Source organism: Abramis brama (assembly GCF_963993115.1).
Source record: "Abramis brama genome assembly, chromosome: 1".
NCBI lineage: Eukaryota > Metazoa > Chordata > Actinopteri > Cypriniformes > Leuciscidae > Abramis > Abramis brama.
Window position 1 is genome coordinate 28,057,203 of NC_139963.1, and position 270,696 is coordinate 28,327,898.

A 270,696-nucleotide genomic window follows, 5' to 3' on the forward strand; every position below is an offset into this window, starting at 1 on the left:
GGATTATAACTGTTTTTCAGTTATAATAAAAAAAAAGAAAAAAGAATAATAATTAATAAATGACTTAACATTTTAACTCATTTTAGCTACTATTAATATTATGAGCATTTAAGTTTGTTTTAATTTTATATATTGTACAAGAAACATGATAGAATTACCTCCAAGGCTGCAGCCTCCTCTGTCAGTGCTCTTTATACCTCCGATCTCTCCTCTTCTGTGTGAAAAGGCATTCCCTTAAATCGGGGATCCAGGGCAGAGGCTGTATGAAGGATCCTTTTCTGTGACTGTTGTACCTCTTCAGGAGATCTGTTCTGATCGCATTCTTGATCTCATGGATCATGTGTGAGTCTCCGTTGGTGTCTGACATATTCTGGAGGAGTTACGCATTTAGAGGAGCAATGAGAGAAACTGTCGTATTGCGCTCTTCTGACATCAGTGTTGTTGCATTCTTCATTGGCTTTAATGCTCTCACAGCATCCTCTGCATTTGTCACATCTGTTTCAGTAAGAGTGCACAGATCTGTCTCTCCTTTTCTGACTTCTGGTGACAGCAAGGTGGCACAAATTGCAGGTTGTTGTTCCAAGAACCTCTCGACCATGTCGTATGTGCTGTTCCACCTTGTTGCAACATCTGTTATCAGCTTATGATTTCTCAGGCCAAGACATTGCTGTTTCACTTTCAGACAGTGGCTCGCTGTGGTGCTGCGATGGAAGAATGTTGATATTCGTCGGATTCTGCCCAAAAGCCTGGAGAGCGCGGCCACTTTAAGCGTGTGCTGGGACGCCAGATTCAGCATATGCGCAAAGCATTTTACGTGAAGGAATGTTCCGAATTGAGCTGCAGTGATCATGTTTGACGCATTATCTGTCACAAGCATTACATTCTTATGTGATAGCTGCCATTCATCCACAACATGAGACAGTAACTCTGCCAGATGAGCACCCGTGTGAGACTCATAAACGGCTCTCGTTTGCAGCACGAGATAAAATCTTCCACTCCTCGCTAATGTAATGTGCCGTTATTGTCACATATGACTGTCGCAACCGAAGTCCAAGAATCACATGTTATTGCAACTCGATGAGCTTGGCTCATTGACGGCATTACCTGGGCTTTGGTTTCGTGGTAGAGTTCCGGGATAATCTTTTCTGAAGTGGCTGCGAGAGGGAAGCTTATATCGCGGCTCCAGTGTTTTCAACAGGTGGCGAAACCCGGGGGTTTTCCACTACAGAAAAGGGCTGTATATCCTTTGCAATAAAAGCTGCCACTGCTCTGGTAATTCTCTGCCCTCTCTCCGAGTTGGGCGGTAACGCTGATATAATTTGATCTATTTTTGGCTGAGCTGGATCCACCTTGGCACTGACAGGCGTTAACAGCTCGGGTGAAAATGGCTGACGTGATTTCTCAAGTTAGTGGTATTGCCCCTTGCATATTTTATGACACAGCGTGTGTCTTCTCCAGGTTGTGCTTACCAGGTTGTTTATAAAAGCTGAAATGTGCCCAAATGATGGCTTTTAAAGTAGTTGGAGCATTTTTAATTACTCGCACTTGTGTCTCTCCCTCTGCCATTGTATGCTACCGCGACAAAGCACGTACACGACAAACGACGTCAGAAAAGCGTCAGTACATTATAATCGGTTATGGTCTATTACTGAACCGATACCAAATCGTCCTCGTTTGCATCGCGATGCATCATAGAAACACCCCTACTAAGTTTATTAATTTACTTAAATCATTTTATTTTGCATTTAGCATTGTTTTTTTCTTCTGTCCTTGCTCCTATCAGAGCAAACCTGTGACCCATTTTTGGGTCAAGACCCAGGTACTGCAAAAATATGATTCTGCTTGGGTTAAATGTAGAGCTCAAAACAATTTATTTACATTTCTTACTTAGTATATTGTAGGGCTGCACGATTAATCGCAATTTCCATGTAATCGCACTTAAACCGATTTGGCTTATCATGATTTTGAAATCGCAAAGGCTGCAATTATTTGTTATGCACAGCTTGTCATTGATGTATGCTTTCATGTTCTGTAAAGCACTGAGTTTGTGTCACTTGTGACGTGCATTTAAAAAAACAACACGGGTCAAACATATTTCCAAACATGAGAGGCATTTATGAACCTTTTGTCCAACAAAAGACAACATTTAATAACACGCGTTTACTCCAAACTCACTTCATAACGACAGTTGAGCTCATCCTTCTGTGAGATGATGCCCGATAGGGATTTCTTGGAATGATGTGTGTTATTGTTCTTCTGTGGTGGTGCATATTTCACAGTCCACACACACCTTTACTGGATACTTTGGTATCTCTTCACGTTTGAAATCGGCTCATTTCAAAACAGTATTTTACACCAAATGTATCTGAATTCTCTGTTGTCAAGGTTTCATTTTATCAGTTGTGTGCATAAGGGAACTCTCACACTTGAGAGCAGTGGTGGGTAACTCCAGAATCTCTTTTTTCACACACACCCTTTCTGTCTATCACAGTGTCTCTCACTTTCTTCTGCTAACTCTCTCCCTTTCTTTTTTCTCTCATCTTGTCGCTTTCTCGCTCTGGTCCCATTTGACTCACTGGGTTTGAGCTGATAAGAACCTTGTCATCTCTGTCAGGCCACCCAGGTGCTGAAAAGTCTCTTTAAAGTGTAAATGTGTGTATGTGCATGTGAGAAACTTTGTATTATCTGTGTGTGCTAGTGTGTTTGTTACTATACAGTACATCTCGAAACTTCTCATGGGGGTCTTTTTTCGTCTTCAGTCCGAGGTAGTGCTGTCTCACAACCTTTCCGTCCTTTCCTGAAGGCGTAATGCAATCTTTCCTGCTTTCTCTGCCTACTGCGCTGTACTGCCTAAGGCAGTGGCTGTACAACTGCCACTTTGTCATTATTATTCTGATTGTAAAACAAATTTCGCGAACAACCGGGATGAAAGCGAAAAAGTTGGCAACCTGCTTTATTTCCCTAACACACTGTGACTATAGGGCAGGTTTGGACAGGAAGAGAAGAGTGCTGCTAATTTTGTTGTCTCATCTTCAAAAAGATGAAGTGCTGTGAAAAATTGCATTGCCTCCTCACATTCTACCCTTCAGAAGACAGGAGTGACATTTAAATAATTCTAATCAATGCCACATCATCATTCCCCACTGAGTTTAGAGAATGCTCATGTCACTCAGAGTAATTTGTGTCACTTGGGGTTAGCGACGGCTGACTTTTTATTCCGCCTCTCCTCGGTGGCCCTCCTGTAGCCTGGGTGACTTGTTCCTCTCTACTCTACTGGAGAATCAATACTGCAAATAGCCATAATAGAATTATGGAACAACAAACTACTCTGTTTACTTTTCCTCCGATCCTGATGGGATGTCTGTGGAGAAGGGAGTCGTATGACAGCAGGTGTGAAGATGCAGGGCTGTTTAGAGGAATAAACACCAATCAGAGCTTGCCTCAACATCTCCGCAGGGGGAGAAAGGCAAGCTGGGCGACTTGTGTGAGGTAGTAAAGTTAACAAAATCTACTAGTGGTGTTGGTGGCCTGCCAGATTTCACATTACTCCTCTAGGGTTTGCTTGTGTATGTCTGTCAAGAGCTGGAAAAGGTCATTTGTCATCTGAGTGTGCTTTCACACCTGAGCGTTTGTTTCGGAAACTGGCGCGTTTTCTCCCTTGGTTCGGTTCGTTTAGGCATATGTGAACACGGCAATTTTGCTCAGATCCGCACCAAAACAATCGCTCCGAGACCGCCTGAACGAGGTGGTCTTGGGCCAATTGCAAACGAACTCTGAGGCGATTCGCTTGAGGTGTGAAAGGAATACGACCCAACGGACCAACAAACCAATTCATAACGGGAAATGTACTATATAAATAGCAGTAGTGTCTGATTCTGTGAGTGAGCACATTAGTTATCACAGTTGAAAACCAAAAGAGCACCTCTTCATCTTAGAATGTTGTGTAATTGACCCTTCGCAGGGAGTTTGATTGACAGGCGATCTGACCAATCATAGCGCCGATATTATGTGCCCCTGTGACTATCCGCCATTTTGTCCGACAAACCAGGCGTAGTAGACTAGCAACGGCGATTAACTTAGAAAATGGTGAAGCGGTGCTCATATGAGACTTGCAACGCAGACAGCAGGTACCCAGAAAGGCTGGGCAATGTACAATTTCACCCGTTCCCTAAACTTGCCAGAAACCTGGAGAAGTGTATGAAATGGATACGTTTGTGTGGACGGCCTCACCAGCAACTGAGTTTGGACAAGCTGAGAAATCATTCCACAGCCAAACACATCAAAGGTGTGTTCAAAGGTAATGTTAACTCAATTATACTCACTGCACCTTTTTAACTGTGTAGCACAGTCTTTGTTTTATTTTCAACATGTTTTACAGTTTGTCGTGACCGGAGAAATGTATTGTTAATAGCTTAAAGGTCCCATGACATGAAATTTTCACTTTCTGAGGTTTTTTAACATTAATATGAGTTCCCCTAGCCTGTATACGGTCCCCAAGTTTCTAGAAATTTCAATCGGTGTAAATCGAGCTTTTGCTATCTTTCTCTGCCTTTGAGAAAATGGAGGCTCATACGCGCTGATCTTGAATCTCCTCTTTAGGACGTCATAAGGAGGAAATGTTACCACCCCTGTCTCTGCTTTGCCCGCCCAGAGAATATTTTCCGCCCATGAGAAAATGCGCTAGGAAGTAGGAACGCGCGCGCGATTTTAGTTTGTCCACGAGAGATATCATGGCTTTTGAGCGAGCGAAGCATAATAATTGCTCAATAATTGGATGTACAAATGAACACCGAAGGGTCAATACAGAGCTGGGCTTGCTGAACGTCTGAAACTAAAGTCTGGATCACTCTCTTTAACTCAGCTACACACACCTCGGACAAGTAAGTCAACTAATATAAGTGTGTTGCTTTACTGTTTATGGTTACCTAGATTGTTACACGTAGAATGTGGCTGTAACATTAGCTATGCAGCTATGCAGTTTGTGTGTGTGAATACACACACTGTAACGCGAGTGTTGTACACTTCTTTGTTATTTGGATAACCGTTTTCCTGTTGGTTATATGGCGCGCGCGATATCCGCATTTCAAGATCGCAGAGCTTGATGTAATTGTAATAAGATAAATACAGACATTACAGATCTCTCATGAAAAGGCAACAGTAGGTTAGCGTTAGCTACATGATAATAACTGTAAACCATCCGAATAAAGTACCGTATCCAGACATAATATTTTAAACTAACCATTCGGAAACGTCCTGCTGGAGCCGCTGAGTTGCAACTTCTTCATCCGTTGCTTCTCCATCCGGATCAGATTCTGGGTCAAACTGAAATGCTTTAAAGACTGCGTGTCTTCGTGCCATTGCTATAACAGTTATCCAACGTAAACATGCATGGTACCGTTGCGCAAGATGGTCAAGGCCACACCCACCCTCCACCTTGCGCCGCCTTTCTCCTCCTCATTATCATTTAAGGCTACAGACACAGAAACGGCCCGTCTGAAGGAAGCTCATTCTGGGACTGGCTTGTAGTGGCTATAATTCTGCACCGAGGCTGAATTTTTGGAAAGAGATTTCAGATACAGTACTAGGGACCACTAAGGCCTATATTAAAGCCTACAAAAAGTAGCATGTCATGGGACCTTTAACGTAACTACGGTAGCTAACAGTTAGCTAAACATTAGCGAGCCTAAAGAAGTTTTGCCTGACATTTCTGCCCCTTGTCTGTACTGTATGAATTTCCTTTTAAGATACTTAAGACATAATTTAGGATGACTAAGTCCATTCCTCTGTCATTAAACTCCAGCACTTCGTTGATTGCCAGCCGACACTCACTCACCCTGATCCTCTGCCAGCATTGACATATGACCATAATAACGTTACACCTGCGAGACGTCCGCCAAAGTTGCGACCAGTGTCAGTGCCACCAAGGAAAAGACTACGATTTGACAGGATGCCAGATAATACTGAAAACATCAGGTGATTCTCTTATATGGGTCATTGACGTGACGGGTCATTTTTTGGTCATTCATATAAAAAAAATAAAAATAATAACAATAATGCAATATTTTTTATTTTATACATATGACATTACAAATTACATTCACATCAGATGTTATATAGCCTGCTAAGCATATTATTGATCGGGTGTGATCTACAAGACATGGGTACTACAGGAGAGATGGCAACAGAATCATTAATGGAGGATACCACTACAGAGGAGAGCACTCTGATCACTGAAATGGGTATGTGTTTTGTTTTTTGTTAGTGATGTCTAATTCACAGGACTGGTAGGAAATGCTCAAAAAATAACTAACTAGTTTAGATTTGATTTTTTCCCACATTTCTGCATCAAATTGAATGCATTCCAGATGGTAGTCATTGTCACATTTAACAAAAAAGTCACACCATGGCATCCTAGTTATTCCCATCTGTCCTATAACCTGGTAATAGTACTCATGATTACGTTTGAGACTGTACGTGTCACCACTGTGCTTGTACTGGTCTGGGCACTTTATTTCTAAAAGTCCATAGCTTTTGTCACAGCCACACTGAAGGACTTTCCTGTCAGGAGATGTACCTAAATGGCGGGTGTTGGGATTGACAACAAAGCCACACATGTACACTTGATTTCCTGTGACCCCTGTGTATTGGGCTGCAGCAACTGGCTCAAGCTCCAGGCCTCTCTTCATTGCTGAGGTTTGCAATGTCTTCTTCCTCAGCATGCTGGTGGCAAGCTGCTTGTACTCTGCTTTCCTGGAGTATACACTCTTGAAAGAGGATGAAGTAAGACGAGGAGAGCGGACATAATGCCAGATGTTGTTGATGCTCTGTTGTCTGGTTTGTTTCTCCAGTGCCTCAGATTCAGACCTTGAGACCATCATGGCATCATAGCATTTCATCTGATCTTTTGTTAGGACCTTGCAGAAAGTGCTTGGCTGTGGTGGCAAAGGGAATACTGTAAAATGTCCAATAATGGGAGCTACACACACAAGAAAGAAGAAAAAAAATATTGCAATGTTTTTGAGTTATTTACATTTTGTTTATGTTGTGGCGATATGGAAGAAATCCATATCAGCTTTTAATTTTTTCTAATGGGCGGAAACCAATGAGGAAATTGCATATAAAAGAGAGCTAGAAACGGAAGTGGGGGGAGCGAGCAAAAACAAAAAAAACGTGTAGGTTGTTATCGGAGTGGGACACGCGCTATAGCTACCTGAAGGTCGTTGCTATTCTTTGCTGGAATCTCTGTGCATGCGCTGACTGGGTGCGATCGTCAAAGTGATGGAGAAATTAAGCTCTACTGCATGGTTCGTTCGCCTGCCTGGTGCAACACAATCCAGCCTGGTTCGTTCGCCTGCCTCAGGTATTAGTGATGATGTCCATCATCATTTGTCATGTGAGGTAAAGGAAAAAAATACAAACTCTGTGAAAATGTAACTTTGTGTAATTTTTTTTTGTGTGTGCAAAATGTTTTCCTAAAATATATATTTTTTTGACCAAACCCTTCAATCTCTGAATGTGTCATTTAAGCCCTATTCTATATTAATGTGGGTATTTGAAGGAATTTATTTTAAAAAAAAATTGTGTAACAGTGGTTTGAGTTATCTTCGTGGAAATTGAACTTCATTACATATATATATATTTTTTTACTTGACAAGTTTTACTTGTCTGGCGCCTGAACAATTTAAATTTAAGTCAAATTTGATTTGGGGCTGCCACCGTTACAATGTCCTGTGTTAAAGGCACAATATGTAACTTTTTTGCTTTAAAAATAGCAAAAATCACTATATCTATGTTATATATATTTTTTAGTTGTGTACTTACATTATCCCGACTGTTTCCAACAACTTTTAAACCAGGAGAAATTTGTAATTTAATTTGAGAAACGTCCCGTTTCTTTATTTCCATTTTGTCGCTGCCAATGCCGTCATATCCGCGTTGTCCCTGGTTTCCGCTCGTGCTGCCATGGCAACCAGAGCTATGAACCAGAGCCGTCTGATAGTAACCAAAGCGACTGACGCGGACAACTTTGTAGTTCGCAATGTCTATTTGCACGCTGTTGTTGTTTCGTTCAAACATTATGGACCATGACAAGCAGACTTTGGATAAAAAAAGGAGAACTAAAACGAGAATCAATATCAGCGCGGTGTTTTTGAGATGCCTAGAGCTCCCATGGACAGTATATAAACGAGAGCTCCACGTCCGAGACTTCGACCACTCCTACATGTACTTTATTAAACAGGTGAGCACATTTACATAAAACTAATCAATGTTTTATAGTTCAACAATGATAAAATGTCAGAATATGATCTGTATGTTATTCTAATGTTGATCTAGTTTACTGCTAGTCTCATACAGACAGACTAATACATACATTTCAACACATTCAAATGCAGTTTAGTGTGATAGTGTAATGTTAGACCAAGTGAAACAGCGCTGCGTTACCTCACAAGTTTAATTTGTCTAATAAACTGACCTGTGAGTAGTAACACCTGTGCGTGTAGTTCGGTAGAATGAAATGTCCATATTCCTTTTATATCTGCGGGACTGTATCTTATATCTTCCTTTTATATCTGTCTCTTAGCCATCCCGACTTGCTTCATATCACAGTCATGATAAAAACATTGATGTATTCAGTCATCCATAAACATTATTAGATCAGTCGGCTTGACGTTGACGACAAGATCCATAATTCTTAGCAAATGTTGCGTCATCAATCTACGCCTTTGTTATTGTAAATAGGTTAGCGACCCCTAGTGGCGAAAAATGCCATACTGTGCCTTTAATAAAACAATATTGTTCTAATCAATAAAAAGTTCTAATCATTTCATTCTTATGTTTACAGAGGGCATAGATGACCAACCCCAGATGAAAGAAAAACAGGTGGAACTGGAACAACTGAAGACTCTTCTTGCTCAAAAAGAAAAAGAAAAAGACTTGCTAAGGGTGAAAATACGAACTTGTTAGGCTCCTTACCCACTAACAGCCGAGGTGATAAATAACAGCAGTGTCCCTAGCTACTTCCGAAACTTCACTGGGTTCACTTATGATGAGTTTAATAAACTTTTCAGAATTTTTTACCAGATACAGACACAGTACCACAAACACACATCCTCTTGACATATGAGAAATTGAATAGGCACATCCGACAAATGCCTTTATGTCAACAATTTCTACTTGTACTTATGAGACTAAGACAAAACTTCGACCTCAAAGAGCTAGCTTTCAAATTTCAAATTGATATGCAAAGTGTTAGCACTTTATTTAGTTCATGGTTTGACTTCATGTATGGTAGGCTAGGTAATGTGTCTGTTTGGCCACACAGGAACATCATCACAGAAAACATGCCAGGCAACTACAAATCAGAGTTTCCAACAACTTTTGCAATTCTTGATTGCACAGAGATAAAGATGGAGAAACCCAGCTCACTGTTAGTGCAAAGTTAGACTTATTCTAACTACAAGTCTACTAGCACACTTAAGTCTCTGATAGTCTGTGATCCTCGTGGCTCCATTATGTTTGCATCTACACTTTACACGGGATCCATTTCTGACCAAGAGCTATTCATGCAAAATCAGAGATTTACTGAAAGGTCTTCTTCAGTGTGGCTACCTTAAGAAAGGTGATGGGCTCATGGTGGATAAGGGGTTTCTCATTGAGAAAGATGTGAAGGAGCTTGGCCTTAATCTAAACATTCCTCCGTTTGCAAAGTCAAATCTTCAAATGCCATTCCCAGATGTTGAGATGACAAAGAAAATAGCCAAACACTGAGTGCATGTAGAAAGAGCAATAGCCAAAGTCAAAAAATGTAAGATCGTATCTGGTAGCATCCCTAATTCCATGTTAGGAAATATAAACCAGATATGGTTTGTGGTGTGTATGTTGTCTAATTTCCAGCAGCACATTATTCAGGCATAGGCTGCTGAAGAAACCACATAGGGACAGCAAAGTGCTGCAGTTAACTCGTGTGGCCATGATTTCTGTCTGCCTGTCACACAAGCTATTAGAATGAATAAAATGTATAATGTATAAACTAACATGAACTAACAATGAGCAATACATTTGTTACTGTATTAGTTAATCTTTGTTAATGTTAGTTAATAAAAATGCAGCTATTCATTGTTTGTTCATGTTAGTTCACTTCCAAACCACTTCCAAGAGGGTACTTTTCCTGACCTACTGCTACATCTATTGGTGGCCTGTTTGCTGTGTAGCTCATAGGTGTCCCTGATAATTCTCTCAGTAACTCCAAATCCTCATCTGTCACTTCAGACAAGGCTCTGCAATATACAAAATTCATGTCTATTTGTATCATAAAAGTCCAGATTACTGATACTCCAACACTGCATTAAGTTATTAGTTTATCAAATTTGGTATTTCTGTCCTTATTTATAAAGCATAAAAAAAATGACTCACCTGTCTTTGCTGTAGTGACAGAAGATGGGTTTCCTTTTTCGGTCTGTCTTCGCCTTTACCACCACAACAGCTGTTACGGGCAGCGGTGTTATTTTTTTTGCCTCTTGGCTTATGACACTGTTGTGGCAGGCTTGTGGAGGACTGGGCTGACATACTGTTAATATTTTGGGCTTTACATAGGTCCAGGGTATAGATAAGACCAACGACATGGGTGCAGAAACCTGTGGAGCTAACCACACGTTATGTTGTTACAGCACACTAATAATGTTACGGTAGTTAGCTAACGCTTGATGACTTACTGAATGTGACATTAAAAGGTATACTGCTTTTGCTTTTAATGATTTTAATAGTGAATAGATAGCTATATACCCAGCTTTACAGGAACAGTGTTGTTCTTTAATGTTGTTGTCTCAATCGCCAGGTGATGCGGTAGTCCACTTTTCCCCTGTGACCTGAAGGCTATAGCTTCAATCTTTATATTGTTTTTTTCATTACGAGTCAAGTTCACATCCTGAATATATCCCTCGACAGCATATTGCAGACCTTTGTCTGCTTCTGTCTGAAATCAACAAAAAAAAATTCCAGAAATGATTCACTGTTTCCCCAGGGGGTGCACAAATTGACAGTGGGAGCACCATGGCTGGAACCGGTAGCTTGTCGGACATAGCGACAGTAACTAATGGGGTTGGGTCTTTGCGAACGGTCAATTGCGCTTCTCCGTGCGAGAATGCTGTCCTGATGAAGCCTTGATTTCTCCTCTAGCTGCATTATAACATTCGTATAGTGTGTGCGTGTGTCTTGACACAGTTAACCTCTAGACAACGCTGGGAGATCGAGAGAGAGAGCGTGTTTGAATTTGCTGCAGTATTAATATGAACGTAATATATAATTTAACAACGGGAATGACAGCTACATACATATAGTGTTTGCGTGTGTCTCGACAGTTGCAAATAAAACCACAATAAGCTCATGGAGCGAACTTGTCAATCATCTTGATGTATGACACAGAGGAAACGCTGACCAATAAGAGGACATTACTCACATATGACTTGTGTGAACACATTTGGTACGCTTTGAAAGGTTGCCTTGTGAAAGCAAACCAAACCAAGATGAAAATGCAACATTGTGACAAATTAAGTCCCTGTTTTGGAACAAAACAAAGGATCTATAGGTGTGAAAATGCCCTGAATGGAGTTTTGAGTGACTGATTGGACGATTAATATCATGCATTGGTGAGCATGTCAGGAAAATGAATTAGTGAATATTAGTGAATTTGAAAATTAGACCGAATATAGCTGAACCCTCACATAATTTTTTAATGTCTTTTTTTTTGTCAGGCTGCAACAGGCTGTGAGGTCCATTTTAAAATGAGGCTGGATTATAGCCAGATTTTAGTATAGCAGACATGTTTCCAGAGCCAGATTCATGAGGACAGAACTTTTATGTAGAATGAAAGGAGAATTTATTAATTTGCTTAATTCAATTGCAGGAATTAATGAGAATGCCACTAAGGTACATAAGCATGCATTTAGGACCTCAAAGTATATTTATTATATGGGTGAATTTTGGGTGAACACTACTGTCGCATGAACAGATTAGAGTTAATTTTTATAAATTGAATACATTTAAATATGAATCTGACCTTGATTGCTTTTTCTCAGGCTTTATTTTAGTTGTGTAACACTTTTACAATTTTATTTATTTATTTGTTTTGGAAAGAAATTTAGGGGTGACTGGGGAGTGTTGTAACATGGGGTCGGTTGTAACACTGTCAGTTTGACAAGTCAGAAAAGAGTTGTGGTGAGGTCATCAATATCATACACACCAATCTCCTTTTTGAGCTCACAGGAGAAGTGGCATGTGACTGTGAGCAACATTGTAGATTTTATGACCGAAAACAACAACAACAACAGCAGCAAAAAAAAGAAAAGAAAATGATTTTCAGGAAAGTATTTTTTTTTAATCAAGATTATTGCATTAACTAATAATGATGATAATGAATAACAGCTTTGTTGTAAAGTGTTAACATTATTTATAACAGTGTATTTTATAACACCTAGCGTCATATGCATGGACTACAGTTGTGTAATTTACTCCCCATTTTTAGCAGGAAGGATGTAGGAGTACTTCAGTCTCTTTTTGGCAACAGCATCTGCACTATAGTTACTCTTCTTTTGCATTAGGGCGATGAGGATCAGCTGACTGTGGCGTTTGAACATGCACTTTTGGCAGAGATGCTCAGCACCATTTGATAGTGGGTTTAGATGTGTGAGCTCTGGTTTACTCTCTCTGATGATGGACGCTTAAAGACAGTACAGAGAGTGGGAATAGAACCCAAAAATAGCTGCATTGTTTGGTTTGTTCTCCCAACAAAAAGAGAACAGCTGTAGACGCCCCTTTGCTGTGAATATTTTATGAAGGCTTATGGCTTGGCTCTAGTGCTGGTACCCTGTTTAGTGGAGGGGGTTGCCTAGCCGACGACAAGAACCCTGCAGAGCCTTTTTACCTATTTTTACCTGTTTTACTATTTTGGGGAATTGCAAGTCCAGTGAACATTGAAAGATTGGCTTTTGGAAAGCCACAGAAGGAACTAAAGAAAGTTGTGCATTTTCTTTTTTCTTTTTTGAAATAAGTCAATAATGATACCAAATCCACAGTCAAAACCAGCTTAATTTAATCTTTATTTTACCCCAAGGGAACCTAATATCCACTATTTCCCATGATTTAAATCCATCAGAATTATTTAACTGCTCTTAATATTTATACTTTAAGGCAGTGGATCTCAGGGGCCCACTAGGGGGCCTCTGTAAACTTCTGGGGATCCCTTAAGTCTTAAAATGATTTAAATTTAGTTATGTTACCAGTCTTAATTAAAAGGTTAAAAAACCTAAAATTTGCTTGTTTAATATGTCTCCTGTCTACCAGCTTGAATAGTCATTTTTTGCTGCTAGTGGCACAGAGGTTACACGCTAAAAAATGTTTGTTGAACCTTTGTACAATAATTTGTGACCACCCTACATATAGTTTGGGTCACAAAATATTCAGTTATTTGTATATATTAATTTTTTTTTTTACCTACATATGTCTATTTCTGTTTACATGTATGTATATATAGGTTTTATTTATTTACTTTAATGTATTATGAGTTTGGACTGAACAGTGCAGCTGCATTTTCCGAATTCTAGGTGGCAGAGAGAGAGCAGAGTTACCTTGATGACTGCGACACATCCTAAGACAACAAAGAGGTTATTTTAATGAACCACTATCTCTCGTCTTTCTCATTTACTGTTAAGGTTAGTTAAATTCATTACATTTCATATCAAACTGTAATTTATATATTTTTAATGTCCAAATAATTTGTTTATTTATTTTTATTAATAATTTTAAGATGCTTATGTCATTAAGTCCATCCGTGTATACTTACCAGAGTTCAGTCAGTTGTGTGGAAGAATTAAGTTAGATAATTTCTGTACATATGGTTAGGGTTTCTATCTTGATTTTTTTTATTTTCTTATTGTGATTTGATTTAAGTATCTATATGTATTATTTATCTCAACGTATTTATGAAATTTAATTTAAGCAACCACTAAAAATTCTCTCTCTCTCTCTCATTTACTGCTAAGTTTTTTAAACGGCTTACAGACTGCTCTGGACCTGTAACAATTGCTTGCCCTGCAACGTTATATGTGTGGTTTGGTTTCATGTGTACAGCTCTGAATCTACTGAGGCCTGGTCATGCTTTATCCTCTCTGTAGATCCAGTGAACGCTCTTCGGTGTGTGAATCCAAGCGTGCACCTCCAGGTCACGGTTGATTACATCTTTCAAGATTTAGCAGAAATTTCTTCTAATGTCCCAAAGGTAAGGTCGTCTAGAGAGATCTTGCCTTGTTTCTTGAATCAGTCCGCAGCGCTTGCCACTGGCTTTCCTGTCGATATTCCTTGATTGTGTGGTAATTCTCAAATGTTCTTGAATGGAAGAATGGAAGCTCTCGAATGATCAGCTAACTTAAATCCATTGTGCTGTGTGTAACGTAAGAGAATCAGGAGCTGGCCTTCTTTTTAATTTTGCGAACCAATGTATTTTTATATCATTAAGCATGATTTATTTACTGCAATGAGGATAGGATTGCATGCTCAATTAGACATTGCTTTGATGTGAACGCTTAACGTGATTTCATAGCAGTTAAGACACAGCCAAGAGCTTCCAACCATATATCATCAGCTGCTAGCGGTTTATCACGTGTGCTCAGGCTTCAGAAATGTGTTGCATGCGTGCAGCACCATGGACAACTTGTTCTCTGTCCGTGGTTCTGAAGTAGCAGCAACAGCTGTGCAAAGTAGGCAAATGTAACTTTCTTTGATTAAACTCATGGGGAGGATTATAAAAAGCAGTTTAGTCCTTTATCTAAAGACCGCTTAAAAGTTGAATGGGCAGCATCATAGCAGTCTTAAACTTTGTGTACATGATATAGATTTTATATGTTTTCAGTCCATTTCATGTATCTTTGCTCATTTCTAAAACATGAATTGTTTAACACTTATTTTGCCCTAATTCATGTGTAAATGCTTTTTAGCATTAAACAGTTTTTGTAAGTGTTAATTTTCGTAAGACACTTCAAATGCAGATGCCTTCACCATAAAATAAATCCATGTGTTTGTGAACTGCGTGAAATATCAGTTTGTCTTAAACCATTATGGCCAAATTATGTTCCTCAAAACGGATATTATATTACTGTTGATCGTTTTTTTTTTTTCGGTTGATTTCGATTTGCGAGTAAACTTGAGCAATTCTATCTTCCCAAACGCAAAAGCACACATTGTGCCTAACGAACTGGCACAATTTTCCTCATGGGTCCAAAGACTCATACGCGTTACAATGTTGGATATAAACATATTTTATGAGCTACCTGCTCTCAACACTACATTCGCAGGATAGTCTTATCACACTAAAGTATTCCACAACGACATGCCACAGCACTTCACTGCGTGTTTTAAGATTCGTCTAACGCGTATCCCCCGCACGCCGTCACAGTTTTGTGATAATTGTATTTTCTGCAAATGTTTTCTCTTACCGTCTCCCGTAGATTCTTTTACGCATGGCAATGGCACTGGAGAAAAGGGGAGTTGCCACTACACACAGCTCGAGAGCAAATCATTCATGTGTGTGCATCGAACATGCTCCATCTCGTGAGACGCAGGTGAAAGGGACTCTGAACTCGCCAGCGTCAGACGCGTCAGTGCGCGCTCACATCCGCGTCGCTCAGTTGGAGTTCTTCTCCGCAGTTCAGGGAGCGTGAGGCAATGCGAATTCACCTGCTGGAGCACCGTGATCACGCTGCGGGGAAACCGAAGTTGATATTTGAATAATAAAATATGGTTTTCGCCCCATAATGTTTGGGATTAAGGACTCTCGCTTTTTATGTGGATTATTGAGAGTGCAGATCAATTAGAAACATCCAAGAGCAACTGAAGGAAAGCGATGCAACTCGCTCCCTTCCACCAAACCTCGCGACGAAACAGGTTTTTTCTTTTTCTTTGGGAATATATGCGCAGAGTGGAAAAGGATTTGGGAAGATTTGCGTACCTTTGGGAAACAAATCCAGTTTCGATTAGAAATAGGAAGGACTAGGAAGTTAAAACAGCAGACGGAGGTGGTAGGCTACATACGGTCAGACTATGAATGCTATTTCCCTTCCAGACAAATCGGTTTCATTCTCGTGACAAACTTAAGGAGTAGACACCCTTGAAAAAAAAAAAAAAAAATGGAAAGAACATCAACGGATAACAGCGATGATTTGGATTTTCTGCGTGTGGGAGTACAGATTTAATTTTTTGGTCTAAATGAACAAATCGATTGGCAAAATACGAGAAAGACTCAGAATTATCACTGAGTTTTGGCTTGTAATGTAATTGGCTGCAGACAAGTCATTTTGTGGACGGTTAAGCATAGGTTATGTAATGCAAGAACTGAGAATGACATTTCCTTGTCATCGAGCTGCAAGCTGGAATTTTGCCTCAATTTGATTAGACGCTGTTTTCCTATAGGATCTTTTTTGAAAATCAACGTCGCTCTTTTTTTAGTGCCCTGCGGCACGCAATTTTGATGTCAGAGGAGGTAAGGCAACTCCTTATTGCAGTTAATGTTTTGTCTTTATCCCTTTATTTTATACACGGTCCTTTACTCATGTTTATTATTTTTTGCACTGCTCAAAACACACTGACGATAGTTTTTGGGTTTATTATTTTTGGCACTGCTCAAAACACACTGACGATAGTTTTTGGGTTTATATAGGCTACTATTCGATCTTCTGAGTTTATGAATCCTTGTAATACATTTAGTCTCAGTTACGCTGCAGAAGTAACGCTGAGCGCTTTGCTTCTAATTAGAATGATAAAAAGTCTGTCGCGTTTAAATGAACTAAACGCGCAGAAAACATATATTTGAGTCAATAAACATATATTAAGTCAAGAATACGACGCGAGGACACTTGTATGTTTGTAGACATGTTTTTTATAGCCTCACAGAAACTTAAAAGATAAAGTAGGCTACCTGCTCAAAGCAACACAGCAAACACAACCGTAAGATACTGGCGTAAATGATCTACGTTGTGTGGCTGAGGTGCGAAGACGGACAGTCAACATCTTCAGTGCAACAGTTAGAATAGAAACACATATCACGCTATGCTAATTTCACAAGTTAGATTAGCTTTGTGAGGTGACTCGGTTTATATTGTTGACGCAAGTGTAACAGCAGGATTGTTCTGAATATATATATTTAAATGTTATAACATCATTAGTTTTCAAAATTAGATTTTTGTCTGGGATCGTGCCCATCACTGACCTATTGGCCACCTGCCATGCTAAAGCTGAATATTATTTGACTTTATGAATCTACTTGTTAACAAATGTTCCAGGACCACAACAGCAAATTTGATCTGCTTAGCAACAAAACATTTACCGAACTACATCATGTCTATGACATTGACATCTCATCTGTTGTGACGTAAGCTATTTCATTTTCTGCGTTGTCACAAATAATGCTATACAGCCTAATAATTTTCATATTATAGGTTTTCCCCATCTTCCCCTGTAAATAAATTCATACTTTTTACTTTTACTTTTTTAATAGTAAAAATGGCACAATTATGTATGTTAGCATGTTTTATGTTGTATTTTATAGCATTATTTAAGGATTGTTACACAGTTGCTGGAGAAGCCAATTTTGATGTACTTTAAGTCATCATGTGGCCCTTCCATTGTACCACCTGTACTTGTTACAATTAAAAACAGATTTGAATAGCTCCACATGACATGAACAGTACTGTTGAATATACAATCATCAAAATGGCTCCTGTAATTCTTGTTGTCACTTTATTTTTTATTGTAAAGCTCAGTCGACAACAAAAGTTGTCTAGTTAAATTGAACAATTTTATATCTAAATTGTTTATCTATTGTTTCCAAATGATCATCAGCCCATAAATTAATATTGCAGTAATATTATATCAGTGGACATCAAATAACTTAAACAAATGTTTTCACTGATTCTGCTAGACTTGGGGGCTCGTTGCTCTTTAGCATTGATTTATGTATAAAATCAAGGCTCAGAGAGATTTGGTTATACAAATACAACCAGATAAGTCATTAAAATGGCAGCATCCCCAGTATACAGAGTCCAGGAATTACATTTTACTTTGTACAATTTACATTTTTAGTATTACATTTTAGTGCTGATAGTGTATTTAAGTGTAATTTTGCAGATTTTCAACCTCTTTGTATTGTATTGCAATGTTGGTAGTAGGCCTATATGTAAATGAATAATGTTTACTAATTCTCCGTGTTACCTGGACGAGAAAATCACGTTTCTTTGTCAGGAAAAGTCTTTTGACAGCTCCAGGGTTTTTGTGAAAACTACAGGTTTTACATCCGCATTTTTGTATTCCTGTCCACGGACAGTCGGATCAACAGAGGGTTATTAACAGAACAGTTAATGTAAGGGTAGGTTTATCACTGGATTTTTTATTGTACTTTGTCTACTCTTTAAACAGCATTATGGTAAAAATGGAACACTATGGCTACAGCTTTCATACCTGTATGCGACAGCGTTTTGCTTTGGGAGGCTGTATCGAAAGTACAGCGTCGCAGCGGTATAATTCTTTGCTGACTTTAGCCACTGCCCACAACGCGCTGGATTCTTCACTGGAAACTGAAAGTAACTCTCGCTAGACGTTTACTTGCACCCCGGAACAACACGTGACGTGTTGATGGCCTTGGACGGCAACATGCCCAGTGCAATATAGGTGCTGAATGTTTCCTACTAATTTGGCAAAAGGAAAGACTACAGCCTTTTTTATGTTTTCTCAGCCTAGTTTTATTGAAATCCCATTTTGCCAGTAAAGTACACCTTTAAATATATGCCGTGTGATATGTTACAGGATTTATGTATGCATGGATCATGAGAGACAGTGAGGAAGACAGGGAATGTGTGTGAGAAATGGATGGTGAAAAGGGTTGTTGAATTTGTAGGGTGGCTCAGAGTTTGCAGAGCAGGCTACCGATACAATATAAGATGAAACAAAAGAGCGTGTGAAAATCTAACAACCAAAAAGGACTGGCAGTATCAAGACGAGAAGGAGGGAATGAGGAGGACCTGCTTGAGTGCTCTTCACTTTTACGCTCACTGCGGGGTCTTTTACTTTAGTCAGATGCTCTTCAGCTCTCTCAGAGAAAGTGACTCAAGTCAAATCGCTACTCCAGATTCCAATCACCCCTGATCTACTACCCAAACCAAACAACACTGCAGAATTCTCATGGTTTGTGTAGTTCTTTTGCACGTTATTATTGCACAAAACACATTCTATTTATCCTGGAAGAGATGTCTAGATGGATGCAGACCACAGTACTGATCAGTGGGCTGCTGCGCCTGGCACATTGGAGTCTGAATTCCCTTGTGACCATAAATTCATAAAATAACTGTTTCAGCACTGCTCCTGCTCCACGCTGTGTTGTTGCTGGCATGCTGAGGGTCTTAATAACTGAGTGAGATTCCCAAGGATCTTCCATGTTCCATGGCTTTAAACACATTGAGGTTTAGTCTGGTAAAGCCGGTTGTGCTCGTTGTTGAGTTGTCATGATGTGTGTATGTGTCCCCCAGCGTGGCCACACTTTCAGTGCTGCTGTCTGCCTGCACTCACACCTGCTGAAAATTCAGCACTGCCTTTGGGTGAGTGGGCCACATTATGGAAGCTGTGACAGTCCAGACAGATTAATTTGTTTGTGTGTATTTTTGAGGATTATAAAAGCAGCAGTGGAGAACGAGTGTAACTTGCATTACTGTGGCACTATTTATTGTATGTAAAAAGAGTTGGATGGTGTGGTTATTTAACATATTATAAAGATCATCTAGTTCAACATCAAGACGTTAATACCTTTATTCAGCATTAGATGCATTAACTTGATCAAAAGTGACAGTAGTTCTGTTACAGAAGAGTTCCATTTTACAGATATGCTGTTTTTTTTTATTTTCTACTAATAAGAAATGTTCCTTGAGCAGTAATATTTCACAATATTACAGTTTTTACTGTATTTGATTAAATCAGTGTTAATTTTGACAAATTTTGTTTTAAATGCAGTGAAAACTTTTTTTTCAAAAACAAGCTAACCACAAACTTTGGTAGTCCGCAATAACATGTACTGTTCAAAATAAGATTTTTTTTTTTTTTTTATGAGCGGAGAAAGCTTTTTTTTTTTTTGGTGTGTGTAATTTATCACTCTAGCAGTATTTATGTAGTAGTACAAATATTTATTGTAGACAGGGTATCAGACATCAGACTTGAAATTACCACCTTTATCTTTTTGCATTTGTTAACTTGCTCTTTAAAAGTAATGAGATTAAGTTTTTAGTGTAAAGCTCTAAAGCATGCAGTCTAGAAGGCAATCTGTCTCTCTCTTCTCATCTCTCTGCTATGTAGGGGATTAGTGCTGTGTTTAGCTGCAGCCAAATCACACCCGCCAACCAAATCACACCCTTCTCTTTCTTAACTGCTCCTAATTGATCAAGTTAGGAGATAGAGAATGTGAAATATTCCTCATGGCCACCAGCTGTTTTCTCTGGAAAGAAGAAAGCACACTCTGCATACAGAGCAGCTGCAGGTGCTGCTAGAGGACCTCAATGAGAACACTGACAACATCTGCCTTCATCCAACTGTAGAAGGCAAGAGATCTCTGGGTGTCCTTGAGTTAATCAAATGTACCAGGCTGCTTTTATTTTTCTTTGCAAATTTTTTCGGGAAAAAGTAAATTGGACATTGCAGCTCCACATAACAGGTGGTTTGAGAAAGAGCTTTGCTTGTTTCAACAGGGCCCAGAATGTTCAGAATGGTTTATAAATGAAAAACATTTACACTGCGTCTAAGAGAACAGAAATAATTGAAGGAGAAGGAGTTGATGGTTTGTGGTGGCATGAGTGAGCGAGTTTGTAGGTGCAGTTTTGCTATGTGACAAAAGTTGCGCAAATGAGCAGCAATGTTTTTTAAAAAAGTATTACGTCAAAACCTGTGCAGTGACTTCGATTAATATGTTGATAATCATTCATCTTTCTTATGAAATGTTATATTCACTCTTGTAATTTATATACAAAATCTTTCCTTTGCTGAATGTTAATTTTTAGCAGCAAGAAAACCCATTGATTTTAAAAATAAAATTAGATCTTATTTTTTACCAGCAATGCATCATGTTGGTGGTGTTTTGTCATAAGTGTCATTTACCATTTTATTTCTCCACAACTTTTTGCCATGGATGATTGTGTCCCCACCACTTCATGAAACAGTTTGCAGCAGGAATGCATGTAATAGAGGAAGCATCCCCACTTGTCATGCTACAGCTTGTCATGCTTATTTGTTTGTTTAATAATGAACAGTGATCCAACTCTGTTATTTGTTACGTTTTTCAGAATGGTCATTGTGATTGTCCTCAAAATGGGAAAGCAAAAGCACCAGTTTTCTCTCAGAAACACACTCACTCTAATGCTTTTCTATGGAAACCCTAAATGGTTGACTGATTTTACAAAAATTCTGTGACCGACAGCGGAATATGTATGAAGTTTTGAAATTTACATATGTCCCAAGCACATTATTCCTCATTTAAAATTCCTGTGCTATAAGTACGCCTTGGGGTGTCATAATATTCAACCCTTCATAAAATAGAAAAATAAGAACAAGATAATGCAGTGTGTAGCTACTACAGCTGCACAAAATCATGTCGGCGAGATGCCAGACGAAAGCAAGACACTCAGCTTGCACTGAAAAAAATAAATAAAAAATGCTTGCCAGTGTGTTTGTTATTTGGATTGTGTAAAAAAAGACGGGCTGTTAGACACCCCAGTTTGCCGATCAACTCGTGTCTGGAATTGAGCATGATGGGGTTTTTTTTGTATTTGTACAGTCTTGGTCACAAACTCTGCCTAATTTTGAGTGTGATTCACTAGCCAATAAAAGAAAATGCTAAATAAAAAAAGATGAATTTGGCTTCATTTATTGTTAGCTTTCTTGCAATAATATAATTATTGTGAAATCTTTTGGCCACATATTGTGTAGTGAAAATCTGATATTGTGAATTTGTGACAACCCCAAGTATGCCGCTACCATTTCATATCCCGACCACTATTTTTTATAACAATATAACACCCCTGGCTGCTGTCAATCTCTCGTCTTTTTTCTCCTCGCCTGCCCCTTAGTGCTATAAACTCTTATTGCTGTCTCTGTGCAGAGAAAATCTCAGCTTTATAGGAAGGCAGAACCGAATACCTAGAAACACTGACAGGAACAGTACAGAAATGTGAAGTGCTCTGAGTGATCCAGTCTGCTGAACTTGCTGACCGGCAGCTGTAATCCCTCCTGGCTGGGGTTAATTAGGTCCCCCCTCTTTAATTTCACCCTGTTAATGGGCCTCTGAGGGGGGAGAAAACGCTCAGCCTCCTGCTCACCTGCTTTATGAGCCCAACAGGTCTGCTCATGTTGATTGTGGTCGGCGCAGCGACCTCATTCTATGCATTTGTAATTTAATTGTGGCTTGCGTCTTCATGCTCTGTTTTCCAAATCGATCTCAGCTCTAGTAATCTAGATTCAATTAGAGACACGTGTGGAGATGGTCATGCGTGTGTGTGTACATATATGTGTAAAGGTGGGAGGGATTAGGAAGGCATTTGTTTGTTTTCCATGGCTGTTTGTTTTGGTGGCTTTGGTTTCGCGCAGTACGCAGGAAGGAGTTCTGCGTTTTCCCTGAGGCTTCAACGTAGGGTGTGATAAATGTAAAGAAATTACGCTTTATTGTCCTCTGTAGGCTAGACATTCCCCTAGAGGAATTTTTCATTTCAATGTAGCAAGAGACTGTAGGAATGCATGTGATCTTTATGAAGTGCATTCAAAACATCTCACTTAACCTCTCTTTTCACTCTTTCACCCCCTTTTGTTTTCTCCCCTCCCTTTTCCCCTCCCCTCCCCAGTTATGTCCCATGTGTGCTGGTCGATAAGGCATAGCCTCTTAATGCATGCAGGCATTAGTGCAGCCGACTGAGAGATGGGGGGCATGTTGGATCACTTACAAAATTATCTCAAATCGAAAAGTTCTGTTTTTGCTGTTTTATGTCTTCTATATCTGAGCAATTCCAGAGTTATGGACCTGACATCTGCAGTCAAAACTTGAAATATAAATTCTCATAGAATGTATTCATTACCAATGAATCATCTGTTTACATTTTTCTAAACCCCTGAAAATAGAGTCCAGACATCAGAAAAATATCAGTCTATAAATGTGTTATGTGGGAAATACACATGCTTTACGGATGTGACAAAAAAGTTTTTGGGAAACAACATATTTTGTAGACTTTCTTTGAATTGCAGTGCACAAACCAGAAGCAACAAACTACCGAATGGAGAATGTTGTTGTTGGCTCTTCACAGACCATAAACTATCTATTTTATTTAAATTTTCGTTTTCGCATTTCGGAGGAAAAATCAATGTTACGGATGTGAAATCTCCCCGTTACGGATGTGACAGTTCTGAGAGCGGAATTTATCAGATTTTGGAAACGAATATAAAATGCTTTAAAAACTTGAACAGAGACCTTTAGTGGGTATTTAATAGGGCTGCCCCACACTAAAAAAAATTGTGGTCAACTAGTCGTTCATTTAAGCCATTAGTCGACTAATCGCACGTTTACAGTATATTAAATTATTTAATATAATAAACCATAATGAGCCTTTAATATAGATATAGGCGTAATTTATTCTGCGCTCAAGCGCACGCATAAAGCTTGCTGCAAAGCACCGGCAAAAGTAGCCTAATGATTATGAATGTGTCGGGGGGAAAAATGTGACATTATGTAAGGAATAATGTACGTCTAGCCGGTTGTTATAGCAGAATAAACCCCGACATGGTGATCAGGACCTCCGACACGAACCGTTCCTTGCAAGCGTATAGTGCTGTGGACTTCAGTAACTTGTATGAGCCTGTGTTAACTGTTTTTAGCGGTTGTTATCGAGGAATAACATACCACTGTATGGCGCGATTGACCAATAAGAAAGAGCCGTGTAATAAGTATTAATAAACTAGTGTTTTCTGAGTCCGTATCGGCTGCAAAGATGTTGACAACGCTGACTCTGCAGTAGCCTACAGTGGATGTGCTTTTAGAGAGAGAAATGCAACTTTCATATATGGATTACATAAACGGACGTATTTGATTTCGATTTGAATTGGTTCATTTAAAAGTAGTCATTTCAAGCTTTCTAAGCTTTCAAGCTTTCTATAGTCTGTGAGGCAAGCATACACTGAGTTTTGGTTAATTCTTGTGACACGCATCTCCATGATATTCTCATTGATATTAGAATGCAATTTCTAAAATGTTATTAGAGTAAATTCATTTCTAAAATGTTCTGATAAAGTAAGCCTGAAACAGATCATATCAATAGGCCTACACCGTATCAGTCGTCAGCAACATGGTAAACATGTGCGCCAGTATGCATATGATTTAATATGAAGCGTCCGTAACTCATTATTATGGTTGAACAGAGCAAAGAAGGGAGATGAGTTGTTGATCATAATTAATAAATAGTTATTATATGATATAAACTTAGGCTAATCTTTAAAGGGGTCATGACATGGTTTTTGTTTTTGTTTTATTATGTTCCCTTAGGTGCAATTATAGTATTGCTATAGTTTTTTGGACAAAAAACTTTAAACTTTTAGTGATTTATGACCTTTTCCCACCCTGTTTCTCATCCTCTGATTCAAACAGTCTGTTTTGGGGGTGTTTCCCCTTTAAGAGTTCAGTGTTAACACCCACTGTTATGATTGGCTAACGTCATTGGCTAAAAGTAGTTTTAAGATGAAATACATTACTTGCAGTTTGCTGCATCGTTGTTGGGCCCAGAATAGTTGGCACGGCCTGATCTTTAAGCAAAAGTTCAGTCATCCTTGAAACACACGCTTAAATTAACACTGCCGTGACTGGGACGTCCGCAAAAAATAAACTGCATCCATTTTTCCCTGACGTCTGGATCGTTCGGCAGCGTATTCAAACATTCTGTTTGTCCACAGCAAGGAACAGCACATCTGCGTGGCATCGCAATCTTCTTGTAAACAGACCCACCCGCTGCACGTCGACTGAACACCTGTGGGCGTGACAACAATACAATGATGCGAAATGAGGCGTAGTTGTCTTGCACTGGAGGCGGTCATATGCAAACGACTGGTACATCACTTCGTACCGTGACGTCACTTCTTACCATGGATCCCCAACGAGCTGTAATTAGAGCTTGATTAAATAAATGCTTCGTTTATAATCGGGAGGACGTCTTAAGCTATGAAACTTGCAGGAAGTTTTAATGGTACAAAGACCTCTTATATACCAAAAGATCAAGGCAAATTTGGTTTCTCATGTCATGACCCCTTTAAAACGTTACGGACGTGACGCAGCACTGAAGCGTCAAGACTTCATAAAACTAAACCTGATAAATCCAAAAATCATCGATGTTTAGACAAAGTGACGGTATTTATTTTTCAGACATGTCTCCATCTCTATCTCTGCTTACTGTTGACATAAATTAAAAAAGGGATGGCCTTTGATCTTTCTTTTGAAAACATGAAATCTAGTTGGATGAAAATGTAATTTTACTGTAAGTGCACCCTTCACGGCTTTTTTCTTTAAATTTCTATTAAAGCACATTAATGAAGTAAAATGCAGACCTTAATGTACAACATAAATAGGGTTTTGTTCTTTTGGTAAAAACTTGGTAAAAAAAATGGTTGACATGGAATTGCTCATCTTTATAAAACCAATCTTTTATAAAAAAAATTATTAATTCTAAATAGAGCTATTGGTGAATCTAAACCACAAACCGTGTCTTGATCATGTTGAGCCCTTTCAATACTTCTTAAGGTTTGAAAGCCCATAATTTTTAGGATTTTCGTGTTCTAATCCTAAACGGAAAACTTGTTCGTATGCATTCACCTTTACTATTTCTCTAAAAAATGATGATCGTGTTGGTAAGTACTCCATGTATCCTTAAATTCTTTATACAACACCGGCAAAGATCGTTTACACTCATCTTCTTCTACTTCTTCCAGCATGCGTGCAGTTGAGTCACTTACTCCGGTGCTCTGATTGGTTGTAGGTCTATCCAATTGAGTGCAGAGGCATTTTCTTTCCTGGTTCGGTTGAAACATGCCCCATAATCATATGATGCAGGCAGGACAGTCCAGCACATCCATTCTGTCCACAAAACCAGCACATGCAAAATGAGGCCTGGCATTGTCTCTCTTCCCAGGAAAGATGCCTTCTTAATAGTTATAATCCCAAAATACGCTTCCACATCCATGGTACCATCACACATATGCAAGTCATCCATACCATTTGCACTGATGCCCTTTACCATGACAGATGTTTGCTTTTGCACCTGTCACTGGTGAAATTCTGAATGGTCGCTTTCGTCTTCGGTACTGAGAAATCTGTCTGTTTTTCCAAAAAACAATTTGAAATATGGGCTAGTGTTGGGCGATATGCTCCATTTTCATATTGTCCTATCGTCAGCCTGTGAAATTGGCGATACACGATATTATCGTGAGGGGGGTGGGGCTTACTTATTTGTTTATTAACTTGCTTATTTACTCATTAATTTGCTTGTTTTATTACTTTGTTTTATATATGAGAATCTTTTTCTATTTTGCTAGCAAAGGTGGAGTGTTTATTAATAGGCTATATAAGGTTATTTCCCGGTATAGTGAGGTAAAAAAAGATCCTATTAATTTTTGTATCTGACTCAGAGTATTTCAACATGTTCTTTGCAATCTTGCATTGAGAAATATGATTTTCAAATTGTTTGACAATTCTCTCATGACATTTAGCACAAAGTGGTGAACCATGGGCCTGTGAATATGCTCTTTTGTACCCAATCATGATACCCTCACCTGTTACCAATCACCTAAATTATTTTGTCCAAATGTTGTGGACAAAATGTCCCAACTTTTCTGAAAATCGGTTGAATACAGAAAACATACTTTGTTGCAGATATTTTGGTGCATCACTAAAATTTAATTTATTTAAAGTCACCATGAAATCAAAATGGACAATTCTTGTTGTGTTTTTTTTAATGGAATATTGCAGTATTTATTATAAATAATTTATCCATGCACATCATTATTTATTTATTAATTTTTTTATTCATGTGCCCTCATAATCTTTAATTTGAAATAACTTCCCCTTTTTCTTGCAGTGACACGTGAGGGTGGGACAACCTGTCACTTACATGCAATATCACATCACAGCAATAGCAAATGCGATCCAATCAATTCCCGATGGACAAAATAAAGTCCCGCCCTAATTTTTTTCTTGTTCAAGAATCTGTTTTACTCAGATATACTTCACAATAGGGAAGAAAAGACTATCGAAACTTCTGTTCATTCCCGACTTTTATCGAAGTTTCACAACATAATGTAGTAGCCTAAGTTGCAAGCTGTATGTGTTTAATTTACCAAAAAGATTAAATAGAAAATTAAGAGTAATTTGTTTGAGAATCGTACTACACTGGTCGTGTTGTATTTGTGTGCTGTAGATTCAGTAGTGGTGTTGGTTTGTTATTTTTCCTTTCCTTTCCTTAGTGATTTCAGTTAGATATCCCACTTTTGTATATGTTTGTCTTGTTTAGTAAAAACCAGATCTGTTCAGATAGTTATTTGAAAACATTGTGACAGCTCTGGGATGATTAGGTCATCTGTCTCTCCCAGGGACCAGGGTATGAAATGTGTGCATGTTGAAGGTTTATTATTGAGGGATACGGTTTACCCATTTCTGCCTCGACTCCTTCAGTTTCTCAGTGTCTAACTCTCCCTGCCAACACTTACCATCTGTCCCCACTCAGCTGGGGAGCATTCAGCTCAGCTGTCCTGAGAGTGAGAGAGAGGGAAAGTGAAACAATGTGTGTGTGGGTTAAAGGAAGAGAGAGATACATAACATTAAGATTTGTTTATAAGAAATACATACTTATTCCCTTTCACTCTTTTTTGTAATGTCCACCCAGCGTCTTTCAATTGCTGTGCGACTTTGTATCTTATGCAGAGGCCTTTGTGGTCTCTAATGTTCCTAATTTATCGTCTTGACATTGTGCCAGATGTAACTTAGCAAAAACTGTGGCTGTACTGTGTTCCAACTGTGGTAATCTGGATATAAATTGCACTTTTTCATTTTTAGAAGAACATTCAGTCTAAGCGACGAGAACTTTATCATAATTCATCCTCCTAAGATTTTACTCTAATGAGATGCCAGTGGCTCTCAGAGTCGACACTAAAGCAGGTTTTTGTCTTGGACTAACGTCAGCATCTAACAGCATCCCCGGCGAGATCCAGAGGGGTCTTGTGAAGAAACAATGCAGAGTAAGAAGAGAGACCCACAGCAGGGCGCAGTTAGTCGTGTGAATCGCCACAAGTGATTAGGGAAACTGTCTAATATGCCTTCATCTCAGGGCATTCATGGTTAAATAGACCATGTTAAGTATTGCTATTTTTACAGTCCCCTAAGGGATGAGGCACCCATGAATACAAGGGAAACATTCACCCCGCCTCTTTCCACCTCATTTCTTTGTCTCGGTTACACTCTCTCTAGTTCCCTTGGTCACGCAGTAATGGGGACCGTTTACACAGGACATGCTCTTGCATCCCTCTGTGCTGCTGCTTGTTTTTTTATGTTAAATGTGCGGTAGGGCTGCATGATTATGACTAATCGTAATATTTAATTTGATATTTTAATTATTCATATATTTTAATTAATTTCACATAAATATTTACATCTATATAAATATAACCTATTAAATTCAATTTAAATTCATCTAGATACAACTTGCATTTAAAATATTGTAATTAACTTACAAGAGACAAGTGCATGCAATATTATTTGTTATAGGCTACATCTAGAACAAGCTGAGAATGGTTTCTGAATTATTTTATAATTTCATTTTATCTCATCACACTTTTTTACATTACACACTTTTTTCTCATTACACTGTTTTATACATCAGTGTTATAATGGGAGAGTTCTAGTTTTGTCGCATAGCACATCTGCAGTGTACTGTATATTGGGGCGATACACTGAAATTGACATTTGCCATTGCATTCACAACCTGTATATTTTTGGTTCAAATAGGTTAAATTGGCAAAAAAAAAATTACAGCTGTAGCCTTATCATAATCTTGAACTAATTGTGCAGCTACACTAGACCAGCTTTTAAAATCATGTCTCGTCACCTGCTTTTTATTTTATTGTGCTGTTCTTAACACAACACTGTCCTGTGTGAACGCCTCCTTGTGATATAAGGTAACTTAACACTGTTGTGTTGTGACTTAACAGAACATAACACTGTCGTAACATTTGTGTGTATAGTCCCCAGTGTTCTCCTCTGTCATTCCCCTCTTTCACACAGCTCTGCTCCCACATCAGGCTTCAGCGTCAATATTTGCCCAGCAGAAGACTAGACACCCCACCCCCCGGCTTCACCCCGCATTGCTCAACAGCCCAGTCCCACTGGAGAGCCTCAGTGCTGTGTAGGTGTCTGGACCATACCAAATGCGCTGGGAGAGGGGTGTCCTTAAAACTCAGTGGGATGTTAAAGCATTGGTTCCGGCTGAGAGGCCAGTGTGAAACAATGAGATCACCTTGAAGAGGTGGATGTACCTCTGCTTTGTTAACGTGCTATGCCCACTTCGTCCTAAAGTTGGTTTTGAGCTGAGATACAGGCACCCACAACTTCTATTCTGTCTCTTTCTCTTTCACATTCTCCTCTTTCCCAAGAGGCTTCTTGGATTTTGTGCTGGCAGATATAACCATGCATTTCTTTAGTGTTCAAGGCTGTTTGTACACAAGAGGCCTGATGCAAGAGATCAGAGGGTTAGATCAATCCATCTTCAAAGCTCAATCTAAATCGATTCATCAGACACAACACAGCACCTGTTCATCTGAACTGCATCATGAGAGAAATGCTGCATGAAGATAAATTAATCACCTCACTTCAATAATCATGATGCATTTCAGTCTCATTTAAACATTTAATAGCTATAAAACAAGCAGAACTTTCATTTCATTTGTAAGCTTAATTAACACTAACACTCTTATTAAAGGGATAGTGTACCCACAGATACATTTTGTCACCATTTACTCATCCTCATGTCATACAAAAACCATACAAAAGTTTTTTTCCCCCATGGAACATGCAAAGAAACGTTTAAATAATGTTTAGACTACTCCTTTTTCATGTAACTAGTCGCTTTTCTGTGAAATTCACCATTTGAATCAAAACATGTCATTCATGTGAATGGTGTAGAGTAGGGATGTTTTCAATGAATTCTTATGGAAGTAGGAATTAACTGAAAACACTTGCTCTGTTCTGTTCGCTTCGCGCCCGTTGACACGCACCGTTATGAATGCCCGTGCGGCCGAGCGCATTTTAGTTTCGCTTTCAAATCAGCAAAATTGCAAGTACAATAAGCCTCATAAGAATCTGAAATGGGCTAATATCCCATAAACTGGAGTGAGACCATTGACGTCTCTTGAGCTGTCGTGCTCTTTAATGTGGCATGACAGATCGCTGTAGCACCTCAGCTCAAGCAAAGCGGCAGCACATGTGATCCGATCATGTCTTCCGCTTTGCTACTAGTTACAGCACAAAATAAACATGACTGAACATCAGAAGGTATGTTGAAAGATATAGTACAACTTACCAAAATCCATATCACGTCACATGCAATTGCTCAATCAGTGTTGCAACCACGGAAAGACGTCAATATAACAGCTTGCAAATGTCACGTAATGTTACATTTACCTCAGAAAAGCCATTCAATGTCTAAAGACTTGTTAGTCAGCTAGAAAAATGAACTTAGAGAGGGGCATTTTGCTAAATATATTGCATTATATGCAATATATACATTTTCATTGTATTTTTACTTAACCTGTTTTTCAATATATTTACTGTATGTTTAAATAAATCCATTTTATGACAGTTACCAGTTAAATGTTTATATAACAAAACGAGTAGAAACATACTCATGTCATTGAATAATTATTGTAACGTTATTAAAAACCCGCTTAAGTGTAATTTAAATGTAAGTAGCCTACAAATGTCACACTGCATGGACTTTGTGTTTCCTGCTCCTTGTCATTATTTTAGGTGTGCGTGTCTCGTTATCTCCCCTATTTAAGTTCAGTTCAGTTTGTAAGTGTTTGTCGGGCCCCCGACAACAGCGTTTTAATTTGGAAAAATCTCACCTTTTTCGACTCGTGAGTTTGCAGGTCTGGTTTTTAAGCAATGAACATGGATTGGGACCAGGGGCTGTCAGGCTCTAAAAAGCACCATAAAGTCCTCATAAAAAGTCCCTATGATTTGAGCAGTTTATTCCAAGCTTTCTGAAGCCATACGAGTCCAGTAAATTTAAGTTGTTATTTGCTGACAATTAGGATAGCAACACCTTTCCACACCACGTTTGGAAAAGTTTTACACAACAATGTACAAACTTACCTGTCAAGGTATACATGACTGTATAGGTGAAAGATCAACATTGCACAGTCATGTTTGGACTCTGTTGATCTGGAATTGGTTTGAAAATGAATTATGCATAGGAAAAACCTTAAAGGCATGGTTCTTATTGAACTTTAAACTATACAAATAACCCCTACACACCAGAGGGGGAAAACTGTGGCCAGCCAATCACAACGCTGGATCAGAAAAGTGCCAATTTGCACATCCTTCCTGTGACGTGACCAGAATTCATAATATTAATTTGGTATCACCTCACAACCTGTGAGACCCACTAAATGCTGGTGCCTGTTGTGAACAACTGCAAAATTAGTGGTGCCCAAGAGACCAAATATTACACTTTCATTGTATGGACTCATACAAACCTGAAAAACATCAGGGTGAGTAAATGATGAACTTCCTATTAATTTGATAAAACAAAATATTATGGCTAACATGAATATGCTAAAGGGACAGAAAATATAAAATAAACATTTGTAAAGATTCATTTTTCAATTGCATCTGTGTCATCAAGCTAATAGACTCCGGCCTGCATCTGTTTACCTTTTTATGTTTTCACAATTTCACAGTTTTTGTTGAATATTTGAGGGGACATCCTGTTCCTCATTCTCTCAGTGCTGCATGAGAAATGGTTCCCACCGTCACTTTTTTTCCCCAACATTTTATAGCTTTACTGGCTGATAAACAGACCTTTAGAGAATTTGAGAGTTTGTCTGCTAGTGAAAACACCTTGGACAAATCGCAGTCTAATGTACAGACTGTACAGGACCAGAGCTACAGCTAATCCGCTTGTGTGGGCTTTGCGGAATGAAGGAACCACATTTCTGTAGGGACATGGACATTAAATATTGATTTAAGTTGGAATTATTTTAACATGTGAGAGAAAAGTGCAATGAAGCACAGCTATGTAGGAAATTGGTTGCTAGGAGCAACTGTGAAAAATACATTGGCAATATACAAAATATTTGACAGCAGAACCGCGCCATGATTGACCAATCCGAGTCCAGTATTCAATGCTGTTAGAATGTTTTTATGACCTCTGGCTACTTTCTCTTAGCATTCTTCACAATAGGTTGGCAGTATCTATAAGCCTTTCGATTTGACATTCAGTGACTCGTGCTGCTGATGGTGTCACTTGTCAGCGCTGAATGAGAAAATTAAAGGGTACATACACTGTAGAATAATGAACGCACTCCAATGAGCAAGTCTATTTTTGCACCAAATCTTATCTGATTGTTGTTTTGTGAGGCTTGCAGTCTTTTGCTTACTAGAAAGGGGAAATCAGAGACATTCTGGAGAGAGAAAGAAGAGCATGAGTCATGCCATAGTCAGGAGACTGGGAGGTGGTGTTTCAGCTCGGAGTCGCTTGTTCTTGTATGCTCTGCTTCATTGGGAGTCATACACACCCATATTAGTTTTATGCTTTTAGATGGTGATGCACCAAATCATTGGCAAATATATGTAATTAATTAAAAAGCTTGAGAATTTATTTTGATTTAATTTTACATTTTACATTTATTTTGTTTTAATTTAATTTTTAAATCTTCATTTTTATTTATTTAAAAAATTTATTTACTATTCATATATAATAGGGCTGCCCCCTATTAGTCGACTAATCGTTAGTTGACTAGAGGCTTAGTCGACCAAAAAATGTATTAGTCGGTTAGTCAAAAAAAAAAAAAAACCCTTGTGGCGAAGTCACGTACTCCGCGAGGAACAGATCGTTAACGGCAGGTCCTTGTGATAACAGTATGTCGGGCAGAAAATCCAAACGTTTGCCGATCATCCGTCGACCTCAAATATGGCTTATCGTTTTAAACAGTAGTAGCAACTTTACATGGCTTCTTGCTCTAACGTTAACCTATATAAATGTGAGCTACTATTAGGTGCATATCCAAGTGTTTGTGTGGAGTGTGGAAGCTGAAGTATAGAGCACTTACTTACTGCATGACATGTAGGCTTTAACTTAAAATACTCCGTCATTTTTGGTCTTACATCAAGAGTATCCTAATACGTCATTCAAAACTGACTCATTTTATTTGTGCACACTCACAATAACTAAACGTTGTGCTTTTCTAAAATAAACAAAACAATCAGGATGAGCTTTCTGCCGCCTCGGCCTCTGTGAACTGAGTGCGTCAAAAAATAAACCGAAACACAGTGTGAACTTTCCTAATAGACGTGAGAAAATACATCTATCGAAAGCTTGAAATTTCGATTTTTAAATGAACCGATTCAAATGGAAAACAAATATTCTAAGGTTATGTTATGAAACATGCATATAGGTGCTTGCACTGTTCTGCGGAGATGACGAGTCATCTTAATCTCTGCAGCCGAAAACACAGAACACATTATCAGTAAATTATTAAAATGTTCAGACAGTCTCCTTGCTGTTTTTTTCACGACACATTCATAATCATTACTTTTGTCGGTGGACTGTGGCAAGCTTTATGTGTGCGCTTGAGTGCTGATTAGGCTATAGGCAATTAAAGGCTCATTATTATGATTTATGGCTTATTAATTTACAACAGAACAATCTTTAGTCGAGGGCAGCCCTAATATATAATAATTGTGTAATATTTTGTACACTTATATTATATTTTTCATTTATTTTTATTTAATAATTTTACTATTTTTATTTAATTGGTTTTGATGTAATATTATTTTTATATTTTACATTTTATTTTAAATTTACATTTAATTAATTTGTTAATATTTAAATAATTATTATATATATATATTATATATAATAATAATACTTAACTTTTTAAATAAAGCAGTGTGTCCCTGCATATTATTATTATTATTATTATTATTATTATTATTATTTTCATTTATTTAAATATCTAACTATATATCTTTGTAAATATCTTTTTATTCTATGTTATCGGACATGCTGTTGAGAGTCATGAAAGTTACTGGTATTGGTATCGACGTGATATGATATCGTGGCATCCCTACTTTCAGATGTCACCCAGGTAAAGCAGAGAGGCAGAAAACAAAGGAAAAAATAAAACGTTTTAGAGGTTGAGAGAACACAAGAGGGAGACATGAGGTTTATTAGGAAACTATGGAAACTGTTTAGGATGTAACAGAGCGAGAAAGGGATGTGGTAAAAGAGAGAGCCTTTGAAGATGAGCAGGTGGGCTTCTGCCTTTGATACATGTAGCTGCTCCTTTTAATTCATCTCACACCTCTCTTATCTCTCTATCTGTAGACAGAGAGCTGTATGTGACTCTAGGCTTTAGCTAAAGGCCCTGTAATGATGATTTATTGCTGAAACCTCAGGTCGTACCCCATGCCCGTGGGTTTGCGGATATGTTCCGGATGCATCTCTTGCGGGTGCATGTGCATTAGGTTGGGAAGAGCTTTGTGATATTTCATTGTGCCTGTAAGGAAAAGAGTCTCTTGAGAGAACTGCATGGATGATTCCAGGACAATAAGGATAGAGAAACAAGGAAAGGAGTAGAAAAGGAAGTATAGTGGAGTGGAATACATATGAGAGGAGAAAAGAATGGAAGATGATATGGCAGGACAAAATCCATTTTGGGTGATGATGAAGTGATGGTATGGTAGCACACACAAAGCAATGCAAACATTGCAAATAAAATAGTGTCTGTTAATGTTCAAGTATTGAAGCCCACATCTAATCATAAGGTGGAAAGATTTAATTCATGGAGACAAACATGTTCAATACTGCTGCTAAACTTTAATGATGCCATTTTCCCTGACAGTTTTTCAGTTTAATATGCACATTATTGTTTGGCCCATGATTTATTCCCAGACATGGAGTCATTTGTTTCATGTTAGTCATTACGTGTTGCTATCCCCCCTGGGCTCTGGCATTTCTCATGTACTGTATATGAAAGCCAAAGATGACTTGACTGGCAGTCTATGCCTGTCTGTGTCTCTGTGAATGAGTATAAGTTCATGTTTGTGTTGATGTGCACATGTGTACTTATTTAAGGGTGGTTTAGTTGATCCAAAATATATTTAAATCCCTCAGGTTCCAAATTTGTGTCTTTCTGTCTTTCATAAAACAAGAAAGCAGAATGGTTACACTGCTCTTTTCCAGACAATAAGGTGAAAGAGAATAAAGTCAATCCCCAAAATGAGCAAAAAGCATCATAAAAGTGATCCTTATGTCTCGTGTGCTATATTTGTCAAGTCTTGCAAAGAAACAGAAACAGAAATCACTTAAAGTCAAAGACACAGGGCACTATCTTGCACCCAACGCAATTGACTTTGTACACCGACACATGTATCATTCCTATTTTGCACCTGCGCACAGTGGACTTTTCCCTCCACAGACGCACGTCGGTTAACTAAGAAATACACTTGCGCTCCGGGGCGGTTCAGCGCAAAGAGGAGGCGTGTTCCGGCGCAAATGTTCCCTCATGCTATTTTGCAGGTTTAGAAAACAATTCCGCCACTGACCGAAAAAAAACTAGTTTAAAGTCAGTGGCGCGTTGCGCATGTTATTCATATGCAATTTTAAGGGCGCATGCTTGGCCATAATCAATGTAGCGTGTGCACAACGTGCATATTGATTCTCTCATCTACACAGAAGCAGCAGTTTTCATTTTTGAAAATCATACATTATTACGATAGATAGATAGATAGATAGATAGTATATTATAAAAGCATACATCTAGCTTACACATTAACCCAAATTAACATACGCCTGTTTAACCGAAGTTCATTTGGGGGTGTTTCTCCATCCCCAACGTCACTTCTCTGTGTTTTACGGCCCTGACGAGAACGTCGGTCTCCTCGGCTGTGAACTGCTGCTGGCGCGCGCCTGCCAAATCCGCTGTTATAATAGGAATCCGCTATAGAACAAGCGCGCCTGCTCTTAAAGGGAATGTGAGATGACGCTCTGATTGGTTTATTTCACGTTACGCCCAAACCACACCTATGAATAATGAAGCTACTTCAGACCAACCCATTTTAGATTTGCGTCGGGCGCAAGAGTCATTTATCCCGCCGGGATAATAGCAACAGCGCCCAAGACCCGCCCACAAAGTTACTTGCGTTTTGCGCTTGATACTTGCGTTTTAGATCGTTAAAATAGGGCCCATAAAGTCACTTATTGATCAAAATCTCGATCTCACTTCAAACTTGGCACTGTTATGAGATCCAACATAACCAATGCTTTTGGCATCATTGACTTAAAATCTAGCACAATGCATCTTGTGCTGTATTTGAATATACTGTATGTGAAAGAGAATTGAGAGCTGTGGTTGTTTGGAAAACTTCTGTCTGTTTCTCACACAAATCTTTCAAACAGCTTTAGACGAGACAGTCATCTCATAGTTCTTTGAATGGAAAGAAATAAGTTCAATATGGCGGCTATAGTTTTGCTTTACTGTTAAAAGAGCAAATCGGCGTTCTTTTCTGACGCTTATTGTGCTTAACTCTTTTTATCATTACTCATTTTAACCCTACTTATCCACTTTCAGTTTAATTATATGGATAAGAGCAATCTTCTACATTTCTTGTTTTAATTTTGGGGTGAACTATTCCTATAACCTAAAAGTCGCTTATACTGGGTGTTTTGTGCTGTGTAGCGTGGTACTGACAAATTTCAATACATGAATTTAATCCACGTATAAAACTCACAGATGATGTCCTGTATCCCAGTACTCTTGGTTGACACAAATCAATATCTGAGATTTGCATAGTAGGCAGAAGGCCAGTGCACAGTCCTGCCAAAAACAGTGTGAGATATTGATGTATCACTGAATAAACAGCCACCGTTCACACACAGACTGCTGAAGTACGGCAACCTCACAGACTTCATGTGAGATTAAAACACTTCCTCATTTCCCTGCTGCATCACCTGTTGTTGTGGTGGGTGTGCGCACATTACGATGTCTCAAAGGCAGATAAACATGTAAGATAATGTCACTGAGGATCTGAACCAGCACACTTTGCAGAGACCCAAAGGACTGAGGTTTTACTGCATCGTAAAATACTTAAATGCGAGTCGATGCGTATTTGCCACAAGCTGTTTTTTATATCTAGCGTCATTCTCTCTTACTCTTTCTATTGTGTGGGTGTAGGGTGATTGGATGAATCATTGTGTGTGTGGGCATTTGTCATATACTGTAGCTATCTGAGAAAATTGAAAAAAACATTTGACAGAAACCCTTGCCTTTGGTGACAGAACGTTTCCAGGATCATTAAGAGTGGACTGATGATGGCGTCACCTCAGTCTGACCTTCAAATGAGAAAATCCAAACATTTAAACTTCAAAAAGAATTCGTAAAGATACTGTTGAGGAACAGAAAATAGATGTGAGAGCTAGCGAGGGAGAACATTTAAACAAAAGACTATTTTGGGGTCTATAGATCAGTGTGCACTCCTGAATAATGCCCATTTTGGAAACAGTTTAACTGTTGGCTTCTGCAAGACAGAGGAACTGGCTGGATAGAAGAAAGAGATTAGTCAGATCCTTAGGCAGGGATGTAAATGCTGACAAATACAGCTTTATCCTGTCATCTTTGCTAGCCTCCCATCTCCAGGATCCTGACTCAGACAAGTTTCAGGGAGAGGCGCCCATCAGCCAAAGCCGCTCTGCAATGTTCCTTCATTTATCTGCTTGCTGTTTGTTGCCCAGTTGTCTGGACAGCTGAAAGGCTTACTGCAGCGCCAAACATGACTCCTTTTCTCATCCTGGGCCTATGGTGCAATGCTGAGGTTCTAGCTTACTGCTGAGACTGAGAGAGACTATTAATTTTATGTGATTTTTTTTATCAGTGTTAAAATACTTTCTCCTTTCACAGCTTAATTTGCAGATACAGCTGTAAGTAATGGGACGTTCACACTGACAGAGATTTGCAGCGCCAAAGCGACCACTTATCATTCATTTTCAGTGAGAATCAGCAATTCCTGATAACAAAGTTGAGCAGAGCTTGGGAAGCACAGATATTTAATTTCACATGATAAGTTGTTAATTATCATGTTAAAATTCTGTATACTGTTTTGTTTAAAGGGGTCATGAACTGGCTTTTTTATATTTTTTATATTGTTGTCTGAGGTCAACTTATGACGTTCGCTTGGTTTTTACATTCAAAAACATCAAAATGAAAAAGTAATAGGCTATTTTCTACCCTGGTTTTGAGCCTAGCTCCTGAAACGCTCGGTTTTTATGGGCGTGCCGCATTGAAGACTTGGAAGTAAACGCCCACTGCTATGATTGGATTACAGTTTTGCATATTATAATGAGTTTCATGTAATGCGCGAATCGGTGGGCGGGGCTAAACAGGCAGTGTTGAAAGTAGGCGTTGATCTTCTTCTGCGGAGGCGGGGTTTGATACTCTTTGACGTCACAGATCCCCACTTTGAAAAACCTGTTGTTCGCTGTGCCTGGTGTCAATAACAGCTTTTATTGGACTAACAAGGACGTTTTCAGTTCTGAAACTTAAAGGATATTCTTATGGTATGATGATCTGTCAAAATCTGTCAATCTGTCAAGATCTGTCATATAGTTTGATATGTCAAAAGCTCAAGGAAATTTCTCAGTTCATCACCCCTTTAAATAAATGAACACACTAAAAGCTAAGTCGTTTTTAATTCTACACGTTAATTCTACACATTATAATGTACAGTATGAAAAATTTGTAAACATTTTGAGATTTGTTAAAGATTGCATTCAACAGTGTTATTAATAGTGCTCTTAAAAGTTAAAGGTGCAGCAAGCGATTTCTGAGAAACGCTGTTGATGTTTGAAATCGGCACTCTAACAAACACACCCCTCCCTTCATTTATCTGCCCCAAAAGTAACCACCAACAGCTACCACATCAGGCTGATCATGCAAATATGGATGAATCAGCTGTGATTCAACAACAGCATATCTTAGTTCTGTGAAACAGCAAAAACATAAAACAAAAAACAATGTTACTCAAGTATTGAGCAGAAAACAAAGCAACCTTGGCGTCCATTTTCAGGCCTTCCTGCTCTCTAACATCTCTTCAGCGCTGGTAGAGTTGGCAGGGCTACTTTGAAAATGTATTCTGTTACAGTTACAAATAACTTACTCATGCACATGACAACTGTTTTGATATGGCTAAACAAATGTATTATGCCACTGTATTATGCCACTGTCTTCACAAAGTAATGTCTAGAGTCATGAAATTATTATTTTTAGTCATCAACTAGTGTTCAACAGATGACCCGTCAGATGCTGAGCCGACCCAGGATGGGTCACTCACCCCTGATATCTCCTCACCATCAGACTCACCATCACTCATGGCATTTAGTGCCTCTAATACCTGTTTGGTATCCATAAATCGACTTCTTTTATCCATTGTGACTAAAACCGGTTACCGCTATCTCAGTGGGTGAAAGGCGTTGTCTAGTAACATAGAACGTTAAAACGGCGTGAAAATGACAGTGTGAAAATAAAGGCATTATATAGGTAAATTTGACCTGCTGGCACTTATAGGTATAAATGCCTCGTTTTTATTCTGGTTTTATTTTTTTTTTTAAATAATAAAAAAATAAGAACAGGGGATTTTAAATAACACAATTTTAGTAAAAGTCAATGACTGGGAGATGTGGATATTTTTTAATATTTTACTGAAATTAAATTTTACCCTGGCCTGTGGTGGTAATTCAAGCACCATGATATGAAAGTAATGTAGCCTAATCTGACAACTTTTGGATTCCTTCAAGGTCATATAGGCTACATATAATTATAACGAGAACACGACTGTAAAAGAATGTTGTGAATTCTTTGTGTGCCCGTGTTTCAGCACGTTGTTGCGGAAAGAGAGCGGCCATGGAGTTACACCATGACTATCACAGTCGAGTTCACTTGTGCATTTGTAACCTTTTGTGCCATTGTAAGTAGTAATATTATGTTTATTTTGTGGATACATATCTGGTTAATCTCATATAGGATGTGTTTGGTTGAGTTAATTAACAATGCAGTTAGGGTTGTCGTGAAAACCGCAATATTGTAGCACCGTGAGTGCAAGTAACCGCAGCAACCGCAATATTCGCGTGTTTTCTTTTTTCATGACTATACCCTTCTTGTTTTGAACTTCGTGCTGCATGTGTATTGAATGTTAAATAAGTTAATAATGATAACAAGACTGTGTTTATCAGGGTGATTTGTAACAGAGGATTGGTGGATGTGCACTTAACAAGCCTAAACAGACAGTGAATGAGAGAGATCAACTGAGCGCATGCAATTACCTGCGTTTGTCTTTGAGGTCAAGTCATATATATTCGTGAAAAGGTTGCCGTGTCCAAGGAAAGCAAAATATTTGTCATATCATCCTTTTAACGTTTAAGGGTATTTACCATGAATGGTCAATGCATTGAATCAATGCCACTGTTCTCTATTGAATGGTTATTTGATGAATTTGTGTAGCTGATTTGGAGTAGGCTATATCTTCAAGTCATTGATTAGCATATTATGTCATGATAATTTATAAGTGAAGCATCAGCTTCAGCGTTACCCATGCGATGCATCGCTGGTCAGCTGAGCCTTGAAAAGTGTAGTTCAAAGTTAAAATAATTAACACCTTGTTTCATTACATCTATCTTTTAATGAATCAGCATTTTTGAACATGTTAGTTGAATGAATGGTTTAATGACTCACTCAAAGACAGTCCCTTGCCGCCACCTAGTGGCGTAACAATGTAACTGCACGTTGAGTGACAGCCTGTCTATGTGCAGAGACAAAGACGATGATACTGGTGAAATATCAGTAGAAAGCCTCTTGTCCAGTCAGATTCGAAGATCGGAACTAACTAATATACATCTAAAAATAGCCTAACAAGCTTATTGTCAGGTTTATGTTCTGTTATGTGGACCCTTATTTTGACATTCTCTTCTGTTTACTTCACTCCCTGTTTCAACGCTGTTTAGTTTCGGTTACATTGGTTACTGAACATGTTCTCATTTTTTTGCATGCTGACCAAATCGTAACACTTATTTATATAGTAAAATAAATATAAATAAATCAAAATAAATAAATAAATATATTGAGCCACTCAAAATTACCGCAAGGGAAATTCCTTCACCGCGACAGCCCTAGATGCAGTAAAGCGCTTCATTGTACCGTTGATCATCTTTAGCTTTAGCGCACACACATTGCACGCTCAAACAGCAATGCACATTAATAACTATGATTGCTCTTTTAAATGAACATTTAGCCATTTAAATTAAAAGTTATTTGGCAAAATTGCATTTCCTTGATAGCCTAAAGACTATAGACTTTACTTCCTTCAAACATAAATTGTCACTGTTTCCGTCACTACAACTTCCCGAACACACACACACAAGAAATTAAATGCGTTCATCCCAAGCAAAGGCTGAATATAGGCATAATGAGTTTATTGTCATGTACATACAGTGCTTCACAGCCGTTACATATCACATACTCATCATCTGATTCATCCTGGTTAACCATTTCAGTAAAACGCTTCAACACGGTACTCTTCTTTTCTTCCTTTTTTGTTTTTAATTCTCCTTTTCAAAATTTCTCTCAGATCTGTTTTGCCTCCATTGCTGATTAAACAAGCCCCGCAACTGCATAGCTTAATGAGAGTCTGCAAATTAGTGCCTAATGAAAAATTAAGCTTTAAACACATTAATATTTCCATCATTATGTTGGAAATCATTCTTGTCAGAATATTTTCTGTTAAGCTTGTGTATACTTTTAGAAAGCTATTAAGTTAAGCAATAATGTTTCATATAATGACCACTAGGAGGGTCTTTGATGTTTTTTCATAGCTGATTGGCTACAAGAATGTTTTGGTGCTCCGTGGATCGGTCCGATACACTTTGTTTTCCTATACGCTCTTCTAAAATTGACTAATGATGTATTTTCAGCATTAGATAGTGGTGATCTTACAGGGGCTATTTTTATTGATCTTAGGAAGGCTTTTGATCTAGTTGATCATTACTTATTATTAGATCAATTGAATGCAGTTGGTTAAACATAACAATATTGCTGGCCATGAACTGAGAAAGTGTGCGTCCAATGTGACGAGATCTTGCGAGACTAAAATGTGACGAGATTTCTCATAGAGTGAAAAGCTGTCTCGCGATATCGCCGTGAGGGAGAAATTAACGTAGAATATGCCACTGCTACATTGACATTACATTACGGTGCCCACCGGTTTGCTCTTTTTATAAAAATAAAAACTATTATAAACGTCTGCTCTGCTCATACAGCATGAGTTTCAATCGCACACAGTGCAGCAGGAAGCACAGTTCACTGATCGCGTGACGATGGCGGATGATTCATTGCGCAACAGAGCCTAAACGTCTAATAAATGTCTTATCTTGCAGAATGCGCACCCGGCACCGCTACATCCTATACACAGAGTACGCGCGATTGCAAATCCCAAAGTGAAATTAAAACTTGAGCTCCCTGATGCGCGCAAATTAGGCTACATACAATAGTCTGTCTCCCTGGCCCAATATCAAACCTATCTCTGGACTGTGTAGTTGTGGCTCTGGTCTCTCTTTGCACTTTGAATATTGAGAGAGTACTGTAATGTCTGAAGACCAACAGACAAGGGAGGCTCCGTTTCTGAACCTTTAATCAGAACGCAAGAAGAACTGTGCACAAACACACCAGCCTAACTCACTCGCTCGTTTCTCTCTACCCGGCCTTTTTCCGAACTCACCGCCTTAACCCTATAACTGCCGGTGCAAAATAAAACAGCAATTTCACAACAATTATAAAGAGTCTGTGCGCTACAGTACTTTGATTATGGTTGCACTTGCACGTATTGTTTGCACTTAAAGCTACAATATGTATTATTATTTTTTTTGCCACTAGGGGTCGCTAACCTCTTACAATAACAAAGACGTAGGTTGATGACGCATAAGCATTAAGGAATTATGGATCTTGTCGTCAAGCTAATGGGTCTAATAATGTTTTTGGATGAGTGAATACATTGATGTTTTTAACATGACTGTGGTATGAAGCAGGGCACGATTGCTAATGAGAGACAGATATCAGCGCCACACGCGAGTCCCGCGGATATAAAGGAATCAGGACAATTAATTCTACCGAACTACACGCAAGTGCTGAATTACTTCTCACACAGGTCAGTTTATTAGACGAATTAAACTTGTGGGGTAACGCAGCGCTGTTTCACTTGGTCTAACAGTTACACTATCACACTAAACTGCATTTGAGTCTGTTGAATGTTATTCTATGTGTTAGTTTGTTGGCTGTATGAGACTAGCAGTAAGCTAGATCAACTTTAGAATAACATACAGATCATATTCTAACATTTCATCATGTTGAACTATATATCATTGATTAGTTTTGTGTACATTTGCTCACCTGTCTAATAAAGTACATGCAAAGTTAGTCGTGGACGTGGAGTTCTCAATGATATTGATCCTCGTTTTAGTCCTCTTTTTGTCTCAAAGTCTGCTTGCCATGGTCCAAAATGTTTGAACAAAACAACAACAGCGTGAGCGTACCGCTAGGCGTAACCCAGTTGTCCACGTATGTCGCCATGGTTACTATTGCAGTACGAACGGAAACCGAGGGTAACGCAGATATGGCGCCATTGACTGGCGACACCTGCTCACACGTCCCGGTTCCTTGGTTAAAATCGCAATTTTCTCACGATTTACAAATAGCTGGAAATATTTTGGATATTGTAAGTAATCAACTAAACAAAATATATAACACTGGCCTAGTGGTTTTTGGATATTTTACTGCAAAATTCTTACATAGTGCACCTTTAATAAGACTAAGAGAAAACTGTTATTTATTTTTGATATTTATACTGTTTTTATTTATATGTTCAATCTGTGGAAAGTTGTTAAATTAGGAGGTTCACAGCCTCAATCAGAAGTTATGGAAGCTCATAAATGTACAGTAAGGTCTGAAGTGACTCGTGTGAAATAATACAGGAGAAAAGCCAGTCAGCTGAGTTTGTGGCAAAACATTTTACAATGCTTGTATATTGTTGTCTTTCAATGCATTTTATAATTCATACTCCTAAAGTAGAACTGAAATGATATTCATTAGAAGATTGTTAGTTAAAACATCTGCACCTGCAGACTATTTTTCCAGTAATGAACTATGTCATTGAGGATTTCTATCAAATATTGTGCAAAATTCTCGTCTCCTCTCATTCTCGTGAATTCTCGTCTCGTGAGATAAGTGTCTCGTCACACCCCTAGTGGATTGCAATTCATATACCGCCTTGATTGCAATCACTATGCGCAATTACACTGCAGGCTTACTCTCGCTAGTATCCAAAGTAAATCATCAACACTACATGTGTTTTATTGAACTAAATAAATCGTCATTGGCTAAAATACACGCGCAGGTTACTTTTCTTCCTGAACAAGTGCGCACCCGAGTCCTTGTTGCTTTCACATTCACGTGAATCACGCCACAGTTCGAGTGCAACCGAACTCAGATAACCTTCTAACAGTGTGATAACAGTGTGAGAGCACTCTAAAATGTAAAAAATTGTGAAAAGAAAATCACAGTTAAATATCCAATATCAGTTGATAGCCAAACGGGTTCCGATATATAATGTGTATCCCTACCAACAGTACAGCGCCTCAGCAACCTCTGACAAGTTAATCACTTTCATTGTGAATGGGGTTTAGTTAATTTGTAGACTGGCTTTGCTTGTGTTTCCAAACATTGCTTGTCATAACACTACTTTGTCAGAAGTCGGCTGACTGAACCAATAGTGTAAGCAAAGCCCAAAAATAGCACTCTCCAAACACCAGCTACAAGTAACAAGTGTAAATGGCTGATATAATTTTGAACTCTGAGCATAAGTTTGGAGCAGGACTACCTATTTTGACTGAATGATGGCAGATGGGAAAAATGTTTGGGAAAGCAGTTTGAAAACCGTTATTATTTTAGCAATTTCATTCATTGCTGCTGATGGTGCAGAAATTACATACTTCACCTTTAAGGAATGAGGAAGGCATATGAATATGTAGCGCTGTCGTATTAATTCAAAGGTAATTAATATGAAGTGGTTTCAGGATGACTTTGTAATAAAATGAGCTTATAAATTTGATCTGTCTGACCTACTGAAATCAGTCATTCGTAGAGGAACAAAAATCAAGGTTATAGGAAAGTGGGGTCCTGATCACCTGTTTTTCCTGTAGAGCTCTATGTTGTCAGTATTATGCATGTGGATAGAATGAGATGTGTGAGAGAGTCTGATTTATTCACGTGCAAGGCAGGAAACATTCACATTATGAATTGTTTCGTTATACAATTGCATGACTTGAAAATGCTGCCTGTGGTCTTTTCACTCACCGCTGCATCCAGGAATGAACCTGTCAGCGGATCTGTTTATTGTCCTTTTTCCATCATCCCTACATCTGAGCTACTTAGAGCTACAGCACACCACTATGATTTTGTCTTCCCCTGCAAGAATTCATTTTCTTGGCTGCACAGAAAAACATTTCAGTACATTGATCAAAACAAAATGCAATTCTTTCTCCTTTACTCCTCGGATGATTCCCTGCAAGATCTTCTTAACCAAACCTTGCACTTTCCTCCTTAAATAGCTACCCGTTCTGAATGGATCATGTCCTACTGATATTGACCATCCCCTAAATAGTCCCAGTCCCAGTACGCTGTGACCGTAATCCTAACAATACATAACTGCGCTATTTCCCGCTGTGAGTTTGCTGGTCTTGCGGTCTTGTCCTGTCCAATCACCTGCAGCTGTCTTACCACGAGCAGCACCAACACCTGGTTGCCATGGCAACACCCTCCTAATTGGCTGACCTGGCTGGACACTATGTGATTGTTGTTGCAATACTTTTTATTAACTCTGAGGAACCAGCTTTCCTGTCAGGAAAGTCAAGAATTATCTACCAAATCTACCAAAGTTCTTTAGTCAATGGTGTGTGTTAAAAATTAAGCATCATTGGATGTATGTTTATTGGGTGATGTGTGAAGGAATGGCTTTCTTGTCATCTCTCTCTCTCTTTATCCGGAGAGCTTAAGGGACTGACAGCACCCAGTGGAATGCAGCCATTCTTTTCCTCCACAAAAGAGAGCATGAGAAGGGAACAAAGAAGGTCTTTGTGTCCCTTTTCCACCCTCTTGCTTTCTCCCCCTCCTTATTTCCCTTTCTGTCTTTAGCTCCCTCTCTCTTTCCTCTGCAGAGGCCATTGTGCTCTCAAGCAGCGGTGTCAGGAGTCACGAGCGCTGAGCTTGTTCACTTTTATTATTTCATTCAGCTTTTCACCTGAGAGTCTGCCAGCACATGTGCATGTTTAAGCAGAACTTGGTGTGCAGTGCATTTCCACTTTTAAGATATTTACTTTGGAAGTGTGACCAAATATTAACATTTTTATTGTATTTTTTATTTCAGATCATTTTCACATAATAAGTGTCGAAATGGATTGGTTATTTCAGTCTCAGAATTTATTTTTATTTTATTTTATTTAGTCTTATTTCAGATCATTTTCACCATAATTAATGTTGAAATGATTTGGTAATTTCAGTCTTAGATTTTTTTTTCTTTTCTTTTTTTTCAGGATGAGTAATTTTTAAAGTTTTTATTTATTTATTTCAGATCATCATCATATATCATTTTAACATAATATATGTTGTGAATGGTTCATTTCAGTCTTAGATTTATTTTATTTTATTTGTAATGATGTCTTTTTTTCCCCAGAAAAATTCACACAATATATATTGAAATAGTATTTTTCAGTCTTAGATTTTATAATTTAATTTATAAAATCTCTCTCTCTCTATATATATATATATTAGGGCTGGGTAAATCGATTTAATCGATTTTCATTTTTATGAACCAATATCGATGACCGATAGTCATCCTGTTTTCAGTTGATGAATGAATGGAACATTGTTGCGCGTATCCAATCCAATAAATCGCAGGTCTGGGAAAATATAATTGTAAAAGGCCTTTAAAAATGAATGATGAAAACTTCATAAAACAAAACGTTTAAATCTGACAGTTTTTATTAAATCCCCATGGGACATAAAAGTTCCAATAGTCAACAGCGTTGCATTTATAGAATAGAGAGGGATGAGAGCAAATCTTGTTTACTTCTCTAGACCTTCCTTTCATCTCCTCCTCTGCATGTGTGCTTGTCTTTTCTGCATGGCACCATCCTTCATCTTTCAGTTCTGTCCTTTTCATGAGAGAATGCTTCGTTTCCAAATCCTTTTTCAAAGCCAATTTCACAGCACTGGAGGAAAGGAGTAAACCGCTGACACAGCACAGCGATAGAGGGATGACAGGAAGTAAAGAAGGAAGGCAGGGAAAGTATGGGTATGGAGAGTGTGTAGAGTCAGGTCGAGGAGAAGAAGATAGTGATGTGGATGTAAATATTAATATAAGAGATTAGAGGTGGGAAGCAGAATATGTGAGTAGAGCGACAGCAATTTCCCCTCCTTGCACAAAGAAGTCAGTAATCACTCCGCTCCAGATTTCATCCGGGTTTTCCATTTCCTGCTGCTCGCTTGCTCCACACTCGCAGGAGAAAGAAACCCAACTCATCTGCTTAAGACCAAATTTGCACTGTTTTTTTTATGATGAAGATCTGAGCATGGAAAACATGTCCAAACATGGAATTTCTGTCACCATTTTCCATACCCTTCATGTTACTTGTTTTTTGTGGAGCACATAAGTGAAGTTTAGCATGTTTTTCTCAACTCATCGTTTTAAAATTCCACACTGACATATGATCACATTTAATTTTCATAAAACTTTTGGTAACACCTTACAATAAGGTCCCATTAGTTAACATTAATAAATGTATTAACTAACAATGAACAATACATTTGTTACAGTGTTTATTAATTTTTCATTGCCTTTAGTTAATTAAAATAAAACTGTTCAGTTTTAGTTCAGATTAGCTCAGGTACATTAAACAATCTTAACAGATACATATTAGTAAATGTAGTGAATATTAACTAAGATAAAAAAGTATTTTTCATTGTTAGTTCATGTTCATTTGTGTTGTCAACTAATGTTAACAAATGGAACCTTATTTTAAAGTGTTACCAAACTTGTTGTAAATGTGTTTCACAAATGTTATTTGTATATAATTCTGACTGCTAATCTTCTGTTAACAATGTGCAACAATTGTTAACAATTGCATTATGGCCCTTTAACAGGTGTTATGCGTGTGATGGTGCATATTGGAGAGATTGAAATGAGAGTAAACACAGACTAATACTTGCTCCAGGCAAAATAATGCAGCTCAGCTTCCCTCTCCACACCGTTCACATTATGTGGTAGCAAGATGCTGAGCAGGTTGGAGGAGAACAGACAGGGAAGCTAGAATGGATTGATTTTGCTCTAAATGTGGCAGAATGGTTAATTGACAATGAGAGGAAAGGGAATGAGAAAGGAAAAGATCAGTTAGAGGTGGGAAGAAGGGAGGGAAAAGGTAAAGTGCCACAACTGAATCACACAAGCAGACAGAAGCTTCTCTCCGGCGTCCAAATGACACATGCTAGCGTATCTGCCGCAGTCACCCCCCTTTCCGTTAAATACACACACATCCTCTTCTCTCGCTGCCCGATTATATGCATGTTTATGTAAATCAGGTCATTAGGAAGATGCAGTGTGTTCTTCTGGGGTAGGGGCAGATGGAAGATGAGGGAAGGAAATCATTTTCTCCTTTTCCAGTGTTGTGGGAAGTTTGAACATTGCTGAACTAACCTGCTGCATCACACTCTACATCTGATTCAGTGTGGTGAAGGTTTTGATTCCAGTGACCCCAATCTTTGGAGTCTATTCACTTAAAAGATCAGTTCAGATTCAAACACTGATTTGTTCAGTAGGTTACATTTTTAAGCCAGGAGTTGGAAACCCAGGGGTTAATTTTTTTTTGGTTTATTCAATCATTCACTGAGGCTGAATTCAGAATATTACGTTAGTATACTAGCACACTACCCTCACTATTTCTGCCATAAAGATGTAGCAGAAAGTAAGAGTTGTATGGTATTCCAAATCAAAAAGGGTGAAGCTTCAATGTGCCAAAGAGTCAGATATAAGTTATTGAATGGAAGTCAAAGAAAATGTTTGTTTGAAAACACACACTTGTTCACAAACTCACTGTATGTACACACTTCATTCCAGTCTATTTCAGTGTCTGTGAGTTTGTCACTCAGTTATTCTGGCAGTTCCTGACTCTGACATTAAGTTGCTTTGTGATCTGGACTGTTTGGGATTTTGCACTGAGAGAACTCTGAAACATTGTTCGCCGTAGCTAAAAGAGATTTGCAACTCCTTTACACCATCTTCCACCCTTTCACTTTTCTCTTCTTTCTCTACGTTCCTTGTTTTTTTCTCTCTCAAAAGGCTAGACAGTCTATTGAAATTAGTCCATTTTTAAGCTCACTTTCCTTCCTCTGATTATTTTCCCTCTCATTTGCAGTGTCGTTTTCTCTTGGCTTCTTTTTTCACACGTAAGAACTGATGCACACATGGTAGCGCGGAGGATAAAAGCATACTCTCTGGCTGTCTGGACATATAATATGCTAAGCCCAATAGAAGTATACGATTATGCACATATTGCATTGTCTATGTATTTTACATAAGGTTTTCTGCTGACATGCATGCAGTCTTTGTAGAATATGAGCCTGGCATCTGTCATGACACTCTCACCATTATCTTTAATTTCGCATTGTACTTTGAGATGGCGGCATATGAGTTTTGGGTAACAGCTGCTGACAGTTTCTTTGTTAAATTCATTTGTATACCTGCTTTCTATTTTAAAGCAAACTGCCATGTTTTTTTTTTCTTTTCTTTTAATGGATGTGTAGATCTTTGTATTATGTTTGTATATAGTTTTCCCCTTTTGCAGTTCAAGCTTCTCTTTAAGCTTTGAGTCTGTATAATCTGTGGCTCACACTCAGCTGTCTAACAGCATTGGAATTTTTTTTTTTTAAATCATCTTATTGTGAAAAAGGGGCTCATAATTTATCAAAATGTTGAAAACATTTCCGGTGAAACCACAGACCTTTCCCTGGTGATGCATACTGAACTTCTCCAATCAGTTTTCCGCTTAAACTACGCCCCTTTCTTACAGTCGACTGCAAATTTGCATTCAGATCTGCCTCCTTCCAATCATCAACCAATAGATAGAACCAAGTCCCACCCTACTTTTTTTCTTTTTCAATAATCCATTTACTCGGATGCATATCACAATATTAGAAGAAATGATCTGTTGCTACTTTTGTTACATCACAACTTTTAAAGGTGATGTGTGCAAGTTAAAATACTTTCTCTTATAATCTACCAGTTGCAGAAACAAATATTAAGGGGTCATATGATGTGATTTATTGTTTTCCTTTTTCTTTAGTGTGTTAGCTGTTAGTGCAAGTATAAGATCTGCAGAGTTACAAAGCTCAAAGTGTCAAGCCTAAAGATATATTCTTTGTAAAAGTTAAGGCTCAGCCACACCTTCCTAAAACGCTTCTTTCAAACACGCCCCCACAAATCTACGTCAGTCTGTGGGGGCTGAGTTTCATAACACAACCCAAATGTATACGCAAAGAAAGAAGGTGTAACTTTTCGCTGTATTATTGTTGCTGCCGGCGCCACCATGTCGTGGAGACTGTATTTTTCGTTGCTAAAGCCAAACTACTTTGTTTGGCCTTCCAAAAGAGGACACAATTAGAAAACAGTGCTTAAGCTTTATTTACAACACTGTTCCAGAACAGTACAGCTAAAATTTTCGACTGTGTGCTGCGCATTTTTCGGAGGACTGTTTCCAGAACCTGGGAGAGTAGCTACTAGGCCGGCTGTGCACAAAGACTGATTCTAAACAGTGGAGAAATTCCATCCTTGCATGTTCATTCTGGTGCTTCTGACTCACACAGTCTGTATGTTTTCATATTTTAAGAATTTGCTACTGACTATTCAAACGTGAGTTTTGAGCAGTATAGGGTTGCGCTTGCTTGTAGTTTCTACCATCACAAATGCAGAGTTTTATGTTTGCATAGTGTTCTCACACGTGTAGCGCCATGCGTAAAAAGACAGTGTAATTCATTATAATCAGTAATTATGTCCCCAATGAAATAAAACCTTACCAATCTCATACGTTCTGGTCCAGTCGTGCTGGTCATCTGCATTTTCCAGATCAGATTCGGGCTCGAATTGATAAGGTAGTATTATCACCTGTCATTAATGCTTTGGGAGCTGATGTTCCAAATATGGTAAGGGGCGTGACATTTCCGTCACACGCTTAAGGGTTTTTGGGCCAATCACAATGCACTAGATCGCTGGCCAATCAGAGCACACAGCTCTTTTCAGAACATTGAGCTTCGTAAAAATCGACGTGTTTCAGAAAGGCGGGGCAAAGAGGAGCAACAGTAATGTACAGTATGTGTAAAACAATGACTTTTTTTAACCTAAAACCGCGTAAACACATTGCATTAAACCAAATACACAAAATAATGTTCTTTTTAGAACCATCATATGACCCCTTTACTAAGCTATGCATACTGTATGCTGATTCCTTTGAAGTGTGTAAGCTCTTTTACACTGTCAAAATATTGCTCTGTTTGTTAGTGCATCCTGACCAACTCAACCAATGGCGCACGTTTTGTCTGACCAATGATAGATGTGGGATGTTTGGGAGGAAAAACTGCTTTGAAACAAAAGTTTTGCAGTTCTGTTTTTGGAGATTGGAGCGTTTCATTTTAATCTGCAAACAAAAACGATTGTCATTTTGTCAAATCTTTTCTGTACTATCTGCTATACATTACGGAGGCGGATATATTCTTTATCTGAAAACGCACTGCTGGCTAATACTGCCTGAGCCAAGCTCAGTGCCAGCCACTTGTCAATCACACCAAGTGCCATGCCGACAGGCCTCTTGGGGGGCAGGATTAGTGTACATATACTGACAGGTATAAAAATGCTCTTATCCTGACAGCCAGGTGTGTCAATGTAACCATCATAGTACCAGAATCAGCATTAGATATTTGAATATACTCACACATACCACTCTCTTTTACATCACTGCAGGGCCTGTAAGATACAAACCAGGGTGGAAATTTAAAATAGCTCCTATTGAATAAATCTAGTGTCATTGAGTCATATAAGTACATTTAAAGATGATACCTATCGGTTCTCTGAAGGCATGATATCTTCATTACTCACATACTGAAATAGTATGAAGTATATTTGGCTTTTGAGTTAAAGTGAGATATTAAAAACTACTGTAAGATCACTTACAATGAAAAACATCATAGTGTGGATTAAACAACATCTAAATTAATTTAATGGAACAACAAAAAAAAGACGTTTTTGTCAACATTAAGCCTCTCACCATTACACGTGGAGATAATTATGGATGGAGAGGAAAATATAATCTGCTCATCTCAAAATAAACCTGACAGGTTGATCAGTACCCCAACTCGAACAAGAGAGGACTTGTATCATCCTAAAAGAGGTTTATTTTGCAATGCTGATTTTTAGAAGGCAGACTGAGATGGCCAACGGGGACATGGTTTGTGTAACACTAGCAACACACTATCTGTTTGATAACGTGGTCAAGCAAAAGACTAATCATATTAATTATCGTTATGTCTAACGTTGTAGAGAGCCCACTGCCCAGACAGCCCACACTCAATACACACCAAAAATCAGCTTGAAAATGCTAACTCATGAAACAAAGGTGAATCCGTTATTTCTTTACAATTTAAATGTACACTGTGTCATTTCATCAGTCAATCGTGAAAGGCTGTTTGTTGATGGCTTCTAGCAACGTTAAATCCCGGATAGAGAATCGCAAGTGCATAGGACAAAGTTTGAGGGCACGCACGCAATATCTGAGCGAGAGCAGAACCATGAGACCACTGTATATTTGACAACGTGTGTCCAGTTTTGTACGAGAGTGAAGGAAATCCACCTGTGAATAGAGAGATTCGTGCTTGCGCATTACATGGATGTGCTCTTGACATTTATCATTAAAAATGAATCATTGAATCAATTATCATTTCAAATGAACTATAAAAATGATTAGTGTCTGAAAGCTGCATTTTTGTATTATTATTATTGGTTAAAATGAATGGAGAATATCTTGTGTTTTTCCGTTGGTGCTCGACCATTTCCGTGGGTGCTCGATTTGTTCGTTATTTTTTGCTGTAATTATTTATTCATGTTTTTTAGAATTTAAAATATAGATTTTTTGTATTAGTGAATGTCTTGAAGCTTGTGAACTGGCTGCCAGCAGAGCTGTTTTGAGCAAAGGTTTAAATCAGGCTGAAAACATTGCTGAGATGTTTTGTTTCTTTTTGACATTTGTGTTTAAATGAGGTCTGTTATTTAAGCTGCAGTCATTTCATGGCAGCCCACTGAATTGAATGAGCCGTGCCTCCACTGGGTCCCATTTAAATGAGCCTGTCTCTTTCGGTATTATCTAATAAATTCACATTAACATTCCTGGACTTAGTTTCAACTTGAAATACTCTGATGCTAATGCCCCTAAACAACGTTGTGCAAGCCTGGCACAGCAATGCAACTGATATGGCTAATGCTGCGAAACAGATTGCAGTAACAAATCGCTAATCCACTGGCATTCACTCTCCAGAGTCCAGAGGTGACTTACCTCATTACAGGGGCCATCTCTTAGGAAATGGGGAAGAGGAGGACAGGAATAGTAAGAGACTGCTTGAGAGAGGTCTAGTGTGATCCGGACACGCTGTGAAAAAGGACAGGTTTAAAGGTGTAGAATAGTCAGACGCATGATCAGGTGCTTGAGAGATGCTGGAGAACCGTATGCATCTTTTGATGTTTGTAAAGATGCTTTTATATGCTTGGGCTGCACAATATTGGAAAAAACCGACATTGCGATATTTAGTTTTTCTGCAATATCTATGAAAAAATACAGAAGTTTTCAACAAATTACTTGAATAGCTATTTGAAAAGAATAAATCATTCTAGAATGAGTGGGGAGAAGTTTTTAGGTAGTGCATCTGCATAAAAAAAATATGCTGAAATATTACTTTTTAATTTGAGGACTTTTTTTTGTGAAAATCCATGTAGGGCTGAACGATTTGGGAACATTTGACAAACATTTGGGTGTTCATACTTGGGTTTACTTTTTACAAGAACCAAATCAAACCTCTTTCAGTAACCATAAAATACTATTGTACTATTGTGATAAAGTCACATTAGCTGCCACCGCTGGGGAAGCAGCACTGGCACAGGCATATATACGCACATACATACTGACCTCATTCATCAACATCTCGTTCCTCCCTACCATAGCAGCTATCATAGGAGTGGGTGCACACGCGATGATGATAGCACCTGGACATTCATCCATTTCTCCACTCTCCCTTCCATATTCATTCCCCGGTCATTTCATACACTTACATTGCACTGTCTGATTGTGTCGTCCGTATTGTTTGTCTGTGTGGGCGTAGTCAGTCTTCCAGCGCCAGCGGCCGAACCGAACGATTGAGCGGCGGCCGTTTATGACGTCATGGCGGGGTCGCGTCGGCGCATCAAAACCGGAAGCTGACGAAACCATTGTCTAGTGTGAATAGGGGTGTACTCAAATGGAAAAATTATGTGTTAAGTGTATTATGTGTGAATGTATGGTTTTATTTGTGTATATGTGTATTATAAATATATTATTAATGTATTATTAATATATATAATATATTGGGAATGGATAATCAAATAGATGAAGTATTTGTATGTTTATTAATTGTTATATGTTTCGGGGATTGGTGTGGCCCAAAAAGGGGCGGGGCTTGGCCTATTTAAGCCAAGGCCAAACCTGAAGTCATCACTTGTTAACCAAGTCGGAAAGCGAGAGTGCAACTGTGGTGCCTCAAGCAAACCAAAACCTTTGTGAACTGGTGTACGGTAGATACGTTTTTTTTTTGTTGAAGAGTTTTCGTCTTTATTTTTTTGTTGTACTTTCAGGGATTTTTTCTTTTTTTTTTCTTTTTATGTGCACCTGTACATATACTTCACTGTGGACGGTCTTCTTATTGGCACTGTAAATAAATTCCACCTTGCACGAAGTGCTTCTGCGAGTGCGCCATCCTTTTACATCCATACACGGACTCACATTTCTCCCCGAAGACGGGCTGGTAGGCTCGTCTTCATCACATTTGGTGGCAGCGGTGGGATGGCGACTCGCAAGACAGCGCCGAGAGGTAGAAAACCCAGGACGGGTTTACGATCCACAGAGAAGGCAGCGTCAGAGGAGGAGGAGACCTGGAATTCTGGTGAGAATACGGAGGATGAGGAGGGAGCCACGAGTCTTCCCAGAATCTCACCAAAGTCCAGTCCACAACCAACCAAGTCAATCACTCCTGACGCTACAGCTGACGAGGGTATGGTATCCCTGATGCGCAGATTTCTCAACACTCAAGAGCAGAGAGAGGAGCGATATCTGCAGGAGCTCCGCGGTCTTCGTGAATCCATCATGCAGTCGATTCGTCCAGCTGAGACCTCACTTGACGCGGAAAGCGAACGAATGGAGCTACCAACGCCAGCACCGAAGGTATCCACAACACACAGACCAGCCTATTTCCAAGACTCCCTGAATGCCGCAGCACCGAGAGAGCCAAGACAGTGGGCTGATCCGAAGATGCCGAGCTTCCAGGAGGGGGAAGACATCGAGAATTATCTTCGGCGGTTCGAGCGTCTGGCCAGGACCTGGAGGTGGCCCGAGGAGGAGTGGAGCTACCGTCTGGTTCCGTTGCTGACTGGGCGAGCATTGGAAGCATACCTGGCAATGGACGAGGAGGAAGCTGAGGTCTACACTGATCTGAGGGAAGCACTGCTGGAGAAGTTCAATATATCTCCCGAGACCTACCGCCAGCGCTTCCGATCGTCTACAGTCCCAGCTGCAGAGTCACCAACAGAGACTTACCACCGGCTAAAGAATCTGTACAAGCGGTGGGTTCGACCGGAGGAGCACTCCAAAGAGGAGATCGGAGAGGCCATCATCCTGGAGCAGCTTCTTCGGGTGCTACCCTACGACGCACGCACCTGGGTGAGAGAGCACGAGCCGAGGTCAGGACTGGCGGCAGCAAAGTTGGCTCAGCAGTACCTGAATGCTCATCGCGGCGGTCTTCGTACTCAACCACTCAAAGGTATTGTACGTGGTGTTTCACTTAACACTGGGGCTGAAAGGGGTCGTGTGGAACTAGCTGACCAGGTACAAGGTCCAAAGTCAACAGCCAAAGACTTGCTTTGCTTTTACTGCCAGCAGCCGGGCCACAAAGCAGCGGTGTGTCCCGCTCGCAAAGCGAAGCTTACAGGGTTTTGTTATGTGCCTAGAGAAGGGGACTGTGATTTTGACTCTGTGGGGGAGGGTCAGAATGTATATGATGTGACTGCTAACGGACATGCCCTAAAGGCACTCTTGGACACTGGAAGTTCTCTGTCAATGTTGAAATCATGCTTTGTAAATAATGTCAATTATGTGAACACTACCTCTGTTCAATGCGTGCATGGGGATGTAAAGCAGTATCCCCGAGCTGAGATAATGGTAGAGGTACAGGAACAAATGTACTTGCTTAATGTTGCCATAGTGGACAATTTACCAGCTGATATGATTCTAGGAAGAGACTTGCCAGTGTTATATGAACTCTTGCAACCCACCATCAAGGACTCTGAACATTCTTTTGCCACTGCCACAGTGAATTTGTCATGTCCTGCTCTTACTCGAGCTCAAGCCAGGGCAGGTCTGCAGCCACTGCCAGACTTGGATGGTAGTCTGTTGCAGGGCGGGACTAAAGGCCCTAAAAAGTCACGGCGCCAAAGGCGGCTCGCAAAGTACCTGGGTACCTCAGCCTCTGAAGCCTCGGTGGAGGGCCTTGAAGTTAATGGCTGGAAGGTCCCAGGGAACATAGCACAACTCCAAAGGGAAGATGAAACTTTAAAGCCCTTATTTGTCAAAGCTGAGTGTGGAAAGAATTTGAATCTGTGCAAAGAAGAATATGTAGTGATGAATGGTGTGTTGTATGTGCGAACGAATGATGTGACTCGTCTGATTGTACCATCTTGTTGTCGTTATCTTGTTCTGCACCTTGCACACACTGTTCCATGGGCTGGCCACCTAGGACAACAGAAAACATATGCACGTATTAGCTCACGCTTTTACTGGCCCACACTATACACTGATGTACAAACGCACTGCAACACATGTGCTATCTGCCAAAAGACGGGTGCTGTATCCCAGCGGGGCAGAGCACCCCTGCAACCCCTCCCTGTCATCTCTGCACCTTTTAGGCGGATCGCCATGGACATTGTGGGACCATTGGAAAAGAGCAGTGCTGGACATCGCTACATCCTGGTAGTCAACGACTACGCCACAAGGTATCCTGAGGCCTTCCCACTCCGTTCTATCACCACAACGAAGATCATCCATGCCCTGGTTCAACTCTTCTCCAGAGTCGGCATACCTGAGGAGATCCTGACTGACCAGGGTACGAACTTTACCTCACGACTGATGGGGCAGCTGAACAAGCAGTTGGGCATAAAAGCCATCCGAACCACTCCATATCACCCTCAGACGGACGGTCTGGTGGAGAGGTTCAACCAAACCCTCAAGAACATGTTGCGGAGGTTCGTTGCGGACACAGGACGAGATTGGGACAAGTGGCTACCGTTTGTTCTCTTTGCCTACAGAGAGGTACCCCAAGCATCAACAGGATTTTCACCGTTTGAGCTCCTCTACGGATGGCAGGTACAAGGACCCCTGGACCTGTTGAAGAAAGGCTGGGAGGAGGAACCTGCATCCAAGATGGAGGAGAAAGGTGGCATTGTGCAGTATGTGCTAGAGATGCGAGATCGCCTGGAGCAGTACAGAGAACAAGCCAAAGAGAACCTACAGGAAAAACAACGAGCACAGAAAAGATGGTATGACCAACACGCCAGGCTACGACAATTCCAACCGGGGCAGAAGGTATTACTCCTGTTGCCAACTTCGACGAGCAAGCTACTGGCTAAATGGCAAGGACCATACAGCGTCGTCCGCAAGATGGGGCCAGTTACATATGAAGTTCATCATCCGGACAAGGGCAAGACCAGGCAGACCTACCACGTGAACCTACTAAAGGAGTGGAAGGAGCCACCCGGTAAGGGACCCGAAACATCTCTTCTGGTGAGGAAGGTGGAGGTGGAAGAGGAATCAGAGGATGCAAAGAGGCAGCCGTCTGTGGTGAATCTATTGCACCTAGAGGACTCCAAGAGGAAAGAGCTGCAGCGCCTCCTGAACCAGTTTCCCGCTTTGTTCCGTCAGAGGCCTGGACGGACTGAGCTAACCCAACATACCATCCACCTTTCCGATCCCACACCATCACGCCAACGTCCTTACCGGGTGCCTGAGAGGCTGGTGGAACCCTTAAAGGAAGAGATCAAGGTGATGAAGGAGCTAGGAGTGATAGAACCTTCGACGAGCGAGTGGAGCAGCCCAATGGTGATCATACCCAAGAAGGACGGATCCCTGCGTGTCTGCATCGACTTCCGCAAGCTCAACGCCCAATCTAAATTTGATGCATACCCCATGCCCAGAATAGATGATCTGCTGGAGAAAATTGGAAGAGCCCAGTACATCACCACGTTAGACCTGTGTAAGGGATACTGGCAGGTACCCCTCAACCCTCAGTCCAGACCATACTCTGCATTCCGAACACCACTAGGACTATATCAATTCACAGTCCTTCCTTTTGGCCTGCACGGGGCACCAGACACATTCCAGAGGCTGATGGACAGAGTCCTCCAAGACTGTGAAGACTGGTCTGCGGCGTACCTGGATGACGTGGTAATCCATAGCAACTCTTGGGAAGAGCATCTTCAACACCTCCAAAAAACCCTAAAGAGGATAGAGAAAGCAGGATTGACATTAAATGTTTCAAAATGTGAGTGGGCAAAGCAAGAGGCAAACTACCTTGGGTATCACCTGGGCAACGGACAACTGAGACCACAGATTGACAAGGTGGAGGCAATCCAAAGGAGCCCACAACCAAAGACCAAGAAAGAAGTGAGGTCATTCTTAGGACTGGTGGGCTGGTACAGGAGATTTGTACCAAACTTTGCCTCCATTGCGGTCCCCCTGACCAACCTGTTGTCAAAACTAGTGAAGAATCCTATTCCATGGACCGATGACTGCGAGACAGCTTTCACAATGCTAAAAGACAAGATGTGCTCCAGCCCAGTCCTGCAGAGTCCAGACTTTTCTCAGAGGTTCCTAGTGCAAGTAGACGCGTCCGCAACCGGGATTGGTGCGGTCCTTGCCCAGGGAAGCGCTGGAGAAGAGAGACCAGTTGTTTACCTCAGCCGTAAGCTACTGCCCCGGGAAACTAGATATTCAGCGGTCGAGAAGGAAGGTCTCGCCATCAAGTGGTCCCTGGACAGCTTACGCTACTACCTCCTTGGTCGAGAGTTCGATCTAGAAACCGACCACCGGGCCCTAACCTGGATTCAGTCCATGAAGGACCACAATGCCAGAGTCACACGGTGGTACCTCGCCCTGCAGCCATACTGCTTCAAGATACGGCACCGACCGGGAAGACTCAACGTGGTAGCCGACTACCTGTCCAGTCCGTATTGTTTGTCTGTGTGGGCGTAGTCAGTCTTCCAGCGCCAGCGGCCGAACCGAACGATTGAGCGGCGGCCGTTTATGACGTCATGGCGGGGTCGCGTCGGCGCATCAAAACCGGAAGCTGACGAAACCATTGTCTAGTGTGAATAGGGGTGTACTCAAATGGAAAAATTATGTGTTAAGTGTATTATGTGTGAATGTATGGTTTTATTTGTGTATATGTGTATTATAAATATATTATTAATGTATTATTAATATATATAATATATTGGGAATGGATAATCAAATAGATGAAGTATTTGTATGTTTATTAATTGTTATATGTTTCGGGGATTGGTGTGGCCCAAAAAGGGGCGGGGCTTGGCCTATTTAAGCCAAGGCCAAACCTGAAGTCATCACTTGTTAACCAAGTCGGAAAGCGAGAGTGCAACTGTGGTGCCTCAAGCAAACCAAAACCTTTGTGAACTGGTGTACGGTAGATACGTTTTTTTTTTGTTGAAGAGTTTTCGTCTTTATTTTTTTGTTGTACTTTCAGGGATTTTTTCTTTTTTTTTTCTTTTTATGTGCACCTGTACATATACTTCACTGTGGACGGTCTTCTTATTGGCACTGTAAATAAATTCCACCTTGCACGAAGTGCTTCTGCGAGTGCGCCATCCTTTTACATCCATACACGGACTCACATTTCTCCCCGAAGACGGGCTGGTAGGCTCGTCTTCATCACAACTATAAAATTCAAAAATAGATTTAGTTTTTTACTGCGAAATTACAATCCATTATTTCATTTTCAAACAACAAACCATCAAGCTTTTATTTTAACAGTTTGCCAGCAAATAAAAGTATGGCATGGGGTGTGCGATATCACGGGTATTTTGACAGTGGATGATAAAAATGTCTTCACGTATTGTGCTACAGTGCATTCTATCAGTTACAGTTCTGGCGCCTCCATCTCAACATACTCTACAATGCGGCGTACATTCACATCACATGTTAATGCAGAGGTAGAGTTACACTCGGGACACTGCAATTCACAAAATGTCATTATTTGCATGTGCTTTGAAGCCTTGTCGGTTAAACATTTAATTCGGGTGCTGATGCGCTGTTCTAACATGCGCTTTTCTGCGCGCATAAACCCGAAGCGCACAGAAAAGCCTGTCAAACAGCGCCTGGTTACTGGACTAAGTTATCTTTCGAGTCTTATTGAGTCTTATTTCAAGTTTATTAGATGCGTGCCAGTCTTAAAGTGACAATATAGCCTAATAGTAAACAAGCTGCCGCTTGTCCTTAAAGGGATAGTTCACCCAAAAATGAAAATTCTGTCATTATTTATGGTTACACTTTATTTTAAAGTGTCATTGTTACAGTGTAATTATATATTTAAGTACTGAGTAACATTAAGCAACTACATGTACTTACTATAGGGTTAGGGTAGTACTAGGGTTTGGTTGAGGGTTAGTTGCATGTAATTATGCATAATTTACTGTTATTACTATAGTAAGTACATGTAACATATGTAACAAGGACACTGTAAAATAAAGTGTTACCTTATTTACTCACTCTAATGTTGTTCCAAACCTGTATTCATTTCTTTCTTGTGCTGAACACAAAAGAAGACATTTTGAAGAACATGGCTGACCATTAACAAACAGTTGCTGGTCCCCAATGACTTCCATAGTAGGAAAATATACTGTGGAAGTCACTGGGGACCAGCAACTGTTTACCGACAATAATAACTTTTATTTTCTACAGAAGAAAGAAACTTATTCATTTAAAACAACTTAAAAGAGTAAATGATGACAATTTTAATTTTGGGGGAACTATTCCTTTAATGTTAATAAAACAACAAAACACAAGGAGAAAATAACTCACTGCTCTTGACTGAGAACTTTAATAGTAGCATTAATAAGAATCAATGTATAATTTATACAGTGAAGTCTATTTAGTATTTTATTTTAATATTTGTTAATTTAATTTCTTTCTTGAATGCTACTGTTAAATACATCCACTGTAGCTGAAAAAAATAAAGCACTGTTTATTTCATTTGTATGTTGTGTACAGTATATGTAATGTGTATCTTTGTTCTTATTTTCGTTTGTTATTAAAAAATAAGAACAAAGATTTTTATGTTCGCCACTTTGGCTGAAATGTCTACCATTCTTTTTTTATTTTATATTTTGTTACCTTGTAAGGCTTTGGTTTTAAAATAGGGACATTCGTTTGTCTGTAATGCTCAGTCAAACCAACATAAAAAAGAATCGTAATAAACTTCGTGATATAAATCGTGATATATTTTTGCCATATCGCCCACATATGGCATAACTATTTTCAGAATGAAGTGCTGTGGAAACACTATCATGAACTGCATGTGTAAATAATGCTACACTTCACTCTGAAACTGGTAGACAATCACACTATAAGCTATATTTTTATATTGATTTTATTTCGATATATCCTGCAGCCCAACTCTAGGCATATTTGTTTAATGTAATATGGCCTAATAAGCCAACATTTGCTAATGGTGGACTGTGACTACTGCCACATGCATTGGATTTTGTTGAAATATGACTGATGTTGTAATTATCAGGGTTGAAGAAAGCTTAGCGTGCCTGTGTTTGTGCTTAGGGCTCGGCTCCCTACTGGGCCCTAACTGCAGACGGAGAATATAAACATAAATTGATGTCACACTGTAGTTCTACCAAGAATTTCTGACATACTTTTCCGGCACCCTGTAAAGACACTAGCATCTCTGCTGCATTCATGCATTGATAATCAAGAGCACACAAAGTTTAGTGCTCAATTATAGAGGTTGCTGGTTACTTCTGTATACAGAAGTAAGAACCAAGTTTTGGTTCCGGTCATCCTGCCATTGTGCTTTAGACTACCATCACACCTTCTGCAGAGTCTAAAAGCATAATGACAGGATGACCGGAACCAAAACTTGCTCACGCTCCAGCAGTTAGCGCTGCATTTCCATTTCACTTATTATTTATTCATCATTTTGTGTTACTCTGGTCTATAAACTAACGTGGCATTAACTATCGAAGTAAATTATTAGATATGTTCCTATTTCTTTCTTTTTCAGTCTCTCAGTGGCATCAAGTGTTTCGGTAAAACATGTAATGCTTTGCAGAGTAGCGGTTAACCTTACAAAAATGCTGAAAATGACAGTTAACATATGATGCCGGCCAATTTAATCTGCTTAGCACACGGCCAGAGACAAAATGACAGAGCATATCTTATTGCGATGCAACTTTTGAAGCTCTAAATTGAATTGTAAGGCAGCCAACAACCTCACAATGCCAGTTTTGAGCATGTGAAAGCCCAAGACTGGCCAAATGTAGCTGTCAACACAGTCAGGTACTGACTGATGTCTTAATCATAATAAAACAGCATTACATTTCAGAGAGTACACATTATTTTACCATTTTACGCACCTCTGGCAGCATCTGAGGAGGCCTTTACTACCTTTTATACTACATTTTGGGAAATTCCAACTCCATATTATTCATCAATTCCTCAAGCCGGATGTCCTTCCTCTGCTGCTTAAGCTGTTGTCTTCTAGCACTCTTCCTCTTCTTCACTGTAGTATTCGTCTGGCTCACCTATGCTTGAGGTTGCAACATGCTCTCTTCGCCCCTGTACCCTTTTGTTAACCTTTGTGGTTGGTAACAGAAAGTATCAAACTCAGGAACCTAACTTTCACAACTGTTGCTTATTCCTCCTACAGTATCTTATAATAAACAAAGGAAGTATTGCAGTTACTTAATTTCATAATCATTCAAGCATATATGGCATTTGCTTAAAAGCAAGCAAATAGCATAACATTGAAAAAGGTAAAGCAATACCAATCTCAATATCCAAAACAATACTGTATGTATATGTAACGGTACACAGAAGTTACGGTTCGGTTTTGGGGTCAAGGTTCGATACAAGTTCGGTACAATAGGAAAAATGGTCACTCTTTAGATTAGGGTCCAATTCTCACTATTAACTAACTATTAACTATGACTTTTGCCTCAATAAACTCATGATACTTATTAGTTAGTAAGGCTGTTAAGTTTAGGTATGGAATTAATATGTGCTTTATAAGTACTAATAAACAGCCAATATCCTAGTAATATGCACGCTAAAAAGCTACTTGTTAATAGTGAGAATTGGATTTTTTTTTTATTAGGATTTTTTTTTTAATTACATTTATCTCACTTAAATGTTTGCTCACTCATTGTATTTGTGTTTTTACAATGGGTAATTTTGTTGTTAAGAGTTTACACAACACAAGTAAGCTTGTTTTCAATCTTTAAATTAAATTGAAAAAAGTAGCAGAAAATAAATACAATAAATAAAAAAGTGTTTCACATGGTCTAAAGGTGATGATACACAGGGCAACTTTTTGAGCAATGTTGCTGGGCAATCTTGCAGAGCGATTGTTGCTCGGGCACTTTCCCATTGAAAATGGGCAATCAATTTCTATCTGGATCATTTAGATCGGTCGTGGGCCCTGTTTCTCATCTGGTTGCCCATTGACAGCAACATTGCTCAAAAAGTTGCCCTGTGTATCATCACCTTAACACTAGTATTCAGAAATACTATTTTATCTGTTTTATCAACATTAATAACAGACACATATTAGGCTACTGTCACTTTGAGAGCTAGTACACAGATCCATTATACTGTTTTCATTATACTGTCACATGAGTTTTATGTTTATTTAAGACATAGGCCTAACCGACTGTGTTTACAAGGAGACTCCAAGACCGTTAAATCGCTTTAATCCGCAAAAAATAACTCCCTTTGGTTACTCGCTAGCTGTTTGTGCGGCGACTATGTGTATGCCCATAGAGGAAACCATCTCTTGGAGAGCGTGCGAGTACTGAATAGTTTAAAATCACTTGAATGTTTAGATTGGGACACACTTAACGACTGAAAGGCCGATTATGAATATAATTTGATACGACTGATTATGACCAAGCGTGCCGAGTCTCGTTCAGTCGGTGTTCACAGTCAGTGTTTAAAATCTGCTGCAGTCGTTGGAAAGTCGTCTGTAAGTGTGTTCAGTTCAGTCTTAGAATGTTTCAGCTAGTCGATAAGTGTGTCCCCGGCATTAAAAAGACATGCAAATGATTTTTGTGATGATGCAACACTGGGCCGATTGTGCAAGTAACAATTCCGTCAACTGTCCCGAGTCGACTCCCTAAACGAAAGAGTCTAGTATCACGGCCTGCAGCGTGCTTGGCGCTTGCCTTGTGCGGATGTAATGTGGTGATGTTTAGCGCATTTTGAGAGAGAAAGAGAGAGAGAAAGGATGCAGCACCACTGAATCACTCACGCTGTTTGTGAAATTGCGTCTGGCAAAACAGTTTTAAAATGACTGATTTGATCTTATAATCTATGTGGATTAATTTACTCATTTAACCTACATGCTAAAGAAAATGAATGTTTAGGCTATACAATGCAATACCTTTGTGTGTGCGGGTGTGAAATAATAATAATAATTGATATTAATAATTTGATTACTAGGGCTGGGTATTGACACAAATTTCACAATTCGATTCGATTTCGATTCACAAACTTGCAATTCGATTCGATTCCGATTCAATATTGATTATTTTGGATATCAGGTACAATACATGGCAAATTTTCTCAAGGAAAACAAATCTCTTAACTAATGCTGTAAACTATGGGAGTCAGTTGTAGCCTACTAGGCTTCATTAGCCTACTATTATTGAAGGTAAAAATTAACTGATTTGTATACTAACACTTAAATTACACTTATATTTATTTTTATAATAATAAAGTTATATGAAATATAAACATTTAAATGGTGGCTGTTATAAAAACTTGCCAGATTTATTCAAACATGCATATTGAAGAACATTAAAAATTATAATATGTAATATGGTGCATATATTTAGCAAAATGCTCCTCTAGAGTTAATTTTTCTAGCTGACTAACGAGTTTATGGTCACTGGATATGTTTTTTCTGAGGTAAATGTGACGTTACATGACATTGTTTACAAGCTGTTTTACTGACGTCTTGCCACGAATGAAACACTGATTGAGCGATTCCATGTGACATGATACGGATTTTGATAAGTTGTACTCTATCTTTTAACACACTTTCAGACGCTCATTCATGTTTATTTTGCGCTGTAACTGATATTATTAAGGCGGAAGAGAAGATCATGTGCGCTCCGCGTTGCTGCTTCTCTTGAGCTGAGCTGCGCCAGAGCGATCTCACACCACAGCGTCAAAACGGTATTTATGTTTTTGAATTTCGTGAGAAAATTGACATAATTTGTCTTTGTTTCATAGCAATAGCAATAGTAACAAAGCACAAATATTACTGCGATTTATTGGATGGGATACGCGCTACAATGTTCCATTCACTCATCAACTGAAAACAGGATGACTAGCCTAATCGATTCTTGGGATTTAAGAATCGATATCGGTTTGTAAAAATGAGAATCGATTAAAATCGAGAAATCTATATTTTTTACCCAGCCCTATTGATTACTCTATTTTTCTGTCTTCATTTTTTAAAATGTATTTATTTATAACACTATTATTATTGTTATTTATTATTATTATTATTATAATAATAATAATATACTTGGCCTTACCTGATACTTAATCTGCAGCATGTGCATGTGCTCTGACAAGATGTTTTTAGAAAGTACCAAATGACTGTCCAGCAGAGGTTGTGTGGAGGCCTTATGTAAAGATGGTTTGGGCTTGTATTATGTTAATGATTAACTTTAGTCTTTATCAACGCTAGAAAAAGAGTGAGAACTAATTAGTTTGTTCGATCCTGTTGTGAATCCATATACACTTTATCCATATCTGATCTCAGCTGTGTTTTAGAAAAAAAAAAAATTCTGCCTCTGCTTTCACTCCTGTGCATATGTTTAATGTCTGAAAGAACAAAACACTGATACAAAATCAGTACTTGGAACTCAAGGACAGTTAATATGTTGATAGAATGAGTTGCTGTTAAAGAGGAGAGAAATAAAGAGATGGAGAAAGCCAGTCAGACGCTGCAGCCTTGTTGTAAGTGCTGTCCTGGGAGAACAGTGCAGAAAGGGATTTAAAGAGCTTTTAGTATGGGAGAGTTTGTCTGGAGAAGATATCAAGATGCTTTAATGTGTTTGGCAATTTCGCTCAAGCTACAGCTTTTATTTTCTCTCTCATTTCAATTTAATTCATATTGCTTTATTGGCATGACATATATAGGTACATATTGCCAAAGCATTGCACAAAGCAAAACAAAAACATACATAAATTACATCCATATATATATATATATTTATATGTAAGCATATTAACAGTACTACTATTGCGGATGTGTTCACTCAGTACCTCTTAGTTTGTGGCGTTTATAAATATGATATGCTACTAAGATTTTAAATTTGTGGCCTTCGCATGAAAATATTTATTGCAATTAGTAATTAGTATCAGCCAGAACGTCTATATTTGTGTATCTGTACTCTTCATTTTTTAAAATAAGTAATATTTTATTCCCACTAGAGTATTGAGTTTGTAAATATGTAACTGTAAGGTAAATGTGTGCTTGAGCTAAAGGTGTTTTAATGTGCATCTGATTTAAACAGAAGCGTCATCACGAGCTCTCAGGGGCTTCCTGCAGCTTTTAGCGTTGAATGTGAGAGTGTGTCTATTCTCCCATTAGGAGTGCTAATGTGTTTTAGCGTTAACGCATAAGAGAGAGACTTACCACAGCGCTCTCCCTGCAAGAGTGAGACGAGAGGGAGGCAAGAGCAGGAGAGGAAAGAGATTAAGACACTGTGAAACTTTTTAGGAGATGATGAGAAACTCAAAATGAAGCTAATTAGTAGAGTGCGAGATGACAGGAAGAATTAATGCGAGATAAACCGTTTTGAAACAGTAAAAATGGTACACTGTAGTCCCGTTGTTATTAGCTCATCCTTTCTCCTTTCTGTCATTTGCTGCCGTTGAACGTCTATTTAGCTGCATTTGCAGTTATAATGGCTGCAAATAGAGGCTTTTTAGATGTTGGCACCTCAGCATCTACTCATGGAGAGGGGAAAAAGGGAGAAGCTGCAAATTAGATTCTGCTCATCACCACAGCAACACCGACAGTAGGTAGATTTTGTGTTCCAGGACAAAAGGAAAGTGGCTTGTTAGATTTAATTGAAGTGAGCAGCGCTAATGGAAACTTATGGAGTACTGGACTTCAGTGAGAATCGCAGTCAGGTGAGGCATGCATCTGATGCTGCAGAAACTCATCCACGCTTACATCTCCTGCTTTATGAGTCACTGTGTGCAGTGAGTGAATGAACGGGGATGTAGCGCAATATGCTGCTGCATTCATTACGGGTTTGGAGTTGTTTTTATTCCAGTCCTCATGAAAGCAGAGCAGATGACAGAGCGGCTCAGCGCTGGCACAGGAACATGGCACCAGCACAATAGGAGCAAATCGAAAGTTATCTGTTTCCGTGTAGCTTGCATTTCAGTCTATCTAGGCTTATGGAACACATCAGTAAGGTTTTAGAAGTAAAAAAAAAATTCCAATTTTCTCCATAGAGAAGCGGGTATTTAGTAATAATGTATGAACCTTTCAAGAGAGACGCTTTGAAATTGCTTCTGTAGATGTCACAAGCCATGTACAATTTCACCTTCATTTAGCATAAAATGGCTTAAATACGGAATATTTACCCTCAGACATCCAAGCTTTGACAATGGTGATGTATTCAGGTTTTTTTATTCTTCTTGAAAGTTTTCAGCAAGATTTTTGTTTTTGTTTTGGGGTGAATTTTGGAACTTAATTTTAATGTCTTACAATATTTCATCTAATTTAGTTTAAGTATGCTCAAATTTTTATTCTACACAATAATATATTTAATACTGCATAAATCATAATAATTTGGTCTGATTCTGAAGGCATCTATTTTTTAATCAAGTTGATACTCTCCACAACACACATGGCTCCAACATTTACGCCTTAACACAGAAGATCAACATACACATTATGGTTATTGTACACTGATTTTGCATACTGTTGTTTTTATTTTTATGGGCTACATAAATTGTATTAAAATGCTTCTAATCTTTCAATATAAATTATGAATTTGCAAGTGTTACATTCTTGCTTCTTTTTAAATCATTGAAAATGCAGATATAAACGATTGCTGAATGGGATTCACTGCCGGGCTACCAGAAGAGGCTTGTTTATGAGTTTAGATGCTACTTCTAGCAGTCGACTACAGACTTTAAGCCATTTCCATATCACATAATTTGTGTGACCCCTGCGGATGCAACAACACTGTGGATAATGGAAGATGTGTGTGCAAGTGAACATATTACTGTGAACATAGGCTAAATATCGAAAATTGCACAAAAGTGTTGTTGTTAATATTTAGATAAACATTGATTTATTGCCCAGCCCTAACCACACATAAATAAGCTAAAAATTAAGAATGAAGAAAAAAAAAAAAAAGTAGTTAAATACTTGGTTTGAAAATGTCTAATCTTGTTCCAGAAGTATTAGCAATGGTAGCAGTAAGCAAGCAGTGACCTTGTTGTGTGACTTTAGCAAGTGGTGACATTCAATATGTGCATTATTTTTCTCCACTACAACCATTGCTGTGATACATTTCAGAGTATCAGCTTCTGTTATTAGTATTTTTAACCCATGTTTAGTGATCATAGGTATTATTTATAAGTGTTAAAAATTTGCTATAGTGAGTTACTTTGAGGATTTAAAAAATTGTTTAATTTCTGGATATTGATGTCTCTTTTTCTTATCCTTCCACAGGCTGCCGCTCCGTCACCATGACGATTGAGGAGTGTCCCGTGCCGCTTGGCTTGAGCCAGGTGGGGGCGGGGCTGTGCGAGGACTTCGGCCCCTCTCAGGGAGATGACATCATCGAGGAGGTGGGGCCATGCGATGATGCGGGCAGTGACCTCAGCACTTTGGTCGTGCCATTTCCCGAGTTGGCGCCAGTGGTTTTCTTCTGCCTCAAGCAGACCACTTGCCCACGCAACTGGTGCATTCGCATGGTGTCGAACCCATATCCTTTATTAGCTGGAGCTTACAGGTCGTGAGTAGAGTGTGATTTCTAGCAATGGCTATCACACATGGGTTGACTTGGAAGAAAGGTATTTAATTGACACAATAGCAGGTCGACTTAATCCAGCTTCCTACTGCTGTTAAGTCAGCAAAGCAGTGATTAAGTGCTGCGAGATCGCAGCGACAAGCTGATCTAAACTCTGCGATTGACAGCTTGACGCAAGTGGCTTGGCGTCGGGCATGTCGTTGTCAACGACGAGAATTTCAGAGTTGTCGCCAGTGACAGTGACATTGAGTTACAGTGTCAACATGTGAAAATGCAACTGGAAAGTCAAGGAACATACAGTCTGAATTGTGCAGTTAAATAATGAATTACCAAGTTGAAATATTAATGAATAACTTGAATTACATAGGTAAGGGTTTAAAGTGCATCGATAATGTATTCTTGGCGCAGTTTGCAAAGCAGGACTGAGTTTTCTGTCGTTTGAAGTTCGAAAGTTGATTTTTCTTCCCTTTTTATTTATTTCTGCCAGTTATCTGTGGCCGCCTTGGGGACTCAGACTCCTTTGGAAAGTGTCTTAAATCGAATTTCACGTCACTGTGTTGGTTTGGCTGACACTCTCATTTGGCTGGGCTCAGTGAAAACCTTTTATACACGATGGGCACAGGTCTTCTTTTCCCCACACAGGCCCAAATCTCCCAATGCTTGAACAGCCACAGGGTGCTAATCAGCACCACTCGCTGTTACCACAAAGACAAGCACGCTCAAACACCGTTGTCTCCAGCTGCTAGCCGGCTAGTGAGCGGTAGCAGGAAATCTGCAAACAGAGGCACTTTCTGAGAAGACATTAGCACTCACACACGTCTACACAGCATGCCAAATTAATTCCAATGCCTTAATGGGATGTCTCAGTAACTTGTTATGATTTTATTACATGTAGGTAGCAAGGGAGAGGGAGAAAGAGTGAAGGATGAAAATATCCTTTGTCTACTTTATTTATGGTCAAAAGTGAGATTCATTTCACATGCTTTAAATAACAGGACATTCGAGCTGTGAATTTGCAATGATGTAGATGCAGAAACGCATTTCACACTTCTGGGGAACTAGGGGCTTATTGATATCGTATGGTTTACATTTCAGAAATATTGAAATTAAAGTGGAGTACTCTTTATCAAGCCCAAGGGGCAATTTGCGAATTATTTAGTAATAAGAGAGATTAGATAAGGGAGGAAAGAGAGGAAATTATCTCCCTCCTCCTTTCCCTGCATATTTAATATGTTGGCAAAATGAATCATTATCTTTTTAATAGTTTGTGCACATTGTTGCCCTTGTCAAAACACTTTAATTGGTGATTTAGTGTTTCAGATATGAGGTCCCAGATTGTTTGCCTTCACTTTGTTTGCATTTGTGGTACAGTGTAACTGCGGGGCTTCTTGCAGTCAGTTACTTTCTGATTTACATTCAGTGTGCCTACAGTAAAACCTATAGAAAAACTGAACCCTTTTACATCAGAACATTTGATCCATTTTAATTCAGATTTTAACTGCTTACATTTCAACTATGAACTAGAAATATCCTAAAGTCACCCTAAAAATTTCTCTGTGGAACTCAAAAGGAACTTATTCTGCATTTATTTGTTCAAAAATACAGTAAAACAGTAATACTGTGAAATATTATTGTAATTTCAAATTACTGTTTCTATTTTAATATATTTTAAAATGTAATTTATTCCTGTGATCCTTCAAAAATCATTCTAATATGATGATTTGCTGCTCAAGAAACATTTTTTTTTTTTTTTTTTTTGTTGAAACGGTTTAATTTTTTCTGACTTATAATTTATATAAAGTTAAAAAGAACAGCGTTTATTTGAAATAAAAAATCTTTTGTAACATAAATGTCCGTACTGCCACTTTGGGTCAGTTATTGAATAATAGTATTAATTTAAGGAAAATCTTACTGAACCCAAACTTTTGAATGCTATTGTATTTTTGTATAGATGCAAATCAGGTTACATATGCAAGAAAAAGAAAAAAAAGGATCTACAACATGCTTAATGTTTTTTTTCCACCACACAAGTATAATTTTGCCACTTTAGCGGCTTACATTTTGTCAATTTCAGAGCTTTGGCAAAAATTATGGTAACACTTTAGTTTAGGGTCCAATTCTCACTATTAGCTAGTTGCTTATTAGCATGCATATTAATAGGATATTACTTGTATTGATTAATTATTTTATTTAAATTTCAGTCTGTTCTTCACACAAAGCAATCGTTTGACTTGTATACTAATAAATATAGCACATGAGTCATATGATCTGGTTTTACAAAGCTTGTATGGCTTTTCATTTTTGCAGCTTGAAAGCTGTGGTCTCTGAATCATACTTGCATGGTCTCCTTTTGTGTTTCACAGGACATAAAATAATGCCATGAAAGTAGTAATTATTTTAAATTGACGTAATGGAAAAATTACATTTAGTTAGGGTTAAAAATTTGTTTTAATTTTGTGGGTGAACTATTTTTAAAATGTCAGTAGAATTTCAGTGGAAAAGCTAAAAAAATAAAAAAATACTTTCCCTTATGTTCAAAACTGCCCATCCATTTTGCAAATGGCTACTAGTGTGTGTCTGTGTATCCATTTAAAAAAGAATATTTGTCAGTATTAGACCACACATTCTGTCGAAATCCTGGAGAGGCCCACAACTAGAACAAAACATTCAGCCACCTTCTATTGGCTCATTGCAATGCTCCCTAGACATCAATCCCATCTCTGCAGTACACCAAGTATGACAACGCCCGTCATCACAGTGCCCTAATGGAATAATGATATTCCAAACCTTTGACTCCCAATACGAGAGGGAAAATTAGATTCTGTCAACACTTCTGAAACCATTTAGTATTGGTTTTCAATCCATACCTTATCCTTGTTCCTTCTTTTAGCCTTCCTCATTTTGGAGGCATTTGTCAGTAGAATCTATGGACTCAAATGCCTGTATGTGTTATCTTTGTTCTTTATATTAAAGGGCTTGCCTCTTGATAGTATGATAGGATGATGAAATAATTGGCATTCTTAGTTTAATATGTAGAATTTGAACAGTGGCTTGATTGCTTTAGGATGTCACTCTGTGGATTGCCAAGAGCCTTGATTTCTCTCTCTCTCTCAGTAATAAAGGTGTAGCTAATAGACCTCGATGCATCCTCACACATCACTTTGTATGTGCCAGATTGTCTAATTCAGCCCCTGTGTGTACTGAAGAGATCTTGGGGACACGAGGTCAATACTAATCTCCAGTCCTGACTGGTCTATGTTGCTATGACAGCTCATCACACAGACAAGACTGATGCTCGCTCACCTTCTCAACCTGCTTTTGCCTGTGTTCTCTCTCCCCATAGGCCTTTCAGAGGCTGAAGGATCTTAAAGGGATAATACATGCCAGTAATGATAATTCTGTCTTTGTTCTTTATTCAGCCTTTTGATGTTCCAAACCTGTTTGCACCTGGTCACTTTGTGTGTTTTTTCTGATTGGATACCTATCCGATCGTGAAAGTACCAGGTGTAAATGCCCTCAGAAACACTTTCAAGATCACTCAGATCACTTCAGGAGGTGGTTTGAGATGCATTTCAGATGAAACTGGACAAACAACCCCTTTTTTATAAGAGAATGAAATTCTGGATAAATTTCAATCTGGATTTAGAGCTGGTCACAGTACAGAGAACTTTGCAACTTTTTTGGTGAAAGTTGTGAACGATTTACTGATAGTGGTTTATTCTGGGCTGGCTGTTGTCTTAATTATGTTGGGATCTCAGTTCTGCATTTGCCACTGTTAATCATTCGATTCTCTTAGAACGTTAGGTAGGTTGGCATTTAGGAAGACATTTGTGGGACAGCTCTAAAATGGATAGAACATTCAACAGGATAGAACATTCTCTGTTCATTTTTGCAAACACTTCATTCTCTGTTGTTCTCTTAAAATATGGGTTTCATCAAGGATCTGTTCTGAGTCCTGTGATGTTTTTATTGTATATGTGCCCGCTGGGATCCATCTGTTGACGCTGACATGCCTTATATGTATGCAGACGATACAGTTATATTGACCGCTGGAAATTTAAAGTTGGATTGAGCCAGTCTATGAAGTCCCTGTTGGTCTGTCTGAATGAGGTCAAAGTCTGGCTGTCTAATCATTTTCTTCAGCTTAATGAAAGAAAATCTGAGATAATAAGTTATATTGCTCTATTGCTCCCTTAGGAATAACTGTGAAAGACACCTTGAAGAATCTGGGTGTCATAATCGACTGAAATAATTGAAAAACAGATCAAATCTGTTGTAAAAAGTAGTTTTTATCAACTTAGAATGATTTCAAGGTTAAACCCCTTTCTTACTTTTAAAGATTTAGAGATCATTATTCATTCTTTTATTACCTCAAGACTGGATTACTGCAACTCCCTCTATGCAGGGATCAGTCAGCGACAGTTATCTCATTTGCAGCTAGTACAGAACGCCGCAGCAAGCTTTATGGCCGGCACAAAAAAAGGACCACATTACTCCAGTGTTGTCCTCTATCCATTGGCTGCCGGTTCAGTATAGGATCGATTTTAAGATTTTATTATTATTTTTTAAAGCTCTCCACAACATGTCTCTTCAATTTATATCACTTTTAGGATTTTACACATCGGCTAGGACGCTGAGACCAGGTCAAATGTTGACAATGTTAATCTTATAAAAATAGTGAGACTAAATGATCTTACCAGTGTTGATGCCACTTTCTTTCCTATTGCGGTCTTTGATCTTAAAATTTGCTGATGATAAATAAAATGCCGCTCATATCTAGCCTATTGCTTTCGTTGACGTGAACACCGCTATGTTTGCATATAGCATGGGAATTGAAAATCGGATGCATTTTTTCAGGATTATTTAATGAATGGAAAGTTAAAAAGAACACCATTTATTTGGAATATAAATATTTTGTAAGAATGTAAATGTCTTTACTGTCACGTTTGATCAATTGAATGCGTCCTTGCTAAATAAAATGATTAATTTATTACTTTATGAATTAACTTTTTAATGGTAGTGTAATTATCAAAAAATATATATATTTTGTGTTCTGCATAAGAAAGAAAGTCCTACTGATTTGGAATGACATAAAGGTTAATAAATCAATTTCTGATTTTTTTGTTGTTGTTTTTTTTTTGGCAAACTGCCCCTTTAAGATCAGTCAGCCTTTTGTCTCTCTAGGACTTTTTTTCTCTCTTTCTCCCTCCCTCCATCACCTCTGTCTCTTTCCTCACCAGGCACTCAATAAGAACTCTCTGGTGTGTGATTTATGTCACAGCATGTTAAAGTAATTACTGAGGACTACCATCTCTTGCCATCTATCGCTCTCCATTTGCATGTGTTAGTCTGACACTGTGTAGTAAATTTAGGCCGACCGCAGATCAGTCCAAAGTGTTGTTGTAATGGAACGTTATAGTCCGTATATGCTGAGTGATGGTACTGCACTCTAATTTCAGATCAGATGGACTTTGGGCGGTACAGTTGTGTTCGTAAATCTGAACTGAGCAGACTTTTAGAAATCCAACAGAACAGTGAACCTACTATATCAGAGAAATAGTTCCACCAAAAATGAATGTCATTCCTAACCTGTATGACTTTATTTTCTTTGTGGAACACAAAGGTTTTTTTTGTTTTTGTTTTTTTCATGTAGTTGCAATGACTTTGAAAATAAGTTTTCAAGTTTCAAAAGGGACCATAAAAGTAATGCCTCAGACACTATTTATTGTAATTACATGTAAAACAGTAGCCAGAATCTTCTTGAAAATGTCTCCATTTTTGTTCCCCAGAAGAAAGTAAGTAGAGCTGCATGATTCTGGATAAACTGAGTTACAAATGTTTTTTGTTTCAAATAGAAATTACGATTCTCCCACAATTCTGAACAGACAACCAAACAAAATAACATGCAATTTACTAAAGGTTCTGAAAAAAAAAACGTTAATTGCTGCAGTCTGTTTAAAATGTTTAATTAATCTGAATGATTTAAAAAAAATCTGTTTGAATGAATGATTCAATGACTCGCTCATAAAGATTTGACTTGCTTCATTTCTGGATGAATCAGCGTTTTTTGAATGAATGATTCACTGACAAATAAAGTCACTTGTCGCCATAAGGTGGCTTATAGTTAAATCAATACAATTGTTATTTGAAGCACCATGTTACTTTCAAAAGGTGATTTACTCTATTTTGATCGCTTCCGTAGACATCAGTGTTTATATCCGAACTATACTAAATTTTATCCCAGTACTGTTATAATATGAATATTTGTAACACAGAAATAACAATGCTGTGTGTTTCATACATGACAACTGCTCTCTCTGGCTTAGCGGCAGCGCCAACATAGATCTGAGTGTTCGCTGTGATCATACTTGTCAAAGTTTTAATAGACACAGGCAAATCATTGTCATTTAGGAATTTAAGAATGGGGGTGTTTGAATCGAGATGGCGCTTTTTTTAAACAATTAATCATGCAGCTCTAAAAGTAAGTAATTCATGTTTGGAACAACACGAGGGTGAGTAAATGGAAAATCTTAATTTTTGTGTGAAATATCCATTTAACGTAGAGGAGCTTTGACCTTTTAAAAGCTCACTTTTTTTTATAAATGACACTGCTTTCGGGCAAATATGCCTGCTTCAGTATATATCTCAAGTTTTAGATTAGAGTAAAAAAATAGAATGCTTTACAATCATCGATGTCGCTTAAATGCTGTTGCTCATATTCGTCTCCTGTCTGAGAAACAGATGGTGTTTTAAAGTTTTATTTGATACAGTAAAGGTGTCAGACAACTGAGGTATGTTGGAGTAACATAGTGTGGGTGATGTACGTGAAACATGGCAACAGATGCTTGAGATTTAGGGGTACGTTTTTAATTTCACAGACATTTCTCGCACTGCTTGAAGTTAAATTTTGTTTTTCAGGTGTTCGTTTTTGGCGTCGAAGCTAGAAAACACTTTCTGCGCTTGTGATGGGCTGGTGATGGGAAGTTCCCTGAGCTCAAATTGAGGTTTCTAAATGGTGTTCTATTCTAACAGATGTTTTTTGTGCTGTTGACATTGATCCACAGATCGTACTTTCTCAAACACAGACGCAATTGTTGTAATAGATTAGTCTCCTGGTCCATCTGTGACTGCTTTAAAATCTTTTAAGACTGGTCTCAGGGCTCTGTGTTGAACAGCCGTTTGAACAGATTGTTTTGCCCTCAAACAGCACCTCTATATGCCTGCACACACTTCCTTTCTCTTTCTCGGACACACTCACACTTGCCTTATGTAGGTATATCTTCATGGTCCTTGTGGATTATTGGCATCAGATGTTTCACGGTGCCTCTCTCTCCTGACCGTATCGGCACAATACGGCTCGGTGTCATTGTCTCGGGTCATAGCAAATCTGATGTTCTTGAATTCCCAGCCTGAGATGTGTTTATTTGTCATGCTGGGTGGGTATCAGCGATTCCATCAGGCTTAAATGGTTCTCTCTCCATCAGCGTTCAGATGTGGGTATTTCCACACCCTGCCTTAGAGTGTGAAAGGCATAAATGGATATCTAGCGTTTAGTAGGCCTGTCTTATCTTGCGTGTTCCTGTAGGGCTGCATATTAAATTCTATCAGAAATTCTGGTTGATAATGATAATCTGATAATTATTTTCATGCAAAAACAATAACTGCTAAAAAAATTCTGACCATTTTGTCTAAATGAATAAAATAAAAAACTAAAATCTAAAAAAGGGGGAAATGAGCATGCACAATTAATTATCTCTTTTGTCTGGACGTCGTCTTCTCAGTTCTCGCGCATGCGTCGTGGCGCTCTCGTGAACTCATGTCTGAGGTCCACACGGAAAAAAATTAATAGTTGAATAAAGCCGTTATTTAAGGGTTTTTTTGCACACAAAATGTATTCTCGTCGCTTGATAAACACTTGGACTATTTTAAACATTGTCTTTACTAACTTTCTGGGCCGGCAGATGCAATTACCTAGAAGCCTACGGAGGAGTGAGACAGCTCTCAGATTTAATCAAAAAGATCTTAATTTGTGTTTCGAAGATGAACGAAAGTCTTACGGGGTTGGAACAACATGAGGGTGAGTAATTACTGAATACCAACTCTATTTAAATTAAAACCCTGATCAACAAATCCTTGATTAGCTCTAAAGTTTGCTTAATTTAATCCTTATTGGTGCAACCCACCCAATAATTAATAAATATTAAACCATTTTAACATTATTAAAATACATTTAAAATGCATACTGAGTGACTGATCCAATCTTTGACATGAACTACACTTGTTTGTTCACATAGAGTTCACAGTTTGAATGCTCGTTTCCTTTAATTTATTTTCAAGATCTAAGGTCAAATATATATGCTCAAAATTCAAATAACACTCAAAATTATATTTGAACTCACATTAAACCTTTTTAATGTTAGCTAAAACACATAATCAGTACCTTAGAATATAATTGTCATAGTTGTATTCTTGTTCCATCTGCGACATGGCAGAAAATGGAAATGTTTATAGAAATAGAGACGTTTCTAAAATAGAGTTCCCTGATGCTCTTAGTGTATCACCGACCCATTGCCACTGGTTAGGACAAAAACAAGAAACATTGTAGCACATGTCAGGGCATTGCATCGCATCTGGTTAGGAAGCTGAACGAGGAATTATGCTGCTGTTCTCTGAAAAGATTGAAAAAACAAAATGGTTTCTTGCGGTTAATGTTATTTTCTAGTTTCAGATTAGAGTGTATCAGGTCAGCTTCCATTTACCTTGTCCTCATTCGCTTTTTCTCTCAAAAACAACTAACATTTCCATTAAACTCACTGTGGCCTGCCTTGGAAGCAGATATGTGTGTGCAGTCTGCTTTGCTCTGTGTGTCTGTCTAAAGGAGGTCATGACTGCTGTCTGTTAAGACGCTGTCAATAAACAGGTCGGAGGACCACTGAGTCTCTAACTGTGCTGTTGGCAGGGGCTGTTATAGGCTGTACCCAGAACAGCATGAAGCAGTGACAAATAGAGGAAGCAGGATAATGAACAACAGACAAAGGCAAATGGAAGGGAAGGGAAGAGAAGGGGTTAGAAGACCATATTTACTCCCAAAGGAATGGCATGAAGAGAGATGAACAATGTCTGTGTGTTTGCCCTACTCAGTGACCTTTCACCTCTAGTGGAGCCAAGCCACCGATATGCTCATCACACACAGATAGAGGGACATAGGAGTAAGAGAACACTCAGTGAACCATGGGAGTTGGCTTAAATGGCAGTGCTTTGTCACTGTCAAAGTGACTGGACCAGACCTCCTCTTGCGTTACAGTAATGGTGCTGACGACACACAGGGTACGCACAGCTACACATGCAGCTATGCATTTATTTATGTATATACTATGACATAAATGCATACATAAATAACTGCATGCAGTCATTCTCATTGTCACTTGACAATTTTGACAAACAGACACATTATTTATTTTTTTTGACCATTATGATTTTTCCATAAAATTATTTTTTCCAGCAGTTATTTTTTTATGTTTGATTTAATTCATCCTGATTTTTTTAATTACATAAAATTGTACTACATTTTATTACAGTAATGAAAATGTAATGTCAATCACAGTAGATTTTTATTACTGTAATAAAATGCAGTAGGATATATGTAATAAAAATGTATTTATAATGGTTATTTGCCTCTATGTTGTGCATTAAAATCGTTTAATACACAGCTATCCTGTTTATACCATGGTCATATGCCAGCAAGTTAAGGCTTAGTATTGTTGTGATGTTTGCATTGCTAAATTTGATTGGAAGTGTTAACATTTATTTGTGTCAGTTTGGGCTGGTTAGATCTAGTATTCTGTCTGCTTTAAATCAGACAGAGATACAATAGTGCTGTTACATTTATTTGTTTGAATTATAACATTTATTTGAATGAAATAGACTAGAGAGAGAGAGATTGCAGCGTCTCTAACAATTAAGCTGTGAGTTGAATTACTTCAAAAACAGCAACGTTACCACCTCCTTGCTAAGTAATATAATGTAGCAATTATTAGCAAAGCTAATTTATTAATAAAGTCGTCGGGCAGCGTTAACAACAAGTTCTCCGATCTCTGTGTGTGAGTGACGTATGCGTGTGTGTGCTTCAATGAAAACACTGCGTTAATATAGTCAGTGATTAAACTGACTTGGAACTACCTGTGCATTAAACACACCATGCTATAAATAAATATAAGGTTTACTAAAGATTTAAATTAAATTATGATTATTATAATACTAATTACAGCAGTACTCTTTGTTGTTGGTAAGATGTTTTTGAAATAAGTCTCTTCTGCTCACCAAGGCTGTATTTTTTTTTTTAATAAAAAAAATACAGGAAAAATAAAAACATTGAGAAATATTATTACAATTTAATATTATTACTTTTTATTTTGATATGTTTAAAAGGTCATTTATTCCTGTGATGGTAAAGCTGAATTTTCAGCATCATTACTCTTCAGTGTCACATGATCCTTCAGAAATCATTCTAATATGATTTGCTGCTCAAGAAACATTTCTTATTATTATCACTTTTGAAAACAGTTGTGCTGCTTAATATTTTTTCCGAAACCGTGCTACTTTTTTCAGGATTCTCAGGAAGTTCAAAAGAACAACATTTATTTGAAAAATAAATATTTTTTAACATTATGAATGTCTTTATCGCTTCTGGTCAATTTATATGATCCTTGATGAATAAAAGTATTAATTTCTTTAAAAAAAACTTTTCTTTTGATTTAGTGGTACTGTATAAAATCTTGTTTTTGACAGGTTTCAGGAGATTCACAAATCTGTAGTGTGGCATATACAGTAATAGGGCGGACGTCCGTAAGGGTCTGGATAGCTGTGAACAATATTACAGGCAGTTAATGCAGGGCTTGTTATATGGACATCAAGTGTATCTCACATTTCTGACTTTTTCTTGAAAAGCAGCAAGCGGAAAACAATTTAATGGTCTCCTAATCCTCAGCTTTTCATACTCGTTTCTGTCATCTCAGGCCTGTGGAGAACAGTATAGTCATGATATTCTTTCCTACTGACCCTGGATCAGTGGACCTACTGTTACCAGTGACATCCAGTTCTCTTGGTGTCAGAGTTAATCAGAGGGAGAAAATCCTCAGACATTTATACAGTATCCAGATTAATGTCACAGAGCTGTCAGCATGGAGTGGAGAGAGAGAAATGTAAAGGAGGAGAAGATTTATTTGATGTTCTGCTCACCAGCACATAAAGATGCTAATCCAGGTCATGACCTTTGTCTTGTTTCAATGTAATCTCATTTGTTTCTACCTGGATTGCTGCTGAATGACGTTGCAGTTCTTTGACTTCTGCTCTCTCCCCACAAACTGTAGCTCTTGAGGAAGGCATTTAACTCCAGGTTGCTCCGAAGGGACTGTACCGGCAATCGATATCCTGCAGTGTGCTTTAAATAACAAGCTACTGTTGAATGACAATGACGATTTGTAATTACAAATTTCCTCTAGCAATTATACTGCCCTTGTCCAAACACTTTCAAAAGGGTTCATTCAAGCTGTCAGTTCATTACAATATAATCGTATTCATTATAATGTTGTAAATTACAGTGGTCAGATGTTTTGCTGAGGTGAGGTGATTTATAGTTGATCTTTGGATTCAGTTTTTTGGATACCTGTGCAGCTGAAATGTAAAGGGATAGAGTATTCTCTGAGCATTCTGTCATAATTTACTCAACCTTTATGATTTTCTATCTTCGGTTATCTCAAGAACTTTCCAAAAATAAAGTGCACTAGTTGTACCTTTGTGATACTATTATGATGCTTTTGGATCCTTTTTGTAGCTGGTTTTGTATGCTGGTAAAATGACGCTACCCTCTCGTTCACTGATTCACTCCCTGCTCACATGCTCTGATAAAATAGTTTTCTAGGGCTGTAATTAGTCAAAAAATAAATCTGTTTAATCTGAGTCTGTTGCATAGAACTGAATGAAGAATAATTAACATTATTTTAATATACTGTAAGTCTATTTTCTATCCAAATTTTGTGTGTTACTATAAAAGTATGGTTATTTAATTTTATTGGCTTGTACTTTTAAATTCAGATTCAGTGAAATTATTGAATTTAATCAAAAAGTCTAATAATAATACAATTATACAAAAAACTCTTTAGAAATTAATCTTTTTTCTTCTTCTTTTTTTTTTAAAAGTCATTTTCGATTTCGGTTTTCGGCCGAAGGTGATAGAAGGTAATCAGTTAATGCAAGTTGAATCTGAACAGAACATGCTTCGGTGGTTACATTCATATATCCAGTCACTTTCACAGTTAAACGCTCGAACACATGGCTGAGAAGTCATAAAGATATGCTTGTGCATCTGTTGTTATTTTCTTGCCATTACTTTGACCAAAGGAAAAAACATACTGTAGTTACGTGATTTATATAATTATACAAGTTAGTCAAAGCATTGGCTGTACTCACATTTAAACTTGTTTTTGACTGGATTCTGTTCTTGCTTTTTCTCCAAATGCGAATTGACGGCGCAATTCGCTTCAATTTACTTTTAAAGCATGATGTGCCGCAGAGCTCCAGTTCATCAGGATGATTTCTTTTGGCCAATTTCCCAGACAAATTAAGGAAGCAGACAGAAGTCCACAGAGATCCGAGCACAGTTTAGATGGTGTTATCACAACCCACAACAACAGCTTCTCACAGACCTCAATCCGTTTCCCCTTTTTTAAACAAACACCAGACTTTCATTCGATTTACTTTGGTACATAGATCAGTGGCGTATGGTGGACTTGTTAAATGAGTCGTCAAAGGTCCCCTCTTTACATCTGAGGGATTTTTTTATATAGTTCAATCCATGTTTACATGATTTTAATTAGATATGAATCATAACCTATCACCCTTTTATCATAACCTATCAAGAAACTTTATTTATTTAAATGTTTACATGAACATACTGTTGCGTTTCGCTACTAGTATTAACCAGGCGGGTTCTTTCTCGTTCTGAGACTTTATTAAAGAACTGCAGGGTTACTGTTTTGGCTGCGATCCACACTACATAACATAAAGAGAAATATAGCTCACTGCTCCTGCATTCAAACTCACTCTGAACCCTCACTTCCAAGTCTGAACGCTCTAGCCCCCTGACCCAGCTGAAAGCCCGCCCCTTAAAGGCCCCCTGAAATCATAAATTAAGCTCTTAGTATGAATATATTAGCCTTAAGGTTATGAATAAGCTGGTGTGTTCCAAATACAAAATTCACATTTAGGAGAAATAAACATTCAAAACTTACAGTCTCTCACTTCTACTAAAATGGATCACAGATTTTTATGACATCACCACGGACTTCAGCTTCTCATCACATTGTCTGTCCAATCAAATGCTCTCTAGAATCTAAAGCGTCCCGCCCCCTATGCTATAAATACCACCTTGCCAAAGCACCGTGGCTGTACCTGTACGTTCGGTAGTACACGCATGCTCAGTATCAGCTGCTCGTGCTCATCAGTTCTCTCAGCACAACATGTCTCAGTTCAGTGAACTGTTGGACTTACTAGAGTAACATATACTCTGGGATATTAGTTTATGTTGAGTTGAAGGGACTGTCAGACACGTCCAAAAGCGAGTAACATTAGAAAACTGTGGATCAGCGCTGGCTCAAGACACAAACTGTTTTGAATGATTCCGTTTGATTTGGTGAACTGGTTAGACCGGCTCACAAAAAAAAAAAAAACGTTTCAAAAGAACGATTCGTTCACGAACCGGACATCACTACTGTTGACACGTCACGGAGCAACATGGGTTGACGCTCGAGTTGTATTCTGTTTTCCAACTGTACGCTGGTTAAGAATGAAATGGCTAGAATGTATTCACACCTCTACGATTGATTTGTGATGCTCGGTGACTGACGTCTGTCTAACTTTGTATAGCATGAAATGCACTAATGACGTGTGATGTCTGCGTGAGCAGGGTGCGCGGAGGTATGGAAATACATACTTTGACAGGCAGGTAGGACATCGTATCATTGCATTCGTACCGAATTTTTATGGTCCTACGCCTTCCACAGACGATATATATACATAGAAATAAATTTAGACCACTTAACATAGTAATTGTGATATGAAGAGACTTTCATCCAGCATAACAAAAATGTCTCTGGAAGAAATCACCTACACTTTAATGCATAAAAAAAATATATATATTTTTTTTTTACATTTGTTAAAGGGGTCATGACATAAAATCATATTTGCTTTGATATTTTGACATATAGGCCTACAATAAGAGGTCTTTGTACCATTAAAACATCCCGCAAGTTTCACAGCTTAAAGCATCTGAAAAAGACTCCTTATGATATTGCAGGGTATGTGATGTAATGATTTCAAATTGCTTTGTCTGTTAATGACAGTTTTATGGATTTTTTTTTAAAACACTTACTTGCATTCAAGAGCAAGTGAGCTGTTTCCAATACTGTTTCCGATGCAATTACATTAGCCAATCATAACCGTGGCCGTTTACCGACAAGCCTTAAAGGAGCCGCCTCTTAAAAACAGATCATTCCAGACAAAGGGGCAGAATGAAGGTTGAAAATAATAGTTTTTCCGCATACATATATATATATATATATATATATATATATAATTTTTTTTATATATAAAAATCTTTATTAACGTTATAAGTGAACATCAAGGAACAAATTAAAAGAATTCTTATAAACCATTTAAGAACATATTTTTAAAAATAATAATAATTGCTAATTTATTTTTATTTGACTAAATTCAACACAATCTACTATGTACATTCCACAAAATTCTGCAGAATTCTGAAATCAGTGCAGAATTACTTTTTCTCTCCAGATGGCAGTAATCTCTGAAATGCTGTTTATGTTTGTTTCCTGACTTTTTCTTGAATTATAATTCTCAGTGTTCAGAGTCAAGTGCATTAAAAACATCCTCTATCTCTCTCACACACATTCACACATACTTTTCTTTTTTTGACCCTGCTGTGAGTGTGACTCATTGCTGCCTGTCCTCATGCTCAGCTCACCTGACATCAGAGTCAGAACCCCACGCCCCTGCCCGTAAATACACACACATGCACCTGCTGTCCTGTCACTGAAATGACTCTCAGCCACCAGCCACCCACTTCAAGCGTAATACACATTATTGGTTGTGTTTGTGTGTGTGTGTATAGTACCCATTTACCTTAGCTGTCTAAAACAGAATTCATCAAGAACACAGTTCAATATATGAGAAAGAAGAGAAAGAAACTAAACACTGTCTGATTCATTACTGAATTTTTTGGCCATTTTTTTATTATTTGATTTTTTATTATTATAGGGCTTTTTGAAACAGGGACATACTGCATTCCAGGTGTGTACTACAGCTGCCTGTGTGTATGCTCTTACAGGCAAACTATATTCTTTTTCCTATTATACTTCTACTTGTATTTCAGTATTTTCTACGGTGCTGAAAAATGTTCTTAATTTAAATCGATTTTTTTTTTTTGTGATTGGTTGCAGTAAATGTGTTTGGGTGTGCATTTTACTTATTAACTCATACGTATACATGCATTTGGTGAGTGTACTGTACGTAGTATCAGTTTCTTTCTAGAGTATCTGCTCTTGTGGTGGCTGCAGTATTGAGGTTTGGCAGAACAGTCCTCTGGGCAATATTAGAAGTGAGGAAAGCAGCAGGATTGGGCTAATTTAACATCATATTGGCTTATTGTACAAAACATGTATCAGTGGCCTCTGAGAACCGACCCTCCTGGACCTCTCTTTCACAGTGCACAATTATCTCGTGCTGGGTTAGCCATCAGACTAAATGATGTCCTTTTGTTCCGTTAATGTGTCTAAGTCTGTCTAACTCTCTCGGCAGGGCTGCTGTGGGCTACGTCTGTCTCTGCTAATGGTGTGTGTGAAACTGATCTATTTTAGCCCCTTTAAATAAGGCATTCTTGAAGATATTACCTAAACGGCCAGTAGCCATAAGCACTGAGGAAAATTATGTTAACACCCTTCTGATTATTAGGTAACATAATGGAGAAAATTGAATGCTATTACTCAGAAGTCATCCAATAACTCTTATAGTGTCACAAATAGATGGGCCCTCATGGGTTTCTTATTTCCTAAAAGCCTGTATACCTCAATATAATTGATTTTTCAAATTTTTGGGCTACGCTTGTTTTGTAGGCTGTAATTTAGCCATCTGTGGGGCTGTGGAGGACAGATGTGGGGGTGGTGCGCTCATGACTGGCTTATTTGAGTCTGTCATGTCTAAGTGATAGACTGCAGATGTGCAGCTCCAGCGGCTCAGTGGCAGATCGACTCTTGTTCCTGGTTGTGGATGGATTTTAGTGTTACAACCAACACCATTAGCACAATGTTAAGATGTATGTACTTTATTACTAAACGTATTATTACTTAACTTTTAAGTTTTTATAAAAACTGCTGTGTCACTAAATGTTGGTGTAATATGTTACAAGTAAAGTGTGCAATATAATCAGGATTAGCTCTGACTGTGCAACCATTGTCTGTTGGTCATTGCCGTTACAATCAAATCTTGTTTTCTGTTGGTTGGACATTTTAGCAGTTTATAACAGGATTTGAAGGCATCATCAGTGAGCTGCTGATGTGAAGGCAGTTCCAAAAAAAGTTGGTAAACTAATTTTGCTGCCTTATAAAGCAGAATCCGAGATGGCGGATGAAGTGTGAGAATTTTCCATTATAATTAATTCAATGCCACAAACTAGAAATAGAAAATAATTTTTTCTAGTTCAGTCTAATTAAAAATATGCTAGTTTACCCATTTATTATTTTTTTAATACTTATAGGGAATCTCTTATTCCAGACAGATTCCCTGTGCTTGACAGATTAGAAACATGCTAACATCAAAAGTACAACAGTACCCACAAACTTTTTTAGTGGCCTTCATTCCGAAGGCATTTATCCCATAGGCATTTAAAAAAAAAAAAACATTTCCGTTAAAGTTATAATCCATGAACCAAATCAGGCAGCTATGAGGTCACACGTGAGTCACAACATTACAAACTTTGATCTGAAGCAAAAAAAATAAAAAATCTTACAAAAAGACAAATGTACAAGACTGTATACTTAACACCTTTAATGAGGCGAAAAAACATTAACATTGAGAATGAATGACATAATCGAAATAAAAACATTGGATGAATGTAAAACTGTTGATTATGAATATAGACACAATATATTTAAAGGTGCATTGTGTAATTTTTAGGAGGATCTGTTGACAGAAATGCAATATCATATACATAACAGTTAATAAATTATAGCTGTTAAATATATTTCCATGTGTCACTCTTTACAGTTACTGGTAGTTAATGCAGTAAATGGCTGATTCAGGTGTTTAAAAAGCAAAAAGTGCTTCACGCTGGGTCTTAAAAAAATTCCTGCTTTTTTTCACTCGCACAATCACATCCCTGATAGCTATGTTTTCAGTGGTGTATAAAGACCTTACATAATGAACCGTTATGTTTTTATTACCTTAGAATGAGCCATTTCTATCTACATACATCACAGGTCCCCTTACATTTAAATTTTTGTGCCGACATGTTTCTACAGTAGACCTAAACGGACAAACACGTTTTGTCACTATGTTGTTCTTCGTGCAAAGAAGCTAGCCAAAGTCAGTGAATAAAACACTGACACAGTGATGAAAAAGTAATAATAATATTCGCAATAACATATTGTTTTACTGAATAATTAAGTAAACCTAATTTCTTAATTTATCTTTGTAAAGAAACCTCATTGCTTAGCTGGCTACTCTCTGCTGGTCCTTGCACACTGAGTCTGAAATTTTCGTATGCGTTTTTTCGTTTTCGTCATTCGGTGGCTCTGAATTGTCAAAACACCATTCAAAATGCTTGCCACATATGCGAAAAATGCAAAAAATCTAACATGATCCGAATTTTTTAATGACGGACGAAAGTTTCGGAGGCACTGTATAAACGTGATTGACAAAACATGAGGTCGTATTACATTACATTACATTATTACATGCTTCTCAGTGCTTTATTGTAGTGGTCGGGTGCTTAAGAGTTCTTTTGGCATGATTTGCTTGTTTTTGTTCTTTGATTGGTGGAGATTTTTATAGATTCATGGGTAATCTAGCTATTTCACCTGTAAGTCAACTGTTAAACACAATTATTTAAATTAGCTGAAATAGTGCTGGCGTATGGTTTCAAACAACCTCATAACTCGCAGTAGGTATGTCTTCAAAGGTTTATAAGTTATCGTTAAAAACTATTTATCTATGGAGAAAATGAATGGGATTACTACTTCCGTAACACGACTGTAGCATTCTGTTGGAATCAAGTGAGTTAAGTCACCTGTGAGGTCTATTTGCATGCCTAATGGGAGTTAAAGCATTCAAAATCTGTCACTCTTGGGCCCTGTCCCAAATGGCACCCTAAACACTCCAGTCTTACTACGAGTCTGCACTTTCATGACATAACGCTGCTTTGATGGTCGGTAAGAAGTCTGCTGCGGAGCTTCAGTGCACGCTCGGGAAAAAAGTGTGCATCGAGGGCACATATCTGCCGCAAAGGGGGGCACACGCGAGTATCCTTCTGATACCTAAAATGACAGATGGGGCACCCTACGGTCTCATGGACTTTAGGGACGTGTGTACGCGGCAGCCATTGTAAGTCCACAAGACCGAAAGTGCATATGAAGTGTGCCATTTGGGACAGGGCCTTGGAATGCTACCTTAGATGGCAACTGCTGATGTAGGCAGCAAGGTGGTGCACTAGTTTTTGGAACAGTCCTGTTGTTTCCTTCTTATAGAATTCATATATACGTGTATGTATGGAAGTGCTATTTTAAGCTATGGACAATGTAAAAAATGGCTGCAAGCCTAGCATAGAGCTTCTACTCTGGAGGAGTTAGCTGACAGTGAGAAAAAATAAACGAATGTATTTCCCCCTGGTGACAGTTTAAGCCTTGCATTCCACAACTCAGCTCAAATAGCCAAGAAAACCATCACAATCTCCTCCTCTTTCATTGTGGAAGTGGTTATGAGCAATATTAGCTATGGCTGGATTAGTATGGATGCACGCTTTGAAAATGGTATGCCCAGGGCACCCTAATAATACCCCTTTTCTGGTGGATTTTCAGTGTACTATGTTTTGGGACACGCTAATTCTAATCTGACATACAGTACTATTTAGTATGAATAGCATGTGAATTGGGATGTAGGAATTGTTCTAAATGTCTTGAAAGCATTCGAGACCCATCACAAACAGAAGAGGAGGAGGGCCAACCAAACGATGGCTGCTGTAGACTGTTTTGTTGTTTATCACAAATTTTGTTATAGCTTGACCCAAGTGTTACTTTTTTTTCATTGAGAATGGATTATATGTTTTCAGAGAGGCTAATTTCAGCATGTCTCTCTCCCCTCTGGCATTAAGGCCTTCAGAGCTCAGCCAATAGAGGTCTGTAGCAAATTGAATAATGGCAGAGGGTTAAGCTGAGCATCTGGCAGACCCAGGTGTGTTTGTACATCTGCTTGTGTGTGTCTTTCTGTGTAAGTGTGATTGCATGCTCTACACACCACCCCCTGCTGGCGGTTGGACTGCAGCACCACAGTGGCCAGGGGCTGCCAATACCCATCAGTGTCAGTGTGGGCAGCCCACTGGGTGCCTAGAGCTGAAGTAATGCGCCGCCAGCGAGCTTCAGCAGCGCCATACTAATGTGTGCAAACCAGGATGAAGGGGAAACATAGGTGAGCACCTGGGAGGGAGGCCAGTCACACGCAGGCCAAGCCAACTTCATGCATAAATATTTTTTAAAGCAATTATGTGTACACTGACGAGCCAAAACATAATGACCACTCATAAGTGAAGCAAATTTCGTTGATAAGGCAACATGTCTGGGTAGATTAGATAATTTCTTGTAGAAAACATGTTGGATGCATGAGAAGTGGGCAGAAGTGAGGAGCAGCTTTTTGCTCGCAGGTTTCTCTATAGAGCTCCCCCTACAGCTTCAGAATAGATATTTGACCTGATATCATGCGATAACTTCCTGACGCTGAGGGCGGCGGCCCGTCGGCCCAAAGTTGCAAGGGTGGTTTTTCCGCTCACAGGCGCTAGGGGGAAGCAAGACGGCCACCATTCAACCCCCAAAAAAGTCATATAATCATTCTAATGACTCCGAAGCTGTTAAGTTAAGGTCAATTAAGCTAAAAAAAGAAAAAGAAAAACTGCATAGTTCCCCTTTAACAAGGGTCACATTTTTATGGTCAGACAACTGGGTCATAGCATTTCTGAACCTGCAAGCCTTGTGGGTTTCTCCCGTCATCAGTGGTAAGAACCTACTGACAGTGGTCTGCGGAGGGACAAACCACAAACCAGTGACAGGGTGTTGGGCTCCCAAGGCTTCTTAATGTGCAAGGGCAACAAAGGCTATCCTGTCTGGACCAAATTGAGAAAAGGCCTTCTGTAGCACAAGTCACACACAATTTTAATGATGGTTATGGGAGGAATGTGTCACAATTCACAGCGCATTGCATATGGGGCTGTGTAGCCGCAGACCGGTCAGAGTCATTGTTCCCTTTAAGCTGCACACGCAGCTGCGCACTTCTGATGTCTCAACCGCGCAGAAAGAAGAAAATACAGCGCAGAGGATAGAAGCGAAATGTTAGGATAAATACATTTGATTGTAATCTAAAGGAGAAATAATTGTAGTGCTCTGGTCAACAGCTATAGAGTTAGTGTCGCTATATAGTTGGAACCGATGAATGCGGTTTAGGTTTCATAGAAAGAGAATTATGTGAGCACGTATGAGTGGCAGTGAGCCAAATCTTTTGCCGTACTTTAATGTTTGCGGACCAAATAGCTCAATACCGGAGCCAATGTGAAACGCTATTATATTATATTATATTATATTATAAAAGCCTAATAAAGAATTTTCTCACAAGAGGATTGTTTAGGGCTCCTTTCCATTGAAAAGTTTGAAACCCCCTGATATTATATAGACAATCTTATTTTATTTTTTAAATTACATTACATTAAGAATTGAACTGAATTGATTTTTTTTTGTAAATGTGCTTCATTTAGTGACTTCTGAGTTAACTGCTTGTTTTCAAAAATATGATTTAATATCAGTAAGTTAGGGTCAAATCAAATAGAAATAGCACCTAAAAATTAAGTTACAACTGCATGATGTAACCACTTTTTGTGTGAATGTGCACTGTACAAAAAAAATGTCTTTGTTCAGGTGGCCAAAATGTGTGCCCAATAGAGAAAAGTTTTGCTCAGCAAGAAAAAAAAAATAGAGGGAACATTGGTCAAAGTGTCAATTATGACACCTGTCCACAGACAAAAGCCCTTACAATGGGCAAACAAGCGTCAGAACTGACCTTGAAGCAGTGGAAGAAGGTCACCTGGTTCAATGAGTTGCATTTTCTTTTACATCATGTGGATGGCCCATGTACATGTGCGTTGTTTATTTGGAGATGGCACTAGGATGCACTGTGGGAAGACGACAAGCCGGCGAAGGGAGTGTGATGCTGCAGACAATGTTCTGCTGGATGTTCATATGGCCATCAATTTGACATTTGGCGCTTATAAACATCAGTGCAGACCAAGTGTACCCCTTCATGGCAATGAAATTGCCTTATGGCAGTGACCTCTTTCAGCAGAATATTGCACCCTGCCACACTACACACATTGTTCAGGAATAGTTTGAGGAATATTAGGAAGAGTTCAAGGTGTTGCCGTGGCCTCCAAATTCCTCAGATGTGGGATGTACAAATTCCTCAGATGTGGGATGTACTGGAAGAACAAGTCTAATCCATTGCGTCTCCACCTTGGACATGAAGGATCTGCGGATAATGTCTTGGTGCCAGATACCACAGGACACCTTCAGAGGTCTTGTAGAGTTCATTCCTCGGTGGGTCGGCACTGTTAGGCAGGACATGGAGGACCAACAGCATATTTGGCAGGTGGTCGTTCTTGTTTAGGCTCATTGGTGTATGAGTGGTCATATCTCTGATGGGTTTGTGCATTCCCTCTTTTGTGGCTCTTTGTTTTAATTGTTGTAGATGTGGTTTGCTTGAGCCGATGTGTCTGTTTTCCTTGGTTGGAATATGGCTGTAGTGGTGCTTTAAAGACCCCCAAATTATTATATTATTAAAAATATATTATTATTATTTTTATTATTTGCTATATCAGATTTTTGATGTATCAAATATATTTTATATATTTATATATTTTTTTGTATATATATATATACACACGATTCAAAAGTTTGGTGGCAGTAAGATTTTCTCCTTTTTTGAAAGAAATTAATGCTTTTATTCAGCAAGGATACATTAACTGTATGTGTATGTATATATATATATATGTATATGTATATATATGTATATGTGTATATATATATGTATGTGTGTGTATATATATATATGGTTATGGGATAGAAAATTGAAGATATAAGTAGTACTGAAATAAAATAAAAACAAATAAAAACAATAGAAGGCAACTGAATGTCTCTGCCATGAAAAAAAAAACTAAACAAAAAAACGTGTTTGTTCACTTGCAAAGGATTTCTTGTTTCAGACATGTACTATCTGATTAGCTGTCAGATTGTGTAACCTCATGTGACAGTGAGGTTTTAAACTGCTACAAAAAAAAGCCCAGAAAGAAAAACAGGGTATCCTAGTGATCCTGGGAAATTGAAAGCAAAAACACATGCTTCTAGATAGATCAAACCTCTGGGGAATCAAACAGCAGGTGCTCTAATGGGACGATGGGGCCGAAGACTATTTGGACAGCGTTGTTGTGAAGAGATGGTTCCGTGTGGAGATGGCCTTGGCCCTGAGTCACCGAATGACTTAGTGTGACAAAAGTGTCTTGTCAAAATGTCACACCTTTGCCTCCAGACTGCTGCTGTCCCCTAGGCTCAGACTTCAGCTTGTCCGCTGTCATCCATTTTGACACAGGACCTGGATTTGCTCTCAACATTGCAGCCTTGCAAACAAGTTCAACCAATAGAGATGCGAGGCTGGAACAGCGGGAAGTGGAGAGCGACTCGTGTTTGAGATTTCAGATTGCACACAGGAACAGTTTGAGGGAGGGGAGAGAGTAAAGAAGTTGTTATTGTCAAGCTTTTTGTCAAGCGTTTGGTGGCTTCATTGTAATGAAGTCAACATTTACGCAAAGCTATTGTCTAGATGAGCATGTAGTCTAAGCAAGCAACAATTAGTGATTAGCGATAACGACAGACCTGTTCCAACATCATACAGTAGCTCTGATCCAAGACCTACATAGACAGCAACTTAACCATCTTAGATTCTCATAATTGACTGATTTGGAAAGTTCTACACTGGTAGCATCTCCCCACAACTCACAATTGGCAATTAATTTTAAAGTCAGCATGAAATGGAAATTCATTTCAAAATACATGTTATTGATCTTATTTGTGAACAATTCATCCATGCATGTTTTATTTATTTATTTTAACATAATATTTATATTATAGCCTAATTTTTAATCAAAATATCTTATCCTCCAGTAAAATGACAAATGGAATCTCTAGTAATGTATGCCGGACTTCTCCACTCATTTAGACAAACCCTGTGTTTTTCTGACATTCGACTGCAAGCTCGCATTCAGGTCTGCCTCCATCCAATCAACAACCAGCCGTAATTTGTGTTGTCACCCGATTTGCATAGTTGCTTTAAAGAACTGGTCGATTAGACAATGCAGACAGCATGTGAAAAAAATTCAATAAAACTGAAATGACAAAATTATTACAATTCTAATAAAAATGTGCCAAAAAAAATAAAGCTTTCTAAGATTCAAGAAGAGACTTTTGTCTAAAAGAGCACTGCCATTTTTTTGCTCTTATTTTATTCTTTTCTTTTTTCTGACTGCGCTACTGTGATGCTGATGTAGGAATTAAATGCATTAGAGATATTAACAAGCACATTAAATTAACTGCTGGGCTGCTGTAATGATCGTAATGAAAGGGGTGATTGCTGAGAGCTGAATGGGCATGTAATGTTAAAAGGAGTGACACCAACCTTCTGAGAATACAAATCCGGTTAAGAGTCAGAGTTCTCCATCACTCATCGGTGTTTTACTGTTTATGGTTATTTACTGCTTTAACATTATTTTACCCTCTTATGACAGAATGGTAGATATCCTACCATATCCTTCTGTAATACCAAAGAATGGAAGGAGAGCAGAGACATTTGATGCTTTTCATCACATTTCACCACTCCGCTTCGTGTCATGCCTAAGAATTCCCCTTAAACATGGTAATGCCTGGCCTCTCTAGACTTATTGCTTTAAGCAGTTACAATAGCAAATCAGGTACGACTACAGGGCTTATTGAATATTAATAAAATGACAGAACAATTCATCTTCATGAGCAAGCTAGTAAGTTGTATAATTGTGTACTTCCCCATTTTTTAGACCCTGTTGACGACATATATTTAGATTGTCCTCAACAAAGTTCACAGGATTTTGGATGCATAGTGGAGGAATAGAGTTTAGAGAGAGAGAGTGAAGAAAGAGAAGCACTGAGGGGATCACACAGTTGAAAGTCAGTTAGATGGTAATTAAAAAAGACAGGAACATTGGATCTCCAGCTGGGCTTGACGTGACTGGTAGAATGCTGCCATTAGTGAAGCAAGCTCTCTGCCTCCCTGCTCTCCTTACAGCCACTAAATTAGCTATAGAGATGGAGACAAAATAGGAGACGAGGAATTAAAGTAACACATTCCAGGAGGAACGTGACCATGACAAATATTTATCTTAAGGAGGGTAATGCGGTGGATATGTGAGATGATGGTGGGTAGAAGGGATGGATTCCTTTCCAAGGAGAGGAAAACAATGGATTGGTGAAGGAAAGATGAGAAAGGTCAAGGGAAAGAGAGATGTAGGTTTATGGATTGACTTTGAGTGTGTGTTTGAGCCAGCAAAGCAGAACTCCAAAATAGACCGAATAGGATACAGATAAAACCAGCGGTTCATTGAGGCTTCATTCATATTTTTGTAAAGTAACTGCTGTAACCGTAAATGGTTGTCATAAAATGCTACACGTAAAGTAATATGCAAATAAAGTCTGGAAAGCACAGAAAATTAAGTACTCTAAATCATGAAAAATTCACTTTTAAAAATTTGCCTATACTTTAGGTGATTCAGATTTTCATACCAAAGATTTTGTTTGTTAATAACGGTTTAATATGTTTGATTTATTTGTTTAAATTAATAAATATTAATACATTTTGCAAAATGTGTGAAAATTTGGATAAAGCCATTTGGCAACAATGGCAAGAGAAATAATAACAACAAAACTAAAACATTAACGTCGAACTGATGAGGTGGATGTGTCTTCTACATTTATGCATTGCTGTATCTGTTTCTGACCAATCACAGAATGTTTTTATCTGTGCTAATTAATTATGCAGGAACTATAGAACAATGGAACATGGGCATATCTGAATTCATGAGGAAAAGCATCTTTAATAGGCCTACTAGTCATTAAGTATTGATTTTTTTGTCTTGCTAGTAGTCTTTTTTTTTTACTCAGAGAAATAATGTTCCAAAACCCATCAGCAAGTTGTATCTCTCTGAATAATTAAGTAAACTAGGGCAAAATCAGTTTTTAAGTGTGTTTTTAGTAATTGTTGGTTTGGTGTGTTTGAGTGCACATTGTTACAATTACACAGCAAAAGTTCAGTGACATTTTTATTTGTGCATGGTAGAAAGAACAACGTGAACTCCGAGAAAACGCTATGCTTGAGGAAACAGTTTGTGAATAGGCTACTACAAATGATGCCCGTGAAAGAGACTGTGAACGCATTGAAAAGGATATGTTTAGTTGGTGAATAGCATTTACACAGTAGCGATAACGTTAAGCGCACCAGAATGAAATATAATATTCAGAAGTAAACAGCATAGCTGACTAACAGATTCAGTTAACATCCACAAATTAATAAGCACATTGATTCAGGGAGCAGTGCAAAGTGCCCGTGCAAAATCAGTTTTTGTGAGCTGATCGCTGAACAAAAAAGTTCAGGAGATATTTCTTAGCGATGGCTGATTTCAACAGTTTCAATATGATAAAAAATAACTTTTATATTGATTCAATGGATTAATTGCATTTTGAAAAAAAAAGTGTCATGAATTTATTGCATTTTTGGGGAAAAATAATCAGTTTTTATAATAAATCTTTGAAAATCAAAATCTGGATTTGAATTGTTTATGTTATTATAACCTAAAGATGCTATGTGAAAGTTTGAAACAGAAAATAGTGGTTTTCATCTTGCCACTTTCTTGGTAAAGAAAAGAAAATTTTTACTCAAATTAATCAAAATGTATTTATCACGTTCTGGAACCAAACTATAATATTCAGAAGTAAACAGTGTAGCTGACTGAGTGTTTATGTCAGAATGTTTATTTTTAAACCACAACCTTCTTGGGGCTTCTTTGACGGATACAACCCTCTAATGTCAGAATGTTTATTTTTAAACCACAACCTTCTAAAAATGATATATTTAACGATATCTTTAGCATTTCTCATCCAAACAACGTCAAACTTGGCACTGCACTTACTCGTGCCCGTGGCAAGACACCTGTCGAATTTGAAATCCATCGGACTAACGGTTCGAGAGATATGCGGTTAACAGACACACACACACACACAGACGGACAGACAAACAGACACACAGACAGACAGACGTTTCTGTAATTTATAGATAGATAAGTACAGCATGTCTTGTGATTTCCTGATGTCCACTTCAGATAATACTTGAGACACAACAGTAGTTATAGGGCCATGAAGCTGGACGTGGGACACTGAGAGCAGATTTTTACCAGCATGTAATTTTGCAAGAGACTACTATTACCTGTGTTTATTTATTTATTTCCCAGCCAGAACATTTTTAAGATGTTAAATACAAGAACATGCAGTCTGGAAAATCACTTATATGGCAGATTCGGACAGGATTAAGAGAAGCCCTAGCAATGATTACTTAACTTATTCAAACCAATCCCATTCGAAATAAGGCATACTCCCTCCTTGCATGTTTTATGCAGTTGACATATTAATATTTAAGTATGTGGTCACCAGTGGCTTTTGTTCTTGTACAGAGTAGTTGACAGATGCTGCAAAACTCTAGCATTAGAAAGTAGCATTATCTCAGCTGTGGCACAGTAATGTTTACATACTTTCCTGAGGTTTGATGTTTTGACATCTCTTTCTGTATAAAGCTGGAATAATTCTGCTGCCTTATTGTTGGGTCAAATGTTACATCTCAACAAGCAATCATTTAATCTTGTTTTATTGAGGCCGCTCTCAAATGAGCCGTGCTCACATCATTCTCATGGAGAACAGTGTACAGTAGTGTTGTCTCTCATGGGTATGACATCCTTAGTAGAACATGTCAAATGAGAATCTAATTAATCTCAAGGGAAATTTTCTTTAGCACATGATCTGCCTAGCACCACAGTTTATGTCACGGATATCAACTAATGTCTCAAATGTGTCTTGTTAAGGAGAGGTGTTTTATTACTTTTCTGAGCAGCATGGATTGAACTCACGATTTCCTCCTGGTTGGCCATAAAAGAGGCAAAATCCCATAGACTTACATTCAAAGAAGAATCCGTGTTTTATCTAGAGACCAGAATATCACAGAAACTTTGGTGGTTTCTTACTGGTTCAAGTCAAAAGTGCTCAGTCGTAATCAACCATGCAGAATACTGTAGTAATGCACAGCTGCATGCTAAAAAATCACCCAGAATACCTTAGCTAACACCTACAACTCCTTAGCATTGTGTTTTTGCAGTTTTGCAGTTGAGTTTTGTGCAGCCAGTGTTATTGAAATTACACATTTAATCTTCTCTGTAGAATCAGTTAAATATATATATATATATATATATATATATATATATTTTTTTTTTTTTTTTGCACTGTCGTCCCTTTCACATACACTACCGTCTAAATATTATTAACGCATAACACATGATTGTTCTGACAGTTTTGGTAATGCTCACTGTTCTAGCGAAAGCTAGATGCAAGCAAATGTCGCTACCTATTGCATAGCGCTTAAATTGCCATTATGATTGAACTCTCATTATAGTATCATTGGGACGATAGCCTGTTAATCAGGCTATTTCATCCTTGCATATGAAATATAGACCAACAGATCATGGAGCCGCTGATGGGCCGTCACGCCAGAGCTGCGTCTTCCGCATGGCCAGCTCATTAGCGTCATATATTCAGCTCTTCACATCCACCGCCGGTATTCACCCAAAGAGTGACAGACCCCCACCTTCCGCTCTGCAAATTACCATCACAAAATGCCCCGGACTCTACCCATTAATAATGCAATTAGGTCCCTTTCTCCTGCCCGCCAGCTACTATTGTGTGGCCTTTGAGTCCTTCGGCACATTTGTTTCTTCTCCCATGACACCTGCGCTAGTCGCTCGCACTTTGTCATGACTGACTCGCAAAGCTCTGAACATACCGGCGTGAATGTTGAAATAGCTTGTATTTTTGGTGATGCTCAAAATCAGATGAATAGTCAATAAATTTGGAGCCTGAATTAAGTTTTGATTGAGTTTCATCTCATGAATGCAGTGGTGCAGGGTCTAATTTTCAGTGATGAAGAGGCATGTTAGAGGTGTTATTTATACCCCACTTGTAGTGGCATTCATTAAACATAATGATGAGCAAATGAGCCAAGTCACGTCAAGATGAGAACCGTTTTCCTCAAGTCTTGCCTTTTCCTTACATTGTTCTTTCTCGTGTGCTATTATTAATTATCTCTGTTGTCCAGTCTTCCACCACTTTTCCATCTTTTGTCTTCTTTAGCTAATCATTCAACACTTCTTTTTCATATCCTGAAAAAGGCAGAGGTTGTGTTAACTGAAAATGTACTGAATTGATTAAAAAAATGTTTTTGACCAGACAACTTATTTTTGTCAAAATCAAGTTTTTTTTTTAATTCAATAAATAATGAATGATTTTGATGCACCTTATTTTCACCTTCTGAGAATATTTTATTTATTTATTTATTTTATTTATTGGTATAAAAAAAAAAAATGCATATTTAGAATTTTTTATTTATATATATATAGAACAATTAATAGAACAATTCATGCTAATTTCCCCTATTTTTACAATTTGATTACCTTTGATTACCAGGTTACTGACATCAGTGCATTATTAGTATGAATTGTTATTTTAAATTCTTGAATATATATTACCATTGGGAACATCAAGACTAAGGGCCCTATCTTACACCCGGCGCAATGCAGCGCCAAGTGCGTCACAAGTGTTTTTTTTTGCTAGTTTCAGTCCGATGCAGTTATCATTTTCACGTCCTGCGCCACGTTGTTTAAATAGCAAATGCATTTGCGCCCATTTGTGCGCCCATGGGCGTGCTGGTCTGAAAACGAGGTGTGTTCTGGCGCATTGTTGGCGCGTTGCTATTTTGAGGCAACAGAAATAGACTGCGCCATTGACCACCTGAAACCTGGTCTAAAGTCAATGGCGCAATATTTTTTTGGTATTTAATGAGCGCGTTAGTAATGTGCGCCTATAGGCGGGTCCACAACGCACGTACACTCTGCTTATTAAACACACAGGGACGCACAGCAGCACACAAACATGCCAAATATTTAAAATAAAAAGATTACAATATAAAAGATTATAATTGTGTACATAAATATATGGTGGAATCCGGCTTATCCCATAGATGGTCTGCTTGCGCACTTTTACCTTGTGCACGAGCAGTTCCGTTTGCGCTCTGGAGACGCGATTTGTCTTTCCACTATCAAATTCCGTCATGTAAATAGCGAATCTGCCAAGGCGCGAGCGCAAATAGCATTTATAGGGAATGGGAGATGAGACTCTGATTGGTTTAACGCACTTAAATCCCAAAACACTCCCATTACTCATGCCATGCTAGACCATGCGCCTGGCACGCCGACCATTTTTCCTGTCGTTAAACTAGCAAAAGTGGATTCGGACATGTCCTAAGTGAACTTGCGCCCATGCTCTTATATCGTTAAAATAAGGCCCTTGATCTATATATGGAAAAGTAATGGTGTATGCGTCTATATAATATTTTGGAAAATGAAAACAATGATGGTTAAAAATAGAACATGATGGAAAACTTTCTCAGTCGGATAATGATCTGACACTCCGAGTGACAGCAGGAGAAAGCGAAAGACAGTCTTCAGTCCCAGGCTTGTTATGCTTTGCTGCACTCGGGTCATCTGATCTGGCTTTGGACACTCTAAAAATGTAAAATGGATCATGTCTCTTTTAGATCCGTGTGAAATATGAATGAAGGTCTTGAGCTCCAGGGCTCTCAGAATCACTTAACTGCCATGTACTCCACCAACTCGCATAAAAACTATCCACACTGTTTCCTCTCGCTTTTACATAATTTTTTCCCCCACTCTAAGTTCAGGCTCTGCTGTTGTCCAGCTCTGTTATTTCATTACACTAGGCGGCGAGAGAAAGAAAAGTGAGATATACAGTAATTACCCCATGTCACATTGAAAAATAAATTGTGTACAGTGTGTTTGATTTAATTCTAAAACTGCTAAAAAGTTTTTTGTTTGGGTCAGAGTGTTGGATAAGGTTAGTCTATATACTTATAATTAACTTGTGTGAGTGTATTAGACATAAGTAAGCTTGCTGATTAGCTGTTGTTCTATAATATACATTAAAGTGAGAGAAAACATTGCTGTGTTTGTTTAAATGGTCTGGTATGCCAACTACTGGCTCAACCAGTGACGTGAGTAAAGCCGGGTGCACAGTGCACACCGTGCGATTTTGGCCGTCTGAGACAAATTTTGCAAATCCTAATAGAATCCTCTGATCCTAGGCTAATGACATGCTTACCGACAGCCGATTAATGACCGTTGCGATCAAATTTTTTTTCCTGAGACGAAATTCTGGCAGTGTCAGAAGATTTGACTCTCAGTCCTGCAGTGTGACTTCTCCTACGACGACCGTCAAATTGTCTTAGTTTTTCAAGACAAGCCATGACCAAAATAAACGTTAGAGATTTCTTTGTAGCCACCATTTCAATCCTGCGTGAAATGCATCTCACTGTCACCGTGTCATTGATTGATGATGTAAAACTCTGGACAAAGTTTCTTGCATGCGTCCGTTTTTAATGCGTCTTGACTGTTGTACAGTGTGACAAGCAACAATCGTAAAGGACTATTATAAATCAGTGTGCTCTTGGCTTTAGACTTGTGCAATCAAATTTTTGAAAGAAAAATCCTGTTTGAAAACCGTAATTTCTGCAGTTCTATTTGGTGCCATACTTTACCTCAAAAGTGTGAAGGACTTGCTGGAAAATATGACTCTTTTTCCTCTCTTAATTCCAGTAAAGAGTGAGCAGGAAACTTGCTGAGGGAAGTTATTTTCCATTCGCATGGGTTCCCTTCATTGCTTTTATCTTTTCTGCTCTCAGTGCCAGGAGCAAACATTGTGAAAGGAAAGGTCAAAAGTGACACGATGAGGGAAACATAGGGAAATATTTGAAGACAGGGAGAAACGGAGAAGGAGGGAACGAGTGACAGATGGCCGGAGGGAGGCTGGTGTCGTTGTCATACAGAAGTTCGTTTCCTTTGTCACTTTTACTCTCTCTCTGGTTGTTTCTACTCTCTATCCACCTGTCACTTGTGTTCAATCACTTTTCTGTCCTCATCAGTCACTCTCATATACTCATATACATTATCTCAGACACTTTCTGACTATCCCCTGCCAAACCACGTATTTTTAGGTTGGGCGTCCTGTAGCATTTGAAGTGTTGTGAGATAAATACATGTACGTAGATGTCCAAAACAAATTATAGATGTCCAAGAAACAGTATAGTCAGTTGTTTCGTATATATGAATGAGAGCGATCAAAACACATGGTGCTTGTAGGAATGAAAGGCTCAGCTTATAGTTTGAAGACCCTTCTCAAAGGAGACATTTCATAGATGTAGACTGCATAAATTGTATGCCTGTTTCCTAAATAGCTTCCTGGAGCATTAAGTGAACTCAAGGATTTGGTATAACTCAAGGGGTCAAAATTTGTCTAGTTAGCACTGAAACATCTTGCAGTAAAAAGCATCTTTCTCTCTTGACAAGTTCTAAATTGTTGTGTATTCTGAAAAAAAAAAAAAATATATATATATATATATATTGATAAACATTTTATATATCAAAATAGATGTTTTAAATGCTATGTACAGCTCAAGCTGCAGAACTGTGCGCCCATGAGCAAAGATGACAGATTTGTAATCACAACTGGCTTTAAGATGAATGGGAATGCAAGCAAATAGCTTTTTCTAGATATTGTAGGTTTAATGCAATATCTATAAAAATTTTGGAAAATAATACTGTATCAGTCAAAATCGTCTTTAACTTTATTTTGTGTGTGTGTGTGTTTTTTTTCTTTTTTGCCCAATGAATCACACTCAAAATACGAGGCGGAGAGAGAGAGTTTGTAGCCATAACTGTACAACCGAGTACAAATAAGAACTTACTGTTGGTCGGCACAGTAAGAAGAATGAAGTCTAACACCCCATCTTTTTTTATGGGTAGTGTGTCTTGCTTTTGCCTGTCATCTCTTCTGATATGAGTTTGAGCGGCTGTAGTTGATATTGCGTCATCTTATATTTTAGTTTTTAATGATGGGTGGCAACATTAGTTAAGGTGCAATACCGCTACCTACTATGTTAGATTGTCAAACAGATAGTTATAGGTACGGCTGCTCTTTTATGGCAAAAATCATAATCACGATTATTTTGGTCAATATTGAAATCACGATTTTTTTACACCAATGTTGGTGGGTCTTATTTCATGATATGAGTAATCTTAAAGATCATTGAAATTTCACAATTATCGATTCAGCGACTTAAGCAAAAACTAATACTAGGTTAATTAATGTAAGTAAAAAGTCCTCAAAACAGTTACAGAAGACAAGTTAACAGTCAGCAATACAGTAAGAACAAAGAAACTAATTACAAACAACAAATTACAAAAAAATACAAATTAAATAAACAGTGTTTTAGTTTTTTCAGGAAGATGTACTAACAGTGGTATTCAGCTTATATGTGCGCTGATATGAAGGAAAGGAAGAATGCGGCAGCAGCACAGTGATCGATTTAGCTCGATTATCTTGTTTTCATAATTGTTGGAAGCCAAAATCGAAATCAAAATATCAATTACGTTTAATCGATAAATGTGTAGTATTAATATTATATCAATATTTCATTTTCAAAATACCAATGTATTGTGACACCCCCAATATAAATCATGTCTTTTAAAGTTCTAGAAAACTTTTGTTGGCCTGTACAAGCCACTTAAGTACAGAAAAGCAGCAGTTTGAGGTCACAGGAGAGTTTAAACATAGCACACGTAAAAGCACACTCTCCCAACATGAAACAGGCCAAGATCAAACCTTGCTAAGCGTTCTGATACACACAGATAAAACACCGCCATGATCAATAGATCAAAGCCTTCTGGGACACTGGAGGATCAATTAGCACCCAGCTGGTGAGAGAGTGTGTGTGTGTGTGTGTGTTAACATCTGATGAAAGCAGAAAGAAAGCATCCCAAATGCCTCTTTTTCTAGAATGCATCACATCCTGGTATTTATGACATCATAACCTCATTATCATCCTCATTGTCATGTTATTGCTTTGGAAATGGGGTTCATACGAGCTCAGTCTGTCTCTCCATCAATCTGCGGCGTGATCTTCAGTTCTTCTGACACATGAGCGGCATGCACGTATAATCAAAGCACTCGTGCACTCTTTGCATCTCCCATTTTGATTTCCCTTGCAGGAGAGACACTCTGTTTAGCTCAGTATCTAAGGAGGCACCTCATCTGATCCTGTTGCTGTGGCAACAGGGCCCGGCTACTGTTAGGGTCCAGTGCAGCTTAACATCTGGGAGACAGACAACTCCCTTCCTCTCCTTCACTCTATTCTCGCCCACTCTTACACCCTTAAGACTTGTGTATGAGTGTGCATTTGTGTGCAGACGTGTAATTACGTCACTACTGTGACATTCATGATCGTTGTGCTCCCTCAAGAACCATTATTGCGTGTCTCCTATGCTGCTTTATTCCTCTTTAAATGGTGTTGAGGGCATTTGTCATTTTCCACTAAAAATATTTTTTTAAACAAGGTAAATTAGCTTGAAGCAAAATTGTGTATTAAGATTTGTTGTCAGAAAACTTATCTTGAATTAAAAATTTTTCTTCCCCCATTTGGATGATGTTTTTGTTGATTTAAATCTAATAATGTAAAAAAAAAAAAAAAAAAGCAGCAGCAATGTGTCAGTGTGCAACTCATGCCCACCTCTAATTTAAAACGGCCTTTGAGACCAAACATGCTGGGAAGCTAACCAGGTTTTGAGATGTAGTGTGTTTTTACATGCCCTGTCCCATCTGTATTTTTAAAGATTATTGTTTTTTGATGGATCATGCAGGAAGCATCACATTCAGTATTCACATCTAAGTGTGACACTGGATACAAGGTGTTCAGTTCCACTGCAGTCTGTTCTTTTTGCTAGCCTGGCTAACGTCAGACCTCGTCTCATTGAGACGTGGTCTGGGAACCACATGTTAATTTTCTCGTATTTGAGGCGTGGTTTACGAATGCCCAGAGCCGTTTATTGGGCGCTACGAATGTCTATCAGATGCGCCTGTACGTAGCTCATAGCCAATTGTTTCAATTATACCAGATGACGTATGTAGAGCGACAGAAATTTGACGAGGAAGAAGACGATGGGTCAGAGATTTATGTGTACACGATGGCGTTCAGCGACTATTGCCGTTGAATATGAGGGTAGAAGGCATATACAGTACAGGCCAAAAGTTTGGAAACATTACTATTTTTTATGTTTTTGAAAGAAGTTTCTTCTGCTCATCAAGCCTGCATTTATTTGATCAAAAATACAGACATTTTTTTTTAATATTGTGATATATTATTACAATTTAAAATAATTGGTTTTCAATTTATTATACTTTAAATTATCATTTATTCCTGTGATGCAAAGCTGAATTTTCAGCATCATTACTCAGTCAGTACAGTCTTCAGTGTCACATGTGACATCCAGTCTATCACATGATCCTTTAGAAATCATTCTAATATTCTGATTTATTATGAGTGTTGGAAACAGTTCTGCTGCAAATATATTTGATGAATAAAAGGTTAAAAAGAACTGCATTTATTAAAAAAAAAATATATATATATATAAATCTTCTTTACTATCACTTTTGATCAATTTAACACATCCTTGCTGAATAAAAGTATTGATTTCAAAAAAAGAAAGAAAAAAATGACTGACCACAAATTACTGACCAGTAGTGTATATTGTTGTAACAAAAGATTTCTATTTTTAAAAAAAATTGCTTCTTTTTTTTTTTTTTTTTTTACTTTTTATTCATCAAAGTATCCTAAAAAAGTATCACAGGTTATGAAAAAATATTAAGCAGCAGAACTGTTTCCAACTTTGATAATGAATCATCATATTAGAATGATTTCTAAAGGATCATGTGATAGACTGGAGTAATGATCCTGAAAATTCAGCTTTGCATCACAGAAATAAATGATAATTTAAAGTATAATAAATTGAAAACCAATTATTTTAAATTGTAATAATGTATCACAATATTACATTTTTTTTTCTGTATTTTCTATCTTTTTGCAAGAATCGCTGCACAATGTCCTCTCTTCGCATCTGAAAAACTGCATGGATTTTCAAGCCTTAAATGAAAACAACTTAAACATACTTTGCTCTTTGTTTGCCTGTGAATAAGCTGTTTATTATTGCTCTAGGCTTCTCATAAAATTACAATGAAATTTCTATCATTAAAAATTTAGATGGAAGAAAACAATTGCAGCAGAACCAGCTAAACTCATCTGGGCTTGAGTGTAATGCTCATAGACTTGCAGAACAGTGCTGAATGCCTATACTAGTGTGTGTGTGTTTAAGGCAAGATGAAGGAAAGTCTCACTCAACGTTAATGCTAATGCAAATGCATGTTGCATTTAGTTATTGTTTTAGTCATCATCTGATTAAGGTGACCAGAAGACCATAATGAAATATGAGGACACATTGTAGGCGTGGCTGAGTGCCTGATATGCATGTTTCAACTAATTGGGCAATAGTGCAGACAACCCATATTCAAAAACACTTTAGTGTGATTTACGGTAACGTTTTGGTTTTATTGTTTGAAATGTGTATATGTGGTAAAACCTGTAGGGGTGCCCAATCCTGTTCCTGGAGATCTACCTTCCTGCAAAGTTCAGCTCCAACCCTGATCAAACACAACTGAATAAGCTATGGCTACGTCTACATTAATCCGGATACATTTAAAAATGGTGTTTTCATTTCTAAACGCTCTCTGTCCACCATAGAGTTTTCAAGCATTTTCCAAAAGTTTCTCATCCACACTGAAACATTGGAAAACTCTGAATTCACCTTACTGCAAATGCGTAAAACCTCATAAAAGCTCACTGAGATGATACAGATGGAACAGACATAAGTTCTCTTGCGATTCTTCTGGCAAGGATCATTTTATTTAACAAAATAACTCACCATTCACTAATTCGTCCAGGTCACACTCAGTCACCATTATATGTTTAGTATAAAATGCAACTACCCTCCTTTGCTGCAGGACAAATGAATTGCAGGACTGTGATATGAAGAGTGTACAAAGTAACATATCTATAGCAACAGCGTGACAGTGAATAGCACATAGATATCTGTCTGTACAATATGCTTTACATGACTAAACATGCGTCATTGTTTTCGAAAGCCTCCATTTTCACAGTCCACACTGCAACGCAAAGATGGCGTTTTCAATTGTATCCACTTCACTTTTCAAAAAAAGCCATCTCAGTGTGGACAGAAGGCAAAACAAAGAACAAGATGCATTTTTACACAAAAACATTAGTGTGGACAAGGCCCAAATGAGATCTTGGATCAGGGTTGGAGCTGAACTCTGCAGGTAGGTAGATCTTCAGGAGCAGGATTGGACACCCCTGCTGTAGAAGAATAATTAGCTTTGGGTTGTTGAATTATTGAAAATTAATTTACGACCCAAGTGTAATAGCTACAATACCATTTTGGGATGTGCATTCATTTTCAGTAGTAATTGAACAGTCAATTGTGATATACAAGTAGGATATATAAAAAGATGAGATTTAATAGTACCTAACAATTGTGCTTCCCTAAAATCAGCTGGGAGAGAATTCGGAGGGAATCAAAATGAGCTTTGTGTAAATGTGATTTATTTTTTAACAGTAATGAGGGCTAGCCTGCTGTTTCTTATCATCGTACTCACATTTGCATGATTCAGTGGTTTCGAGGTATGTCAGATTTGTGTCGTCTTCAGCTGCTGACGTGTGCATGAATATTGCAGTGAGAGTTTCTGTCTTGACACGATGAGGCTGTTGAAGAGGTCAATGGTTTTAGTGAAGTGTGTACTCTATGTGTGCGTGTCTCACTTTGAGTAGTGACATCCAGCCAGTGTCTGCCTACTTTATCTGGAGACTCAACACACTGTGCTCTTGACCAGTATGTGCGAAGTGTGGAAATATAGGAAATATACGAAGAGAGAAATGATGGAAAGACCTGAAGTGGTTTAGCAGAATGTGATAATACAGACTGGATTGGACTGACTGGATTTGGAGACTTCAGTACCCATGATAGAGTGCTGCTGAAGTACAACTCGAGTGAATGTATATCTTTTTACCCTCAATAGAAGGCATTCACACAGGACATGTTCTTGTATGTAAAAACAAAACAAAAAACAAAACCTTGTCTTAGCACAACAGAATGTAACAAAACATGTCTCAACTTTGTGCACTTTGTTTACTTGAGTATTTCTGATTTCTAGTGTCAGAAAATGAATTTGCATTTTTATTCAACCCGTCTGCTGCTTTTTCGCATTGGTCTGAATAAACAAATTGCTGACAAAATCTGTGCTGACCATTTGTGTTGGTGTGAACAGGCCTTAAAAGGTTAGTTCACCCAAAAATGAAAAATCTTTCCTCAGTTACTAACTCTCATGTCGTTCCAAACCCATAAGGGGTTTTGTTCCTCTTCGGAACACGAATTAAGAGGTTTTTAATGAAATCTGAGAGATTTCTGTCCTTACGTTGAAAGTCGATTAACCCAAAACTCTGACGCTTCATAATGTTCATAAAAAGATTGTAAAAGAAATCCATATGAATCAAGCAATTTAAAGGGATAGTTCTCCCAAAAATAAAAATTAGCCCATGATTTACTCACCCTCAAGTCATCCTAGGTGTATATGACATTCTTCTTTCAGACGAATACAGCCGGAGTTATATAAAAACATGTCCTGGCTCTTCCAAGCTTTATAATGGCAGTGAATTGCTGTTTCTGTTTTGAAGTCCATAAAAGAGCATCTATCCATCATAAAAGTGCTCCACATGGCCCCGGGGGGGTTAAAAAAGGCCTTCTGAAGCGAATCGATGCGTTTGCGTAATAAATATTCATATTTAACACATTACAAAGGAAAATTCTAGCTTCCGGCCAAACGGACATTCGCAGTTAGCTTGCGCCTAAAGTGCAACTTACGCAACTTGTGACGTCAGAAGAAGCGAAGTGCGTCATGGCGTAACGTAAATATCAGCAGTACGACACATTACTCGCATAAGTTGCGCTTTAGACTTACGTGCAATCCATATGTTCGTTTGGCCGGAGGCTAGTTATTTTACTTTATAAAGTTTTAAATATGGATATTTTTCTTACACAAAAGCATCGCTTCGCTTCAGAAGGCCTTTATTAACCCCCCAGAGCCGTGTGGAGCACTTTTATGATGGATAGATGCACTTTGATGGACTTCAAAACAGAAACAGCCATTCACTGCCATTATAAAGCTTGGAAGATCCAGGACATTTTTTTTAATATAACTCCAATTGTATTTTTTCTGAAAGAAGAATATCATATACACCTAGGATGACTTGAGGGTGAGTAAATCATGGGCTAATTTTCTTTTTTGGGTGAACTATCCCTTTAATCCAAGTCTTCTGTAGAGACACAACCACTTTATATGATGAACAGATATAATTTAGGCTTTTTTTCACATACATACATTGATCAGCAAACATACATAGATCATTCAAGTTTAGTAAAGCTCAAACATGTTTGCTTGACGTGTGAGAACCAATGAATATATTCTTGCGTATCAAGCAAGTATGGTTGAGCTTCCTTTTACCATATTTGAGCACTCTATGTATGTTTGCTGTTCAATGTTTTTCGGAGAAGAACAAAAAGTCTTATGAGTTTGGAACGTCATGAGAGTGATTAATTTATGACAGACTTTTCATTTTCGGGTGAACTATCCCTTTAAACGTACCTCTCAGTACCTTTCAGAAACCTTTCACCTTCTCTGAAAGTGAAGTCATGCGACCTGCTCTTCTCATTCTCATGTATCTTCAGTCAATAAAGAGGCTACTGCTTGGATATCAGTTTCTACTGTTCTGCTGATCATGGTTAATAATAGTTAGAGTTTTGAAAGATAATCTTGGATTAGAGGACTGGAGTGAGTTTTTAATTTTACTGGAAGATGAGTCTGCTCCCACAGACAGCTATGAGTCACCACGGCCTTCATCAACAGAGTTTCACACGGACACTCACACTTCACACCACACAATCCTCTAACGAGTGTGCAGCACGCAATCACTCGCACACACACCCAGTGTACCAGAAGAGCAGGCACAGTTCAAACTGCATGTGCAAACCCACACAATCAAGGACAATGATGCAGGCAGAGTTCAGAGGTGCTCTGTGTATTGTACACAAGGGAGAACCACACTGTTCCACTTTACAGAGCTGTAGAGTACTCAAGGGACACGCATACTCGCTTTTATGGTGAGATAACGGTGAAAGGTTTTAGTTAACTGCTGTTATTAATCCTCCTCTTAACATCTCTTAACACCAATAACCAGAGCAAGTGTCGCACACTCTCGCTTCAAAACACACACTGCCCGCGAGCTCTTTACATACGCTCACTTAATGCTAATGTGCGGAGGGTGGTGGGAGTGCTTCTGGAATTTGTTCCCTTTTCCACTGAGAGTTGCGTGGTTAAAGCGGAATGGCAAAACGAGCGCAGAGGCAGTCAGCTGAGCAATGGCTGTGGTTGTTTGCACAGCTCCGCGTGGCTGTAGGTCGTCTGAGGCGAAATAGGTTCTGCGTAGCTTGAGCGTTCATTGGATAATGTCCAATCCCGCCTCAGAAGTCTCCATCAGAGAGAGAATGACTTGATGATGAGGACAGTTTGTGGGAGAATCTGTAAACTTTTTTTTTCTTCCAAGCGCATTTGATTTGCTGATTCAAAGTGATTCAATGAATCAGTGATTCATTGTTGAGAAATATGATGCTTTTCCCCTCAAGGCTTCTGAAGATATTCTTATAAAGCTCTGTGAGCTGCCCTGGTGAAAAAAAAGAGACTTAATCCAGCCTAGAAAAACTTGCTGGTTTTAGAAAGGTTTTGGACCCTTTAAAGCTTTTCAAACTCTCATTGCTTTATTGGGTAAAATTATTTATTTTTAATTAATGCATTATTTTTATTCATACTTTTCCACACTGAATGCAATGCAAGTTAATTTATAATCTATATTTCTGTGTATTTTTTTCACTAATTTACATGTATTTTTTTCACTAATCCGGTCGCAATGTATTTTAGGATTGCCTTTTATCATGGATACATGTGATGCTGTCTCTAAATTTGGCTAAAATTAGGTTTCTTAGAAGGCATGAATTAAATCAAATCTAAATCGTATGTGCAATTAAAAACATGAACTGTTGCGTGATCTATGTATATCGAGTAGTTCCCTACATTATTACAGGAAGGCAGCGTGCGAATAGCCAATTAAATTGAGTTCTCTTTCATGTCTTGTGCTTTAACGGACACATTCACACAAAATTATGTCAAAATGCCCATATAGGCAAGTATCCTTGCAAAACATAGTCAGTTATGTCTTAAGTGAACATAAACAGTTGAAAAGAAAATGCGTCTGTAACAGTATGTGACAGCAGCCAAAAAAAAACCTACTGCTGTCTTTGTCCTCAATGTTAATCAAACAACAAAAGACAGAGAAAATCACTCACTGCTCTTGACTGGTTGAGCCTTGCTGGAGCAGCTCTAAGAACACAAAGTGATCTGTCTACACCTTTTTCTCCCTCTGATTCTGCTTCAGTGTGTCTCACCCTCTATCTACCAGTGTCTTGTCCATCTTAATGGCAAATCCAACAATGTTCCAGTGCCTTTGGATTCTTTCACTTCAGGGTGCCAATTATAGCAAGCCGTATCTTCATCCTCCTCCTCCTCTGTCGTCTCTGTATTATGTTGACTCAAACATAAGCTGTGTCTGTCTTAATCAGCTAGCACTTGTAACTGATGGAGCTGCTCTCAAAATGAACTTGTTTCATCACTAATCACACTTATCACGCACCTCTCTATCTCTCTCTCTCTCTCTCTCTCTCTCTCTCTCTCTCTCTCTCTCTCTGTGGCTCTGATGACATGTGCATTGGTATACATGCTGTGCTGTTTTCCTGATGGGTCTCAGGAGGCCTGATTGTAAGTGTCTGTGATTGGCTGTTGATACTCTGACCCTCCCCTTTCTCTGATAGGAGCTTTCTCATATATCATGCTTGATCTTATCATTGAGCCATTTTGCATATCTGTCAAAGGTGCAAGTTTTCTGACTTAACAGCCAATGAGTGAATTGAGAATATATACTGGCCTTAAACATTGCATGATCATATTATGCTATTTTAAAGGTTCTTAATTTTGTTTTGGAGGTCTCCTACAATACATATACATGCATCAAAGGTAAAAAAAATACTTGGTTCGATAAATTATTCTCTAAACCCCTCCTTTCCGAGAGCCTTCTCTGCTCTGATTTCTCAGACAAATTTGCCTAGTCTGTTGTAATTGAAAGAAGCGGCCATTACCATATTTGAATTTCAGCTCTGGAAGCTTCCTCAGAATTTGTTTATGCAGTGATACGAACAGTAACGATGGTGTCTGTTTTACCGAATTAATTCGAGCATGAGTCCACATCCTTTGGAAACTCATGAAAAGTGGATTTGCTTTAGCAGCATAGAAAGCAGCGTCTTCCCAGCATGTCAATAACATGAACCAAACTCTTCCAGGCCTCAACTACAACTACAGTGTTTGAGGGTGGGTCAAAGTAGACCGCCTATGAAGACCTTAGGCTGGCATTATGCATATATTTGTTACAAACCTACATAGGTTTGTGTAGTGCAAGATATACTGACGAATCGTTTCAGGCAGTTAAGAATCGGTTCTTTCTTTTGGGAGACAGTAGCCGCGTTTCCATTACCCAAATTGAAAATACGCCCAATGGAAACACGTCAATTTCACAAAAACTCCCATTTATCGCAAAAAATGTATCCCAAACAGCTATATTACGAACTAAATGAAAAGTAATATCCAAAAAAGCATAACAAGGACACTTAAAAACAACTATGTATGTCCCTGTGAACTATATATATATCTACATATAATAAAGTAACATCCTACAATCTTAGAGAAGAATGTATAAAAGCTGTCAATGGGGCGGTACCCTTACAAAAGCTATACCTTTGTACCTTATTTACCTCAAATTTTGCAACCGACTAGTCTAACCCCGTCCCCCCGAGACAGTCTTCATATGCGATCCATTTGAAATAGTCTATTTAATCTATGAACAGTCAAATCCCATACTGTATGTCGCTAAAAACAGGTCAGATACATGCAATGTGCGTGTCTTGCATTATGATCATTGTACACTCACCTAAAGGATTATTAGGAACACCTGTTCAATTTCTCATTAATGCAATTATCTAATCAACCAATCACATGGCAGTTGCTTCAATGCATTTAGGGGTGTGGTCCTGGTCAAGACAATCTCCTGAACTCCAAACTGAATGTCAGAATGGGAAAGAAAGGTGATTTAAGCAATTTTATTTATTTATTTAGTTTAGTTTATTTCCACAATTGCACACATTGCATTTGTTGCTACATCAGAAACAGTTGTTGGGGGTAGCAATCACAGAGTAACAAGTACAAAATATATTACTTTTCCAATAGCCAAGGACTACACACTTTACCCACACAAAATATGATAATATATCGGTCATCACAATACAAATAACTTGAGTTACAAACAATTATGATGCAGCATGCCAACTCAAGCTGGATACTGTTATACAAGATCTGCAAGAGCTTATAGCCAAACGTTGAAACAAAACATAAGAGAATGGGTAAAAGGAATCTTTAACTGCACCTCGGCTCGGTGGCATCACTACCATTTCAATCCATATCTTACCAATGGTGTCAAGCAATTGAAGTAGTTACTCAGTTACACAGCTACATTTTCGAAGCAGTGTAAATTTTACAGTACAAAACACATTACATTTCAACTGCAGCTACAACTAGTACACACCACAGTTCAAAGTAACTTGACAAACAGCTGTTCCGGAAAAACAATTGTGTTCTATTGTGAAAAAATGAACTCCCAAAAAGCAATAGCTTATAAATAGGGGTCCATCCCACCACCAATTTTGAGCGTGGCATGGTTGTTGGTGCCAGACGGGCCGGTCTGAGTATTTCACAATCTGCTCAGTTACTGGGATTTTCACGCACAACCATTTCTAGGGTTTACAAAGAATGGTGTGAAAAGGGAAAAACATCCAGTATGCGGCAGTCCTGTGGGCGAAAATGCCTTGTTGATGCTAGAGGTCAGAGGAGAATGGGCCGACTGATTCAAGCTGATAGAAGAGCAACTTTGACTGAAATAACCACTCGTTACAACCGAGGCATGCAGCAAAGCATTTGTGAAGCCACAACACGCACAACCTTGAGGCGGATGGGCTACAACAGCAGAAGACCCCACCGGGTACCACTCATCTCCACTACAAATAGGAAAAAGAGGCTACAATTTGCACGAGCTCACCAAAATTGGACAGTTGAAGACTGTCCATCCCTTTATGACCACCATGTACCCATCCTCTGATGGCTACTTCCAGCAGGATAATGCACCATGTCACAAAGCTCGAATCATTTCAAATTGGTTTCTTGAACATGACAATGAGTTCACTGTACTAAAATGGCCCCCACAGTCACCAGATCTCAACCCAATAGAGCATCTTTGGGATGTGGTGGAACGGGAGCTTCGTGCCCTGGATGTGCATCCCACAAATCTCCATCAACTGCAAGATGCTATCCTATCAATATGGGCCAACATTTCTAAAGAATGCTTTCAGCACCTTGTTGAATCAATGCCACGTAGAATTAAGGCAGTTCTGAAGGCGAAAGGGGGTCAAACACAGTATTAGTATGGTGTTCCTAATAATCCTTTAGGTGAGTGTATATAAAATTGCGCTTTCACTTAAGTAACATTAGCCATTATAGACATATTTATTCAAATTATCAAAAGGCAGCGCAGGAACAATAAGTTCAAATCCAACAGCCTATTATAAACAGATTTCCTCAAATAAAAGTTAGTCCACATAAATCAGCATGTTAAGGTATTGTTGTTTGTTACCACGGCAGCCACTTGCATGTCTGGGTTTGAATGTGCTTCTTGTGTATGAGAAGTATTTGTACACATGGTGGGTGGCAAAATCGCAAGAAAAGCTTGACTTGTGCAGCACAATTATACATTTAAGCGAATTCTCTTCGTTATAGCAACTGTTGATATAGCAACTGTTCAAGTGTCAAGTAAGTTTCATTCATAATGTTTCTCGTTTTAATCCGAAATAAAATTTCATACCATGTTGTCCCTCATAACCGGTAATATAACAAGCCTATAAGTAAGCTTAATTTTTATACTAGTTTCACGTGACACAGAAAAAATCTGAAAAGTTTTGTGTAGGCTTTCAAAATAATCTTGCTCATCTTCCGAGTGGACATTTCTCTCAACCGCCGCATGCAAAATCTGAGGTAAAATTATTAAAATAAAATAATTAAATAAAATTGTTTTCCCACTGCATATATCCACTTTTCAAAATAATATATTAATTTTAAGATGTAACATTAACATGATAGTAATTTAAACATAGCCTTTGTAAAAAAATAAATAAAGCAAAACATTAAATGTAAAAAAAAAAAAAAAAAAAAAAGTAAACGACTAGTATTTCCAAGTTGACTAGCAGCAGCATTATCATTTAGTTAGCTAGTCTCACACATCCCTAGTATTTACAAGATGATCTCTCCTTTGTATCTTTGAAACTATACATTTTGCACTATTTTGCATATTAAATTGGATTTAAAGGGAGCGCAAAACATTTAATTTTATTTTTGCATATATTTGGGCCTATGCAATTCATGGTAATATTAACAAATGCCAATATTTTATTTTTAAGATCCTTTTTTCCCCCTTGAATAATAAACAGTGTTGGAACTGTGTTTGTTTGCCACTTGATATCAGGCCCGGAAGCAAAATCAAGTGCAATTCTTCATCCTCACTGATCCCACTGTGTCTATCTACCTTTTTTCCCAATAACATTTTTGAGTGAAATGTTTTCCCTGTGTGCATGTGATTGTCTCATTTCACACTCCTTCAGCCTTCCTTCCATCTTTCCTTAAATAAACAGGGCATTTTTCTGTCAACCTATCGGCTTTGGCTCGTTCTCTCTTTCTCTCTCTCCCTCTCTCTCTGTGATGTGTTCTGTGAGATTGATTCTGTGCTCCTGTCCCTTTAATGTCATTTAAGTGTTTCTGTGGGCGCTTTTTTCCCTCTGCCAAAAGCCCGCCTCAGAACCTGATGAGGTATCAACAATAATATAAAAAAGAAAGGAGCAATTTCCTGCAGTAACCATAGCGAACGCTTTGCTGCATGATGCTGTTGCTTGCTTTACCCCTATGGGGGTTGCGGTCTCCATTCTAATGATTAAAGCAGGAACATGAGCCTGCAAGGCTTTTTACAATATTACACATGCAAGTTCAAAGTGTGGCCAACACTGTGGCAAATCCCTTAGTCTAATAGCACATGCATATTAAAATGTACTTTTTTTTTTCTCATTCAAATTTTGGGTAAGGTTGAAAGCAAAAAAAAAAAAAAAAAGCTCATAAATCACATTTTACTGAGTGCCAGAAGCCTGTTTCCGGTGCAGTGCGTTTTTGGTACTGTAGGTCCTAATTAATTGAGGAATGTATAGCGCTGTTAGATCCAGCACAAAGTGAAATCAGCAGCCCTTTTGCCCTGTGGCTAACACAGTTCAAACACTAGAAAATGTTTCATGAAAACAGGAAATAAAAGGCAAGGGTTTGAGATTAGAGGCAAGATGGAGGGAGAAGGAGAGAAACATGATGGAGTGAACGAGGAAGTTAAACTCGGAGGAGCAGACGGTATGTGCAAACAGAAGAAAATAGCTCGCTAAAAGGTTGACCAAGCCGGAGGAAAAGAGGGAGTAGAGTAAATTGAAAAAGAAATGGTCCATAAAGGTGAAGAGATGAGGCTTGTAGAGATTTAGTGGAGTGGCCTGAAGATTTCACTCCAGCTAACAGGCCTGAGGGAGGAGGGGTTTTCAATTTGTTTTGTGTTTCTTTATGCTGTGCTTTCACTGTGAAGGTTGTATTAATTGAGTGGCCCAATTCATACATTACAATGTTTATTAATTTGTTGATGTTACATTGGCACGAATAAACTGCACCTTTCATGTAAACTAATATACATCTAAAATCCACATGATGTTATGTTTCATGATGATTGATTGGTGAATATTTACAACAAGATTTGCTTTTCAGATTTATCATTATTAGTGGTGTCTGCTAAGGCATCAACACCGAACACCGCTAATAATGGAACATAAATCTGTAAAACTAATCTTGTTCCTGAATTTGAATAGGAAACATTAAATACTCACATAAATAAATCCGAAACCCTAAACATTAAATTTCAGCATGGAACGCATTCTGCTAGCAAGCAGCAAACTACATTGCTACACTATCATTCAAAAGTGGGGGATTTTTTGATATATTTAAAAAACAGTAATATTGTAAAATATTACCATTTAAAATAACTTTTCTATTTTAATATATTTTATGTCTGTTGATGGTCAAGCTGAATTTTCAGTATCATTACTCCAGTCTTCAGTGTCACATGATCCTTCAGAAATCATTCTAATATGATGATTTGCTGCTCAAAAACATTTTTGAAAACAGTTAACTGCTTAATACTTTTATGCAAACCATGATGCATTTTCTTTAATGAATAGAAAGTTCAAAAGAACAGCATTTATTTGAAAATGAAATCATTATAAATGTCTTTTATTTGTCACTTTTGATCATTTTAATGTGTTTTTGTTGAGTTAACATTAATTAAAAAAAAAAAAAAAAATTCTTACTGACTCCAAACTTTTTAACGGTACTGTACGTAGCATCTTGGTCGCAATTTTCCCACAGGTAAGCACCTTCTTCAGAAAATGAAAGTCTGAAAGTGTTGAAATGACTGAAAGTCTGAAAGTGTTTTTGTGTATTATTTCATTTACGTGTCTGCTGAAAAACATTAGCCTTAACATATGCTTCCTCACATGGTTCGAGCGCATCAGTATCATGGTGATCCTGCTGAACTGCATCACTCTGGGCATGTACCAGCCCTGCGAGAACATCGACTGCACCTCAGAGCGCTGTCAGGTTCTACAGGTCAGTATGAACACATACAGTCCTCCACACAAACTAGCTCTTTTTCAAAACCTTGTGGGCAACCTACTAAGGCACTATTGTAAATGCCATGGAACAAAATAGTCTGTTTTATTTTATTTTTTGTTGCCTTGTAGGGGGGAGGAGGGCTTTCATTGCACAGCTTAAACATGTACACACTCTATTAAATGATTAGCTCACCTAAAAACTGTCATTGTTTACTCACTCTCATATTGTTCCACCTGTATAATTTACTTACTTCATGGAGCACAAAAAGAAAATATTTTGAATGATGTAATTTGGTCGCTATTTTCAATTTAGGTACAATGAATGAAGACTGGGGCTTTCAAGCATTACATAAAAGTATTATAAAAGGGGGTCAATAGGATGATGCACTGAATTTATAATCTTCTGAGGGCATTTATGAGAGAAGTAACATCAGATTCATGAACTAACCAAAACATTTATTGCACTCAAGTAAAAAAAAAAAAAAAAAAATGCTGTCTACACAAGTTTTCAGTTATAATAAAGTGCTGGACTTAAAAGTAACAAAAATATTCTCTTTTCCTCTTTTCCTAACTCATACTGTATTTTGTGGTGACGTTTGAGGTGGTTGTAGAGATTGGTGGTGTTACCTTGCGGTGCTGCGACAATGCTAAAGCACTGCTTACAGATTATGAGTCCTTGTGCATCGTCATCAGGTTTAAACCCAAAAAAGTTCCACACACAATGTGCTTCTTTTTTCTGTACTAATATTGTTACATCGTCGCCACCAGGATTTTCCACACTGGCGGCGTTCATTTTTTTTCTCTTTTGTTTGAAAATTGCAACTCCAAATCCACCAAGTAAACTGACTAATCTGTTATAGGGCCCTACTGAGCATGGTTTAAAGTGCAGGGTGCAAGTGCGTGTCCGAATCCACTTTTGCTAGTTTAACAACGGGGAAAATGGTCGGTGCATGCGGCGCATGGTCTAAAAGGGTTGTCCCTATTCTCTTAATGAGTAATGGGTGTGTTTTGGGCGTAACGTGCAATAAACCAATCAGAGTCTCTTCTCCCATTCCCTTTTAAAGCCAGTTGCGCTTGCGCCATGGCGGATTCGCTATTTACATGGCGGAATTTGCAAGTGGAAAGACTGAACGCATCGGATCTGCTCGTGCGTGAGGTTAAAGCGCGCAAGCAGACCATCTACAGGACAATCCGGATTCCGGATAATATGGACACAATATTAATGTTATATATTGTAATCCTTTTATTTTTAATATTTGGCTAGATTGAGTACTGCTGCATCTCTGTGTTAATAAGCAGAGTGTACGTGCTTGGTGAACCCGCCTATAGGCACATATTACTAACACGCTCTTTAAATAACAAAAAAAAATATTGCGCCAAAACCAGGTTTTTGTTTGTCAGTGGCGCAGTCTATTTCAGTTGCCTCAAAATTGCAACGCGCCAGCATGCCTTGTTTTCAGACCAGCACGCCCATGTGTGCACAAATAGGCGCAAATGTATTTACTATTTAAACAACGTGGCACAGGATGTGAAAATGATAACTGCGTTGGGCTGAAACTAGCAAAAGACACTTGCATCGCTCCTGGCGCTGAATGACAAAATGGGGGTTTCGCTTAGATGCCTATCACCTTCGAGTTCTACAAAACGAGCCAATGGCACTCCGGGCATGAGGCACTCTGGCCCGTAGAAAGGAGAGGTTCGACCACGGGGTGAAGGTCTGACGGCAGGCCTGAGTAACTAGTACTCGGAGCGTGCCCTGTTGCCATGCCCCTCTCGGGACTCGATTGCGAAGCCAATGCTGAAGCGGTCTCATATGAAGCAGTCCGAGCGGAGTGGCTGCCGCTGCGGATGCCATATGCCCCAGGAGCCTCTGAAATAACTTCAGTGGAACCACATTCTTGCCCTTGAATTGACTCAGACAATTCAGCAGTGACTGCGCGTACATGGTGACCAAGACGATTTCCATACTGAGAAAAGAGATCCTCTGCATGGGGGAGAGTTTGCTCTTTTCCCAGTTGACCCGAAGGCCCAAACAGGTGACGTGCTGGAGCACCAGATCCTTGTGTTTGCGAACCTGGTCTCGAGAGTGAGCTAGAATCAGCCAGTCATCGAAATAGTTCAGGATGTTGTTGGATAGTCCTGTGTTGCCGGAGTGGCACAAGGGCTGCCTTCGTGAAGACGCGAGGGGACAGGGCTAACCCGAATGGGAGGACTGCGTACTGGTATGCCTGCGCCTCGAAAAGCAAACCGTAGAAACGGTCTGTGTCGAGGAAGAATGGAGACATGACAAGTATGTGTCTTTCAGGTCGATCGCTGCAAACCAATCCAGTGGACGAACACATTTGAAAATGCGTTTGGGTGTCAACATCTTGAAAGGAAGCCTGTGAAGGGTTCGGTTCAAGACGCGCAGGTCCAGGATTTGTCGTAACCCACCGGTTTTCTTGGGTACAATGAAGTAGGGGCTGTAGAAGCCGGACTTCATTTCGGCTGGAGGGATGGTCTCGATCACACCCTTCGCCAGTAGGGTGGCGACCTCCGCACGCATGACAGGGGTGTTGCCACCCATCATGGTATAGCGGACTCCATGTAAGCGGCGTTGCAAACTGAATCACGTAGCCGAGCCTGATTGTTCTCGCGAGCCAGCGTGAAGATCTAGCCAGGCTCCCAAAAACTGAACCAGCGGGGTCATGCAAAACACAGACGTACCCACGATGGGGCAGCGAGGCGGAATAACCGGCCCAGACGTGGGAGGCGGAGCGTCCCGGTGTGGGGGCACGGTCATATGCTGCGTCCTGACAGAGGAGGCCAGGGAAAGACGAGAGTGGCGAGGCGGAGCGTCGCACACTGCTATCTGCGGCCTCTGGGGGCTCAGAGATGGGGGTGTCAGTAACCACATTAAGGTGAGCAAACAAAAGATTCTCCCCCGGCCCTCCACCGGGGGAAGGAGTAGCCCTGCTACCATCACCTGGGAAGAACTGCAGGGGCTAGTACAGGCTGGGGCGCCTTCCTGCGGCCACCTCCACGACGCGGCCTGGGTGAATGCTGCTGCTGGGGCCGGGAGGGGCAGGAGCCGCAGGAGGGCGCCCTCGACAGGGCAGAACATGTTTTATGGCCTCAGTCTGCTTCTGGGCGGCCGAGAACTGTTGGGCGAAGTCCTCGATCGCGCCGCCGAAGAGGCCAGCCTGGGATATGGGAGAGGTGAGGAACCGGGTCCGCTCAGCCTCTCGCATATCGGCCAGGTTTAGCCAGACGTGTCTCTCCTGGACCACAGCTGTGGACATCACCTGACCCAGGGAGCGTGCGGTCACCTTCGTCACCCGGAGAGTGAGGTCAGAGGCGGCACACAGCTCTTCCATGATCCCCGGATCAGCTTTACTCTTGTGCATGTCCCTGAGCATCCAGGCCTGGTAGACCTGCAGGATGGCCATGGCATGCAGTGAGGTGGCTGCCTCCACGCAGCTCTATAGGATTTTGCAACCAGGGTAGACGAAAATATACAGGCTTTGGTAGAAGCCAGGTAGAAGTGCTCTGAGGTCACAGCTGCATCGCAACAGAGCGTTCCACCGGGAGGACCCCAGTGTACCCTTTGGCCGCTGCCCCATCGAGGGAAGAGAAGGCAGAGGAGGCCTCCGAACGATCACGGGAAGACAATGGTGACTTCCAGGACATTGTGACCTCCTCATGCACCTCCGGAAAGAAAGGTATTGAGGGCGTCAGCACTTGCCGTCCCCAAAAACCAATCATCCAGCCGTGAGCGCTCGGGACAGGGTGGAGGGTTCCATTCCAGCCCGATGCTTGCGGCTGCCCGGGTGAGCATGGCTGTCAATTCCGGATCAGACTCGGGCAATGCTGGCATACCTGAAGGCAGCAGCACAGCCAAGTCTTCATCTCTGGAAGACTCCAGCCCACCTTGTGATACGGCGATGGACATCGTCTCATCATCTGGAGCGCCGAGTGAGATGCGGGGAGCGTCTGAAGACGGACCCGCGATCTCAGCCTCATCATAAGGGATGGTAGTAGGTTGGTGATTTTGACTTCTGTCTACACTACAGCCTCTGTATGTGCAACACCCTCAGACGTTTAGCAACAGTACATTCATAAGCCTTGTGTTTACAATAATCAAAGCACAGACCAATTTTATTGGATGCAAAAGCTTACCGCTTAAAGGCATAGTTCACCCAACAAATTTAATTCTGTCGTTATGTATGCACATTCATGTAATTCCAAACCTGAATGACTTTCTTTCTTTTGTAAAATATATTTTAATGTTTTGGCCAAAGACGGCCATTGGGGTCCAAACAGGAATAAAACACTGAGACATTTGTCAAATATGGTCATCCTTTCTGCTGAAAAACATGAGGGTGAGTATTTTTCTTTTTTGGGTGAACTATCCCTTATAAGTTTTACAAGGATGAAACAATATAGGCAAAGCATTGTAAGTCATCTTATAGGCCTTTAGTCTGAAAGAAGAAAAGTTATATCTCGATAACTATATCACTCCTAATTACTTGGCTTTCCACCAATTCGAATGAGTTTTATTGCAATTCTCAATAACTTCCTACAGTGCATTGCCCAATTAAGAGATAATGCTGACTGTGCTGATGGCTTACCTTACATCTCTGGCTTACCTGTGAAAGTTGTATACGTTAAGGCAGGCCAGAGGCATCAGACAGCAGCTTTACCTTCTCAGAGGTGCAGCTGAAATGGAGCGAGAGCCATGACTCAATATTTTATCAGCCAAGATGGCTGACAGGCCTTCAGTGAGCTCTCACTGTTGAAAGCTGTACTTTCATTGTGTAAAAAGAGTTTTGAAGAGAGAAATGCAAATGAATGTCTGCAATGCGATATTTCTCACATTAGCTTTTTGGATTGACTACAAAACAAAAAGACGGGGTTGAAATGAAAACTGTGTGGGCAGGAACGAGAGTCTGTCTCTCTCCTGCTTGCTGTGTGTGTACGGACTCGTATAGAGAGCCATATGTCATGTATGGCGTGTGGAAGAAGGTAGCTTTAGAGGAAGCATCCTCTTGGCGCCAGGATGTTTGCGTCCTCTGGTCCCACAGGGGATCTTAAACCAGTGCTGTTTTGCTTGCATGCACCGGCCGGTTTCAAACTCTCCGTTTCTCGTGCGGGCTGCCATCCAAATTGGCATCGCTGTACAATAGCCTCCTCCCTGTATCGCACATACACACACTGCAGTGTGAAACAAAACCTGTATCAGCTCTACTTGGCAACTGGACTTGCAAAGTGACTAAGAGCACAATAAAATTACACTTCTCACATCTTTATAATTGTCCCTGCAGAGTCGAACTTAAAAACTAAATGAGTGACCAACGTAAGAAGAAAAAAAAGCCATTGATGAGGTTGATTGCTATCCCAGCTATCTGTGGTGTCGTAATGAGAAAGCAGCATGGCTTTGACGGCGACAATCACACGTCGGAGTGTTTGTAAGGAGCTAATTAACAGCCCTCTTAAAGTCTGTGTACTCGCGCAACTCAATTGTTTATGAAAGAAACACTTTCTGTCAAGCCGATCATCTGCTCTGATCGTCAGTCATCTCAGTGTCGGTTGGGAAATGAGATCTATGGTGGGTCGTCCAGGGTCAAGTGAAGTGAGGCTGAACAGGCTGAGCGTTGACTGGACTTCATAATCAATTGTTCTTTTACACAAGGGTTCTTGAGGGACCTTTTGTTTCAGGCTCATTCAGCTTTTGACTTCTCTCAGGATCTCATTAGCTCTTATTGGCAGTCAGACATTGTTTTAGAAAATTTTTGCTGTGCAACACATAGCTAAGTATTTCGGTCACCATGTCCTTCCTAGAGCAAAATTTGCATTTTCATTCAGTCTGTCTGTTTTTGTTTTGTCCAGGTGTGTCTTATGTAACATAATTTCACACAGCTAAAGTCAGACCATTCTGTATTTGTCTTGAAATGATGCAATCTAATTAAAATATAAAACAACTTATCATTGGATCGTGATTAAAATGAAGTGGTTGTCTCTAGTGGTGCCCTCGACTAAAGATTTTTCTAGTCGACTATTAGTCGTTAATTTAAGCGATTAGTTGACTAATTGCACGTGTATATTAATAAGCCAAATCATAATAATGAGCCTTTAATTGCCTATACATAGCCTAATCAGCACTCAGGCGCACACATAAAGCTTGCCACAGTCCACCGGCAAAAGTAATGATTATGAATGTGTCATGAAAAAACAGCAAGGAGACTGTCTGAACATTTTAATAATTTATGGATAAACTAGTGTTTTCTGTGTTTTTGGCTGCAGTGATGAAGTTTACGATGCTGATACGTTTCATAACATAATCTAAGAATATTTGTTTGCTATATTGAATATTTGATATGCTCCTAATAATAGCTCACATTTATATTGGTTAACGTTAAAGCCAGAAGCCATCTAAAGTTGCTACTACTTACATGTTTCAAATGATAAGCCATATTTGAGGTTGATGTTTTCCTGCACAAAAATTAGTCAAAGAAAAAAAAACACCTTGTGGCCGTGAGAGACAGATCATTAATGGTAATTACAGTAAATTACCGTTAATGATCTGTCTAACACGGCCACAAGGTGGGTTTTTTTCTTTGACTAATTTTTGTTCGACTAATGCCAAGTGCACACTGATTTATAATAGTCCTTTACGATTGTTGCTTGTCAGACTGTACGAACATGATCATTGCTGTAAAGCCATGTCACACTGTAAGATCTCAGTTGTCATTAATGTCAGACTGTGCGACAGTCAAGGCGCGTTAAAAACGGATGCACGCAAGAAAACTTGTCCGGACTTTTACATCATCAATCAGTGACAGTGAGTTGCATTTCACGCTGGATTGAAATGGTGGCTACAAAGAAATCTCTAACGTTAATTTTGGTCATGGCTTGTCTTGAAAAACGAAGACAATTTGATGGCCGTCGTAGGAGTAGTCACTGCAGGACTGAGAGTCAAATCATCTATCTATCTATCGTTCGTTGCATAAATTAATAAAATCTGTTCTCCTGTCTTGTCTGTCTTTCTTTCTATCTATTGTTCTCTTTTTCCATCTATCATTCTCTCATTCTATCTATATCGTTCTATTTGTCAAACAGTGGCTTTCTGAGTTTCCTCTCTCCTGAAAAGCACTAGTTGTCACTCATTTACAGTAGGAATCACAATTGGTGGAAACAGTATATCCTCACATTGTGTCTGCCGCTTGATGATTCTGATGCACAGCTGATGGAAAAAACATGCTCTGAAAGTCATGACAATTGCCAATTTTAAAGCTACCAATTTATTTCCAGTTGCCAAGGTTGACTTTGCAATTCTAATAACTAATCTAATGCTGGATCTGTTTTACACACACAAAAAGTTTTTTTGCTGGACAAAGCATATTTATTGACTTAGTTATTTTTTTTATTTAAATAATTATTTGTTATTTTTTCATCATTAAGAATTGATTTCATTTACAAATTGAAAATTTAAATTGAAAATTGGTGGTATTGGGGAGGCACATTCTCATTCTAGAGAGCATCTAATTGGACAAATCTATGCAGTGATTGTCAACTTTTGGGAATACACTATAATGATAGCTAAATAAGGACTCAAAGCCACAGTACTCTAGATTTTGATTTTCCCTGTCAAAACATATACTGTGTTATACAAGTGTCTTTATTGATCTCTCTCTGTCTTTTAGGCTTTTGATGCATTTATCTACATTTTCTTTGCACTGGAGATGGTGGTGAAGATGGTGGCTCTGGGGATCTTTGGCCATCGCTGTTATCTTGGCGATACTTGGAACAGACTAGACTTTTTCATCGTCATGGCAGGGTAAGGGCACTTGTGTTTTCTTTCAACCTTCCCTGACATGCCATTCATTGTAGCTGCAGGTGAATCGGGCTATAGTGACCCTATATATCTTTCTTCTCTGAGAAAATCAATAATATCAGAAAAGTGATCAGCACATCCTTGAGTTGCCCTGGGGTTAAACAGATCAAACCACCTGAGAAAGTAGTTACTATGTCTGACTTCAAAGAAATTGATGGCAACATTTTGGAAGAAACCGTACAGCACCTTAAAACATCAACCTCCGCTCTTGACACACTTCCCACATCATTTTTCAAAAGTGTGTTAAACAGTTTAGAAGCAGATCTTCTAGAAGTGGTAAATGCTTCACTTCTCTCTGGGAGTTTTCCAAACTCACTGAAAACTGCAGTTGTCAAGCCCCTCCTGAAAAAGAACAATCTGGATAAGACCATATTAAGCAACTATAGGCCGATCTCAAATCTTCCTTTCATAGGCAAGATCATTGAAAAAGTTGTCTTCAATCAGCTGAACAAATTATTATGCTCGAATGGATACTTTGACAATTTTCAATCTGGTTTCCGACCGCACCACAGCACAGAGACAGCGCTCATAAAGATAAGAAACGATATTCGCTTAAATACTGATTCAGGCAAATTATCAGTGCTGGTACTACTCGACCTCAGTGCTGCATTTGACACTGTCGATCATAACATACTTCTTGACAGGCTGGAAAACTGGGTGGGGCTTTCTGGGATAGTCCTAAAATGGTTCAGGTCATACTTAGATGGGAGAGGTTATTATGTGAGTATAGGAGACCATAAGTCTGAGTGGACGTCCATGACATGCGGAGTCCCTCAAGGCTCAATTCTTGCGCCACTCCTGTTCAACCTGTATATGCTCCCAATGAGCCAAATAATGAGAAAGAACCAAATTGCTTACCACAGCTATGCAGACGACACACAGATTTACTTAGCCCTATCGCCTAACGATTACAGCCCCATTGACTCCCTGTGCCAATGCATCGATGAAGTCAACAGTTGGATGTGTCAAAACTTTCTTCAGTTAAACAAAGACAAAACTGAAGTCATTGCGTTTGGAAACAAAGATGAAGTTCTCAAGGTGAACGCATACCTTCACTCTAGGGGTCAAACAACTAAAAATCAAGTCAGGAATCTTGGTGTGACACTAGAGTCAGACCTTAGTTTCAGTAGTCATGTCAAAGCAATAACTAAATCACTATCATCTGAAAAATATTGCAAGAATTAGATGCTTTGTTTCCAGACAAGACTTAGAGAAACTTGTTCATGCTTTCATCACCAGCAGGGTGGATTATTGTAATGGACTCCTCACTGGCCTTCCCAAAAAGACCATAAGACAGTTGCAGCTCATACAGAACGCTGCCGCCAGGATTCTGAGCAGAACCAGAAAATATGAACATATCACACCAGTCCTCAGGTCTTTACACTGGCTACCAGTTAAATTTAGGATTGATTTAAAAGTATTATTACTGGTATATAAATCATTCAATGGCCTAGGACCTCAATACATTGCAGATATGCTCACTGAATATAAACCCAACAGATCACTCAGATCACTAGGATCATATCAGCTAGAAATGCCAAGGGTTCACTCAAAGCATGGCGAGTCCGCTTTTAGCTATTATGCCAGCCGCAGCTGGAACCAGCTTCCAGAAGAGATCAGACGTGCTCCTACAGTAGTCACATTCAAATCCAGACTCAAAACAATTCTGTTTAGCTATGCATTTACTGAATGAGCATTGTACCAATGTTCGTCCGACTGTTTGTACTGTACTGTATTTTATTTTTTATTTTTCTAAACTGTTTTAATTATTCTTATTTCTTTTTATTATTTTAATTTCTTCTATGTAAAGCACTTTGAACTGCCATTGTGTATGAAATGTGCTATATAAATAAACTTGCCTTGCCTTGCCTTGCCTATATATAGTGGGTGGGTTTATTTTTTCTAAGTAGAGACGTCTGCATTCTGTGAACTGTATTATTGAAAATTTAAATTCAGTTGTTATGAGAAAATGGCTCATGTAGAATATGATGAAATGTTTATATTGTGAAGTTCATCTCTAAGAGACTTGTACTTCATGTTTACCTCCAGAATGCCAATGATGGGCTTTTCATTTGTTCTGTTGTACGTATGTCCAGGCCAAACCCTTCAGCTACAGTCCTTCAGATCTCACTTATGTTGTGTATGAGCATCCTATGTGTTGTTTTGATGCTGTTTTCAAAATCTCCCAGTTTCCAGTGCCAAAAAGAGAAGTGAAAACTGCTATGAGAGTATTAATTTACCAAACTTTTCTGGATATTTCTCTGAGGAGGACATCAAAACAGAAAGGAGAAGCATTGGATCAGCAGGACAGACCTGCTAGAGCTAGATAAACTTGTTGTAATTTGTTATATACACACATAGTCTCTCTCTCTGGCAGACTATTCACACTAACACACTAACTCACAGGAAACAAACACTCATAGGCTAAGAAGCTGAACAAATTGGAACACAGCCATAATGTTATACGGGTTGTTTTTATTTTCATTTTTTTTATTAGTTTTTATTATATACTACCTTATGAGCAATGCGTCCCATAACAATATTTATTTCTCTTCATAGAGCACATTAAGCTTTTCTTCTCTACTTTTGCATGTTGCATTTGGTTGCATTTGGTTGCACAATTAAGTGTGTTTTTAAGTACAATAGGGTAGTACAGGGTTTGTATCAGTGCGCAGCCCTACCCCTAGGCTGCTCTCAGGTTTGGCAGGATTCACTGATTGAAAGATTAGACTCATTAGAACATGATGGGCATTAATGTGGCCTTGCCTATTAACAGACATTAGGGGCCGTTCACACAGAATGCGTTTTTTTCTATTCCAATGCGCTACTTTTCTATGTAAACGCGCTAGAGGGATGTGTATTTAAAAATGAAATCCTGATGGGACATTTAACTAACATAAAATCATTTGTACTTTTTGAATGGTGAAATTTAAAAAAGCCCCAGAGCTCAACAAGTATGAAATATCATCCACGAGCAAATACAACATCATTAGTGCACATTTTAATGAGAACCAGTGACTTCCAGGCGACGAAGACATGTTTAACCAAGTAAAATCGAAATGTTTCTAAGTACCCCCTGAGGTACTTGCACACCTGGTTGGTAAACACTGGATTAGAAGCCCTGTTACGTCAAGTCCTCTCCTGTGTGTGTTTTCTGTGTGGTGGGATGTCTGTGTGTTTGTGTGATATTTTCTAGCAGACTCTTGGCTAATCCTTCTGTTGTGTTGTGGGTGAAGTCAGTGAGGCTATCTCTAACTACACACCCAGATTACATGCCTCTTTCTCCCCATTTTCCCCTCCCTCTCTTTCTCTCTCACACACAGCCTCGGCTCAGATTGCCTTACTGCCTTTTTTTAGTCACTATCTCTCTCTCTCTTTTTCTCTCTCTCTCTCTCTCTCTCTCTGTCTTTTTCTCTCTTCCATCCCCACACCCACAGAAAAATCATCATTTTTGCAGTCTCATTTCACAAAATGCACACAAAAGTACACACACACACATATGTACACCCCACACATTAACACTAGTAGACTGATGGTACATGAAAGTGAGGGAGATGAAGGGAGAACAGGAAAAAGAGGCTGCAGCAAAGTAGTGAACAATTAGAGAGAGGCTGCCCGTCGGCAGGTAGCTAATTACTCTCACAGACACACACTTTGATTGATGTGCACTGAAACATCCAAGATGTTTCTCTCTCTCTCTCTCTCTCTCTCTCTCTCTCTCCCCCTTCTGAACCTCTGTTCAGGATTTGCCTCTGTTTATTTATGTCTCTCCCCACAATACCTCACGTATGCTGTGACTTTTTTTCTTTCTTAAATTTGTCCCTCCTTTGCTTTGGCACAATCCCTCACTGCTTGGCACAGCTTGGTTGATTTGTTATTCAATTATTCTGTTGAAGTTATACTAGACCCACCTGAGGGACCTGAGATATAGTAATGACTATATTTATTACGTTAGTAAAGACTTTCTGTCTGTCTATTCCTCTGTCTGTCTACTCATCTGCCTATCAATCAATCTGTCTATTTATCTGTTTGTATATCCATCCATGTCATCTCTAGTATTATTTTTTAATTTTGTCAGCTATTTATTAATTTAGTCTTAGTCCTCTTTCAAATGTACTTTTAGTTTATATTTAGTCAACATTGTCCTGTTTTTTTTTTTTGTCAAGTTTTAGTCGACTAAATGTCTGGGCATTTTAGTCTAGTTTTAGTCAATGAAAACACTTTCGTCATGCTGCATAATAGTTCAACTGATAATGATTATTTTGCTCAAAATTATAAACGCAATGATTTCATCAGGTTTGAGCGATCTCTCCCGTCTCACTAGACTGTTACCCTTTCAGCCAGAGCAACAGAGGGCGCTCATGAGAAGAAAACAGGAGTTATTAGTTATACGAGTTAACTAATGCAAAAACTAGTTCATGTTTTTTTATGACATATGCAGAAGCATTATTCCAGCATGAACAAAGGCACAGGGAAGAAACAGCTAAAACATTAAACCAAATAAATATACGATTATAATCATATATGATTTGTCTACGTTCTTCAAGCAGTCTCTGGTATTTTCCATAAACATATGTGTATTTATTATCGCAATGGTTAGAAGTAGCCTTTAGCATTGTATGTAAATATTTAATTCTGCCTCACATAGACGATCACTGCCTACGGTGATCAGAATCCCCATCGTATCACAAGAAAGTTAATTCAAACACTCGCTGGTGTGTCTGAAAGTGAGTTATGAGCTGAAAATTGATTAAAATGTCTTAAATGTTGACGTTAGCTGGTAGCCTTATATAATGACATGGGAAATAAGCAGCTATGTTGACCGTCTCCTAACTCAGGTAAACTCCGCCTTTGTTCAGGACCACTCCTCAAGCCCCGGAAGTGACAGTGGAAACACAACTGGCCCTGACACACACTAGCACGCTCTCTTCTGTCCCGAAAATGGAAACACGGCTATTGGTGCTGCTTCCGCAGTGTTGAGAGAGCACGTATATATGGTTGCCAGATTGTAAAGACTATGTAAAGACCACCCATTGGCCCAATGAAGGAATCCAACAGTGTGGGCGAAGGTATAATGTGTGTATGTCTTTTCAGTGCTCCAGTGAAGTTCACTTAATTTATTAGAATTTAGTTTCAATATTACTTTAGCTCTACGCTTAATCTGACTCCAATTTCAAATGATAATCAAGTTTAGATTGTGTTTCTTATTAGAAAATAATCATAAATATTGATTATGACTTAATTTAGATCTTTGATTATTTTCTGAGTATCCCATTCTTTCAATTATTCATTCATTAAGGGACCCGATGCCGCACAGAGTCTCACGCCCCGGGTTTATGTGGATCTCACGGACACAGTCTTGCCAGTCTGATCTAGGTCAGAGGGTGCAGGGTTTGCTAATACCTCTTTAGTTGGTTGCCTACTGCTCACTCATACAAAAAAGTTTAGTTTATTTAGCCACTTCCGTACAACTTGCCAAGTCAGTGATAGACAGAAATCAAAAGGTCTTCAAATGACGTGCTTACTGCTCTGTTCATATATGCGCCTTTAGTTTGACCTTTCCTGCACACAGACCTGCGGTAGCACCAGCCTCCTCATAATCTACTGGTCATAATGATTTCAGGAGAGTCCAGACTAAATTAAATATAACATTTTATTTGTCAGGGAAAAATTGTATCAATTACACAAGTAAATGATTAAAAGCCAATTCAGAAATAATAAATACATGACATCACTTGCTCAAATATTACTCCAAGTGTAAGAAATGTATTCCTGACAGAGACACGCAGTGGTGTGTCAGTGTGTTGTGAGTGTAAGCCTCGGGAAGACACTGACACAGCACTGTATGGGTTTTTTTCCTGGTTACAGGTTCCCAAAGACTGCTCTGCCACTTAAGACCAGACCAGAACAAAAGGGTTATACAAATATTTTTTAGAGTTGTTTTAGGTCAATTCATGTACCCCGGGGGGTAACACCTGGTTTCGGGGGAGAGGGGAGATCTTGAAGATACCCCACCCAAAGAGGAGAACAGAATTCTCCTAAGTTTTCAATCTTTTCTCATAATACCAATGACTGCAATGAAATTAAGACCATTTTGCCAATCGCACTGAGACACTTAAAATGATACCAAACATGAAAAGGAAAAACAATAGATTCACAAGATACATCATATGTGATATATAGACAATCTCAGTGAACTTTTAGTGACTTGAGGAGGGAGAGGGGGATGCATATATAAACAAGGAGACAATTTTGGACAAGACAATGTCCTGTGCTCTTTCTTTGCGATCTTCTGTCCAAGGTGCGTTTTATTGCTTTATTGTAGGGTGAGTTTTATCTCAGCTTTTGTCTTAGCAGGAAAATCAATTCTTACAACTATGTAACACCAGCAGAAAATGTATCCTTTTAACAGAAAAGCTCTGATTGGGGATTTGAACTCTTGACATCTGGCAACCACAAATATGAGGCTTGTACAGGGGTCTGTAATATTTTGTCTCCCTTTTTTCAACAAAAATAAGAGATTTTGGTAAAGGTTTTTTTTTTTTTACTACATTTTCATCAACGATATTGCATGTTGATATAGTCAGTTACCGTTTAATGACCTTATTGTCGTGGAACTTTTTTTTTTGTCAGATTTCGTCCACGAAATTAAAACTAGTCAGCATTTATTGGTTTTATACCCTGCTATGGGTTTCATTTAATGCAAACTATACAAACTATTAGCAAATTTGTCTTTGGGTGAGTGTCTGTCTGCATAGGAGGGACTGCTTCTTTAAGAATGTTTGATGCAGAAAGGCCTCCTGCAGGTTTAATCCCTCCATGTGGAAAGGATGTTGATAAGCTCATCTCTTTCTATGGTCTATGTGTGTGTGTCAATTTGCATGTGTCTGTGGTGGTTAATTTGTCCAAATGTAGCTTGTTCCCTTCTCTCATGTCCCTCTGTTGAAGACGTCCTGTAGGCATCATGATGCCTTTGAGGGTCGGACCCTTTTGCCATTAAAGCGTGTTTGTGTAAATGGTGTTAATGTCAGTGTGTTTGTAGAGGGGAGAGATCCTGCTCTCTCAGGTATTCTCACTCTATATGACATTTCAATCGCCAGTCTGACATTTCAACTGATTCTACACTGCAAAAAAAAAAAAAAGGGAAAAAAACTCTGCTGATATTTTTGGATCATTCAGCCTGGTCAGTCTGACTTCTGCCAGAATATTTGCTTTGAGTGCAAGTGTGTACTTGTGCCTCTGAGCGGGGGTGTGTGTGTATTCACCCAAAGCCTGCATTTATGCATCTAAATGGAGCCGTTTATTTCATTCGTAATCAGGAACACTGCAAAGAACTCTACTTAAAGTGCTACAGTGTTGTCCGATTATACACCCGTCTCATTCTGAAACAAAATAACTGGTCATGTAGTGTTCTTCACTTAGCTGTCCAATCCCCTCTCTGATCCTCTATTCTAATCAGCTTTCTTTGCATGAATGAATAATGTAGCCTATGTATGCTAATGGGAGGGCCAGCTGCTGTATGTGATTAGCAGGTGTTTATTGAGTGATGGACAGAGCACCTAAGGCTCTGCTTTCCTCAGCAGGCCCGGGCGTGAATAAGTAAAGATGTAATGAAAATTCAAAATGAAAGAGATTGAAATTGAATGAGATGTTCAGAATCAGTGGGTGCCGTCATGGATACCACCACTGTTACGGCAGTATTGCTCCAAGTAATGTGGAATTTTTTTTATGGGGGTACTGTATTTAGCATAGTATGTATGATAGTAGATATTTTCAAATAGCTGACCTGAACTTGTTTGTGTAGATGCGTTTTCGGCTCATACTTAACGTCATATTATTTGAGTTCAGTGCAAGAGGCCGCTCAGGAAAAGGAGTGCAATGGAGTGAAAGAGAACACAGGGATCTCAAGACTCGTTTTTCAAAGAACTGCTTATATACTGTATTTACATTTATGCATTTGGCAGATGCTTTTTAATCCAGAGCAATTTACAGTGCATTCAACAAAGTATCCATTTTTTAAACGTATTTTCTCTGGGAAGCAAACCTTGGTTGCTAGCACCGTTCCAGTTGAGCACCCAAAACTACACAAATATTCTGTTTAATGTCAATCCTGGTAACACGTTCTCACATAATGAAAGTCAGAGAAGCCTAAATGGTGTAAAAGCATCATAAAAGTTGTCCATACCTGATATTCCATGTGCGTTAAATCTTTGATAGCTTTGTGTGCCCAATTTGACTATTTTTTACCAAGCGACAGATTCATTTGCAAACATTTTTTTTGTATATTTAGGCTAAATTAAAATATTAATGAATACTATAATCATATATAAATAATACTACTGCTCTTGACCCACCAGTTGAGAAGCACTGATTTAGCTGCTATAATGCTGTAAGATGTGAAGATATCCTGAGAACTTTGGATAGTGATGGAGAGAGAATATGTGTGTTCAGAGAGAAAGAGAGATACGACAGGAAAAAAGAGAATGAAGGAGGCTGAGTAAAAGAAAAGAGGGAGAGGGAGAAACGTGTTAGTGACGAGTACACGTCAAACTTGGGAGTTTTCCTGAAGCTATGCTAGTCTGAAGCTTTTCAATAATTCATGATAGACATGCAAGAAAGCAGAGACATCTATTGAGAGAGAGAGAGCGGGATGGAGAGAGAAAACGAGTTTTTACATCAGTGTGAGCTGTATCTTAACATTTTCGGCTCTAGCCAAAAAACGCGTTTCAGGCGGTACATGGAGGCAGGAAGGCATCAAGGCCTCTCTGAATCCAATGTTTGCATAACATCCACTTCTACTGAGATGAAGGCAGAATAGAGCTATTCTTTGCTGCCTATGATATCCCACAATCCTGTGTGTGTTGTTCAGTGCTTTGTAGAAAGAATAAAACAGCAGCTGATGGAGTGGTTAAAAGCAGTTTATACATGTGTTAATTTCAAATTAAGATTAGTATTTATGGCGAAATAATCTTTAAATGTTTACTTGGTTATCTCTAAAGCTCACTCAGATTTCTTTTTCAGGATGTCATTAGATGTGACGTTATGGTGTCTTAGCAGTGTCTGGGCAGTAGAGCAGCTGCCTTCAGTTTTAAACAGTTCACACTTGTTGAGAGTTTTATTGTGAGCCTTATTCCTCTTGTTAACTAGTTTTTGAAGGAGATGGGTTATGGGTAGTATAGTATTTGAGTTTCTGGGCTGGTGACCCAAAAATTTCAAGTTCATGGGTCGATCTGCTGGGTAGCCAGGAGCAAGGCACTTTAACTCAGGTTTCTTCAGGCTCGTTGTCCCTACACTAGCTGTACTAGACCATTTCATAAAAAATGTATGAGCTAAGAATAACTGAAGTTTAGTCCACTCTTTGTGCATGCAGTGAATACAAACAGGTCAAGGCTATTTGTGTCACACAACATTACCACATCACTGAACCTGAAACTGCAAAGCGTCAGTACAGAATTCACACACCATTCATTCATTAAAAGTTCTTAACATCCCCCTTTACATGCATGTTCGTTTATTAAATATTTTGTAATGATGCAATCAGTTACCAATGAGTATTTAATACTCTCAGGTTTTCAACAATTTAAATAAATTGTGCAGTGTTGCGGTGGGCAGCTCCACCCACACTGAAAATCTATTGGACTAAAATGCTATTCTTTTATCAAACATGGACGGGTAGAGATTAATGGTGGGTTTGCAGCCTATAATTTACATATATTTGAAATGTTTTCTATTATGAAAGCCAGTTAAAAAGGAGCTTTTTTAATATTTTGATTTTGAAGTGTGAATTGGATTATCATTGTTTTGATTAATTGTGGAAGTTTTGAAACATTATGATAAATTCCTCAAGTTCCACAAGAAGATCCATAAAAATCTCATCTGGTTAGGCATCATAAAAATCATGGAAAATACAAGTTATCTTAGAATTACAGTATTCAGCTGCATTATATTCGGGCGCATAAAATCCAAGTGATGCTGATTTTCTTGCATCACACATCATTTTTTTACTTTTCGGACTAAAGAAAATGGCTTGTCTGATCATGCAAGCTTATGACATGTTAGATATGTTAAGTTATGTTGAAAACTTTGGCCTATTTTTTATAAGGATTTGCATGGGTATTGTGTAACATTACTGGATTTTATTATTATTAAGGAGTATGTCTGTCACTGCCTGAGCCACACACATGCGTGAGCCACACAAGCAGCCGCAGTTGTGCGTGTGTGGCAGCGTCCCAGTACTTTTCGAGTGCTGACACTGCTGTCAGTCAGACAGTAATTGACATAATGGGATTGTCAAGCTCTACAACAGCAATGCAGTCGATCTTTCTTCTGTGGTAGTACTACGAAGGAACACAGTCCATGTCCTTGTTCTCACTCGCATTCTGGCCTGTTTCCAACTCTGAATTACTAACTCTTTTCCCTTAAGCCAAGTCTTTTGGAGAAATCCATGCCACTGGGGTGATGAATATCCCATAAGCCCTTTGTACAACTTTTATTAACATCCAGTCTCATTGGTACAGTCATAATGATTGGTTACTTTTCTAATCAAGGCACAGCATGTCTGCACCTGCCTGTCGAAATGCAGCGCTTGCAACCAGATGTTTACTCTCCACTGAATATTTTAATTAGCTCTTTGTTTCTACTCGCCGGTAGATTGTAAACTGGATTGCAGTTTTTTTTAGTTTGTTTGCTTTTAATGTCATAGGTTATTCATTAAGTTTTACTCTTGACTAAAATGCATCTTATTTTATTTGACAAATAAAATGTTAATAAAGTGAAAAATTAAACCATATTCAGCCTTTTTACTGATATTATTGGATTATTTGAAACAATCATATTCTGTCTAGATTTTTTTTCTACTTTTTTTTTAGTTCATTGTTAATGTCTTGTAGTCTTTTTTTAAATAAAATAATTAAAGTAAATGGTTTAATTGCGTATATGTGAGAAGGGTTTTGGCAGTGGAGCGGCTCTGGAGAGCTGTGGAGTATTTCTCGCTGTGTGGTTATGTAGACATGTTGAATGTGTGACTCCCTGTGCTGCTGCTATGAGATGCTGTCATTATATTCTCAGTGGCCGGTGTGACTCATTCGTCCCGTTCTGTGACTCAGCTCTCACCACAGATGCCTCCCATTGAAAAACATCTCATGGAGATGGAGGTCAAAGGGAGGCTGACGAGATTGGTGACATCACGGGAGGTGTGTCTGCTTTAAGATGGTCCTCACTCAGGTGGAATTAATGCGTGTGTGTGTGGCAACACAACAGCATCTAGATTTGTTCGCTGTGATGAACCATACAGATTAAATGGGAGATCAACAGCAGATAATGTCTGGTTCTGTCTGGGAAAAGAAACCCTCTGGCCTCTATTTTCAAACACACAGTCCCACAGGGCCGTTTGATGCAGAGAGCAGTGAGTAACTATTTCAAACAGAGCTGCTCTCTCAGAGACGAGAGAGATGAACCCCCACCACTTCAGTCCCTGACATAGTACACATGGTCAGATCAAGATGAACGGTTGGGTTGCATTAGAACGGCCTGTTGTGTGCGTGTGCTTGTGAGAGAGAGAGAAAGAGAGAGAGAGTCAGGGTGATGAATGGAGGTCTCTGTTTGTAGTGTATAGGGCTGGTCTGTATGAAACTGCTGCTCACCTACAATGGATGTTACCTGGTGCTGAGGATGGAAGACCAAATTCCATTCAAATGTTTGGGGTCAGCAAGATTTTGTTTTAATTTGAAAGAAGTCTCTTGTGCTCACCAAGGCTGCATTTATTTGATCAAAAATACAGCAAAATACAGCTAAAATGTTTAAGTTTTTTATTCTTCAGTGTCACATGATCCAAAAATCATTCTTATATGCTGATTTGCTGCTCAAGACACAATTATATATCATTATGTATATTATTATCAATGTTGAAGACATTCTGCTGCTGAAGATTTTTCCACTCAAATTGTTATGCGGATGACATAATTTTTAATGAAAACCAAACAAATAAATCCTTAAAAAAATATATATATATGGTTATCAAAATAGATGGTTCAAAACCCCTCTAAAACCATTACGCTAGGACCAGTCTGACCAGTTTGATGCTCTGCTAAAAACAACAAACCACCTTTGGCTAGTTTAATTTTTTTAAACAGGGCAGTTAGAGAGAGGTTAGAAATGGACATGTAAAAATAATTAGAATGTATTTGGTATAATAATAAATAACTAACACTAAAATAAAATGCTACAAAAGTATAGACTATGGCCCTTTGTAAGTAATGAAAAGGGTGGCAGAAGCCAGTGTTTAAGTTGAGACCTACTCATTCAAGGCAGAGTAAAGAGTCCAGATAAGGGTTGGGTTCCACATTCTCATGGTCTTGGTCTTGTCATGGACTCGAGAACATTTGGACTCAGTCTCGACCTTCCTCTGGCCTTGTTTTTTAATGAGCTGGTCTCAACTACAACACTGGCAAAAACAGCACTCAGTTTGTTTACACTGTGACAGTAATTTTCTGTATGTTTGTATTTCTCAGGATGGTGGAATACTCCCTTGATCTCCAGAACATCAACTTCTCCGCCATCAGAACAGTGCGTGTACTCAGACCTCTCAAAGCCATCAACAGAGTGCCCAGTGAGTAAACAAGACACATACATTTTCCCCCAAAAATCCGTGATCTGCAAACCTCAGGTGTTACACATGATCCGATTCATTGTGTGTCATTTTTTCTGGTGTTAATGCCAAGCCTCAAAATCACCCTCATGTGTCAGCTTCAAACCCTGTCCTATCAAAGCCACGGTAGCGTGCATTGTGTAGCTTTGTGTTTGGCGTGCAGGTCTTCCAGAGCAGCAAAGCTGGAATTAATCAAACAGGATTTCAGAGCTATTGCTTCCCTGCCACCACCATTAGCAGAGCCAGATTAATCCCTCCTGTAATTGGGTAGAAAAACAGTCGTCCTTGAACAAATGCCATAATTCATATTCCTCTGCTTCACGTTCACACCCATCCAAAACTTGTGGCCTTTCTTTGAGCTTTTATAAGAAGCCCAGGATTTATCAATATTTCTGTGCCCATGGCCATGGTGTAGCGCATGAAATATAAATACTAACTGAATTAGCTCGCATTTGATTTTGCTGCTGGAAGTCTTGCTGAAAAGATAGCGAGTGTTCAAGGGAGGGTTTCAGGAAATGTTTGTAGAATGTAGGTCTTTGTGTGCCTGTAAATAAAAACAGATTTCAAAGACACTCACAAGCACAGTGCATAAACACCGTTACACACTCTCCCTCATGCATGTAGGCATGCAGAATCGAATTAACATCCAGACATCCACTTATCTGTTCATGTAGCATGTCAAATTGTAGCAAGGTTTTATGCTTTGTAAAGGGATAGTTCATTAAAAATTAACATTCAGGGTTTACACTTGGCATTAACATGCGATCACCGTGATCCGATCAAGCAGATCGAATCATAAGCCAATCAGGACATGGTGCGTTTACACCTGTCCACATCAAATGGCTTCTGTATCTGGATCTTGCATTCCTGTAAAAAAAAAAAAAAGGTGCAAAGTCGACCTGAAGTGATGGGTTTTCTTTTAAAAACAGTTTTCAGTCGGGGGACATTTTACAAATCTCGCAAAATGAGGATGAAGAGGCTGCAAGTGCTAATAATGTGGATAGATGCCGTAATGGAAACGGTACAGAGAAACGTATGGGTCCGAGAACATTGCCAGCTGTGGTGGGAAAAATGCGCGTTCTTTATAGAAAATGAATGGTTTTGCAACTTTTGGGTGCAAAGGCAAACATTTCAGTATATATGGGTGGTGGGGGGGAGACTACCTCCGAACATTCCGATCAGAAGCGCGTTTACATTTGTCTTTTCAATGTGTATGTGGACAACATCCGGATACAAGTTGCATGTTAATGCCAAGTGTAAACACACCCTCAGTTATCATTTAATTATCCTCATGTCGTTCCAAACCTGCCCCCCCCCCCCCCCCCCCCCACCTTTTAGAAAAAAGAACATCCCATCCTTGGAAACTAAGCTCTCATTTGATTGACCTTTGCGCCACAAGTTTTTTAACTGTGATTGCCTTTTCTGTGAGCAGCCAAAGACACAATTCTGCTTTCATTCCAGAGGTCCAGATGTTCACTGGACTAGTCGCTTCACCTGTCCACATTGACGTGTATAACATGTTTGTGTTTCCACACGCGACACAGTGTGTTAATGTGTTCCATCAGTGTTGTTAGTCCCCTGTTGTGTTTCCCCCAACCCAACACTGTGGTAATCACATGCTGCTGCTCTCCAATCAGAACGGACACACACCCTTCATTCAATCCCAGCAGTGCTTCACTAACAAACATGAACACACCCTCACTCACACAAACGATTTTATTTATTTTTTTAAACACAATTTTTTATGATGATAAACTCACAACTGGGTGGACGGTCATAGTAACACAAATTGTTATATGCAAATAAAATGAAGCACAAATGACTGGATGACGTAAAAATAACCTAAGAATGGCAATGTCATTAACTTCCGCAATGTGACAAATTAATGTGTAATCAGTGAAAATACATTGATTTTATGGCATTTTTGCTGAGTAATATTATAAGGTTGTGTAGAGGCAGGAAATGTTATTACATTTTATGAAAGGATATGAAAATAAACTTTTTCTAGAATAATGAATATCTTAGGTTTATTATTCTTCCTTATCAGAATAATTTTTCTGTGTTTGTGTAGGTATGCGTATCCTGGTGAACCTGCTGCTGGACACTCTACCCATGCTGGGAAATGTGCTTCTGCTCTGTTTCTTTGTCTTCTTCATTTTTGGCATCATTGGCGTGCAGCTGTGGGCTGGACTATTAAGAAATCGCTGTTACCCAGAGGAGAACTTCACCCTGTGAGTACCAAAAGAGGAGGGCTGGTGGGCTTAAGGGAGTGAGAGAGAGGGAGAGAGAGAGAGAGAGAGAGAGAGAGGACTGAATGTACGGTTTCAATGGTGATTTAATTGCGAAAATAGGCACAGAATCCAAACTGTGGGTTTATTTGGATGACAGTTTAGGTTTACAAGGATAAAGAGATTGAATTTAGGAGGCCGGATCTTCTAGGAGATGCATTTCAGTGCCTGATCACGCCATCATTGGATTGGACTTGTATTTCAAATATCCTTTCTCTCTAAGAAGGGATTCTAAATGTGATCAGTAGATAGTTTGGGATCACAAGGACATTGGGGGCCAATAAAAAATTATTCATTCAATTTCATGTAGGCCTATACGTTTTTAAGATGCAAACTAGTCTTTCTCACTTGTATCCTTGTTTTTAACCTTTCCTCTCATCTTTTTGTTTTTACTGTCTACCTGCCACTAAAAATGCAAATGTGGTTCCACCCAGTCGATGGCTCCAGTTGATTAAAACTCAGATTGGCGTCCATATTCATGAGTGGGTGTCTGCCTGAGGTTACCGTGCCAACCGTGGTCTGCCTGCCTCTCACTGCTGTGTGATTGGATTTGAAAGGACTCACAGTGCATGGCAGTGTGCGAGACACCCTGTGCGTTTGTTTGTACGCGTGTGTGTGGGATAAAGAAACGCATGTCTGAGTTTAAACGTCAGCTGAGGTCTGATTGTCGTTTATTGTCTTGCAGCGAGTATATTTACGGGCTGGCGCTACACTCAGAGGATGATGAAGTGTTTTGAAAGGAGAGTCTATCATAGTCTCTTGAGGGAACGCCTGATTTTCTTCTGCTTTGTAAAGTCTCTTACAGTCTTTTTAAAATGTACATTCTCCTTCCCTTTTAATGGGGGAAGAATTACTTTAAAGAAAATGTTTTTATGGGGTTTTAAAAGAGCATGTACTGCACTGTTTTAGTTTAACGTATTATCAGTGGTGGTGGATAAAGTACCTGAAATCCACACTTCACTGTAAAAAAAAATTACATCCCCAAGTCAAAAATTTCAAGTGACCGATAACATCTAAATTTTTCAATTAGTCTGACGTATTATTTCTCATTGAGCCAATGTTAACAGACTATTGCAACAAGAATTTCACTTGGGCCAATTGAAAAATTTAGATGTTATCGGTCACTTGAAATTTTTGATTTGGGAGGGTTAGAAATTTTTTACAGTGTTGAGTAAAAGTATAGATATCTTACCAGAAAATGACTTTGGTAGAAGTTGAAGTCATTGTTTAGAATATTGCTTGAGTAAAAAAAAAAATAAAAAAAAATAATAATAATTAAAAGTATGAGATATTTATTGTACTTAAGTATGAAAAGTATTTTTTGATATTAAACATACTTAAGAATTGAAAGTAAAAGTACAAGTAAATGTACAATATACAAAAGGAGCAAAAAATCTTATTAAAAATGGTTCTATACACAGTTTAAGCAGAAGATTGTGTTCAGTTTTAACTCTGTTTATTCCATTTTGTTTTCTTTTAATTAAAAAAATGGCAAAATGTTTATTATAAGTTTTAAGTAAATAAAATAAAATTAAAATTTTAAATTTGAAAATTAACTCTTTAATTTGAATGTGGAGACCTTAATGTGTTTCTTGGGGTTGGACGGCGAGTTTTTAAGCGCCAATATTTCTGTATCTTTGAGTAAGCATAATGCCTGGTTCAGATTACACGATTTTAGCCCGATTTTGGCACTATCCGTTTGATGTAGGGTGTCGTGGGGATTCATAAATGACAACGGGCGTCGGGACGCAAGATTCGTAGTGTGTCATAGTGGGCAACAACCTATGTCGCGTCTGCGATGCTTCACGACATCATGATAAAAAGACTAGCATGTTTAATTTTTTTTCGGTCTTCCACGATGGGTTCCATCAAGAGTGAGTGTGTGTATGTGAGTGAGTGAGTGCGTGCGAGGGAATGTGTGTGTGTGTGTGTGTGTGAGACGGCACGCGATGACTGGTCAGAAAGCAATGTGTAGTCTGAATTGTTTCTTGTCCACGACACAAGAAGATTTTAGGAGTCAAAATCGTGTAATCTGACACAGTGACTATCGTAACAGACAAAAAAATTGTGTAATCTGAACCAGACATAAGACGCACTTCATCAGGTACGAAGACTTTCGTTCCAAGTCTTCCAACATAAGAAAACATTTCTCGAAAATAGGACCATGGGTGTTCACCTTCATCACAACTGTTGTTTGTCACCGAAGTAGCAGGTGTCGCCGCTAGAGGTCGACCGACAGTGGATTTTACTGATAATGATAACTAGGTTAATACTTCATTACATTACACCACTGCGTATTATATAAGGAATGTCTTTAGCTTTTTCAGACGTTTACTGCAAATGTTAGATAACAAGAACAAGAACTTTTTATTTGGCTTCAAACATTACGTAACCATAACAATGTAACTATACCAACAGTTAGCTGCTGGAGCGATTTCTGATTATTGAAACTTGCATACCATAATTTATTACTTCAAAGTTTTACATATAAGTATATGTAATCAATATAATCAATTTCAGCCATTTAGCCAACTTTAGACATTCTGTTCAATATATTGCCATTTAGCCATTTTTAACCACATTCCCTCTCAGCAAACCCGAAGAGATGACAGTTGCCAGCATTTGCTAGCAAATTAGTTTGTAAGAATACTTTGTCAGCTTGCTTTACACCATAATTTATTAAATTTTATTGCATTTCAATTAGTAATTTATGCTAATTTACCTTCAGAAGTGACACTTTTGTTCTCTTGAAGACATAAAAAACTATCATGATATTCGCGAGTCTTAATGTAAATCTAAATTTGCTTTGATAGAAATGAAAGGTGTGATTCCTCATGGGAATATTATTTCAGTGATATCTGTCATTTAGTTGCTGATAGCACCTTTAAAGTCTCAATGAAACAGAAGTAGGGACAGATCTTCCATTTTGACGTGCATCCGAGTGTAATTGAAAAAGAAACACTGTAAGACGGGAACTTGGTTCTATTATTTTAATTGATTTTGACGTGGGCATTGCACTCAAAAATAAATGCGAGCTTGCATTTGTTTTGTGATGTGGTGAGGTATAAGCATCTGAGTTATAATATAATAACATCTGAGTTATAATATATTAAAAATGAATAGCCAAAAAAATAAAACATGCATGGATGAATCGTTTGCTGAACTCACAATACGATGCTTATCACGATATTTTAAGCCAAAATAAAGAGTTTTTTTTTGTTGTTTTTTTACTTTTTTATTATTGTTATAATAATATAATTATTTTATTATTATCAGGACCCACAAAAAATCCCACATTGCTTTATAAATATTGTCGTTTAATGTAGTAACACTGAAACTCTGTAAACTTTCTTTTTTTTTATTTATCATGTCTCTTCAGAAGACTTGGATTTGGATTAGAACACTCGATTGGTTATTTTTACGATGCCTTTATGACATTTTTGGGATCTTTTAAGGTTTAGAGGAATGGACTTTAAATAAAGGGATAGAAGTCTCTCGGGTTTCATAAAAAAATATCTTTATTTGTGTTTGGAATTTGAATGAAAATCTTATAGGTTTTAAACAACATGAGGGTGAGTACATAATGACAGAATTTACATTTTTGGGTGAATTATACCTTATAAAAACTGTAAGCTGAGCCTTGGATAAAAGTCTATATTGCAAATCACATCGTTTACATCAACGATACATATCTTACATTTTTATATTGCGATATCTTGATATAACAGTTACACCCCTCGTTACACCCCTAGAAAATAGAATTTTAATTTCATGCCGCCTTTAAGACCATCAACGTTAACTGAGCTAAAGGCACCAAACTTACAATTTAGATTGCTCAAGTCGAACATTGAAAATGACTCAAATGAAAGAAATTCCTTTAAAAAGTCAACCCACAATGTCACAATGATCTCCAAGGCTCGATTTATAGTGCATTCATTAACACCAACCCACCTGTGACGACCCACAAACAGCGTGTCAGTCATTGGTCAATTATCTCCATGTGTGAGAGCAGTCTCATTGGCAGTGGAATGGCATTTTGTGCCACAGTGGGGTGTTAGCGGTGTGCCACGCTGGGCTGTGCGTCTTAGTGTGCTGCCATGCTGTGCCCGAGCACTGGCACTGGCACAAACATCATTCACACTCCAGCACTCCTTGCAGAGCCCTGACAGACCTACTGATTCTCTGTCTTTCTCTCCCAACCCCTCCGATTGTCTCCATACCACTGAGCTCTTTAAGTAAAGCAGTGCCGCGTAGTCTGGCTTGACTATCCTCCTGAAAATGGAGACTGACGTTTACAGGAGAGATCTCAGTGTGTGCCGCACAAAGCCCACGGGGGAATTCATACATCTGTATGATGTTTGATTCATTGGCTCAATTTGCCACATCACAGGCATTGATTAGTTTTGTGAGTTGAAAATGTGCACACGTATATCCTCGCACAAGTGTCACCACGGTGGTCTACCTAGACAAATTGCTTTTTCTGGTGTAGCCTGATATACCATTGCTCATTACTGGTATCGAATGGTTCTGATCTTTTGGCTGCCGTGTTATTGAAGGGCAAAGGAAAAATGTCCTCCACGACAACAGAAACATTCTTGGTTTGATCGAGCTGCGAGTCTGCGGAGGAGTCCTCCGTCCAAATGGGGAGAATTACACCCTGGGGATGAACCAATCCTTTCTTGGCATCCAATACCTCCAACATGGCTGTCATGGGAGCTTTGTGTGTGTGTGTGTGTGTGTGTGTGTGTGTGTGTGTGTGTGTGTGTGTGTGTGTGTGTGTGTGTGTGTGTGTGTGTGTGTGTGTGTGTGTGTGTGTGTGTGTGCGCGCGTGTGCGTGTGTGTGTATGTATGTGTGTGTGCGCACATTTAGATTGACTGTCTAGACCACAAAGCAATAGAGGCATTGATTGGTCAGTGTGACTGTGGCTTGCATGTGCTATGCTTATCTGTACTGTGCCGAAAAATGGCGTTGCATGTTGCTGCAAATACATGGATATGTGTGAGTGAAACAGAGAAAGAGGATAAAAACAAGCGAGCGAGAGAGGAGGAAAGGGAGGGTAAATAGTCATTGTGACCCTGTTATATGAATGAGAGGGTGAGTGGCTGATGGAAACAGCTATTTCTGGGCAGTAAAACACTGTGATTAAGGGACAGGCTGCCCTCAATGGGTCACTCCCAGAGAAATGGGCTTCACACACATGTACACTACACAAGCTCAGTTGCTCTGTTATAAAGTGAGTCCATACTGGATACTGTGCAGATCTCTTCGGGTCTACCTAGAGAGCTTTCAGCTATCCTGCAAAAAACACTTACATTTTTCTTAGGCCAACAAGTGGCAACTCACCAGATGAGATCTATAGATGCACAATGATTCTAGTTCTACCACTGAAAAAAAAATATAAAAAAAATAAAAATTATATATACATACTGTATATAGAAATTAGTTTTCTTATTGTTTTTTTCTCCCCCTTGTTTTAAGCACAAACTTCACAAAATTTTGTTACAAAATAATAAGAAAATAAGAAAAAATAAACTAAAAATTGTGTATGTAATCAATCTATCTATATGTCTCTTTGGTTCTGTCCATGTATTGTTCTGTCTGTCCGTCTCTCTATCTGTCCATCTATATACATGTGAGACAACGGGTCTATATATACACTGCTCAAAAAAATAAAGGGAACACTTTTTAATCAGAGAATAGCATCAAGTCAGTTAAACTCCTGGGATATTGATCTGGTCAGTTAAGTAACAGAGGGGGTTGGTAATCAGTTTCAGCTGCTTTAGTGTTAATGAAATTAACAGCAGGTGCACTAGATGGGCAACAGTGAGACAACCCCCAAAACAGGAATGGTTTTACAGGTGGAGGCCACTGACATTTTTTCCCTACTCATCTTTTCAGACTGTTTTTCACCAGTTTTGCATTTGGCTAGGGTCAGTGTCACTACTGGTAGCATGAGGCGATACCTGGACCCTACAGAGGTTGCGCAGGCAGTCCAGCTCCTTCAGGATGGCTCATCAATACGTGCCATTGCCAGAAGGTTTACTGTGTCTCCCAGCACAGTCTCAAGAGCATGGAGGAGATTCCAGGAAGACAGACAGCTACTCTAGGAGAGCTGGACAGGGCGGTAGAAGGTCCTTAACCCATCAGCAGGACCGGTATCTGCTCCTTTGTGCAAGGAGGAACATGATGAGCACTGCCAGAGCCCTACAAAATGACCTCCAGCAGGCCACTGGTGTGAATGTCTCTGACCAAACAATCAGAAACAGACTTCATGAGGGTGGCCTGAGGGCCCGACGTCTTCTAGTGGGCCCTGTGCTCACTGCCCAGCACCAGGGAGCTCGATTGGCATTTCCCATTGAACACCAGAATTGGTAGGTCCGCCACTGGTGCCCTGTGGTTTTCACAAATGAGAGCAGGTTCACCCTGAGCACGTGACAGACAGGAAAGGGCCTGGAGAAGCCGTGGAGAATGTTATGCTGCCTGTAACATCGTTCAGCATGACCGGTTTGGTGGTGGGTCAGTGAGGGTCTGGGGAGGCATATCCATGGAGGGACGCACAGACCTCTGCAGGCTAGACAATGGCACCCTGACTGCCATTAGGTATTGGGATGAAATCCTTGGATCCATTGTCAGACCCTATGCTGGTGCAGTGGGTCCTGGGTTCCTCCTGGTGCACAACAATGCCCGGCCTCATGTGGCGAGAGCATGCAGGCAGTTCCTGGAGGATGAAGGAATGATACCATTGAAGGGCCACCACGCTCACCTGACCTACATCCAATAGAACACCTCTGGGACATCGTGTTTCGGTCCATCTGACATCACCTGGTTGCACCTCAGACTGTCCAGGAGCTCAGTGATGCGCTGGTCCAGATCTGGGAGGAAATACCCCAGGACACCATCCGTCGTCTCAGTAGGAGCATGTCCCGACGTTGTCAGGCATGCATACAAGCACGTGGGGGCCATACAAACTACTGAGAACCATTTTGAGTTGCTGCAATGAAATTTCAGCAAAATTGACAAGCCTGCTGCATCATTTTTTCACTTAGATTTCCAGGGTGTCTTTGAATTCAATCCTCTGTAGGTTGATTATTTTCATTTCCATCAAATGATGTGGCATCCTTTTGTTCATAACACATTACCCAGTTCATATTAGTATAGATATCCAGCATGATATTTTTCCCCATTGAGATCTGATGTGTTTTCAAAGTGTTCCTTTAATTTTTTTGAGCAGTGTATATATATATATATATATATATATATATATATATATATATATACAGGTGCTGGTCATAAAATTTGAATATCATCAAAAAGTTGATTTATTTCAAGAATTCAACTTACTGTAACAGGTGAAACTAATATATTATATAGACTCATTACATGCAAAGTGAGATATTTCAAGCCTTTATTTGTTATAATTTTGATGATTATGGCTTACAGCTTATGAAACCCACGAAATCAAAATCCCAGAAAATTAGAATATTACATGAGATCACACAGTAATTACACAGTGATACCATGGTCATTGAACCAGGTTTTGGTTCTTTTGGCAGTGTGGGCAGGTGCAAATCCTGCTGGAAAATGAAGTCAGCATCTCCATAAAGCTTGTCTGCTGAAGGAAGCATGAAGTGCTCTGAAAATGTCCTGGTAGACGGCTGCGTTGAGTGGACAGCACAGTGGACCAACACCAGCCGATGACATGGCTCCCCAAACCAACACAGACTGTGGAAACTTCACACTGGACTTCAAGCATCTTGGATTGTGTGCCTCTCCATCCTTCCTCCAGACTCTGGGACCTTGGTTTCCAAATGAGATGCAAAATTTGCTCTCATCAGAAAAGAGGACTTTGGTCCACGGTGCTTTATTAAATCCAGAGTCAACGCAGCCGTCTACCAGGACATTTTCAGAGCACTTCATGCTTCTTTCATTTTCCAGCAGGATTTACACCTGCCCACACTGCCAAAAGAACCAAAACCTGGTTCAATGACCATGGTATCACTGTGTAATTACTGTGTGATTTCATGTAATATTCTAATTTTCTGGGATTTTGATTTCGTGGGTTTCATAAGCTGTAAGCCATAATTTTATGACCAGCACCTGTATGTGTGTGTGTGTGTGTGTGTGTGTGTGTGTGTGTGTGTGTGTGTGTGTGTGTGTGCATTAGGGATGTGCGCAACAACTAATTTCATTAACGTTTAAATGGAAATTTTGCAACGGACTAGTCTAACCCCATCCCCCGGAGGCAGTCTGTAAATGCGATCCATATGAAATAGACTATTTAATCTATCAACAGTCAAATCCCATGCTGAATGTCGCTAAAAACAGGTCAGATACATGCAATGTTGATATAGCAACTGTTCAAGTGTCAAGTAAGTTTCATTCATGATGTTTCTCCTTTAATCCGATGATATAAAATTGCATACCGTATTGGCCCTCATAACCAGTAGTATAGCAAGCCTAGTAAGCTTAATTTTTACGTTAGTTTGACATGACAAAAAAAAACCCTGAATAGTTTTGTGTATAGGCTTTCAAAATACTCACCTTGCTCATCTTCCGAGTGGACATTTCTCTCAACCTCCGCGAGTGAAAACAACGCATGCAAAATCGGAGATAAAATTAAATGATTTTGTTTTCCGCTGCAGATATACTTATTTCACAATAATATATTAATTTTACGATGTAACATTTATATGACAGTAATTTAAACGTAGCCTTTGTAAAAATATAAAGCAAAACAATAAATGTGCAAAAAAAAAGGAACGACTAGAATTCCCAAGTCGACTAGCAGCAGCAGTATTGTTTAATTGACTAGTCGGCTAGTCTCGTACATCCCTAGTTTGCATATGTATATATGTATGTTTATATTAATTATTTATATACATATTTAATGCATTTTCATTTTGTACAGTTTTTAACTCTGTATTTCCAAAAACCTTGACTTCTCCTCTCGTCTTGCCCTCAGCACATCTGGCATCACCCTCCCCGCCCCATATTATCGGCCTGAGGAGGATGACGAGCGGCCCTTCATCTGCTCTCTTGCTCAGGATAATGGCATCATGTCCTGCAATGATGTGCCCACTCGGAGAGAGGGCGGACGGGAGTGCTGTCTAGATAAAGAGGACGCGCTGCACCGTCAGGCCCTGGGTCTGAGTGCGGAGCCGCTGGTCAATGGCAGTGCCTCTGCAGTGGGACTCTGTGTGAACTGGAACCAGTACTACACCCGCTGTCATACAGGACACACCAACCCACATAAAGGAGCGATTAGTTTTGACAACATAGGTTATGCATGGATCGTCATATTTCAGGTATGAGACGGAGCCAAATGCCATTTGTTTAAGTTATACATCTGATTCAGTCTGTTTTGGGTGATCCTATCATATATCAGCAGCACTAAATATAAGTGTAAATGCGATCCGATGCATGTTCAGATGAAGTCAGAACTGCATGTGACCACATTGCATGTGTAGTGTGTTGCAAATGCTAATCTATCCTGTTGCGTTTTGGACAAAAGAGAAAGGCCGCCTTCACACTTGTCAATCATCCACTGTTCTAAAACAAAGGTTTGGCAAAATAACTTATATTCTCTTATATCCTTCCTTTTTGCATTTCATGAGAATTGAACAAAATGGCATAAGATATTAAGTGTGATTAAGACTAATCTAACAAAAGATTACGCTCTTAACACTTCTAACTCTTATATGCGTTTTATACAAAGACGCATGTTTTATAAAAAGATGCGTCACAAATAGTAGACGCATCTTACTTCATCATGAACAGCAGTTTGTCTCAACTAACGACTTGTGATGGATCATCCGAGACTAATCTTACCGGTGTATAAAGAGCCTGAATGTGGTCTGATCTGTGCAGGTGATCACGCTAGAGGGTTGGGTGGAGATCATGTACTACGTCATGGACGCTCATTCCTTCTACAACTTCATCTACTTCATATTCCTCATCATCGTAAGTTTTTATATGTTGGCATGCATGTGTTCAGAAATGAAGCATGTGTCCTAATTATTAAGAACTTGTAGTCTGTGGTTTTATATGGCATATGTAGTCTGGGAGGACCTGAAGTTTAGTGACCTTTAAACAGGGCCAGAGGGTGAACTGGATGTTTGGTCTCAATGGTAAGAACAAAAAGGTCATGTCTCTCCCCTGGACACAAAAATACAGCTTAACACATTACAACACTGAGCCTTACAACTTACAAAGCCTTTTAATTAGGGATGCACTGATATTAATATGCTGGCTGATACAGATAAGACGGTGATTATTTTTATGTTAACCGATTAATGGCTGATATTAAAACACTATACTATATTGTCTAAATAAATTAAAATAAAACATTATAATACTGCAATCAACCATTTTAAATGTAAATTTAGATTAAAATTAGGCATCACAACATTAATGTACAGTATTAAAAATGGATATTAATTTTGATATACTGAAGAAAAAAAAAGAAAAAAAAATCTAATATCACCCGATAACTACTATGGCGCCAATATATTGTGCATCCCTACTACTAATTATTTACTCTTTCTTCCAAAACAATCATCTTTTGAGACTCATATTTAGTGTTTAGAGTTCCATCTGTAAGCTCAAACTTAATACAGTAGTTTTAATGCAAGGCCACGTAATGGGTAATAGATATTTATGGACAATATCCATTTGATTAGTCCTGCCATATGGTGCGTTGCAGCTGAAGTTTAAAATCTTGAAAAACATCACTACTGTCATTCCTCAGAGATTCATCTGCAAACAGCTTTTATTGACAGACTGAGCTTAACTGAATATGCACAACTCCCATTGATGGCCTGAATGTTTCAAAGATGCAGATATTAGCTAAACAGCACATTTAGGAGTTGACGGAGCTGCACAGATCAATTAGGCAATGAACAACATAGTGAAGAATCAATAGCTGGACACTAGAAAATTAATTTATCTTTGCTTCTGCTGGATGTTTAACGTTACTGTGTTGGAGCCAGCTCTTGTACCGTGGCGGCCCTCTTTGTTGAATGGGAGGAACAGCAGTGAACGAGACAGCCCTGCAGTGAGATGTGCTTCGGATAATGTCTTCTCCTAAGATTAAAGAAGAGAGCGAGCAGAAAGAAATGCCCTGAGGATAAGAAGGAAAAGGATCTGAGGCTGAAAGACAGCAGGAGACTTAAGGAATAAAAGAGGAAGGGAATGGATTTAGGAATGAGATGTGCAGGTCAGATAGTGGAGAGGCCTGCTGATATTTGTTGTAGCTATTTGTGCTTTTCTTACCTTTCCCATTTCCCGCGTTTAAACGCGTGTTAGACAACTGATGGCACTGCTGGAGATGCCGAAATCCATTTTAGCCCAACAAATGGCAAGTAAATGGAATTGTGTGTGTGTGTGCGTGTGTGTGTGTGTGTGTGTGTGTGTGTGTGTGTGTGTGTGTGTGTGTGTGTGTGTGTGTGTGTGTGTGTGTGTGTAGCTAATGACAGGGCCTAATCCTGTGTAGGTCAGCAGAGTGAAAGCATTAGCAGTTAATTAGAGCTCATCAGACTAGTGGACCCCTGCTGCCATCACGGCAGTCTCTCACACTTCCTGACAGAGACCCTGCCACCCTGACACATGCACCCTGCGAAGCTGTCATGTGATCTCTCCCAGCATGCACCAGCAGTACCTTGACTGGTGGAATGTGACACTGAGTGAAGTATAAAGAGACAGCAGACATCATTTAGACTAGTCATTATTAGTCTTGTGCTGCCTAAAAAAACAGGAAGTGACCAAAGGTCCATAGGTGCAGCCCAGCTGACTCTCGCTGTGTCCGAAATCGCGCACTGTCCGAGTAGGTAGCCTACTTCATTTGAATTTGCTTTGCGACCGTTAAAAAGTACGCTCTATATAGAATGAATATGGGTAGTATGAATGAAATTTGGACGCACTATATCCGCAATGTTGTTTCTGTCACGTGCAGAGCCGATCCTGACCTCCCTGGGGCCCTAAGCAAAATTCTGTTACCTGACCCATGAGCCATGTAAACCATTTGCCATTGCCACACAGTCACACCTGACACCCCAGTGCTCCCACTACAATCCTCCCTCCTTTAACTAGTACTAATGAAAATGTAATTCCTGATATCAGAAATAGACATATTTTATATTAATATCCTGAATTCACAATTTAAATAGTACAAATGTAATTATTGATATCAAAAAATGCATCCTGTGAATAAATCAAAGCTAAAATGGCTTGCCATAGCATGTCACTGTGTTTTAAATGATAAAAGCAATACTTGATACTTGATGGTTATTATTTACTGAGGGGTTTGAAGAGTTTTTGGTTAAATGCCTAAAATAAGGTTTGTGGTTAACACAAGCTCAATGTATTTCCATGTTTTGTTCTGTTCTATTTTATTCCCAATCATGATTTTATTAAAGCTTTTACATGTCTGGAAAAAGGCAGTTATTAACAAGTGTGGGTACATTAAACATCACACTGAACAGGAAAACTCATATACATATTTTTTTTTAAAAACAAACTAGTTAGCTGTTAGTCTGTGATGCTTTATGCTCTCTGGCGCCCCCTTCATAGCCCGAAACAACAGCCAAATCCCAATGTGATCTGCACTGTTTTGAGGGAGTAAGATGTGTCTTTTCACTGTGTGTGTGTGCAGGCTGTCCCTCAGCACTTTTATTTACTTCTTTGACGCCCTGCTCTGTCTGTAACCTGGCAACCACACAGCCAGCAGTCGCTACCTGTAGAGAGAGGGCCATAGTGTGCCGACACAGCCCGCACCCCGCCGATGAACCTCTGTTCACTTCCTTTCACTTCTATTGAACATTGGAGCAATTAATTCAGGCTCGGCATCTCTGTGCACAGTTTTTCCTCTTCAGCTGAACGAATGATCACATATAATTAGAGTAAACGCATTTTCTCTGATTAGAGGCAACAAAATAGTATGTATAATGTAAAATATAATGTTTTTGGCTTGCTGCTTGTGGGTTTCAGTAATGAATATGATTCATAAATATTATTTTTTTTTAATGTTATTTTATTGCCTAATCTATATAAATCTTTTGGCAAAGTTCTCCTCACATTTTCAAATTTCCGGCTTTGCTTACTGTTCTTTTTTTGGACAGAAAGTCTTAAGGTCACCCTGCCTGCAGCCAGACCCTTATATTGTAAGAACAATATTAAATGAGAGTATAAATCATCACCTGTCATCTTTCACCCAACTGTAACAGAACTGAAGTATACTCACTAACCAGCACCCCTTTGACCCCTTTTCTACTTCTGCCTTGTTCCTTCTGTATGTCTGACCCTTTCTTTTCCCTTTCTTACTTTCTGTCTGTCTTTCTAAGCAATGTCAGATTATTTTTTTCTTTGGTTTTAAAATATTGTATAAGTAACTGCACTGATTTGTCTTCAATGTTGTAAAGGCACCATTTGGGACTTAAAGGTGTAAACAAACTCAAATAAGTTAAGTTGTTCATGACTAATCTTCTCTTATTGTGGGCTGTTAATTAAGCATTAGTCATTATGTTTTATTTTGTTTTATTGTTATATAGGAGAGCTAGAGCGAATGTCAAAAATTTTAGTGAATAATGAGTGAAATTCCTAATTATTCTTCAGACAAAGCTATCACTACCACTTTTATAGTACTTATTTTGTCACCCAGTCCTCATTCTCTTTCATAATATTAAAGACTGGCCTGGGATGCATTTCCCAAAAGCATCGTGAGCTAAGCTGATCGTAGAAAAAATTGGTGGCAATGCTTTTGGGAAACAGCTGTGGATATTCCTCAAAAATTCAAGACAGAATTCCACAGAAGAAAAAAAGTCATACTGTACAGGTTTGCAACGACATGAGGGTGAGTAAATGATGACAGAATTTTCACTTTTGGTTAAACTATCCCTTTAAAGAAATATGTTCATAGCATATCAAAGAGAGATGCAGAAGACACATTTTAGTTGTGTGTGCGTGCATTAAACAGTACAGTGCAATTGATGATAGGAGAGGTGACTGCAAGGAAAGAAGGTGTCTATCTGCATAAAACAGAAGTCTGGCTGTTGATTAGGAGCAGTCCAGTCACACATCAGAATCACAAATCAGGACAGCAGATGAGAAGGCAGGATGCATCTGCACAGCTGCCCTACACACACATATGCCCAACTCCTCATTTCTCCACCTTCTCTGTCCTCCTCACAACTCATCCGTCCTCTCTGATCCCTACTTCACATAAGCTGCAACCAGGCTGTACTTTCATTAAGGCGAGCAAGATCTGTGTGCATTTGCGTGTTGACAAATGCCAGTGATATGAATGGTGAATGATATAAGAGCAGGCTCTCTCTTCTGATAAGTCTAGAACTGGTTCACCCTCAGTCTTTAAAATGATTGGCTCCCTATTATAATCCGTTTCACGTTGGCAGAGGGATCTAGCCCTTCTCTGCGAGGACTGGGAGATATTTGGAGGTTTTGCTGCTATGAAAGAGCCTGATAATTATAGCATATCAAAGCCAAAGCGGTACAGGCGCACACACAACAAAACAGTCTCTTGTTTGGGCGTCTGCTGACTTCTTCAAACATAGGGTCCGTTTATAGCAGCTCATCTTGACAGCTATGGCCACTGCTAATGCCAAACACTGCAGCACAGGCTGCGTTAGAGAGCTTCCAATGGGTTTTGGTGTCATGTAGATCTGGATATTTAAAGCAGCTGAGACTTCACATGCAGTGTGAGAGTTATGGTTACAGAATTAAGCTTAAGAATGATCTTTAGGTATTGTAATGACAGCAAAATGCATGTATGCTCAAATAAATATACTTAAAAGTTTAGTTCACCCAAAAATGGATATGAACATTGTCGTTTCAAACCCATTTTACTTTTTTTCATAGAACATAAAAGGAGAAATTGTAAAAGAATATCCTGAAGTTTTTCAAGCAATTACACTGAACGTTGCCTGGAGCCTTCAAGCTTCAAAAAGGTTGCAAAAGCACCATAAAAGTATCGTAAAAGTGGTCTATAGGACTTGTGCTCTTTATTTCAAGAGTTCTGAAGTCATACAATAGTTTTGTGCGACAAAGAGACCAAAAAGTTATTCAGTAAAAATCTGCATAAGCAATCTTTGAGAGAAGCACTAACGTTTTGGTTGAATTTGGTTCTTCTGTAAGTCAAATTTGTTGAATCGATTGATCTGATTTGCACAATTAGTCTGAATGATTTGTTCAAAAATCAGACTGATTCAGTTCTCAGGTTCCAACTCACTTATTGTAACTGCTGCGATCATTGAATCACCGAATTGAATTCAAGATCCAAACAAAATCTGATTTAAAGTGTAGAGTTGTCAATGAACAACAACAAGCTCTTATATGACCTTCAGAAAAGATTGACCAGTACCAGAAAGTTCTTCAACCCTTTTTCTTTTTTTTTTATTCACGGAAGAAAAATCTAATCAAGCAGCTTTCTTTTGTTCAACACAATAAAATTGCATGACCAACTTGAACTCATTGTGGCTGGATTTTGGCTGTGACATTTTTCGGGACAATGGTAAATGTGACTGCACCTTTAAGGGTTTAGAACATCGTAAGTGTGTCTGATAATTTTCATTATATTCAAGATATCTCTGTTCTTCCTGTTCCAGATTGGATCTTTCTTCATGATTAATCTGTGCCTGGTGGTCATTGCCACTCAGTTTTCGGAGACCAAACAGCGAGAGCACCAGCTGATGCAAGAGCAACGTGCTCGCTACCTGTCCTCCAGCACGCTGGCTTCGCTCGTTGAGCCCGGAGACTGTTACGAGGAACTCTTCCAGCTGGTCTGCCACATCCTACGCAAGGCCCGCCGTCGCTCAGCTGCTCTTTACTACATGCTCCGTGGCAAAGCCCCTCCTCCTGGGGGAGGGAAGGGGCGTGGCAAAGGAGGTGCAGGATCGACAGGGGGAGGAGCTAATGTGAATGGTGGAGAAAGACATCACTGCCGTTCAGCTCAGAGTGAGTGAGGAGAGAGTTGGAGGCAGAGAAATGCTATGACTAACAGTGTTGGGGAGTAAATAAAAAATGAATAACTAAAAATAAGTAGCCTGACATTAGGTCAACGGTTTTCAAAATAGTAGCAAGCTTTCATACAAACTGCCCTCTCTCGCTCATTTGTAATGTTAAAAAAGTGATTCATTCTAGTGAAATCAGTCATCATAAACTCTCCTTTTTCGCTCGTATGAAGTGTTGAAAAGTATAATATATAATGTTGGAAAGTCTGCTGCATTTTAGTGAGTCAGTTCATCCTAAACTGGTTTGTTTAACATGTTGTGCTGGAAAGTCTGCTCTTATGGAATGAATCAGACTTTCCAACACACATCATTCATTCATTCTAGTAAACTGTTTTTTGTCTTAAACTTAACATGGGAAAATCTGATTCATCCTAGTTCTATTCTCTATAACTTGTATTTGGCTTCAAAAAGTCTGATTCGTTCTAGTGAACTGGTTCATTTTAAACTGTCATCTCTCATTCATACGTAGCGTTGGAAATTCTGATTCTTGGACGGTTCAAAAGATGGAACAAAAAAGAAATCACTGCATAGCAATTTAATGTAAATCTTTTTTTCATAAATTCATCAAATAATAATTTTAATTTAAAATTCATTGTTTTTTTATTTAGTTACATACCGTAAATTAGGATGTATTCCAGTTTTTTTTTTTCACTTTAGTGCAAATTTTGTAGAATTTTGGTGCTATTATTAGCATTAATTCATTCAAAACCCCAATAATTATCTGAAATAATAAATGATATCATCAGAGAGTTATTTGTCATTTGGTTCAGTGTATTTAGCCACTTGCACGAGCTTGAAGCCTGGCCAAGTTTCAAATTAGCTTCCTTGATACTCCAAACCTAATAGCAAGTTATTTACATACATTTCTGCATTTAGCAGACGATTTTTATCCGAATCGAGTTACAGAGAAGAACAAAGCATTCATCAAAGAGCCAACAATTTTTGTAGCACACAATGCCAGGTTTATTAGACAACTAGATTAGGAAACCAGCTAGAGAAGAGGACACATTTTTTTGTTGTTGTTGTTGTGTGCGTGCGTGCCTAAGCGCATTGGTTTAAGAGTGTGAGGTCATTAAGTGCTTGCGGAAGAGGTGCCTCTTCAGCTGCTTTTATAATAAAGTAATAAAAGCAAAGAGCAAATCCATGCATGTCTTTGCTTTAATGGCCCAATGATATTTCAATCCAAAGCAGTATCATGGCAGTTATCCAAGAAACTGACGGGCAAAAAATGTATTGTGTTATATGAAAATGTCAAACAATTTTTTATTTTTTTTTTCTTCTGTCTTATAGCGCCTCACTGTATTCACGAAACCAAGTTGGACCACAGCTCCCAAACTCTAGAGAACGCCATCTCCCTCTCCATCACCCCAAACCCACAGGAGTGTCCACAGTGTGCCGCAGCCCTGTCACTCAAGGAGGGGGAGGGGTCGACGGGGCATTCGGCCAATGGGGAGGAAGAGGAGAGTGCGCTGAAGGAGACCGACAGGGATGACAACCACTTGGAAGAGAGGGGGGACGAGGATTCCGAGGACACGTTGAAGAATGAACGCACCTGTTTCGGGAAATGTAAAGACATCTGGGATGAAATAAGAGTGAAGCTTTGGGGTATCGTTGAAAGCAAGTACTTCAACAGAGGGATTATGATCGCCATCCTCATCAATACAATCAGCATGGGCATCGAGCACCATAACCAGGTAATTTCACCCGCAGTGCACCCAGTCTAAAGAAGTGTTCAACCTCATCATGTCACACATTACTGTAATAGCCGGCTCTTTCTGCGGTGCTGATAGAGTCTTCACAGGGCCTGCCATTCAAAGTAATGAGAGCGTGTGGAACGGCCTTTGGAGTCTTGTTGGATCTTTTTCTTGCCTTGAAAGTGCAGTTAATTATCTTTGGAAGACGTAGAAAGCTACTACTACTCATGCACACTCTCTTGCTCTCTCTATCTCTCTCCTCCACCCCCTCATGTCTTTGCTGCCTTGCCTGCAGTGGGGCCTGTTTTCTCATCTCTGTGGGCTCTAAAAATATCAACAAGCGGGAAAAGACGGATATATAGAGAGAAAATGAGATAGTCACAATTGGCTTCTATTATGCAGCATTTTTAACACGTGAAGCATCATGTAAATGCAGCCCACGCAGGCAAGACAGAGAAGCCCCTGTGTGCACGTTCACATATAAACACAGCATCTGTTCAACAGGTCTTTCCTCATGCGTTTGTGTTCCAGTCGACCTGATATGGTTAAACAGATCACGTGTGGTGACATCATCTGCTGTGACTCATTATGTTTTAACCTGGCTCTCAAAAAGGATGGTTAAGATCACAATATTTACATGTGTGTGGGCAGCATGTGTGTGTTTGTGCTCACGCACAACAGTCGATTGAATGACTGTCGACGCTCTTGGTCTGCACAATCAAATGCATTCAAAGATTCCTGTAGCTCAAACAGTTGAGCATGGCAACACCAAGGTTTGATTCCCAGTGAATGCATCGACTGAAAAGATGTATAGCTTGAATGCAGTGGAAGTTGCTTGGGATAAAAGTGTGTGCTAAATGAGTAAATGTAAAAATAAAGGTGCTGTAAGCAATGCTACCAGATGAGTCTGCTGCAACGGTGTCTGATTAGCGGCTGTTTCAATCCATTCTGTATGGGAACTGAGTGCCAGGATTGTACAAGGATTGTGGGATCATCTGAGCAACCAGTGAGAGCATGAATAAAACTGCAAAATACTCAAACTTATGCAATTTCAAAGCTGAAAATGCTGATTTATTAAAATGTTGTATATCATTGTATTTAACTAATATTTCAAATGCAGTTTGCATGCTTGAATTGTGGATCGACTGTGAAAATTCTTTCATCATTTACTCGCCCTCATGCCTTTACAAACCTGTGTGACTTACTTTCTTCTGTGGAACACAAAAGAAAATATTTTAAAGAATGTTGATAACCAAACAGTTTGGGTTACTATTGACTTCTATTGTATTGACAAAAAAAAAAAATAGAGACCTTTCTCAAAATATCTGCTTTTATGTTCTGCAGAAGAAAGAATCTTAGTTGAGCACAACATGAGGGTGAGTAAATGATGACAGAATTTGCATTTTTGAGTTGGTTTTATTCATCTTTAAAATATACTCAATACTTCAGCTTAACCACAAGGAGCGGAATTCTGAGATTTCATCGTAGGAAGTTTTTAGCAACACTTTTGTTGCCTCTTCCTGAAATTGAGGATGCATTTAACATTTTAAGTATCTTAGCTGTTAATAAAGTACGTTCTATAAAATGTCCATAGGTGTGGTATCTTGGTCAAAGTAGCAGGTAATCCGGGTATTTTTTGCCAACTGTTTAATGAATACTGCATATTCGGACATAACACTTAATTGAAATAATGTCTTTCACATACTATATAGCAGGGGAGTCCCCAAATTTGGATATAGAGATTAGTCATTAAACTAACCCCCCGGTCTCCAAAATCCCACCTTCCGAAGTAATGTCAGCAAACACTCAAAATGACTGACAGCCAGCAAACACCTAAAAGTTCACTGATTGGTCGGAAAAAAGCGTCTACAATCTTAAAAATAAAGTTTCTTTATTGCCATTAATGGCTCCATGAAGACCATTTAACATTAATGGAACCTTTCCATTTCACAAAAGGTTCTTTTTATAGTGAAAAGGGTACTTTATATTTAGATCAAATTTTTTTCACACTAAGGCCGTGTGTCCACCAAAGTGTTTTTTCACGCGGCTGGCGTGTTTTTTCAATTGTTTTCAATGGGAGCGGCGCGTTTTTAAAACGCCATGAGCGTAGCGAGGTGCTGAGTGTTTTTTTCACGCTGAAGCACTGAGCGCTCGGCGTTTTTTACAGGTCGCCGAGAGTTGAAGAATGTTCAACTTTGGGTAAAACGCTGCGCTCATCACTGTCACTTTTTACCCAACCGTCCAATCACAGTGGAGGAGGGGCGGGACTAAGACCACACCGACCAACCGCAACATTCTGCTTGTACAACGTCAACAGATGACAACAACAAGCATAATAACGGGGAAAAAAAACATTTAAAACAAGAGCCAGAGAAAATACATTACATTGGATCGACATTTTAATATAGAATCAACACAGAAACAAAATATGTGTGAATTGAGATACTAGTAACATTTTCGCGGATCTTCCGTATCATAACAAGCAAAGTGTCTCAACTGAAAAAAACGCAACACTTCCAAAACGCTCTCAAGCGCTCACAGCTAGGCGTTTTCAGCAGAGCGTCTAGCGTTTTCAGCTGGCTAAAAACGCTTTGGTGGACACACGGCCTAAGAAAAAGACAACTTTGGGGAACCCAAAGTTCTTCAATTGCATACCTTTAAAAGCCCTCTTTTGGAATGTTTATTTTTAAGAGTATGATTTCTCAAGATATACTGATCTTTCCATTTATGGTGACAATTTATTCATGGTTTACAAAAAAATCACTTAACTGCTCTTTTAAGTAGTGTGCTATACTATCTAAATAGCTTAGATAATGAGACAATCTGCTGATGGATTGATTAGAGAAGTTTACCGTACAGTTTGAGGAAGGGGAGAGGGGAGAAGCTATGGGTGTATTTTACTGTATTGTTTTGCCGTTATCACTCCTGATTGCTGTGTCAATATTCAATTTCTCTAAATGGCATCTCCCTGGAGCTGCCTGTGGTTTGGTTTTCATTCGTCCTTCAGTTGTGTTTTCTCTGCCTTAACTCGTCAATGGAAAGATATTGATCAATAAAAGAATGGAGGAAAAAGGAACAAAAGGGACATCGAAGGAAGTGTTTTCAAATCAGAATTTGCTCTCGCTCCCCTGGAATTCGGTCGCCCTCTCGCTCGTGCACATGAACATACACTGAGATAAGGTGTAATGGATTTATGTGATGTCAGATTACACAGCGTGGATTGAAGCAGATCGGGGTGGTCTGTTGATCCCTTTCTAAGCGCAGTAGATCTTACACTAGTCTCAGTATTCGACAGACCACCCACAATCTGTTCACTGACTGTCTGATGCTTGGAGCTACAAACTGAATGGCTGGCTTTACACAATGTACATGAGCACACAGTCTGTCTGGAAACAAAGCTTAGGTTTAGGTTGGGTTAAGAGGACATGATGCAAGGTTAGTGTGTATATTACTTCAGTAGTAATACTACACCACAGCCACAAAAAAAAGTTTTTTGCATTTATAATGTTACCAAATATTTATATTTCAAATAAATGCTGAAACGGTATGCATCAAAGAATCCTGAACAAAAAAAAGTATCATGAATTTCACAAATATATAAAGCAGCACTGTATTAAGCATCTGTTTTTAACGCTAATAATAATAGTTGTTTCTTGAGCAGCAAATCGGCATAGAATGATTTCTGAAGGATCATTTGACACTGAAAATAGAAAATGTTTATTTTAAATTGTAATATTTACGGTTTTACTGTATTTTTTATCAAATACATTCAGCCTTGGTGTGCAAAAGAAACTTTTTCAAAAACATAACGAAACATGATCGGTTTTTCATGTCAATAAGTTTCCTCCTGTGTAAGTGGGTGGATGTTGGCTAGAATAAGCCGCAGACATGCAGTACGTATAATGCACATACAGTATCAGTGTACTCGCATCACCCCATATCTTTTCCTGACTGGTGTTCCGTAAGGAATTGTTCAGGTTTAAACTCTGTTTTCTCTGACCTTTGTATCATATGAGAGGTCACAGCGTCACTGAAGAACTTATGCCTGCTGCCATGAGCTGATCTTGTCTATGCTCTCTTGAACAGCACTGCAGTGATCTGAAATGACCTCTCCACATTTACCTCTCCTTTTATCCATCCCAACCTCTTTGTCCCCTCTCTCTCTCTCTCTCTCTCTCTCTCTCTCTCTCTCTCTGTCTACAGCCTGATGAACTGACTGATGTCCTGGAGATTTGTAACATAGTGTTTACCAGTATGTTCACCCTGGAGATGATTCTCAAGCTCACTGCCTTTGGCTTCTTTTCATATCTGAGAAATCCCTATAACATCTTTGATGGCATTATTGTGATCATCAGGTAAATGGATTTACTTTTATAGTTTGTCGAATGTCTGAAAAATCACATTGTTGGTGTTATGCATTTTTTATTGTAATGATTGATTATATTTTAAATCATATTTTTTTAATCAAAATAATGATACTGTTATATGGGTGTTTCTTCAAATGTGGTATTTTATTTTATCAAATAAACTCACACGCTCACTAGACTATTTAATTTGTGAACTATCAATGTCCAAATGTGTATACAGTTACAGGAGATTTTCTCTGCGTCAAAGTAATTAAATACTTCTCAAAACGATGTAGCATTCAATGGTGGAAATTATTTTGATTAAATGGCTGATTCCTTTGTTTTGTTAAGGTTTATTTCAAAGCTAGCATTTTATGTATCATAAATGCACACTTTTTGCATATTATTTTGACAAAATAAGAGTTTGGCTGACAATAACTCAAATAAAATTGTGATATTAACCTAGTTTTTTCTTTTTCTTTGCACGTTTCATCTCAAACATAATTACTGACACTATTGTCTTCTTGGTAACCAAGTACACTTTAGCAAAAACTTTATTCAGGGCAAAAAATGTTGGTATTGTTAAAATTAAAATTAAAATACAAAATGTTGGTATTGTTAAAATTAAAATACAATAGAAAGATAGAATAGAAAAAAATTATCGTCATAGTTTTAAACTTAAAATATGAAAATCCATCATAAAATATTATTACAATATTATATTATTATATTAAGATTGAAAGTATATGATGATCACAGTATATGATGATGATGACTAATGATCACAAATCATGAAGACAAAAGATTTCCCCATGCAGATTTCTCAACGAATTCACTGCGTTGACCAACAGAAAGCTGCTTGGTTTGAAAGTAACTAAAGTGTGAGCTGTGCTTCATATCACTACATTACTAACAATAGACAATTGACAAAATTTCAGAAAAGTGCCTGAAGTTAAAGAAACACCCTTTTATACAATTGAATCAATGCTTTTTTGTGTATGTGTGTATAGTGTATGCGAGATCGTTGGACAGTCTGACGGGGGTCTGTCCGTCCTGAGGACTTTCAGACTGTTAAGGGTCATAAAGCTGGTGCGGTTCATGCCAGCTCTGCGCAGACAGCTGGTGGTCCTGATGAAGACCATGGACAATGTGGCCACCTTCTGCATGTTACTTATGCTCTTTATTTTCATATTCAGGTGGGTTGGGCTTCGCAATTGCATTCCAGTGGGTCTCGTATGCAATTATTAGTGAATGAAACCCAATGTGTTTCATATCTGTGTGCTTACTCATAGTCTCTGTCCGTATCCGAGCTCACACTTGTTTGTAATAAACGCTACACACTTTATCACACAAAGCAGCCTGGGTTTATAAAATCCCACACCTGACAGCAGCCCCCTCCTCGCAGCTGGATCACGCCCGGGCTCTGCATGGCTGAGCGTCTCAGCTGCACAGGCTGCTCAGAGCACACCTTAGCTTCAGCTGCGAGTGACAGGCCCATAAGGATCAGAGTGAGATTGATGGAGAGCAGAACAATAACACTCAGGCCCCTGGTGCCCACTGACTCACCCGCCTCTCCCCTGCAGCGCCGCAATTCCAGCAGAGTGCACTGAGACAGATGGAGGCTACTGCAGGATTGAGTGCATAAACCAATCCTGCCGATCCGTCTTTCCCCCTCACGTTTAGCTTTCAGCGCCCCCAACCCCCTCCCCCCACCAAGCATCTCAATTTATAACCCCTCATCTGAAAACGATGCCCTGAATTATGTCTCTTAAATGGATAGTTGTCCCCAGCCTGCAGGTACAGTCAACAGGCTTTAGTAACTGTTAGCAGATGCCTCGGATGACGTGTCTTTGGAGGAAATGGAGAGAATGAATCAGCATTACAGACTGGAAGCTATAGTTGTGCCAGTTATTAATCGGCTTCGCCATTGCTCTGCCGCATAGAGAACTGTTTTACACAAATTAAGTTTGTCTTTCAATAGGTGTTTTGAATGGAGTTTTGTGGGATGTTGTGGTTAAAGTAATGCATTATAATTTTGTTTTACTTTTTGGGAAAAGCAACATTAAGTTTTTTACATTCACTTTTTCACTCACTCATTCATTCATTCATTCACTTACTTAGTCACTTTCAGAAACATATATAATACTAAAACAAAATTCAGCCAAACAGCATGTTTTTTTTCAGCCTGTTTAAAATCTGATTTAAACATCTTATAGATTTTATATTTGCATATTTCATGCAAGCACTTTATATTTCATATATATATGCATTCTGTAACACTTTATTTTACAGTGTCTCTGTTACACATCTTACATGTACAGTACTTACTATAAAAATAACAGTAAATTATGCATAATTACAAGCAACTAACTCTAAACCAAACCCTAACCATAACCCTAATTATGTAGTGAGAACATGTAGTTAATTAATATGGCAGAGTACTTAAATGTATAATTACACTGTAACAAGGACACCTTAAAATAAAGTGTAACCAGACATTCATAATGTCTTAAGTTGTGCATTAACAACCAGGCTGGAGCCAGTTGTCAAGACAACAGCAAAGTTTATTTCGACCGTACCTGCGAGTACCATGGCAGAGCAAATCCACCGCAGCTCTAAGGCAGCACCTGTGTTATTATAATTTACTAAAACTATAAATGTAATAAAAATAAAATAAATGTCTGCTGAGATAAAATGTAAAAAACTTTTATTTCAGCTTGTTGATAAGGAAACATTTAGTTTAACTTCATGTACTAAAATAACTCAAACTTAAACTGAAATGGAAATGTATAGAAGCTATATCGACACATAAACGAATAAAATGACAAAAAACAACAAAACTTTTACTAAGATTAAAAGGAAAACAAAAAAAATAAAAATATTATAAAATCTATAATAGCATGTGATACCAAAAGAACACTGGGTAGCACCAGATTCTGTTATTTTGTCCACTATTCTGATTTATTTTTGCTTATCAGCATTAGTTTTAAATTGTAAATGTTTTAAAAGCACTTTTTTAAATTGAAAAGAAACCGTTGCTGTACGTCAAAAGCATGACACGCACGTCTAGAACAACGGTCAGCAACCTATGGCACGCGGAGGGATAATTCCAGATGCAAATGAATTGTCGGATTTGTGCGCATGTTAAAATCTCACACTTTAATAGTATTTATAGCGCCTAACTTAGCAAAACAGACTGTGTGAATATGAGGAATGATTACCTTAAAATGCATGTCCTAATGCAAGTCCAAAGGACTTTATTTAAAATGAAATACATGCACTTCTTTAGCTATTGTCATATGGCAGTGATTCCTTGTGGCAATGCTGGCACGCATGCCATAGGTTGCCGACCCCCTCTCTAGATCTACAAAACTCACACATACTACAATACTTACACGCCTTACATGAATAAAAGGTGTTCAGTTATAACTCGGATATTATGGTTTAAATTTAAGAAATAACACATTATTTTACTTATTACTTTAAAAATGAAATGTGAAGTGGTCTATCACTTAACACATTACCACCAACACTGCATGCATATATTTGTAGTATCACCTCTGTCTCATTTATCTCTTGGTGCGTGTTGCATTCTGAATTCTGTGATCCGTCTCTCCAACGTGACTGATCTCATCTTTGGCTGCTGTCCAACCAGGACATATGTCTCCTCACATAGCACTGATATCATTTTTATAGGCCTCTCACCTCTGACAGGCTCATTTATCTCACATCCTGTTGATCGGAAACATACGGTATCAGAATATCTAAACGTGAGATTAACATTCAAAGCTTGTTTGTCTGTTTGTTTCTGCAGTATTCTGGGAATGCACATATTCGGCTGTAAGTTCAGCCTGAAGACAGAGGCTGGGGACACGGTTCCTGACCGAAAAAACTTCGACTCCCTGCTTTGGGCTATTGTCACGGTGTTTCAGGTGCGTAGCGCTCTCAAAACTCATCTTACTTATGAAAGCACTGCTGCAGGTGATGGGGAACACAGGGCAACTGGGAGCTGGGTGAAAACACAATTTAATCACACACATCTGGGTATTCTCTGCAGAGTTGAAATGTTTTTAGACTATAACATGCTATTACAAAAAACAAAAAAACATATTTATTTATTTTTGTCTTATATAATTATTTATTAATTCATTTATTTAACCAATTTTCTCCCAAGTTTAATCTAAAGTTAAACAGTATTTGATAACATTTGTGTGTGTGTGTGTCTGCAGATCCTAACTCAAGAGGACTGGAACATGGTTTTGTATAATGGCATGGCCTCTACCTCCCCCCTGGCAGCCCTGTATTTTGTCGCGCTCATGACTTTTGGGAACTACGTTCTGTTCAATCTGCTTGTGGCCATCTTAGTGGAAGGATTTCAGGCTGAGGTAAGGTACTCACCTTAGGGCATCTGGGTAATTGAGTGTTTTGGTGGATGCACAAAGCAATCCCAGATGTAACAGGTCCAATACCTTTCAGGTTTAGTTGCTGAATATGAAAATTTCACGCCCAATGAGGTTATTTGAATACGTTCTCCTGAAAAGCATCTGGTGGCTGTGATGCTTTCCTTAACAAGGTCAAATTTGTGCAGGTGTTTAGCAACAAAATGACAGCAAAAACGTGCCGTGGCTCTAATATCTTACCGCTGTCCTAGGGCATTTTTCCAAAGGCTATTGTTGTTCTTGCCGGTGAATATATTTTCAATGTGCATGCTTGTATAAATAGGGTTTCACGGGCAAGTATCCAGTCTGCAGGAGTAGGTTATCTCTCCAGGGAGCTTGTAGAATTGCGCCTCCAGGTTATGGTCTAGATCTGAGGCACAATGTGAGGGTGAATGGGGAACTAGAGCAAATGCGACTGACTTTCAGAGTGAGGGCAACGAGATGACATGTCTATTATAAAGTGCTCAAGGCTGTTTAGTTATTTTACAAGAGAAATTCTGTCCCTCACACTCGTCTTTTATTTGTCTATGGTTCACACAGCACTAGAATACCATTGTTAACCCTATTTTGCAGTGGAAAGTATGGTTATGTGAAAACCATGTTGTATAACCAACCTCACTGAAATTTCACTCAGTGAAATCTGTGCTGTATGGACTTAATCAGTATTTGCTTCATAACTCAACCTTACTTTTTTCTATTGTCGTTTTGACCTTGTGTCCCTGTTTTGTTTTGTTTTTTCTGTCTGAAACAGGGCGATGCTAACCGTTCCTACTCGGATGATGACAGATCCTCTTGTAACTTAGAGGAAACAGAGAAAAAGGACTCCCTCCAGCTGTCAGGTACTGAGCTGTGGAATAATTGAAGAAGTGTTATTAAAGCACAGCTGTGTTTTCCTGTGTGTTTCTGAACCTTCTGGGAAATACTGTGGTTTTTCATTTTGGTTAATTCTGAGCAGAAACAGTATTTTGAGGTTCAGAACTCCTTTCCAAATTATCTAAATGATAGGTTAATAACAGTCTTTTACAATTCTGGTACACTGCGCTATGGTCAGTTACATGTTAAATTAATATTCATACATTAAGCCACCAGTGTTTTGAATTCCAGTGTTTTGAAATGGTCAGACCAAGTCATTTAGTCCTGTACTGTTCAAAGGTTTGTGGTCAGTAAGATTTTTTTATAGAAATTAATTAAAGCTGCAGTCCATAACTTTTGGCGCTCTAGTGGTTAATAAACAGAACTGCATGCGTGTTGCGGAAGAACATTGTAGCTGGAACTACTTCTTCTCTGTTAATGTCTATGACGAATCACACAGGTACTGGGCAACAGTGGTACGACCCATACCAGCCTAAATTAGTCCAAATATAAACTCTTATTATAGGTGTACTGTGGTGATTCAGGATAATACAAAAACACTGTTAGGAAAATGTATTCATGATGTACTCGCTTATTATATAAATTTTGTCAATTTTGAACACAAAAAAGTTACAGACCGCAGCTTTATTTAATTAATTAATTAATTCAGCAAGGATGCATTAAATTGATCAAAAGTGACAGTAAAGACATTTATAATATTACAAAAGTTTTCTATTTCAAGTAAATGTTAATAAATAAATATTGAGCAGCACATCGGTTTTCAACATTGATAATAATTGACCATCAAATCATCATATTATAAAGATTTCTGAAGGATCATGTGACACTGAAGACTGGAGTAATGATGCTGAAAGTTTCTCATCAAAGAAATAAACTACTGTACATTTCTAAATATACTAAAATAAAAAAGAGTTATTTTAAATTGTAATAATATTTTTACAATATTACTGGTTTGCTGTATTTTTTATCAAATAAATGCAGCCTTGGTGAGCAGAATGTGAGAGAATTTTTTTTAAGTATTTTTTTGAGCATGTGTGACCCACATGAATATGCTGTAGCCGTACTTACACAATACACAATGTAATATCTGAGTCTCTAAATTTTAGTTGCTTAAAACTTAGACTAGGACACAATTTCAGGCCAGGAAATCTCACTCTCCTCCAGGCCATCCCATACACCCACAACAAATTTTGAAACCTCAGACAACCATATTTTTTGTATGGCTATCTCATAAAAAAGGTCTAAATCAGAGGTCGGCAACCCTCTCTTTCGAACTTTTCACGAATGAATGGCTATCCGATCAGAGAAAACAGATGAAGTGACTAGCTATGCATGAACAGAGTTTCCACATGCATCACAGTCATTTTGATGTGTGTGGAATGTTTAATAGGACTGAATATACTTGGTTGAATGTCTCTGAAATTTATAGCATTGACTATGTACAGCGGAACAAGCTGTAAGCTGTCAGTCAGTAACTTGTGTGTGCGTGATGCCCACTAATGGTTTATCAAGAGGTTTATCAGAGCTGTGTGCTTTCATTGACTTGCGCAGTTTAATTCTCACACTTTAATAGTATCGTTATAATAGTATAGTATTAATAACTCGTACCTTAATAAAACAAGCTGTGTTACTATAAGAAATGATTACCTCAAAATGTAGATCTGTATAAATGAGGTACTTTTTCTGAATGAAACACACAGGTTCCACCTCTCTCTCTCTCACATGCCATAGGTTGCCGAACCCTGGTCTGAATCCCTAGGTTGGGTCTGTGCAAAATTATTAAATATTCTCTGAACTGCACATTCCATATTCTCTCCCTATGCTATTCTTGTATCTGTCACTTCTTCTCTAGCAAGTCTACTGAACAGAACAGAACCTTGTTGCAAAACAACCATCTCATTGTAATTTGTTTGCACAAATCTATATTCATCAAAGTATTACCCTAGCACAATGTGTTGATGCTGTTTTTCATCTTAGAATGATTTAAATACCCAAGATTTAACAAAACTATATTTCATACAAATATAACAAATTTTCTAATTTTACTAGATTATTGTGCATTAATATGACTCATATTTTTGTGCTGTTTTCTGCCCTAGCTCCCTCCCTACCTATGCTATACCATGTCTGCTATATTAATATTGTAACTTTACAATAGATAGATAACATTTATGTCCTTTAGCAAACAGTATTTTGACAGACGGTAGTAATGCGTTGCTGCCCAAATGCTAACAATTGCTAGCTTCCTATAGATTTGGCCGCATTTCCTCTTCATCCTCAACTCCCTCGCATTGATTACTCTATTGGAAACTGTTTGGCAGAGGCGCTGAGCGGACGTGAACCGAATCTTACCGTTGCCAGTCAAGATTAACAGTGTCGCCTGGCATGAGAGGAGGGTTTAGAGATACTAGAAATCACAGAAGCTTGAAACTTTAATAGGCTTGGTGGAATATACTTCTTAATTTCGCACCACAAACACAAAACAAATTGTTTTTCAACTTATTGTGCCTTGCAATAAGTTAGCTAGTGTTTCCTTCTGATGTTTTCGTGATCTAATCAGTCTTGGCATGTTTGTTTATGCAGATCCCAAGATTTCCACTTTGACCCCTAATGGGCATCTGGATTTGGCACCTGCACCCAACGCCAGAGGCTTGTACCCATCTGAAAGGCAGAGCTTTTCCTTGGGTTCCCGCAAGAGCAGCGTGAGCTCTCTGGGCAGGGCTAGCCTGGAGCAGACGACGCTGGTGAGCCATTGTGCATGCTGCAGTCAACCTGCCATTCATTACAGGGTCTAACTCACCGAGAGGGCACAAACGCTATATCATACCACTCCAGCAATCCAAAACCCCTTTAAAAGCACAAAGAACACAATAATTATCCATCGGCTCTGCATGTATTAGCATTTAGCAAACCATTAATAAGACACTTACTCAGCACTTAGAGTGCCGTCTCTACTTGTCTAGCTTGCATTATATTAGCATACACACAGAGGGTCGTTGAGCGGGCACTCGAAGAGCTGAGAGCAACTTGTAAACTGCATAATTATTTTTACAATGGCTTAAATAATAACAGCCCTTGTGAGGAGGTTGGCTTTTTATAAGGGCTCTAGATGGTGGGGAATTAGCTAAGAATGAGTTGAAAGCATGGTTTGTTTGCATGCGCTGTCTGTTGTTTTAGCCAGATACCCCAGGAATTATGATTCCCCAGGAATTATGTACCAGGTTACATCCAAAACTTTAGTGTATCACATGAGACTATTTTGGTGCTAGGTTGTGGAGGATGCAGTAGACTACCACGATCAGATAAACTTAAATTTACTATACAGCATCAGCCTACCACTGCAATCCAAACACCAGGGGCCTCATGTATAAAACACTCAGTAGATTTCATCCTAAAACTTTTCAGATTTATAAAACCATGCGTACTTCAGAACCTGCGCAAAATTCCCGTTATAAAACCTAGTCAGCGGAAGATTGTGCATACATGCATCTCCTCCCCGAAATAACCGTATATGGAGCTTACAACACCTAGTTAGGAAACATTAGGAAAATATTACATTACATTGCTAAAAATAATTTAGTAGTTGTGATTCGTGTTTTAAAATAAATATATAAATAAGAAAAATTGAGAGAAAAAAATACATTTCAGAGAAGAGTTCTCAATCTCAATATTTTCCACTGGCCAAATTGTATTTTTTATTTGCTTTACACAAATCATATGTATGCAATTTTGCCTATAAGGTAAACATATATTTTAGGATGTTTATATATTTTTTAATGGAAACAGATAGGCCAGTGTATTTTGCAGTGTAAATAATTGTCTGACTCAGAACCTCACTGGCAAAACATTTAAAAAAATAAAACATGCATATCTTACCATTTCCATCAAATTCTATCCTTCAAATACAATGGTATTTTTCATAATATTGGGAAGACCATGAAAATGGCTATCATTAGGCTACTCTCTGTGCACAACACCAACAATGTGATTTTTCACTGATGAAAACGAGACGATAACTAAATAAAAAACATGAATGACAAAAACTATGATGAAAAATCTGTTGACATTTTTGTCAACAAATAAATTATGGTTAAGTCTTGACGATGCGAAAGAGAGCTCAATTCAGTCCGATTTTCTGTTGCCACACAGAGAGTCGCCTCTCAGACATCAGCTCACGAGTCCGGAATTGAGCTCTTTCGCCTCTTTTCACGCTTGAATGGACAAATACACAAAATTACTTCAAAATATCAGTTTTGGGGAATATTCCCGTAAATACAATCAGTTATGTCTTTATATCGGGTGTGTATCAGTCTATTGGATCCCTGCATTCAGCCTTAAGTGACAGCAGTCTAATTAACATGCTGCCGTCCATCATTAATACAATCAAACAACAAAAGAAAAAGAGAAAAATTACTCAATATTCTTGACTGAATAACTTCAATAGCTTTAATAATGATCTATATTTAATTTATACAAATAAATATGTCTGCTTGAAAGAATGAAGAATGCTATATGCAAGTTATTATAAAGAATGCATATATCATTCATTAAAAAAATACCATGTTCTTGTTTCTTTATGAGAAGTGGCTTTATTTAATTTTAAGATAAAGACATTTTATGTCACAGCAGTTAAATCTGTGTCTGTATTGCATGTTTAAACCTTAATATCGTTCATATTAACAGGTTAATAGAGTTTTCTCCAGGAGTATATCATAAGTTTGGAAACTTTAGAGAAATGCTTAATTGATGCATTACAATTTAACTAAAACCCATTAGATTCTAGTTGACAATCTTCTGTAGATATAGTCGACTAAAATCTTATGATATTTAGTCAACTAAAACTAAAACAATTCAGATGACTAAAATTTGACTAAAACTAAATTGCATTTTAATCAATAAGGCTATGACTAAAACTAAATCAAAATTTGCTGTCAAAATTAACACTGCATCAACAGCACACCTGCGTGCAGTAGAGCTTGTACAGTACTGTCTCATCGAACTTATCCAAACCGGCCAATGGACCGATCACCGTGTGAGACCTTCGGTGTCTGTCATTATACCATGTGTGTTGCTAAGCCATCTGCTTAGACAGAGTCAAGTGTGCATCATTGATCATTATTTGCGCAAAAAAAATATTTTCTCAGAATACGAGTTCTGCTATTTAAAACACAATTTAAAGCAGAATTATCATGCGCCAAGTAATCCTCGCTGTAGTTAAAACATTAAAACACAGCATGCCACAGGAAAAGTGTTAAAAGCAGCGCATCCGCTACAAATATTTATGTTCAAATTTATATAAAAAAAATTGTAACCTCTGGATAATGATTTCATGAAAATTCAGTGCTAAACTCCATTAATTAGAGTGGCGTATTTAATCTAAATGTGTATATCAAATGTAAAACAGAGTTTAAATCATTCTGTTTACTTCATAACTTCGCTAAAAGAGTAAAAGTAAAAGAGTAAAAGAGTTTGTACGCATGGTCTAGTGAACGTACGGTGAGCACATATTGTTTTTTTATAAATCCCAATATGTGTGTGTGGAAAATTGCGTACGCACATTTCTATGCTTATATTGCGCATACACAACATTTATACATCAGGCCCATGGACATGAACCCGTCTCTTTAAAACAGCGCACTTGACTTAATGGCATGTTTACCATTTTCTTCCTGTGGGCAGTAATAGCACACATTAATTATGCCAGACAAATAACATTGAGTTTTGTGATTAATACTAAAATCTATAACAATGTTAATATAATTTAGAATATTTTCTTCGGGACAATCTACACACCTATGGACAAGTCAATCGGATTTCAGAATGGTTTGATAAGTGTTGCAGCATCCACAGCTAGTTCCAGCTTGTCTCACCACCATTCACACTAGAGGAGCGTCGGTGATGAGTAGCCTATACTCTCTGAATTGTCTATGACCTGGGTTTTTCTAAAGCAAATTAGTCATTTGAAAAAATGTTTTAAAGTTTTCTATTTCAAATAAATGCTGTTCTTTTAAACTTTCTATTCATCAAAGGATCATGAAAAAAAAGTTTTGCCGTTTCCATTGATAATAATAATAATAAATGTTTATGATTTCTGAAGGATCATGTGACACTGAAGACTTGTGTAAGGGTGCTGAAAATTCAAATTTGCCATCACAGGAATAAATTTAATTTAATAATAAATAAAAAAAATGTAAAAAATATTTTCACACTTGTAATAATATATCTGTCACCATTATGTTCAGTGTGTTTAGTTTTCATGGACTTTTAGTTTTATCCTCATTCATCTCATGTGTTCCTTTGTTCAGTTCCCGCCTCTCCTTGGTCGTCATGGTTTCTGTCATTATGAGTTCATGTGTATCAGCTGTGTATCGTTTATTACCTCGTTTGGATTCACTACTTAAGTTTCCCCTTTACCGTCATTCAGTGTCCAGTCATGTCTATGTTAAGTGTGTGTTGCATCCTGTTTGCCTGTCAGTTGGATTATTGTTATTAAAACTTCGTGTTGGAACTCTATCTTCGTCTTCGTCTGCCTTCCTGCAACCACCCATGACAGATGACAGGACCTCCAAAATGGATTTAAGAGCTCAACTTATTTCGGTTGCTCAGGAGAGCACAGATTTTCTGACCTTTGCTACTAACTTCTGTCGTCTTGCATTCACCAGCCCTGTCAGCGACGAAACCCTGAGGAACCTGTTCTGAAAGTTGACCTCCCAGACACCTCTGGGCTTAACTGGAGGGAAACAGTCATTAAGTGTCTGGAGAGTGTCCGGCCCCAGTCCAGAGCACAGCCAGACCCAGAGCCCAACTCTCCACCCTCGACCCCAGAGTATTCGTGTAAGCCACCCGCAGGAGGAGACTACCTCCAGACACGATGTGTCAGCAAGAGCCCGAGGAGAAGATGACGATCCGGGGAGTCCCTGTAACGTCGAGCCGCAGGTCGTGAATCCACCTGTAGCGCCCGTGCGAGAGAGTCCTGCGTCTCCGCCTCTGCCTCTGTTCTCTTCGCTCCATCTCGGCCTGTCGACCTGTTGGCTCTGTCCTGGCTCCTCCCACCTTCCGCTCCACCGGAGACCCTCTGCCTTGCGGTTTCACCAAGTTCCCTCGTCCCACCAGCTCCCCCTTGGTCAGTCATCACTCTCCTTCCGTTACGGACTTGTGGGCCATCCTCTGTGCTCCGTCCCTCCACCCCTACGGCTGCAGCTGGTTCCTCCTTCCCTTCGGCGTCGCCTCTGTTCTCCGTCACAACGGCTCAACCTCAGCCCTCGGGTACTCTGGCTTCGCCTTCGACATTCGTCGCAGAGGCATCGCCTTGGTCTCCAGTGCCAGCGATGTCACTTGTTTCCACCGACTCTCCGTCTGCACCTATGGATCCTTCGTCCTCGTCTCCAGCTGTCGTCAGTCACTTCACCACATTGGCTCCTCCCTCCCTCGAGTCCACCGTGGGCTGTCGGCACTGGTGAGCTCTGGGTCTGCACCACCAGGCACTCAACATCTTCGCCGCAGGGTGTTCGTCGTCATCCACCTACCACCATTCCTTCGCCATCTCCTTGTCCACCTCCAAAACCCCCTCCACCCCTCCTTCTGCTCTTTCTTCAATTACGGCACAAGGTGCGCCTTGCCGGAGGGGGGTGTACTGTCACTATTATGTTCAGTGTGTTTAGTTTTCATGGACTTTTAGTTTATCCTCATTCATCTCATGTGTTCCTTTGTTCAGTTCCCTCCTCTCCTTGGTTGTCATGGTTTCTGTCATTATGAGTTCAGCTCATGTTTCAGCTGTGTATTGTTTATTACTTCATTTGTATTCACTAATTAAGTTTCCCCTTCACCGTCATTCAGTGTCCGGTAAGTGTGTGTGTTGCATCCTGTTTGCGAGTTGGATTGTTGTTATTAAAACTTTGTGTTGGAACTTAGAGTAGTTTTTTGAAAGCGTGAGCTTTGCATAAATCATGGTGTGGGGGGGGGTTCATATATTGACTATGAACTTGTGTTCTATGTGTCTTAGTGTCCGGGGCGAGGCTCTCTGTACCACAATTGGGGACGGCCTGCACGACCCGGTATATGGAGTCGCAGGTCAAGTTGGAACAGCTTGGGTCGATCCTCTAGATGCCTGGGGATGGGGGGTGGAGGTAGTTTACGGGTTCGTAGCCCTCACTCTCGTCCTGCTGAGCAGGAGTCCCTGCTGTCTCCTCCGCCCCCTCCTCTGCATCCGCCTCTACTGTCTAGACACTTCGTCCCGCGCAGAGAACGACGGGCTCTCTCTTTAGAGCTTCCGGAGCTGCTGCAGGTACCCGGACCTGCCCTGCCTCCTCTGCACCCCCGGCAACGCAAGAAGAGCTTCTCTGGGGGTCTGGGAAGCGTTGGAGAGCACCAGGACTGTAATGGAAAGACACCATCAGTCCAACCACAAATCATCAATGAAGTCTACCCTCAGGTCAATACACGCAAGGATAGGGAGGATCTGGACGATGAGCTGGATTATGTAAGTGCCCAATAAACCTACTAATGGTTTTAAGGGATAGTTCATCTATAAATAAAAAGTGTCATTATGTTCCAAACCCATTTGAATTTGGTGGACCACAAAAGGAGAAATTAAGTTGAACGTCCTGGGTGCTCTTATCCTTGCAGTGAAAGTGAATGGGGACGGATGCTGCCAATGTAATATTCCAAGTCTTCTGAATCCATATGAGAGTTTGGGTGAGAATAGCAAGTTAATGTTGATCTGTATTCTGAGCAAAGCTAATTTATACTACTGTTTGTATAGTAATTAATATTTTTATTCAGCAAGGATGCATTAATTTGATCAAAAGAGACCGTAAACACATTTATATTGTTCCAAAAGATTTCTATATCAAATAAATGATGTTCTTTTCAAACTTTATATTTATTAAAGAGTCCTGAAAAAATGCTTCACGGTTTCCACAAAAATAGTAAGCTGCACAACTTTTTTCAACATTGATAATACTAATAATAATTTTATTTATAAAGCACCTTTCCCAAGCTCAAGGTCACTGTACAAGAAGATAACAAAATCACAGCATCAAGCATTAGTATGCATCACATAGTACATATACATATACAAATCTACAGAAACAAAACAGCAGGACACTAAACAGGGGAGGGTTGTAAATACTGTGAGAAAAGAGAGGTTTTTAGTTGAGATTTGAATGAGAATACAGCAGAAAAGTCACGAAGAGTCAGAGGAAGAGAATCCCAGAGTTTCGGAGCCACAGCACTGAATGATTTACCACCCATCGCTGAAAGATGAAAACGAGGTACAGTAAGCAGTTTTAAGTCAGATGACCGGAGAGAGCAAGGAGGTGAATAATAGTGCAGAAGTTCAGATAAATAGTTGGGAGCAAGTCCATGAAGACATTTAAAAGTTAACATGAGAAGTTTATACTAAATGCGAACAGGAACAGCCAGGTAAACAATGTAGATTATAGAGCAAAGGGGTAATGTGATCAGATTTATTGATGTGATTGATGACTCTGACAGCAGAATTCTGAACATATTGCAGTCTAGTGATTGCTTTAGCAGGCAGCCCAATAAGAAGCGAGTTACAGTAATCGAGACGAGAGGTTATCAAAGCACGAATTAGAGTTCCAGTATCTTAAGTGCTGAGAGCAAGTAACAGTCCGGCAATATTGCGAAGGTGGTAGAATGCAGTCTTGGTAATAGAACTTATATGAGATTGAAATGTAAGCGACGAATCAGATGTTACACCCAGATTTTTAACAATATGAGACAGTAATAAAGAAATGTTTCTTGATTAACTAGATCAGCATATTAGGCCCTGTTTACACCTGGTATTAAGATGTGTTTTGCCTGATCGGATCACAAGTAGATGAGGGAGATGCATTCTCGTTCACACCTGGTGTTTTAATCTGTCTCTTTTGTCCTTTTTTAACCACTTTTGTTTGGATTTATTTAAGAGGAGGGTCTATGGGTGGGTAAATGTATGGGCTTTTTCAGATATTTTGATCTAATGTATAGATCGCTTCCGATAATGAAACTTGCTTCCCATAATGTTTACGCATATAGGTGTTTTTTTTTGGCTGTTTGAATGCATTCAACCACATGAGCATTTACACTATGAATGGAATCTGGTCGAATGCGTTTTCAACTACCTCTGGAAGTGGTTGAAAATGGGCAAGCTCATTACATTTTAGACCCGTTTAATGCCGTCCACTTGTAATCTGATCGACCAAAGCGCATCTTAATACCAGGTGTAAACAGGGCCTTAGAATGATTTCTGAAGGGTCATGTGACACTATAGACTGGAGTAATTTCTGCTAAAAATGCAGCTTTGCAATCACAGAAATAAACTTTTGAACAGTAGTGTATTGTTTCAAAAGACTGGAATTATGCTACTTTTATTTTTTTTATTTTGTTTGTCATTTATGGAGCTCAAGAAGTTGGTGTTCCATGGAACAAAGAGATTTGATGAAAATGAGAGTTGTCTTTTAAACTGTAATTTTGGATTATCTGAGAATTCTGGAGAGGAGTTAGTATTGTCCCTGTAAAAAGAAAAGAAAAAGCTTCTGCACACATAAATAAGCAGAGCCAATTGTCCATACAATCAACTACACATTGAAAATCGCCCAATTATTATCTGTTGAGGAGGAAAGCTAACAGATGGCTGTAGGATTTTAGATTTTAATTTACAGCCAGACTCTCTTGTTTTGTAAGCAATTAAGAGTAACATGGCAGCTCCAAGGGGACATAAAACATTGGAAAGCTCCGTTTCATAACTGCTTCAACTAACTAATGCGTTTCCAAGAAAGTTCTCCCACCCTGGATCCTGCAGAATTAATCTCAGTCCTCATCTTTGCCAACAAATTTTCAACTAAATGCTTTTTCTGTCGGCAGAGTTTATGTTTCCGGATCCAGAAGATGATGGAGGTGTACAGACCAGACTGGTGTGAGACCAGAGACGACTGGTCCGTCTTCCTCTTCTCTCCTCAAAACAAGTCAGTCCTTTCACTGTCTACCCTCTTTCAATACATAATAGCCATGAACACTCTTCTTAAGAGCTGTCAGTAGCTGTTTCACCTACTGACCTTATTCACAAACAATTTATGTAGGTAGTTTTACATGTTCCTGTATGTGGTAATCATGAAATGCAAAGAGTTCTCAGTTAATTTTCAATGAAAAATAAACCGATAAACGGACACATAGTTTTGCTTTTTTAGCTGCCATGTGATTGACCCATCAGGTGATTGTGGTGTTGTTTTTATTATATTTGGCATTTAACTTTTATGTGGTCAAAAATACTGCAGCAAAACTTGTCATTAATAGTAAATAAATGCCATTGTATAAATGTGAGGGAACTGTTTCTGTGTTGATGAAAAGCTTATAAAAAAATGAAATGATAAAAATGTCCAATAAAAATAAATAAATAATTTTAAAATAAAAACAATCAAATAAAACACTTACTATAAAAATATATTATTGGCTTACATTATTTACCTGCATATGTTGTGTGCCATTAACTAACATCAAAGCAAATTTGTTTTTAAATTAGTGAAAAAATAGCAAAATCTCACCGGTCAAATAAATACATATTTTAGGTCAAAGGGGTTTGGCTGACAAAAAAAGTTATAAGGATACTTGGCTTACAGTAATGTTGTTGCACTTGTGCTAGCCTCATCATAAGCAAAACCGTTGGCAATCGCATACCTTCGTGCCCTCTTATACTTTAAACAAGAGTCAAATGTTGTCAGTCTAAGCAAAATTTGAAAATGCAGCTCGATGCTGTCTTTCATGGAGCCTGACCTCATTATAACACAAAACAGATGAGAAGTTGCTCCACGCCCAAGAACAGGTTGAAATTAAGCAGATAAAAGGAAGCTTGTGTCACAGGTTGTTTCCTATAGTGCCACTGATTTGATCTCTTTAAGTAATACAGAGGGAAAGATGCCTGCACACCTCTTCTTCTCTCCTGACGGTAACTCGGCCAGCAGTTATTCTGCAATTCTTGCCTGATCAATAGCACTGATGGGCTGCCAGCTCTTTAGAGGGTGGCTTGATTAGGATATTGATTGGTGTCAGAGAGATAGGAGCCGATTATTCCCACCCTCTTCCTGTCAGTCTGTTTTCTCCAAACCGTCTAGTCTTTGAATGTCCATCTAAAGTTTGTTCTGCAATGGAAAAATTTAGATATTTGACTGTTCCAACACCTAGTGAGCTGCAATGAGTACATTTTGGCGAGCTCCATGAAAAAATAAATCCAAGATGGCAGATGAAGTAAGAATCATATTACACTACTGTACCATTCAAAAGTTTGGGGTCAGTAAGATTTTATTTTATTATTATTATTAATCATTTTTGTTGTTGTTTTTTAAGAAATGTATATTTTTATTCAGCAAGAATTATTTATAAGTTACAATTAACTTTATTAACAGAAGAATTTTATGGCAAACCAATGTTTTCAAAGTTATACGTTAGGGGGGCGCAATTGTGCATAATATAAAAAAGTACAGAATCTCCAGATCAAAACACAGCCGAAGACAAGCAATAGAAGCATTGCTTATGCACATGTAAAATAAAGCGATTATCAAACATAAACAGCATTTAAATAAAAACTGAATAACGTTACCAAATTAAATGTCGACCCAGGATGATGTGTAGGACTGTGAAGCTTTGGGGGTTTTGATGCACTCGATCTACTCCATCTATGTTGTGATCATCGTTCTGAATCCAATCCAGACATAGTCTTTGACAAAAACGTGATTTTTCTCAGCTTTTTGTTCAAAATGTTTCTTTTTTTATGGAACTTGCATACATTCAAGTGTTGATAAAAAAAAGAAAAGAAAAAAGAATACATGAAGCTAGAATAAAATGTTTGCTTTTTTTCTAAGCAGAGGCTCTGTTCTTTCGATATATTGCATGTTCAGATATTGATAAAACAAAATATAATATTTGAAAATGATTTTTTTTTAAATGCTTACAGTGGCTGGTAACTTTTTTTTTTACAAAAATGCAAAAATGCATTTACAAAAAAGTCATTCATATTGTTACAAAATATTTCAATTTCAAAGGCTGTTCTTCAAAAATTTCTGTCCCTCAAAGAATCTAGAAAAAACACTATCACAGATTCCACAATTTAATTTTTTTTTCTGTGATAATAAGAAGTTTCTTGAGCAGCAAATCAACATCATAGAATAATTTCTGAAAGATAATGAGACACTGGAGAAAATTCAGCTTTGCCAACACAGTTAAAAATTATTATTATTATTATTTTTTTAATTATAATATTTCACAATAAAAAATAATCAAGACTTTTGAAAAGTAGTTTATTATATTTTATATTATAATATATTATGTTATATTTATATATTGGTTTATATGAAATATTCCAAGGCTGGTCTTTCATTCAGTATTGACATACTGAATTAAATTTTCCAGTGTGTGCTGTCTATCAGGGGTGTGACGAGACACTTATCTCTCTTCAGACCTTACTGTACATTAATTATGAGCATCCAGAACTTCTGATTGATGCTGTGTGTGACCTCCTAATTGAACTCCTTTCCACAAATTGAACATAGAAATAAAAAGTATAAACAACAAAAACTAACAAAAGTTTTTTCTTAGTCTTAAGCGCAAACGATAAGTGCAACCATAATCAAAATACTCTCAATTTTCAAAGTGCAAACAGAGACCAGAGCCACAACTACACAGTCCAGAGATAGGTTTGAAATTGGGAGTCAGACTATTGTATCTTACCTAATTTGCATGCATCAGGGAGCTCGTGTTTTACTTTCACTTTCACTTTCGGATTCGCGATTGCATGTACTCTGTGTGTGTATAGGGAGCGACGGTGCTGAGCATTCCAGCATGCAAGATAAGACATTTATCAGATGTTAAGGCTCTATTGCGCAACGAATCATCCGCCATTGTGACGCGATCAGTGAACTGTGATTCCTGCTGCACTGTGTGCGACAGCAACTTGTGTTGTATGAGCAGAGCAGACGTTTACAACATTTTACAATGGTTTTTATTTTTTTATTTTGGGTTAAAAAATTTAAAAAATTGGTTTACGTTGGGCACCGTAAACCCTCACGCTCCGTCATGGCTCAACGAGAAATCTTGTCACATTTTAGTCTCGCGAGATCCCGTCACACCCCAACTGTCTATATTTGTGCTTATTAGAGTATTGTGCTGTTAGCTTACCAACACATAGTCATCAAACTTTATTGAAATCAATTGCAAGTCTATTCACGCTTGCAGATTCTAAACAGCTTGCTTGTGAGGTTCCGTTATTGTTTGGCTGGCTGCAGGCAGTAGACACTAGACAGCTCACTAGGTTTTGGAACAAAGTTGGTTTGACTCTGTATATCTCTTTTCCTTACTTCCTGCTTACTCTTCAGGTTCAGGTTGTTGTGCCAGTCCATCATAGCCCATAAGCTGTTTGACTATGTGGTGCTGGCCTTCATCTTCTCAAACTGCATCACTGTGGCTCTAGAGAGACCCAAGATTCTTCAGGGTAGCCTGGTAAGACTGAGGCCATAGACCTTTCATTCAGTTGTTTAACGTATTGTTTTAGTTATTAATGATTTTCGTTTGACCACAAGCAATTATTCTCACAGCATTGGCAGCATTCCAGCTTTTCTCTCTTCTCTTTCCTTTAAAATTCTCTTTTTTCTCTCTCTTTCTCTTTCTTTCTCTCTCCCTTCTCCTCCTCTTTCTGCAGGAGAGGCTTTTCCTTACCGTGTCCAATTACATTTTCACAGCCATATTTGTGGGGGAGATGACTCTCAAGGTAAATATTTACATTCACTGCATGATATGTTGTGTTGATATTTAGAATTATTTATTTTTTTTCACCCTGTATGCACTGCCATACCTCTGATCTATGGTGACAAATATAGTGATCAATAATTTCACAGCAGTTGCAGATACTGTGACTATATCTACTATTATTTCTATCTGCTAATAATTAACACTCTTTTTCCTTTTTTCATGTGTGTTTTAAAGGTTTGAATTCTGCTGGAGTACAATTACTTTTCATTTAGTTATGCATATAACATTCAGTGAGGTCCAAAAGGCCAAAATTACACACATGTTAAGGACTGTCATTTGAATGAGTAATTAGCCAAATATATTCCAGAAGATGAAACCATGTGTGTGTGTGTATCTCTAATCCATCTAACATTTCCTCATTTTCCTTTCGCTCTATCTCTCTTTCTCACTAGTTTTCACTCATGCTTTCTCATCTGGACCTCTTGAGAGTGGGGTATTACGTTTGCTAGCCCTCTCATTACAAGCAATTAAGCAATGATAATAATTCGAGCCAGTTTCCTCTTTCAGATGCAGTCAATCTCATAGCCTGGCCCATCTATTCAGCTGCAAGCACTTGGCACTTGTAGGTCATCAGTTATGTAACTTAATCAATTATTAAGAAATGGAACAAACAAGAGATAGACCTGTCAAAAGTGACACTGCATTTTCTTAGTCCCAGACCGTTGTGCGTAAGTGAATCTGTATGAATATTTTATTTATTTTATTTTATCCAAACTGCTTGTCCTATGTTGGGTTGTGAGTGTGTGTGTGTATATATATATATATATATATATATATATATATATATATATATATATATATATATAGCCTCATAGCATAATTGCCTAAGTCATATTTAAAAAAAAAAATGACTTAGGCAATTATGCTATGAGGTATATATATATCCCTGAAATTTTTTTATCAATTTATGTGTATATATATGAGGGGGGAAAACTCACAACTTAACATAATAGGACAAGCAGTTTGGATAAAATAAATACATTAAAATAAAATAAAAATTCTGATTTTATTTTATTTTTTCTGCACAATAATTATACAAGAATTACATTTCTTTAGATGTTTTAGATAGCATTTCATACTGTTGTCAACGTTTGAAATGTCATGTCAACTAGCCATACGCAGTCAATGTTTAAGATGATCCTTTACTGTGGACATTTTTAAAAGCGTTGGTGCAGTGGGAGACACAAGTCAAACAATGATTCCACCTTTCTCTCAGGGACCAGAAAGTCAACAATTACAGTTCATCCTTTGGGAGGCAGATTCTGCAAGCTACGGCAAAAATATACCTACCGGTATAACAGCCTAAGGGGCAGCGGCTGATTTCACTGTCCCCAACCCACCTATACTCGACTAATAGGAGTTCTGCAAGCAGATCTGCTCTCACTTAAATTGCTAGCTTGAGTGTCACATTACTGTACTAGCCTGGTATACATCACTGATTTATTATTGGCTTCTTTTGGCAGTATTGTAAAGAAACTGTCAGACTAATACAGCCCAAATTGATCCCAAGAAAGAGCAGATATGTGTAGCAGTATGGCATCTCATTTCTTAAAAGTGCATAATTTTCTGTGTCTATCTCTGTTTTCTTGCTCTCTTTGCTCTTCTCACTTTTAGACCTCAGCCAGTTCTGACGTCAGGCTGTGTGTGCACGTGTATTTCTTTCCTGTCACTCGTCTTGTTAGTGTCACAAGAATCTGCCTGGGAGGCCTAAGGCTCGGGTCACCTTGGAGCTTCAATGGATTTTGTATTTTTGTCACTTTGTCAGTGTTTAGATAATTTTATTTATTTTTTTTACTGTTTTTCTGCTGGTTTTTTTTTCACAAATTCAATTGATTTTTTTCTCTCAAAGTCATATTTCACTGCCATCAGCAGTTCCGTTAAGTACATCTGCATCTCACCACTGACATAATGGTGGATTTTAGATGTACTTGTGCAGAGCTCAGTTAAGTTGCAAAACCAGTTCTACAGGAAGCACTATTTTAGGGCTCCAGTTAGAACAGTTGGTTTTGCTTGACTGGAGTACCCTGGAAATCCAGAGTTCTTGCAAGAGCAGCAGGCGTCGAGTAATGATGCTCGTTAAATATGCCCTTGTATCCGAGCTGCACCAATCACATCGGGTTATCTGATATAGGCGGGCCAGAGGCGAGCTAAACAGATGACGACAGCGCTGTGACGTCGAAGTCATTAGTAAACATTGCAAGATGGCTATGGATGAACACCAGTTGTTTGAAACGGCTTTGACCGCTACAATGAACGAGTTAAACTTGGCTTTTTATCTAAAAGAGGAACAGAAGACGCCGCTCGAATCGTTCCTTTGCAAGAAGGGCGTTTTTGCTGTTTTGCCGACCGGATACGGCTAGAGTCTAATCTACCAGTTAGCTCCTCTGGTAGCTAAGCCTATGGGGCTTGTTGTGATTGGTCGTAGTGTTATCCAATTGCGTGCAGTGAGATTTTCAAATGTATGCTTGGTGCTGCCCCTCGAGCTGGCCGATTTTTATTAGTCGATGCCAGACCATTAATCTTTCAGATTTAGGTCTGGATTTCCAGGCTATGACTGGAGATCACAAACTCAAACTTTGCTGTCTGTTAGGGTCTCTGTTTCCCCACTTTAATAAATGTTTCAGTCAATTCCAGCAAAGACACACTAGTAAGAATCGGAAACCGATTCAGAATCAGATTAAAGGATCAAAACTGCCTATTACATTAAACAGAACATACAGTGTCACACCAGAACACCAATGATGTACAATGAAAACAAAAATAAACTGTACGCAACTACTTCATCTTTTATGCTGACCATTTCAAACAGTGTGTCTTTGTTTATTGTAGGTGGTGTCTATGGGTTTGTATATTGGAGAGCAGGCATACTTGCGCAGCAGCTGGAATGTTTTGGATGGTTTCCTGGTGTTCGTGTCTTTGATCGACATTGTTGTGTCAATGGCGGGTGGGGCTAAGATCCTGGGAGTGCTCAGGGTTCTCAGGCTTCTGCGCACACTGCGTCCCCTCAGGTACAGCAAGCAGTTGCAAGCATTTTTGTGGTGTTGTCCAACGTATGCTTAGTTTATAACTCTGCAGATGCTAAATGGTTTTCTTTTGTTGTTGTTTTCCCTTGTGACAGGGTTATCAGTCGAGCTCCTGGCCTCAAACTGGTTGTGGAGACTTTGATCACCTCTCTGAAACCTATAGGAAACATAGTTCTCATCTGCTGTGCCTTTTTTATCATCTTTGGCATCCTGGGAGTCCAGGTAAAGAATAAAATCTTTCACTGTTTCCACAAAAATATTAAACAGCACAACTGTTTTCAACATTGGTAATAAAAAATGTTTCAGCAAAAATGTTTGAGCAGCAAATCAGTTTATTAGAATGATTTCTGAAGGATCATGTCACACTGAAGACTGGAGTAATGGCTACTGAAAATGGCTGCTTTTTTACTGTATTTTTGTTTAAATGGATGCAGCCCTGGTGAGCAAAAGAAAGCATTTAAAAAACTTAAATCTTTGAATGGAAGTGTTTATATTTTTTAAAAGTAAACCATATATAATTCAGACAATCCAGGCTTTGAACTGGGGATCCTTTGCATGTGGAACAAAATCTTTACCAGTGCAATAGAGAAGGACCAGGCTGAAGCTGCAGAACAGGGCGGGGCTAAACGTGTCACTCCGCACCATACTTACGGTACTCTGATTGGCTCGGTCGTCTTTCATAGGCATACATGATAGGAAATGTGTTCTCTTCAAAATGAGTTGTCTTCACTGTAATGCACATACAATACAACATTAGCCTACATCCCACAATGGCAAGAGAAATTAATGATCAAATGTTTATTTTTGGCGGACATTGTACACAAACCCTATACTTACGTTGAAGTAAAGAAACACTAATAAAATATTACTCCAGTAAAAGTGAGGTTTCTAATGCAACAAGATAGACCTAAAATAGTTTAGAGCTCAGTCTGACATTATTATGAATTATTAGGAACACACTTGATATGAGAATATCATATTACTCCCGGATCTTGGCCAAAGTCCAAATCAAGTGTTTATTGTTCACTGACTCGCTTGTTAACTGCTAGTTTAATCTTCTGGATCAGTCGAATTCACAAATTAACCATTTGATGTTATTTGTGAACCAGTTGATTGAAAAGAATCGGCTCAGTAGATCTCGATTTCTTCACTTTAAAATAACGAGGAACAGCATGTTTTCCTAAAATGAAAGACAGGAAAAAAGTCTGAATATATTCTTTGCATTGTAGTGAAGAAAAAGAAAGTTTCATTAGCCTATTGCAGTGTCATTTATCATGCAACTGCACCCGACATGTCTTATAAAAACCAATACCACCTTCTGTAAAAAAAAGTGTCTTGCCATGTTATTTAAATTCAAATGATACATCTTTTTAATTTTCTTTGTCATATTATGGTGATATGAAGTAAGCGCATTTTGTGACTTATTTAATTCATAATTAATTCCTCTACCTGACCCTGCTGCTGTGGATAATCAACCAATACATGTTTGTGCATTAGCCTAAAGACCAGCTTAATTTAGCAAAACAATTTTAGGGACATTGCGAGATACAGGGTAATGTTTTTTTCTTCTTCTGTGCATTATAACGAAGGCTTTGTGAAACTGCACTGCTTTTCCAGTTCATATAGATTTGAACGACATATACTCGTCCAACACCGACTACAAACACATTTTCTATCATGTATCCCTTTGAAAGATGATCAAGCCAATCAGAGTAGGTATAGGGAGGTGTGACACGTGCATCCCCGCTCCATTCTGCAGGCTGCAGCCAGGTGTACTTGGTGCAATAACATTACTTACCTCTTAACAATATATATATATATATATATATATATTTTTTTTTTTATTGTTTCTTTATTTCATTTCTGTATTTGTTGATGTTTTATCTTACCTAAGTAAGCCTGCCACTGGTGCGATCTAAAAAATTTTTTAATAAATGATACCCCTGGGGTTCCCAATGCCTTTTGTCTTTTTTCTGCTTAATCTCACTATCACACCCTTTCTGTCTTTACACATTGCTTTCTGTTTCTTTTCATTTTTTTGTTCATTATTTGTTCTCATTTCTTTTTAGTGCTTTATCTTGTTCTTTTTTCATAGAGAATGTTTTCCTATTTTCTGCTGGTCTTCTTTCATAACACACTTTTTCTTTTAAATATCCAACAGTGCTCTGACAGTTTTATTAAAAAGATGCTTGAGATGTGTAGCGTTGAGTGACATGAAGTGTGTGCCATTTCTTTTGCCTCAATAGCTTTTCAAAGGCAAGTTCTACTACTGCTTGGGCCTGGATGTCAAGAACATCACCAACAGGTCTGACTGCATCTCGGCCAATTACAAGTGGGTCCATCACAAGTACAACTTTGACAACTTGGGGCAGGTTAGTTTGTTCTTTGACTGGGCCTATCAAATTACATGACGATTCTGAGCAACTCAATGTGTTGCTTTGTTTGATCTAACTTTATTGATGTATTTACATAGTGTGTTTATTTGTGTGTGCATCTTTATCAGAATGACCTGTCATTGTTTTTTTTGTTTTTTTTGTTTTTTTTTGCATCACGTGGTTGTCTATCTGTCCTTGCACCTTATTTGTCTGTTCAACCTCCATCTATCTTTGCTTGTCCGGCTTGTCTTTCCATCCATCTCCATACTTCCGTTTGTCCTTGTATGTGCTCATATGAATGTGTGTTTGTCCTTGTATGTGCTCATATGAATGTGTGTTTATGTTTTTACAGGCTCTGATGTCCCTGTTTGTACTGGCATCGAAGGACGGCTGGGTCAATATCATGTATCATGGTCTGGATGCAGTGGCAGTGGACCAGCAGGTAATGTTCCCATGTAACATGTTCGCTGATGTTCCCATCCTGCCATCCTGATAAAACTGACAGGGCGAATGCAAACGGTGGTCTTTCAATGTCAGGTGGACTTTGTCATAAATTTGCATATTGATATCACAGTGAACCTTCACAGCCAGCCCTCTCGTATAAGGTTTGTGGGCAATATTAACCAAAACGAGCACATTTATACAGACTTTTTAAAAGTACAGCAAAGTGGCAATACAAATTTAATCACAGAAAGCTTATAAAATACACAACTCAATGGTTTTAAAAGAGTCATCAGATTTTATAATATACTATAAAATATACTATAAATATACACTATTCTACCTACAATGATGACAATAGTTAATAGTTAATAATAAAATAATTGTAGAGAATTGATCAATTGTATTTATTGTTCTAAAATAAAATAAATAAATAAAATATATTAAAGCTAAATATAAATGCAAATTACCAAACTAGCTTGGTTAGCTAAAAAAAACTATATTCTGTAGCCAAGATAATACAAGTAAGCTTTAACAAGTTATAAAATGTAATTTATTTTCAGAATTAGGTACTTATTAAGTGTTAAAAGATCTCTGAACCAAACAAAAGTCACTTTCTTTCAACTAAAATAAAGAGCTTTAAGGAATAAGCACTCAACAGTGAATATTTAATCCTGAATACACACAATCAGCTTCATGAATACTAACAGGCTTTTGGCTCTGAATCTGAAAAGCAATGATTTTCAAGAGTCCTCAATTCAAAAAGCAGTGAGCTTGCATCAGTTAGGGACCAGCACATAATGATTATGTGTAGGCCTGCAGCCAGACTCTCTCCCACTAGAAGAGCCCAACATGTCTAGGTAGTCAAACACAGGGCAGATAAAAAAAACTCATGGATTAAATGGCATGTGTAATTTCCCCACTGCATCATCTCTGTCACACCAGAGTCAACTGCAGGATGTAATCTATGTGTGGAAGCAGATGGAAATGTGCAGAGTACTGTGTGCTTTCGCATCCCATGTTTTAGAATTAACCAATTTAGACTTTGGCTTCTTTGTTTCGCTCTACGCTGCTGCTAAGCAACCAAGTAAAAGCTGCACCTAAATTCACTTTACCATAATTTGACCAATTTCCCTTAAGCTTATGAGTGTCTGCATGTTGATTTTTACTCAAGGCTGTGTTGATTATCTTGTTGAATTAAATTTTAGGCAGCTCTGTGTTCTAGACAGTTTCTTGTGTTGTTTTTGTGGTACTTGTGAAGAAAAGCTTTGGGTCTCATTCACTAATAATTCTGTGGATTAATTCGCATTTGTATGCAAAGGAGAACTTCTCACGAAAAATATCTGCATAATTCACAACACGTTCGTACGCACATAAATTTTTTCTTAACATCATTCTGATCTTAGTGAATTTGGAGTATTCTAAATGAGCGGCCGCATGCACAAGGTTAGTCATTCGCATAAAACATTCCCAAACCATCTCCATATAAGGGCTTTCCGAACACACTTTCTTTACAGCCTTTCGTCACTCTCGTCAAACTTGACGCTGTTTGCCAGAAACTAGCAAGTGTGTTTTGTTAGTTTCAGCCCAACGCAGTTATGATTTTTACGATCTGCGCCTTGTTGTTTAAATAGCAAATGCATTTGTGCATCCATGGGCATGCTAGTTTGAAAACGAGGTGTGTTCAGGCGCATTGTTGGCACGTTGCTATATTTGAGGCAACTGAAATAGACTGCGCCATTGACCAACTGAAACCTGGTCTAAAGTCATTTATATATTTTTTGCTATTTAAAGAAGGTGTTTGTAATGTGCGCCTATAGGCGGGTCCACAACGCGCGTACACTTTGTCCCGTAGGTGATGCGCTTTAACTTCTGTGCACGAACAGATCCATTTCCTCACAAGAGAAGCGCTCAGTTTTTCCGCTTTCAAATTCCGCCATGTAAATAGCGAATCCGCCATGGCGCTAGCGAAACTGGCTTTTAAAGGGAATGGGAGATGAGACTTTGACTGGTTTATTGCACGTTACGGCCCAAAACACACTCATTACTCATGAAGAGAATAGGCACAACCCTTTTAGACCATGCGCCGGGTGCGTAGACCTTTTTTCCCGTCGTTAAACTAGCAAAAGTGGATCCGGACACTTGTGCTGTGTGCTTTAGACCATGCTCTTATATCGTTAAAATAGGGCTCATTGAGTAGAGGTGGGCTTATATTTGTGTTAAAAAATGGCTTTACAATTTTAACCAGGCAGATGACAGGTGAACATCCTTAGCAGCACCCACAACACCTCAGTAACCACAAGAAAGCCTTAGCAAGTGCCCAGCAACACCCTAGTGAGACGCAGCCACCCTGAACACCATAGCAAATGCCTAGCAACACCCTAGTGACCACCCTGAACACCATAGCAAATGCCTAGCAACACCCTAGTGACCACCCTGAAGACCATAGCAAATGCCTAGCAACACCCTAGTGACCACCTTGAACACCATATCAAATGCCTAGCAACACCCTAGTGACCACCTTGAACACCATAGCAATGGCTTTACCCTTTTAACCTGTCAGTTGACAGGTGAACATCCTTAGTAGAACATCCAAGCAGCACTTTAGTAACCACAAAGAAAGCTTTAGCAAATGCCTAGAACCTTGAACACCACAGCAAAAGCATAGCACTCTGGTGACCACCCTTAACACCACCTCAAATCCCTAGCAACATCCTAGCAACCACCTAGAAGGCAAGCGGCATTCACATTTTCTTCAAAAAAATCCAGTTTATTTCTGATTTTCCTAACTCTTTTCATCCACCGTTCTTTCTGTCTCAGCCCATAACCAATAACAACCCCTGGATGCTGCTGTACTTCATATCGTTCCTACTGATCGTCAGTTTCTTCGTGCTAAACATGTTTGTTGGAGTAGTGGTGGAGAACTTCCACAAGTGCCGACAGAACCAGGAGGTGGAAGAGGCCAAGAGGAGAGAGGAGAAGAGACTGAGACGCATGGAGAAAAAGAGACGGAGTAAGGAGAAGAAAAATAGATGTTTTGAATGGGTCAATAATGGAATAATAATAACCTTCTGGTCAGTTTAATATAGTTTTCAGTTTAGGAAAAACTATATATTTTATTTACATTTAATTTTGGGACAAAATAATTTGATACAATTATTGATATTAGACATGCTGAAGAATGTTGGGCCACAGCCCTACTGGCCTTACGGGTTCCAACAGACAGGTGGATGAAGGAACATAGTGACTGTAAATGAAAAGAGATGATTTGATTTGCACACTAATGCTGAATAACCAGTTTAATTCTCCAGACATCTCATAATAGCGTTAGCCAGATGGAGATACCGCACAGGTGTGTTCTGTGATGCCTCTTTCCTCTGCAGAAAAAAATTGAGTTTATGGACCAGAGAGTAGCCTTTTCATCACACATACAGACTTTTTTTGTATAATACATTTTTTATGGTAAAATATTCTCCTGTGCCAATTAATGTGCAGAGATAACTAAAATGATTTTCAGAAAAATGTAAGCACTGTGGCTATGTAGCGCTATCAAAAAATGTATCTTTGTTTGAGTGTCACAACAACATTCAGTTTAACTAATGGCATATGTTTGGGGGCGGGACTATATGTTTGACCTGCCAGTGGCAGACGAAGGAGTAGTAATGAAACTTGTTTGAATTCCATTTGTTGAAAATACACACTTTAAATATTTGTTGTCAAAAAGTGTGCTTACTCAATTTAAACTAATCTACTCATTTCTCTCAGAGGCCCAGAAGTTGCCCTATTATGCCAGTTACAGTCATGTGCGACTGATGATCCACACTCTGTGCACCAGTCACTACCTGGACATCTTCATCACCTTCATCATCTGTGTGAATGTTGTGACTATGTCACTGGAGCACTACAGCCAGCCTCATGTAAGATAAAATGCAGGCCTTATCCTCTAAATAATCTTTATTATTGTGTAGTTATCATTAAAGCCATCATTGCTGATTTGGATTTACAGTATATTGCTTGCCTTGTTATTGCTATTGATTTCAGTGAGACAGTTTTGTTCACAATTCAGAAATTTCCCTGTCACACTGGGAGTCCATTAATTTGAGAATAACACATACAGTACCATTGCATAAACGCATGTGACTTGTATTTTTTGGACTTTACACAAACATTCATAGAATACATGATATTGTTATATAGTTAATGTAAAAATGACTTTATGAACCTGAGGCGAAAGTCTTTTAATCATTCACACCTCTCTTGTTCTCTTCCTCTGTCTCTCTGGCTTCCTCTCCGTCTGTATGTTTCCTTCCCCCCAGTCTCTGGAGATCACTCTCAAGTACTGTAATTATTTCTTCACCAGCACCTTTGTGCTGGAGGCTGTCCTGAAGCTCATCGCGTTTGGCTTCCGACGTTTCTTCAAAGACAGGTATTCAGTTCATTCCCCTCCTCATCTTTCATCTCCTCACGTTTTCTCTCCTACGATCGCTAATTGATTTAATGAATTCATCAGATGTTGATTCCACCTGACCGAATCCTCTTATTTTGTTTTCTGGAGTCACTGGAGGGTGTGCTATTGGCAAAATATTGCTTCTGCTGTTGCATTTATGACGCAGATAGAAATTAGATTAGCCCTGCATGGTGTTAATAGGACAAAACGCACCTGACTACAGTAGTGCGAGAGTGAACATGGTTATTTGTCTCGAGGGTTTAATGAAATCTCTCTCCTGTGTTTGTTTACATAATAGAACTTCTATTTATCATTAGGCGGACTACAAGAGCGGTTCCTCTGGCTTGTCATAAACTAATACTGGCATGTAATAAGGTGCATTGAGAAAGCACAGGGTCTAAACATCCTGGCATGTTGTAGCTTTATTAGAATATATGGTCTTGACCCATTTGAGAGTAAAAAAAACACAGGCTCACGCCGCAACACACTTTGTCTTTTTTATTCATGCATATTTGGGTCTGACACTAGAAAGCTTTCAACAAGCCATTATTTATTGTCGTAGCTCTCCATGCCTCTTAACTAGGTCACAATTACGAGCTGGATGGCAGAGGTGTGTGCGCAGACAGGTGTGCCATGGCTGGTTCCAGCACTGCAGATGTGGGCAACTGTGATTTTTGCTGTAGTGTAAAAACGAGCCGTCCCTCGACCTGCATTAGTGAATGAGGTCAGCTATGCTGGAGTGGGGCCTTAATTCTCCCTAATTGGGTGTTATTAAGTGGTCCCCAGCAACAATTCAGGTCCCAAGCCAACTGTGTGACCAGACCGATCTTCAAATGTTACCAGAGTGGAATGAAACTAGACAGAAAGGTTGGATTCAGAGTGCATGAAAGTTGATATTTTGCATAACTAAGCAAATCTGTCCCCTGTGTATGTGTGCAGGTGGAACCAGCTGGATTTAGCTATAGTGCTGCTGTCAATCATGGGTATCATACTGGAGGAGATTGAGATAAGTGCTGCTCTGCCCATCAACCCCACCATCATACGCATTATGAGGGTCCTACGCATCGCACGTGGTTAGTCACGCAAACACAAGACACTGACCACTGGGTAACACCACTCATCATAGTTGCTGACATTTCAGCCCCCTTAAAAATGTCATTAAACTCTTAGAGCCCTTAAAATATGTGATTTATGGGATGATCTTTCCTCATGCATGCATGCTTGCTCCAGAAGCTTTTTCTTCCACTCTGAATTCCCTTACCAGCAAGGATGGTCATGACGGTTGACCAATCCAACAACAGACTAGTTGATTAGTGAGGTCCATCTCTAGTTTTTTCCTTTATATAGCCTGTACTTGAAAATATCAAATAGAATTTTATATATATATATATATATATCTTATATATATAAAGTCTTAGGCATGTTAATACCCCCCCCCCCCCCCCAAAAAAAAACAACTAAACAATGGTTTTAAGTCAGTTATTTATAGATTTTGCTGTAGTGTGTCAGTAGGAAATATCAGTTTACATTTCCAAACATTCTTTTTGCCATTAATTGTAATAATCCAGTGAGATTTGTGTATGCACAAGGAGTCTGACAACAGCCGGTATGATCTGATCTCACCATCATCAAGTCTGTCTGTGATTAAATGAAGAAACAGAAAAAACTGAGACAGACTAAATCCAGAAGAACTGTGGGAACGTCTCCAAGATGCTTGAAGAAACCTTTTATTATATTAACATGCCTAAGACTTTTGCACAGTACTGTGTGTGTATATATATATATATATATATATATATATATATATATATATATATATATATACTGTATACATGATTGTTTTGTTTACATATCAAGCAAGTATAAACTCAGAACCTCTTGCTCTTAAAGCAAGAAATATTCCTCTAACCCACATTAGCTTGTGTTCAGATAAGACTGAAATCCTTGAATTGCCCCCGTCACACATCCATTCCAGCGTAATCTCCACAGGTGCTTATTGTCACACACCACAGCCTTTTATCTGACTTTTATCTGTATTCATTTCTTTTTAGACCTTTATCACTTTTATTGATTGGCAAGTAGCGAGGGAACAGTAAATGATGGGGAGTGAAAACTGTAATGAGACTAATATGTTGCAAGCTGGATTTGAACTTGATCCCCTACATGAGAACCACAGCCCAATGTGTTTTATCATGTCCCTTAATCTTTTACCTTAATAAATGGCAAAAATATATTTATTTTGTCATTGTTCTCCAGATAAGATCAAATTGCCTTATTTCCTTTCTCAGAGCGTGAAAACACAAATGAAACACAACACCAGCCTGAAACACAAATTAACTCACTTCATGTACAGAATATTGTTACGAAATGTGGTTTAATTGCTTATCTCCAGTGCCAAATTCTATTTGTCTCCTCAAATCAATCGTTTTCTCCCCCCATTTCCCTCTAATACCTGATCAGTGGTCCATGTGTTGTCCTTAATAGCCGATGAGTCTTACGTTTGTCTCGTTACCCAATACGAGCCTTAAAAATATCAACTCCATCATACCAAAATGGTATTTTGCACAGGTCAGTGATGCTGTATTGAGGATTGATCTGTTTGTCTAGAGTTTAATCTGGTATTTAATCCTGCTGTTGTCCACAGCCATCACTGAGCCAGTGTGCCATCACTCTACATTTGTACAGGGAGAGGGCGGCAGTGTGAGGGTTTAATTTTAGCCCTGACCTTTTCCTTCTCTCCTCATTAGCCGTTTAGGCTAGAATTAAACCAAGGTGGGGGTGGGGGGGATCCTTGTCTGTTATCTGCCTTTTTGTTTTTCTTCTTCTGAAATGATCAACGCATTGTAGACATGCACACACTCACTGAGCTGCCTTGTTGAACTCGCTGTAACTTCTCTCTCTCTCTCTCTCTCTCTCTCTCTCTCTCTCTCTCTCTCTCTCTCTCTCTCTCTCTCTCTCTCTCTCTCTCTCTCTGACAGTGTTAAAGCTGTTAAAGATGGCCACGGGAATGAGAGCGCTGCTGGATACGGTTGTCCAAGCCCTGCCACAGGTGATGATACCACTGCAAACCCCCTGATGAAGCATTACATTGTTACCCTACCCCCTTTTAGTCACATTTGGTCTTGAGAAGAGGAAGTTATCCAAGCTTTGTTGACAACAAGAACAGGCTGCTCATTGGCCCATGAAAATTGGTGACTCATATGAACCACAAACTTGCTCAGAGCGGATAATAACCCAAAAGCAAGAATAAAGTACCTGCTTTTGCGTTCGCACACACACACTCTCATCTTATTCATAGCTTTTTTCAACAAGGATACATTAATAACAAACTTTAAAGCACAACATAAAATCGCATTAAAAAAAGATTAAAAAAAGGAATGAATCAAATAAAAGTTGAGACTCTGGAGAGAAAGATCCTTCTCCCATTACATAGAGCATAGATGAGTTTGAGGAATTTAAAAAAATAAATAAATACAAAGTTTGAAGAAAGAAATAATATGAAAAGAAAGCAGTTCACACAGACTCCATAAAGCAATCAGAACTGTTCCATAATCAAACACACAGAGTGTTGTTGTCGTCTAAGTGGTCACAGAGTGGTAACTGCTTCAGTGGAGAACTGCGTCTCTCCTCTGTGGATATCGATCCCTTGTTCATTACTGCTGGGCCCAATGTCTTATCCCCATGGCATCTGTAAGGTAATTAACGCTGAAGCTGATTAAAGATCTACTCAGACACATTCCTACCACACAGTTCTTACTTAGTACATCTTTCCAGAAACTCCTGTGCATTTCCTTTACAACTCTCTTGGAGATACTGCTCATTCCGCATAAGCTTCAAATTGACTTTAATTTATCCTATATCATTTAACCTTATTGTGGTCCTCATATTGATTTAGTTTTGCAGTAGACATAGTCAGTACGATTAAAAAAAATAAAAAAAATTAAGTCTCTTTTGCTCACCAAGGCTGCATTTATTTGATCAAAAATACAGTAAAACAATAAAATTGTGCAATATGATTATAATTTAAAAGTCGTATCATTTTAAAAAATGTTTTCAATTTGAATATATTTTAAAATGTAATTTACTCCTGTGATATTTCCATGTGAATTTTCAGCATCATAACGCCAGTCTTCAGTGTCACATGATCCTTCAGAAATCATTCTAATATGATGATTTGGTGCTCAAGGAACGTGTATTATTATCAATATTGAAAACAGTTGTGCTGCTTAATATTTTTGTGGAAACTGGAAACTTTTTTCAAGATTCTTTGATTAATAGAAAGTTCAAAACAACAGCATTTATTTGAAATAGAAATCCTTTGTGAAATTATAAATGTCTTTACTGTTACTTTTGATCAATTGAATGATTCCTTGCTGAATAAAAGTGTTATGGACGTAGTACCATTGTATTCTTTGAAGCACCTTGGAGTACCTATGGTGCATGAATATAGTAAACATTTAGCACCAAAATATATATAAAATGGTGTGGACTTACCATCTGTATGAAACCAGTGCTTGTTTCTAAGCTACCGAACCAATATGTTGTGCTTTATAGTGAAAAGCCTTGTAAGATGCCTACTGTACCTAGACTACATGTTTGGTAATCATAGGCTCATTCTAGATTGAAACACAGCCAGAGATGCTCACTTTAGGAACAAACAGAAGAATGAAGCAGCTTTGCCGCTATTGTGCACACATCCTGATTCATAATGTTTCCCTTTGACATCTTGAAGACAAAATGACTTTGTCATTTTGTAGCATTGGTTTGTAGGTTTGATAGTCCGTTACTTAGCATTAAATGGTAATAAAGCTCAGCTGTTGTTTCATCATACCCGCTGGCACGCCACATAAAACGGCACGGCCAACCACATCGTGTAACTATACAAATTACAATAATGTGATGTAAGCTGATTGTTTCATTCACCATTTTACATGTGTATAGCTCTCTCACACGGTTTTCATAATTACCAGCAGTTTAGGCTAGCTGTTAGCACTTGTGCCGTATTCTTTATCACCTTTGGTTTTGTCTCATCTTTTTGTTTTTGTTTTGAGCTGCCTGTGCAGCAGTGGACACACCCTGAACTCCAATGCTAATATTCTTGACAGGCTTGTGTGTTAGCATTAGCGTAGCTAACATGATGTTTCATGTGCTTTGGCCGCATTAGGACACTGGTAATTTCCTCCATTAAGAAGGTAATTCTGTTCCCATAGCTGTACCTCTGACATGACCACTGGTACCATCCATCATTTATGAATTTTTTGTTAAATCACAAATTTGTTCTGCTTAATTTTGCTGCTGGAAAACAGCTACAGCAGTCCCTTAGACTATGACTACAGAGAGACTCAGAGATATTAAAATGTACATTACATTGCTTTTTGTTATTGTTATGTCTGTTCCAGACACTTCTTCCATCTGTACTAAACCTCAGGGTAATTTTTTTGTCTTTATCTTAATTTTTCCCAAGCCAAAATATATGGACATTCTTGTATCATACAGTATATTTACTTTAGAAGCAAAATTGCATAACATAATGAGAGAGTATGTCTTGAAATATATTTATTTTTCTTACCCCATTGGTAAATATTTAGTCTTAGCTTTAAGCATAAATATAGCAAAGTTTAGTAAGGTTTAAACATAAAACATGGGGAAAATGCCCTTTTTAAGGCACTGTGGGATTACTGTGGTTTTTAGTAGGTGTTGTAATTCATCAACTTTAAGCTATTAAAAGAATTTCTTATGAATATAATGATCTGCTAAATGAATACATGCATTTGTGCTTGTCTGTATATTGTGTTAAGGGTGAGTGCATGTGTGCTGGTTTCAGTCTTGATTGGTGTGTTTCAGGTGGGGAACCTTGGCCTCCTCTTCATGCTGCTGTTCTTCATTTATGCTGCACTGGGGGTGGAATTGTTTGGAGAGCTGGGTAAACGCATACTATTCCTCTTTAACTCCTATCCTCACTGACGTTCTTGTGGTTCTTCTGAGCTTCAAAACTGAATTTGGCAGAACTGCATATGTTGCATTGAGACAAAGCTTTTAGGTGAAAAGAAACATTCACAATAGTATGCAACAATACAAACTCTCTCTACGTCTCTATCTGTTCCCATCAGTGTGCAACCAGGACTACCCATGTGAGGGCATGAGTCGTCACGCCACCTTTGAGAACTTCGGCATGGCGTTCCTCACCCTCTTTCAGGTCTCCACTGGTGATAACTGGAACGGCATAATGAAGGTACAGCAGAACAAAGAGCCATAGTACCATGAGCATCCCTTTGTTATAAAAAGAGGTGGGGACAGTTAGTAAAAAAACCTTTTTTAAAATTTGAAGTTGTCAGATTTTTTAAATGTTTAAAAATAAGTCTTATGCTCACCAAGACTGCATGTATGTGATCAAAAATAGTGAAATATTATTTATTATCGTTTTTTAAAAATAGATATTTTTTTATTCCTGTGATGGTAAAGCTGAATTTTCAGCATCATTACTCCAGTCTTCAGTGTCACAATATTCTTCAGAAATCATTCTAATATGATGATTCTTGCTGATACGTTTCTTTTTATTATCAAAGTGGTGCTTAATATTATTGTAGAAACCATAATACATAATTTTTTTCAGGATTTGATGAATAGAAAGTTCAAAAGAACAGTATGTATAGTAGTAAATATTTTGTAAATATTTTGTAACATTATAAATGTTAATTGTCACTTTTGATCAGTTTAATGTGTCATTGCCTTATAAAAGTATTATTTTTTTATTTTGTTTTTATTAAAAAATCTTACAGAACCCAAACTTTTGAACAGAAGTGTAGGGACACAGACAACCAGAAATTGCTAATATGTAGCTCATTAATATTAATTAATGCATACATCATTTTAAATTATAAATAAACAGTCTGCGATGAATGTATTTTTCCCAATTAAATAATCTTCAATATCAAGCTAAATTTATTATTATTCCTATTTATTATTTTTATTTATTTATATTAATTTGATAATATTTTTAGAATAAAATTAGTTGTTTTTAACTAATTAAACAGTGATTTGTGTGAACAGTCATTCTTGCAAGCTGATTCAAGTGTTAAAATGAGCTGACATATTTCATTTGATATCTTCATCCATACATCTGCCACTGTTGTCCCTGGGATTTTGTAGATTAGTGGATAAATGCAGGGATCAGCAGTTCCAAACCAAATATGATTTAGATTTGAATATAAGATGTTCAAGGCCATAATAAATAGACCCTAATTGCATTTGGCTTGTGCTGTACCAGCAACAGGAATACATTTATTTGTATTTTGTTTTATGATTGCATCCTGGAAAAACAACTTGCAAGTAGAATTGACAAGAGCACATTGCTGTTGTCACTTTCTGGGACTGAAGAGAACGAGCACTCAGCAAAATATTAAAAATAACAAATTCCAACGCTGGATCTGAATTCATTATAACACACAAAACAAAACTGAATGAAATGAGAACTTGCTTCTTCTGTGTTAGGTTCACTGTCATTTCATTAAATGATGGGAACTAAATCAGCTCTGGCAAAGTGCCCTTAAAAGTGTGCTTAAAAGTACCCATTTAAGTGCAGAGCACTCGACAGAAGAAGCTGACAGATTGCTTGTGGATGATATGACCAGCACTTCAGAGACACATTCACAAGCAAGACGCTTATGGTTTCTAACCGGGCTGTCGCTGGTAGGGTGAAAGGTGGTGACAATCATAGAGGCCCCAGCTGCCCAGGGGGCCAACTAAAACCAGTAGTTTTGCTATATATTCCCCTACTCTTATGACTCACCATAGTATATATTACAATGTCAGCTTGTACGCCCAAGAGTTTAATGAAAACAACAAAAACATTCACTTTAGTAAAAGAAGTTTTCCAAATATCTCCTCTCTCTCCACTCCATAAAAATGGTTTAGTCCGATGGTTATTAATTATAGCAGCAGGGAGACATGTATATATAAATATATGTATATAAAATTGGGAAAGGCAATTTTTATGTAAAACAACATTTATATTGTTATTGCGTAAGAAATCCCTATTAGGTTACATGGCACCAGATGTGGGCCTCCATGTCTATGTCTTATACCGTATATGATATGAGTGGAGGGCAGTGGGGGCCCAGAATTTACTAGCTACGGCCCTGGTTTCTAATGCATCGCCGCAGTAAAGAGTCCAGCATAGGTTGTTATGAAAAGTCCTTTGAGGTAGTGGCTTATACATCTTAAGCGTCACAATCTGTTCTCGCCAGTTTTCTGCACTTTTCTTGATCTCCTTTTGGTTTGTAGATTATTTCATTATAGCCTCTTTCATCATTGTTTCTCTCTCGTGCTCTCTGTGTCTTTCTCGTCTCTAATACACTTACACTTGTCTTTGAGGAATGAATTCTTATCTTCCTGTGTAAAGAGAACCTGCCGCCTTTCATCTGCTCTCCCTCTAACCTGCCGTTTATATGATAGGTATATTATGGAGGAACTACCAGCTCAGCATATTCAGTGCAGTAGTAAAGCACACCTGAATAAATGAGAACACATTGGCACGATATCGATGCATAGCACCCCACACACACCAGAGTGTGTTTTTGATGGAGGGTGACAGTTCCCCCCATTAGGCACACACACAATTAGTTTTACGGTTGATGGAGGCTTGCAGTGGTTTCCTGGCAGCTAGAGCACAATAATCAGAGCTTTAAATTACAACCTGAGTTCCTACATACCTGCAGAGAAGCCATCGCCTCCCCGAACACAAACCGCATGCATAAGTGGTCAAGCAAAATTACTGCGAGCGACTCTGTTACTGCAGCTTTGAAGGAAAGAAGTAGAGAGAGTTTGTTACATCAGAATAAATAAAAATGAAACTGGCAGTCTGGGATTTGTTCCTGTAGCTCATGCTACATGCAGCACAAAGTGCTGGTTATCAGCAATCTGTAGGAGATAGAAGCCATGGTCAATTTAAATAAATAAATAGTAATAAAAGAAATAAAAGCAAATATTTAGTGCTCATTGTTTGATTGATGTAATCTAATATAATTTGTCAAGTGTTCAGTGCACAACCCTATTGAAACAAAGTTATTGACATTTCAGATAGAACATAAAACATAGAGCATAGTCTTGTTTTCCTGCATAAAATAAAATAAACAGTAGTAAAAAGATGTTCAGATATTTTTACTGGAGAACAAGACAAAATTGCAGATTAAGAAAATGATCTTATTACAATGCAACTATTTTACTCCAACAAAAATATTTCTAAAAGAAGTGGGATCAAGTATTGAAAATCTATGTAGTGAACCCGATTTGTCTAGTCAAATGAACATAACTAACTGTTAAGTTTAAATATCTTTATGGTAACTCTCTCTTCACTCTTGTAGGACACTCTTCGAGAATGCCCACAGGGTGAATACACCTGTAATCCCAGCCTGCAGTTCATCTCTCCTATGTACTTTGTGAGCTTTGTGCTCACGGCCCAGTTTGTGCTCATCAATGTGGTTGTGGCGGTACTGATGAAACACCTGGATGACTCTAACAAAGAAGCCCAGGAGGAGGCAGAGATGGATGCCGAGATCGAGATGGAGCTGGCCCAGGGAGCGCTCTGCTGCATCTTAGGAGGGGTGGCTGGAGCCGATAAGAGCGGTGAGGGGCATCAGGGGGCTGGTCCCAGCTCTACTGCTCTACCTCACTCCCACAAGCCCAACAGCGGCAGGAAACACAACTCACCGGCCCAGGTAGGACACACAGCGCTGGCAGGGAATGGATAGATGGACTGACAAACAGATTATTGATGGAGGAATGCATTCATGAATATTATGATTCGGTTTGATGGATGGATGAATAAATAGATTGGGTCATGGAGCAAGGGATTGATGAATTAATGATTTGGGTGAAAGGGAGAACAGATAGATCACTGTGATAATAAATAGATGAATAATTAAATGATGAATGCATAAACGGATAGATTGCAGATGGAGGAATGTATTGATTAAGAAAAGGTTTGACTGAATGGATGGTCACAATGATGGATATTGGAGGTGTGATTGATGATTGGATTGATAAAGAGATAGATTGACTGATTGTTAATGGAAGAATGAATTGGTGAATATATGGATTGGTTGGATGAATTCTTGCATGAATGTATGTAGCGAGTTATTTTAAATCACGGTTATTATGACATACATCACAATATGGTTATAATTATGCTGCAAGTTAAATCCCAAAATGGAAATTCAAAAAATTGATAGGGGTCTACATTTTATATAACAATGTAAAAGTCTTTGCGGCTGTGACGGCCCGAGTGGTGGCCGCACAAGAGCGGTAATGTGGATGCATACACGCACACACATGCACACACGCCAACATGCATACATTTACACAAAGGCTATACATTTAAGAATACTCTTTATTTAAACTTATTTTGTCATTCATATTCATTTGTTTCAGTATAATGATGGATCATAATAATCACACAAAACAAACAATATTAATTATTTCTTTATTGTTAGGTCACCACGTCTGATAAATTGAATGCATCCTTGCTGAATAATAATAATAAAAAAATATATATTACTAAATACGTATATAATTACTACGGGAATAATTACTGTTCAAAAGTTTGGGGTTGGTACGATTTTACATTTTTTTTAGTTTTTATTCAGCAGGGACTATTAAATTGATCAGAGGTGACAGAAACAGCAATTATATTGTTACAAAATGTTTCCTGTCATTTTGAACTTTTTATTCATCAAAGAATCCTAAAAATAGCGTATCAAAAAATATTAAGCAGTACATCTGTTTTCAACATTAAAGGGGTGGTTCAGGATTTTGGACATCGGACCTCATTTCCAAGTTAGCCTGGGTGTTATTTATCAGTGGAGACAGTTTTCAACATTTTTCATCCAGTCCTTCCAGTTGCATAGTTCGCCGGTGCTAGGCTAGCGCGAGTCAACGGTGCACGTTAGCCTGCCATTAAAAACAGTTTTACCCACTCCACAGTACACCAAAAGCAAATAAATTATAACGCCAGACTATCGATGTCTGTTGAGAGAATAATGTTAGAAATCAAACTACCCTTTCATCGCATTGCAATAGTTATACTTTGTTCCCTGTATTTATTAGCACAGTTTACAGCAGCGGCGGAGTGATATTAAGTTACCTAGGCAGTCGAGAGAGCCGGTCCACATGACAATCACGCAAGTGTATTTACCTGCCGCTGACACTCATCACTACAGAAGCAGAGTATATTTCACGAAGAAATCAACAAGACATAGGACTATGGCCACGTTTGAAAGCCATGCCAATGTTTCGCACTTTGGAGACGATGAAGAGGGATGTGTGTTATTCAACAAACCATACATGTATGAGACGGAATACACAGACGAAGAACTAATCGAGATGGATGCTAAAAGGGCAGAAAGACAAAGAATGTCTGTAGAGACAACAGCAGCTGGAGATGCCGTAGAGAACCGGGACAGAACATCGGGAGACTGGTGGTGCCAGTGCAGAAAATGTGACCAATGTGCATAATATATTTTTATGCAATGTGTTTATTTTTACAATTTCGAAATGCACACCGAATCACCATGTTGCCAATTCCTTAGTTTACAATCGAATGTTTCAATATCGTTGTTCAAGGTTACTATAGCTAGCTAGACGTCCCGACTGTAGTGCGCTTCTGTTCTGTGTTTACTTTTCGGCGCAGTACTACTAACCGGAGCAAAGTAAAATTCCGCTGCTGCTGAGAAACTAGTTCCTGTAAATGTAATGCGATCATTGAGATGCAAGAGTTTGATTTCTAACATTATTCTCTCAACAGACATTTACATCGATAGTCTGGCGTTATAATTTATTTGCTTTTGGTGTACTGTGGAGTGGGTAAAACTGTTTTTAATGGCAGGCTAGCAGATACCGTTGACTTGCGCTAGCCTAGCACCGGCGAACTATGCAACTGGAAGGACTGGATGAAAAATGTTGAAAACTGTCTCCACTGATAAATAACACCCAGGCTAACTTGGAAATGAGGTCCGATGTCCAAAATCCTGAACCACCCCTTTTAATAATAATAAGGGTTTCTGTGAGTCGTAAAAGTCTTAATTCACCCTTACACAAGGCTATAAGTGTTCTTAAAGCCATAAATCAGAGCAAAGTCTTAAATTCGCGAAGTCATAGCATGCATTGAAAAAAATGTATATCTTCCTCAGTATTTTTGTCCTGTTTTCCACAAATACAAATAACTGAGATGCGAATGTAAAATAAAGTCTTGAAAATTTAACAAAATTAAGTGAGTTTATGCTTAAAAAAAAGAACAAATATCATCAACTAGTCATTCAAACTTCACTTTGAATTAAGTTTCTGAGTCCATTGGCAAATATTTATTCTTGTTTTAATCATAAATTCATTTTGATCAATTTCACAGAAAACAAGACTTCATATTTTGTCATTTCGTATCTCCAGTAAATGCATCTTGATTTAGGAATCTTTAGAAATGTGCACTGGAAAACGACAAAAATACTGAGGAAGAACATCACTTTTTTTGCAGTGTGATCAAAACGTAGAGTAAAAGTTATTTCCATATTCCACTAGAATATATGCTTAAAAGACCTGGATACATTTGCATTGACAATTTCACTTGCCATGTAGAAAATCTTCTGATTTTTTTCCACTTCTTTTCCATTTTTAAATCTCAAGCATAGTCTGATGTATATGGTGGACACTATATTATATATATATATATATGCTCAAGTGACCAAAATTATACTTTTTAGATTGAACGGGTGACACAGATTACCCACTCATCTCCCCAGTAGCAGAATCTCTAGTGACACATTTCTACTATCATCGGATATATATAGTACCATAATAAGTAGCCATGGATAGATTAATGGATGGATAGATAGATAGATGATTTCTGGATGTTCTGTACAAGTTTGCGTACTGTCTGTTGTGTTTTGTAACAATCATTTGCCTTTATGCATGGAAAAATGTTAGCGCCCTTTGCTTATGAAGTATGATTTGGGTCTGCTAAAAAGGGCAAAAGAGGCATAATGAGGAGGAAGGAGAAGCCACAGAATGAGACGTTTTCATTATAGATCCTAAGGACTCGCCCTAGCTTGGGTCCTGTCACCATGGCAACACGTTGTGTCTCACTCAAAAAAATATTTAGGCCTAATAAATAAGATTTATGTAATTTGATTGCATATAAATTTTCCATCCATTTGGATTACATATTTTTAACGTAAAAATATTAATAAACTTAATGTGATATTTGTAATTTCCTATATAAATGAAACAAGTAAGAATTAGATTTATGTAAAATTTTCAATAAATCCAATTTATTTTAAACAAATTAGCATCACATTTAAGCAGTTTGTATGAATAAACCCAATGTATTTTAAAATCATATTTATAAATTTGTATTTACTTATTCATCACCATTTCCCCTCCCCAATCACAATATACAACACAAAAAAAGAACGGCCAGACCACCTCATTTCACATTTTTATTTGAGAAATAACAAGCTCAAAAGGCAGCAAAAAGAGGAGCTAGCAAGACAGCCCGTGCTCACATACACTGTGTGCAGCCTCAACAAAAAATATAGTACCTTCATGTTTACATGCACATTAAGGTTAAATGCACTACTTTCAAAGTTTTCTTGTTGTTGCCACAATCAACCTCATTGCACAAATAAATGCAAAGGATTTTAACAGACTGCATACATAGTACTTTTTCTCAAGAACTGCTTAAAAACTGTAAAACTTGAGGTAGACATAAAATTGAGGTCGAATCTGATTCAAGGACAACACTTGCTTATATTACGCTAAAATTTTCACATATGTGTGACATGCAATAATTTGGAACGATAGGGTGGTGGTCACCAGAAAATGCCATAACACTCAGTGGTTGAGTGGTTTTGCACCACCACACTTTTTACCCATGTTTACATGTTAGGAGTACAGGTGTATAAAAGGTTCTACAGCAAAAAAAAAACAAAAAAACTCAACGAGTAGAAAATGTGCAACAAGTCAGAATCACTGAAGCATCTTAATTTTCAGTCCCTGAACTTTTGGCGACAGCTTGGTTGTATCCAGTTCCATCAGGATTTTCTGAAATGGTTCAAATGTGCACTTGAGGTCCTTTGGATAGTTTAAGTTAAGGGCATAAATTAGTCCAAAGAGCATCACACATTCAACTGTGACACTTGGCAGGTTTTGCAGAACTACCAACATCTGAAGGTTCTTCTTCAGGACCAGCGCCCTCCGCTCGAATAACATAGATGCCCATTGTTGTCTGTGAAATGAGAGATTCAGCCTCTCCACTTTTAGAGTCCAGGAGGATAAACAAAAAACATTGTGTCCCAATGTGTTCCAAGTTTTTCCGTTTTATTTTGCAGCAGGCAGTTTCTTTCCTATTGATTCAGTCATGTAATTGAAATGATAATTGTTCTGTGTTCCTGTTTTGCCATGAATAACGTATTAATTTCCCCATCTACACCAAATCTGAGATCGGCATAATGATGTGAGTGTTTCATGATTCTGATTTCATATTTTCCTTACTTTGTACTACCAACTGGATCATTTTATCCAGGTCATTTCCAGTTGAAAAGCTTCTCATTTGTCTCGTATGATCAATCATGATCTGCACTGATTGCTGCAGTTTAATCTTTCGCTGCACACTACACGCGAGTGCATAAGCTAGACTGTGATGCCAGTGAGAAAACATAACTATCAATGTAAATATATCCATTAGAAATTTATAACATGAAGAGAATAGGCTGACACACACTTACCACATATTCTTTGACAAGATGTCTTCGTTGAGGGTAGACGCTTAGGCACCTGAGGATACAATCACTGGTGTTTATGTCTTCATTCTCAAGCGTACAGAACAAGCGTAAGAAGATCCCAAAAAACATGTCATTAATTATTAACTTAGTTTAAGTAAGGCTAAATTTTAAAGGGATAGTTCACCCAAAAATTAAAATTCTGTCATTAATTTTGTTCAACTTTTGTTCATCTTCAGAACATGAAAGCTATGCAATCACCACTTTGACGCTTCAAAAAATTCATAAAGAGATCGTAAAACTATTCCATATGAATTGAGCAGTTTAGTCCAAATTTCTAAAGAGACATGATCGCTTTATTTGATGAACAGACTAAATTTAGGCTTTTATTCACATAAACACTGATCAGTGCACATAAACAGAAGCTCAACTGAACCTGCTTAACACACTAGAACAAACCTCACTGGTTCTCGCACATCAATGTGAAAATTCTTGAGCTTCCGTTTACTATAACTGATGTGAGTTGATGAATGTTTGTATGTGGAAAAAAAGCCTAAATTCAATCTGTTCATCATATAAAAGGATTGAGTCTCTTCAGAAAATTTGGACTCCTATGGATTAGTTTTATTATCTCTTTTTGAAGTGTCTGTGGTGATTGCGTAGCTGTCAATGGAGGAACAGAAACATCTCAGATTTAATTAAAAAGTTATTTATTTGTGTTGTACGGAGGCCCGCACATGACGCAAGAAAAAAATTGAATCGTGTGCACGATTTAGCAAATCGAGGGAATGAATTATTAAATTGTGTGCACGATTTACTTTTTTCTTGCATGTCAGGTGCGGGCTCTGTAGTGTTTCGAAGATAAACGTAAGTCTTACGGGTTTGGAACGACATGAGGGTGAGTAAATAACACTTTTTATTTTTGGGTGAACTAATACACTATTATAATACACTATACGCAGACAATAATCTTATTTATTTAGCAACTTATTTTAATACCTGTTATATGAATAATGCTTTAATAATATTGTGTTTAAACAATGCCAATAAAGTTTAAACTTTAAACTTAAACTTTAGCTGTCAGTGCCATTATGGTGCGGATTTTCTGTCCTGCACATCCTCCTTTGTGACGGAACACCTCCATCAGGTCATCAGTGTATTTGTCCAGTTGACCATATAGCCTAACATTCAAACTGAGATTAATTGTTCATAATTTGATGTATTGATTTTTCTATGTATTATAAAATAATCTTTGTAGCATACATACAAGGTCTAGGAGGTTGTCCCACTATATAGATATAAGAAAGGATGCTTGATGTATCTGAAAAGAAAAAAATGGTTTTAGTTTAGGTATTAGAATAGTATATACTGATTGCAGTAGTTTATAACTATCTTTATTTGCCTTCAAATGTTAAATCACAGAACAAGAGCAGACCAACAGCAACAGACACCGACACACATCCCTGTTACTTTTATTTAGTTATACTGTGTAGCTGATAGGATCTGGCTCGTTCCACAGCTAGCTATATTTAAACCATATTCATACTTTTTAACTGATTAAATCTAATGAACAGATTTACATTGATTCTAAGCAATCTGACTACATACATTTTGAAAATATTATTTAAATAAAATCAAAAGGATGCAAATACATAATTAGTCAGTCTGCATATGTCTCTTAGATATGTAAACTACACTAAACTACAATTACTCACCTTTTGTAGTTAAGTTAAGGATCAAATGATTAACTGCTAAATCAAATCCATCAGTCTCAACCATGAAAGAAAAGTTCCTCCCATGTGCATGCATGACTGAACTGCTAAAAACAGAATACTGACAAATGTTGTGGTGCACTCGCACAGACACACACACACACACACACACACACACCATGATGACTCACTGTCAGGCAGCTATTGTGGAGCTATAATTGTCTTTACCTGTCCATTTTTAGCTTCTGCAGCAGATTATGTAACTGCTGAGAGAAGAGGAAAAGAGAGGAGGAGGACAGAGAGAGAAAGGAATGGAATGCTAATTGAAGGGTAGAATTCATTGCAATGTTAAGCACATGGATTCAATGGTGAAGCTTTGGCTTTTCTTTTCTTTTCTTTTTTTGAAGGCTTGTTTATGCACCTAAATTGTAAAACAATTTACATGCTCATGCATTCAGGTGTATGGCAATATATATTGGAACATTTGAACTTTACACTCAGAAAAAAAAACACTGTAACTGTTGCAGCAGTGTTTCTATTTTCCACGAATAGGGTATGCAATAGGGCCTCAAATACTTCAAATTTAAGAAATGGTCAACTAACCAGATTTAAACATTAACGTAAACAACAGAGAACACTAAACTGTGAAAACCAAGGGCTTATAAACACAGGGAGTAATCAAGGGAAAACAGAACAGGTGTGGAACTAATTACAAACCATGACAACAGATGAACGAACTGAGGAACTCAGTCAAAATGGAGACAATGAAAATCAAACTAAACAAGGCATGCACGTAACAATATCATGCATGTATATCATACACATTTATTTTTCTTATAGCATCTAGCTAGTAAAGAGTTAAGCAAAATGTTTGTTTAATAGTACTGATAAACTTATTGTTGATTAATTAAAAATCTGATAATTTTTTACAATAACTTTGGTTACAGGTTTGAAGGTTGAGCTTAATGATTGCAGTCAACATAACTGAGAAAATTAAATGAAATTAATTAAATGAAATTAATTAAATGAAATATTTCGAGAATAAAGTTGCAATATTTCGAGATAAATTTTGAATTTTTCGAGATTAAAGTCGAAATATTACAAAAATACAGTCTTCCGTAGAAGTTCTTTTTTTCTTGTTTTTTTTTTGGTAAATAAATGCGCCCGTGAAGTCGAACTGCCTCTGACATGGATCTAAATATAATAATATCTTTTTACTTTTATCTGGGCTTTCAACAAAAGGAAATTCTACAGGTGCTAATCTACCAACATGGCATTACCATGGCATTGCCTATAGACGAGCACAAAGACTCCGCCGGAGTAGGTACCACAATCCTGGTCCAAACTTTATGTTACGTTGACTCGAAGCCTACGTGTCTTCGTGCTCATCTATAGGCAATGCCATCTGGGTCAAGAACACTTAACAGTAACCGTACTGTCTCCCTCTTCACCATAAATATTCTTTCTGGATACATTTTAAGTGCATCATTCTGTATCCAATCATTTGGCCAGATCCCGTGATTTTCTCAGATATAAAGCTGGATAACTCCATCCAGTCTGAAAAGTGTTTTCGCCTGTAAATTGTGGAACGTCCTAAAACAAATGGTAATGCCATGTTGTTAGATTAGCACCTGTAGAATTTCCTTTTGTTGAAAGCCCAGATAAAACTAAAAAGCTACTATTATGTTTAGATAAAAAAAAAAAAAAAAGAACTTCTACGGAAGACTGTATTCTTGTAATTTTTACTTTATTCTCAAAATATTACGACTTTATTCTCTAAATATTTCGACATTAATCTCGTAATTTTATTTTATTTATTTTTTATTTTATTTTTTGTTGCGGTTGAGGGCTTCCGTAATTTCTAGACAATTTTTAAGGAATTCAATATTTTAGTAACGTCGTGTTTAAAACTAGCTACTTGTCAGGTTTAACAACTGAGTTCTCACAGCAAAAACGAAAAGAAAAAAAAATGTTTAAGGTATTTTTCTTTGATGCTTTAAAAAACAGTTTTGGACACCATATGGGAGAACCATATTTGTGGAAAGTGCCATATCAGTCCAGATAGCTGTTCAAGCAAATGCTTCCATGTGATCAACCAGTGTATGGAGCCAAGAAAGAAACAGGCATGTCTCAAGTCTTCAGCTGTCGTAGTGTGGGCACATGTGCTGAAACTAAAGCCCCTGCGCTGGTTCCAAGATCCAAAGAGACCGATCACTGCCTGAAGGTAGTGATGTCACATACCTGTACAGGGTCTCGGGTAGATAGTGGCAAACACAAAGGCACACACAACAACACAGACTACAGCTTTCCATGCAGTGAGCTCAGTCCTTATCACTACCTGCAGACTCAGGGCTGAGAGATGGAGAGGGGGAGACAAAGAGAGACACAGAGACTGGAAAGAGGTATGCATGACAGTCAGCAAAACAGGAATTGGAAAAGCTAGTTTGACTTTAAGCAGAAGCCATGTCAGCAGACTCAAAGCATTTCATCTCCTCAGAGAGAAAGAGCAGAACGGAAGAAGGTTAGAAACACAACGAATGCAAATGTGGTATTAATGAGCTTCATTTTTGCTTAAGTTTGTTTGACAGCAGGAGTTTTCACAAAAATTGAATCTGTTTTTAGTAGACAGTACTGCCCACCTACTTAGACTAAAACCATAAATATTTTACTGTACTTGTTTCTGTCACGGTATGTGGCAGATACGAAGCTAGTGATGGGACGGTTGATACCGGGGCTCTGACATGGTTTTCAAAGCACTATTGTATCACACACTGTACCGAAGCTTGTATCGAAATGACCACGTCAAATACAAATACCACGTGATTGATGACGATTGATGACGTTTGAAGCTTCGAACGTCATGCAGTATCAGAAGGTCGGGACAGCTGGTTTGAAAAAAATTGCCGCTTCACGACCCCACCTGATGCATAAAAAGGGAAATGATTACTGAGGAGGCATTATTTAAATTATTTAACACTACACTTCCATATAACATAATTTATATTTTTTAAAAACAGAACACCCAAAATATTTTTTTTCAATTACAATTACTATAATTATGATCACATACTTATTATAATATTTTATATCATTGATCAATATGTGAATCCGTTGACCAGGCTACACATGACACGAGTTGTGGTCTCATTGGCACAAATTAATTTAGATGAGATTAGATATAACTGTATTGATCCCACACTTGTCTGTCACGGACTTCCGAAGCTTTGTTTGGTCACATGCTTTTTCTGCTCTGCTGTGATTTGTTAGATATGGTGGAGAAAACAAGTGTGACACCAGATGTCACTAATGCGAAGTGTTAAAAGCTTCGAGTAATGAACCTTTTTTCGGCACAATTTGATGAAAGCTCAAATGCTTCAGAAAGCCTCGATTTCCCATCACTATATGAAGCGCACGATGAAGGAATAAACAAAATGGTCTTTAATTATATCTTCCAACACAAAAAACAGGAAAATAACATGGAGAAACGCAACCTTGTAACATAAACGATGAGTCCGACTGAAACTGAGGGCTTAAATACATAGAGCAAACAAAGGAGCTAACGAGATAATTAATGAGGGACAGGTGAATGAGATTAATCAATAAGACAAACAGAAAACTGGGTCAAATGAAAATAGCAACTGAACACAATGAAAACTAAGACAAAACAAAACATAACCCTGACAATTGTACTTTATTTTATATTTACTTTGTTTTCCTTATATATATATATATATATATATATACACACATATACACACATACACAGCACACGCGCATTTTACCCTCAACACGACCCGGTGCACCGCGCACATGCACGCATCCTTAAGATATTAAATTATAGGCTAATAAATTGGTTTCACTTTATTTTGATGGTCCCTTTAACACATTCTGTTGACTATAAGTAGCGTCACACCTACATGTCTACTAACTCTCATTAGAGTGTTAGTAGAGTATTAGTAGACTGGTAGGGTTAGGGTTAGAATAAGTTGACATGTAGTTGCAGAGTTACTTATAGTCAGTAGAATGTCGGTTGGAGGAGCATCACAATAAAGAGTTAGTAGATATTAAGCAGACACTCTACTAATACTCCAATGAAAGTTAGTTGACATGTAGTTGCAGAGCTACTTATAGTCAACAGAATGTTCAAAAGGGACCATCAAAATAAAGTGTTACCAATAAATTTTCATAAAACACAAGGCCTACATCATAAAACTCAGAAGAGTATGTATTTTAATATCTCTGTTGTTCTCTGTTCTCCAGTTTTTAGATAGTCAATTATAAGTAATTATATAAGTAATTATATTGATTTATATCTTAATTTATTTTTTTAAACTTACTGGGCGAAGGCGACCATGCTAACAGCCATCATTTACCCTGCCATACCAAGCTGATGCAAAGCGTAGGTGAATTTATATCTACACAGAAGAAAGCCCTGCTAGGCTCTTCCCCGGTGCGGATTGTGTCGAGCCATTCGTTAGTCTGGTTGTTTGATGAGAAAAATGTGAAATGTAGTTGCAATAAACGAGATAAGAATCTGCACATCAGCTGCAGCAGCGGAGGACTCTTATTCTGCTGTGCGGAACTGAGGAAGAACTGATGACGCAACAGTTTGATCTTCGGCTGACAAATCAGAGGAAAGTGTTTCATTCCCGCCCACGTGTAGAAATCGAATATTCAAGCGGTTTATTCATTTTTCTACCTTAGAGAACCTTTTGGAAAAAAATATTTCACACTGTTCCTCATTTTTCACTGTTCTTACAGTATTTATCTGAAGATGAGCTGCTTCCAACTGGTTTGGCAGTTCAGACATACTGTTATTTGTTACACTGGCAAAACTTGCGAAAACTGAGCAGCAGATTTACATCCTGAGTTCAAGCTCAGTTCAGTGTGTATTTATAACAGAACATATTTTAAATGCAGTGGGAAGTCACCTCCCACTCTAGACACCTCTTCTGAATTGTGCCTTGCGCACTGACACACTGACTGCAGCATTTCTGCTGAACAGCTCTTCTTATCCTCAAAGCACTTGAACTTTTCTGGTCACACTGTATAGGTCAGTTTAGTTTAGTTTAGTTTCTTATAAAGCACATTTCTACTGTCATAAGGCGCTGTACAAAAACAAACAAAGAACACAAACACATTAATATTGACCAAGAAAAGAAGAGTCACATGGTGATGTCAAGTATGTGTATTTGATAGGGGTTTAATGATACATTGTTATATAGAGATATCGCAATTTAAAAATGTAAACGATATGATTCGCAGTATAGGGTTAGTTTTTTTTTAGCTCAGCTTACTGTATTTATAAGGTATAATTCACCCAAAAATGTTAATTCTGCGTGTAAGCTGTCTGTGAAAGAGATTCAACGAATACCTGCATTGAAAGCGAGAGTACTGTGTGAGAAAAAGAATGAAAGTTTATGGAGATTTCAGTGACATTGCTCCATTAAACTACTATATAGAATGTTGAATATAATGTAATAATATTATTTCAATAATAAAGTAATAATAATAAAAAAAACTCTCTTCTTTATTGTGGCTCAAAATAGCGCAATAGTATCATATTGTGATTTGTTTTGAATCATGACATGAGTGTATCGTTACACCCCTAGTATTTAATTTTGACAGTATCCATGAAAGATGGGTAACAGAGCTTATCCAGAGCTTTTTGCCAATAGACCTTGTTATTTTTGTTTATGTGTGGTCTGAGTTGCTTTATCCCTGATGGATGGATGGAGGGATAGATGGATGGATGGATGCTGAAAATTGAGCTTTAGTAAGGTAGGATCTAGAGTGACTTTACCAGCTCACAACGTGGATGCAGACAATATAAAAAAGTGCAAAAAAGGGAACTCATCAATTTAAGAAAACATCTCCATACTGAGTTACTCATACAAAGAAAGTTAACAACAGCTGACAAGCTCCACTCAAGACGTCACACTAATTGGTAAAAAGGTTAAAGGGATAGTTCGCCCAAAAATGATATTTAAGCCATGATTTACTCACCCTCAAGCCGTTCGAGATGCATATGTCAATCTTTTTTCAGACGAACACATTTTCAGTTATTTTAGAAAATGTCTTAGATCTTTCAGTGGTTATAATGTGAAGCAATGGGGTCCAGCTGCTTCAAGTCCGAAAATGTGCATGCATCCTTCACAAAAATAATCCATCCGGCTCCAGGGGGATAAACGAAGGCCTTCTGAGGGTAATCCGTGCGGTTTTGTCGTTTTGGAGATGGATGCTGGCGTATGACGTAGGACATAGCGCAGGAAGCGTCGTGACGTAGAACGAACATGACAGTGCAGCCAGAGAGCAGAGCAAAACAAAACTCTACGTTCGTTCTACGTCACGACGCTTCCTACGCTACGTCCTACGTCATATGCCAGCATCCATCTCCATGAACGCGCGTCGACCGCTACCGGAAGCCAGTTATTTTCGTTTATAAAGTTTTAAATATGTATATTTTTACGACAAAACCGCACGGATTACCCTCAGAAGGCCTTCGTTTATCCCCCTGGAGCCGGATGGATTACTTTTGTGAAGGATGCATGCACATTTTCGGACTTGAAGCAGGTGGACCCCATTGCTTCACATTATAACCACTGAAAGGTCTAAGACATTTTCTAAAATAACTGAAAATGTGTTCGTCTGAAAAAAGATTGACATATGCATCTCGAACGGCTTGAGGGTGAGTAAATCATGGCTTAAATATCATTTTTGGGCGAACTATCCCTACGTGCGTACGCTAATCTAGTGGATGGGACTCAGTGTGCGTTAATGTGTCAGTCTGGGAGGAAGCATTGTGTGCTGATTAGGTCCCGGCAACACATAATTTCCCTCATGATCAGCATTGTGCAAAACCGCTGCTAAAGTCAGCAGAGGAGAATAGACAAGCAGACAGAGAGATCAAGAGACAGACTTCGCCTTGTATCGGTATCGAGTTCGCAACCGTCTCTGGTTGAGTCACCTACCTGTAAAACAAACGTCAGAAAAGTGTAAAACCGGCAGATGCTGGTTTTCATTGAAATCACTCCTGTTCGCGCCATGTGTTGAGTGATTTGTCACCGGGAAGCCGCCAGAATGCTCATTAAAAGAAATGGTTTAGAGGTGTACACTCTCTTATGCTCAGATTTATGGAGACCAGTGATTTGATGAGCTCTGAGCCATATTCTGAGACACTGATACTCCCATATGCTGAAATAAAATTTAAAACTACATCCTTGCCAATTATACATTTCCCCGTTCCATCCGGCTAATATGAATTTTGACCCATGCCGGCACAGGTGAGACTATAACACACATAAATGTGGCACTTGTGCTCAGAACCATATTGAAAAAGATTGTTCTCACACTACAGGCCGTGACCGTGTCGACCTGTGCATTGGCCGCAAACAAACCCGAGCTGGCCATTATCTTTGTGGGTCATGGCTAGAACCATAAATTGGTTAAACCTCTGGACTACAGAGGTGTATGTGATCCATAACACCATGCACTGCTAGGTGCTAATCTTCAGGGGATAATAGCAGCCTGTGAGTTGGTGTCATACCAAGTGTGTAGTCTTGCTGTCAAACTCTCATTAGAGCTGCTGAGGTGAATGTTACGGCTTTACTGTTTGTTGGTGTTTGTAACAGCTCTTATTGTACTGTAAGGGCTTTTGTTAGACCCGTTTGTTGTACATAAGAGGCTGCCTGTTGCTTATAAGCAAGAGCTCTCAGAATTAGCAGGCAGGCCAGCCTGATCAATTTTCATTCAGTAAGTTCAACTTAATTGTTTATTTGCGTTGGAAATCAAAAGCATTTGGCCCCAACTAGCTGGCAGTTACGCAAAGAGTGCAATTACCTGGGGAAATAAATTATTGTCATTAGGTAACACTACATTATGATTGTGTTAGATTGATCCTTCAGTTGACGGCTTTCTAAATTGCTCTGTTGGGTAAATTAAATATTGAATTGTCAGATCTCTATTCCTTCTCCCCAAAACGTATTTTGTTGTGGAATCGTACTTGCACAACATTTGCTTTCTCTTGATATTATAATTGAGTGATATGGCATTTATGAAGGAAGCTAAAACAGACATTGATTGATGCAGGTGAAATGTTTTTTGTTTGTGTTTACAGCCCTCAAGTTTAGCCAAATTTCAAAAACTTTTAAGGTGCCCCAGACATGTTTCCAAACTTTTATCCCTTTGAATTATATATTTTTTCCCCCACAAAGGTTTTTGCTTAGCGGCTACAAGTGTGTGTGTGTGTGTGTGTGTGTGTGTGTGTGTGTGTGTGTGTGTGTGTGTGTGTGTGTGTGTGCAGGTTTAGCCCTCTGCACAGCTGCTCTTTGAAGCTCTGCAGCTGTAAGGCTCCTATCAAACGCCATCATTAAGACCATCCCTGTGACAGTGAAGGAGACCCTTTCTCTGACCCTACCCTCTCATTAGTGTGTGTGTGTGTGTGTGTGTGTGTGTGTCGCGCAGGTGGGTTTTATGTTCTACTTTATAGTACAAGAACCATCTGAATGTGTGCTATTATGGATGCATACAGTATACCGGCACCATGATGGCTATCGGCCGATATTAGAGCATTTATTTATTTCTTATTATTTACTACTTAATATTTTTTTATTGATATTGGATTAAATTGGATTTAATTGTGCATGCTTATTTCTCCTATATGTACTTTTTCCTTCATTTAATACTCATATAAAGTTAACCATTAAGAATGCTAATAATTTAGTATAATTTATCAGGTTATTGTATCCAGAGTTTTAATACAGTGCATCCCTATTTGATATATTTTAAGTCATCCAAATGTTATAGAATTACAATTCATTATTCATACTGAGTCATGCACAGTGTACCCCCCTCATCATAGATTTTGGGAAAGCGTTCCCAGATCTCCAAACCCCTAGTCTATGGCCCTACATTTTCTCAGAGTGTGTGAGTTATTGTTAATAACTTTGTGTTATTAACTCTGGTGATGTGTGTTTGTATCGCAGGAGAACTTGTGGCTGGACAGTGTATCTCTGCTTATCAAAGATTCATTTGAAGGAGAGATGCTGATGATTGACAACCTCTCTGGCTCTGTCTTCCATCATTACTCCTCTCCACCCGTCTGCAAAGACTGCAGGACTCATCCGCAAGAGGTACGGCTTCACACTGGAGATTTGTCGGTGTTTGTTGCAAATGCACATGGCGGTATTTTTGATCATTTTCACAGAATTGCATGGCCCCCAGAATATTTTGTAGTATAAATATCTGAACATGCAATATATCAAAAGAGAGAACAGAGCCTCTGCTTTTAAACACATGAACAAACCAAAAATCCAGCTTCATGCATTCTTTTTTTTAATCAACACTTGAATGTGGGTAAATTTCATTAGACAAGCAACATTTTAAACAAAAAGCTGAGAAAATCACATTGTTGTCAAAGACTATGCTCGGGGCGGATTCAGAACGGTGATCAAAACATAGATGGAGTAGATCGAGTCCATCAACACCCCCAAAGCTTCACAGTCGTTAACCCTTCCTGGGTCGACATTTCATTCAGTAACGGTTGGCAGTTTTGATTTATATGTATATGCTGTTTAATGTTTGAGGATTGTGTTATTTTACACTTGCAGCTTCTGTCACTTGTTTCTGCTTCTTCTTCGACTGTGTTTTGATCCGGAGATTCTGTACTCTTTCAGAAGATGCACAATTGCGCCCCCCTACCATATAACATTGAAAACATGAGTCGTGTTTCCAATGCAGGAACTTTCCCCAGGAACTAGGGACTTTGGGGTGGTTCTCGGTGTGTTTCAACTGCATGAACCAGGGTCTAAATGAAGTTCTGGGTAAAAATGTCCCCGTCAGAAAGTCCCTGATCGCGAGGTAGTACTTTTTCAAAGTTCAGGAACTTCCAGAGGTGGGACTTGAGCGCTGAACATGCTGATTGGTTGAGTTCATGCAGCAATTTGTTTGGTTGACTCCATTCAGCATTTTGTTTCAACCACCATTTTTAAAAGTCTGTTGCCGTGCATGCAGTAAAGGTGATGATACACTTGGCAACTTTTTGAGCAATGTTGCTGGGCAATGTTGCCATCAACGGAGAACCAGGTGAGACACAGGCCCACCTGTGATGTAAAATATCCAGATAGAAATGTGTTTCCCATTCTCAATGGGAAAGTGCCCAAGCAACAATCGCTCGGCAACATTGCTCTAAAAGTTGCCCTGTGTATCATCACCTTAAGAGTTTTTACTATTTGAATCAACAATGGGGTTTAAAAAAATACGGCCGATGGACCGACGACGAGGTTCAGGCTTTATTAAAGGGTAACTAAACCCCTGGTCAGAGCCTGACTCCACCCACTGGCAATATTTGAAAAATGCTGGAAAAGTGGGCATACCCCAGCCGAGATAGAGGGGACGAACCGAGGGCGGGGCTGAGCGGGGGGGCGTGCACCTGAGACCTGCAGTGACGGATTAATTGACAGCTGCTGTCAGACTCTAAAATGGAGAGTGACTCACAGGGTCACAAGACGACGTAAAGTACATGCATCTGATGAGTTTTATCGAGTTGATGTCAATAGCGCACACTCTCTGTAGGCATATTCATATTTTGCCGCTATGTGGAAAAAATGCAGCAAAATGCGCCGGCACGTTTGTCGACCCCAGAGGATTAACTTTAGCCTTACCATAAAATGTGATTATATATATGATCACTCACATCAAGACGCCGCTGCGGTGGTGGAGTCCATGCAGGAGGAGCAGTGTTTGGCACTGCGTTGCTTTTCAGCGCGAGCTGTGTGGAGAAGCCTATTTCCACCTCTATTGCGTTGGAGAAGCAATCCCGCATAAAATTCAGGTTGCACACTTGAGCTCCACTGGCGCCTAATTTCCAAGTCTGCTGGAAAGCTATGCAATCCAGCAGTGCTGTTGCAACCAGCAACACTACACCTACGCAGGGCTGCCAACTCTCACGCATTGAGCGTGAGACTCACGCAATTTATACTTTTCACACGCTCTCACGCCACACATCCATTTTCTCACGCACAGAAAAATTGTGGAGCAAAGAGGTACTTTTAATATTAAACTAATTCTCAGCTCTTAGATTCCGTCAATTTTATTACGAAATTCAGACAAAAATACCTTTGGCGCTTGTAAATGTGACGTGACAGATCGCTGAGTGCCTCAGTTCAAGTGCACGTGAACCGATCACCTGTTACTTTTTTATTTAAAGATGCAGTACAACTTACCGAAAGTATACATAATATCGACCAATTAGTGTTTTTCAACCACGGAAAGAGGTCAATATAACAGCAGGAGAACAATTATGTCACATAACGTTACATTTACCTCAGGAAAGCCATTTAACGACCATAGCATGTTAACTGAATAGAAAAAATAGCTAGAGAGGAGATTTTGCTGAGCATTATATTACATATTTATTATATTTTTACTTATGTCATTAAATAATTGTTATTATAACAAAAACTGCATTATATTTAATGTTATTTTTAACCTTTAATAATACCAGCAGATTGGGCCCTCTATGTTTACAGCATTAGGTGAGATTATTTTTTTAAATAAAATTTTAAATAAACATGTATCCAAATGAGTCAATATTGAATCAAAATCGGAATCAAATCACAAGAATGGAATTGAAATCTTGAAATTTTTGTCAAGCAATAATAAACACTGTATCCTATACCAGTCATTGTACAATGTAAACATTGTAACATGTTGTCACTAAACTTCATAAAATTCTATTTAGTTACCAAATGTTTTGACAATCACAATTACACTTACTGTGATGCAATATTTGTTTTTACAAAAAAATCTCACTCCAAGCTAAACTAAAAAGTTGGCAGCCCTGCCTACGTACCCACCTGACCACTGTACTAAATACAGATAAAACTACGCTAACTTGAAGCTATCCTAACTGATGCAATACTATGTGTGGTGAGCTCGTACCAAGGGAGAGCGTGGTGAGCTGGAACCTGCTTACGTCACATAGTACCGCTTACGTCACGCAGCACCACAAACATCCAATAGGAAAATTCAACTGCAGTAGCCACCGTTCAACCTGAAGAGGGCAGCACTCAGACGTTTTTACACCATATATTGTAGAATTAAAACACTTTATACCCAAATGTCAAAAAAGTTACTTGAATCAATGAACAGCACTAATAAAGCCCCATTCTTAGAGATCATTAACTATAAAAAGTTGGTTTAGGGTTTAGTTACCCTTTAAGCTCATATGCGTATATTAAGTATAATTAAAAATGAATTGAAATTCAAATGAATGTAATTTTTATCTTGAAAGCAAAGTTTGAATGTTGGCTTCACCAAATGCTTGAAATTAGTTTTTAGTCTTTAAGGTTTACACATTCATTGGATGGATGGATGGATGGACTACAGTACATAATTTAATGTACACACACAAAGTCTCCCAATGCTTGTGTCCCATCACAGTGACAGACAGGATAGGGGTAGTTTAGGAAAAAAGTACTTCAATGGGTAACCTCCACACCTGTCATTCTGCTATTCTGCCAGGTTGCCAACAATGTCAGTCCATCAGTCTGTTTCCATCGCCTTTTCTCTGCTCTCCATGCAGTATATCTCTGATTTGCAAGCTCTTCTCTCTCACTCACTCTGTTTTCGACATCTCTCTTCTTGAATTACCCAAATTTCTTCTTTGAAAAGTCATCACGTTTTCAGACATGAACCATGCTCTCCATATCAATTCTCCATATCTGTCTCTTTTGGCAGTTTTATTACTCAAAATTCACCACACTCTGCAAACTCTATCCGTTGGTCCGGCACAGAAAGTCAAATGCTATGAAAGGATTTTAATAATTAAATCCCCTCTCAATTCTCATTGCTATAAATTCTGGCCCACAGCAGATCCACATGGCTGAACTGGAGCAGGCGTCTCTGAGGTCGGAGCAGCTTTCAGATAAGTCATCCTCACCAGCACTGCCTGATGACCTCAGCCTGGATGAGCAGAGCGTGTACCAGATGGCTGCTAAGGAGGGCAAGGTGAACTTTCTCTCAGAAAGATGATTTTGTCACAATGCTTCACCCCCTTAATTATCTCAGTAGCCACACTTACAATTTAAAATAGAAAGAATAAAAGAAAAGAATAAAATACTTTTATTCAGCAAGGGTGCATTAAATTGATCAAAAGTTACAGTAAAGACATTTATAATGTTACAAAAGATTATATTTCAGATAAATGAAATTAAACTTTCTATTCATCAAACAATCCTGAAAAAAAAATTGTGCACAACTGTTTTCAAGATTGATAATTATAATGAATATTTTTTGAGCATCAAATCATCATATTAGAATGATTTCTGAAGGATCATGTGTATGGAAGGAATTTTCTGCCAAATTTAAATAAATAAATTAAATGATTAAAATGAAAATTAAAACCAGATTAACGATTTCATTACAGAAAACAGTACGCAAAATATGTGACAAAATTGAGAATGAAATTAAATGATTTCATTTTCACAGCATTATCCCTGTCAAATTGAAAAATAAAATGCAATTGGTGATTTCACATTTCATTTTCACTACAGTCTCGAGGCAAGACTGCCAATATTAAAATGAAAAGCCAAACGTGAAAAAGAAACTACAAATACAGTTTTTACAATGCTCTTTAGTAACGCTCACGCAATAATAGTGACACAATTCAAATACAAATGTAAATTTTCGTTTTCATTTTAATTTCTCTTTTATTTCACAGTTTTCATTTTTGTTTTCATTTTCAAAGACAACCTGCATGCAAATTCTATGTTAATGAGTGGGTGTGGCTTATTCTAGTAACGGTGCTAGAGGCACCCCTTCTGTAAAGCGAAGTCGTCGACGTCCCGTGTACATGAGAGTTGAATGTGTGAAACGAAATTATTTAAATGTGATTATATTCTAATCGAGATGACGAGATATGGCGAAATCTGTTAGTGAGCTTTTGCGGGAAGCTGCCGCAGCATTAGAACATGGAAACAACCAGCCTGACCATGTTAGTTATGATGTTAGACTCAGGCTAGACCATAATCGACGATGAGGTTCATTCATGTATTAGGCTGTTTTGGAAATTCAACTATTTGGGTGTACAAAAGTCTTAGTAACACAATTTCTACAACAATTATAGCCAGACATTAATACCCGCTAGCTTTAACCGAGAACCTCGGCCAATGTTTCATATTCGCGTCGTGCCTAACAACGCCCTTCAGCCGTGACTTATTCAGATACAGCATAGCCTGTATCTGTCCGCTGTTTAACTGTTACGTGTCTTTTGGTTATTTTAAGTTTGTGTACAAAAAGAATCACAATGCTGATTTTCATTTCCAGTAACAACTTCTGGATGAGATCGAGAAAGCGAGTGTACCTGCATTTACAGTAGGCTAGATATAGCATTTTCCTTCAGGTCAGTCCTATATTCATAATAAAAAATCCGTTTGAATGTCCGGTGTGATATCTTGTACTTTTAACAGTTAATAGGGGTTGTCCGTGCCTATAGTCATGCCAGTTGCGTCTTTCTTCTCCGTGATCACAAGTTTGAGTCATTTCAAAAGTCTTCTCTACTGACTGACTGACTCACTCATTAAGACAGTCTTTGTCTCCATCTAATGGAGAAATAATGTAACTTCTTCTGTTGCTTTATGGTCAGGGACTATTTTTTTTTCTCCAGCGGAAGGAATTGTCTTTTAGTGATTCATTTTACTTCATGAAAGTTGCATAGATACATATGTTTCGGGATTAATATTTGTATTGCGTGGTAACCATTTTATAAAAGCAATAAGGTACTCTAGGCTAGTGCTGTATCTGAATAAGTCACGGCTGAAGGGCGTTGTTAGGCACAACGCGAATATGAAACATTGGCCGAGGTTCTTGGTTAAAGCCAGTGGGTATTAATGTCTGGCTATAATTGTTGTAGAAATTGTGTTACTAAGACTTCTGTACACCCAAATAGTTGAATTTCCAAAACAGCCTAATACATGAATGAACCTCATCGTCGATTATGGTCTAGTCTGAGTCTAACATCATAACTAACATGGTCAGGCTGGTTGTTTCCATGTTCTAATGCTGCGGCAGCTTCTCGCAAAAGCTCACTAACAGATTTCGCCATATCTTGTCGTCTCGATTACAATATAATCACATTTAAATAATTTCGTCTCACACATTCAACTCATGCACACGGGACATCGACGACTTCGCTTTACAGAAGGCGTGTCTCAGCGCCGTTACTAGAATAAGCCACACCCACTCATTAACATAGAATTTGCATGCAGGTTGTCTTTGAAAATGAAAACGAAAATGAAAACTGTGAAATAAAAGAGGAATTAAAATGAAAATGAAAATTTACATTTGTATTTGAATTGTGTCACTATTATTGCGTGAGCGTTACTAAAGAGCATTGTAAAAACTGTATTTGTAGTTTCTTTTTCACGTTTGGCTTTTCATTTTAATATTGGCAGTCTTGCCTCGAGACTGTAGTGAAAATGAAATGTGAAATCACCAATTGCATTTTATTTTTCAATTTGACAGGGATAATGCTGTGAAAATGAAATCATTTAATTTCATTCTCAATTTTGTCACATATTTTGCGTACTGTTTTCTGTAATGAAATCGTTAATCTGGTTTTAATTTTAATTTTAATCATTTAATTTATTTATTTAAATTTGGCAGAAAATGCTTTCCATACTGTAGTAATGATGTTGAAAATTCAGCTTTGCATCAATGGAATAAATTATATTTTAAAATATATTCAAATAGATAACAGTTATTTTAAACTGTCGTAATATTTAACAATATTACTGGTTTTTGTTGTTGTTATTTTTTGTATTTTTAATCAAATAAATGCAGCCTTGGTGAGCATAAGAGACATCTTTTAAAAACATTAAAAATCGTACTGATCCCAAACTTTTGAATGGCAGTGTATATATACTGTATATATGGTATTTTCATTGCTCAGATTCCCCAGAGCATCAATATTAGATCTGGTCCAAGCTGGTTGCTGAAGAAAAAGGCTTTATTTTGATGCCCCCGGAAATTAACTACCTCTATCTGATAAATATATAACTGCTGTAATCCATTACATCCCAAACTATGATCCTTTTTAATTGAATATAATCAGTTAGAATGACCAGACTCGCACTAATTGGATTGAAGTAATCAAATAACTATAAGCTGTTAGTCTAAATCCTGCAGTCTCATGGGGCATGTAGCTCTGCTGCTCAACCAGCATAGTTCTTCTGCAGACTTTAATCATCTCTATCCATTTGTTAGAGAAACACCGTACAGGACAATATGTGGGGCAGATGGCTCAGGTGATCCAGCATAGCCTAATCGCTCCTTAAAGGAGAATTTCACTTTTCGAATGAAAATTAGCCCATGATTTACTCACCCTCAAGCCATCTTAGGTGTATATGACTTTATTCTTTCAGATGAATACAATCAGAGTTATTTTAAAAAATATCCTGGCTCTTCCAAGTTTTATCATGGCAGTGGATGGCAACCAACAGATTGAAGCTCAAAAACGTGCATTCATCCGTCATAAACGAACTTGAAACGGCTCCAGGGGGTTAATAAAGGCCTCCTGAAGCAAAATGATGAGTTTGTGTAAAAAAAATATTAATATTTAAAACTTTATAAAGTAAAATAACTAGCTTCCGGCCAAACAAACATACGCATTCCACTTAAGTGTAAAGTGCAACTTATGCGAGTAATGCGACATACTGCTGATACTTACGCTACGCCATGACGCACTACACTACTTCTGACGTCATGAGTTGCGTAAGTTGCGCATTAGGGGTAGGGTTGGGTACCGAAACCAGGCAAGTAACCGGTATGTAACTGGACCGAATCAAAACGCAGATTTCGGTGCCTCATTTCGGTGCCACTTAAATGCCTCAGCTGTCTGTTGAAATATTTGAAACGGACGCAAGAAGCATCATCACCACATGTGATCGCTAGTTAACCCTTTGACGCGTACAATCGTTCACACCGGTGTGATTAGAACGTTCAGATCACGTGATCATCAACTTCTAAATTCAAATTTGCGTTCGCGCATTGGCTTGTGCTGAGCCAGAGACAGACGCTCTCAGCGCTGCCATATTATTTCCCAACTATTCAGTGTTTTCAACCACAATAGGGTTTATTTTAGGTTTCAAACATTTTAATACACATAACTATACTAACACAGTACTAGCAAAACAACATTTATAATTTGTAAAATACACACTGATGTCTATGGAAGCGGCAATAACAATCCTTTCAATTATAAATTGATGACATGTTTAGACACGCATTGTGTAGTTAACTATAAAATTTACTGTTCTTCTCACACTTCACCAGCCACTTACTTTAATGTATTTCGGGAGAAGTGGATGAATTGACATGTTGTAGGCCTAAATCTGACAGATACAATTCTCTGAACTGCAGTGCGTACTAACATGGCACCCATTGTGCGTTATAGATCAACTAACATGAATCATGATCATTATAAAGGTTTCTTAAATGACAAAACACATTCACTTACATGTATTTAAGAATAAAAATACATACAATAACAGACCGGCGTACATCTAATAAATTATTATTAGAGATTATTAGAGATATTAGAGATTACACTACATCCTTATGCATCGCTTTCTGCCAGGACTTTTACATGCTTTTCCCAAATCTCGGAAGTGACCTCGATGTCCGGGTTAGCGGTAGCATAAGCCATCAGGCAAGTGTTATTTAAATAAACTCCTGATGTACTTACAAACTTTCCAATGCCTCGTTTTATGAGTACAGAACCTATTTGTACTACTATATAAGTGGGATAAATTACGAGATACATCATAGGATCCATTAGCGCCTGCAGTGCACTAAGCCATTCGTTCTAAAATAACACTCACCTTGTGCAGGACATGCAATAAGTCAGGAGAGTTGTCATATTTGGCCAGAGAAGGCAAAAAATGTGAAAAGAGTTGCTGAAATTTAAAGCTGGTTTTTAGCATACCGAATACAGACTACGTTGCTGTTATTAGTACTGTAGTGTTATTTAGTGTTAAATTATTGTATTTAGGTTTGGTGGCTTAGGTTTTATTGTGAATTTGTTATGCAAATTTGTTGTGTTTTGTATTTAGACTACTTATGTTTATATATTTGCTCTACAATTTTAATATATTCAGTTAAGAATTTTTTATTATTTTTTATTTTTTTCAATAAAAAAGACATTATTTAATGTCATTCACCATCGTTTTGAAGCTCTCTTTTTTTTAAAGTGTCGGTTCAAGCACCGTTTAGGCTCCTGTACCATTTTAAAAGTATCAATTTGGCACCAGTATCGGAAAAAACCCAAACGATACCCAACCCTAATTAGGGGCAAGTAGACTGCGTATGTTCGTTTGGCCAGAAGCTAGAATTTTACTTTGTAACGTGTTAAATATTAATATTTTTCTTGCACAAACTCATCATTTTGCTTCAGAAGGCCTTTATTAACCCACAGGAGCCATTTGGAGTTCATTTATGATGGATGGATGCACGTTTTTGAGCTTAAATCTGTTGGTTGCCATCCACTGCCATTATAAAACTTAGAAGAGACAGGATATTTTTTAATATAGCTCTGATTGTATTCGTCTGAAAGAAGAAAGCCATATACATCTAAGATGGCTTGAGGGTGAGTAAATCATGGGCTAATTTTCATTTTAAAGTGAACTACTCCTTTAATCTCTTTTACTGTTATAGAGAGAAGCCCTGGATACAGAGAAACTAAAAGAGTTTTGTTTACCATGAAAGCAAGATATAAGAGTCCTAAAGCCTCCCAGGATACTGAAAGCTCATGCTAATGTTTTTTGCTCAGGAAAGGGGCTGTGATGAGTGTCTAACCTCAGAAGAACCAGGGGGGAGAGGTCACAGCAGGTTACGGCGACCCTCTTGGGTTCACAGCTCCGGGGCAGAGGATGGGGCAGAAACGCATGGAGGCGGTTCTCAAAGTCCACATCACAACACACCTGCTCGTCACAGCATAGGTAGGCACCTTCACTGTACTGCAGGAGTAATACTGGAGAACAAAGCAAGAAAACTGTTGTGCTGTTCGTTTCCTTTCTGCTATGCTGAGAGTTTGAATTGTAATTGAACACCTAAAAACGTTGACCTAACTTAAAGAATTACAGTCAATTTGTTAACTCAGATAGCAGCTGAAAACTTTTGTTCATCTAATGAACTTAAAAATTATTGTCAACGCAGCTAAAGATTGTTTAGCATTTAGCAATGCAAGGAGCAACAAACCTCATTCTTTCATCATTGTGTATGATTTTCAAAGCCCACTACATAATAGTGATATATGGTTCGCGAACAAATTGTTCTTTTGAACCGGTTCTTTTTAGTCAACTGTCTGAACTAGTTTACCAAATCGGACTGAACCTTCTGAAACAGTCTGCAGCACAAGTCAGCACAGATCTACAAGTTACTCAATCAAAACTCACTTCCAGATGTGTCTGACAGTCACTCCATCTCAAAATGAACCAATTTTCCAGAGTACATGATCCTAGGATCCCAACTCATCCAGCGTTCCAGTTAGTTCAACAGTACACTGAACTGAGAACAGTCTTTCGGGCATGTCCGACATGCTGAGAACTGTCTGCCGAGGGTTTCATAAAGGGGGCAAAATGTATGTTTCTGATGTCTTTTGCTGAAAAGCATAAAGTATAACAAATAAAAGGTATTGGAAATATAACAGAGATGCGATGGCAGTAGTTCGTCCCTTTGGAATTATAAGGTTCTATCTGACATTTTTGTCAAAATTGAGTTATTCACATATTCTTATTCTGTAACCACTTCTTTACATTATGTGATTGTTTTTTAAGTTGTGTACATTTTGGAACTTTTTATTTAGAAAATAAAAAGGTTCTTTCTACACAGTCGAATGGAATGCAAAAACTTTAAAGCTCAATATCTCAAAACCAGTCAGAATGCAGATAGAACCTTATAATTCCAAGGGGACGAGTTCTCGAATCAACAGCCAGCAATACTGATAGCAGTTCTTGCTCGAGTCAAGAGTCAGCTAATGGTTTCAACATTTCTCGAGTCACCAGTACACTGAACTGAGGAAACAGTTCTGACTCGGACATGTCCGTGAAGATCCACTGAGCTGCTGATACAAGCATCTGCGTGAATGAGCAGTTAACCTGAATGAGAGGCGAAATTAAAGGTTTTTTATGGTTTTTCATGGTTTATGTAAAAAGGTGAGTTGATTAAGACTAGTTTATTTATTATTGTATGCTTTTAAACATCATTATTGGGTGCTTTAATAATAGAACTGAGTATTCGTGACATCTTTGTGTGATTTATTCATTTAAATTCTACATCTGTAAATTCAAACTCAAATTGCCCTTCTGCATCCTGTTTGCTCCCTCAATTTAATTTCAATTAAAATTCAGTAATTGAATTTGTGTGCAGGTGGAGTTCCATGTAGCAGCAGTAATCAAGACTACCCAGAGGTTTCTGAAGTTTCAAGCCGCTCTAACACTCTTATTCGTCTCCCAGCTGAATTCTTCCACCCAGCTGCCGCGGTCCTCCCTGCACCCTCGAGAGGCCGACCGGGACACAAACCAAGAGGGCTCCGTCTAACTTCCCCAGCCTCATGGGCATCTCTACGCTCTCCTGGAGCAAACACCAGGCTGCTCACCACACAGGTATGTACTCAGTGTTTAAATGGAGGGAGGCTGGGGGCTCCTGGTGTTTCATTGAAACTAGAATACTAGAAACAGGGTTTAGTTAGGTCGCTTTTTTTGTGAGGGCAAACCAACAAGAGCTTAGACAGAATTTGAACACTGTATGGGCTTACATACGTGTACATCTTATGCACCTTGTTATCAATTCATTGCTAAAATATTTGACCCTTCTGTCCTCAGTATCCATCTCACAGTGACTCCTCCCTGGCTACGGGCAGCTCAGAGGGCAGTCTACCGACCACCATGGAAGAAGGGCTCAGTTTCATCTTATCCACCCCCCAGCCCCTGCTGGACACCCTCCTCGACGAGCGCGCCAGTTTCTCCACAGAGACCCTGAGACCCAGTCCTCCAGCCGCCCAGAACCTCCAACCAGCGAGGGGGCACCAGCGCAGCAAGAGCAACTGTGAAAAGAACATCCGTGCAGGAAGCACTCAGCAAGGCTCTGATGAGGATGTGGGGATGGTACGGTGCGGCTTTAACCAGACATGTGACAGCCAGCAGCTCTCGGAGTCGCCGAGCAGCCTGTCACTCACGTCACTGCTTCTGCCGAGTTCTCTAGCGCCCCCGTCTGTGAAAAAGTGCAACAGCACGGGCAGCTTAGACCAGGGAACTCTCACAACCCAAGAAAAGGTGTTTTCAAAAGAGCCACTGGGTAATATCACAAGTCCCTGGAAAGAAAGGAAGGAAGGAGGAAGAGAGAGGCAGTTGGAGGCAGCACATGGAAAAGACGCGGAAAGTACAAGCCAAATAACAATCGTGGGCTCTAGAAAAAATAGATGAAACTCTACCTTGAGTTAGTTATTTCTAAAGCCCACTACTCGATCTCTGTTTTTTTTTCAGGGAGCAGTTTGACATGTGGCATTCCATCTCAAAGTCTTTCTCTCTCTAACTCCCTGTTTTCATTTGTGACCTGTTACCATTTTGTATTTGCTTGTGGTAAACGTCCGACAGGACTGTAGAGAAACTGGATGGAGAGACTTGAGAGAAGCAGTTTGGCCCCTCAGTGCATGACTAGAGAGAAAGTTCAATCAGCTGCCTGAAGGATCAGGTCAGGAAACAACGTACTGTACCTGTAGAGCTTTCCAAATGCTGGAATGCTAGGAGTTTTCTTGAAATACAAAAGTATATATAAAGAAACTGAAAAGATATAGTAAAGGAGATTTCTTCTCTAAAAGAGGGTATGCTGTGTTTAAAGATTTAATGCAGTTAAGTATACACTTTCAGTATACATACTTTTTACAGGTTATCTGTTCATTTGTCATTCTGTTTGTTTGTTCCTGTCTGTATTCTATATATTTAAGGATATCGAAAATTGTTCCACCGTCAGCCTGAAGAAAAGCTTTCGTTTTAGAGAGGGACCAAACTAAATGAAAGGAAGTCAGACTGTCTGTCATTTTATTTATTGATTTATTAAAATTTGTTTAAATTATTGTTTGTATATTTATTTAAAGGGCAAATGTAGAAATATGTAATCTCCTACCTTTTGCATTAGGAGATGAAGAAAATATGGACACAAGGACAAAGAACAGCCCTCTGCATGACGGAGTCTCTTTACAAAGAAGTTCAATGTAACTATTACTGAAGATGTCAATGCTGGATGAAAGGAGTGAGGTTTTTACTCAGATATTTTTTTATTGATATGCTCTGGATCAAGGAATAGGTGACTCGCGTTGTTGTGGTCACTTTTGTCCTCCCCACAACCCAAAAACATTTCTCTATGTGACTTTATTCTCTGCAAGTGGCTTCCATTTTTATAATTTTGGTTAGGTGGAGGGGACTCTTTGTATGCTGGGGTGAAAAGATCCAAGCAAACAAAAAAACAAAACAAAAAAAAAAAGGAAGAGAAAAAGGGGGGGGGGAGGATTTTAGACTGTGGATTACCTGAACTCTTGGATGTTTTTGGAGGTTGAATACAGCCAGACGCAAAGGATGATGAACAGGCCATGGGATTTAAATGCTTCTTCAAGAGCCTCTGCTTTATTTTGGTCCTTGGATGGCATGTCAGATGAAGAAAACACAATACGGTGATTTTTAGCTTTCATTTTGACAAAACTAGGTTGATTGGATTTGCAACTGAATCAATTATTTATACATGAATTTTCTTTAGCATGGTTACTGGACTGCAGTAGGGCACCTCTTATTTATTATTCCTCCTCTTTAAAAGAAATTGCACTTGTTTGCTCTTTATTTCATCTAGCTTATAGACTTCGTCACTGTATTCATGTGCAAGTGTAGGTATGACACTCCAAATATCTTAGTTTAGTCTGCCGTAGTGTTTTGCACCCCTGGTTAGTTTTCTTTTGTAATATTCATGTGATTATCACAATTAGACTTGACCTGTTGATGAACTTCATTGACACTTGATTAGTAGTGACTGTCCATCCATGACGTCGGGGTCTCTGTACATTACATCAGTTGTGTTGTGGTTTAGTCAGGACCCAAGCGTGGGATTGTCATTTTAATCTTGCCAATTCCAGTCATGAAGCCACCATTTTGAAATAAGAAACTCTGAAGCATTAAAGTTTAATCCACAAAACACAATAACAAAGGGCTTACTTGGTTTCCAAGGTGTTCTTGGATCTCACAAGACAATTTTTGCTAATAGTGTGCAAGACTTCAAAGGTTAGTCTGACACTACAGCAATAAACAGTAGCTTTGTGTGCCCCAAGTAAACAAAATGATGTCAATGTCTTTTTTTCTTCTTCAAGTAGAGTATTTACCCTTGTTTACTAGCCTAAGTAACAATACCTGCACGACGTGAGGGCTGATCACATTACATAACCATTCGATCGTTGAGAATAGATGGACTGCCAATGGTTCAGATGAACATATGAAGTCATTTTGAACTCAGGACCTTGGAAAATACCACTACTGAGCGCTCTGTTTCCTCAGGGAGACAGATAGCTGGAAAAAAAAGAGGGCTGTATGTTAAATGTTAATGTTCATTTGATTTGACTTTGCATTTAATGCTCTAATAAGCTTGCGTCAGTGCATCACCATTATAGTAGAACACGAGCGGTGGCAAGTGTTGTAAGAGTGACAGGTAGACCAAGAGTTAATGTATTGCCATCGTTGTATAGTTTAAAAGTGTATGTAGCTTAAAGAAAAATCTGACAATGCATTGAAGGACAAATGCATATATTAAGTTTTTGAAAAGTGTATGTGTGATGTTAAATGGTCTAGAGTGATGGGTGAGATTTTATACAAAACTCAATGTGTCTTGTCACTGGGTTGAACATATGTACATATCCTTTTATATATCGAATTGCATGTGTGCTATGACCAATGACAATGATACATGCATTTTAGAATGGTTGAGGCTTGTAGGTTTTATTTTATTTTTTCGCCCACCCTGAGGTCTTCCTGAATCTGTATTAATGTAAAACATAATTTCCCTTTGATTTATTAATGAGACTACAATTTCTCATTAGACTTCTGTGGTCATATGTAGTTTGGCCTCAAACTGTCTTCTGTGCTACTGTAGCTTAGATCCCTTATTGAACAGTTAGTTCTTGAATCTGATTGGCTGTGCAGAGTGCTGATATTTCCGTGTTTGTATGATTTCGCTTGTCTGTGTCGGCGACGTTCCAGACCAGAGTATGTGAGCGGTGTAGACTGAAAGTGGGATTGTTTTGTTTTGAGAGCGTCTGAGACCAAAATTGAGCGGCAGAAGCTGGAGAAATGCAAAAAACCCGGAGTGGAGCTAGAAAACCATGCATGTGTGATTATGAAGCGTTTTGATGAGGGAGGGAAATTCGAAGTCACTTTATTCTACTCGCAACCTCTCTTCTGTTCTGTACAGTATGTTGGTTGGTGGCACAAAGCTTTTTTGGGAAGTATTTTATAAAAAAATATTATTGAAACCTGAAATTACTTGATTTTAAAGGGATAGTTCACACACACACACACACACACACACCAAATCTGTCATATTTTTTTTGGTCAAGTATGCCTTTAACAACTTGTGCTGATATTCAGTGCTGCTCTTGTGGTGTTGCTTAGGTGGATATTCATGAGTAAAATTCATTGATTTTCCCCTCTAAAAGAAGCAATAAACTCCATGTAGAATGGCCCTTGAGAAAAGAAAGTGCGTGGAAAGAGACAGGAGAGGTTCTGATAGTAGACATGCTGCTAGTGGTTTGGCATGCTTGTGTGGTCGTTCAGAAAGCTCTGAAGCGGAAATGCATGGGAGAAGTGTTGTTTTTCCACACCTAAACCATCTCTTCCCTCCAGCTATCTGTCCTTTAAATGTCAGCTGCTCCAAGTCCTGACCGCACGTTCGTAAGGCCGTGGTGTCGCCAGCCTCGTGAATCTTGGGATGCGGGCTGTCACACCATTGTACAAATCAAGAACCCTCTGAAGGGGTAGTGTTTCTGAAGCTGCAGTTTGTGTTCTTTACACTGGTGCCTGGGAAGTTCTGGAGGTCATATGCTTTATATTTGACTCATAAGTGTGCTCTTATCTAATCATTACAGTTTTGGAGAGTAAGTGTCGGTTAGATGTATGGAGAACCTCTGTCATCGTGGCTGCATCAGTGTTTTATCTAGAGGTTGAGTAATTACTCTCCCCGTCTGACTGGAATAAAGCAAGCGCTAATCGCTTACAAAAGTCATACGGGTGAAATAAAAGGTGATCCTCCTACTTAATGACAAAAAATGATCTTCAGTAATGACCTGGGCATCTCTGAGAGGACAATGTGATGAATACCCTTGTGGCGTACTGTATGGCCTTGAATGTGTCATTATCTGTACCTTTCTGTTTTTGAAATTAAAAGATAGAAGAAAGATATGGTTAAAATTACTTCTATGTGTTGTATTTTTGGACTGAATTGCAAGTGTAGCCCTGAGTAGGTTTTTTGAGTCATTCTCACTCTCTCTTCTCCAGTATACCTCTCTCATTTGGTGTGTTTGGCAATCACTAAATCAAGGCACCAGCTCTATCATCACAGAGCACAGCACTTCACACACCTGAAATATGGTAGCCCACTCAAACACACACACACACACAAAAAACAGTTTCATTGAGGTGACACAAAGCAAATCACTCCTGACATTCCACTTGGATTCGGTTACTCTACCACATTTAGTGCCGATACTGTAAGAAAAGAAAAAAGAGGAGCAAAAGAGATAAATGACACAAAACAAAAACACTATAAACATCCTGTGACAACAGGAACAAAGGCTGAGCGTTATCTGATGTGCCTGTCAATCTGCAATAGAAGCAATGCTGATACCTGCACTCTACAGGGTGACTGCAGTCATCACCCTGTATGCTAACTGCAAATCATAAAATGCTAGATAGAATGGTAAAATAAATAGGCTTCACTTAAAAAAAAAAAAAAAAAATGTTTTCATATATTTTGTTGTTGACCCTGAAGCCTGCCTTCAAATCGACTTCAGATCATCTTGGTCATTTAGTAGAAGCTAGTTTCCATGAGCATGATACCATTGAAATTCAAGAAACAAAATGACCTGGGAATGACTTCAGTGTGCGCAGGTGTCTGAAGCACATTTGAAATCTTATTGGCCGGCGGATGTCAGGTGACGAAGCGTAGTGCGTCATCATCAAGACCTAAAAGGGCACTACGTCATGGAATCCCTAATACTTTTTGTCTTCAGAAGCCACATGCCTGTTTCAGTGTCTAAATCTAAATCAACTGTTCCTGCCACCAAAACAGCGCTTTTCACATTGGATTTTTGATGTGATTTATTTTGCCTACGGGGCGTGTAGTATGGCTTCATCTTTTATTGCTTGCGAGGCGCACAGCATATTTAATCTCTAGGCATCAAGCACACAACGCTAGGAGTGCACTAGCTAAGGTGCGCCTTTACGAGATGTTTTATGTTGTGGCAGGCTGGTCCTCTCTGCACACAATCATATGGATTTAACCCCGGGATCTCAAGTCCTTCTGGATTATTTTTTCTTTGGTGGCCAAAAGGTTTGTGCGTATCCATACTTCACAACCTTGCTGGTCAGACATTTCTCACCTTGCCTAAGAGGCACAGAATGGCTTTGCCATGTCACAGTGTTCAGATCCCTCAAAAGGGAACGTCTCAGGGTTACGAACGTAACCTGGTTCCCTCAGAAGGGTACGAGACGCTGCATTGCTTTGCCATACTTCATGCCTGCTCAGCTACTTCAGACAATTAGAATCTGGAGATTCCGTGACGTAGGCACCCTTTAATGGTCTTGGTGACGTGCCATACTTCGTCACATAATCAGCCAATAGAATTGGCGTGATTTTACACGTGCTTCAGACACTGGCGAATGCTGAAGGCATTTCCATAGTATCATCCTTTGCGTCACGTTCCCTTATTAGGGAACGGGGTTACATACATAACCTTGAGACATTTTCTATGCCTATATAGCCAGATTTAATTACGCAGGTTTTTGCATATAACATGAATTTGCTATGTCCTTTTCTAGTCTTGAATCATACATTTATGTTAAAAAATAAAATAGCCATGATGGCCATTAATATTCATGGTTCTGAGTGCTTTGCTAATGTGAGTTCAGCTTCAGTTCATTAAATTCACTGGTTGGCTTTATGTGTATGTTTATGTAGACAGCTGATGGCAATGATAATTAATTTGTTGTCTCAGCGATTATGAATCCCTTTTTGATCCTGATTTAAAAATACTAACTTAAAAAAAAAATATATATATATATATATATATATATATATATATATATATATATATATATAGTAGGACTTTTAAAACAAATTCTGTGTCCTCAGTTCGAGACAGCAGGTGTTTGGCTTGAAATGCCTGCCGCAGAACCCTACTTGGAAACAAGAGAGATCTTTTTTTGGGTCTGAGACTGATGATGATTCTTATTTGCAGTGACGGCATCATAATTTCTTGTTTCGGTGAGGTAGGCCTGCTATTGTCTGGGCTTGTCTGCGATCACTACGACAGGCTTATGAAGTGTCAAATCTTTATTATTAAGTTTGCCCAGTCCCACCTTGCCTGTGATTGAATTATGGCCCGATAGTTGGCATCTAAATTAGGGGACCACTAAAAAATGTGCAGTTTATTGTTTTCGTTGTTCATTTCAACAATTTAAATGAAAAATCCTTCAAATGCCCAGTGTGCACTGAAGATTTCACTAGACTTTTAGTTACTGCTCATTGTAAGTAGTATAAATAATAATAATAAAACACTGACCACATTAAAAGTTCGTTTTTATTTTACTTATTGCTGCCATCTGTGATAAAATGATTTTAAATGCACTCCAAAACTCTTTCTTTACATATAATTATATTGCAAAATTATAACAAGATTTTAAAGAAATAGATTAGCTTGATGCTACAGTTTATGTAAACATACCGAGCAATGTAAACAATATATTTCAGAGCATGAGTATTTATTTATAAGCTATAAATATTTAATTTGCTCACAGATGTTTTTTGAGTGTTTTGAACAAGCTTGGTGAGAGACATAACAATGTTTATTTCCAGCATGTTATGTCTGTTTATTTATTTATGCTATATTGACATTATAGGGATAGTTAACCCAAAAATGAAAATTAGCCCATGATTTACTCACCCTCAAGTCATCCTAGGTGTGAATGACATTCTTCTTTCAGACGAATACAGTCAGAGTTATCTTAAAAAATATCCTGGCTCTTTCAAGCTTTATATGGCAGTGAATAACCGTTTATGTTTTGAAGTCCATAAAAAAGCATCCATCCATGATAAAAGTGCTCCACACGGCTCTGCGGGGGTTAATAAAGGCCTTCTGAAGCGAAGTGATGTGTTTGTGTAAGAAAAATATCCATATTTAAAACTTAATCGACTAAAATAACTAGCTTCCGGCAGACGGCCGTACGCATCGACTTGCGCCAAAAGAGTAACACTTGACGATGTACAGTATGACGTAGGATGTAGGAGTAGCGCGCAGTTCAAATAAACAGGGCTGGGCAACAAACTCAAGCTCCACCGACATTTCTATTTAAAGATTTTCGTTTTAGACTTCTAATTCGTGACTGGTGTTTTATTTTGCTCTATCCTCGTTCGTCAATGCGTAATGTGTCATGTCAAAGGTTACTCTTTCGCCGTAAATCGATGTGTACGGTCGTCTGCCGGAAGCTAGTTATTTTAGTCGATTAAGTTTTAAATATGGATATTTTTCTTACACAAACACATCACTTCACTTCAGAAGGCCTTTATTAACCCCCGCAGAGCCGTGTGGATTACTTTTATCATGGATAGATGCACTTTTATGGACTTCAAAACATAAATGGCAATTCACTGCCATTACAAAGCTTGGAAGAGCCGGGACATTTTGTAATATAACTCCGATTGTATTCGTCTGAAAGAAGAATGTCATATACACCTAGGATGAATTGAGGGTGAGTAAATCATGGGCTAATTTTCATTTTTGGATGAACTATCCCTTTAAGCAAGTAATGTCTGTATCCTTCTGGCACATTTGCCTTGTTTTCTTCTATTTTTATGCACTTGATTATTTACAGGTACAGTTGTAATTCATGCATTTCAAAGACGTCATTAGTCAAGCATGATGTTATTTGTTTTAACAAACACGATCTTGTTTTTAATCAAGCAAAACATGTTGAATTTAACTTTTGTGAGGTCAAGGCTCCATTTACAGAACCTCATTTCACTTTGCAGGAACGGATTGATTATGTTGCTCTGATTAAGAAAAACTGCTGTACAAATCATTCTTGCTAAATGACTGCACCAAGTGCTCTTGGAAATCCAAATATACGGGACAATATATTATATATACTGGGCTCTCAGTGAATTTGCTGAGGCATGAATTCTTAACTTCTGCCTTCTGCTGGAACAAGGGAAAACCTTTCCACTTCAATGTTACAAGATCTTATTTTCATGCCAAGGTCTTACACAGCAAATACTTGGCCTGGCTAGTTGTTATCTGTGTTTGGAAAGCTACCTTGAAATTGTAGCTTGCCAAGCTGTAAGCTAATCATAATTTGAAGTAGGGTACAACGGGACTAAAGGCACACCTTAAGAAAAATGTGCTTTTCACTACTCCCATAGTGTATGACTGCAGGAAAAAATATGTTTGTATTGAGCATTGATGGAGCAACAGATTTTGTGTGAAAATAACTCATAAATGTGTTTAAAAATCGTAACGTCAAAGCTTTTGTCCACACACGGGGCAAAAGGCACAATGTATTGAAACAAATACTTTAGCTAAAATAATGTTTTTAATAATGTCTAAGTTAATACTTGATCAAAACAAAGTTTGTACTATTTTCAGTTTATTTAGATAAATAAAAGATTTGTGTCGATATGATGAATTCATTATACATACGGTGATTATCCAGCTATTTATTATCATGTTAATTATTTTGATGTTAAAAATTAACAGCATAGCCTTTTACCCCATATATCATACTTTTAAACATTCTTCCGTTATTAAAAAAAAAAGTTGCTTTAAATACCTTGAACAAAACTGAAAATCATTAAAATATCTTTGTCAATAATTTTAACGATTTCCCTTTGCTACAAAAATCTACAACTTTTTTAAAAACAGTAAATATTCGATCAAATTAGCGCAGAATCAACTTTGCGTTGCTGCCCGAGATCGTGTCAAGGATCAGACAAATTTCCATGTACAAAGCGTTTGTTAAGAAAGGTGCTGAGCTGAATTTTTGTGCCATCTAGTTTCAAAAGAGAGTAAAGTCATGTAAAGAACAGCTGTTGTGACGCTACAGAAGTTAGTTCTTAGCTGTTAGGTTTAGTGTTGCTTCTCCCCATCACTGGTGGTTATAGTCTCAAAAAGATGTGCTCTCTGCTAATTGCGTTCTAATGTCATGACACATACACCTCAATGTGGTTACATGCGGCTGCATTTGATTATATTTTTATTTCAGCTCAGCACGACGGACTAAAAGGCCATTCATTTTACTAGTCGAATGTTATGTCACGGTTTAACATGAAACGGTCAGTGTTCAGCAGGTAAAGCCTCTACTGTACCTCTTCATCTTTGTTCCGCTTCATTTAAGTGGCCATTTGTTTGCGTTCACGTGGTGTATTAACTTCAAAACCTCATCTGTTTTTCCATTAATGTGAAGTGCTAATATTGGAAAATGATTACTCAAAGACTGCTTTGCACGGGTTGACATTAATACACCACCAGCAGCGCTGCAGATAGGCGCGCTGAGAGACAAAAAATCACTAGCAATTTATTCCTGATTTGTCATGTTCTCTATAGCAATTATGATGCTGGCCTATTGTGTGAAGAATAAAGGAGATGCAAAGATAGCATTTGCCGTTTTTCATGAACCCGTGCATAGCTACTGATCTGTCACAACAAAATGCTCTCTCACCCTTTGCACTTTCTTATCTTGTTCTCATGTAAACGTTGAGCTGCACTTGGCTTCGGCATGCCTCTAGAAGATTCGGCGTACGACTTTGAGTTCACCCTAGGCAACGGCCCTTGGGACTGCATTACATATTTATCATGGCAATTAGGAGACGTGTGCACTAAGGGCCATTAAAACGAAAGTGCCCCTGTAAGTAGTGCATTGATGCAGTCTGTGCTCGGCACTCGATCTCTGAGCCGATTATCAGTGGCCGTGGCTTTTGTGTATACACAAGAGATGCTCAGACTCTCCATTACAGCCACCATCACGGCACTACACGGTCCCAACAAGGGCTCTGCCACTCCCTTTCATAGTACCACTCTGCTTTCATAGAAAATAGCTGCTTTTTGAGAGAGAAATAAGAAGGATGTGGTCTGAAAAGCTGTGATAAGGGTTCAGCAGGCACATACACACCAGCTCACAGACATCTACAAACCAAGGCTGAAAATAGCCCCTGTTTGTCTGGGTGACATATGTTGTATAGCCCCGGGCTCCAGGAAATCAGTCCAAAGTCAGCACCTCCAGCACAGGATGCCCCTGTAGTGCACATACTATGATTCAATTCATTCATGTAGAGTAACGAAAATGGCTGGCTGTGAAATCTACTACAAATCAGCTACAAATTGCTAGGAAGATGAGCTGAATGTTATATACAGTATGTGGGAGTTGCTTAGTGGCCCAGAAGGATGGGTAGACCCTGGTCCCCTGCTCTGCATTCATGGAAGAATGGTCCCAGCTGTGCATGAATGAATGGATATCTGCATTAGCATCTTCTCACATCAGTCCTCTGATGTCTCCCTCACTTTGATGTTTAGGAAGATGGACAGAAAGAAGAGAGGTAATGGGGAAGGAGAAAGAGATGGCAGAAGATGAGAGAGCGGGATGAAAGCCAATACTGAGGGAAGATGGATCATTTGGGATTTCACATTTGTCTTTGCATGGGATTTATGTAGCATCGTCTATCAAATGAGTCATGGTATAGGAAGTGGGACACTGCTCTTTTTTGTCATGTCTGTTGCATCCGTGTTGTTTTCTATAACGATCCACCAAGATGGTCCTGAAAAATCGAATTATTACTAAATGTCTGGGTGGAATGGACAAATGCCAAAAGTATGTAAATTTATATGTAATTTTAAATTTGAATCTTTCAATCTGATGTTTTCTTTACAGTTTTTATCTGGTCCACAAAACTGGTTTGAATGATTTGTTAACTCAGTGATTAGATGATTTTACTTCTTGAATTTCTAGAGTTCGACAACCTAGATTTCAGTCTGTTTCTCACCCAAACCCAAATATTGCTTGGTACATGAGTCATATGGACAAGTTTGAAGGAACTTTTTATTTTAAGCATGAAAGCTCCATGCCATTTATGTAACTGCATGGAAACAAGTGACCAGTGCATTAAAAATTGTCCCTATTGTGTTCCACAGAAGAAAGTAAGACATACAGGTTTGGAACAATGTGAATGCGAGTAAGTGATTTTTCATTTTTTGGTTAATTATTCCATGGTGTTGAAATTACAAGTATATATGGGTGTTGTGTTTTTGTGTTTAGATATTTTTGGCCGTTTAGTTTATTTGAACAGCAGCAGAGTGATGAATAATCTCATTATCAGAAGCACAGCCTTATGTTTTATCACATTTGTTAATGTACAAAGCCCTTTATCCCAGCAGTCCAATGCAGCGCTTGAGTCATTAGTGATTCATTGGGGGAAATGAAAAACAGGCCATTCATACTCTGGGCTTGGTAGCACATAAACCACTGGCTTCTTCACAGAGAGTTTACACAGCAGCTGATGGAGTGACAAATCGAATGGATTTTAGATGGTGGGAGCTGGATGAGAGGAAGACTGAGAGTGGAGGAACAGGATTACGGTAGATGGATTTGAGCATCACCAAAAACAGATCTTCAGTGGAAAAGACGGACCGGTGGAAAGGGGGAAATGAAATCTTTTGAGCTTATTGTGGTTGTGTGATGTGTCCCATATCTAATGGGTCTGTGGAATAGAAAATCTAGGTGGTGTCTTGTATTTGTCAAGGGTCTTAGCATAGTGTTTATAGAGCACAGAATCTAACTGAAGGCATAAATTTGTGCATGATCATTTGAGGACAAGGGTGTTACGATATTTAAGGGTGCTTAAACTACACGACTGATTTAGCTTTCACCAGTGGGAGGTACTTCCTATGAGCAAGCCCAATCAGCAGAGCTGTCACTCAAAATCACTGGGGGCGTGGCATTACTCACCACTACTTCTCTGGCTTTCTGCTGCAGTTTGACTGATTTTTATCATGTTGAGAGGCTGTTTATATGAAAGACTTATATATAAATATATATAAATATATATATTAATATATGTATACATAACACTTTATTTTTGCTTTCTTTGTACTATATTGTCAAAATGGATTGATTGCTTTATTTTGTTGATTCTGTTCATATAAAAACCAAACAAAAAGTTGTGCAATAATGAACAATGAAGAAAAAATATACCTTGTAATTTAGTGTATATATGTAGCCTTGGTGGCAATAAAGAGGTGTGACTTTCAAAAAGACCATTTCGCCCAGAACTGAGACTGAGGTGTTCTCTCTCACGTTTGTACATTCACCACCAGTCCTGCTTAAGATTTCATTGTAAAATGTATTGTATGAAATAAAATTGAAGATATTGAGACTTTATGAAAAACATTGTGCCATGCATTGTTCATTATTTTAATTAATTTTATTTATATGAATTTGATGTTGCTCATTTTTAGGTCACTCGTTGACGCAATAGTTAATTTCCTCCTTCTAATAGAATCTGATGGCCTCATTAATGCACAATTGACCCTGTTTTGTGGTTGTAGGGGAAATAGCTGCAGCAGTTTGTGTTTGGTGATTTCTTCTTCCTTTATTATGGTGTGTAGGGGGTGTTTAGGATGAGATGGCATAGTTTTGAATCCATTTTCTGTCATAGATGTTCGCGTTTGTGTGCACGCCAGATCTACTCTTACAATATTTGCACAAAGCAACATTGTCAAAAACCCCATTTACCCATCACACTATTGAGTCAGTCTCAGGAGTAAAATAACATACTGTATCAGACACTCTAAATACGACTGCATTGTCTTTAAATGTTAACAGGGATGAAATTGCTTTTTGCTTATGCTTGAAGCCTGGCGTTTACTTTGATTAGATATTTTGTAAGGGTTCAATATGCTGGTTTTAGCCAAAAATATTGAATATAACTGAATCAACCAACAAAAGTCATTTTTAACATTCTGTAGGGTAACTGATTCACTTTTTATACTCATATAGTATGCAGTTTCGTACAAAAACGCATGTGTATATGCATGTGACCTTGTGGATTTCACACAGATGTAAAGAGGCAGAAACGTGTGCACATGGTCTTACAGTTTTTCTCGATTGCTTAAACACATTTCTTGAAACTATGCCTCGTATTCTCAAAACTGTAAACACAAATCCATAACGTCTCACCCAATTCCCCAAACATCCTATTTTCAGGTCAAAATGAAGCTCTACACTCAAAACCATTCACTCTTGCTGAAAAACCAAACTTTGCCCTCAGACAGGACATACAAGCCCTCAAAATCACACACACTACAACATAGTCTAACACGCTGGTGCAATAAATTCAAAACAACATTTCCAAAACTGGTAAGTTATGTTGCTTGTGGTTCCCCCCCTCACAAACCTTTTCACAGGATGAACACTGAAGACACAACCAGTGGATACATTGGCACATTTTTATTCATTCATGTACTACACATTACAATACACACACACACAAAAAAAAAATATATTTTTTTACTCTCTCCTCTAATTTTTTTCTATTTACTTACAATAAGATGTGTGTGACCATCATATGACAGTAAAAGAGCACACACAAACCTTATTCTAATATGGAATAGTATTGGAATGGTAAAGAGTGTTGGTCGTGACAGGAGGGTCTCCACTCAAGGAGACAATATGATGAACACTTCTAAGAATGTTTCATGTATGGTTGAAATACCATAATTTGCCTAGAAAGATAACATTCTGGGAGTCAAGACTATAAAGGAGAAAGGATGCCATCCCTTCACTGTCACACTCTGCAGCCACTCTGTGTGACTGTACGACTGCTGGCCTTTTCTTGCAAGAAAATACACCTCATCAAAGACTATTGAAAATGTTTCTCTTATTCAGTGATAGAATTTTGTTTGCCACCACACCTCCCTGAAGGTTCTCGAGGCGACGGTAAAGCGACTCAAATTTGGCCTTACTCGTAGCCCAGCCTCCCTCATAGTCATACCATTGACAATGACATGGGCAACTAGAGTGGCTTAAATTTCATCTGAGACTGCTTGTCTTCTTGCCCTTCCTCCTCCTCCTCCTCGATCTCTTCCTTCATGTCTTTCTGGATCCATTGTTCCATAATCTGATTTGGGCCCTTTTATCTATCTATTGAAGGATCTGATTGATGTGTGTTAAATTTTGACTCCTAGTGTTTCCACTTGAGTATTTGTGTGCTAACTGAGCTGAAGCTGTGCTGACTTGAGTGAACAATATTGAATGCTAGTGCTTTCTAAATGACAACATGGTCTAGGCAATGAGAAATTAAGGGATTTGTGTGTAGAGTTTTGCAGTGACAGTTCAACAAATTTGACTCGTGTCAAAACAGGGAATAGTGTTTATAGTTTAGTGAAATGGGTGTGCTTTTTGATAAATGGCATTATGGTTTTGAAATTTTAGTTCAAAAGCCTGGTTATAGTGTTTAAGCAATCGAGAAAAACTGTAATGCTCTAATGCACCACAGGACTTTCCCAAGCAAATAGTAAGTAAATGTAAGTCATTTGCTTTGCACCTTTACATCAGTCGGCATCAGTACACAATGAAATGTCAAAGCAATGACTACTAATGCCACACCAAAGTCAGAGTTCGACTCAGGACAGAAATACCGCTTAAGTTTATACCTCGAATGCACTTCAAGTCACTTTTGATAAAAGCATCTGCTAAATGAAAAAATGTAAATAAAAAATCTGCTTCATCCACAGAAGTTGAAATAATCTAAACAAGGCTTCAAATGCCATCTCTATCATGTAATCATGTATTATACACATTTTAGCATCCAGAATGAAGCTGAGGAGCAAATAAACAAACGGTAACTTGCATACTCTACCCACGTCATGTTTCGTATTTCTGCCTCGTTTTAACAGCTAATGATTGTTCCCTGAAGGCAAATGCTTCAAAGATTTCATGGAGCTTTTTGTAAATGTACACCATACAACCACACAGTTGAGGAACGCCGGGATGACAACAATGTTATTTTACATGCCATTTGAGATTTCATAACTGAATGTCTCTACATTTTCCAGTACGTGTGGTGATGGACAACATGCCAAGGTTGTACAAGAGAGATTGTCAATAAACAAACGATGGAAGTTTTGTGCATCCAAAAGAAGACTATTTTTGAACCATCTTCTTGCTGATTCTTTAGCTGGAGATTTGCGGGTGTGTCATGCAGGTAATTAAAGAACTGATAACAGTATAGTTTCCCGAAGCACTCCATGCCTGAATACCAGGAACACCAGTGTGAACGTCTTTGTAATTGATACTGCCAGCTGCATTGGTGTGAAACAAGACTTTAAAAAGACATTTAGTTTGGGGAGAGAGACTGCAGGGTTGTGTAACTAGAGTTTTGATTCTGGCATTTTCCTGCTCCTTTCATTCCCCTTTCTTACCGTTATAGTTGTTTCCATTTTATTTGTTCCCTGGCACACATCTTACATGTAATATGTTTGTTTGTTTGAGCTGTAGCTCTGTTGTGGGTCTCTCACCAGGATGAAATAAGTAATTTATAGTGTATTTTCTCTTCAGTTTTTGTTCCTTTTGTTGTGGCTGGCCAGAAAAAACTTTTCATTCAAAGGTTCTCATCTGGTTTTGCTTCAAGTGGCGACCAAACAGAGTAGCCTACTAAAATTGTGCAAAATGTCCAAAAGTCAAAAAAAAAATTGTTGTTGTTGTTGTTGTTGTTGTTGTTTTTTAATGTTCAGAAATGTATTAGTATAAATATTTTTTATTTTTATAAATACAAAATATAGTAATATTTACATTCAAATATATTTGTTATTGTATTAACATGAACTAACAATAAAAATAGCCTACTTCAACATTTATTAATCTTAGTTAATGTTCTACATTTACTAATACATTTGTTAAATAAAAAATTGCATCTGTTGCATTACTGTAACAGGTGTGCAAGGATTACACACAGGATGTTCGGGTCCTGTGTACCTTTACTCTATCCTCCTCCTGTCAGGGCCTGCTGTTATTGTGCGTGTGTGTGTGTGTGTGTGTGTGTGTGTGTGTTCTTGTATATGGTTTATGAGGACACAAATGTGTATAATGACATGGGTATTACAACGTAAACATGGTTTATGAGGACATCTGTGTCCTCATAAACCAAACGGCTTAAAAAAAACATACTTGGTGTTTTTTGAAATTCAAAAAATGCCAAAAGTTTTCTGTGATTGGTAGGTTTAGGGGTAGGGTTAGTGTAGGGGGATAGATTATACAGTTTGTACATTAGAAAAACCATTACGCCTATGGAGAGTCCCCGTAAACCACATATCCGAGTGAGTGTGTGTGTGTGTGTGTGTGTGTGTGTTTGTTTATATTACATTGTGGGAACCAAATGGCCCCACAAGGATAGTAAAACCTGAGATCACCTCCATTGTGGGGACCAGCCAGCGGTCCCCATGAGGGAAATGGGTTAATAAACATACTAAATGATATTTTTTTGAAAATGTAAAAATGCAGAAAGTTTTCTGTGATGGGTAGGTTTAGGGGTAGGGTTAGTGTAAGGGGACAGAATATACAGTTTGTACTGTATAAAAACCATTACGTCTATGGAGAGTCCCCACAAAGATATGTGCGCCTGTTTGTGTGTGTGTGTGTGTGTGTGTGTGTGTTAGGGCTGTCAAAATTGCTCAAAAATGACGTTCGAATATTCCCTCTAAAACACACACGAATATTCGAACTATTCGAACATCTGGTTGCCATTTTGTCAATGACGCACATTACGTCAATAACAGAACAAATTAATACAAAGAGACATAACTACTTGTATAGGTAGTTTATTTAAGTTTAAACATATTTGACAACGTATTACCTACACAAAAACAAACAAGTAAATATCCTAATGGCCAAGACCGCAGACCTCACTCTCACCGCTCACTCGCAGGCACTCATCTCTCTCTCGCCCTCACCCGCTGCGTTCACACACCAAACGCGAATAGAGCGTCTGGCGCGAGTGATTTCAACGTTAAGTCGATGTAAAGACGCGTTTACGCGCGTCTGGAGGTCTTGTGGCGCGAATGAGGCGTCAAGCCTCTGTTATACTTTCCGCGACCGCGAGGGTCCGCGTAACGTAAAAATCGTCATCGGGGGTGCGCGCGGAGGCTCGTTGCGGACAGCGTGCCTCCCATTTTTTGTGACCGCGCGGACAAAAGGGCGCGCGTTCATTAGGTTAAAACCGCGAAAGAGATGGAAATAACATGGACGCCGAATTTGAAAAAACGGAAAATGCGTGCATGCTTGAAATAGAACCAATGCCTATTTTCACGCACGCACGTTGGAAGCGTTTCCAGGCAAAATAGAATAGGAAAATGTTTATATGTCATTTTGACACGAATACATATTAATAAATGTCATTTTGATGTTTGAAAGTGTCTAGGTTTTGACATAAATGCAAATATAAACTATAAATATAAAAAATATTATCGATTATACTGTCCTGACCGATCTACTGCGCATGCGTTGAACGCGTTCACCGAGCGGACCTCAGCAGAAAGTATAAATACAAGTAGTGCGCGTCCGAGCTGTGCGCAGCTGTCGTGTACGCGTCCAAACTGGAGTATAACAGAGGCTTCACGCTCTCCGCGCATCAAACTTTTGCTTTTGACGCGCGAATTCAAAATGTTCAAGAGTCCAACTAGACGCGAATCCGACATTGAACGCTCCGAGCGAGCTGTGCTGTGGTAAAAATTGAACTTTTCCTTGACATGAAACGGTAAATAATCAAACCAGTGGAAGCCTGCAGTGCATGGAACTGCTGTATCTAACCTACCTTATTCATGCTGCGCAATATCTATTCAGTCAGTACAGTAGCCTACTCTTTAGTAATGTTTCTGTTTACCGTTAACGCTTCTTCCTGTGACCTGTCCCTGACCTCTCAGGCAGCGCGCCCACTCGCAAAGCAGACAGCCGCGCCTCTGCTACCGCGGACGTTATGGTTTTTCCACATTCGAATCAGGGCCGTGCACAGACATTTTAAAGGGGCAGTGGCCTAAACCAAAAAAGGGGCACTATTTTGTTTTTTTGGGGTAGTGTGCCAACAACAGAAAATTTAGTTGTATTAGATACAAAAAATATAAATTTATTTGTATTAGATCTGATCGAGAGTACAATAATTTGATTAGACAAGCAGCTAATTCTAAGAACGTGGATATGTTGTACACAGGGCTGGACTGTGAAAAAAAAAATCGTCCCTGGCATTTTGGCCCAGACTGGCCCATATATGATCATAAACACCACCCATCTTTGCACGCCCTTAAATATATGCATACCAACTCCAATTCCTTAAAACCACTAATGCCATGTAATGAGTGAGTATATGAACGAGTGAGGGTTAACAGATGAAATAAGTAAAAATTTGACATTTATTAATACAGTGATGAAGCCTAAAACAAGCTATAAGCTGCACTGGCATAGCAATAGTGTTTCTCACAGGATTTTTGGTAAAACTGTGGTGGGTGGACCTCGGCCCTTCTAGGGGGGGTTTGGGGGCATGCCCCCCCCCCCCCCCCCCGTAAGAAAATTGTGTGCATTTTAATGTTAAATTCATCAATCTGGTGCACTTTGAGAGTTCAAAATTAAAAGCTCCAACCCATATTCAGTGTGCAAATTAAACAAAGAAATATTCAAACCTCTTTTAGTTACAGTGTCTATTTACATTACACTACATAGGCCTAATAATGTTATAATATTAATCCAATGACAGTAATAGCCATATTTTGTAAAACAAATGCACTAAAACAATAAAGGAAACTTTCATGATTAGTTTTGTACAAATTTCTGTACTTGAAAGAGATAAGCACATGATCTTTTATTTTGACGGAAACTGCATCAAGCTTTTATTTTGGAGGAAAACATGGTTTACAAACGCCTCTCATTATATTTCTAGTGAATTGCGGTAATCGTCAACTATGCAGATGTGGAAATAATCTGTAACTGGGTTATGGGTTCCTACACTCATGACATGGCCTAAGTGTTTTGAAAGTAGCTCTCTCCTGATCCTCCTCACTATCATCATCTGCCACTGGAGCTGATGAAGGTCAGAAAACATACACTACCGTTCAAAAGTTTGGGGTCAGTAAGATTTTTAATGTTTTTAAAAGAAGTATCTTCTGCTCACCAAGGCTGCATTTATTTGATTAAAAATGCAAACAAAAATTTGCAAACGAATTCAGTAATATTGTGAAATATTATTCCAATGTAAATCAGCTGTTTTCTATGTGAATATACAGTAAAGTGTAATTTATTCCTGTGATCAAAGCTGAATGTTCAGCATCATTACTCCAGTCTTCAGTGTCACATAATCCTTCAGAAATCAGTCTAATATGATGATTTGATGCTCAAGAAACATTTATGATTATTATCAATGTTGAAAACAGTTTTTTACATTTTTATTTCATGATGCTTTGATGAATAGAAAGTTCAAAAGAACAGCATTTATCTGAAATCTAAGGCTTTTGTAACATTAAACACTACCGTTCAAAAGTTTGGGGTCAGTAAGAATTTTAATTTTATTTTTGGGGGAAAGAAATAAAATAAATCAATACTTTTATTCATCAAGGATGAGTTAAACTGATCAAAAGTTACAGTAAAGACATTTATAATATTAGAAAATATTATATTTTAAATAAATGCTGTTCTTTTGAACTTTCTATTCATCAAAGACTTTTGAAAAAAAAAATTGTACACAAATGTTTTCAACATTGATAATAATAATGACTGTTTCTTGAGCATCAAATCATCATATTAGAATGATTTCTGAAGGATCATGTGACACTGAAGACTGGAGTAATGATGATGAACATTCAGCTTTGATCACAGGAATAAATTACAATTTAAAATATATTAAAATAGAAAACAGTCATTTTAAATTGTCATAATATTTCACAATATTACTGTTTGTTTTTTATCAAATAAATGCAGCCTTGGTGAGCAGAAGATACGCTACTTCTTTTAAAAACATAAAATCTTACTGACCCCAAACTTTTGAACGTGTATATTTTGACACATAAAGCGTCTGCTTTAAGGGCCTGTTTCTATTTTTTTCACGCTATTTCTCTGCACATTCCTTGCGTTTCTTCTCCATCTCGCTGACTATTTTGACAGATACACACTGACACTGCTGCACTCTCGCTCACTCGTTTAAAGCTGTGATTGGCCCAGCCCAGTGTCAATCAAGAAAATAACCAATGGGCCGCTGATCTACGTGTTTCATGGGCTGGTCTGTCAGAAGAAAAAAAAAAAAACCTAACGCTGGCTTTTTCTGACCAATGCATTACACCGGCACAAACCCAGCGCCGCCAATTAAGCAAAACAAAACAAAACGAATGGGCCGCCGATGTACAAATTTGATGGGCCGTTAAAAAGAAAAAGAAAAAATAATATTAATAAAAATAATGTTTGAGTATTATAAAAAAAGCACCCAAAAAAGCACGTCGGCCCACCGGGAAAGTGCGCGGTATGCCCGTTGGCCAGTCCAGCCCTGGTTGTACAAGTTGTTAGCACTAGTAGAAAGAGCCAGAAGCCAGAAGACCATGCAAAACATTACCGACATAAATACAAAAAAAACAAAAACAAATGACTAATTTTGCAGATTCAACCACTGTCTTGCATAGCCTACCTGTTAATGCGACAGCTTTCGTGAACTGTCGTATACTGTGAGTGATGCTGCGGAGCGAGCGGGAAAACCTGGAGTGGATTAGCGGAATCAGCGGAATGCTTTGAGCGGAGCGGTGGGGGTGGGGAAGAGGGGCACCTCAGTCGATGAGGGCAGAGGGGCAGTGGCTCTAGCCACCGGGCCACCCCCCTGTGCACGGCCCTGATTCGAATATTAATTTTCACATTCGAATTTCTGTTTTTTTAAACTATTCGAATATATATTCGAATTTAGAATATTCGTTGACAGCCCTAGTGTGTGTGTGTGCGTGTGTGCGTGCGTGTGAGATTTTGAGAGAGTGTGAGTGCAAGAGTGAGTTTTGTGTTTCTAAGTTACCCCTGCCATTCCTGCACAAGGTTGCAATTCTTAAATGTGATCTAACAAAGGTAAAGAGAAAATATTAACCATGCTGTTTATATTGCTTGTAATTGGGATGACATAAACATCTGTTGAGTATTTTAACATAAAATTGTTTGATTGTGTTGAATTAAAAATGCAGCGGGTCCACCAGACCCACTAACACTGGCTGAATAACAAAAATATGAACACCACACAAGGGTTAATAATAAAAGGCAAAACGTAAACAATCCAGACCAGAGATCAAGGCAATAATCCAATTAACACAGAAGGGAACATAAAAAAAAACAGTAAAGGAACACAGACACAATGGAAACTCAGAATACATTTCAACATAAAAGTCCTTTAACAAGACAAAACAAAAGACCCCAATCATGACAGTTACAACAGTTAATGCAATGAACTGACATGAACCAGCAATGGAAAATTCTATTTTTACTAACTAACATTAACAAGGTTATTACATTCTATATTAACAAATGAGACCTTATTGTAAAGTGTTACCTAATATTTTAACATCAATTTTAATAATGTTACAGAACTTTATAGATCCAAGTTAACAATATGTCAAATTAATAACAGGAGATTTGACAATTTTGTAAATGCACAAACAACAGCAGATGTATGCTTGATCAGCCTAACACATCAAGTAAGCACTAGGCCAGATATTGTATTAGCATTATCTGTATTTCCGAGTCACAAGTGAATTTGCACCAAAATGTATTTTTATTTGGATGCATGCATCCTTTGATGGCAACAGTTAATAAGCATAGTTTTTTCTATCCTCATCATACATGGGTGCATGGTTAGTTGGAGTTTATTAATTGCTTTTGCTGAGAACCCCTGCTTTACTTTGATTCAAATATTCTTAGCTTAAAGTGGCAAGAAAGATCAAAAATATTTTTTTGCATTCTGATCCTGGCTGAATGGAAATATGCATAATTCTAAAGCGCAAAATCTCTTTCTTTACGCATCCAAACACAATATGATGTCAGTGTTGTCTGGGCTGCAGGTGTGTGTTTCCTGTGCAATGTCACAGTGTTAAATTCATAAGCCCTGATCCGTGTGAAGTCTTTGAGTCAGTGCCGCAGCGCTCCATTTTGGCCCAAACAGCAACATCTGATCCCTCTTGATTGGAATGGTGCACATACCTGTTGCCAAATCATCAATCTGTCAGTGTGCATAAGATCCTTTCCAGCTGAACTTTATTCTTTTTTATTTAAATTTGAGATCTGCACTTGTATGCTTGACTGTGCACCATTAGTTTTCTGACTTGAGTTGGGTGTCATTACAGCTGTATGCTTAGAGCCAAGCACACATGCACACATTCTCTATGCTCTATGTTCAGATGTCCAACTATATTCCTTCATATTTCCGTCTGATTCCACACAACATAATCCTTATGTATCGGCTTATCTCCCTCTAGCTTACTCTTTACCAGCACCACATTCGGTCAGATCCCGCTGAGAAACCAGGAAAGACATGAAGTATTACAGACTGGATACTTGAAAATGAGAGAAGAAGCCTTGTAACTGCTCTGCTGCCTGCCAATAGGCCCGGAGAGCAGGTCTGCATGTCAGGGATTAGGATTATACTGAATAGCCTGTCCAAGGAAAGTATTTTCATCTAAATGACCAAGTCTTGTATAAATTAAAATGATAACAATTAAATGTAGATGATATAGAGACAAATACAATACTTGCATATGGTAAGACACAGTGGGCCCTAAAGTCTGATAGTGAAGATGCTTCTGTTTTGCATTTCATTTTGCTTTCTAATTTAATACAAATTTGATTATTTACAAACTATATTGTCTGCATATATCTGAGTAAAATGTAGAATTGAATAATTTGCAAGAATCACAAAATGTCTTAAAGGGGTCATATGATGTGATTTCTTGTTTTCCTTTTTCCTTTTCTTGTTTTCCTTTTGTGTAGCTGTTAGTGCAAGTATAAGATCTGCAGAGTTACAAAGCTCAAAGTGTCAAGCCTAAAGATATATTCTTTGTAAAAGTTAAGGCTCAGCCACACCTTCCTAAAACGCTTCTTTCAAACACGCCCCCACAAATCTACGTCAGGGGGCAGAGTTTCATAACACAACCCAAATGTATACGCAAAGAAAGAAGGCGTAACTTTTATTCTCACTGTATTATTGTTGCTGCCGGCGCCACCATGTCGTGGAGACTGTATTTTTCGTTGCTAAAGCCAAATTACTTTGTTTGGCCTTCCAAAAGACAATTAGAAAACAGTGCTTAAGCTTTATTTACAACACTGTTCCAGAACAGTACAGCTAAAATTTTCGACTGTGTGCTGCGCATTTTTCGGAGGACTGTTTCCAGAACCTGGGAGAGTAGCTACTAGGCCGGCTGTGCACAAAGACTGATTCTAAACAGTGGAGAAATTCCATCCTTGCATGTTCATTCTGGTGCTTCTGACTCACAGACACAGCCTGTAAGTATGTTTTCATATTTTAAGAATTTGCTACTGACTATTCAAACGTGAGTTTTGAGCAGTATAGGGTAGCGCTTGCTTGTTGTTTCTATGATCACAAATGCAGACATAGTTTTATGTTTGCATAGTGTTCTCACACCTGTAGCGCCATGCGTAAAAAGACAGTGTAATTCATTATAATCAGTAATTATGTCCCCAATGAAATAAAAACCAATCTCATACGTTCTGGTCCAGTCGCACTGGCAAAGTTGATCGATCAGCTTGGTCATCTGCATTTCCCAGATCAGATTCGGCCTCGAATTGATAAGGTAGTATCGACATTATCACCTGTCATTAATGCTTTGGGAGCTGATGTTCCAAATATGGTAAAGGCGTGACCTTTCCATCACACTCTTAAGGTTTTTGGGCCAATCACAATGCACTAGATCGCTGGCCAATCAGAGCACACAGCTCTTTTCAGAACATTGAGCTTTGTAAAAATTGACGTGTTTCAGAAAGGCGAGGCAAAGAGGAGCAACAATAATGTACACTGTGTAAAATAATGACTTTTTTTTTAACCTTAAACCACATAAACACATTGCATTAAACCAAATACACAAAATAATGTTCTTTTTAGAAGCATCATATGACCCCTTTAATTTTAGGTGTGTCCACGTTTTGCTATTTCAATTTAGCGTGCTTCATTTCCTCAACAGAAACCGCAAATTTAAAATAAATGTAAATAACTGTGCATAAAATATGGCTTGCTATGAGAAAAAGGTCCAGATTCCCCTTATTTGATAAGTGACTATGTAACTTTTGGCCCTCTAGCGGTTAAAAAACAATAACAAAACTGCATGCATTTTGTGGAAGAACATTGTTTGTGCTTTGGCTCTGCAAGACTCTGTGGATGAATATGGTTATCCTGCTCATAAAACATTCACTACTAGGCTTAAGAGATTTAACCAGTTTAGATGGAAATGATTTCAATTGACTAGCTGAAGACGTTAGTGTAGCTATTACTATGATTAATAGAAACGAATTCCAGCAAAGCTACAACAACCATAATGAAATTACTCTTCAAATAGATAATGCTTTACAATGAATTATGTTAGAGAACTACATATAGCAATTATTGTTCAATAAAACACCTTGGGGGCCATTCACATATCGCATCTAAAAACGAGTGGAAAGCATTGCGTCGCGTCGCTTTCTCCTTCTTTCCACAAGCGCTTGCGCTCCCATGGCGTCTGTCGTTGCAATGCAACCATGAACTGTGCTCTCCATGATGATGAGGAAGTATCAGTAAAGGATTAATTGATTTCTAGCCCTTGCATTAGCTTTACTACTAGATATTTTTATGGAGACGAGAAATAAAAACCCGCCCTGTACAGCTATGATCAGCTGTTCGGCAGAGCTTTCGATGTTGTTACGGAAACTGCTCCATGTCAACCTTTCCACTCGTTGTGACAGCTAACCTATGCCGCTCCCACACCATACATGCGTCAAAGTAGCTGGAGCAACTTTTCTCTATTTATGGACATGACGAGACACGCACGGTCGAGTGACGTATGTACACAATTTCCCACGAAAACCATCCCAGCCAGTCTAAAATAGACACTTATAATAGGCAAGTTACTTAGTGTACCTTTAAATATATTTTAATACCTATTTATTTTCAGGCTTAAACAGAAAACAACATCCCAATGTGGTCTCTTGAACCCCACTGTATGAGGTAACCAGAAGGTTCAACCCTCTATAAAGAGGGAGACATGAGCCATCACCATCTTGCCCTTGAGCATGACACTTAACCCCAGTCTTTTTTTTTAAGGGACTGTCTCTGCAATAAAAATGAATGTTGCTCTGTAGTGATTTTATGTGAAAGTCCAGCAGATTCTCTTCCATATAGAGATAAAAAGAGCTTGAATGATGAGAATATAGTGGAACTGAGTGAGTTTTAACAGAGAATAGAGGAGAACCTGGTGGAATCGGCAGGGTCCATTAGTCTTCCTGGCATCTCAATTAACAAATCTCCTCAAAGATCATGGTGATGCCTCCTGCCCTCATGACAGTTAATGCGCTTGACCCTAGGTCAGATCTCAGAGACTTGTGATGGACTGCACACCTCACTTGCTTTCATTCATTACCTTCCTCCCTCTTCTGTTCCCTTTTTTCTATCCCTTTGTTTCCCTCCCCAGAAGGTTCATGTTAGTTTTGAGTTTGATTGAGAGGCTGGTCACATATTGATTAAAATGTGAATATAGATTAGATTAAAATGAAACGTCTTGCATACTTAAGACAATGAAACTATAATTTTACCCTTATGTCTTGTTGAGATTGAATTTGCTCTTTTTATGTTTGGGTTCTAAAAGACCACAATATGAAAATAATAAAATTAAAAAAATATATTTATAAATTATAAAATATATCATATTTATTTGCTAGGATCATGCATTTTTCAGAAATGTGACAGGAATCTCTTCTCGTGATGTATCTGTTTGGAGTCGATTTAAGCAAAGCGTAAAAAAACTCTTATTAAAGACATAAGTGTATCTCTAGAGTAGAGTGTGTACGCATGTTTGAGATTATTAGCATTTAAAAATTCATTGCATTATTTCATATTATGGAACCATGGTTACAGTCATAACAGAGCCCGTCTACGGAGAGCCTGCCCACTCCCTATTAAGTCCTACCGAATTTTGGTTGTAGTTCCACCAGAGTTCCACTGGGGGCGATCGCCCATGAGTGCAAAATGAATGGGAGTCTATGGGGCTAGACGGCTAAATTTGTCTCTTTCATCCAATTGCCGTTGAGAAATCTCAGGTTTGATTCTAGGTTTTGCAAGTTCAACATGGGTTATAGGTCGAAAGTTGAATGAACGAGTACTTATGTCCTTTCGATTTCTTACAAGTTGAGTTGTTGTTGCCCATAACACACTAGCATTCTGCTAATGAACGCTGATTGGTCAGTGAAGGACTGATTACGACCAGAGATGCGGCTTGATGGCATCGTGGCATCCGAAGCGGGACCAGACACAAACAAAACAAAAACTCTTCTAGCACGTGTATTTACCTGTGTCAGCTGTGTAGTCGATGCCTCGAGTAAAAAGAAAGTGCAGAGCGCGAATGCACCAGAGTGAGTGAAGGATTGCCGTTAAGCAGTATCTCTGGTCGTACAATGTGTATGACGTCATTGACGCTTTAAAAGACTTTTTAAAGCAAATAAGTGACTCTAAAAAATATAACACCCCGCAATGTGTAATTCCTTTGCATCTCCTTTTGAATACAACATTCAAATTACTAGACAAAAAATTATATCCTGAGAAAAGTGGATTTTGATGTGTATAGCGCCATAGACCACCATTCATTCTGCACTCGTCCTGTGAGCGCCCTCATATGGAGCCAGAGTGGAACTGCAACCAGTTCAGAAGCCGGAAGTTTACTGAGAGTGAAACTTCTCCCCTTATTAGACATTCTCTGGTCATAACCTGAGACATTCCTTTTCGAACGGGAACTCAACACTGCATCTGGTTTGACGCTATGGGGAACAAATACTCACTCCGCCTATGCACAACCACAATGGGCATAGCATTATTGACTCTATGGACTTGTTAAGCCGAAGTCAGAAGGGTCAGTATGTAATACACGGCACATCCTAAGACTCATAGACCGTCAAGTGGTAATATTCACTCGACCATTACCTGGGACCATTGCCCTGTGACAAGGAAAATTCCTGGCCTTTTTCAACCTTCCTCCCTTCAATGTGGGCCCAGTCTTAGCCACCTACAGCTCAGGAAAATAGCTCTAAGGTTTAGCTATGTCAACTTCTTTAGCTTGACACAGCAATTGGGGAATACTGGCCCAGGGAGAGCATTTTAATACACTACTCTGGCCTACAACTACAACTAGAGGGAGCAAACACTGGGGTTTTCATTTAATTAATTTATTAATTATGAATTTTTACATGTATATAGCGCTTTTCTCTGCACTCAAAGCGCTTTACATAGAAGGGGCCAATCTCCTCAACCACCACCAATGTTCAGCATCCACCTGCATGACGGCAGCCATATTTCGCCAGAACGCCCACCATACACCAGCTTATCAATAGAGAGGAGACAGAGTGATGACGCCAATCATTATATGGGGATGATTAGGAGGCCATTTTGATGGATAGAGGCCAGTGGCCTTAAACTCAAATGTAAGTACTCCTGTTAGTACTTTGTTTGTATATATGATGTTAGGTAATGTTTATGTAAATGAGATGGGTCAATTTGTTAATGGTGTCACTAAGTTTATTTGTTTGTTTGATGCAGAGGGTTCAACGTGCAGGCATATGGAGGCAGCTCAACTATAGCTAGGACCTTAAGCAAAAAGGGATTAATTGTCTTTGTTTGGCCAACAACACCTTTGTCATCTATTGTTCATTTCACAAGCTACAGTTCGTTTACATTACCGAGAGCCACTTGGAAACTTAGTTTCAGGCAGATGTGGCCTCATCAACATTGCACTTAAGTACTGTTTCATCTTGCTCCTACTACTCTTAAGACTGAGCTCTTGGTAGCAAAAGACGCCACTATAAAAGTCTGGACTATTCGATGTTTCCCTTGCAACTGAATGACTATGCACGTTGTATGTTTACTGACTGTATGGTGACTTGTGGTGTAATACACATGGCTCATTGAAAAGTGAAAGTCTCTGGTCCCTTAATTCTATATGTAGCATCAAAAGTGTTTTTAAAAGCAGGTGTTACAATGTTACTTCTCTGCAATTCGGTCTTGTTTTCAAATCGCTTCATTCAATTACTTCCTTCTAGCATCCCGCCTCCTCTGCACTCTACTCCTTGCCGGAGGAGGAGCACAAGTAGCCACCCTCAGCCTCTGGCACTGCCTCCAGGCCTAAGACTGTGACAGACCAGGTCCCCCAGAGGTATCTTCAGCCTGGATCCGCCTGAAACGCTTGCAACACCATCATCATTTGCAAGAAACCACTGGCCTGATCTGCTGCAACAAAGGCAGTGTGGTGGTGGACTGATGGGAATTCCTCATCAAAAGTGCCATGAGCAACTTTCTGTCTCTCACGGCCCCAAACCAGATCTAGTCTAGTCGTGGTGCATGCCATTACCTCCAGCAACTCCCTGTAAGCGGAGCTGGCAGGCTGAGAGGGCTCACTAGAAGCAGTATGCTCACCCTCATCAACCACATTCGCCACATCTTGGACCAGCAACAGTTGCTATTTGCTTGTGAACAGCAGAGGGGGCGGGTTTATTAACAATATCCACCTCAGTTCTCTCTGCATCTAATCTCTAAGAATTAGACATTCCATATTAATATGTTTCTTTTCTTCTCTCTCTTTTTTTAAGATTATAAACTGACATACAAGCATTAGAGCTAGCAACAGGAGTTCTCATCAGACTCCTCCTACGCATTTCCTACAATCCCCGTGATCGATCCCTCCTTGCTGCTACGGCGGACATGGGACCCGAACCGCTGGGTGTAAGTGCTCATCTCTCATCCCGCAAGAGAGAGTCAAGCATAGGTGGATTCTCACCATGATTGCATCACAAAAGCATGCATTCAACTCCCTCGAGAGCCGAATGCACTCCCTTCAAAGTAAGATTATTATCACTCAATCGGGAATGAAGGATGAACAGAGTCTGCCACCACGGATGCATTGGTATGAGTGCCTTCAGCTCCCTTGAGAGTCGAACACACTCGTGCAAACGCTGACTACTATCCCTCGGGTGAGAATCAAGGAAGAACAAAGCTACTTTCAGTCAGTCTCGTGAATGCATAATAATGAGTCAAATGCTCTCCACTCATAGTGCTTGTTTTATACGTGCATACAAACAAGCATCTCCTGAAAACAAAAAAAAATGTGATGTCTATGCCTCTTATACTCACAGGCACTCTGGTAGAGACGCCATGGACTGACGTTGGGTCCCTTAAATCACCTCCCTTTGCCAGGTTCCCGACTGGAGTGGGTGTGAGAGAGAGGAGGTGCGCTGTAGCAACGAGGACTGGCGGCATGTGATGAGGCACGCCTGAAGATAATGAAGCCTTGTCACCGCCACTGTTAAATGCTGAGCCCGCCTCTCCTCGAGAGACTGGTCTCTGTACTCGTGCTTGCACGCTGGTGTCCTCGTGGGTCCAGGAAGGGAGCGTGGAGGGACTCCAACGTCGCCAGAGACGTGAGTCGTCAGACATGCTGTCCGGAATGGAGATGCATACGTGACACCGCTGACAGGCAAGGATGCCGGGCCACTATTCCCCTCAGTTGCCATGGCCTAGAGAGGATGAGCCGCTGTACCAAAGCCTCCGCCCCTCGCGTCCTGGACCAGACAGAGAGAGAAGCGCGTACAAACGCCGGACCCTACCCCTTACCTGCACCCATTCGAACTGATCACTGTCACACCTTCACGATTCCCTTGCACGACGAGGACACCAGATCCCCTATTTATTTGGACACTATATTTCCCCTTTTTGACATTTTGTTTTATTTCTGTTAAATAAACGCCTCTCTGTCGTTTGCTCCTCCCGCCACAGTATACACATACTTCAGACACCAGTCTCACTGATGTAGTTCCCGATAGCGTCAATCTAGATGCATTGTTGTTGAGGTCCACTTTGAAAGGGAACTACAGGTCATGCTTCTACATTTTTGTATCCACAGTCACACGCAGTTGGATTGGGCCCAATGTATTATGGGTGTTTACGTTTTCTTATATCGTTTGACAAAAGGGAGCGGCACAGACCACACCGGCACAGTTTTCTTTAGCCATGTAGCACCGATTGAAAATAATTGCCTTTCTACAGCATAGACACCCAAGTGTCTTTCAGACCCAAACAGAACATAATACTTTTAATCTAGCTGTTACATGTTACTTATGCTTTATTATAATTGGTTTTTAAAAAGGATTCCAGAAATAAAGATATAATCTCAAAAAATTTAAGATAAAGTTGCCTTTACCTTCTTAAGGGTGCTTTTACATAAGCACTTTTGTTGCACACCCAGGTTTGTTTGAGTTGTTTGGATGATGTGAACACTATTTTCCGAACTCGGATGCATAGAAAGGGTGGTCTGGGTTACAGTTCATGTGAAGTCAGTTACGGTTTGCTGCTAATATGAATGCAGTCAAACTAAATCACATAAGTGAACCTCTATTGATGACATATGATTCAATAAAACTTGTGTGTTTGTGTGTGTTCTCACTCACTTTTCTGACAAACGTGACTGCTGCACTGCAAGCTGAGAATGTATATCCCATTTCTGCTGGACACCTGCGTTATTTAGAACATTTGCAGTACGTCCACGGCAGATAGACGCCGCTACCTGTATGTGCTGATGCTTTGAAAACAAAACCAAAGGTTCAAAAACCAAAATATAAAAGTGAGGTGAGCAATGCTATGCATTTTGCCGCCTTCTCCTGCGACATCATTACAATGAAGCGGGTAAACAGCTGCTGCTTTGATGACACAAGTGTACCACACTTCAGACCCAAATAATAGGCTATAATACACAATCCAGCGGGGGCAGGGGAAGGAGGGAGCAGTCGAACTTGGTTCGGACCAGGCATTTGAACCAAGTTTGAAAGCACCCTCAGATTCATCTTTTCTTTTTGAACAAGTTCAAGGTTTAAAATTAATTTTTAAATTTGAGTTGAGGAAACAGACAAGCTGGACAAGCTGTTATGGGCAGTGTTGTCTTTGAGCAGGGATTGCCTATCAATATCTGTATTGCATACTATCTATGCTCTTTACATTTTGGAGCTTCCTTTTTGACAGCAAGTGATGTGATGTATAGACCTCTTCAATGTTTGTAAACATCAAAAGCCTAGGTTGGGTAGGCGCGCAGCATGATGTCAGAAAAATGGCACGGCTAATAGACCAGCATATTGTGTCAAGGTCTTTGCCACCACAGGAACGGGAACAATACCATAATAAACTTGTTTTAGCTAATGGCGATTGTCTGCCTGATCCCGAGCTCCTAACAGAATGGGTAGACAACGTTAGCAAGTGGCCAGATATTCACTGGTACTATCTATTCAGATAGATACTGCTATCTGCTAAGTCTGTAGACACAGGTCCATGACATTTACAAAACTATTAACCTATAGTTTAACATTATAGTCTAGTGTACAGGAAACTGTTCATAGTTTTTTTTAAATAAACGGGCAGACTGGGACAATGCTATGATCAAAGAGGCTCGTGTTTATAGTGCTCACTTCATATCAGGTAGTCATCCTTTGTCATCCCTTTCTGTTAGATTAATCTCGAAAGCCTGGATTGCATGAACAGTTTTCTGTACACTAGCCTATAACGTTAAGCTATTCAGGTTAATAGCTTAGTAAATGTCATGGACCTGTGTCATGCAACAGACATAACCAGCTGCTAGTAGTTAGCCGCAGGCTAGCGCTAACATTGTGACAACAACAGTAGAGTTAAGCCATGGTAAGTAAACAAATGTTTTCTGTAAACTGTAGACTGATTTAATAGTTAGGTGAAGTTTGATATCTGGCATTAATTGTGACCTGTGTCATGCTACAGACTTAGCAGTATCTATCTGAAAAGATGTCGTAAATTTTTTTTTTAAACGGATGAGATCCTGCAGGAATCCTGAAAAACTTGACTCCACAACTGGTGCGATTTTCACAGTCCACAACGCAACAAGTAGGCATTTTTTTCTTGATGAGAAATTTTCTGGTTAACACCCAATTCAATGGAATGGAATGAACTTTCTGACCCCGACCTGCGCACTGGGAACTGTGAATTTTCCTGTGACGTCAACCGTGAAGGGGTCTATTAAGAGTCTACCTTTTTTTTTCTTTTTCTTTTTTATTAAATGCCAGTCACATTACAAATAATAAACATGACAAGTCCAACATATAGTAGACAAATATTGAACAAATATAGACTACAACAAAAATAGGAAAAAAAAAAAAACACTATAATTAATAAAATAATAATACAAGTAAAAAGAAAGAAAAAGAAAGAAAATAATATAAACAGAAAAAAGAACAGGTATGAGATCATCATATAAATAGTATAAAAGCTTCACATAGAGACCTAGTGCGTTTTTCTTGCTTCACATAGAGACCTAGTGTGTTTTGCTTTACTATTTTTCAACCCAGGTAGTAACTCAATATAATTTTTCATATCTATATGAAATAACAAAAAGTTGGGTTTTCTTTTAGCCCATTTTTGTTAATGTATATGGTATTTTCCCAATAAATGCCACATTTGGTGGTAATCTTTGTCTATTAAAATAAACAAAATACATCTTTTTCAGAAAAGTAAACTTTCATGCCTACAAAGATTTTTACAAAGAAAACATTTACAAAGAAAACATTCCAAATCTACCCAAAACATTTAGCTATAAATGCAATTAAAAAATTAAGAATTTACCTGTGCAGACTGACCTTTAACCCTATATTGACGAGGTCAAAGATCAGCATGAGTCTGTGAGGCAGTCATATACCAAGAGGTTAGAAGGACAGTGACACATTCACACTGCATTCTACCATAATTTATCATAAGAATATTTCCAATTTGTTAACAATGCCTACGAAATTGTCAAATTCTGTTGCCGAGTAAATGTGCTTTGTCAACAGCTGAATGTGGCATTTTCAAAATAATCAGCTCTTATTTCTTTATATTTTTGCTTCCATCTCTCTCTCTCTCTCTCTCTCTCTTTCTGTTGCTGTTGCTGTTTCTGTGCTGTCTGTCACAATTAGAATTAATGGCTGAGTTTTAGATGTTGATTCAGTTTCAGAATATTAGACTCAGAGCCACTCTCACCTCCTCCCTGTCACCTCCTGCGCCAAATCCACTGCTCTGATGAGCAACTTATTTACATTATTACAGCTGCACAGGCTTTATTTCTCTCTCTCTCTCTCTCTCTCTCACACACACACACACACACACACACATCCTTGCACATTATTTCCACGTGTCTGACAGTAACCTATTGTGTGTGACCTTGCAGACCTGAGACAGCGGCCGGAAGCACAATCAGCACACATACACACCACCACACAACAGAAGGCTACGACCTCAACTCACAATCCACCATCTTTCTATTACACCCCTCTCGCTGTTATCCATCCCTACCCTCCTCCACTGCTCTTTTTGTCCAGAACAATCTTGCACTCCCATTATGACACCGATGCTCTGTTTTTCTTTCACAGTTTTAGTTTCGATTTCAATTTAGTGTTATTATGTGTTACACAGCACTTTTGAGGCTCAGCAAGAACCAGTGAGGTTCATTCTCGTGTTACGCAGCACGTTTGAGGCTCAGCAAGAACCAATGAGGTTCATTCTCGTGTTACGCAGCACGTTTGAGGCTCAGCAAGAACCAATGAGGTTCATTCTCGTGTTACGCAGCACGTTTGAGGCTTAGCAAGAACCAATGAAGTTCATTCTCGTGTTATGCAGCACGAGCTTCCGCATGAACCAATGAGGCTCGTATTTATAAAGAATATTGCATAGAAAATGTAAAATTGGAGTGGTGGAGGGATGCTGGAAGGGCAGTTGCAGTTATTGCTTATCTTATACTCTTTTATTCCATTAATTGGAAAGCTAAAGATGAAAAATAGGGCTAGATGTGTCAGTAATAAACATAAACCTCTCTCTGGTGTGGATGGAGACACACCTGGTCTTGTTCTCAGCCTGTCGCCTTCAGGCGTGTCGCAGTCTGGTAACTGTAGAAAGGGCTTCATCAGGTATGTGGAAAGGAAAAACATTGCCTGTTTCAGTTCAGGAAACAATGCTGCATTACCATAAGCATTAGCTCTATCTAAGCTTCTGTGCTCCAGAGCGTCATGCTGTTTTTCGCTGTACAGTCATTTTCAGCCTCTGTGGATATTGTTAGACGAAACAATAACATGCCAGAATGTGTTATACATCACATGCTGGTCTTTAGGCTTCATTGTACAACAGGAGCCAGTGGTGTATTTTTCCTCTAAAGAAGACTCATGAAAATGAAATGCCATAAAGAGGAATACAGAGAAGCTTTAAAAATGTGCATTTTAGCCCTGGCAAGGCTATTGCTATCTATCTATCGTCATGTAGGATAGGTTATTGAGGCTTTTTCCACCTGTTTCCAGAGATCCAGATATCAAGGTTGTTAGTAAAGCCGGTGTATGTGTGTTTTGTGGTGTAAGAGACACACAAGTGCAGAAACATCGACACAGAGTGAAAGATCTTATCCTCTCCACCCAGGGGGTCTTGTTAGAGGCTAGTCGCAGTGACACAGCAGACTGTGTTACTGTAAAAGTCATCAGTCATAGCACTGTGTGGGTGCAGTAAAAATCTGTCGCTCCATGCAGAAAGCTTGTGCAAAAATACCATGAATCTCCCCCAGTCATTTTCTACATTATCATTTGCGCCTCTCCTCCTATTTCCTGCTGCTAATATTTCCCCTTGCCGTTCTTCGCCGTTGCTTCTCTGCTTTTTATTCTCTCCTACATCTGACTTGGATTTGTGTGATTGTGTGTGATTGTGTGTGTATGTGTGTGTGTGTTGTAAGTGGCGAGCAGCCTGCAATCATCATTATGATGATCAAAATAATTAGCATGTTCAGTAATGCATGTGTTGTGCATGTGCAATGAGATGATAAACCGTCTGTTTGCCCTGAGCTGGAGGCAATTTAAGCACATTCCTGAGAAACTCTGAAATTGGACAGCATTGCACTTTTGACCAGCCATGGATATTCATTACCCAAAAGTGAAAACAAATAAACATAAACCTTAAATGCATACAGATATCTCTTTACATGGCATGACTCCATGATGTAGTTAACCACTACGGATCAGTCCTCAAATCTGATTATACCAAGTATGGTCCTGAATGACTGGTATACTTTTTTTTTTCTTTTTTTTTTTGGGAGTGAAATGGTCGCCTTTACTCATTATCTGTCAGCCATGGTAATGAAGATCAAGTAAAACAACAGCCCCAGAAGTTCTGCATAGCCTACATTTTGACCATTTTGTTGCCTATTTGGTAAGGAATAACAATTTTTTTTTACCTTAAAGGGTTCTGTCAGGTGCTTGTGTGACTGTGCTATATGTATGTAATAGATTCTACCTCTTAACTAATTTGATAAATATTAAAACCTCAACATGGGAGGAACAGAATCCGATGGCAAACAATTAAGCCCCACAATGGTGAGAGATGTTGATGTAGTGGCTTAAAAGATGCTGATTCTGTCCCGTATGAGCATGGATTTAACCAGTATATTTGTACACTAAGAGAAAGGAGAAATCAAATCCAATTTTCATTTTCAGTTTGTTAAACTAAATGAAATAATAAGCCACCTTTTCCTTTCTTGTTATTCCAGATAGGAAATTATTTGTTTAAAACATATATTGACCCAGAACCTCTGTGAATCCACATGATCAATATTAAGTACTGAGGAAGTAACTATGTGTCTCACCTGACCTGGCAACATGTTTGTTTATTGCTTTTCCATCCATCCATCCATCCATCCATCCATCCATCCATCCATCCATCCATCCATCCATCCATCCGGTTAATAACTAAATAGTAGACATTAAACATTTCTTTAATGTTGAAGAAATGTATCTATTTATTGGAGTGTTGTTATTTATTATGTTATTGTTCTTTTTGATATGGTTGACATTCATTTTCTAGATGTGAAACTCTTTGAATTGTGGTGAAGACCAAAAAGAAGGATTCAAGAAGGATGTAGTTCAGTGCTGGCTTCTGAAAGCGTGGGTTATATCAGACAGTCTTTTAAAACAGATGTGACTTATGAAATGTTAGCATTGCATAGAAAAGTCATTCTAAAGCATGATCAAACATAGTGCCTTGTCACAGTACATCATTGCCTGTCTTCTAAAGGTCACTAAACAATAAAAGGACAAAAATGAGAGTCACCCTCAAACCCTTTGTTTTGTTTGTGTGTAAGCGCAATGGTGCTTTGAGAGTTTTTCTTTTTCTTTTTATGCAGTGGTTATTACAGTGTAGATTATAGGAGGTCAGGTTAGAAGCGTTGCCATGGAGAGGGAAGTGAGTAATTTCACGTCTCCTCTGGTTTAGTTCACCTGCTTGCCTCCGCTCTGCTGAAGTCAGATTGATTGTGAATCACATTACCAGTGATTTAACCAGAAATGCAGAGCGGTGAGCACTCACTGTCTGGAATGCATCCATATCTCCATCCACTTCCAGAGAGAGAGAGAGCGAGCAAGAGAGAGGCAAGAACCAAGAATGCAAGCACAGCACAAAGCAGTGTAATCCTTAAAGGGAATTCAAATGAAAGATACTGGATGGAGTAACAACAAATATGAATAAATGTAGAACAAGATGAGATGTCAGCGTGAGGGACACACACCCCTACGGATGGGCCATCTGCTCTATGAGAGAGAAATAGAAATGGATGGAGTTTTGGTTACAGTTGATTGTGGCCATTTTAAAATAAAAGGAAATGATCTCTTTCAGTATTTAACACCACTAACCAGGTCTCTTCCCTCATAACTCAAGCTGTGTCACTGTTTTCTGGTGGGAATCTCTCTCATATGTTTATAAAAATAAATAAATAATGGCCGTTTACTGTCCATTTCTCTTTTTTCTCAAGATTTTAAAGTACACACATGTGAACACACACATAGAAACAAAGACAGGGCAAAATAAGTCAGGTTTTTGTTGTTATTGATGTTGGGGTTTTTTTGTCATTGAGATTTTGATAAAAGCTAAACACTGCCCCCTGTTGATGATTTAGAGTGTTTATAACATGCTGCCAACAGGCTTGCAATATTTACATTTCAAAATAGAAATGACTTAAGAAAACGTTCTAAACCTTAAAGGGCGCTATAAATACCTTTTCCCATTTTATCAATTTGGTTTTAATTCATTTTGTTGAATTTTGTCATTTTGTAAAATTGAATGAATTAAACGGCTTGCAACCATATTTTGTCACTAGAACAATTTAAACAACCAATTAAACATTAAAATGTTATGCAATCATTTAAGACATTTCTTCATCTATAGAACCTTTTTGGCATAAAGGATTCTTTAAAATTTGGTTCTATATTTAACCTCACTGAGTGTGGGAAAGGAAACATCTTTCTTGCATTTATCACTCTACAAATATAAATAGAACCTTATAAATAGTGCAAAGCTTGGTGTCACCACAAATGTGAGGTATTGTTGGGTCTAAACTAACAACATAAAGACAGTTTCTATTTTTTGCACGGTGTCGATCTGTTAATCAATTCTTTCAGAGAGAGAGAGAGACAGAAAATTCCAGCAGGAGCTCTCACCTCTCCATGGAGACAGACGTGTGCTCATGGGGTCAGAGAGGAGGACGGAGATGAGCCAGGTCTTCTCAGTGTCACATGACATCCGTGGTCCGTCGGAAATGTTGGTCCGTCGGAAATGTCCCCAGCTACCTTAAAGCATGGGGAACAGATTTATATTTGCCACAGTACAAAAGAGGAGATTCAGTTCCTGTACATTCACATACATTTAGGCTATGCATTTGGCAGACATTTTTATTTAATGCAACTTAGGTTGGTTTCAAGGGTAACCGGGTTAACTGTCACACACAGACACACACACCCCCACCCACACAAACACACACACAGACTCAATACACATTATTTATCACTTTTTACAGGAAAAAATTAATTGTAATTAATAATATTATAAAAGGACAACTTTTAAAAGCAAGCATAATTTATTTTTTTATTTTATTAATTTAACTGGTTATTTATTTTACCCATTTTTATCTTTTTTAATTATTATTGTATTACAGTTTTTTTTGGATCGCTAAAGCACGATTTTCAAAACAGGGCCCGTGTTTTCAAAACACTACACACAATTAGCACAACAACACACACCAATTAGCAAAACACCACAGATCCTTTGCATAAACACTCTTGTAAAAACTATACACTTCTGTTTAAAAACCACACTTTGTTACCATATGAAACACACACGTTTCACATTACTATACTCTGTTTGCACGAGTTACACTCTGCTGTGATAAACCTAAAACACTTAGCACTTCTACTTCCCTATGATTAGAGTAGGCTACCATCAACAAAGTACAAATATAATGTAAATTCACCAAACACTACACAAGACCAATGTTGCAGACTGAAGAAACTCATTTATTTCTCAACACGCCCAAAATGTTGACATGGAGATTCATAATACTAACAAAATGTCACTTTACATATCCAAAAAAACTAGACATTGTCTCATCTCCTCTCCATCCATTCGTAAAACTCTCTGAAGAACAGTGTCAGGCAAAATTGTGTAGTTCAGTGTAGATCTAGTATACATATTACAGTACAGTAAAATATTATGAGACAGTATGCAAGATCACACTGCTAAAGTGAATACATACCTCTGCATAATCATGCCGCAGTCGTTTCACCCTTTCGGAATTGCGAAAGGCACTCGATAAATTTGCTTAATTTGAATGTTTTTTTTTTTAGGATGCGTGCCAGTGTTGATGTTGAGACCTGATGGATATCGTTGAAACTGGTGTGGTTATTGACAATGTTAGCTTGGAGCTGATTGAGTGTTATAGCATTGTTGGCCAAAATGTTTAATATCTCCCTCTCTTGCTGTTCTGTGAACATAGGAGGCCTTCCCCCTTGTCATTCCTGACCCTCAATCCTATGTAGAGAAAAAAAAAACAGTATACAATAGTACAGTAATTTCACAGGAAAAGGTAACAGAAGTGCTGATAGTGCATAGAATACAGTACTGTAAGCAGTTACTGAAACAGTGCAGATGTTTTTGATATGATGATATTTTTACAATACCTATTTTCCAGGCGAAATGTTCTTATCACACTTGCCACTGTGTATCGGCTTAGATTTGGCTGTACTCGCAGTCCAGCCTCCCTCAGCGTCAGGCCGTGGTTGACAACGTGGTCAACCAGTGTTGCGCGGATCTCATTTGTCAGATTCGGTCCTCTTTGAGCACCTTCTTGTCTTCCTCTTCCTCTACCTCTACCTCCATCATGGCCTCCATCTCTTCCTCTGTTGATTCCTCCTCCTCCCCTTCCTCCTCCCCTTCCTCCTCCTCCTCGTCGTCTTACTCTTTCTCTGACTCTTTCCATTGTGCTTGAAGACCGATTAACTCACCTGCTGCTTTTTATAGTGCTTATACACCGGATTGGTGTGTCTACAATTGACCCTTCGCTAAGCCACGCCCAAAAACCGCCACAGGCCAATCGTGGCTTAGCAACCGTAACTAGGCGCGGGAGGTCTGGCAAGCTTTCGAGCGAGGGAAACATGCCGAAGCGTCGTGCGTATGGATTGTGCAAATCTGATACCCGGTATCCTAAAA

At 38.6% G+C, this 270,696-nt stretch overlaps 1 protein-coding gene across 1 annotated transcript; it reads left to right on the top strand.

The window, feature by feature from the left end:
* Positions 1–117,571: 117,571 nt before the first annotated feature.
* Positions 117,572–243,288, top strand: cacna1ia (calcium voltage-gated channel subunit alpha1 Ia). Its single transcript, XM_084117691.1, has 36 exons — positions 117,572–117,801; positions 125,489–125,622; positions 138,189–138,286; positions 140,397–140,556; positions 149,577–149,919; positions 150,482–150,574; positions 156,229–156,577; positions 157,924–158,327; positions 162,531–162,682; positions 163,684–163,869; positions 166,488–166,605; positions 166,903–167,058; positions 167,864–167,951; positions 170,569–170,729; positions 175,988–176,464; positions 178,855–178,955; positions 182,355–182,478; positions 182,678–182,746; positions 185,617–185,795; positions 185,906–186,032; positions 188,057–188,182; positions 188,538–188,627; positions 191,447–191,639; positions 192,392–192,543; positions 192,943–193,052; positions 194,013–194,146; positions 196,052–196,122; positions 198,918–198,996; positions 199,184–199,305; positions 202,436–202,789; positions 218,535–218,681; positions 222,421–222,558; positions 228,377–228,545; positions 229,975–230,210; positions 230,430–232,273; positions 241,421–243,288. The coding sequence occupies exons 1-35, from the start codon at positions 117,604–117,606 to the stop codon at positions 231,027–231,029; spliced, it is 6,438 nt and encodes a 2,145-aa protein (XP_083973817.1). The 5' UTR covers positions 117,572–117,603; the 3' UTR covers positions 231,030–232,273; positions 241,421–243,288.
* Positions 243,289–270,696: the final 27,408 nt, after the last annotated feature.

Coding starts and splice junctions, on each gene's coding strand:
- cacna1ia (XM_084117691.1), top strand. CDS start 117,604: ATGACTGAAAGTCTGAAAGTGTTTTTGTGTATTATTTCATTTACGTGT. Junction 182,479..182,677: donor AGATTCTTCAGGGTAGCCTG/GTAAGACTGAGG, acceptor CTCTTTCTGCAG/GAGAGGCTTTTCCTTACCGT. Junction 188,628..191,446: donor CAGTGGCAGTGGACCAGCAG/GTAATGTTCCCA, acceptor TTTCTGTCTCAG/CCCATAACCAATAACAACCC.